The sequence below is a fragment of the Mustela lutreola genome, chromosome 5 (genome assembly GCF_030435805.1).
Source record: "Mustela lutreola isolate mMusLut2 chromosome 5, mMusLut2.pri, whole genome shotgun sequence".
Taxonomy (NCBI): Eukaryota; Metazoa; Chordata; class Mammalia; order Carnivora; family Mustelidae; genus Mustela; species Mustela lutreola.
In genome coordinates this window covers 497,439-706,930 of record NC_081294.1, presented here as the reverse complement: position 1 = coordinate 706,930, position 209,492 = coordinate 497,439, and the positions used below count along the sequence as shown (strand labels likewise).

Sequence of the window (209,492 nt, the reverse complement as noted above, 5' to 3'; positions counted from 1 at the left end):
ACATGTCCTATGCTAACGTTTACTTGTGATGCCCGCCTGAATGGACAGGGCCGGGAGCGTGCTGGTGACCACCCCTGGGAGGGGCATGTGGGCGCAGTAGGAACCCATGGGCGCAGTGGGAACCCATGACCGCGGGCACGGGGCTGCATAGGGGGTGATGTAGGTGTGCCATGGGGAGGGGTGAAATCTGCATGTTCCGAACAACTAAGATGCCGGGCACGCCGGGGAGTGACCCTCCCTCATTCCCACTGGGAGCCCTGACCCAGCCCAGGGCGCCCACATGTGACCTGGAGTGGAGGCCTGGCCTTTGTGGCGGGGGACTCAGATGTCACAGGCGTGGAGATGCAGGAGAAGGACCTGGAGGAGTCGGGGGTCCTGACTCCGCCTCCGGTACCCAGTGCCCCCAGGGCAGCCCTGTAGCTGCGGGAGTCTGGACAGTATGGGCAGCAGAGCAGAGCGACTACCCTGGGGCTTCAGACCGTGTGTGACCGCGCCTCAGAGAAGGTGGGCCAGCCCTGTCCCTGCCAAGAGGGATCTCAGCCCCCACGAGCCAGAGTGGCCATTGTGGCCTGAAGTTGTGACCGAGACGCTTCTGCACAGTTGTGAGCCTTCAGTCTTCTGTCCGTGGCTCGGGGATGCAGCCTCAGCCGGCCCCCGGGTGTGGGGAAGCTGGGACAGATGGCGGAGGAGAGAGGGTCAGAGTCTCTAGGCACAGGCAAGAGTAGGTGCAAAGGCCCTGAGCAGGCACGGCCTGAGGTGAGAGGGGCTCCGAGGCGGGACTCAGCAGGCAGCAGGAAGCCGTGCCTGCGGTGTGGACGTTGGAGGCTATGGGGGACACTGGAAGCTGTGGTGCCCACGGCAGGAGGCAGGGGCCCTGCTGGGAACAGGTCAGGTCGGGGCACAACAGGCCTGGGAGGGGCTCTGGGCCTGGGGAACTTGGAGGTGCTTGAGGGCCCTGGGCCTTGGGCTCTTGCTGCAGGCTCTCCCCTCACCTGTGGTCCCGGGCTGGCGGGGCCCGAGGGATGTGAGGCCAGGGCAGGTTGGGGGACGCTGGCCTGCACAGTGGATGTGGCCCAGCTGGTGGCACTGGAAACGTGGTGTGTTCACGGGGCAGGGGTGGTCAGCAGAGGGCTCTGTGGTGCTGGTTTCCAGCGCTCCTCCAGGCGGAGACAGTCACAGCGCAGCATGTGTCCTCAGTGGAGACCATGAAGTCCCGGGCCACATGAACTCAGGATGCACGCTCGTCTGCTGCAGGGACCCCAGGCGGACAGGCGTGCCCTCCTGGCAGGACTGGGCTGGGTGGCACTGCCTGCCTGGGAGCATCACCCATGCCCGGCTCTTCTGGGGCCCCTTCCTCCCCGGGCCAGACCCTGCATGTGGTCCTTGCCGGCCCCATGCCTCAGCTCCTGCACCCAGGCGCCAGGGTCCGGCCCTGCCGCTGCCTCTCCCGGGGCGGCTGGGGGCCGGGCAGTCCCACGCCTTTACCAGGACCTTGACAGACGTTCAGGGCAGGAGACGGCTCCTCTGGCTTTTCTTTGTAGTTTGTTTTTTTTTTTTTCCCCCTACAGTGACCTCCCCTACCCCGAGGGAGGGGCAGGGGTGAAGGTGAGAGGAACAGAAGCCAAGAGGTCCCAGTCTGCCCCCCAACCCCAACCGCTGTGGCCGCGGACGGGTGGGTGGGGTCATGTGGCTGGGAGACGTGTCTGCTCCGGGGTACTTGGTGGGTGGTCTCCAGTGGCCCCGCCTGCCGCAGGGCCTCTGTCCCGAGGGAGGGGCCCCGGCAGGCGTGGTGGCCGTGTGGATCTCCATTCCTTTGGCATTTGGGGGTAGGTGTTCGCGGCTCTTGTGTTGGTTCCGCGGAGAAACACACTGTGGCTCACGGGAGCTGGGTCCTGTGACCTCTGAGTCCTGAGATCCGGGAGCTCCAGGGTGCGTGGGAGCAGCCGGGACGCCGCAGCTCAAGCTGAGACAGTCCATCCCTCCTCGGCCTTTTTGTTCCTTTCTGGGGTGGGGGGTGGGGGGGGCGTCAGGTGGAGCCTGTGCGCGGGGAAGGCTGCCGGGGTCAGAAATACCCGCCCAGACGCTGGTGCTCCCAGGCAGAAGGTGTGGGGAGGGTCTTGGTGTGCAGTGGGGACTGTCACTCGCCATGTGCGGAGTGTCTCCGGTGGTTCCGAGTCGTGGTTCTGGACCAATGGCACCGAGGTTCCTGGGAGCCGGTCGCAGCCTGGCCATGACCCCAGGTCTTGGGGATGAGGTGTGCTGCGGGGACTGGCCTGTCCACGGTGCTCCTCCCTGGGCACCGGCCGCCTCTCCAGGTCCTGTCCTCTGCCCCAGCGCAGGCACTGCCAACATCTGAGGAAGCCACAGGAAGCAAGAGGCTCCTTCCCAGCTGCCCACTGGGGCAGCGCCCCCCCCCCCCAGGCTGACCAGGACACCATCCTGCATCTAGGGCTCACCCCGGGCGGTCCCTCTGCCTTCCCCAGCTGCCTGCCCCTACCCTCCTCTTGTGCTCTGAGACCCCTTCTTCCTAAAACCACAGCTCTTCCCAGAACCTCTGGCTGAAACCCCCACCCAGCGCCCCACACCCTTCCTGACACTCCAGGCCCGTGTCCACCCGACCCGCCCCTGCCCACAGCCCCCTTGGGACCCTCAGCCTGTGCCCAGCACTGCGGGACGGGGGCACCCATGTTCCCGAACCCCCTGGGACGGGGCAGGCGAGACACCCTGACGCCCGCCCACACACTTGAGCAGCACCTGCACCTCCCACCTCCCCTGGATCCCTGGGCCCATCCTCCCCGTCCTAACCTCGGGGGTCCTCATCTGGGGACCCTTCCCACGGCAGCCCACGCAGGTGCCAGAGGGGCTCGGAGGCTCGGAGCGCGGCTTCTTGCAGGTACGCGCTCTGGGGCCCTCTGGGCTCCCCCTGTGTCTGGGACCGAGGACAAGACGTGTGGCCTCGAAGCTCACAGGCCGGGCCCGGGGGCAGATGGACCGAGGTTCCGGCAGCAGGGGTGAGGCTGGCCGCGGCCGCGGGCATGCATCTCCGCAAGTGAGGAGACGTGGGTGTGGGACAGGAAGGAGGAAACAGGATGGGCCCCAGGGGCGGGGGACGGTGTGGGGGTGTCTCGGGGGGGCGGTGTGGGGTGAGGGGTGTGGAGGCCCTGGGGAAGACAGCAGATACTCAGAAATCCCGGGGACTTCTGGAAGAGCCCGGCGCAGGATGTCAGGAGGAGGGGCCCGCGGCAGGTGCCACTCCAGCCTCGCAGCCGGGGTCTCATGATGTGAAACGCCGTCTACCTGTCGGCCTCGGTGTGCGCGGCCCCAGATGTGCCGCCCAGTGTCCCATTGCCATGAGCCCAGTTTGGGGCGTGGGTGTTGGGTGTTGGGGCTTCTTGTCTGCTTCTGCAGCACAGCGGGGGGAACGCTCACCCCTCAGTAGGGAGCGTGCAAGTGCCTGTGTGAGTGCAGAGGGTCGACACCCGTGGGGCGGCCTCCTCTGCACAGCTGGGCCACCCGCGGCGGCACAGGGGACCAGGTGCTTCGGACAGCCTGTCGGGGCACAGGCACGACACAGCACAGAACGCATTTGCATAAGCCTGGGGCAGGGGGCTCGTGCGTCAGCTCTTCCTCACAAGGGCTCCAGAAGTGTCCACACAGACCCGTCCATTGCCGGCCGTTGATGTGACCCCTGGAACAGGGAAGCAGCCACTGCGCGTGCCCCGGGGCTCCCTGCGGGTCCCCGCCGGTCTGCTGCCCCTCTCCTCCGCCCCAGAGCAAATCCCGGTCTCCCAAAGGGGAGCTTTACCGAGGCTGTGCCCTAGCTTCTCCATGTCCGTGTCTGTGTCCCTCAAGATGAGAAGACTGCATGCTGTCACATCTGTGTCCCTGAAGATGCCAGGGGCATCCCACGGGCCCTCAGCCCTGCTCTGCTGCCTCCCACCACGTTTCCTGACAGCTCCCTGCCCCACGGGGCCACCCTCCTTCCGTCCATCAGGGTGTGGGGGCCGCGTGGCCTCTGAACTCGCTGGGGACAGCTGCCCGGAGCCCAGCTCCTCTGACCTCATAATGAATAAATCACAGGGAGCCCTTGCCACCCCGAGCACCCCAGCACGCGGCGCGTCTGAGCGGGGCCCCTCCACGCTGCCGCAGCCTCGTCTGAATCCGACAAACGCGGACACTGGGTGTTTTCCAGAACACGTACGTCCCTGTGTCCCTCTGGATCCACGTCTGTGTGGAGCACAGAAGGGAACGGGGGTGGAGGAGGCCCTCCCCCTGGCAGCTGCGGCCGCGCGGGGTGGGTGGTGGTGGACCACGGGCCCGCTCGTCCTCACCGACCAGCGCTGCCCGCAGGTCCCGCACCGCCTCGTGCTCCAGCCCCATGGGCCGGCGGGGCAGCGCCTTGAGTGGCCAGTGGCCTTCCCTGCTCTTCTGCTGGGACTGCTTGAGGCCCTGGGGCTGTGGCGGAGGCTGGGGTGGGGGGGTGGCCGTCCCAGGGGGCCCGGAGTGGCGCAGCTGGCGGGAAGTAGCCAGAGCTTCTCTGCTGGGTACCCGCGGCGGCCATGCTGAGCCCCTGGGGGCCCTGAGGAGTGACTTCTCCTGACCCTTCAGCCAGGGCTGAATGTCCAGGGCTCCGGCAGTGCTCGGTGTGGCCGGCAGGTGGTTGGCCAACACCTGCAACCTGCGCTGCCGTGCAGGGTGTGTGTCAGACTCCTACCAGCAGGATCTGCCCTGGGGGCGCGCAGCCTTGACCGGGTGCTCCTGCTTGCCCTGCCGGCGGGTCCCTGCAGAGATGGGGTGCCGCGAGACCTGCGCAGCTCCCGACATCTCACCTCAGGGCAGGTACGACCCCCACACCTGGACGGGGTTCATTGCTGGGACCCGAGGACCCACAGACAGGGCTTCAGCTCCCGACGGCCTCAGACCCGGGGCCGGTCTCCAGCACTTACCGGGCTGAACTTAGACGTGCAGTTCTCGACTCCGGCCAGGTCGGGTAGTGATTTCTCCCCTCCACGTTCTCGCCTGCGCAGCAGGGGCCCTGCTCGCAGCAGGGCTGGGGGTCGGCGCCCGGCCTCCTGGGTGTCGCGCGGGGATGGGGGCATGAGTTCTCGCTGCCGCCTGAGGCCAGAGCAGGCACTCGGAGCGGAAGGGACACCTGCAGTGGGCGGTCTCAGGGTCCTGGGCGGGGACCTTAACCAGCACCCACTGCCCCAGAGGGAACAGGAGGAAGGCACAGGATGGCACAGCCTCCAGCCGGCCCCGGGCAAAACCCAGCACCGCCATCGGGGGTGCCCTGCAAGGGTCAGGAGAGCTGCAGCGTCACTGCCTGCAGCAGGGAGAGGGCCAGCGCGAAGGGGGCTGCCCAGTCACCGTGACACGCCCAGGGTACCAGAGCGTGGCGATGGAGGGTCTTGGGGCCAGTCCGCCACTGCCCTTCGAACCTCGCCCGCCTCTCAGACACCGAAGACACGCAGCTCCAGCCAGAGAGGTCCCGAGGTGGTGCCCTCACCCCGGTGGCCGGCCGTGCCCAACCCCTCGGCCAGCAGCCTGACCTCTGTGCCCAGGTGCCCAGCTTGGGGCTCTGTCGTGAGGGCACAGCCCTGAGGCCTTGCAGGCAGCAAGCGGTGGGCGGGGCTGCTCCCACCGAGGACAAGCCTGAGGACGGAGCCGGACCCCGGCCACTCGCGTGACGTGTGCGCACGGCCTCCTGTCGGCCCCCGGGCTCCCTGGGAGCTCCGCCTCCAGCCCGCAGCAAGGGGCTCCCGGTCGGAAGGAGGGACCAGGTGTTTCCGCCACTCACCGACCCCTGACCACACGGACATCCCGCCCTCGGGAGATGGGGCGCGGACCGGTGACCAGAGGCTCGGGGAGTGCCCACCACCCTATGGGCTCAGGGCCGCCCGTAGGTGGTGGGCACAGGGTGTGCGGGTGGGGCTGCCAGGGTGTCTGAGCAGGGGAGCCCCTCACCCTGGCCTGCGGCGACTCCTTCCTCCTACAGGAAGACTCAGGGCTGACGGTCAGCTTCACACGGAGGGTCTCGGTGCTGCCACAGGAGCGGTTCACGGGGGCGCCGACGGCCTGGTGCATGGCGTCCAGCAGGCTGGACAGGTCCTGAGGACGGCCATGACGTCACTGGCAGGCGGCCCTCTGCGGCCTCCGGTTGACTGCCCCCACACACACCCGTCTCCGCGACCTTTCCTCCCCCTGAGCCCAGCTGTGTGCGTGCCCCAGGCCTCCCGGGCACAGCCGGGCTGTTACTGGGATCCCATCTCGGGATGCTTAAATTGGACACTAAATCTGTGTTCAGAGCCCTCAGCTGTCAGTGGTCATGTGCTGCACAGGCCGGCAGGGGACAGTGTGCTGGTGCCCTCTGGCCTCCCCGCCGCCCCGGGGAATCCATCCTGAGCCAGAGGCCTGGAGGGGTCTGTCAGAAGCCCAGACAGTAGCTCCTGGAACCGCCTGCCTCCCGGGAGAGGCCCCGGCCTGTCCTTCCCTCCAGAGACGGGGCACTAGGGGCCGCCCATAGGTGGTGGGCACGTCACTCCCTGGTGGCCTGGCCACTGTGATGGAAGCTGTAGAGCATGAATGTCCACTCCCGGTGGCTGTCCTCCTTCACAGGGATGTCACACTGCAGCGCCTATGGGGACACGGAGGTGGGCGGGGTCACCCTGGGGTCCAGGGCCTTCCACCCCGGAAGACCAGTCCCTCCCCCAGCTCCAGGCGGGTTTCTGTATCCTTCTTATGCTTGGGAAGCACCTCACCTTCTCTGGTGTCATGGTGCCCAGTTTTGACTGAATCCACAGTGACACACCCGCCCCCGCCGCCCGCGGCCTCCCGAGGGCCAGATGGAGCGAAGCCTACGTTGATGCTGAGGTGCTTTTCGTCCACCTCTCGTGGGCCCTCCCGGCTTGCTCTCTCTCCATCGAGCTGAAGATCTGCCCTGCACCCCCGCGGTCTCAGCCTTCCCAGCGGGGAGCGCCGCGGGAGGGGGGGAGGGTTGGGAAGGATCCCTCCCAGGCCCAGATGGGGACACGGGCAGCAGGTGCAGTAGGTGGGGCCGGAAAGCCACAGAGGCCTCGCCAGCCTCTGACCCCCTCCACCAAGGCCTGACCCGAGAGCCCACCTTTCAGAGCCATGGGCATGGCAGTCTCCGCCGGGCTAGCCAGGACCAGGCGTGGGGGCCAGGTGTGCCATCCCCGCGCGGGCACACAGAGTGAGAAGGTCCCCAGCAGGCCAGTCCCAGGCTGAGGGGCCCCTGCGAGGGCGACTGCCTCTTCTGGCTCGCCCTCCCCACCCACACGGTCCAGTTTCCCCTGGACGCTAGGACCCAGGGGCATGTCCGTGCGGTGCATATCCGCTGGGTAGCACCACATGCCCAAGCTCTGGGGATGGGTGGATGGCCAGTGCCCTTTTATTCTCTGGGACAGGAGCCCAGGCCTGTCCCAGCTCAGCAGGTGCTGACGAGGGCTCACCACCCCCCCCCCCAGCCACTTATGGCACCTCCTACGAGGACAGGGGCAGGGGCTGGGGGGCACCTGCCAGGCAGAAGCCCCTTGGTCTCCTCGGCCCATCTCAAGACCAGCTCCAGAAAGATGGGCTCCCTGCCCACGCGGAGGGCAGTTTAGGGAGGGCGGCCACAGAGTCAAGGTTCACAGTGAAGGTTCAGTCCCTGGACCGCACAGACCCAGACGACGTGGAGAAGGAAGTGGCAACCGTGTGATCAGGGAGGTCCCCTTGGATCGAAGGGTCCCCGGTGGCATGGACGCTGGCCACCCCAGGAAGCAGAGCCCTTCCCAGGGTGGCTGTCGGGTGGCTGGGTGCCCAGGGCTGCCCAGACATCTCTGGCTCTGAGCTGGCAGAGGGAGGAAGGGGAAGCCACGTCTGCATGCGGACACGGGCCCCTTGGCCTCGCGGCGGGAGTCCTCGGGAACTTACGGCTGTACCATTTCTGCTGATGGGCCACTGGGCCCCCATGTCTCCGGGGCCGCAGACTCCGGCCTGGGGTCCAAGTTGGCGAGGAACCCAGGGACACCCCCCAAGAAGGGCACCCGACCCCCCTGGATGTGCGGGCTGCCCCGGCAGTAACGGGTGGAGTGGGCCTCCGTCTACCACAGCCTGGTTAGGGTCCTAGCAAGGGGTGGTGGAAGGTCCCCGATGGACCCATTGCCACCCCCAGGCCATGGGCGGGGACGGGACAGGACCCCGCTCCCATCTGCAAATGGGCCTGAGGTCAGCGCCGCAGCGGTGGGGGAGGGACCCCGCTCCAGCTCTCCTCCTGGTGCCCAGGCAGACGGGGGTGAGAAGCCTTCCCACGGGGCACTCCGGGTGACAACCCGCTGGCCAGGGCACATCGGGTGTGGGCAGCTTGGGGGCCACTGTCCGCCACCGAGCAGCCTGGTCCCCGGTCCCTCACGGTGTGGCCAAAGCATCTGGAGCCCCCAGGGGTGGCCTGGCAGCCTCCTCACACTGGTCCAGGCCCGTGGGGAACCACAAGCGCCAGCCTGAGGCGCCAGGCTCCGCAGGTTCTGCGTGGGTTCTGGGTCCCCAGCCCCTGCCGCGCTCCCCGGTCGCCCGGGAAGAGGTCCGATGCCGCCAGCCAGGCCCTTCCAGCACCCTCCCGCCCGCACCGTCGTGGGTGGCCTGTGTCTGCCAGCAGGAGAAGGGACACGGGCCGTCTTCGAAGCTGCAATACGTCAGGTGTCACGCTTCTGCAGCATCTGCGTTCTGCGCTCGAGGCCCAACAAAGAACAAAGCAAAAATCATGAAAAAACTTGGAACGTTCACCCACATGTACAGGCTTCAGCGGGAGGTGCTGAAGAGAGACTTGAAATGCACCGAAAATACTTGGGCCCAGGGAGACAGAGACCCCCTTCACCCTGGGTCCCCACTGGCCCTGGTTTGGGGAGGACCAGCCCAGGCGGCCCCCTCCACATGCAGAAAGGGGTCTCCGGGGAGGGCAGCCCAGAGGGACATCTGCAGGCTGAGGGGCAAGTGTACAGCAGGCGCGTCTGGCCGCCAGGGAGGAGCCTGCCCAGGGCTGACAGGCCGCGGGCAGCATCCATGTGCCTGAAGTGTAGGGTCTCGGCAGGACCGCCAATCCCGCAGGATGAGCTCTGGCTGCAGTGCTGAGGAGTCCAGGAGCGCGTGGGGCCCTTGTGCCGCTCCAGGGTGTCCCAGGGTCCGAGAAGCCCAGCCTGGCCTCACCTGTGGCAGGGGGCTGAGCTCCCGCCCCAGTGGATGTGAGGACAGATGCTGCCGCTTCCCCAAACCTGGTTTGGGGTTAACCTTTTTCTGTAGGACAGAGCAAGCCATGAGGCTGAGGCCCCGCCTCTGTGACGAGCGAGGGGGCATGGGGTTTCCCAGGACGCTGGCCTCCCCCGGGGAAGGATTAGGCACCGGACGGTTATGTCCACAGAGCGTGAGGACAACAGAAATCATGTCACAAAGGGTGGTTGGCTGAGGCCCCATCAGACTTCCCCCGCGGGACCTGGCTGGGTGGACAGGAACCTGCCCGCTGGAAGGTCCCCGGGGCTCTGACCACCCTGCTCCACGCATCCCCCAGGGCCCCTCCCAGGCTAAGGGTCTGCGTGCTCAGAGCCGGCAGGATTCTAGAGGCTTCTGCCACGACCCAGGCCTCCGCTCATCCTGCTACAATCCCGGAAGTCAAGAGGACAGCAGGACCAGTGCCCCGTGGACAGGACGGACCCAGGGCGCACAGTGACTCTGCAGAAGGCACTAACGTCCCCCATGAGGCCGCCAGAGCCCCGAGGCTGCCTCCACGGCTGCACCGGAGCCCACAGTGGGTGAGGGTCGTGGGATCCAGAGGCCAGAGCACAGACCCTCGGCTGATCTCCTGCTGACCCCCAGGAAAGCTCTCTCCCAGACTCCGCTCCTGCCTCTCGCTCCAACCATGCATCGTCCAGCACCGCTGGCCACCGGGGGCAGGATCAGTGCCTACCCTGACGTGTCACTTGCCCGGCTCGTCCCTTACAAGTCACAGGTGGGTGCTGTGGCCTCGGCCACCCATCCCCCCTGGTGCCATCCCAGTCCCTCTCACCCCGCAGGGCCTCTCAGAGGAGGCCCCAGAGGCCACCGTCCACATCGGCTGAGACTCTGCACTGAGCTCGGTACAAACCTGAGGTCCTCGTCTTCCCTACAAGCGGCACCCGGCCTGGAGGGGCCAGGATTGCCCCGGCGACCCTGCCAGATGCTCTCACAGCCGCCCGTGGGTGCACAGGTGCTGGGAGTTTGGGAAGGAACTCTCAGCTCTGGGTCTGCCCTGAGAAGCCAGAAGGTCCAGCTGCACGTTCCTGTGGGCCCCACGCCACACCCCCTGCCCCTTGGAGAACCCCCACACCCCCAGAACTGTGGCAATGCTGGCTATCCAGGGGACCGGCCCTATTGAAGGCCACGTGGGTGTGGGGGTGATGGGGTCACTGGAAAGAGAGCAATCCGTGACCCCAGCCACCCCAGCCGGAGAGAGTGAGCCTCTCAAACTTGTGAGTCCTGCACCTGTGGTTTAGGAAACAAACTCCTGGGTTTTGAGAGCGGCCTGTTTTCCTTGGAAACCCATTTCCTGGACTCCTGGGAAGCCCTGAGGGAAACGGCACAGCCGAGTGGCACAGGCCGAAGACCTCTTCCTTCTCAGCCCGTGAAAGCATCTGGATCGAAGCCCGCTCTCTGCAGACCAACACTGGACCCGTCTGTTGTAACGCGAGGCCCCATGGTGAGAGAGTCCTGAGCGCGAGTTGGTTCCCAGAGACTCTAAGGGACTCCCCGGAGAGTCGGCTTTCCCTGGGGCAAATGTTTACTCCTGCCCCGAAAACCTGCTCTGTGTGCGGAGTCACAGGGGCTCTGTGTGCGGAGTCACAGGGGCGGGAGCAAGGACCCAAGGACATTCCGTCCCGTCCCCATGGAGAGCTGGGCTGCAGGCGTGGGGGGAGCCCCTGCCATCACTGGGGAGCCGCACTTGCCCACTGCTGCTCTGGGAGCTGCCCCTCCTTTTGCATTAAAAATTGCCGAGTGGCCCACTCAGTGGGGTCCACGGCTCCCTCACGACCTAGAGCTCCTGGGACCCCTAGGAACTAGAATGTAAGGGGCAGGCCTGGGACAGGAGGTGGGCTGGGGGTGGGGCACAGAGTCCAAGCAGGGGTGGAGGGAGGGAGAGATGGGGGAGGGGAGGAGAAGGTGGGGGCAGGGAGGGAGGGGAAGACCCAGGTGGGGGAGGGGAGGGGAGGAGGGAGGGACCCTCCTGGGGGGGGCAGGGAGCTCAGGTGGGGGAGCTGGGGAGCAACCCCAGGCACATGCCTTGCTGGCCATTTTCCAGAACCAAGTGCTCTTGACTTAACAGCCACTGGGGCCTCCCGGAACCTCAGGGCGGGTGGCCCTGTAGCACAGATGCCGCCTAGAAGCTGCCCTTGGCCAGTGTCCCTGTGAAGTCGGAGGAGCGCCTGTCCACGGCTGTGCCGCTGCTGCCCGGCACTCCGTCAGGTCAGCCCTCCCTGTCGGGGCTTCCCACGGCCCGGCAGGCTTTCTGACCTCCAGGCATGTAGCCGAACCTCGCTGCCCTGACATAAGAGGTGCAGCTGGTGGCTGTGTGGCTGCCTAGCGTGGCTGGGCGGCAAGGAGCCACGACAACGGCCTGACCAGCCTCGGAGCTCCCAGAAGCAAAGGGCTGCTGTGTGGGGAGCAGAGGACAAGCTCTGCTGGGGCTCGTCCTGCCGGCAGCCGCAGCCGTGGGAGCCAGGTGCAGGGTGCAGGGTGCTGGGAGCTGGGAGCTGGGAGCTGGGTGGAGGTAGCTGGGGGCCGGGAGCCGGGTGGAAGCCAGGGCAGGGAGCCGCCTGTAGGAGATGGTGGAGTACAGGGCAAGTGAGGGCCTGTGGGTCTTAGAGAGGAGGCCGAGGCTGCAGAGGAGAGGCCCAGAGTGGGGGTCCCCCAGGCGGCCGCCCAGCAGGCTTGTGCTGCAGGTGGCCAAGGCCGCTTTGGGGCAGTTTGGGGAGTGCCTGGGCTCCTGCTTGGGTTGTCAGGGTGCAGGACATGGGGTGGGGTTGATGTGGGGTGACAGGTGGGGATTTGGGGGCAGCAGGCAGAACTCGACCTCATGGGGAAGGGCCAAGAGCAAGGCCGGGGCGCCCCAGAGGCGTGAGCACAAGCGCCAGGGCCAGCAGGGTCAAGGTCAAGAGCGCAGGGCAGGGGCCGGGCAGGAGGCGGACTGCAGGGAAGAGACGGGAGCCCCACCCACAGGACGGGCAGGGGCCCCTGCTTCCAAGGCGCTTCCAGTGAGAAGAAGCCCAGCCCCCACCAGCCAGGCACCCAAGGCCGTTTCCAAAGCCACCGGATGGGAGGCTACGGCGCCTCTGCCGCATGCGTGGACGGAGGAAGGACGTGGGCCCGGCTCCTTGCAAGGTCTGTTTGGACAAGGAACCCGGCAGACGGAGGCGGGCGGGCGGGGGTGGGGGGCTGCTGCTATGGGATGGAGTTCGGCTCGGAGGAACCGCCAGGGCTGCCGGGAAGCCTGTGGCTCTGTTTCCGCGGCTGGACAGTTTCAGACGTGCTGAAGCGGCAGCCGCTCAAGGTCCCGACACCCGTGCGCTCGGCCCCGAGGACCCCCAGGCTCCGCAAGCGGCCATCCGGCCCGAGACCCCGAGACCGTGGAGGCGGGCGGCAGGCTTGCCCGGCGGGTGCAGATGCCTTCCGGCTCTTTCTTGCAGAATTACCAGGCTGCAGGCTCCGAGAGGGGCCTTTCCGGGTTCCGTCCATCAGTACTTCTCCGTTAGGGCTGTTTCATCAAACTGTGTAATCACCCAGTTTGGAATTTATGTCTAGAAATGCAGTAATTTGGAGATCAAAGGGTCTCTTGAAATAAACATGTCCGTCTGTCCACACACCAGAGCTCTGCTAGAACTTACTTCCCGAATGAGGCCGGGCGACAGAAAGGACCCTGCCCCCGCCCCACCGCCTCACCCTCGGTGGGATTCGCCATGCTTCGGCTTGTTTTATTAAGGAAAGATACTGGCGTGTTACAAACCCCTCTTACCCTGGTCCAGGGAGGTTAGCAGCACCCGCTCCACCCCCAGAACACCCTGACCCCCGAGAGAGTCCCCAAGGACCCCACACGTGGACCTTGCTGGGGGTGGCTGCCCAGCGTGCGCCGGGAATGGCCAAAAACCTGCAACACGGGGGTCGGAAGCGCCCACCCGGGACACCCGTGGGAGACTCAGCCCGGCGGCCCTCCCACGAGCGCCCTTCGGAGTTAGTGCGTGCGCTCCCCGAGACGTCAGGGACCACGTCCTCAGCAGCCGCGGGTGAGAAGCCGGCACAGACACCCGGGGGCCAGGACCCCCCACACACCTGGAGACAGGTGCTCGCGGTGCCGACCCTGCCCACCCCGCTGGGGTCCTCTCACCTTGCTGGCCGCGGAGGGCCCAGAACACAAACAAAGGCCTGGGCCGTTGCCCCCCACCCCCGCTGACTCCCCTGCTGACCCTCCCCCCGCCCCGCCCCGCCCGTGTGCAGACAAGGTTTAACCAGCAGGCGTCACGTGCAGACCCAGAATCCAGCCCCCCCCTCCGAATCTCCCCCTGGACGTCTCTTTCCTCTCGTTTCTATCAGATGTATCTGTTTCCGCTGATAAAGAACCCATGAGTTTTAAGTCCGTTTGTTGGGGGTTTTTGCTTGTCCTCATTCAGAAGGCTCCGTGCGTCAGGCAAGGTGCGTGCGGGAGCGGAGGGGGGCTCGCTCCCGTCACAGCCCCAGGACCCTGAGGACTGCACTGCCCTGGGAGAGGCGACGAGCACTGTTCCCTCCTATGAAAGCACCTTCCTAGCGTCCCGGGGGGACAGCGGCTTACAACCAACCCCAGGGGTGGCCCCGCCAGACTGTGCCCCCCACCCCCGCCCCTCTGCTCCTTCCTGCCCCTCCCACACTTGGAGGACACCCAACACGTCTTCCTTAAGCAAAAATCTTGACTCAGAAAAGAGACGGCAGGTGCCCAGGACGAACCCAGAGGGCAGGAGCCCCACGCTTGCAGCCTCTCCCAGTCACTTGGGAGACGACACAGGACGGTGACTCCAGGGTGAAGACAGTGGATCCCGCCAGGTCCCTCGCCCCCCTGACCCGGAACTGATCTGCCTGGCCGGCCCGGTGCCCCGCTCGCGGGACTGCGGCTGCTCCGGGCCCTCCTGCCCCGCTCTCCCAGCACGAGGCTGGACCGTCATCTTCCTCAGGCTGCCCGGGAGCTGCTCTTCCTACACAGGTTCCAGCGATCTGATTGTCGTCCACACACCCGGACGTGCTTTGCTGTATGTGCTTGGAACGCACGGAGAATCTTGGGTCTGCGGTGTAGACTCTTTATTCACATTTGAAAACGTGGGGCCAGATGTTCCCGCACACGCGTGGCTCGCCGCCCCCTACCCTCTCAGACGCCGACAGGGGCTGCTGCTGTCCCGTGCACGCGGTCAGGTCCTTGTCCTCTCTCGGCTCCGCTCCGGGCCACCTGCGCGACCAGCTCCCAGGTTCCTAACCTCTCTCCCGGCGCATCCGCCGGCTTGCCTGGGTCTGCTCGGCCGACGCTGGTTTTCACATCTGGAGCTTGCGTTTATGTTGTCTTCGTCTTCTCGCACTTGTGTCCCCCTGCGACCTCACCTGCTCGAGCATGTGCAGCGTGTGTCTAATCACCGTTTTGACGTCTCTGCAGGCTTGTCCCACCCTCCCTGTCAAGGTTCTGCTTTGATGGGTTCCGTCTGGGTCCCACGTCATGATTCCCCAGCACATGCCTGCGGTTCTGCCCGGACGCTGGACGGGTCGGTCTTCCGGTGTCCGGCTGGTTGCGTTCTACACAGCCTGTGTTTTGTGGTGGTTGTTCGCACTGGGGCTGCCCTGAAGCTTTGTGAGGACAGGGCTGGGGCCGCTCTGGCCCAGGCAGTCAGCCGGGTCCCTCGGTGCCCGCCCCCGTCTGGACCCCAGGACTTGGGGTGTCTATGCGTTTCGAGCGGCTCCTTCCCAACTTCTCACCTGCCTGCAGCTCAGCCCCCTGTGGACCTGTGGGGACCCCTGCTCTGCCCCCCATTCTCTAGGCAGCCCCTCCGCTCCAGTGGCTCCTGAGACCAACGGGTGTCCCTCCTTCTGTGCTGTGGCCTGGACACCGGCTTCGACCTCTCCGGGATCATCGTCTGAACACCATTGTCCCCTACACTGTCCAGACCAGGGGGCAGACCCCATCCTGCCATCTTGGCCGGGTTAGTCGCTCTGGCTGGCCCAGTTGGCAGGCACACGCGGCCCTTCACCCCGATGCCTGCGGGTGCGGACCTGGGGGTCTCCCGCGAGGAGACTCTCCTCCTTGTCCACAAGCTCAGGCCCTTCTCACTCGCTGAGGCACGTTCTCATGAAGGTGTTGTAAGAAAGAGCCCTGACCCCAGAAGGTTGATCCAGATTCCCTCCGTGTTCCCGCGGGTGGGCTCCTCCATGGCCCATGGCCCGGGGTCCCCCCTGGCTTCCCACTTGTGATAGAAGATGGGTTTCTCTCTGGACGGGGCCGCACGGGTGGTGCCAGCTGGGGACAGAGGACATCCGTGCTCCTCTCTTAGTTCACGCTCCTGCACGGGGCTTTTCCTCCTTCTGGGAGACAGGTGTGCGTGGTCCCCACGGCTCCGAGGAGCAGAGGAAACGCCGGTGTGAACGGTCTGATCGCTCTTGCGTCTGCAGGGACTCCCGGCAGTTTAAAAAGCAAAGCTTCCCGTACACGCGGAGGCGAGGAGGGGTTCGTCGACGCCGGCGACACGTTCTCTGAGTGGACAGTTTCCTGAAACACAGAAAGGACACACGGGGTTCGCTACACTTCAGATGGACCCAAGCGGTCCACGAGGCCGCCACGACCACGTGCCACTATTTAAATTTAAACTAGAAATATGCTTCTCTGTTGCATCGGCCACATTTCAAGTGCAGATGTGGCCAGCAATGACCCCTGGGCAGCATGTCCCATTCTACTGGATGGCATCCGGTCCCATGCCCCCAGCTACAGATGGGGAAGTGAGGCCTCAAGCCATGCCCTGACTTGCCAGGGCCACGGGGAGAGCCAGTCAGACTCCAGCCCAGGGGACGGTGTGTGGCAACGGCCTCAGTGAGTTTCTCCAGGCTGGGGCCGGGGTGGCCCCCACCTCCCCAGCTCCCAGCCACATGGATAGTGAGTCCCAGGATGCTTCTACACCTAGAAGTCCTGATGTCTGACCTGCTACGTAGCTGGGAGTCCACTGCAATGGGCCGTGGCACACAAACCCCAACCTCGGTGCCCTCAGCAGGGCAGCTGTCCCGGCCTGCCTGGTACCCTCCCCGATGCCTGGCAGGCAGGTGCCTGGCCCACACCTCTCCTGAGCTGTGCTGCCCACCCTGGGTCCACAGCATTGGAGTTTTCGAGTTACACTGTGGTACGGGCTGTGCGTCCTGAGGAAAGCAGGGGCCAGCAGGTGCCGGGGACAGAGGGACCCCAGGTGCCCCTGGGAAGGTCAGTGCACGGGCCGCAGCGGGTAGGGAGGGCGTCCATGGGGTGGCCCCGCGTGCTGCCTGCCCAGGCTGCCCGTCCATGGACACTGTACACCAGCAGGTGTGCCCGGCGAGCGGATGCTGTGCTGCAGGCCGGACCGCCTCACAGGCTGCCCCACGGAGGAAAGAGGTTTCGCCTGCGAACAACACACAAGATTGCCAAAGAGCCAGCTCTGCTGATGTACGTACAGCTACCGAAATGCCCGGAAACCTCACATGGGCCATGCACGCCGCCTTCGGGGGACGTGGAACAGAGGCCTGCCACGGTCCCCGTCACAGCCGCGTCCCCACATGACAGAGAGAGAACGATGCTCCCGGCCCTCGGCGGCCCCACGGCAGGACGAGGCCGGTCGGGGGCTTGCGGTCGCCAGCTGGACACTGCCCTCCAGGGGGGGTCCTGCCGCTCACGGGAAGCGCGTGGATGACACGCTGGAGGGACACAGGCTGGCTGGGGCGCAACCTGGGCGGTCAAGGTCCTGCCTCGTGGAGAGATGGCTTTCACCCGCCCCCTGACAAGGAGCAGGGAAGGGGGTGTGGGGGGACAGGAGGTCACGACACCCCGCCAGACCTCACACAGGAAGGCTTCGGCTGGCTGGGGGTTGGCTACCTGGAAACAGTTTACTTTCCGGGAAGTTTCTCAAAACAAGCACAGCTGTATCAAGATGTTTCTGAAAACCCTATTCCATTTCTGGAAAACCAGGCTCCAGGATTCCTGTGCAAAGGAGGGCCAGCCTGAAGTCCCCCCCCCCCCCCAGGGCAGAAAGGGTCACTCCGTGCTGTTGTGCTTCCACCGGGCAAGGCTCTGCAGTGGGCGGGGCCTGGAAGGTTCTGCCGTCCAGCCTGCCCGCAGGGACTTGTGGCCAAGAGCAGAGAAGGAGGTCTAAGGGGGCCCGGGATAAGTGGTGGGGGATCCCGTCTCGCCAGGAGGGGCTCCTGGTGAGCACAGAGCCGGCCGGGGGTGAAGACCCGGGAGCGACGCGGAGCCACGGAACCTCAGACCTCCTGCTCTGGCTGGGCGGGGGTGGGCAGGCAGCCAGTTGGGTGTTGGGAAGATGGGTGACATGAGTGGGTGGCAGGGCACGGGTTTGAAACAGACGGGAGAGACCGTCTGGGCAGCAGCCTGGGGCCCCCTTGACAGCTGACACCCACGGGCACGGCTGGGCCAGAAGCCACAGCTGAAACCCACAGAGAGGGACAGCAGGGACAAGGGAGGCCAATTGTGGGCATCGATGGCAACCCTGGACTCCTGCGGCGGCATGGCGGTTCCCGATGGAGGGAGACACTCTCCTGGCCATGCGGGCAGCCAAGGGGCAGAGGCCCAGCGAGAAGCGGGCACCTGCGGCAACGGGCATGGCTTGGCCAAGGACGAGGGACGAGAGGTTCTCCTCCTCGGATGGTCTGGGGGCCGGCGGGGCTGCTGAGCGATCGGTGGCGGCAGGGAGGCCAGAGTGCTGTCCTGGGCAAACGGGGTGTGGGCACAGGCTCGAGGAGACAGCTCAGGAGCTTCGTCCTGCGTGACTGTGGTGGGTAAGGCCAGAAGGCCGCTGGAAAGACGCTCCTGGTCATGTGAGGCTGACACTGAGTCTGGTGTGGCTACTGAGGGGGCCAGAGGAGTTCACAAGGATGGGGACTGGGGACAGGGTGCTGGTCAGACAGGCCAGGTGCCCAGGATGGCCCTGTGGTCGTGACCCTGCTCCCCAACACTGAGCATGAAACCCTGACAGGGTGCTGGTCAGACAGGCCAGGTGCCCAGGATGGCCCTGTGGTCGTGACCCTGCTCCCCAACACTGAGCATGAAACCCTGACAGGGTGCTGGTCAGACAGGCCAGGTGCCCAGGATGGACCTGTGGTCGTGACCCTGCTCCCCAACACTGAGCATGAAACCCTGACAGGGTGCTGGTCAGACAGGCCAGGTGCCCAGGATGGACCTGTGGTCGTGACCCTGCTCCCCAACACTGAGCATGAAACCCTGACAGGGTGCTGGTCAGACAGGCCAGGTGCCCAGGATGGACCTGTGGTCGTGACCCTGCTCCCCAACACTGAGCATGAAACCCTGACAGGGTGCTGGTCAGACAGGCCAGGTGCCCAGGATGGACCTGTGGTCGTGACCCTGCTCCCCAACACTGAGCATGAAACCCTGACAGGGTGCTGGTCAGACAGGCCAGGTGCCCAGGATGGCCCTGTGGTCGTGACCCTGCTCCCCAACACTGAGCATGAAACCCTGACAGGGTGCTGGTCAGACAGGCCAGGTGCCCAGGATGGCCCTGTGGTCGTGACCCTGCTCCCCAACACTGAGCATGAAACCCTGACAGGGTGCTGGTCAGACAGGCCAGGTGCCCAGGATGGACCTGTGGTCGTGACCCTGCTCCCCAACACTGAGCATGAAACCCTGACAGGGTGCTGGTCAGACAGGCCAGGTGCCCAGGATGGCCCTGTGGTCGTGACCCTGCTCCCCAACACTGAGCATGAAACCCTGACAGGGTGCTGGTCAGACAGGCCAGGTGCCCAGGATGGACCTGTGGTCGTGACCCTGCTCCCCAACACTGAGCATGAAACCCTGACAGGGTGCTGGTCAGACAGGCCAGGTGCCCAGGATGGACCTGTGGTCGTGACCCTGCTCCCCAACACTGAGCATGAAACCCTGACCTCACCTGGAGGAGACCAAGTATGTGCTAGAATGTGCCAAGTGTAAGCCTATGGGCAGCGTCTTGTTGGTCTGGAAGAGAGGTCAGTGCTACCTGAAACTTTCTCACGACACCTGGGCCGGCCCACCCCAGGCACTGCGGTACCGAGGCTGTCTGTCCAGCGGGGGAGGGAAGAGCAGGTCGGCGGGGGGAGCAGGTGGGGACCGGGCAGGTGGAGGGCTGGGAGCAGGTGGGGGCTGGGGGCCTTCAAGGGAGACTGCAGGCTGCAGACCAGAGCGTGTGGAGAGGAGCTTCTCTGTGGAGCCGGACGGTGGGGCAGTGCCAGCAGGAGGCCAGGTGGCCCAGGTCCCGGAGGACAGGGAAGGAAGGATGAGATGCGGCTTCAGGGGGTCCTTCTGGAGAGTCAGGGTGAGGGCAGGACAAGGTAAAGAGAGCCGCACCAGCCTCCCCTGTCCCCGAGCTCCTGCAAGAGGCCAAGTCCAAGAAGCAGACTCGGGACCTGACACCCAGGGTTACAGGAAGGCCAAGGCCTGGGGAGGGCTCCTGCCTCCGTGATGGGGGTGCCCGGACAGAGGCAGAGAGCCTCCCCTTCCCTTGCCCTGAGGGCAGGGAGGGCCGCGGAGTCCTGGCTGCACTCTGAAGTCACGCCCGCCAAGAGGGTGCCTGGCGACGCAGACTGGTTGGCCATTCTCAGGGCGGCTCTGCTGCTCTGGGCAACTGGGAGCAGGGAGGTCAGCCCCAGGGGTCCGTGGAGTCACGATCGTGAGTCTCTGTCCCTACGAGGGCTGACCAGCCTCTCTGGGAGCAGGCAGCCTGGCAACGGGGCACACGTGAGGCTGGGCTCCTGTCCCCCCGCCCCTGGGAGAGCGCGGGGCTCACACGTGCCAGGACCCAGGCCAGCTGGAGTGGCCGGAGCCAGCTGTGGGCTCCGCCACCCAGCAAACTGACAACAACCAGGAAATGGCCCGAGTCTCCGAAAATCTCGAAAGAAAACAAAACACCAGCTGTGCCAGGCCACTGGCGAACCCCGACCCGAGGGGCCGAGAGAGAGCCTCCTTTCCTTTAGGGTCGCGGGCAGACTGAGTCCATGCTCCGGGAACCAGGGGATTCTGCAGCGTGACCAAGTGACCTGGCCTCATGGAGGTGACAGAGAAGGAAGGCTCCCGGGCACGAATGAGAAATCACGGAGGAAGGAGGGCGTCTGACCCCAGGGATAAGTCGGGGTAGAGACAGAAAGGAGCCAGTCATGGACTCTGACCCAGCAATCCCGAGGGGACATGTTCAGCCAAAAACGACAACTCTGGAAAACAGGGGGAAAAGTTTCCCAAAAGGAGCATTCAGTAAGCTGGTGAGGGAGCGTTCAGTCATCGGTGGTGACGGGAGAGAAGGCTGTTCGGTCACCAGCTGCCTCTGAGGGGAGAGGAAGGCCCGAGCGGAGCGGCAGCGGCCCTCAGGAGACAGAGGAGAGACTCCCCCGGAAGAGGACGACGAAGGTAAGGTCACAGGGTCTCCGGACCCACGCGACAGCAGGGACAAGTCTGAGGAAAGGCTCCAGGAGACGTGGCAGCTCATGTGATTGGCCACAGTCTCCCGTCGCGGGTCGTAGGTCCCGGCGAACTTGGGAGACGGGAGCGGGGGGCCGGCTGCCCTAAGTGACGGCCTACAGCGACAGAGCTGTCCGCTCACGGGCGACTCGTGGAGGGACCGAAGAATCCTGGCCAAACGATGGTGGCACACGACAGAGAACACAGGTGTCCACTCACGAATGGGACCTCACTTGACAGAGAAGGTTTCTGGTCCTAAGTGAGAACTCACAGGAGAGAGGTCACATCTGTGCTAAGTCCTGGGTCTCGGCCCTGTGGGCTGTGGGGACAAGAGGGACAAGGGAGCATGGCACTCGGGCTGGGCCTCGAGAGCCGGAGACTCCCTCTCCCACCCGGGAGTCTTGAGTTTCCCGCCAGCATCCACGAAACGTGTCTGCTCTTAACTGACCCCGGAGTGGTTCAAGGGACCAGCCCTTTCTCCTGACAGCGACCCTGCCAATGGGCTCTTTGCTCCAGCGGCCCCGTTGGCTGACAAAGCCCAAACCTTCGAGTCTTCTTGGCATCGGAAGGCTCCCACGCCAGTCCTGCCTCCTTCCCGGTGGGGTGCCCCTGCCTGCGGGGGCCGGCGCTCAGCCGGCAGGGACAGAGGCAGCTGTGTCACCTGCACTTGCGCCGTGGGAGGCACCGGCCGGAGCCATCCGTGAAGTGCTTGGAGGAATGACAAACGCAAGGACAGTGGCACGGGGAGGTCATTACTAAGGTGTGGGGGTGTCCTGCAGAAGGGAGCGCTCAGAGCGCCGACAGCAGCCGCGAGGGAGCCCGAGGCCCGGAGAGTGTCCGGACACTCAGGAAAGCACAGCTCGCGCGGCAGAGCGGAGGATCCCGTGGTCAAGCAGCCGGACTCCGCACAGCTGAGTGTTCTGTGGAGACACCAAGGCTCGGGGCCCTGGGGGGGGGGGTCCCAGACTGCGACCCAGGACAGTGCATCTGTGTGAACGGCCCCGACTGAAACGCCCCAGGCTCGTCGGGCCTTCTGAGACAGCAGCAGTGGCCCCGGAACTAGGGTGAAATGGCACAAGCCAGCTGGAGACCTGCCGGGCCCCAGGGGAGGACAGACATCACGCCCGAGACTGAGCTGCTGAGGGAGCCCCTGGGCCAGACTCCGGGATGTCACCAGGGCCCGGGGGCAAGGACAGGCCTGTGACTCAGGACTTGCCGGTGTGTCCTCAAGACCCCAGGCTGGATCTCCCAGCAAAAAGCCAAGGGATGAGCAAACCCACCGCACCGGAGCCCTTAGAGGCCTGGAGAGGCCCAGCGGGGCCACATAGAGCCACGGCAGCCAGGGAAGGCGTGGGTGGGCCCCAGGCCTGTGCCGGGAGGGGCCGGGCGCTCCCAGGACCCACCGGCATCTCCCAGCTGTGTGTGTCGTTGGGAAGGAAACAGCACGTTCTACGTGAGGCCCCTGCGCGGCGGGGGGGGGGCCCGAGAAAGCCTCCGAACTGACCACCCACCCCGACAGTTTACTGAAACCAACAGCATGCGGTCGGGAAGGGCACAGCGGAGCGACCGTCCCCTCTGTCCGTTCACTGCCTGGTCCTTTCAAGGCCAGAACCCTGCGGTGGCTGTGCACTCTCTCGGGCTTGGCCAAGTGGTGGCCCCGCTGGCCTGTCCCCACAGCTGTGTCAGGCCTGGCATCACGCCTAAGGCGGTCCGTGGTGCCGCAGGTCCACAGCTCACGTCCCCTGACGCGGAAGACTCCGGAGAGGCCCTGGAAGGTGGTCACACACGCTGCCTTGCCGGTGTGGTCTCCCCCTCCCGTGTTCAACGTCACGGCCCCCATGGGCTCCTGGGGACAGCACTCGGCCGGTTTCACCAGTGAGGCCGTGGGACAGCCCCTCTGCCAGCCCGCGCCCACGGGAGTGCGTGGCTGCGCTCAGAGAGAAGCATTCCGGGGTGGGGGTGGCCACTGCTCACAAAGTGCCCACGACAGCCTGTGCTGGGGAGGAGCCCAGGGCTGTGTCCCCTGTCAGTCCCCAGGTGTGACCTCCTCCTCACACCCTGGCTACCCATCTCCAGCGGGGCCCTCGGGACGGCCAGGTGGGTGGGCCCACGGCCCTCGTCCGCGCGCGACGGGCGAACCAGCCCCCGAGGAGGCACGACAGGCCAAGCACCGGGAGCTCCCGCGGCCCCTCCCCACGCACGGCCCAAGGCACAGACATGCCCCTGCACACACGTGGTGCACGGGGAGGTCGAGGGAGGGGGTCACCGGGCCCGGCAGGGTGGATGGCCTCTGCGAAGCACTAGGTCTGCCCGGGGGTGGGGGGGGGGGGACCCCCCCCGCCAGTCCCACCGCACGGGCCGTGCTGCCCTCTAGTGGCCCGCGGGCAGCGCAGCAGAGGCCCCCAGCAGTCGCTTCCTGGGCAATAATGGGTCTTGGTCCGGTGGACTTCCCCACCCTTAGAGCTTGTCCTCCGCCAGCAGGGCCTGGCTCTAGGGCCGCACCCCCACCTAGTCTGTCCCTCTAGGCTTCTCCTCCCCCTGCCTATCTCCCTCACCCCGTTTTTCCGCCCGTCAGCACCAGCCTGGTCGCCACCCCTTCCTTCCGTCGGGGCACCTGGGGATCAGGCATTTCAGCAGCAAACTCACGAGGTGAAGTTGTCTCAGGGACCCCAGTCGTGGAGCGCAGTGCACCCCTCTTCTCCCGACCCTGGTGCCGGCAGACTCCACTTCTACCCCCACTGCAGGGGTTCAAGTAGACCACAGACTCGGGCTCTGGTGTCCAACAGGAGCGGGTCCAGGCTCCGAATCTGGCTCTGGGTGTCATTCCCACCCAGCAGGCAGTCGCTCTTACACCCGAGAGCATGAAACCGGCTAAAAGCTCAATAATCGTATGAATAACGTTTCAATAAAATTGAGAGCACTGGGAAGGGATAAGAGAACCAGAACGAGAACATTCTCAGGGAAAAGTTTTAATACTTAAGAAGTTCTGTAACAAAAGATAACATGTTCCTGAAAATGTATATAAACCGTGAACATCAAAGCAACAGGCAACCCCAAATACAACGACCCACGAGACCCAGCGATCAGCCAGTGTCCATGGCCACCGTGACCACACACTCGCGCCGCAGGAGCCTCGCTGAAGGAACGACAGGCAGAAGTGCCACGTGCTGGGGCTTGTGGCGGATGCCAGGGCGGTGGCCCGTGGTGCCCAGACGCTGAGGCTGCACCTTTCTCACAAATAGCACCACGACCGATTATCGGGAAAAGTGTTCTACCTGGGATGTTTTCCCTCAATTTCTGGAACATAGGAACAGGATCTCTTTATTGATTAGCCTCTGAAACGTGTGCAGTACACCCTGCAAACAAGGTCAGGTCAGGAAGCTGCCTTCCGTCTCCAGCGAGGCCGACCTTAATGCCAGGGTTACGTTATTATTTAAGGCGATAAGGTTTCCCTTTTGTTTCTTAATTAGCTACGGTAACTGCCCTTTTCAAACGTGTGTCAGCATTCTCTGCCCACGGGGCCAGACACAGGATGGGATGAGCACATCGGACAGCTCCTGGCCGGACGGCAGAACGCGGAGTGCCGTCCTTCCCCACCGCGGCAATGACAGCCGCTGGTCTTAACAACATGTAAATACGGCACACTGCTTGGAACACCACTTAGCCTCGCGGGCTCTGGCCCTTAGACCAGGGCCGGTGCTGGAGACTCCGGCAGCTGCTGCTCTGAGCGGACACGTCACTCGCTGGTCGTGCTCAGAAAGCGGCGGGCGGAGAGCTCAGCTCAAATGCAAGACGAGAGCTTCTTCCTTTCTTCAAACTGCTTGTCCACCGCCAGGGACAGAGCCTGCAGGAAGCCCTCGATGGTGACGGTGGGGGCCTGGAACAACACACGGGCATGGGGGCTGTCCTGGCTTCGGTGGGGCCGCTGGCGGCACCCCCGTGTGTGGACGGCAGCAGGGGCGCAGCCCCAGCACAGGGCGAGTGGGGCGCCACTGAGTGCGAGCAGCCTCAGGGGGGTCAGGGAGGGCCCGGGGTGGGCTCTCCGCGAGCCCTGGGGGCTGTGTGAGGCCCCAGCGGGGCCTCTAAGTCCTCCTCCTACCCAGGAGCCCACCACTTAGGCATGGAGACAAATCAGGTTCCCAGCCACATTCTGTGTGGCTCCCAGTGAGGCCCCAGCCTGTCCCACAGAGAGGTGGTGGGGACAGCGGAGTGCGGGAGGCGGGGAAGCTGCGGGGACTCACCTGGACGAACAGTGCGTGAGCCAGAAAAGGGAGTTTTCTTAGGACGCGGCCGCTGAGACCCTCACTCTTCCTGTGAACGGAGCGGTGTTTGGGGACAGTTTCAGGCCAGTTTCCCTCATCTCTGAATGTCCCTTCCCCTACGGCTGGTCTCCCCCAGTCTTCAGCGGCTGTCCTAGTGTGACCCCGGCCTCGGAGCGCGCACACGACCTGGCGGGCACGCGGCCTGCAGTGTGGCTCCCCCAGGGACCAGGCCGGTCCGCGTCTGCGCTGCCCTCCGTGCCCATCTCAACCAGTTGCAATCTCTTCAACAGATTATCCAAAAAATAATCTGTTCTTCAGGCTACCCAGAAGGCTCAAGACCTTCCACGAGCCTCACAGCTGCAGAATGAGGTTCAAAGCCTCTGGTCAGAACGCCGCTTCTGGAGACGGCCTGGCGCCCGCTGGTCTCTGCGGTCAGACCCTGCACACACGGCTCCGTGGCGATCCCCGTCTCTCTCCCATTTATCCAAATTCCGACCTCGGAGGCTCTGGTCCATCTCCCCGCACCCCTCCTCACGCTCCCGGGCACCCACGCCATCTGAGGCGACAGTGCTGCGGGCTCTGGCCCCTGCACGCCAGCGGCTGTCCCCAGGGTGCCGGGGGCTGCCCTCCTGCTGCCTGGGGCCAGGAGCCCTGTGCTCTCCGTTACTCCCTGGAGCCCCAAGCATAGCACTCGGAGGTCAGCACTTGGACAGAAGCTTCCAGTCTTTTCTTCCTGCACGTTTGTACAACTTGAACAAAGACCGTTTAAGAAATCACCAGTGTGTCAAGACAGCCTTAATGCGAATGTCTTCTCTTTTCAGAGAGACGCACAGCACTGTTTTCTGTTTCCTAAAGCCGCCTCTTGGAGGGCAGCTGCCCTCCACCCTCTGGCCAGGAACCCGGGGCCGGGGTGGCAGAGGGCTCTCGAAGCCCTCCTGGCACGTATGCAACACATGCCTCTGGAACCAATTCCCTGTCCTGCGACCCCGCACCGCTAGCCCAGGCTGCTCCGGTCAGCTACAGCTGCCCACCACCGCGACAGACGCGCTTCTCTGGTTACAGACACGACGTCAACTCACACCTTGAAATTTCACTCAAAAGGAGGCTCAACTTGGACACGTTGTTTTCGATGAAGCCGATCATCTCCAGCTCCCGGAGGGTCAGCAGCTGCTGGCGAGGGTATATGATCTGACACTGGGGACAGAGAAGGGCGTCAGCGCCAGGCCCATGGGGCAGAGTGCACACCGTCAGCCACTGGGACAGTCCCCAGAGAGCAGGCAGCCGCACCCCTCACAGAAACGCAGGCACAGAAGGCCCGGACCAGGCCGTTCCCTCTCGCTCCTACACGCGCCCCTGCTCCCTCAACACAGGTGAGAACGCCAACGACAAAACACATCTCAGAGACACGCCGTGGCCCAGCCTCTCCGTGTTCTCAGCCAAGATGTGTCTTCACATGTCAGGAAAGGGAGGGCCGTGGAGGCGCTGAGGCTGGTAATGGGTTTCAGTGGTTCAGCATAGCCCCGTGGAGCAGAGTCGGGCCCAGGAACCGGGACTTGGCCTGCCTTTCCAGGACAGTCTCCACTGGGTGTTTTTAAGATCACGCTGTTGTGTGGGGCAACGGCACAGCCCGAGGCTGGATCTGGGCCCTGAGTTCCTGCCCAGGCCACGTGTCTGCACGTGGGACGCTCTGCCAAGGGGCCGCGTTCACAGGTCAGCGTGCTCAGTGACCGCTACCAAATGACTCTGAACGTGAACTCTTTCGACTCAGAAACCGGGAAAGAACACAACAAGTGGCTTTCTCTGTAAGTTCTGGAGCTTTGCTTAAGGCTGTGGGTAAATTTAAAAAACAGGGTTTGTGTGGGAGGATTCTCAGCCTTCTAGTGACCCCCCCCCCTCAGCCTTCCTGCGACGGCCCCCCACCCCTCCCAGCGACACAGGCCACCCAGGCGCACGCCAGAACTGCCAGGTCCTGACAGAGTGGGCCAGTCACGAGCAACAGCCGTCAGGACTGACCAGATCTCCATGACGTCATCGGACATCTGAATTTCCTGTACACCACCCAAGAAACACCCCTACCCCACACGCCGAGCTCCCAGAAAAAGTCCGTTATGTTGGGCTAAACGTGCGAACGTCTCCTGGGTGCCAGGCCCCGTGCGAGCAAGACCGCCGGCAGGTCCCATCACGCTAACTTCTCAGGGGCGACGCTTTTGGCAGTTCTCTCGGGGCCCCGCGTCAAAGCTCCACGGGGCCCCTCCCTTCCGCCACGCCAGCGAACAGCAGCATGGGATGCGGCCGCCACGACAGCTCTCCCACCCCGTCACAAGCTGTGGCGTCCTCGCTGAGGGCATCGGGGCATCGTCTGCGAGGCCAGGCCCACTCTCACCTCCTGGTTACAGAGACACCAGCACCACGTATGTCCCGCCTGCCAGCCGGCTCACTCCCTACACAATTCCCGGACTCCACGGTGTGAGGAGCGTGAACCCCGCAGCAGGTACCGTCTGCCTGGAGCCCGCTGTGCCCACGCCAGAGCTCCTAGCACCCGGGCACATGGCCCAATCCTGTTGAAGTCGTTCATACAAGACCGAGAGTGTTATTGTGCTCATGGCTGCTCTCAGAAAACAGGACCGAAGGGACCTTAACACCACAGCCAATGACACCCTGTAAATGACCACCTCCTCAGGATGAACTTCCTAGAAACTAGGACCTCCGGCCCGGATGACCTCCCTGCAAATGACGACCAACCGTCAGGTCTCCCTATGAACTATGGACTCTGGCCTGGATGACCTCCCTGTGGGCTGCGACCTCCGGCCCGGAATGACCTCCCTGTGGGCTGCGACCTCCGGCCCAAATGACCTCCCTGTGGGCTGCGACCTCCCGTCCGGATGACCTCCCTGTGGGCTGCGACCTCCCGCCCGGATGACCTCCCTGTGGGCTGCGACCTACAGCCCGGAATGACCTCCCTGTGGGCTGCGACCTCCCGCCCGGATGACCTCCCTGTGGGCTGCGACCTCTGACCTGGAATGACCTCCCTGTGGGCTGCGACCTCCGGCCCGGATGACCTCCCTGTGGGCTGCGACCTCCGACCTCCGACCCAGAATGACCTCCCGGTGGGCTGCGACCTCCCGCCCAGATGACCTCCCTGTGGGCTGTGACCTCCTGCCCGGATGACGTCCCTATGGGCTGCGACCTCCGACCCAGAATGACCTCCCTGTGGGCTGCGACCTCCGACCTGGAATGACCTCCCTGTGGGCTGTGATCTCCAGTCAGGAGGTCTCCCTGTGGACTGGCACAAGCTTGCAGGCTACTGCAGCCGGACTCCCCCCTCCCCCGCCCACTCATCCCTTGCAGGTCGGTAGACCAAATGGTCATGATTATCGTTTTGTGCCAAAAGAACAAAAATACCGAGTCGGCGGCCACAGTTTCAACTAACAGCTCCGCCTGCCAGGAACAGCTGCAGCTTTCGGCCAGAGACCGTAGCGCCACACTTGGGGGCCCCCTCCAGGTCGCAGTGAGCTATTCTGAGCTGCGTCAGGGAGGGCAAAACCAGGAAAACTCGGCGGCGAGAGGTGTGAGGAGGCACCCAGCACCTTCATCAGCTCTTCCAAGCAGGAGAGGTAGATCTTGAAGATGGCTGCCGCAGAGGGAGGTCCGATGTACTGCCTGATGTCAGCCCTGTCCACGAAGGCCACGTCGATCCTCTCCGTGATGTTGGAAGTGGTCAGAATCACCACATTGCAGTGCCTAAAAACAGAAGAGCGTGGGTCAGCCCCCAAGTGCCTCAGTGACTCCCTTGCGTGCTGTCCCGTGAAGCTTCCGGCGTTCGGCCAAGCGTCCTAGCCGGCTACAAGGTCTTCAAGTGCCTGTGGGATCCCCAACTCCCACCAAGCTCTCTCGGCTGTAACACAGTGCACCAAGCAGACCCTGTGCTCCTCAGACTTCCAGAAAGTTCTCCCAGACTCCCACTTCCTTATTCCCTCCCCTCCCTCAACCGTGGCTTGGTGAAACTCTGAGTAGTGTGCAGAGTCCTGATGGCTCTCGCGCCCCCGTGCGCTGCGGAGCTGAACTGCTGATCCCAGGCACCAGCTGCTCTCCCCTTTAGCTTCTAAGCTCTGTGCGAGAGAACGCGGCTGCCTCGCCGCTCACTGACGTGCACCAGCACAGAGCAGGCCCGAGGCACCCTGGGGAGCACGCTTCCCAGCCCAGGGGGCTCAGGGTCGGGGATGCAGCAGGGCTCCCCCGGGGCCCGTGGTGGGCGCACACACAGGCCGCAGGAAGCTACCTGGCCAGGAGAGCCCCTGGAAGGGCCAGGTTTTACCTGGTGTCTGGCAACAGGTGCACAGCACAGGGTGAGCAGGAGTGAGCGAGGGAGGGGTGAGGAGTGCAGGGGTCTTAGGAGCCCAGGGTGTCAGAGCCACACAAAGGCAGGCCTGGAAAGGCCATCTTGAGGAGCCTGGACAGGGAGCGTGAAGGGGACAGGAAAGTATGAGGGAAACCAAAGCCCACATGTCTCCCCCCCTGAGCCCACAGCCGCCGGCAACAGGAAGGGGTTGGCTCGAGCATGGTTGTATGACGAAGCCCTCCCTGCAGCAGGAGCCCTGGAAATGGGGGCTTCGGAGCTGAGCGACTGCGCTGGGGTGTGCTGGACACCTAGTCCAGTGGCCCCGCAGGCCTCGGATGGGTGAGCAAGGCCAGGCACCGGCTGCCCGGGCTGCCCAAAGAGAGATGAGAGCAGAGGCCGGCGGCAGAAACGGAGGTGGTCTGGGAGTGGAGGCAGGGGAGGGACGTCAGGGGTCAGATGCTGTAGAAAACTCTGGAGAGAGCACAGCCCGCCGCTGAAGGCGCAGGAGCAGAGACAGGAGGAGCAGCGCCGGCCGCAGGGTGGGAGCGAGCGGCCCCCACAGCCAACCCTGAGAGCCGCGTCCAGAGAAGTCAGAGCCTCTCGGTGGTGAAGATACGCCGAAGGCCTGGGCTAACGGCCCTTAGCGAAGTCAGTTCCCTGCGAGTCTGTATGTAGCGAGCTCGCTTCCGAGTGCTGCACTGGGGTCCGGCACCCTCGGTGTAGGACAGCACCCCAGGACTGTGAGAGCTGTGGGCAGCGGAGCGGCCGGCGGAACGCTGCAGAGAGCGCAGAGGGGCTCTGGCGTGGACACTGCTTCCCTGTGAGTCCGCTTACTAGGAGTCTCTCCTCAAGCGGGACCAGCCTAGGCTACACTGACCACAGGCTCCGGACCTGCAAGGCTGGGCTGTGCCACAGGGAGTCCGGCGCCACGAAGGGCATGAAGGTAATGTCCACCTGCCCGTTGTAGCCCTTCAGTGCCAATGAGCTTGCGCGCGTCACGTTTCACTCCATCCCGCGCTTTTCCGCGGCCGTGAGTTTCCGGCACGAGCAGGTCTGCGCTACGACTTCAGTAGTTCCAAGTCCTGCACGGCTACGGGCTGCAGCGGGCACACACACGGCCTCGGGCGGGCGAGGCAGAGCAGACTTGGTGGCAGCCGAGCTTCCAGTCAGAAGAGCCGGAAGGAAGGTCTCGTGTGCGGGCGCCTCCCACCCTCGCGTGGCCCCCCTGTGCCCCGGTCAGTGTCACCTCTTGATCCGGTCAATCTGGGTCAGGACGGCATTGACCACACGAATGGCGTCCGAAGGCTCGGTGCCGGCCCTGCAGGCGTTGCGGGCAGCTGTGAGGCTCTCCACCTGTGGGGGTGGGACAACAGGAGGCAGAGGGCGGCGCCTGGCCCCACGGGCCGCTGGCAGCCGCACCGACCAAGCTCGCGGGGAGCAAGTGGAGGGCTGTGTGTGCGCCCGCGGAGCCAGAAGCCGGTCGCGCGGGAGGCCGAGGGCGAGTGCGCAGCGGGGCGGGTGCTGGGCGGAGGCCAGGCTGAGCCAGCGCTGGGATCTGCTTCAGTCACAGGTGTGATGGCCAGACGCACGTACCTCGTCAATCAGCACAAACACCAGAGCGTCCTTGTCGTCGATCAAGTCCTGAATCTTCTGGAACATCTTGGTTACCAGCTTGCCGCTCTGGAAGCAGAACAGCTCTCCAGTGGCGGCTTGCACCCGTCAGGCTGCCCGGTGCTCTTGCGCACCTGTGGTCCCCGCCCAGCCACAGTCTGGGCCCACTGCCTCCGGACGGCCCCAGGAGAAACTCTGAACCCAGGAAGCCAGGGCCACACGGAAGGAGGCTGACCCCCATGCCGCCTTGCCCTGCTCCACGTGCAGGGACAGCGCGCCGGAACCCGCGCCAGCCCGGCTCTAGGACACCTGGCGTAGCCTCCCACTCGGCGCGCTTCCTCCTTCCCCTCCCCTGCCGTCCCACGACCGGGAACAAGACGGCTCCGACGCAGACACACAGCCAGCAGGCACGCGCCTTACGAGTGCTCTGTCCTGGCTCACTGCCCACCAGACGGATCTCCTGACACAGCGGCCGGGGCGGCGTTCCGTGCCGAGGGGCACCTACAACGTCACCTGGGCCAAGTGGCACGATTCTAAGACAGCAAGGAGGCTCAGGGCCCCAAGAGCGTGCTCAGTGGAGATTGCGGCCCTTGCCAGAGCGAGGCTCCCTCCCCGAGGGAAAGCTGAGTGTCTGTCCCACCTGAAAGTATGGCTGAGACCAGCCGAGGACCCTCTCAGGCCTCACACTATTCCCAGGGGACCGCTTAGCTCCGGAGCTCCCCTCTGACCCTGGAGTCAGCCACGCTGTCACGTGGTACCTATTTCCCAAGTTCTCGGAGGAGAAAGCTGGCCTGTACAGGGGACCCTGTCCACCCACACAGCTGGCGAGCCTGCGGGGCAGAAGTCACGCTAATACTTACTTCCGAGAACCACTTGGAAAAGAGACTGTGGCTGTTTATTTCAATCAGCTGGCCGTACCGGTACCTGGGAGGAGAAAACAGAGTTAAGACAGTCCGTTCATAAATCGGGTACCCCTGGGGCAACCGCTCCTTCTTCAGCACAGCCCGCTCACTGGTTAAGTCGTGCTGCCTAGCGAGGCTCCTGGTAATCGTGAGTCACCTCAAGACGACGCGAGGGCTCAAGTAATTATGAAAACCTACTGGCGTGCAGCTGGGGGTCCCGAGCGAAGCGAATGCAGGCTTCTGAATACATCTTCATTTGAATCAGAGCGAGAGTAAACTCTCACTTCTACCCGTAATCCCCAGCCCTAACGCGGTGAGAAGAATCACCAGCAGCCACGAGGCAGGCAAGACAAATCGTAGTCGTCGTGAGTCTTGGACAGAGCGGAACAGGTCTCCTCCTTCTCTAAAACCGCCACGAGGGGACGATGTTTCCCAGCACACCATGATATCCTGAGCCCAGGGGTGCCCAGACACCCCGAGGCAAGCTCAGCACATGCAGCTGGAAACCCGCGCACACGGGAGGTGGCCGGGGCAGAAGGGAAGCCGAGCCAGGTCCTTGGCACAACGGAAGTCCGCACAAGGAAAACCATCACTCTCAAACTATTACACTCGGCTTTCCGTTTGCTGATTCTTTTTCCAAAAGAGGGAAGGGGAGAGACAACCTAACGAAATCAAGATTGGGTCGAATATTACAGTTTAATTCGAAAGCCTTTCGACGAGATGAGCATCAAAGCTTCGCTAAGGTTTCTTTTCACAACTTCTAAGCCAAAGACTAAACGTGCGTTATCAGATGTGCTTTAGAGAGTAGTGTTTCTTGTAGCAACACGTTCAGCCTCCGCTGTCTTAGGACACCGCCCCAAGAGATCTTTAAAATGTGGTGCATTTCAGGAGGTCTGGACAAGCCCAGCTGCCAAGCACGGACCAGGGCACAGACACACAAGTGTAGACGCAGAACAATTTCCCAACGTAAAAGCCCCCAGGGGACGCGTCTGAAAAGCGGCGCGACAGAGGAACGTGCGCCTCACGGAGTCTCTCCTCTGAAGTCCACTGAGCAACGAGCACCGAGTAACCCTCCGCATCAACCAGAAAACGAGACAAAAATCACAATGGTGTTTGGAAGGGACTGGCCGGCAGGCATGGACGACTGTCACCCCACATGGGATGTGACGGAGCCCTACAGCTGCCTGGGCTCTCTGCCTGCGGTCCCTTCCAACCACAACTGCCAACACGTGTGCAGCCACTACGCCAACTTGGACCCAGAGGCCTGAGTTCAAGGAGCCTGAGGCAGTGGAGGCTGCAGGCAAGCTCGAGGGGACGTGGAGATGTAGGAGAAAACCCCAGCAACCATCTCGGGGTCCTTCCGGGTCTTTCCTGAACACTCAGGCACGTGACAAAACGGATATCCCAGGAGGCTGGAGAGCTGTGGGCCGCGCGGTTCTGGGTGGTCGTAGCTGGGACGTTCATATTCCTAACGGCCAAGCTGGACAGGACCTGCTCTGACTGGGGCGCTCCACGGAGATCCCGGAAGGGCCTCACTTCCACCTTCAGTGCAGACTCCTCTGCAGCAAGGCTTCAACTCGCACCGGGTCACCGGAATGCCCAGCAGAAGACAAGCCAACAGAAACAAGGTCTGCATTCAATCGGAGCTTCGCTGACTAGATGAGAAGCCGAAACGGACCCCACGGCAGGAGAGCCGCCGGCAGCAGAGACTCGGCACGCAAGGCAGCAACAGGACCAGCGGGGAAGAAGGCGACACGGCGGCTGCTCGCCGGCTCGAGCGCTGCAGCAAGCACAAGGCGTCGGAGAATGGCAAAGTATAAAAGGAAGCAAGCGGAACCTTCAGAGGGAAAAATAAACTCTCGGAGAGATGTTGCTGGATAGAATTAAAAGCAGATTAGAGGGGCGCGTGGGTGGCTCAGTCGTTGGGCGTCCGCCTTGGGCTCAGGCCATGGTCCTGGGATCGAGCCCCACACGGGGCTCCCTGCTCGGCGGGGACCCTGCTCCTCCCCTCCCCCGCTTGTGTTCTCCTTCTCTCGCGGTGTCTCTGCCAAATAAATAAAATCCTTAAAAAAAAAAAAGATTAGATATTTTGGGAAACGGCTCAAAATGGAACAGAAAATTTTTAGATTCAGGTTCTAGACCCAGAAAGACCGAAAAGCATGACCAGCGGCGTGTGGAGCATCAGGCAATTGAGCGTGCATGTGAACGGGTCCTCAGAAAGTGGGGGCGGGGGGGCTGGAGCCCAGCCACGTGGTGTCTAACGCGAGGAGCCAGCCCGAGCTCCGGGTCAGACAGACCCACCGAGAGGCTCGGGCCCTCCGCTCCCAGGCGGCAGAGCATCAACCGTCAGCACGAGTGGCGAGCGTCCCGAGCGCTGTCTCAGCGTCCTGTCCCTGAGAGCAGAAACTCGTCACCAGAAAGACCACGTGCTCACTGTGAAGCAAGCGCCATCAGCTCAAGAAGACTGAGCCCTAACTTGGCACCGCCGGGCACAGAGCCGGTGCATCACCTGACTCGGAGCACAGCGACTCCGTACGGAGTCAGGGGAAATCGCGAGAAAGTGAAACACCTCTGGGCCACAAACGAGAAGCCACCGGTCCGGCCGCTCTCCTTCCGCGGGTTACCAGACGTTACCTGCTCGAGAGCCTGATGGTCAGCTTCTGGGCTAAGGCTTTACACAGGGAGGTCTTCCCAGTTCCTGGAGGGCCTGCAACAGAACCGAGAATGTGTTAAGCCGGCATGGTAGCAGGTATCTTCCAACAGGCTGCCACGCTCCGGCTGGCACACAAGGCAGGCAGCGGGACTCGGCGCTACAGACGCTGGTCCCCGAGCGCTGCGGACTCACGAATCCCCGCGGCACAAACGCCGGCCCACGCGAGCAACACGCTTCGCGGGTCTTTCCCTTTTCCTCCTAGTCTGGTCTCAGCTCCCGCGCCCCGACACAGCATCACCTCCTGGCACGGGGGTCCCCTCGGCATCCCGAGCGAGCCCTCTATCTCCTGGTCAGCAGCTTCACCAACACCCTCGCCGTCCCCACGTGTCCTCTATAAAACCCACTGGGACCTTGCGAGAGGTCCAACGCCTCTCACGACAGTCACTTCCTCGGGGCCCACGCTACACCAGAATGGCAGCGGGTGGGGGCCCCTGCCCCATGGGCCATTCGGCACAGAGCCTGGCGGCGGATGACATGACCAACACGCAGAACTCCCGCGTCTGTCCGGACACGCAGGCACCTTTGCTCCAACTTTCTGTGCACGCTCTCGATAATTAAAATGACACCATGTAACCGCGGTGGAGGAGAAAATGTGCTATTCCGCCGGCTGACTACTATGGTCGCCTACTCAGAACTGAGGACGACGGCGTGCGGAGCAGGTCTGCAGCTGCTCGGGGGGCGCGGCAGCCTGCAGCAAACCGGGAAGGAGCTAACTTCGCACCCCACTTCATTGCGGGGCTCTCTCGACTGCCTTCTAACCGGTGATGTTAAGGACAAACCCAGGTTTTCTTTGGAGAAGATTCACCAGAGCATGGTTGTCACGCTTTGCGGCCATAAAGCTCCAAAGACGCTACAAAGAAGCAGGAGGCGATTTTGGCCCTAAGGCCTGTAGGAGCCCTTGGGCATGAGGCAGTTGCTTGACAAGCTGGAGGATAATGCAGCGAAGTCATAAGGCGGCGACTGGGGGTGGCCAAGCAAAGGGCCAAGCGTAAGGTGAGCTGTACCACTTCCCAGGGAGGGACACTCTAGGACAGCTCCGACTGCATCAGAACACAACGGTGCCTCCTTGAAGGCCGGCTGGACACGCAGAGGCCCCCGTTCACGCCTGTCTTGTTTAAGGAACGACCCCCCGGTGCTTTACCGTGCAGCAGCACCACCCGGTTCCAGGCGATGAGGTTGCTGTCGACATTCTTGTCTGAGAACAGCAGAGTCGTCGTCACGTAATCTAGGAGCTGCGTGAAGACAGGTGGACGCGGTCACCGGTGCTGATGGGGCAGCGGCCCCCAGTGGAGGCGCTACTGGAGCCTGTGCCCGAGGAGGGGCATTGGCACTGGGCCGCCCCTCAGAAGCTGCCTGCAGCAGTGGCGGACGCCTCCTAAGAAACTCATAACGTAAGGACAGGCCGCTATACCGTCCAACTAAAAATAAAGGGCAACACGAGGGCCACTCTCACTAAAAGCGTTAAGATCCTACAAAAGGACGAGACTTGGCATGTGCTAAGTGTCTCGTGCCTCGGGGACAACACAGTGGGGGGCAAGTGGCAGCACTGGGGCCCCGGACGGCAGCCATGACTGTTCTTGCAGCCTGGGGGGATGCGGGGTGGACCTCCAGGGTCCCCCGCAGCACGCAGGACCCTTCCCCTCGAAGAGGGTTCCGACGAGCTGGTGCTTGCTCAGACACGCCTGCCTGCTCCATCTGCCCCCTGACCCTGCTTCTCCAGGCCTGCTGGGTTCTTAAGAGCACAGTCCAATCACACTTGTCTCACACCAGGCACCTTTCTCCCCCCAGGGACCAGCTCTGCTGGGGAGCAACCCTAGAGGACGGGTATGCAGGACACGGGCTGCTGCTGGGCCCGAGTTCCCAAAGCCTATTTGAGTTCAAGGGCTCTGAGATGCTGGAGAAGACTGTACACGTGGGTCCCACCTCCAACAAGCGGCCCCCTTAGAAAACGGCACAAACAACTTACATGAGATTTGACTTCCACATCATATACCAGGCTGTCCCAAAGCCCGTGGAATTCAGCTGGGAGAGAATAAAACACAAACCTGATTTTAGGAACACAGGCATTACACTGGCCCCGGAGGCCTGCTCTGAGCCACTGACACCCTCCGCTGCTCCACACGTGGCTGGCTCAGGCTCTCCTTACAGGCAGGTGGAATTTTAAAATTTTTTCTTAATGTTGCAATGCTGCTTTTTTTTTTTCCTAAGGTTTTTCTTATTTATTTGACAGAGATCACAGGTCGGCAGAGAGGCAGACAGAGAGAGAGGGGGAAGCAGGCTCCCTGGTGCGCAGAGAGCCCGATGCGGGGCTCGATCCCAGGACCCTGAGATCATGACCTGAGCCGAAGGCAGAGGCTTAACCCACTGAGCCACCCAGACATCCTGGATTTGAGTTCTTCTTAAAATTAAAGGGGCTAAGTAATTGCCAGTCACGTAACTTTTGACAGATAATTAAGCGGAGTACAGAGACAGTTTCCTGTCACGTTACCACACGTAATTACCTTCTGTGGACCCACACTTCTGCCATGAGCACAGACCCAGACCCACCACTCACCCCACCGGCCAGCACTTGGGCAGGGCAGCGAAAGGTCTAGACCAGCTGTCAGGACCTCAGACGTAGCCCCAAGGACTGGCTTCGCCCCAGGACTCTGCCGGCTAGAACACGACAAAGTCCTTGGAGAAGCAAAGAAAAGGCAGGAGGAAGGTGATCAGCTGGGCGGGAAAAGAGCCCCTTCTTTTTCTCAGTTAGCACCATCTTTGAGGGCCCTGCCCGAAGGAACACAGGCCTACAGTGGAGATCTCCACGGTCCTCTCTTGCGATCCGCTTCCCATCTCACAAGAAATGAGGCTGAAAGCCTCCAGAACAGATGGACCCGCACAAAGTCCTCAGCTAACGGACTTGGAGAGTCCGGGCCGCATGCCGACTTCTGCCCGTGTGTCTCGGGGGTGGCCCGCCCGCCCTCACTGTCACACACCTGCAGGCAGGACCCAGTGGCTTGCGGCAGTGATGTTCTCCGACTCCTCCTCCAGAGTCTCACTGCTGGGGCCGCCCTCGTTCAGCTGGAAGACGTGCAGCGCGACTGTGCAGGCGCCCAGATCGATGGGCTGTGGCAAGAAGGGACACCAAGTAAAGCCCCACACACTGCAAACAACTCGCCCCTGATTCTAGCCATCAGAGTTAGGAGGTAACGTCCACAAAGATCAAGCACACCCGTCAGAAACCAGCTCCTAGAACAGGTACAAAAATCTATGGTGCTCAGGGTTAGCATTAGCACTTCCCTCAACACTCCCCCTCTCTACCCAAGAAAGGACTTCGTGGTTACTTGGAATCATGAAAGTCACATGTTTGTTGAAAAACACAAAAAACAAAGAACGAAGACCACCAAAGCCCCCACGTCCGACCTCACCCACGTTCTGGTCTGGGACGTGCCACCCGTATTGGTCCGCAGAGGTCTCTGGGTGCGCCGTCCCGCAGCAGGGCTCGGAAACGTCTTCTGCCCGCAGACAGGGACCTAGCGCGAGCTTTCCCACTGCCGCGTGGGGCGGACGGAGCGCTCCCTTAGCCAAAGCCTGACTGAGGGACAACTGAGATATTCCAAACCACCAGCTCCTACCAACGACGCATACAGAACGTCACTCACGTCACTTCACAGAACTACACAGCTGCTGTTGAGATTCTCCTAGCTGAACCTGAGAGTCCACGGTGAGAGCGCTAAGCTGTTGTTCTGGTTCTGGTTAACCCGTGCTGCCTCCGCCTGTGGAAAGCTCTTCCGCTCGGGCTGGCCGAAACCAGGTAGGGCGGACAAAGCCGAGCAGGCCACCGGCGTCAGTGCCCGTGTATGAACGGAGGCCCACCCTGCACGCACAATTTCAGTGCCAAAGCAATTCTTCCAAACGGACTCTTTATGAGACACGAACCACGGAGATACCGGTGATGCATGTACCCGAGAGGGACGCCGGGCTTGTTCTCAAAGGGACAGAAACACCCCGACGTACTCACCCTGTCACACGCAGCTGGTGGCAACGACGTCCACAGGGTGGGCCAGAGGAAGACTTCCAGAAGGAAAGCCCCTCTCTGCAGCCGCAACCCCTGCCTCCTAGGGCCCTACACTCCCGGAGCACGCCGGTCGCTGACCTCAAGAACAGGGAGCGGCCAGGGGGCTCTCAGCAGCAGAGCCCAGCACCCCACGGCCTGCCGCTGGCCCCTGCTTCCATCTGTGCCCCGACTGTGCTGCGGGCGCCCTGACGCGGGGGCGCACCTACTCGCAGCCCCTGGCCTTTCCCAGCGCCGGGCCCGTCGGACGAGCCCACAGGTTCGCCAGCCAGCTTCGGGCCGCGGGCCAGCGAAGCGGCAGGGACGTCCGCGTCCACGATGCGTCTTTGTTTCCGCGCTGTCTCGGAGGTGAAGTCTGCGCCCAGCGCGCGGCCCGAGCGCGCCCAGGAGCCCGGGATCCAGACCGCGCGCGCCGCGGACCAGCCAGGAGCCCTCCGCACGGCGGACGCGGTCGGTACCTGCGGGTCTTTCGCCTTCAACTCCGTGTCGACGATGGCCACGGACTGCACGTGCCTGGTCAGGAAGGGCTCGTCGAACTCGGTCCACGTGTAGTCCCCGAACACGATGCTATGTCTGTTGAGCAGCTTCCGGACGCTCTGCTTTATGTCCTCCTGCTTCGCGGTGCTGGGACAGCGGCGGGACACAGCGCTCAGCCCCGACGCCCGCGTCTCGCCGCCCGAGACCGGCCGCGGCCGTGGCTCCCGCGCCGCAGCTGACCGGCAGGTGGGTCAGCACCCCCAGGGCCCGGGGCCAGGCGCGGGGAGCGGCGGGGAGCGGCGGGGACGCGCGGACGTGGGCCGGCACCGGACTCTGGCGACCCCGAGGGGAAGGACCCCCCCCCCCGCCCCGAGCCCAGGACGTCCTGGCGCAGGAGCCCGAGGCCTGGGTCGCTCCTGAGGAAACCCTGAGGCTCCCAGGGCGGCACGGAGGCTGCCAGGACCCCCGCTGGCCCGGGGACCCCGGCTCCCTCCTCCCGGCGACCCTCGGCGCCCCGGACCGGGCCCCGGGCGCAGGCAGCTCGGGGAGGGTCTCCCCCGCGGCCCCCGGCCCGGCGCTCACCTGCCGCCGCGCTGGTGCACCTCCACGTGCACGGTCGGCGCCTCGGCCACGCACGGCAGCGCCTGCTTCAGGTCGCCCACGGCCTCGTCCATGGCGCCGCCGCCGCCTCCTGCTCGCGCCCCGCGCCCCGCGCCGCCGCCCGCGCTCGAAAGGGCCGCGCGCCGCCCCCTGACCCGGAAGCGCTGCGCGCCGGCGCGGCGGGGCGAGGCGACTTCCGGCCGCGGCGACTTCCGGCCGCGGCGACTTCCGGGCGGGGCGACTTCCGGCCGCGGCGCCGCGACCTCCGCCGAGCGAGGCGGGCGGCGAGCCAGGGCCGCGGGGGCGGCGGCCACGCTCCGGCCCGGCCCGCGGCTGCCCTCGGCCCCGCGCCCCGGCCCCGGCCTCGCGCCGCCATGGGCAAGAAGCACAAGAAGCACAAGACCGAGTGGCGCTCGTCCTACGAGGGTGAGGCGGCGGGCGCGCTTTGTGACGCGGGCGGGCGGGGGGCGGGGTGGTCGCGGGGGGCGGGGGAGGGTCCGGGACTTCCGGGGGGGCCCGGGGGAGGGTCCGGGCTCGCGGGGGGCGGGGTGGCCCCGGGCACCAGGGTCCCGAGGTCCGCGGCGACCGCTGGGTCTTGTGTCCGGAAGGAAGGAGCCGAGCAGCTCCGCGGCTTCTCGGGTCTCGGACGGTCCGTCGTGGCCTCTCTGCGCGCCCCTGCGGCCGCGCGCTCGTGGGGGGCGCCTGCGCCTGCTGCGGGGTGCGCCCAGCCGGCAGCTTAGGGACGGGGCATCGGGCTCCTGGTCGCGGTCCGCTTTGGTCCTTCCCGCTGCTTCCCTCTAGGCCTCCCGGAGGCCGGTGCCGCGTGCAGCGGGGACAGCACTTAGCCATGCCGGGCTGTCCTCCCGACGTCCCTCCTGGACGGTTCTGCCCTCGCCCTGCCTGCTGCCCGAGGCCGGCCAGTCCCTCCACCTCCCGGGACCTGGGCGTTGTCCTGGTCACACCCGTGCGAGGGGCCCGCCCTGCCGCCCGGCTCTGGGGAGGTAGCGGGCGGCCGTGCGCGGCCCGAGCACGCAGGGTCGTCTCTGTCTGCAGATTACACAGACAAGCCCCTGGAGAAGCCCCTGAAGCTGGTCCTCAAGGTCGGAGGAAGCGAAGTGACCGAGCTCTCGGGGTCTGGGCACGACTCCAGTTACTACGACGACAGGTCCGACCACGAGCGCGAGCGGCACCGAGAGAAGAAGAAGAAGAAGAAGAAGAAAGCGGAGAAAGAGAAGCACCTCGATGACGAGGAGAGAAGGAAGAGAAAGGTGGGGGGTCGTGGGCGCGCGCTGGCCCCAGGCCCTGGAGGGCAGGCGGCGAGTGCTGCGGGTGTGGGACGCAGACCCGGAGGTGCTGTGCTGTGTTTCCCGTTCTCTGGGCGTCTGGGGCCTGAGCCCTGGGGGTGGCGTGAAGGGGGAGCCTGCGGTGAGAAGTGCGCCTCGTGGTCACGGGACCCGCGTCTGCAGCTGCTGGTGTCGCTCTCGCCCCGACCCTGCCTCGCAGGAAGAGAAGAAGCGGAAGCGGGAGAAGGAGCACGGGGACACGGAGGGCGAGGCCGAGGACTTCGATCCTGGGAAGAAGGTGGAGGTGGAGCCGCCCCCTGACAGGCCGGTGCGCGCCTGCCGGACCCAGGCCGGTGAGTGTGGCGCTGGGGCGGTTTCCCGAGCCTCCGCTTACCGCCTCCGCTTAGCTCCGTGCCGCGGGGCTGGCGCTGGCCTGCGGCCTCGGCCTCTCGGGAGGAGCAGGGGGAGGAGGGGACACTGGGTCTTCAGCGTGAAGCGCAGCGGGGCCGAGTTCTCACTGTCCCTTCGAGCTCCTGGAGCAGGGCCTGGCCGGCTCCCGCTCCCCGTTCCGCTCCTCTTTAAAGTCCCGAGCTCAGTGTGGAGGGGGGGACGCTGGCGCTCCCGGGGGCTGTCAGAAGTCGCGAGGGCTGCTGCAGCTCCTCCAAAGGAAGGGGTCCGAGATGCTTGGGACCCTCTGGTCCGTGCGGTCGCTTCTCTTGGGCTCCTGCACAGTCAGGAGGTGCTGATGGGAGGTCGTTTCTTTCCTTGACTTGGGGTTGACTAGCTAGGATTCGGGAGGGGGCGTGTGCTGCATCATTGTGGGGGCTGCTGTGTTCTGGCAGGCCCCGTGCCCTGTGCGGGTCGTTGCCGTGGTGGACTCAGGGCCTCGAGGCATGGTGGGGCACAGAGAAGGTCAGGCGTGAAACCGTTCGCTGGATGAACACGTCTGCAGACGGTCGCCGGCCCCTGTGAGCTTAGTCTGAGCGACCCCTCGTTTGAGCTCACGTGCAGTGCTTCCCTCCCGCGTGTCTGAACGTCTGTCCTGGTCACTGTCGCCGTCGAGGACCCACTTGAGGTCTGCACTTCTGGGCTTCAGGCCTGGGACCAGCCTGGGACCAGCCGTCTCCCCACGGAGCCCTGGTTCCTTCGAGCACCCTGGCTGTCAGGGGCTGGGGGGCTGGGTGTGGCCCTCGGTGGGTATCAGGCAGAAGGATCCCACGCGTAGCCCCACCGAGAGAACAAAACCTACGCAGACAGTGGGGTTCACCCGGCGGGCGCTGCGGCACGGTGAGCAGATGCGCTCCCGGGAGCCCCAGGGCCGTGTGTGCTGCTGTGTCTGGTTCACAGGTGAGCAGCCAGCGTGACCAGAGCGTTAGGACTCTCCAGAGGATAACGGGTGAAGCTCCACCTGTGTCCCAAGCCTTAGTGCTCGTCTTTGTGCCGTGTCTGGAATGTGCCAGGCCTGGCGGTGACCTGGACGGTCTTGGCCGATGAGCGGTCTTCCCCTGTTGTCGTGCTGAGGGTGCTGGAGCTCCGAGGGGTTTCTGAGACGGATGCTGACAAGGAGGTCCTTTCCCACCCCGCTGGGCTTCCTGGGGCCGGGCCTGGGTCTGGTCGATGCTTGTTCCCAGTTCTTGTTGGAACTTGAAGCACCGTGAGACGGGGAGCCGCTGGAGACACACCGTGGGGGGAGCTCTCCAGTGACGTGACGCCGCAGTCTCCCGACTCGTCTCTCTCTATTTTTGGGTCGCCAGCCGAGCACGAGAGCACGCCTATCCAGCAGCTGCTGGAGCATTTCCTCCGTCAGCTCCAGAGGTAAAGCGTCGCTCGAGGGCGTCTTCCCCTGAGCTGTGCTGCTGCCCCTGCGGCTGTGAAGCAGACACTCGCCCCGTGTGGGGGGGCGGCGGGCAGGCATGCGTGGATGGTGTGCAGGGAGAGCCCCCGCGGCCAGTCCGCGCGGGCGGGTCAAGGCTGCCACGAAACAGGTGTCCTGGCTGCAGGCAGGAAGGCGGCTGGGGAGTTGTCAGTTCTCCAAAATCCCGCAGCTCTAGAGCAGGTAGATTTTGCTTTTTATCTTTAAGACGGCAGGTTAAAACTCGGAGAGGCGTGTGACGTTTCTGCCGTGCGGGGTTTTGTATCTTTTGGAAATCGAGATGTATGGTTTTCCCAATTTGCGTAAAGCTGTTTTTGTTTTCAGGAAAGATCCTCATGGATTTTTTGCTTTTCCTGTCACGGATGCAATTGCTCCTGGTTACTCCATGATAATAAAACACCCCATGGATTTCGGCACGATGAAGGACAAGATTGTAGCCAACGAATACAAGTCGGTCACAGAATTTAAGGTAAACAGTCTCCGTTCCTGAAACGGCTGCTCTGAGGCTGTGTGCGCCGACGCCCAGTGAACACTCTGTCCGCCTTAGCTGCTCTCCAGTTGGAGGTTCTGCGGGCACTGGCGCATTTGGGCTGAGGTCACCCACGCAGCACGGGGGGAATGGGCTGGCTGAAATGTCCTCTGTATGTTTTCCGGAAGCCCCACCGTATGTGGCCACGGGAACTTGCCGGCTCAGGCCGGAGTGTGTCGATTTGGTCTGGTTTGGAGTGAGCCAGAAACACAGTTTTCCTAATTTTGAGTTTTATTTTGCAGCAGTTGGGAGTTGACTTTGTTTTTGAACAATAAATTCTTGCAGAAGCTGAGTGTGTAGTTCTTACGTCTGTTCTTGCTACCACCTCTGCCGTGGAAACGCGTCTTGGCTCTGAAACGCGGAGGGGTGGTTAACGTGAGCGCTGGACAGCTTTGGCAATCGTCATTTAGGAAAGGGCCTCAGGTTTCCGAGTTTTGGTTCAGTTTGAAAGGCTTGGCTCTTTACGTTACGTCCTGGTGTCGTGACAGGGTTTGGCGAGCGGTGGCAGCAGCCCACACACAGGGTGGTGCATGGGGTGGGGTTTCCTCCAGAGCACCCGGCACTGCCCCCAAGGCAGATGGCTCACGGCAGCCCACAAGCCCTCCACTTTACTAACTCGGGTCCCAGTTGGGTCTGCTGCCCAGTGGCCGTCCTGGATGTGAGCAGCGTCCGCCTCCCTCCTCTGCGTCCTCACACTGGTACCTCGGGGCCAGTGAAGGACGCGGGCTTCATGGCCTCAGGCCCAACCCTGGAGCCCTTGGCATGGGGCTGGTGCTAGGGCTTGGGAGGTGCCAGGAGAGTTCGCCCTGTGTCGCCTGGCCCAACGGCTGACTCCTCTGTGACAGGCGTATGCCGAAGGTAGTTTGGTGACAAAACACTGAAGTTCCCAGGCTTCACTTCTAGTGTCCGGTATTTAGTAAGAGTCCCCTTGTTGGGGCTGAAGTGTTTGCTCGGGCGCCTCTGGAGCAGTTCCTGGAGGCAAGATGCTGGACTCCGCGCAGAACTCCCAGAGATGGAGGACACGACTGTGCTCGGGTCTCAGCTCCTCCCTTGGCCTTAACTGGAAGAATGTGGCTGTGCGTTCTCGTTCCCGTTTGCATCCGAGTTCCTCCCGGAGTGGGAGAGCGGGGGCCGCCCTGTCTTCACAGCCCGTGTGTGTCCCGCTCAGGAGGATGCGGGGCTTGGCTGGCTTCTCACGGTCTGCGGGGAAACACCCGTGAACAATTACGAACGTTTTTGAAGGTGTAGAAACCGTTTCGTAAACTGAAGAGCCTAATCTAGTTTCCCACTCATTTTTAGCCTCTTTTTTTAAAAGATTTTATTTATTCACTTGAGAGACAGAATCACAAGCAGGCAGAGAGAGAGGGCGAAGCGGACTCCCGCTGAGCAGAGCCCGATGCGGGACTCAATCCCAGGACTCTAGGATCATGACCTGAGCCGAAGGCAGAGGCTTAACCCCTGACCCCCAGGTGCCCCTTCTCTCACTTTTAGCCTCTTGACAGGAATCCAGTTTATGTCTTGGTGACGTTTCACATTGGATGGATACGATTTTTTTTCCCTTTTCAGGCAGATTTTAAGCTGATGTGTGATAATGCCATGACCTACAACAGACCAGACACTGTGTACTACAAGTTAGCCAAGAAGATCCTCCACGCGGGCTTTAAGATGATGAGCAAAGTAAGAAGCCCTTGGCGGCGAGGAGCCACAGAAACGAGCGTTCTCCTCTGTGTTCTATGCCTGAACAGAACCTCACCCCCAGTGAATGACCCCCATCCGTCCCTGGCCGCGGTGGGGCCCCTCTGCTCTAGCGTAGACGTCCCAGGCCACCCTCCCCTCCAGGCACTCCCCCTCTCCTCCTGCTCACTATCCAGCTGTAAGCTCTCCTGTAGGGTTGGTGGAAATTCTGGATATGTCCATCTCAGCCTGGGCATCTTGTCGCACTGAATTGCAGCGGCCCATGATTTGTTTCACGTGGCTGCCCACTGAATCCAGACGGGACTTTGGCCGTCCGGCCTGGCTTCCCAGATCTGTCCCACCAGCCAGGTTGCATGCCTCACCCGTCTAGGACCAGTACCTTGTGCCTGATGAGCCTATAGGTGAGGTGCGGCCCCTGTGCCCTCAGGCCTGTGCCCTTGGCCAGCCTCAGGCGCTCCCGGCCAGTCGGCTGCACCTGTGTTGTGACCCCCCCCCCCCCCCACGGTAGCGCGGCGGAGTCAGCTGTCAGGCCAGGTGAGGCTGCGGGCCCCCCCACCCCACCCATCGTCCTAGCGCCCTGGCCGGCAGGCAGAGCTAAAGCCCTGCCGCTCTGTCCTTTCTGATTCCAGGAGCGGCTGCTAGCTTTGAAGCGCAGCATGTCGTTTATGCAGGACATGGATTTTTCTCAGCAGGCAGCTCTTCTGGGCAGCGAAGACACAGCCGTCGAGGAGCCTGTTCCCGAAGTGGCACCCGTACAAGTAGAAACTGCCAGGAAATCCAAAAGGCCAAGTAGAGAAGTCATCAGGTAAAGAGAAGTGTGTCTGCGTGGTGCGTGGGACACATGCCTCAGGACGGCAGGCGAGGGGCAGCCCGTGCCGGAGCCCATGGCCTTGGAGCAGCGGGCGCAGCCTCTGGGGGAGCGCACACTCCCCCGGGGCCTGGGGCCAGCTCTTGCCTCAGGTGTTCCCAGGTGGTCGGTAGGCAGCCTGGACCAGCTTGGACTTGTCCTGCCGGAGAGTCACTGTCAGGCTGGTGGACATCACATGCCGGAGGCAGGTGGCCCTGCCGCCCCACATGGTCTCTGTCCTAGGTGTGTCACCGGAGCCTGTCTGGCCACAGCTCTTCCCATGTGCATGTCATTTGTGAATAACTGTTGGCCCTTCACTCCCAAGAGGCTCCCTCCCGTGCGGGATGCATGCTGGTGGCCTGGCCTGGCCATCCCTGGCTTGGGACTTAGCTGAGTGTGTGGCATTTGTGCTGCTTTCTCATCGTTCGCCCCAGCCCTCTGTTCCTGCAGCTGTACACCCAGGCCAGAGAGAGGGCCTTCTTGTAGGCTCGGGGTCCCCAGGCAGGGTTTGGTCCCACAGCGCCATAGACGGGGTCTATCCATTTGCTTCTAGAATCTTTCACAGGAGAGGCCACTCTCTTGTGTGCTATACCCAGCAACTCTTGACTGCAATACAGAACTCCCTCACATGGGTCTCGTGGCCACGAGCTGGAGGCTTGGGATGTCCCTGGGGCCTCACGGTCTATGTCCCTCGCTCACACTGGGTGTGGGTGCTCTGCCCTCCACACAGTTCTGCCCCTTTTCTGACGGTGCCTCAAGTAACACTGTAGGTCTGTGAGCTTCCGGGCAGGTAGTAAGACTCCCATCAAGTGGCTCTTAGAGTGACTGCAGGTGAGGACCATCTCCTGACCATTTGGATTCGTCTTGCTCTTAGCAGACGCGCCTGGTGTGCCGAAAGGATGGGGTTAAGGTGTGCTTCGTGCCGCCAGCCCCTGGTGGCCTTGAGGCTGAGGGACTGGCCCCAGGGAGGTGGGAGCAGTGCGTACCCCGGCCTCCTGGTGACTCGTGTGCTGTTCCTGCCCCGTAGCTGCATGTTCGAGCCGGAAGGAAATGCCTGCAGCCTGACCGACAGCACCGCGGAGGAGCACGTGCTGGCCTTGGTGGAGCACGCGGCCGACGAGGCTCGGGACAGGATCAGCCGGCTTCTCCCAGGGGGCAAGGTAGCGGCGGGAGGGCCGGGTGGGGCTGCGTCCTGCTGATGCGCTGGGCATTGCAGGGTCGTGTCGGTTCTTGTCCCTGGCTTCATCTCCTCTGGGCAGGGGGTCTCCGGGGGCACCTCGAAGGCGGGACCCTCTCAGAAGCCGTGTTTCGCGTGTGGACACCCGTGGATGGCCTCACCCTTTGGAGGGATGATCGCCGCTGGTGGAGGCTGTGCCCGCCAGGCTTCTGCCCTGCAGCAGGACCTCCTGGTGTGCCCCCATCTCCACGTCACTGCAGTGCCCAGGGGTTCCGTGTGCCCCAGGCGTGGGCTGTGGGAGCCATCCCGGCAGCTGCTGGGCTCAGGGCGAGGTCCCAGCGTCCTCTGCGTGCCCTCTGCTGCAGGAACAGACCCGCATGTCCAGTAGAGGACGGCCAGGGTGCTGCATGAAGTTTCTTACTGGGTAGTTGTGATACCAAGGCCAGAGAGGACGTTAATCCTGGTGCCTCTTGCTAGGGCTGGCACGTCCAGTCTTAACGCGTATCATACGTGGAAACCATTAGGTGTGCGTCCTTTTTCCCATGCAAAGTTTTTAAAATGCACGTTGAGTGGTACACGAAGAGCTCGGATCGCTGACGCTGCATGAGACCTGTTGAGGTCAGCTTTCCTGTACTGCCTTTCTGGTGCGGAGGTTGGCGTTCCGTGTGTAGCTCATGGTGGTGTGCTGCTGGGCCCGCCGGTCTGCACCCCTGTAGTGCCCAGCCCTGGGGTCTTCAGGGAGCCGTGGGCACCAGGTGGGGCCCTCTGTGGCATCAGGAAGACCCCGTGCTGATCTGTGTGTACTGGCCGGAAGCGTGTGTCCACACGCACACCGCCAGTGCCCCGGCACTGCGTCCACCTCGCTCTTCTCCCTTTCACTGTTGGAATGGCGCAGCGGGAAGCCTGGCCAGTTACCTGGTCAGTGGCGCCGGACCCCTGTTCTGCCTCCCCGGCCTGCCCAGCCCTGCACTCGTGCCGGCCCGAAGGCTGCCCTCCCCTCGTGCCCCACATGGACATGCAGGGGCCCCTCTTTCTGCACCTCCCCGGGAGCCTGCAGAGGAGGAGTGCTTTGGCTTGGTGCATGGTCTTGAAGTGGAACCGAGCCCCTCGTGGTTTAGAGAGAGCCTCCAGGCTCTGCCCTGACACGACCCTTGGCGACCCGGGTGACCAGGGTCTCGTTCCCGCTCCTCTGGTTCTGGTTGTGATGTCCCGTAAAGTGCTTGTCTCTGGGTCCAGCGTCCGGTTGCAGAGGCGCCTTTAGGAGGGTCCCAGGGAGCCTGAGTTCATCCTGCACACGGGTCGAGTTGGACAGGACGTCCGGGAGGGAGGAGATGGGCCTCCGGAGCCTCTCCTCGCGGAGGCCAGGACCTTTGCGGCCTTTGGGCATCCCCCCCATTGGGTCGGGCCGGGGGGCTTTCATCTGGTTGGTGTTTCCGTGGCGGCCGTGGCCGGCGGCTGCTGGGGCGGCGTTGAGCTGCGCTTTCTTGCAGATGGGCTACCTGAGGAAGAACGGGGACGGCGGCCTGCTCTACAGCGTGGTCAACACGGCCGAGCCGGACGCTGACGGTGCGTGGGTCCCTGCAGGGCTGGGCGGCTGTGAGCCATGCGCTCCTCTTGGTCTCTGCACCGCTGGGGCTTTTAGAGCCTCGTGGCCGGTCTGAGCGTCTTCCCGGCAGAGCGTGGCCCCGGTAGTGACGCGAGAGAACGGGCCCTGTCTGGTTTCATGCTTCTGTTCATGTCCCTTGACGCGACCTGTGCGCGATGGATGGACAGCAGGCCATCGTCCATGGGGGAGAGGTCCTGGTCGGAGCTCTTCTGCCCGACGGTCCCCGGCGTGAGGGAGCTCTAGAGAAATAGCCTGTTTGGTAATCGTGCAAGGCAGACCTCGAAGGAGACACAGATGGACCTGTTCAGCTGCGTGTTCCCAACAGCGCTGGCACACTCCTGCATCTCAGAAAAGTGGCTCGAAGGCTTGTGCTTTGAAGAAGAGCCAAGCTCACTTTGCACGGGGATACATTTGTTCACACACAAAGGACGACGAAATATGCTCCGTTGTTCCAGCCTCCCGGGTGTGGGACCTCTCCCCCGACCTGGGGCTCCTGGCAGCGTTCTTTCATGCAGCGCTGGGGAGGCCGATTCACTCAGCCTTCTCCGACGGGTGCCCCGTGTGCCCGCTGGCCATCTGCCGCCTCCGGTGGCACGAGTGCCATCATTCTCTAAGAGGACAGACGGGCCGGTCACTCCTAGCTTAGAGAGAGGAAGTGAAGGTTTGAGACTTGTAGTGGCTTCTGTAATTTGGATTTTAGCGGGTCTCGTGGAGAGTCCCGGTGCTCCCTGTCACGTGCCCTCGTGTGGCACTTCGGGGGCCGGGAGCCGCCCGTTCACAGCCTGGTCCCCTTTGCAGAGGAGGAGACCCACCCCGTGGACCTGAGCTCGCTCTCCAGCAAGCTGCTCCCCGGCTTCACCACGCTGGGCTTCAAAGACGAGAGAAGAGGCAAAGGTGAGTGCGTGGGCAGGTGGGGGCGGGCGTGCGTCCGGAGTCCTCCCCCCCGAGGCCCTCCCCCCGAGGCCCTCCCCCTCCGCGGTGCTTAGGGCCGGCTCTGAAGGAGCGGCGAAGTTCAGCTCGCCCACAGGGAGGGGTGAGGAAGCGAGCGAGGCTGCCGTGCGGGCGCCGGGTAGGGGCACGCGGGGCGCGTAGGCAGTGACGGTGGGCATGGGGCGGGCACAGTTGGGGAGGGGCGCGGCACTGGCATCCATGCGCCTGCTTCTGTCTGCCAGATGGTCGGGGCCAGCTTGCTGGTTGGGGTGTGTCGGGGCAAGCAGCCGTTCTGTTCCCAGGGGACAGCTGGCCACGTCCAGGATGTTTCCTGGTCATGCTGTGGTCCTCCTGGCCCTGAGTGGGGAGAGGCCGGGAGTGCTCCCCACAGCACCGTTCTGGAGCCCTGACTTCACGTGGGGGTGCCAGCGATGCCTCCCTCAGGGCACGCGGACCTTCTGACCCCCTTGACGTGCCCCTGGTGGGCGCCTACGTCTTTCTGCAGGCTCCGTCCCCAGCGCTGTCTGCGGTGGCACAGGTGCCTGGTGCCCACCTTCCTGTGCTGTGAAGTGAGGGTGTGGCAGGGCTTGGCAGCCACACACAGGAGGCAGCACGGACGGCAGGAAGGGGGGTGCGCAGCCTTGGGGTGCCTCTCATGCTGGGGGCATCTCACGTCCTGTGCTCTCCCTCTTGTGCTCTCAGTAACGTTTTTGTCCAGTGCCACCACCGCACTGTCAACGCACAATTCCGTATTCGGCGACTTGAAATCAGATGAAACCGAGCTGCTTTACTCTGCCTACGGAGACGAGACAGGCGTGCAGTGTGCGCTGAGGTGAGCAGGGCTGGGCGGCGGGGGTGGCCCCCAGTGCCAGGCGGGCAGTCTCTCTGCACGTGGGGGGGTCACGGCCGCCAGCAGCAGGTCTGAGCAGCCGAGCTCTCCGAGCGGTCTCCCACACTCCTCGGGGGCGTGCAGGCTGACCCTGAAGCTCAGGAGGTGGCCAGCACCGGAAGCTGGTGACGATGGAGGCTTGGCGTAGAGGAGGGCCGCGTGACCTGTGTGTGCACGTCACGTGGACATCGTGACTTTGTTACGATGCAGCTTTGTGCTGCGCGGGTCTGCCTGGGCCACCGGAACAAAGCCCCATGGGCCTGATGGCTGGAGGGCCGGGCACTGCCGTGCAGTGGCCCTGAGTGCTGGCGGTCTGAGAGCCAAGCGTGGGCAGGCTGGGTTCTCCTACGGCCTGTCCTTGGTGTGTGGACGCCGTGGTTTCCTGAGTCCTCATGTGGCCATCCTTCTGGGTGAGTCTGTCCTGCTGTCTGCTTCCTTTAAAGACACCAGTCAGGATGGATCAGGGCTCTCCTTGAAGACCTCACTCTGACTTACCACCTCCTCAAGGCGCTGGGTCTGGACGCAGTCACGTTCTGAGGTTCTGGGGCCGGAGTCCAGCGTAAGGAGAATGGGCCACAGTCGGCCCCTCACAGTGGTTGAGATGTGCTTTTCAGACCGGAGACACAGGACTGTGTCCGTAGGCTCGTTCTCGTGTGTACTGGCGGCTGTGTGTGCCTGCGAGAAGTGGGTTACGCTTACAGAATTTTCGTGATTGTCCAGGAGGAAAGTAAAGTTCTGCCAACCTCTAAGAAATGGACCTTTTCCATGTTAGATTTTTGTTTGATCTGAAACAATACGGAATCTATTTTAAAAAATCGTTGGTCCTCATGATAGGGAGTGCCTGACCAGGTTTTCGTGAGATCAGAGTAGGAGCGGAAAACGCAGGAGGGCATGTGTTGTCGCGGACAGTGTCCTGAGTGGCGGTCCTTTCCTTCATGCCACCGCCCTGTCACAGCGCTCCGGGAACGACAGCCACCTTCCGTTTGGGTGGCACAGGGTGCCCAGACCGTGGTGGCCTTCTCCGGCGCCTGCTCCTGGAACACGTCTGGACTCTGGGTGCCAGATGGCTACAGTCACAGTCGTGTGCGCAGCGCAGGGAGGTGGGCAGACCACGCTAACCCTGCTGGCATCCCCATGTCACCTCCCCGTGTGCGCTGTCCCCGGGCACGTGCAGACCGCACCGGCGGGTTCCAGCTGCGCCCTGCCCCCCTGCACACCTCAGCTTGGTGGTTCCTTCTCAAACGCTGCTGGTGGAGACTCGGGCGGCGTGACGCTCAGGCAGCGGGGAGCCCTGCAGAGCCTTTGCCCAGGCTTGGATGCTAGGACTTTGGCTTTCGTTCTCTGCCTCCTTTTTGAAACATTTTGGTTTTATTTACTTACTTTCTTCAGCATTCATGTGACCAAAACATCGAAACGAGCTCCAGGCTGTACGAGCAGGGACCTGCTCCCACGCTTCTCCTCCTTCCCCGGTGTGAGCGCCTCTCCTCAGTCGACTTCGGTTTTTTAATCCAAACAGAAAAAGAGTTATAAAGTTAGGCTCCTTCCACGGAAGTAGCGCAAGACACCCGGCTGGCCCTGGAGCGGCTCTGAGTAGTGCGAGTCCGCTTCCGTGCGGGGCCTTTCCGCTCGGTACCCTGGTGCGGCACCGTGAGCCGCGTTCTCTCTCGTCGTCCTGCCCGTGCGGCCCTTGGCTCCGTTGTGGACGTGCGGGCGCGGTGCGCAGGAGGCGGGAGTCCGTGCCGCCCGTGTCCGCGTCTGCAGTCGGCTGCTCCGGGTGACCCGGGGCTCGGGAGTTCCCGCGCCCAGTGTCCCGCGCGGTTAAGGGTCCGCCAGATGCGTGGACACGGTTGTTCGCTGTGTTCAGAAATCTTCTTTTGAGGAGTTTTTAACCTTTTTGGGTCATGGGCCACTTTATAGGTCTGATGAAGACTCCCGACCCCTCCCCGAAACCGTGTCCAGGAGGTGTGCTGCTCCCGGTCAGGCCTGCCCGCGGGGCCTCGGCTGAGGGGCGGGCACTGGGCCCAGGACCACCGACGCCGGCGAGCGGAGCGGGAGGCGGCAGCGCGGGGCGACCGTGTGACGGTGTCCTCTCCCGGCCCTTCCAGCCTGCAGGAGTTCGTGAAGGACTCTGGGAGCTACAGCAGGAAACTGGTGGACGACCTGCTGGACCAGATCACGGGCGGGGACCACTCGCGGCTGCTCTTCCAGCTGAGGCAGGTGGGTGTGCCGCGCCGGCCACCGTGCTGGGCCGCACGCGCCCTCGGTGCTCGCCCTGGGCGCCGCTGCCGTCCCGGGAGCCCGTCCCACGGACGCCGTCCTGCCCTTGCTCGTTCTTCCCTTTCGTGGCTTTTCTGCAAGCACCTAAATAACTTCCCTTCAGAAAAGCTTGAAAACAAGAGAGGTTGTCTCTGTGGAGCACAGGTTCGCTGTTTCTGGCGGCCGGGAGAACTTGGGGTTCGTGCGATTTTCTCCGTTGGCTGGCGCTCTCCTTCGTTCCCAAGAACCTTCCTGCGTGACGCGTCCTCTGCTCTGGACTCGGCTGACGGTGCATTCGCTCGGCTCCTTTTTGTCCGGAAAACGTTTTTACTTTTCCTGTGTCTTTGGAGCCCATCTGCCCTGGGTCTGGCATCACAGCGGGCGTCTTCCCGGCCGCTTGAGAAGGTGCCTGAGCGCAGTCTCTGAAGTATCTGTGGCCTTTTCATCTGCTCTCCGCTTGTCCCCCGTCATCTGGGCCCGTCGGGGGTCGGCAGATGGGGGCCCGTGAGCTATGCGTGTTCTTCTACTTTCCTTAAAGGCTGTAAGCAAAGAAAGGAGGGGTGTGCTACCGACCTTCCGTGGCCCGCGAGGCCCTGCATGTTTGCTCTTTGGGCCTCTGGGGGATGTGGACGGAGCCCCGTTGTGGTTGCTTCTTGACTGGGGCCCGTGTAGCGCCGCGCGGCTGCTCATGGCTTGTGCCGTTCCGTGCACTGCGCCCACCGGCTGCCCAGCTTCTCGCCCCCGTCTGCGTGGGGTTTCCGGCAGATCGGGAGACGCGTGTCCGCCGCTTCCTCCAGCGCCGTTTCTGCCCACAGCCCCGTCCGTCGTCTGTGCAGGACGCCGCACAGGTGCCAGTGGTCCGGACCTGTTCCACGTCTGGAACGCTTTGTTCCTTGTCACTCTTGTCCCTCCTGTGGAGTCAGGTTCTGGAGCCATGGCCCCAGTCACGTGACATGGTAAGGGCCACGTCCACATCTGCTGCTGCCCTGGAACCTCTCACCTGGGGCTGCATTCGTCTTCGCTCTGCCTGGGACTTCTCGCGTCCGCGCTGGGCTCCGGGCGCCTGATCTCCTCTTGGTCTTCGGACCGATTTCTAATGCTTCCCACGGTGGCCTCGAGCGTGCTCTGCTCTCCCCTGTCCCTTCTGCTGCGTTCACCGGCAGCCGATTTCCCTCGGCTTGCAGGCGGCGGTTGGGTCCCGGTGCCGCACTGTCGCACGTGCGGTGTGGGCTGTGCCGACCGAGCAGCCGGCAGCCACGAGCGGCTGGTGTGAGCCTTACTGCGGCTCGTCGGGACTCGGACGTGCTGGGAACGCGAGCTGCGAGCAGAGCTGTAGCGGCCGCTGCAGGAGATGAACCACGAAAGTACTTCTTCGGTTTCTTCGGGTCGGACGTTAAAGTAGAAACGTTTTTAGTCCAAGATACGTTACCGTTACTTGTGCGCGGATGTTAATTTTCGTTGGCTGCAGAAAGTTAAACTTCGGCCTGGGATCACGTCCCATGGCCGCTGGGCAAGGCTGGTGCTGGCTTTGTCATGGTCCGTTAAAGACCATCGCTGCTCGTTTTGGCAGAGTCCTTGTGAGTTGCCTCGTCTCCTGGGGTTGGTTTTTAAGCTTTGTCGGGGCGGGTTTAGGTGGCCTTGAAGTTGGGTGAGTTTGGCCCTGATGCTAAGGAACGGCCCTTCTGGGGTGTCCCCCGGCTTCAGTGAGGGCTTTGCTCTGGCGGGTGGAGTTGGGCCGTGTGTCCCCATGCGTGCCTGGCCCCGCAGGGTCCCGTCTGCCTGTGCATGGGTTAGGGTCAGTTGGGTTTATCCCCCCGGATTTGTGGAGCTCCTGCTAGGAGCAGTGTCCCCCCCACCCCAGACTTGGCCCCGCCGGCTGGTGAACGCTCCCTCTTCACCGCGGTGTGGCCACAGTGTTCAGGGGCTGTCCTGCACTGCGGTCTGGAAGCCGGTCCTGGGGTGGCCCTGGGCACGGTGTCTGAGCGGTCTCTGTGCTGCTTGGCACAGGACACTCCGATGGTGGCAATACTCACTGGCCGGCTTACGTTCAGAAATAGTGCAGGGCCAGTGGGTGTCCACAGCATCGGCACGAAGCAGAGGTCTTGGATGCGGAAGTCCGCCCACCGAACGCTTGCGGAACCGGTGCACGCAGCCAGGCTGTTTAGGGGATGCTCCTGCCAAGTTGTGGGACAGGGAGGTTGGGCTTGTGCTTGCCACACGGGGTCACATGTGGCTGGGTGTCCCCACAGATTGTGGTCCCATGGTGGTGGCCCCAGGTGACGTTGCGTCCTGCTCGGGCTGTGGTCACGCAGTTGGGTTCCAGCGTCAAGCCTCTCCGTGTTGCGCACCTGAGGAGAAGGGTGAGCGGCCCCGTAGCCCGGCCGCCGGAGGTGGTACTGCTCAGACTGCCAGGCCTGCCGTGTCTCCCCTGTTGCCCCAGAGACACAGGGTACGGTGCTGGAAGCTGTCCGGCACCGCAGGAGCAGGCGGGGTGCGCTCTCCCTTGCTCTCCGTCCGTGCGGGGATGCCCGGGGCCCTCAGCCCAGCGGGGGTCTCAGCGGGGGCCGTGTGCATCGGCCCCCCACGGCACACATTGGCTGCCTCGCTCCGTCTCTGCTCCACAGACGCGGGCGCCGCCCAGCTCTGGTTCACGGCACGGCGGGAGCATCACAGGGACGTCCCCAGCAGCAGCGAATGAACTGTTTGTAGCTCACTTGTGTGTACGTGGCAGGAATTGTTCTTTATAAAATGTTTTGGAAAAACTGACTTTTGACCTGTTTTGATTTACAGAGGCGGAATGTTCCGGCGAAGCCTCCAGACGAAGTGAAGGTGGGTTGTACGGCGTGTGGGTGAGAACCCAAGTGTGAGTGTCTCTGGGCAGCGGTCACGTTCAGCCCCTGACCTGGCTCTTGGTGTCCGGCCGCCGCCAGGCTCTGTGTCGGTGCCCAGAGTCGTCACTGTAACGTCTCCTGGTGGAGGAGTTAGTGTCCGAGCACAGAGAGCGGCTCTTGTGAAAGGAGAAAGCAGCGAATTAGCGGGTCACCTGGACAAGACAGCCCAGCAGAAGGGGGCTCACACCAGCCCCAGAGAGTCTGACGGGAGAGGGCTCATAGGCCTGGTGACCCCTTCCTTGCTCAGTAGCAGGAGCCGCAGCTTCCAACTTCCCCGTGTCCCTGTGAGGCTCTGGGTGCAGGTGGACACCTGTCCCTGCTGTCCAGGCTGGTGGGGACCCCGTGTGAGCCTTCAGGTTCTGGGGAGTGGAGGAGGAGTGGGGGGCGGGGGAAATGGGCCTGCACGAGCCAGGCCCGCAGACGTCCGCCTCTGCCGTGATGCGGGCTTCCTGCGCTATGACCGTGTGGTGAAGAAGCTGTCCCCCAAGCTGTGGCGGGGAGCATGCTGTCTCCGCGCAGTAACTTCACAGGGACAGGATCTGCCACCAGGGTCAGAGTGTGACCTGGCAGACGCCAAAGTCCTTGGGGTCTTAGGTGGTCTGTCTCCCTTAAAATACCAGAGTCAGTCCCTCTGCGTCCATTTTAAAAGCAGCTGCACGGTGGCGGTCATGTCTGTATATCCTGAGCAGCAGACGGGCATGGACAGTCTGCGCGTGCTGGGGAGTAGGTCTTGGGCAGCACGCGCGGTTTCTGCGATGGTGCAGAGCAGGGGCTTGACACGGGACAGGGTCGGGAGGGCCTGGGGCGGCTGCAGGAGGACAAAGGACATGCTGGCTGGGCGGCCACCGTGCCATCAGGTGTGGTCCCAAGAAGTAGCGCGGGCGCCTCCCTGTCGTAGGGGCCTGCCACACGGTCCCTCGGCGGCACCCAGTCCTGAACTCACCCCTGGTGGTCGTGGGCTGCGGTGTGGACTGGACAGCGTGGTCTGGCTGGCCTCCTGGCGTGGACACGGCTGAGCAGGCCTGTCCAACCCTCGGCTGCAGACACGGGCGCTCCTGCAGACTCCGTGGCTGGTGTTAACTCCCGCTCGGTGACGTTTCTTCTCTTCTGCTTGGTCTCCACCTGTCTCCCGCAGGCTGGGGACTCGCTGGGTGACGGCGGCTCCGTCCTGGACTTCATGTCGATGAAGTCCTACTCGGACGCCTCTCTGGACATCTCCGCGCTCGGCTCCCTGGGTACGTTGCGTTGGGCTTGCTCATGTCTTCGGGTGGGCGGAAGCACACCCTGTGTTCTTGTCCCTGGTGCTACCCTGGTCTGCAGCGCGATCCCCGGGGGCACGGGGCTGATGTCCTTGCTTCCAGGAGCCTGGGTGCTGTCCTCGGGACGCCCCGGCTCCCCCCAGACCAGAGCTCAGCCGTCAGCACGGTGTTGGCTCACACGCCTTGGAGTATGCTGGGTCTCGTCTGACAGCCCGTCTGCAGCGTGGAGCCATCGGACCCTGTCTGTGCTTTGCTTGAGTGTTCTTAAGGTGGTCCCAAGCCACATTCAGTGCGGGGGGACGTAGTCTCCCCACTGGGCCACAGCTTCTGCAGACTTAGCCCGCGGATTGTTGCAGACTTGTGTGAACTCCCTGGCCAGGTTGTGCCCCACCATCAACACACAGGTCCATCTTGGCCTGGACCTAGGAGCTCGCAGGCAGCCCATCTTCACCTCAGCCTGCCATAGCCCGGTCCCCACTGGCTCTGGCCTGTGCCCTGTCCTGGCCTCGAGCACACTGTCCTGCTCCCTGCTTGTTGACACCGGTGGGACGACAGCTCTGTGAAACAGCTCTCTGGATTCTTTTTTTTTTTTTTTTTTAAAGATTTTATTTATTTATCGGGGGCGGGGGAGCGAGCACAGGCAGACAGAGAGGCAGGCAGAGGCAGAGGGAGAAGCAGGCTCCCTGCTGAGCAAGGAGCCCAATGTGGGACTCGATCCCAGGACGCTGGGATCATGACCTGAGCCGAAGGCAGCTGCTTAACCCACTGAGCCACCCAGGCGCCCCAGCTCTCTGGATTCTTGTCCACTCCGGCCGTCTTGCCCTGTCCCCCGAGCTTCCTTGTGGTCAACATCTTTGCACATGTCTCTCCTGCGCGTGCAGGGCAGTGAGGGAGAGACCGGGCTGGCGTGCGGCGCTGGCCGGGCCGCTGGGTGCCTGACGTCCGTTTGCGCTGTTTGCACAGGGAAGGTGAAGAAGGAGCTGGATGCTGACGACGGCCACCTGAACTTGGACGAGACCGCGAAGCTTCTGCAGGACCTGCACGAGGCACAGGCAGAGCGCGGGGGCTCCCGGCCCCCTTCCAACCTCAGCTCGCTGTCCAACACTTCCCCCTCCGACAGGGACCAGCACCACCTGGGTAAGGCGGCCCCAGGCCCCAGCATCTGGCGGCACCTGGGAAAGGGCCGGCTGCCGGCAATCCTGGCACTTCAGAGCTGACACGGGCTGCATGTCCAGCCCCCAGGATCTGTAGGCCCTGCTCCCTCTCCAGGATGCCCCCTGCCCCCTGGGGTTCTGAAATAACCTCTCCCTCGTCAGGCAGCTGCATGGGGGTCACTCTGTTAGGCGCTGTGGGACTTAGCCATAAGATGCTGGCTGTCCCTATGTCCGGAGCTGCCCCAGCTGGCCACATCCCAAGGCCTCTGGGGCAGAACAAGGCCCCAGATGCTGACAGGCAGGTCGAGTTCAAGTTTGGGGATGTTTGTTTCTTCCTGCTGTTCCCGTTTTCAGTCCTAAAATGGGGTGTTGAGAAGTGTTTTGTTCTTCTAGGACCCTGATTTGGGGAGAGCAGGTGACCTTCCCTGGCCTGTGGCTTTCTCTCTTCCATGGGTGACAGGGTGGTCGGTGCATGGACCCTGCAGGATTTTGGCCCCTCCAGGAAGGGGACCAGGTGTTGCTCCCTGACATTTTGAATTTGCTCAGTGAGCAGCCTGTGCTACGGTTCCAGTTTTCTGATTTGGGCACTGACTGTGCAGAGCACCTCTTGGGCGTTTAGGGGGTGCTTATCAGCTACAGACGTAGCTGACAGGCCGGGGAGGTGAGGAGGTGGCCCGGCCCCTGGGAGGCGGCGGCTCGGGCTGCCCGCAGTAGCAGGGACACGTTTTCAGCCGCGTCTGAGACGTGGCGTGCGTGCGGACCCTCGTGTGAGCGCCCTGTCTTCCCCACACTTGCAGGAAGTCCTTCTCGCCTCAGTGTCGGGGAGCAGCCGGAGGTGACCCACGACCCGTACGAATTCCTTCAGTCTCCAGAAGCTGCGGCTTCCGCGAAGAGCTAGCCTTGTAGATAGTCTTCTGTTTTTGTAAATTTTTTTACTTGCACGTAACTGAGTTTTTGTCTTGAGACAGAGACTTTGATTTTGTCCCTTTTGGTGTGTGTGGGGTCCTCTGCGGTATCATGTCGGCCGCGCACGGACCCAGTGTGTCTGCAGCGCCCTGAGAGTCCTGATCAGTGGAGATCACACAGTGTGCGGCCAGGTGGGGCTGAGCCCGTGTGCGTCCGAGCTTTGAGCTGTCAGCCCGCCCATGGGGCACCTTTCTGCCCCAGCACCCTTCCCAGAAGCCCCTTGGGAAGCAGACGTGCCTGTGGCAGGGTTCCTGCATCTTTGCCCTGCCCCCCACACCACTGCGTCTCCGGAGGTGGTCACGGAGGGCAGCGCCCTCCTGGCCCGAGACAGGCCCCCGCGCTGCTGGTTCCTGTGCTGGGCAAGGCCTGCCTTCTGCTGGAAGGCCACACGGCCACGGCTGTGTCCGAAGACCTTTTATTCCGGTTGTGTTTACTGGATGCGTGTTTACATTTGCAGAACACAGAGAACTCAATAAAGGACTGAGGGTTTGCGTGTAATTGCCGGTAGCGCCCTGAGTATCGTCTCTGGGTGGCCGTGTAGTGAAGTCTTTGCCACAGGAGTTCGACCGTGTCCCTTTGGGGTGCTGACGTCCCCCTTCCTCTGCGTCTGGCCCGGGCCTGCCCCCCCAACGTCTGACCTCACTCACCCCACAGTACTTTTGCTCGTGTCCCTTTTTTGAAAACCAGACTGGGGGATCTGTTCCATCCTGGGGGAGAGGATGTGTGTGTGCCTGAGACGTGTCCCGGCCCACAGGCACCGCTGCCTGCCGGATGAGCAGGGCCTCTCATGGCCGTCGGTGGGAGCGAGCCCAGCGTCGCTCAGGCGAGGTGTCAGGCAGCAGCCGTGGCAGAGTACTGGCCAAGGAGTGAGGGGGGACGGAGCCTACACCCCGGCAGGCTGCAGGCCTGCCCTCAGCACCTCGGCTGCCAGGACGTCAGGAGTGGGGATCTCTTCCCCACCGTGGTGTGGACTCCCAAGGTGAGGTTGTGGGCAGGATGTGGCCCCGATTTCTGGGGCTGGACTTGCCCTGCTGAGCCCCTGCCTCTCTGTGGTCCTGCACTGCGGTTCCCGACCATGCCTCTGATGTGGACGTGGCACCTGTTTGCGGGGCCTGCTGAGACAGGAGGAGGCCCAGAGCCCCAGACCCACCCGAAAGGAGTGCTCTCCGCCTTGAGGGCCTCAGCAGTTGTGCCCACCGCCGGAGATGCCGCTGCCTCTTGCCCGTAGGCCGGAGCCGCAGACGGGCAGTTGGGCCTGGGAGGCTGGGGACACCTGGACCCTGGGCGCGGCCTCCGGAGAGCCAGGGGCTGCCGCTCAGAAGACACGAGCCCACGGGAGGCAGGACCAGGGCGGTGTCTCAGGACAGGAGGGCCCTCTGGGCGAGGATCTCAGGAAACCTCACGTGACGTAAAATTAGCCACTGGCTGCCTTCAAGTGCACATCTGAGTGGTTTGGTGCCCTCGCAGTGTTGTGCAGCCGAGGCCTCTGTTAACTGGGGAGTATTTCTTTCGGCCCGAAAGCAAAGCCTCTCCCCGAGAGCAGCCCCCCGTAAATGCTGCACTTCTGTTTCCCGTGAACTTCCTGCCCGGAACCCCTCGTGGTGGGCTCTCCCACCCCGTGGCCGCCGCCTCGCAGCACAGCGCTTTTGAAGTTCTTACACGCGAGTGTGTCATCTTGGGCCCAGGGGCCTCTGCCCTTTCCACGGACCCCGCCAGGGCTCAGGCTGCTGCTGGCTACGTCAGCGACACGGAAGTCCTGGGGCTTGGGTCCTGTCACTGAGCTCTCTGCTCCGGGAAGCCGGCGGGATCCCAGTCAGAACCACGGATGCACTGGGAGGTCAGAATACTGAGCAGATGCCCAGGGTAGCAGGAGTGTCCCCAGGAGCCACACTGGCCAGGCGTTGGCCACAGATCGCATGGCAGGACCCCGGCGCCTCACCCACACCGTTGCCGCGCTGGGGAGAGGCGGTCTGCAGGAACGGCGCCGGGTGCTGGGGCTGGTCCTGCTCTTTCTCCGCTGAAAGCTACACTCAAAGCAAGACCAGCGACGGGGAGAGTTCACGCACGTGTCGGGTGTGTTTGTGCGCGGGTCCTGCAAGTGTGCACATTTATGTCGGGATGTGTGTGCATGTGTCAGCACGTGTGTGCGCGCGTCTGTGCGGGCGTGTGTGCGCCCACCTGTCCGGCTCTGCCTTGCTCGCAGGCTTGGCCTTCCAGGAGGTGGTGTCTCCGGCGTGTGCGCACGGGATCACGGGCTTCGGGAGGCCCCCGTGGCACACGTGTCCTGTCTGACTTTCTGGACACACCATTGTGTGTGGGGTAGATCCTGGTTGCCCCGGGCAGGGGGCTGTGGCTCTGCTGGCTCTGGTTTTGTCTTCTCAGAGTCTTTGTGGTGAACAGGTCTGGTGTTGGCAGGTTCTGAAGTCATTTTCACGGAGCAGAGAGGTCTCTGAGGGAAGGTCGTGAGTGGCTGTGGTGGTCACGGCCCTGGGTCGACCAGGAGGCCCCTGCTGCCTGTAATCTCGGGGTGCCCTGGGCTAGCACCTCCCGGCCCCGCCCCGCAGCAGCCTGGTTCAGGGTCTGCTGAGCTGGGGGGCACACAGGCCCCCACCACGGGGCAGCCTGTACACAGGGGTGTCTGGAGAAGCGAGTTCTGGGCGGGAGGCAGAGAGGTCGCTCATCATTTCCCAAAAAGCTCTCCGAGGTAGAAGACCATACCTCGCGGCGGCTTGAGCAGCGCACCAGGAGCAGGACCTGCGGCCTTGTTGCCGACACATTTCCCACTGCTGGCGACCTGGCCTCTGGCCCCCTCACTCTGCAGGGCCCCCGTGTCAGGCCCCATCTCCTCTGGTGCTCCTGTGCTCAGACAAGGCCGCCAGGACCAGCGTCCCTGTCACCCCCAGTGGAGGCTTTGCTTCTTGAGATCTCCTGGGACGTGTTGGGCTGGAGGAGCAGGTGGGCAGACCCAGACCAGAAGTAGCCTTGGCGCCAGCCTCGTGGCCCAGCTCCCTGCCCCGCAGAGAGGTCTGCAGGCTCCCAGGGAGGGCTCTCCTGGCTGCGTGTTGTGTCGTCAAGCTTCCCTCCAAACCGGCCCCCAGCTCCGGCGCCCTGGTTTCTCTTGGGCTGGCCCAGCTGCCCCTTGGGAGGCACAGCCCTGGTCACCGCAAGTGCCACACACAGTGCGTGTGGGAGGCGGCTCAGCCCATCTGGCTGGGTGGCTTCCCCAGGGAGGCGTGTGATTCTGGGGACGGGAGGCTCTGCTGCTCCCCCAACCAAGGAGGGTATCGGGATCTGAGAAGGCCACGTCGGGGTCCTTGGACCTAAACGGGCCTGGAGATATCCTGCGCTGAACCGTTGAGACCCTGAGGGAGAGGCAGGGAAGGGGGCACTGAGCCATCCTCGGGAGAGACCCCCCTCGGGCACCTGTCCACGCGCCCTTCACCCCCTCATCGCCTCCCACTCTGCTCCTCCGGCCACTGAGGGGCAGACTCCGGATGCTGACATCCCTCCCGACCTGGACGGAGCAGGTAGGCCAGCAGGTCGCGTGTCGGGCGACCTGTGAGGTCGACGGCCCGGCCGCTGAAGCAGGAGGGTGGGGGGCCAGGAGCCTTCCGATGGCTACTGAGGGCCTGCCGTGGGTGGCAGTGTTGTCAAGAGCTTGGCCGTGTAGATGGACTCCTGGCTGGTGGCCTGGCCTGTCGGGGGCCCCCATGCCTTCCCTGCACCCTCCCCCCAGCAGGCCGTGGGGCTCTAGCTTTATGAGGCACCTTCGTGGGTTCCGTTGCTGCCGTGGCAACCAGGGGTGCTCACAAGGGTCTGAGCTAAGAGAGGGGCCCGTGCTTTTCTGTGCGGCGTGGGCCAGTGGTCAAGGCAGGCAGCAGAGCAGGTTCTGGCCCCCGGGGAGGTAGGTGCCTCCTGCTTGTGCTGTGACCAGGGAACCTGCAGGCATAACCTCGGCGCATCCCAAGTGGGAGAGCGAAACAATGACTGGGGAGCTGTGAGGATCTGTGATGGGTTCAGGGGGTCACGTGTGCCCAGGTGGAGGCACCCAGGACTCTGTGTTCTAGGGAGCGCAGGGGGACAGGCAGGACGTGGAGGGACGGGGTTCCAGCCCCTGCCTCTCGCCTCCGTCGTCGGGATAGTGGCCTGCACGTAGCTCCTACAGGTTGGCCCGTAGCGGTGGCCACGGTGTCCAGGAGCATCAAGGCACCCCCACGTCTTGCTAGAACCCTTAGGCATGACCCAAAACAAATGCCAGGGACCCAACTGGGGCTGAAAGGGGACCCAGGCCCTGCCCAAGCCCACGGCCACATCTGCACAGTATGGGAGGACGGCGTTCGCTTCCAAGACCAAGGCGAGGGGCTCATTAATGGCACTTACAGAAGGAGTCCGTGAGGGTCTGGCGCCGACTGGACGGGGGCGTTAGGGGGTCGCCCAGAGAGTGATACTGGGACAGGTGCAGAAGGCAAGACAGGGTTGCAAGCAGGGGTGGGGGACGCGGCTTCAAGCCCAGGGAAGAGCCCGAGGAAGGCTGAGTATGTGAAGTCCAGAACCCTGTGAGCCTGCGCAGCGCTGTGCGGTGCACGCGTCTGTGCGTGCTGTGGTGTCACGTGTGGGGTCCCCCGTGTGGCGTGTGCGTGTCAGGGCGCAGTGGTGTCTGTGCGTGGAGCCGTGTGAACCGTACCCATTCCGCCCCAGGAGACCAGAGGCGACATGTGTGTCGGGAGCCTGGCTTTGGTTGCGGGTTTGAACTGACGTGATCCCCAGGAGCTAAGAAGGTTCGCGCGCTCCTCCCGCATGCGCTGCAGAGCGGGTGAGGGAACACGCGGTGTCCGTGAACGGGGGTGTGTGAGCCAAGGCGAGCCACGGGAGGCAGGGCCGGGGCGAAGCTGCCCCGTGGCCCCCATGTGGTCTCTCCCCAGGACCCCTATCCGCCCCGCCTGCCCCGTGGCTCCTGTGACTATGGGGAAGGGGGTGCCCCGTGCAGGGCCCGGGGGTGATGCTCCTTGTGCCCTGTCCTCATGCCCACGCCATTACCCGGATGCGTGTGCCTGCCGTGGGCTTCAGCCCTCGGCGCCTCCCAGCTTCTCTGGGGCACTTGTGGGTGTGATGCGGGGAGCTTCCTGGAGCCCTTTGAGGAGCGGGGACCCATGTCCCTGCAGGCCTCGCGCTCGGCCCCTGCGCTCTCGAGACCCTTGGCTGGATCTGTTTCGGTTCAGAATTCTCCCAGAACCTCAGGAGCCGCTTGTTTAAATTTCACAAATTCCTGTGGCTTCCCCACGAGGTCACGGTGACATTTCTGTCCTGGGAACCCCTGCGGGATGGGCGGCTGTGCTCATCCTGGCCAGTGCAGGTGGCCCTGGGACTGACTCCGTCATCATGTCTTGCTCCTTCCACAAGATAAGTTCTCTGCTCTGTTGTTCCAGCTCCTAGGATTTCTCCCTTCGTGTCACTGGTTCGCCTCCCCTCCCGAGGTCCGCGCGTGTCCTGGATCTGACTGCCCCTCCCTTTCTGTTGGTTCTGGCTTGCATCTGAGTGTTGCTCTGGGAATGATATGGGAATCACGTGGCAGCGCAGGTCCCTGCCCAGTCCCGGTGTGCTGGTCGTCTTGCTGTCCATGGGGAATACTCTCTGTGGGCCCCTGGGGGTCTCACTGACCAGGGAAGCCCCTCCTGGCCCCACATCCTGAGAAAGGAGTGGCCAGCCTGTGGAGAGCAGCCAAAATCTGCCCTCCTGCGGCGACGTCCCCAGGACCCTCAGGGCTCCGCCTCCCGTGGCTGTGATGGGTCTCTCGCCCATTCCCTCCGCCCACCGCCTGGCCAGATGTGGCTACCACTCCCTCCCAGCCCCTCCCCTCAACCCCGGTGGCCCGGAGCGCCTGGAGGCCCCGGAAGCCCGCTGGCGCGCAGGTCTTCACCCCGCAGTGAGAGCAGCGCAGTTCTCTGGGAATGTGGGATCTCGTTCTGTCCTTAAGGGAAAATCGTAGAAAGATTCTCGGGGGATTTCAGGCACATAAAAGCGTCACCTGGTCACCGCAGCCAAGGTCTGCCTTTCCTGCAGACTTCTCCTGTGTTTCCTCGGCGATGAGGGCCTCCTGACAGGGGTCTCCTTCCTGTCCGGGATGGGTCTCCTCCTGAGTCTGCGTCCATCTGTAAACAAAGCCCGTGCCCATCCCTGGAGGCGGCCACGGCCACAGCCACACTGGGGTCGGGGCGAATGCCTCTCCTGGGTCCTCTGCCGTGTGGGCTGCACACGCTCAAGAGTGTTGTGCAGTTGTGTCTCTGCTCTGGGCTGGACAGACGCAGGGTTCCCCTGGGACCCTGGAGGGTCCTCCACCTGCCACCTGCCCCCAGAGGTGGGCCTCCGGGGCCCCCTTGCCATAGAGCTGCGGGAGGGGTCCATGCACGCCTGTCTGGCCCTCCTCTCGTCTTGTAGATGGATTTGTGGGGCAGGAGCTGGAGACGGGTCGTCCCGGAAGCAGGGGGCAAGCGGCCCTCGCCCCCCAACCGGTCCCGAGTGAATGGCTGGTCGAGGCCCCTGCACTCCTTCCAGGCGGTGGCCTGGGTCACGGTCCTCGTCATGGCTGTCGCCAGCTTTGGCATCTTCATCCCCTTCCTGCCGCGGGACTGGAAGGACGTCGCCTACGGTGTATCCTTTCCTGTGTCCAAATGGGGGCTCCCGGGGGCCTCCACCAGACCTGGTTCAGGCCACACGTGCCCTCTGGGCCCCCTGCCACTCCGTCCTGTGCGCCCAGTCGCCTATGGGTGTGGCATCTTGCCCTCTGACCCCGCCCCCTTCACCCCAGATGGCCCCCATGGCCACAGCACCGATGGACCCTACGTGTGTTCCTGTGTGGCTCACGGGAGCGGGTCCCAGCTAAACGCAAGGCTTTAGGGAGAACACTCCTGGCGGCGAGGGGCAGAGGCACTCTGGAGTGGGGCGGAGAGCCCTGAGGACAGGAAGGAGTCACACGGCCAACGTGCAGATGCAAACGCACGGTCCCGCATCAGCCACGCGGGGGTCGCACAGGCAGATGCTTGGGAAGAAGGCTTTCTCTCCACTGGAGCAGCCCACCCGGCTCAGGGACCGCAGCCTGTCTCCCGGGGATGTCCGCAGGTCCCCTGTGGGCCGGACCCTGGCGGCTGGGTGGGAGGGGCACGCCGGGGACCCAAGGGGTTGTTTCCAGGGGACACTCATGGTGACAGTGGCCGTCTTCAGTTGCTCGTCCCCTGCTTTCTTGTTTGGCCCTGTCTTGGGGCCTAGAAGCGTGCTGGCAGGCAGTGGCCGGACCCAAAGACAGGGAGGCTGCCGGCCGCTAGGACCCGCCACACAGGCCACCGTGGAGGCCGCCAGTCCCATGGAAGCCCTGAGAGGAGGCTGCCGACGTGTCACCAGAGCAGCTCCAGGCTGGGTGGGCAGGCGCTGGGGACGTGGACGCGCACGGGGCTGTCACGCAGGTGCCGCAGGGGAGGGTCCGGGAGCTGCCAGCTGTGCTCTCCCTGCCCTCCAGCACCGGCAGCAGCGGCCTTGATGCCTCCTCACACTCACTGTGGGCTGCGGTTCCCCGTGCTGCCCGTGTCTCCGTGTCGGGGGCCCTGACCGGGCTGACCTCTGCCTGCGGGGGCCCCCAGCCGTGTCTGGTCCACCGGAGTGGAGCGGGGAACGCGGCCCCGCCCCACGCCTGCGGTAGGGCCTACGCTCTGGCCACTGGGGGGCGCCGCGGTCCTTCGTGTCTGCAGGGACGGGCCTGGCCCCAGGGCGGAGGCCGGGTGGGGTCGCAGCTTCCCACAGCAGGAAGACAGCCCTGCCAGGCCTTGGCTGACCCTGGGGGTCTGAGCTCCCCCCACACCGCAGAGGGAAGTAGCGCCACCCAGAGGGTTCACTGTGCAGAGGGCCGGGCGTCGGAGGGCCCTCGATGCAGTCCGGGGGCCTGTGTTGTGGCTGGGACCGTGCGGTGACCTCCTGCTCTGAGTCCAGTGCTGGAGCGAGGCGGACGTGCTTGGGGCCGTGGGGGCTTGGGTGCGCCTCACTTCCTGCAGCAGAAGCGGAAGGACGGGGGGGCGTGTGTCCTGGCTGGCGCCGGCCGCTGCTTTACCAAACACAGACTGTTGCTAGGGGACCGAGGCCTCCGGGCCAGGGCCTCCCGCCGGCCAACAGTGGGACCTCCTACCCCGCTCTGACGACCTGTCCCTCACGGGCGCCCCAGCCACTCAGGCGAAGGCACTTGAGAGTAAGCGCGGCACCGCCGTGATGCTCGAGGTGCTCTGCCCGTGCTGGCTGACGCCGGGAGTGAGGAGCCGACCCAGCGAGCGGCCAGGCAGAGTGGGGTCACCTTCTGCTGCTCCGTGTCATTCCCGTGACTGACCTGGGGTCACTGGCTTGAGCGCTGGGAGACAGTAGGTCAGACAAGCCGGTGGGCTGTGTTTTTGCTTGGAAAGCCTCGTGCTCAGGGGGCTGTGGAGGGACTTAGCCTACCGCTTGGGGGGGCTGGAAGCCGCACCCCCTGGCTCCTGGTGGACAGCTTCTGGGAGCACCTGCGGGGTTGGGACGTTGGGGGGAATGGCGGCAGGCAGCTCCATGTGGCTGGCCCAGTGGCTCGGGTCAGGGGCCTTGGGCACCTGCACTTTGAGGGTCAGAGTACGAGCCGTGCCGTCCCCACACTGTGCCCCGGCGGTGGTCTCGTGCAAGCCCTGTGTAGCTGTGGGGGCAAAGGCCTTCAAGCACACATCCCAGCCCTGGCCTTGCCTGCTGCCCTCCGGGCACCTTGCCCTCCCGTTTCTGGGGCAGGCAGGGGAAGGGGCCCGCACCTGGGCCAGCAGCTGGACCCCCTGCAGCGTCGGACTGTCCTGCGCCCGCTGCTCTGGTTGTCTCCTGTTGCCCCAGTAACCACACGAACATGCCCACGGTCTGGCCAGCGCCTCGGGCTTCAGGGAGCAGGTGCAGGGGGCAGGCACGCCAGCACCGTGCTGTTGTCTCCAACCGTGACCATGAAGTCCGGCCCCGTCAAGGCCCCCCCACCCCGCCCTTGCTGATTCGCACCCTGCATGGAACAGGCCATGGTCGGCTCAGCCTTGGAGCCGGGGAGGCCCACGCCCTAGCCAGCCCTGCGGGGTCCGGTGGCTACATGAAGTGTCCCGGTGTCACTGCCTCCTCTCCACGGCCCTGAGGGATCTGGTCAGTCCCTTCCCCACTAGGGGAGGTTCTCAGCCGCCCCTCCACCTGCCCCCGGCCTGGGAACCAGCTTCCTGGTCTGACCGCCCGCCCTCTGCTCCTCCTCACCCATCCTCCTGACAGCGATGCTCGCCCAGCAGGCCTGGCTCCCCTTTGCCGCCGTGCCCACAGCGGGCACCAGAGTCCTGTGTCTACACTGGTGCTGAGGCTAGAGGAAAAGGGGCCATGAGCAGGTCTGGCCAGAAGCAGCCTCCCGCCCGGGGTTGGGGTGCAGTGACCTTCGCGGACGCAGGCCCACGCGCAGGCCGAGCGCCGCTGCCGGCGGGGTGGCCGAGCTCATATCACACGAGGGGCAGAGCCTGAGAAGGATCCCACCGGGGCTTCCTGCAGGACGGAGTTATGACCTCAGCCCCCTGTTCAGAGCCCCTGCTCTTCCTGTCCAAATCACGGCAGAGCCGGGTGCCCACAGCCGGCCGTTTCCCGCACCACACCCTGGAGCCCTGAGCCCAGAGCCGGCCAGAGAAGCAGGGCAGGACAGATAGGGAGGCGGCCTCCCTCGCTTCTGTTTGGTTTCCATGGGGACAGTGTGTTGGTCCCGAGGTGGAGGAGGAGGGGAGGGTGAGGTCCCAGGGCCTGGTTTCACCCTGGGCGCCATGGAGGGAGTGGGTGCTAGAGAGCCCGAGGGGCTGGGGTGGGGGAGCTGAGAGCAGATGGAGGCGGACCGGGCAGCCCCGTGCCCCACGGGGACTGGGTGTGGGAGCCCTCCCTCCCCACCCTTGTTTCTGGATGACCCCACACGTGCTCTCCCAGCTGCCTGAGAAGCCCCAACGCCTCCTTTAGCACCCAGCGTGGCCCCCCATCCCCGCGTGGCACGTTCAGGTCACCGGCAGTCGCCCCCAGGGCCCGCTTCCGCTGGAAAGCCCCTCTCCAGTGCACGTGTCTGTCGTGGAGGAAGGAACAGGGGCGCTCAGTCGACTGTGGGGGTGGGAGCTGGGCCGGTGCTGGAACTCGGCTCTCAGCCTGCACTCTGCTCCCGCGGCGCTGGCCAGCAGCCGCCCTGGGTGGGGACCAGGCCCGGCCTCGCGTTCCTTGACACCCCTGCCCCAGGTGACCGGCGGGCTCTTCCTTCTGCACCTCTCCGTCCACCTGCTCGCGGTTTCCATCGACCCGGCCGAGCCCAATGTCCGGCGCAAGAAGAACTACTCGGAGCCTGTGCCGACCTTCGACCGGTCCAAACACGCACATGTGATCCAGGACCAGTACTGCCACCTGTGTGAGGTCACCGTGTGCGTGCCCGGATGTGGGCATGGGCGGGGCCGAGGGTCCCCTGCCCAGCGCGGCGGCCGGCCTGCGGAGGGCACGCCTGTTCCCAGGCTGCTGGCCGGCGCTGCTGTCCTTGAACGAGGAGCAGTGGGTGTCAGAAGCACAGGGCCCCTCACCGATCAGATGTCTGCCCGGGCTAGTCGTGGCTTCCGTGGGCAGCCTGGGCGGGAGGCCTGTGGCTCAGGGTGGGGTCCGAAACCAGCCTCCAAGCTCGAGCCCTGGCACCTGTAGCAGGTGTGGCCAGGGGATGCCACCCGTCTGGGGCCTGGTCCTCCATGCTCCCTGCCACTCCCCTGCAGGCGGACAGGGGCGCGGACCGCACCTTCCTCCCGCAGGCGCTGCCGGCAGGCTGATGCTCCCGCGTTCCCCCCCCTCAGGAGCCCGAAGGCCAAGCACTGCAGCGCGTGCAACAAGTGCGTCTCAGGCTTCGACCACCACTGCAAGTGGCTTAACAACTGTGTCGGGGGCAGGAACTACTGGTGAGTGGCCGCAGGGGCTTGCGGGGGTGGGGGCAGGTCCCCAGGAGAGCCCTCCTGCAGGCCGGGGGGGCCTCACAGGGCGAGCACGTGGGCCGCAGGCCTCAGGGGCTCACAGGCTGCCCCTCTGTTCCCCACTGGGAGCCGAGAGAGGTCCTAGCCCTGCAGAGGGGCAGGGGCGGAGCTGCGGGGTTTTGAGCTGCTGGCCTGGGCATGGCTGCCTCCTCCCAGGGATGCCATCGGAGCGCAGAGCACGGGCCTGGGAGCAAGCGTCCAGCCAGGTCAGGCTCAGGGCTGGGCCTGTGAGCGTCAGCAGGTGCCCACGGCTGGAGCCTGGGCTCTGTGCGGCCAGGAGGGGCGGCGCTCCCCGTGCTGCTCCTTCACACTGGCCTTCGCTGGCTGGTGACGCAGCGGCCAAGGGGGTCCCCTGCGTACCCACCACCTCCTGCCGACGAGCCGCATGCACCCGTCAGGAGCAGGAAGCCCAGGTGAGAAGTGCGCGGCTGGCCCAGGCCGGAAGAGCACTGTGGCCTTGAGCAGAAGGACGGCAAAGCTCTCCTAATTAGAGACGCCCAAACAGCATTTGGTGACTAGGGGTGCCTGGGAGCCCCCGTCCCGCCGCCTCCCTGCAGAAGAGGAGCCCCTGACCCTCCAGGCTAGGGCAGGCTCCTGCTCACACTAGCAGGGCTCTCCTCGCTCCGGACACACATCCTTAAGGCCTTGGGGCCGTGAGCTGGTCCCCTTGAGGTTCGGCCGTCGGGAGAGGGGAGGCTCTGTCACAGAGGAGGACCGAGGGCCCCACAGCACAGGCTGGAGCTCAGGGGTCCTGACGGGCCCAGGCGCAACAGGCTGAGGGGGTTCCCTGTGGGCCAAGAAGCCGCTTGACCACGGGGGAGCTGCGGAAGCCGTCCCGGCATCCAGCGGACAGTGTTGGCCGGGGGTGGAGGAGAGTGGGTGCCCAGTGCACAGCAGGGAGAGGCTGCCTCCCGTGGACGGAGCGCGGCAGTGGGGGGGAGGGCACAGGGCTACTGTCCATCTGCATCTGCCCCAGAGTCCCTCCTGTGACTTTGTCAAAAAAAGAGGGCAAATCATAACAAACCAGCAAAGCAGGTCCTCACGGAGGAAGTGCTGGGTTGGGGGCCAAGGCTCTGCAGACGCGGGAGTCAGGCAAGGAAGCCATGTTTCGTGTCCCAAACGTTGGCGGGACAGGCTCTGGCCCCCAGTGGGAGGGCTGCAGCTCGCCGGCTGACGGCCCGACAGGACGGCCCAGGGCCTTCCTGTGTGGGGCAAACCCACTGCCTGCCAGGGCTCCCTGGAGACCAGAACCAGGTGTGGGGCCAGGCCAGTGTCCCCTGCAGCTTAGGGACACCCAGGAGGCTGGGCCTGCATGGGATCGCACAGGAGACGCCCCTCAGGGAACTGAGTGAGCCACAATGCGACAGCATCTCCCCTGGACCCCTGGGCCATGCTCCACATCTAGCCGACCCTGTGGGAGTGCCCACGTTTTAGCTCTCCACCTAAAGATGTGTGTAAAAAGCCTGCCAGAAGTTCTGGAAAAGCATCATGTGATCAACAGAATTTCAGCTGAAGAAAACATTGAGGCCGAAAACGTTCAAGAAGTGGTTTCCTCCGAGGTCACGAGAGCACAGAGCCCTCGGGAAGACTGTGGGAGCACATTCCAAGAATGCCGACCACAGTTTATTTTCTGGATGGACGGGTCATTCTCGGGGTCTTTTGAGCATAGGCAAGGGGGGCAGGAGTGATTTCAGTCTGATGGCAAAGCATAAAGCCAGGCCCAGGGAGGGCGTGCAGAGCTCAGCCACCACGAACCAGACCCGGCCAGGCACCTGTCTTGTGCACGCCCCTGGCCTCCCGAACCAATGCGGCTTTGATGGCCTTGATGGAGAACGGCGCTAGGACCCCACCGGGTGTCCACACCCAGTTCCGTTCAGCAGCAGCCGTCATGACCCCAACTCCAGTCTGAGGCCACGAGGCTCACTTTCCGCAGTTCTGTCACTGCGGGAGTGGTGGCCATGCTGTGGTGGGATCCGGTGCCCGCCCCACCGGGCCCAGAGCCTCTGTGTCCCTGCCACAAGCCAGGCGGCCCCTCCTCTCCACCTTAGGGGGTTCTAGGGGGCACACGTGAGGATCCCAAGGCACAGGAAATGGAGGTGCCGTCAGGACAGCCGCAAAGCGGTGGTGTCCCCCGGAGAGCTCCCACGAGGCTCAGGGGCAGGAGACAGGAGAAGGCAGGGTCCTGGGTTCAGAGCCAGGCCACCCCTCACCACTTGCCGCACTTCCTGGCTGCGGGTCCTCCGGCCCTGAGCCCGGCACTGACCCCGCCTCTCCCACAGGTACTTCTTCCTCTCTGTGGCCTCCGCCTTGGCCGGGCTGCTCTGCCTCACGGCTGTCCTGCTCTACGTCTCCATCCAGTTCTTCATCGACCCGGCGGAGCTCCGCACGCACCCCTGCTACAAAAGTACACAGCATCTCCTCTGTGACGGTGCTCCCTCTTGGGTCACTCACAAGTGTTAGCTTGTACCTCCAGCCATCTTTGGGGTAAAAGCCTTCCTTCCGGGGGGGCGCCAGCCCGGCCCGGCCCCCGCTGGGTGAGCGGCGTGGCCGGGTAGGAGGGCAGCGGCCCCCGGTACCAGGAGGGGGTGCGGGACCTGCGGGTGCTCAGGGGCCAGGCTCCCAGGCCACCCCAGGCATTGGAGAGGAGCCCTCCTCCCCGGCGCCCTGCAGTTGGTCTGGGTGGGGAGCAGGGTAGGGCTGGGGAGGACAGGGCTGCCCAGGGATGGGTTCTGGGTGACATGTGATGCAGGTCTCTGCTAAGTGGGGGCAGGAGCCCAGCCTTAGGAACAGATGTGAGATTGGATGTGGCCTCAAAGATACGCCCATGATCTCACCCCCGGACCCGTGAGTGTGACCTTACTCGGGGAAAGGATCTTGAAGAATACCCAGGAGTGTGTGCAGCGAGGTGCTGGGTCTGTGCAGAACGTCTTTATGAGACAAGGGACACAGCCACAGCCCAGGGGTGCCTGGAGCCCCAGGAGCTGGGATTCAGGACAGATTGTCCCCCACAGCCTTGGAGGGAGCTGGGACCCGCCACACCCTGACCTCCACACAGCATCTCTGTTGTATCACCTGGCAAGTGTGTGGCCCGGATACGGACGCAGGGGGTACCCCCAGAGGACCACCTGCATCTGTCTGGAGGGGGACCTAAGCCCTTAGGGCGCAGACCAAGGCTGCCTGTCTCAGCCCAGGCCTCTCTCCAGAGCGCATCATGGCCCAGCATGTAGAGCAGAACAGAGGACCTTGTCACTCAGCTCAGAACATCCCAGGACCCCCCACTCTGTCCAGGCTCTAACATTGCTGCCAGGCCCAGCCTCGGGCTCCGGAGCAGGTCTGGACAGCGCCCTCCTCCCAGTGGAGTGAGCGGCCAGCCAGCCCACGGGGCCAGTGATGACCCCACATCTCCCTCCTCCAGAGCCTGTGCCGTTGGAGGGCTCCCGCTGTCGTCCAGTGCAGAGCCTGGCTGCCCTGTGCCTCTTCCTGGTGGCACTGTGCCCCATGCACCCTCGCCCCGAGGCCCACACAGCCCCTGGCTAGAGCCAAGCCCTTGCGGCATGGACTGTCTGATCTGCCTCTGCCTGGAAACGCATCTGGGTCCTTTCTGTGGTACAACGGAGCAGCGGGGCCTCGGCGAGGCCGGGAGCCACTCAGCAGACCAGCTGCTCAGGCTCCGGGCACAGCCAGCTGGGGCGCCCCGCCTGCCATCCTTCCTAGTCTCCACGCGCAGCCTCCAGAGCAGTCAAGGCTGGGCACGGGAGTTCCACGTGAAGGCCCTCCCCACCACGGGGTCGCTCAGTGCCCCCCACGCTCCAAAACGTGGCTCGCACCTGGAGAGCGGCGACCTCTGTGCAGCCAAGTGCCCCAGCAGCACCTTGGCGCCTCCCGTCCTGGGCATTAGCCGGGCCGTGCTGCAGTGAGCTGTGCGGACAGACGGTGGGGTGACTGCCGGAGCCCAGCAGCCTCTCTGGCCGCAGCAGGTGCACAGAGGCCAAGTGACCCTGGCTTCTCTCTGGGACTTGCTGGCTCTGGAGCCACAACGGGACCAGCTACATGTGAGAATGCCTGAGGAATGAGGCGATGATCTGGGTGGGGTGTGCTGTTCCGGAAGATTCCAAGGGGCTGCATAACCGCCAGTTCCCTGGGAGACTGCTGTTATTGGTGGGAAGTCATCAAAATGTCACCAGCTGATGGGACAAGCGTGGGGTCGGCCAGCTCCACGCACAGGCTCTGCAGCCTCCGTGGCCTGCAGTGACGCAGCACAGGGCCTGGCCGCCACCTTCTGGGTCTCCACACAAGGGCCCGGAGTCAGGGCATTTCAGCCAGAATTCCGTCTCCGGGAATCTGCCTCCAGAACCCTCAGCGCTTTCCTTAATAACACGTAGTTCCGCAGTGCAGGCGACCATGCTCCGGAAATGCCCCGAGGTGCTGGCTGCGGCCTTCAGGGTCTCTGGGAGAGCGAGCCTGGCTGGTTGAGGGGACAGTCTGGCAAGGACCAACGAGGATCTGGCTGGCGGGCAGGTTGGGTGTGGGGGACGGGCACGGGGCCAGGCTCTGGGACCTGGACACTTGGTCCCCCTCCTCCCGCCCGTAAAGTGGGATGGCAGAGAGCTGCGAGGGCACTTAGGTAAGGCAGGGCATGCGCGGGCGAGGAAGAGGGGCTCCCTGGGGCTCGTTTTCTCCTCCTGCCACCGCGCTGTCTGCTGAGGAGAGGCGCAGCCATGCCCTGGGTGCCGGACACCGTGCGTGTCTCCCTTGCCTCCACAGAGGTCTCCGACAAGAACACCTGGCTGCTGTTCCTCCCCCTTTTCCCTGTAGAGGTGAAGACTCCCGTGGTCCTGGGCATTGGGGTGTTGGTGCTGCTGTTGGACGTCATCGGCCTCCTGCTGCTGGGGCACCTGCTTGTCTTCCATCTGTATCTAAGTACGTGTCCCAGCCCCTATGTCTGCCTGTGCCAAGGCAGATGATGGCTCAGCTGGCCGCTGCCAGAGAGGAGCACAAAAGACAAGTCGAGAAGAGACACCCCTCAAGGGACAGCAGGGCTGGTTGTGTTCTGAGACCTGCAGGGACCTCGAGTTAGAAGGTTCAGAGATGAAGGAGTGGAATCTCAGGCAGGAACAGGGCACTTTGAGAAAAGAACGGGGGATTTAGAAAAGCACCAAGTCCTAACAATGAGAAACAGCCAACCAGGGCCGGAGTTTCTGCTGGCCAACCTCGCCGCAGGGAGACGGGTGGTTTTCTGGTGTCCACATGGCACTGCATGCTGTGGCTCCACCGCTCCCTGACACAGGAGCAGGTCGTCTGCACCCCACGAAGCCCTCCCTTGAATGCAGATGACAGACTGTGGCCTGGATGTAGGAGAGGCCAGCACCGGTGGGGCCCATGGGGCCGTTGGAGCCGGTCTGGTGCAGGGACTATCCTTGCGTCCTCTGCGGAGCCAGGGCCAGATCGACTCAGGCCCTTCTTAAAGCTTCCACACACTGGCCAAGGGGATGGGGTGCATTTGGGGACACAGTCACAGCATACATGATAGCCAGCAGGTGGCTAGTCGGGCAGGTCCAGAAGCCTGCTGCAGCCAATCAGGATGGGCAGATGCAAGACTGGAGGACAAGTCCACAGGGCTCCTGGTCACCTGCGATCTGGGGACAAGGACCAAGAGGCTCTAGCTCAGGCACCCAGGAGCGTAGTGGTGCCATACTCACTATGGTGGCATGCACCGGAGACCCCTGGAAGGGAGAAGCACACTGAGCTTAGGGCTCAAGGTGTTGCAGATAGGGGATTTGGACATCAGAGAACAGACCTCCGGAACAAAGTGGGGATATTAGCTCTTGTTAGTCACAGTAAAATTACCCCAAAATGTAGGCACTTGAGACAACAGTCTTAGTGCCTGGCAGTTTCTGTGGGTCCCTTGTCCCTTCATTCATGTGCCAGGAGGGGCTGCGGTCTCATCCAACAGGGGACAATTCACTTCTAGGGTCATCACCAGGGCAGTGGCAGGTCAGCTCCTGAACTTGGCTCCTTGTGAGTTGGTAGCCAGTGCCTCCTGCCAGTCCTTGTTGTGCAGACGCTCCAGCTCAACAGAGCGTCCAACAGGGCAGCGGGCTTCACCGGAGCAGGCAAGAGAGCAAGGCAGAGCCGGCCTTTTGTAGCACAGTCATGGGAGTGACACCCCATCACCTCTACTGCAAGGCGCTGGGGTCAGCCTGCCCTCCAGAGGGTGGGACCACATGAATGCCCTGAGGTGGGGGCCTGGAGCTGGCAGCTAGATGCTCCACTTTGAAGCTTGGGAAAAGGACACCCAGACGAGTCTGCAGTACAAGAGGAGGAGTGGGGACGCTGGCGAGGGCAAGCTGTCCCGGAAGGACGTGCGGGAGTGCCAGCGGCAGGGGTTAGGGAAAGCCACCTTCACACAGGTGGGGGAGAGCCTCCCGAAGGCCAGCGGCCCTGAGCTCCCATGCTAGAGCCTCGTAAGGCCAGAGCGAACACGAGGGACTCTCGGTGCACACTGTGCTCTGGCCTCGCTTCCTCAACGGCCGCTCCTCTTGTTACTGTCAGATGAAAGTGTGCCACAAAACTCAGGAGTGTGAGCTCGGGCAGACACACAGCGTGTGCTTACCCTCCGACGGGGAAGGTGACGGGGCAAATCCGGGTGAAGGGCCGAGAGTTTTCGTTAGCATGTAGCCCAGGGCAGCTCTGCACCCTCAAGCCGACACAGGTTCTGAGGGAGTGTGAAGAATGCAGCAGGAGCCAGGAGGAGTTAATTGAGAAAGAGAAGCCAAAGCAAACAAAAGCAGAAGCGCTCGCACAAGCCACCAGGGAAGGGGATGGGCTCTGCCCTGCCTGCACTCACCCCACCCGGGAAGCAGCCTCTGGGGGCTCCACAGGGCGTGGGGAGTGGCCCGCCCTCCGGCTGCTCCTCGAGCTGCAAATAGGCTTCTGTAGGTGGGCTTTCTCACTTTCCGGAAATAAATAGAAACCATCTGTCATATTTGTTGGTTTTAGGAAAAGAGTAATGGGAAGTTGGGCACCTCCCCTGAGGTGCGTGGCTGAAAGGGGCCCATTTCACGAACCGTGCTGCCGAGAGCTCGGAGATGTTCTTTCAGCAAACTGGGGTGCCACTGCCACGATGCTGGAGCCAGTGGCCCAGCCTAGCTGCGCTGGGCATAGCCCTCAGTGTCAGTCCACATGGACTTTAGAGGCCTGGGAAGGAGGCAGGGCAGCTGCTCCCAGGGTGGGGGGACCCCAGGCCTTGGGGGTGTAAGGAACTGCTGTCTGCTGCCCACAGGCCAGACAAGGTCTGGAGTGGCCATCCAGCACCCCCCCCCCCAGTGTTCCAGGTTAAGCAGCAGCTCCCAGCACCCTGGGGGAGCCCTGGAAGGCCAGGTTGTGGCATGTGGGCCACTCTGCTTGCTTGTGTAATCCCAACTGTGTGTTTCCTTCACTCTCCTGTCCAGTGGCCAAGAAGCTGAGCACGTTTGACTACATGACACAGGGCCGCCAGCAACAGACTCCAAGAGCTGCAGCAGAGAAGGAAGAGCTGTCCGTCCAAACGAGACTCCCACAGGTACCGAGGTGCCCCTCTTCTTCACCACTCATATTATCTAGGTCTGGGACAACGCCCAGGGTCACCTTGTAGCTGGGACTTCTCAAGCACAGAGCTTTGTGTGTGGGCTCAGTGTTCTGTGTGTGTGTCTGTATATGTGAGTCTGCATGGCGTGCGACGCAGTGTGTGTGTGTGTGCGTGCGTGTGCGTGCGACATCTCTACATTCACTATCTATAGAATCAAGCTAGCAGGGCGGACTCCTTTGAGGCCCACATATTTCTGCACCTGGTTCTCATAGAAACTAAAAACATTTGCTTTTCTAAAGGTCACCATTCAGAAAATGAAAATATAAGCCACAGACATGAATAATAAGTCATATAACTGTGTCCAGAATATATAAAGAACTTTCGATAATGACCCAGCGCTTTAATTTTTTAAATGGGCAAAAGGTTTGAACCAGCTCTTCACCGAGGAGGGCCGATGGGCGGCGAACAAGCCCAGGAAAAGACGGTGCGCAGGGACCCTTCCAGCACTAGAGCGGCTGCGCCCAGGACGAACGGGGCGCGGAGGCTGCCGAGGTCACACAGCGCCGGTGGGGAGTCCAGTTAGGTCGCCCTGAGAAGCGGCTCGTCATTTTCTTAAAAAGTAGAATCTAGGGGTGTCTGGGTGGCTCCGTCTATTAAGCAGCGGCCTCGGCTCACGGCATGATCTAGGGGTCCTGGGATCGAGTCCCGCCTGGTGCTCCCCGCTCAGCTGCTCTCTCCGCCGCTCCCCTGCTTGTGCTCGTTCTCCGCGTCCAGTAGAATCTCTCGGAGAAGGGAAACCCCCACTTACCGCTGAGGTCAGCCACCCCGCCCCCAGTTTCTGACCCCACAGAAGTGAAAACACGGGTCCCGACCCAGTGCGACACTCCCCGGGACCAGGGGCCTGCGAGGTGCCGCCGCTCAGAGTTAACTAGTAACCGACTCCCGCCCCGTCGGCCCTGGGCCCGCTCTCTGGGGGTCGCCCGCCGCGAGCCGAGGCGTCCGTCCGCACGCAGGGGAGCCGCAGGCGCCCGCGCCGCCGACCGGCCGGAAAACCACCTTCCTCCGAGCTCCCGCGACCCTCACCCGCGTCCGTGCTCCCGAGGGCGGGGCGCTGCCGGTTCATCACCGAGCGGGGGCGCGCGGCCCCGCTCCCGGGGGGAGACCCGCTTCCGGCCGCTGGCGGGGGGGGGGGGGGAAGACCCGCTTCCGGCCGCTTCCGGCTGGGGGGCGGGGAGACCCGCTTCCGGCCGCTCCCCGACCCCCGCCCGCCGCGCCCCTGCGTCCCCGCCCCCGGCCGTTCGCGCTCCGCGGCTCTGGGCGACTCGTTCCCGCTTTACTTTCCCGCACGGACCCTAGAACCGCTTCGTGCGCTTCCGAGACACGCGGGGGTCGAAGCGGGGCTACCCGAGGCGTTCCCCGGGCGGAAGCAGGCGCGAGGCCCGGGGTCACGGGGTCACAGCGCGGCGCCCCCGGCCGGAAGTCGGTCTCCCCCGGGGGAGCGGCCGGAAGTGCCGGCGGTGCGGCGAGGGGTCGCGTCCCGGAGGGGCGGGGGCGGGGACCCGCCGCTTCTGGCCGCCCCTCGCGCGCGGCGGTGTCTTCCGAGTGACTCGGTCGTGTGCCTCGGTGCGTCACGCGCAAGCCGTGACCGTGTCGTGCAGCCCCCGGCCGCCCCGCACGGACCTTCCACGTGCCACCCGCGCGGTTAAAAGGGGAAGACACGGTCTGCGAAGGGCGTTCCCCGGTCATGGGGAGAATGACCCGCCGGTGTCGTCGCGTCCGGGGGAGAAGGCGCCGCGCTCCCGCTGCCGGGCCCCTGGTGGCGGAGGCGTCGGGCGGACGTCGGGGCGCCGGCGGCGGGGAGCGGCGGCCTTGCTCTAGCGCACGAGCGTCCCCGGGGCGCCCTGGCCGCGAGGAGCCCCTGCCCGGGCCCCGCCGGCCTTCTGTTCCCGACAGAGCTGTAGTGTGTCCGGGTGTCCGCTCCTGGGGATCAAGGACTGTGTTCAAATCCCTCGACCGGATGCCGACCCCACGCCGACTCCGAGCCGGCCGGCGGCGTGACACGACGGGGATCGCTGCCGCATGTTGGGGCTCTAGAACTTTGTGAAGGGCTTTCTCTAGTGCTTTTCTCTACTAGTCCTTATCAGATCAGCTTGTTGGGAGTGTCTCCTCTGACTGCTCATCTGCTGTGGAGGGAGGATCATATGTATAAAGCCCTCTCTTGCCTCATTTCTCAGGTGTTCCGCTCCGCTACTGTCCACCAAGTGGTTTGTATCAATGTTCCATTGCTGCATGACAAATAGGCACAGATCTAGTGGCTTGAAGCAAGACTCATGATCTCCAGGTGTGCATGGATCACGTGCCTGGGCAAGTGCAGTGGGGTCCATGCCTGGTGCCTCTGGAGGCGCCACCAGGGTTCACCAGGTCAGCTTTCCTTTCTGGAGGGAAAGAATTCTGGGGAAGAATTGCTTCTAGGCTGACTCGGAATGCAGATTTGTTGTTTTCCCACAGTTTCCACATTGCCCTGCGGTCTCTAGTGATACGGGGGTCTGGTCTTTTCACATTTCAGATCTCTTGGACTTCCTCCTCTTCCTCATTTCTCAGCTTGTAAGGGTTTGTGAGATTACACTGGACATACTTGGATAACCAAGGACCATCTCCTGCACTCGTTTTCTAGAGCTGCTGCAACAAAGGAGCCCGGAATGCTGTGGGCTCCAAGGCCCATCCTTTGTCCACTCATAACTCAGCCCTGCTGCCCCCGCAGGCTCGTGAACGCAGGGGTCCAGGGTGGGGCACCACAGCCAGAGGAGTGACTCTGTGGCCTCTCGCTGGCAAGCGCTTAGAGACCTTTACCGGTGGAGCTGTTGCAGGGTTCCTCACATTGTGTAGTCCACCCCGGAGCACAAAGACAACCTCCCAAGAGCTGCTGGCTCAGAGGCTTTGCAGATGAGGGTGTCCCAATAATGGCGAGTGAATGGCATTGGACAGCCTCAGGGGCACGCTCTGAGCTCACTGCCCAAGGCAGGGCTCTTCTTTGCTGAGAGGAGTCTTTCCTTCCTTTTGCCTCATGCCTGCAGAGAAGAACACAAGGATCCCCGGCCACTCCAGAAGTGCCCGAGTCCCTGTTCCACCACTGCCATCCACCCAGAGGGCTCCCTGATGCTAAAGGTGAGCTCAGAGCCATAGGGCAGGGGGTCTGAATCAAGGAGGAGAGCCAAAAGGAGGGTCAGAAAGTGCTTGGGATGGTTTGTTTGACTGATCTGAAGCATTTGCTTGGTCCCTGTTGGGTCCGTTATCAAAGGAACGAGACTGAGACAAAGTTACGCAAAGCCTTATTCTATGCCAAGCATTAGAAGTCAGACTGACCGGCCAGGGCTGCCTCCGAAGAGAGCGACACCCCTTGGTGTTACAGGCTAGTTTTTATAGGGCACAACTGCAGACATCTATGTATGTGGCTTTGGCTGATTGGATGTCTCCTACCTGTGTGTTTTAGTAACGGTTACCTGGAACCGATGCTAGTAACTGTTGAGGTGTTTATTAAACCACAAAATGGCCTTGTTTTAGGTGTGTGTTTTAGTAATAGTTACCTGGAACTGATATCAATAACTGTTGAGGCATTTATTAAACAACAAAATGTCTACCTAGGCAACATGGAGTCACTATGGCTAAGTAGGCCCAGGCAGGCCCTAGGGGGTTAACGTGGAATCGACCCCAACCCCCCCCCCCCTTTTCTTTGGAGATTAGTCAATTCTTTGACTTTTTAAAGAATCAGTTAGTGCTGCAATTAGGATGGGAACCACAGGTTTTGTCCGTTTTATTTCTGTAGTAAGATGCTGGAGTCCCTCGGGTCCTTTATAGGATGACAGTAAACAGTCCCTTCCAATGAGACTTCAAGTTTTTCACTCCTTGGCGGCGTATCCAAACCAAGTCTTTGGGTTGGTAAGGATGTGGTATTTACCTCCGTTTTCATCTCAGTGTAGGCAGTTTGGATCCCTGCATGGGCTCTTTTTCAGACAGACTGTAGTGCTTGTAGTGACTGGAATACAGACTGATCAGTCATTTTTGTTAGGGTAACCTTTTGTAGCCATGAGCAGAGTGGAGGGGGTCTCCCGAACATTATTTTAAATGGGGTAACCTTGGGGCGCCTGGGTGGCTCAGTGGGTTAAGCCGCTCAGTGGGTCATGATCTCAGGGTCCTGGGATCGAGTCCCGCATCAGGCTCTCTGCTCAGCAGGGAGCCTGCTTCCCCCTCTCTCTCTGCCTGCCTCTCTGCCTGCTTGTGATCTCTCTCTGTCAAATAAATAAATAAAATCTTTAAAAAATTAAAAAAAAAATAAATGGGGTAACCTTGTTTAAGTAGGGTGTACATCGCGCCCTAAGGAGGGCGAAGGGCCAGGAGATCCATCCATCCACCACCAGTTTTCAGAATTAACTCTGTCAAGGTTTCCTGAAGAGTCCGGCTCACCCTCTCTACCTGTCCAGAACTCTGGAGCCAGTAGGCACAGTGTAGTTTTCAATCCGTGCCCACGGCCTTGGCCAATGCCCGTGAGACTGAACTCACAAATGCTGGGCCGTTGTCTGACCCGATCACAAGAGGCAACCCAAACCTAGGAATTATTTTTTTAGTAGTTTTTGGCTACTATTTCTGCTGTTCCATGCTTGGCAGAAGAAGTTTTTACTCCGTCTGAAGAGGCATCTACAAAAACTAACATATTATTTGATTTTTGTAAAATCCACTTCCCAATAAACTCCTAGTTTTTAACCCTTTTTCCTTTTGCTTTTTCCATCCTAGTTTTCCCGCTTCTACTGCCTGACATTGAGCACATCTATTAACTATACCCTGAGCCATATGCCCTAATTTAGATACCTGAAATTGCTTGCCCATGAGTTTTTTCAGTTTCTGTGTCCCTAAATGAGTGCCCTGATGTATTTGGTTTACTAATTTTTTTAATTTATTTTATTTTTTAGTCTTTGAGGGAGAATTAACTTTTTTTTTGTCCTGGTCTTAGCTCAAACCCCTTTATAGTTTAATTTAGTCCATTTTTGTAAATATTTTAAATCTTCCTCTAAATAATCTGGTTTTTCTGGTAGGGCTGGAGCTGGGAGTGTAACCAGTTCTTGAGCCATTTTTCTGGCTGCTTGCTCTGCTGGTTGATCTGCTAATTGGTTTTCTTTTGAAATCAGATCAGTCCCCTTTTGGTGTCCCGGGCAATGCATAATGGCCACCTCTTTTGGGTTCCAAATAGTCTGTAGGAGAACCAGTTTTTTTTGGTTTTTATTTATTTATTTATTTATTTTTATTATTATTTTTTTGCTGTTAATAGGCCACTTTCTTTATAAATAGCCCCACGTATATGAAGAGTAGCAAAGACATACCTGCTGTTCCTAGAGATGTGTGGCAGGGCCGCCTTTCAGAGTTCCTGCTCAGGAGAAACCATTGCAGCCACTGCATACCTCTTTTCATCGGCCATGTAGCTACCCCCATCTGTGAACAAAGTCATCTCCACATCCGGGAGGGGAGTGTCTGTGAGATCCGGCCTTATTCCTGTGACCTGGGTTAGGACCTCCCTGCAGTAGTGTGGGTGGGGCAGGGGTATCGGTTGGTTACCTGTTTCCTGGACTCACAGTGAACGCACTCCTTCTTGGAGATCAAAGCCTAAATAAGTGGCTTGTCCCCCGCAAGCATGACTCATAGTCCTCAGCAGCTATTAGCAAGTGCTGTGGTTAGTCACCTCCTCTGGCAGCAACATGGCTGGATTTAGCACCGCCGGGGACCGGAGAGTCACTTTCGGTTCGTTGAGGAGGAGGGCCTGATACCCCATCACTCGGGCATTGTTCTTGTCCAGGTGAGCTGACCTTGGAACACTTTCTGTGGGTTGGACCACTCAAGAGCAAAGAGGGGCTGAGACTCGCTTGTATCCTTGAGATCTAAGACAGTGTACATGGTTCTCTTGGGGCTCAGGAGGGAGAGTAGGGTAGAGGGGTTAGGCGCCATCGGGTGGATATCTTTAATCCACTTGTTAGCTTCCCACAAGTCCTGACCGGGTCGGGACTCCCCAGTTTGGGCCTTTTGACGGGAGCAAAGGTGTGTTCTCTGGAGATCCCTGCCTTTGCTTCCCAGGGCAGGGAGCCCTGCCAGACGCGAACAGACACAGGCCACATTTAAGGTCCTTTCTGTTGTTTGTTTACGTCTTTTTGTGCCATTGGCCCCTGTACTGAGACCTCCTCTTCAGAGAGTTTTTTCATAGGCTCTAGTAATGATGAAATGGGGCTCCCGTGTCCATCAAAAAGTCAATTGATTTTTCCTCCACCGCAGCTCTTACCCGAGGTTCAGGGAGGGGCTCTGAGCCATGGTCCCTTCAGTCTCTGGTGGCCGGCGTGGCCGTCGTCTTTCTGGGGCCACTCCTCGGCCCAGTGTCCGCTTCCCTTGCAGTAAGCACACTGACCTGAAGCTAGGACTTCTCATCGGCTCTGTCTATGATCAGACTCGTTTCATTGATCATTTTTACCTTTTTCCTTTTTATTGACCTCTTTTCCTTTGCTTTTCCCCCGTCTCATGTGACGCCAAAACTTTGACTATTTTTCTAGTCGGTTTTTCATCTTCTTGTGTATCTCGGTTGTTAACACCTTCTCTGCTATTCCCACTCACTCAGTCAAATTTTTCCCTTCAAGTTCTTCAATTTTTTGAAGTTTTCTCCTTCTATCTGGGGCTGACTGACTGTCAAAGGCAAGATTTATTGCCTCTGATTTTGGGGGCGCCTCAGGGTCGATCGGGCTCTACATTTGATTGGCTTCCATGAGGCCCGGAGACCCATCCTTATCTCGAGTCACCGCACTAATCTTAGATAAATTTGTGGGTCTCCTTGCAGTCGCATGGAGGCCTCCCAGCAGGGCCTGGCGGTAGAAACAGACTCTCCTTACCTATATCAGAGTTTGGTTCCAGTCAGGGGGTTCCTTTGGGCAGTAGTTCTTCATTCACCGGGGATTGAGGTCCCATGTTACTAATTCTGGTTTAGTTTGAATGTAGTTTTAGTTAGTTCTGGAAATTTTTATCCATTTCAGTTTCAGGATTTCAACATATCGAAGACCTGTATTTGTCCTGGAAGTCTCCCATATGAATTTTCTTCAAGGCAGAATTTATTTTATAAGAAAATTAAAATAATTATAAATGACAAAAATTCAAAATAGATATGGTTTTACAGTTTAACTGACAAGAAAATTAGGTTACTTCTGTGACACATAACATTTCAATAATTACAATATCAAGTTGACCTTATCAAAAGATTAAAACATTAGGAAATGCATAGAATTTCTATTAATAGTTATAGCATTTACCCATGTGTAACCCAAGGTTTATTAGTGGTTTAGCAGTATTTTTTGAGTAATTAGCATACCAAGGAAAAGCCTTATGAGTCAAAGAGATCTTATTTACAATTTAAATCTTGTTGACAATTGCTAAAATTTAAGTTTTAAAGCACATGCTTAAATAGGATTACAGATAAAACAAAATATAGAAACTGGTTTCTCTGGGCAGGCAAAGAGAAAACCATTTATATTCTCTCCTTAACAGTAGATCAATTAATCTAAGAAAACTTTGGGTTTTTTTTGAACAGAAAAAAGCAGATTTTTTTATACAGTTTTTGTTTTGTTTTGTTTTGTTTTGTTTTAGTTTATATAATAGTCAACATTTACTTGAGTGGACCACCAATATAGATTTTCCATGACATAGGGCTTTAGTCCTTTTTTCTTAAGAACAGAAACATTTTACAGGAAAAGATTTATTAGTCTTTTTTTTTTCCTTCTTGTGAATACATCCATCAAAACTGATCTAATATGGTTAAATTTCCAACATATTTCATTGTTTTTTTTCAAACCTATAAACCAGAGCAAATAAAGGTCACTTTCCCCAAGCCTTTTATGACTTACTAAATACCCTCAAGTTTAGTTTTTATTATTTTCTTTCAAGTTCTGGTGCAACCAGATATTTTTATTTTAAGACAAAACTTTTTACTCTCTTAAGCCCTTTTTTGTGTGTGTGTACAATTTTTCTAAACTTACTATCAGTCATCAGTCAACTGCTTTTCCTCTGGTTTTTTAGACAACATTAAAACTTTTAATAAAAACCTTAATGGCATTTTCTTTTGGTAGTCTAGAATACATGGAATCATTTCATGTGATTTATTATTCTGAGGTGCTACATTTTAAAATTCATTTTAATTTTAGTCTGTCCTGACCATACCTAAAATTTCTTTTTTGAAGATTTTTCTTCACAAACCTTTTACAACTTTTTTGCATTTAGGTTTTGTCCCAAGCCATTTAAAAAAAAATTATTTTTTCTTATTTAGGAAAAAATTACCTTTTCTCTTTAACAAAATGTATTTTTTTAATGTATCTCTGACTTTTTACATATAGGGTTGTTTTTCTACTTTTATCAGTCTTAGTTACAGTTAGTAGAATTTTTTATTCTTAGAAACACTTTAGTCTCTAGTGATGGCTAAGTATTAACCAATTGTGAACAGTTACAACAGAATTCTGTAGATGGCAAATTTATGAGTCAGTTAAACACAAAACTTGTTTACCAACAGATTTAAATAGTTTTAGTTTCTTTGCAGTAAGAAGTTAAAAGCACAAACCTGGTTCCAGTAATTAATGCTTTAGTATTTTATCCCTTTTGGTTAAGATATCCCATTTGGTTAGATGTCCAACAAATTTAAGTCCATTTGTCATCCAAGTAAACCTTTAGTGTTTCAGGTTACTAAAGACTTTGAAAGCTATTTTAACAATTACCTATTAAAGCTTTGAGACAGACAATTAATCATTATTTCAGTTATTTCTTTGCTAACAGATTTTAACAAATAACATGAGCTTATTTGACATTCAGTAAACTTTGAAGTTTCACATTTACTGCTGTAACTTTAAAGACATGCCTATTTTAATTAAACCAACAAACTTAATTTAGTTTAAATTCTGATTTACGTTTCACCTGGACCCACTCCACTTTTAATGTTTGCCTGAGACACGGGGTGGGAAGATCTGGAGTGGGGGGTGTTAGGTCCAGGGGTGCTTTTTTTGTTTCTTGACAGTGAAGAGAGAAGGAGCCGTGGTGCAGGAAGCACCGAGGATGGTCTACAAGTCAGTTATGCAGGCTGCACCCAAGTTGGTGCAGAAACAGGAGGAGGAGACAGAACAAACAAAGTGCTGCCAGAAGGCCTCGCCAGCAAGGAGGAGGGGCTAGGCAGTCCAGGTCTGGCCAGAGAAGGCAAGGAACTTTCCCTAAACGAAGGGAGTTTTGGCAGCTCCTTGGGGATATTCCTTAAAGTCTCTGTCTCGAGTTAGACCAACCACAGTTGGCTCCAGTTATAGCCATTAACATAAGAAATGAGCAAGGGAGAAGTCCTACATTTATTAGGAGGAACAGAGAGATGAAAGTCAGAGATCCCTTACTCTCTGGTTGTCCCATTTCTTCAAACACAACAGACAACAAAAAGACAAGACACAGACAACCACAGACCCAGCAGCCCTTACCCAGAACCTGCCGCTGGTGGATATTTTCTCAGTCCCCTACAAACATTCACCAGTGTGGATTTTCTCGGTCCCCTAGAAACGAGTAACAAAACAGAGAACAAAAAGACAAGACAAAGACACACAGACCCAGCGGTCCTCACCCGCTGGTGGGGGTTTTCCCGGCTCCCTACAGATGGGGGTTACCTGGCCCCGTACAGACCCAGATGACCACCTAGGGGGGTCCTAGGACCTAGGACCCACCAGACGATCTACCAGAAGAGGGATGGGGCATCCCCACATCCACTCCAGCCCTGGGGAGCATGGCTGTGTCCAGCTTCTCCCCGGTGGGCCATACCCTGGAGCTCCACAACCAGACAGACCAGATCTCACAGAATATGGAGATCTTACCTCTGGAGGCTTTTCCCAGAAATTCTGATGCTGGCTCAGTTCTCGTTGTTTGATCCCAGACGAGCCCCCATATGTTGGGTCTGTTATCAAAGGAATGAGACTGAGACAAAGTTACGCAAAACCTTATTCTATGCCAAGCATTAGAAGTTAGATTGACCGGCCAGGGAAATGAGGCTGAGACAAAGTAAAAGTTATGTAAAGCTTTATTCTATGCCAAGCATTAGAAGTCAGACTGACCAGCCAGGGCCGCCTCTGAAGAGAGTGATGCCCCTTGGTCTTACAGGCTAGTTTTTATAGGGCACAATTGCAGACATCTATGTATGTGGCTTTGGCTGATTGGATGTCTCCTACCTGTGTGTTTTAGTAACGGTTACCTGGAACCGATGCTAGTAACTGTTGAGGTGTTTATTAAACCACAAAATGGCCTTGTTTTAGGTGTGTGTTTTAGTAATAGTTACCTGGAACTGATATCAATAACTGTTGAGGCATTTATTAAACAACAAAATGTCTACCTAGGCAACATGGAGTCACTATGGCTAAGTAGGCCCAGGTAGGCCTAGGGGGTTAACATGTTTTAACGTGGAATCGACCCCAACAGTCCCCAGGGGTGCAGCTCATGTGGGAGCAAAGGTGGGGAGGGGAGGAGAAGAAAAATCGAAGGACAGAAAATGTTCTTAAGTGTGGGGCTTGTATTTTGTGTGTGTGTGTGTGTGTGTGAGAGAGAGAGAGAGAGAGAGAGAGAGAAACACAGTACAAAAATGGGTTTGCTAAAACTGTGCAATCTACTGCACTTTAATGAAGGTGCTGCTGTCAGCACCTGACAGGCTTTGGAGTACATGGGATGTATAACGATGGATGGATAATCATAGGGTAAAAAAAATATGCAGCAAAACTTTAACAGTGGTAGAACCTAGTGTTGAGTATTTGGGCATTCTTGTACAATCCTTTCAGCTTTTATAGATCTTTGAAATTTTTCATTGAAAAATGGTAGGGAGTCACTGTAGGAAAGAGACGTGGAGTAAGGCATGGGGGGGCATCTGCTCTTCACAGGATCAGGGCAACAGGGTTGCTTCCTTTTGCCTCCTTTTGGATCTACTTTCTACAGCTGTCTGGGAGTTTCTGGTGGGCTATTTTAAAACAGGATTTGTGACTATGCTGACTTTTGTAGGTCACAGGTGACTTTACATTTTCTGTGGGAGGAGCTCCATCTCACCACAGTCTCTGCAGGGCATCAGAGGGAGGGCTCCTTGTAATAATTTCGAAGTAGGAAGGTGTTGAAACCCGCCTTTAGTAACAATGATATTGTCAACGAAGTCATTTTCCTTGTTGCTCATCTGCTGGAAGTTTAGAAACACATTTAGTGGAAACTATCACATGCCCAGCCTTTCCCCCACCCCGGACTCAGCCACTAAGAGGTGACCCTCACTCCAAGCCATGAGCAGATGGCTACAGACTTTTCTTTGCTGCCGTTAAAACCAGGGTGACCATCTGTCCCAATTTGCCTGGGACTGTCCTGTGTGACACTGGCTTCCAGCTCTGACCATGTGGCTGCCATGGTGACAGCCACTTGCCATTGATCATTATGTTAAATCCCACAAAAGATTCTCCCAGACACAGCTTCCTTATTTCTATTTGGCATCCAACAAGATAGAATCAGGCCAACCTCACCTCCTAGATGCACATAGACATTTAAGACTCGGAGCCGAGATCTTGTTTTGTCCCACTCCTAGCAGGACAATTTCTTGTCAGCATTCAAGAACATAGAATATTAAATATGCACGATTACTTTTTACTACACAAATGGTAACATAATAGGCTTGGGTCTCTTAAATTTTTCTATACTTAAAACATCCCAAGGTTGAAACATGTTTTCTTTCTTCCTTCCTTTCTTTCTTTTTTTGAAACATGCTTTCTTAAGAAAGGGAGTTATCATTCTACTTAGTTGACATTCAAAAAGAAATAGAAAATTTGAATAGACATATAACAAAGACAACTGTTAATTTAAGTTTCTCACGAAGATCCCAGGTCCTAATAAATTGATAAATTCTACCTGATATTTTAAGAATAAAATAACAGCAGTCATGCACAGACCTTCAGGACCAGGGCCAGAGAAGAAAGCAGCACTTCTCCATTCTCTGTGGTGTCAGTGCGTGACACCAATGCCAGACAGTGTCATCCCAGAGAGGAGGAATAGGATGAGCTGGAAGCATTCGTGAATATAGAGGCAAATATCTTTAACAAAATATTACCAAACCAAATGTGGTTACAGAGAAACAGCATTATATACCATTACTAATTGAAGTTTATTCCAAGAATGCAAGGTTGGTTTAACATCTGAAAATAAATGAATGTAATAAGTATATTAACAATACAAAGAACATTAAACATGTGAGCATATTGGTCAACCAGAAAAATCTATTTGACGTGATAGCACATCTATGTATGACAAAAACAATTCCACACCCGTGGGCATAGGAAATGCCTGTAATCTGGTAAAGAGTGCCTAATGACTCTTGTATCTAATTCATACTTCATTCATTCTGAATACTTTCCCCTTAAGATTGGGACGAAAGCAAGAATTTCCACTTCAAACTTCTATTTGATGTTTTACTGAAGTTCCAGACAATACAACACAGCAACAAATATAAACTAAAGACATAGATTTCAAAATGAAACCATATTTATTTGCATGGAACATGCTTCTAACAAATCTGTAAAAAAAAGTCTGGTAGAAATAAGATGATGAAAAAAAAAATAAGATAGCTCCATAAGGTGGTAGGATACAAAATAGATACAAAAATCTCAATTATATTTCTGTAAACTAACAATGAAGAATCTGAAAATGATAATAAGAAAACCATTCCATTTGAAATAACATTGAAAATAATAAAAATAAGGTAATAAAATAAGAGCCAAATTTGTATACTTAGAGCTAAAAACTATTGAGGGAGATTGAACACAATCTACATAAACAGAAAGATTTAGAATACTCATGGAATGGAGAACAGAACATTATCTTGAGAGCAAATTCCCCTAAACTGACCTACAGATTTACTGTGATCCCTACTGAATTTCTAGCAAACTTTTTAAAGGAAATATCAAGCCAATCCTAAAATATATATCAAAATTCAGAGGACTTAGAGTGGCCAAAATAATTTGGAAAAAGAAGCAGTAAATCGGAGGACTCACACAACTTGCCCTAAAAATTTATGACTGGGGCGTCTGTGTGGCTCAGTGGTTTCAGCCTCTGCCTTTGGCTCAGGTCATGGTACCAGGGTCCTGGGATCAAGCCCCACTTTGGGCTCTCTGCTCAGCAGGGAGCCTGCTTCCCCCCTCCCCCTCTGCCTGCCTCTCTGCCTACTTGTGATCTCTTTCAAATAAATAAATAAAATATTAAAAAAAAAACCAGAACATTTCATTTAAAAAAATCTATGACCAAGCTACAGGAATCAGGACAGTGTGGGACTGGCATGAGGATAGATGTATGAGCCAGTGGAACAGAGTCGAAACTCCCAAAGTAAAACCTGAGCAGCAGATGTTGAACAGAGGGAGGAGCAATTCAGTGTGGGGGGGGGGGGGATGAGAGTATTTTTGATAAACGGTGCTAGAACAACTGGATAACCAGATACAAAAAAAGAGTACAATACCCTATTTCATACCACACACACACACAGAGACACACACACACAACTCAAAATCAGTCATAGACCTGAATTTAAGAGGTAAACTTTAACACTTTAGGAAGAAAACAGAGTAAGCTCTTTGTGAGCTTGAGTTAGGCAAAGTTTTCTTTAATAGGATACCAAAACACTACTCAGCCAAAAAATGAAAAATTGGACTTCATAAAAAATAAAGCATTTGCTCTTTGAAAGTCACCATTACAAAAACAGAAAATGTAAGTCACAGGCTGGAATAAATATTTGCCAGCCATGTACTTGCATCTAGAATATATATAAAGAACTCTCAAAACTTAGTAAGGAAAACAGCCCCATTTTTAATATTAACATCTAATGCATTATTTGCCCCACGAGTACAGGTCTGTGAATTGTCAGGCTTACACAATTCACAGCACTTACCATAGCACATAACTTCCCCCAAGTCCATCACCCTGCCACATTGTCCCTAACCCCCTCAGCAACCCTCAGTTTGTTTCCTGAGATTAAGAGTCTCTTATGGTTTGTCTCCTCCACACCCCATCTTGTTTCATTTTTCCCTCCCTAGTTCCCCCAAATCTCCTGCCCTGCCTCTCAAATTCCTCATATCAGGGAGATCATATGATAATTGACTTATTTCGCTAAGCACGATACCCTCTAGTTCTATCCATGTTGTTGCAAATGGCAAGATTTCATTTCTTTTGATGGCTGCATAGTATTCCACTATATATAAATGGAATGCTATGCAGCCATATATATATGTATATATATCACATCTTCTTTATCCATTCATCTGTTGGTGGACATCTTGGCTCTTTCCATAGTTTGGCTATTGTGGACATTGCTGCTAGAAACATTGAGGTGCATGTGTCCCTTGGGATCACTACATTTGTATTTTTGGGGTAAGTACTCAGTAGTACAATTGCTGGGTCATAAGATAGCTCTATTTTCAACTTTTAAAAAAAGATTTAATTTATTTATTTGACAGACAGAGATCACAAGTAGACAGAGAGGCAGGCAGAGAGAGAGGTGGAAGCAGGCTCCCTGCTGAGCAGAGAGCCCAGGACCCTGAGATCATGACCTGAACCGAAGGCAGAGGTTTTAACCCATTGAGCCACCAAGGCACCCTATTTTCAACTTTTAAAAAAATTATTTATTTATTTGACAGAGAGAGACACACCAAGAGAGGGGACACAAGCAGGGGGAGTGGGAGAGGGAGAAGCAGACTTTCTGCTGAGCAGGGAGCCCATTGAGGGGCTCCATTCTGGGACCCTGGGATCATGACCTGTGCTGAAGGCTGACACTTAACCACCAGGCACCCCTATTTTCAGCTTTTTGAGGAACCTCCATGCTGTTTTCCAGAGTGGTTGCACCAGCTTGCATTCCCACCAACAGCGTAGGAGGGTTCCCCTTTGTCCGCATCCTCGCCAGCATCTGTCATTTCCTGACTTGTTAATTTTAGCCATTCTGACTGGTGTGGGGTGATATCTCATTGTGGTTTTGATTTGTATTTCCCTGATGCCGAGTGATGTGGAGCACTTTCTCATGTGTCTGTTGGCCATCTGGATGTCTTCCTTAAAACAGCTCCACTTTTAAAATGGGGGAAAGATTTTAATGGTCTCCACCAAACAGGATATATGGGTGGCAGATAGTCACCCGAAAAGGAGTGCCATGTCATTTACCATTCGGAAAATGCGAATCCATGCCACAGCCCTGCCCGTTAGCAGGACCCGGTGGGAAAGGCTAACGGTGCTGAGTGCCGGGGGGACACTGAGAAGCCAAAGCCCGAGGGGCAGCAGTTGGAAGTCACGGGGAACCGGAAAGTGATGCCTCTTCAGAAAGCCGCTGGGCAGTTTCTTCGAGCTCGGACTCTGCTCTACCATTTGCCCAGCGGTCCCGCCCCCTGGCTCCCACCAAAGAGGACCGAGGCTGCCTGTGCTCACGGGCTGCATGTGGGACGAGGGGTGCTGTCCCTCTGGGGGACCCCGGCCTGAGTCTCTGAGACAGGGTCACTCCACACTGACTAAAAACGGACTGGATTTTCTGAAGGACCGTGAGTATCACCTGCTTCCCCTCTTTGTTCATTTTCATTCATGCAGTGCGCAGACCGGGGCCAGAGCCCATCCGCACAGAGGCGCGTGGTACACTCGCCAGAGTCGTTTGATGTGTGTGAATGTGGGCTTCCTGCTCTTCGTAACTCAAATGACTTTGGAAGGTAATTCATCTCTGATGGGATATTTTTAAATAATGTGTAACGTCGTCACACTCAACCCTAACCCGGGTTCACCGCCTTGTTCTCTAGTCCGTCCACACCGTTAACTTCTGGACAGGAGGAAGTCAGAGCTCACTGATTGTGTCGGTCAGAGAACACGTGGGGAGTTGAGTCCGAGCCTCCTTAGGACGGCTCCTAATACCTGGTTTCACGTTGCTCTGAGAGCCCCAGAGCGCCGCACGCATGCACACATGCACACATGAAATCGCAGAGGCAGAAAGTGGCCCACGGTGAAGGTCACAGTCGAGGCTGCTACTCACTGTACAACACGCACTGTCTGCACACAGGACTGTGCTGTTGTGAAAAGTCACCGAGACACAGGAACTGGGCTCCCATTCCAGTGAGTGTCTTAGTTCACAGGGCTGTCGCCCCAAAGGGCCACAAAGTCAGGGGCATAAACCACCAGACTGTGGTCTCACTGTTCTGGGGGCCGGAGCCTGAAATCACAGGGTGGGCAGGGTCAGGGGCATGTCAGGCTCTCTCCTTGGCTTACGGATGGCAATTTTCTCCTTCTGTCTCCACATTTCCTATCTTGTCCCTTTCCAGCAAGAATAATTGAAAATTGGTGCACCAGGATCATAAATTTCCACCTTAAAAATTTTTCAGATTGCCACATTATTGAGTATTTATTTTAGAAAATTTGGCACTTATCAATATGCCCAGTGTGCAGGCAGAAGTCGTTCCTTCCTCTGTCCACCAGTGTCCGCTGCTGGCGTTTTGACTGGGGTCTTTCAAGTCTCCCACATAGAGTGTCTCCATGTGCATCACACACATAACTTTTTCTTTTAAAAAATTATAACCCTGTTGTGTACCTCCTTAGGGGCCTGCTTTAAAATTCCGTGTATTGTGAGGTTTGTCGTGTTAAAAGAAAGCACACCGAATTCACTGTCCCACCTGGAAGGTGTACCCTGCTTCTCATCACTGCGATCTTCTTGTTTAGACACAGTTTGGCCTCTCTGCCCCGAAAGCTGGGCGACTTGGGGGAGGGGAGCACTAACGTGTCAGGGAGCACAGGTGGCCTTACAGACCCCTGGACGTGGCAGGCGCTAACACCTGGGCAGCCGTTCTTTGCAGCAGGAAGCATTTCTAGGGTAACTGGGACTTCGTGCTGGGCGGGGCCGGTGGGGGCCTGGGTGTGCCCGCAGCCTTCGGGTCACGCCCACTGCGCAGACCAGAGCCCGCGCCTGCAGACCCGGCTGTCTACACCTCTTGATGCTCAGAGCTGTGTGTAAGCAGCTGTGGGTGCTTATGGAGTCACAACTCCATAACCGATGTTAATCGCAGGCGCATTTTAGAGGAAGCTCAGGGCCGGGCTCTGGGGGTCGCCATTGGCCTGTCTCATTTGCACAATCCCTTCTGGGCCACGTGCCTACCAGAGCACATTCCACAGGCGGCCCCACAGAAATGACCAGACGGAGAAATAGAGAGGGGAGGGGCCACACATCTGAAGCTAAGCTTCCAGAACTGTGTGGCACCTCCATCCCACCAGCCCTCGCCGGGGCCCGTCCTGTAGCCGCCCAGCCAGCGAGCCTGAGCAGGGGCTCCAGACGCCTGCTCCACATCATAGGCCCAGGACAGGGACATTGGGGCCCCGAGTCTTACAGGACAGCAGTCAATGTGTGGCTGCGGTTGCATTCATGCCGGGAGGTGCTGGAGACGAACGCACTTGTAGGCTCCGTAGGGACACTGACAGAATTTGTGTCCCCTTCAGCCTGCAAGTCATGGTGCCGGGCTGGATGTCTCCAAATCATTCTTCCTTGTGTCTCGGGGGCCCCTCAGCGGGCCCTGCTATGTAGTTCTGTATCCCCCTGGCATGGTGGCGGAGACCCAGGGCGCACAGCACCACCTGCCCGTCGTCGTTCAGAGTCCCTGCTGCTGGTGCAGCCCCTCCTCTCAGGGGGCGGGGGGTCTCCCAGCGCGCAGCAGGCCTGCGGGCTGTGGAAGAAGGGGAAACCACAGTAAGGGGCCCGCAGCATGCCGTGGCCAGCGGCTGTCAGCAGCTGTCCGCCTTCCCTTTCTTGCTGACGTGTGTCTCCACTTCCTCCTGCCCCATCCCACCAGAGTTACGTCCAAGGAGCTCCTGCTGTCGGATACACTCTCCCATCAGCTGTCCAGTACCGTGTTCCCAGAGAACTTGGGGCCAACGGTAGGTGAGGGGTGGCCATGCATGAGCCTCAAATACAGGAGGGAGAGCCAACGGAGGGTCTAAGCCTCCCCACAAGAGCTGGAGGGAGGGCAGGGTTGGCTGGTTGAAAGTAGTTCCAGCGTTCTTAGGGATGCAGCTCCGACAGGGGCAGAGGTGGGACGGGGAGTATGAGGGAAGGAAGGTGAAGACACAGAAGTTCTAAATTGTGGGGCACGTGTTTGAGGGAAACATGATCGAAACGTGGGCGTGACTGGAACAGAAGCATCACGTGTGCCTGGGATGTGTGTGGACATCTGCAACCAGCACTGTAGCCAGCTCCCGGTGGACTTGTGGCCTGTCCCCCAGGATCCCGGCAATCCACTCACTCCCACAGCGAGGGCTCCCCTGCTCCTTTCCCAGGTTAACATACACAGCCCGCTCTGTTTGTTAGTAGCTGGGACTCAGAGTTCCATGTGGGAGATGCCGGAGGCTGGTCTTCAGTGGGGACTGGGTGTGACTGGCCACGTCACAGCTTAAACCATGGTTAACACAATGGGGCACGACCCCTCCCCGCTGCTCACTCCCATCCAGCCTCCTGCCATACCTGGAGACCGTGGTGGCACTGCACTCCGTTCCATCGGCACCCCACCCTACCGTCCCTTCTGGGTGCCACACAGCTTCTTCTGAGTGGCAGGAAGGACAGTGTTCAAGAACAAAGTCATGATGACCAGGCAGGTACTGACAGCGTGGCCCACCTAGTTGTCGTGCGTGTCCAGATGAATGCATTCAAGCCCTCTTCTCCCAAGTCTGGCTCCCGAGCTCCCCTCCAGAATGCGTGGTAGAGCAGTCTCAGGGACATCTTATCCCCAGTCTCAGGTATCCAAGTCAGCCCTGACCATTCACGGCCATCCTGCTGGACACTATCCCTCATCACATTTAACTCCTTTGTGGATTATCTGAGACAGACCATCTTTCCCACTTTGATGCCAAAGATTGGATAAGGCTGGGCTCACCTCCTAACTGTGGGCAGAGCTTTGAGACCTCAATAGCTCAGACCCTACCCCCTCACACCCAGGAGGACGCATTCTCTTTGGCATCCAAGAAGGTAAATACCAAATATGCATATAGGGCTTTCTAATGCAACAGTAGTGACAGCATGGACTTGGGTCTCTTAAACATTTGTACACTTAATTCTAAATCTTCCAAAGTTGAAAAATGCATTCTCACTTAAGAAAGGTAGTTCCCTTTCCAGTCAGTTTGTACAGATTAGCAAACCTAAACAAATAAAAATAGAGAATCCCCAGCCCTGGTAGCTACACTGTTGAATTCTAAATTTTTATTCTAATTAAAAAATAACAGTTGTACACAAGCTCTTTCAAAAACAGAGGAAGGTAAACCCGTTCTGTGAGGCCAGTTTCAACCCGATACCAAAACCAGACAATGTCATCACAAAAGAATACAATGAAGCAAGATCCTTGAAGAAAATATAGATAGAAACCATTGAGTAAATATTAGCAGGCCAGATCTAGCAACACGGTCAAGTACCATGGCTATGTGAAGACCAGTAGATCTTATACAAAATATTAACAGTGAAGGTCAATAATAATATAATGATGTCAATTCAGAAAAAGGAGTTGCCAGAAAGAAACTCTCGTTCAGGAGCACCTGGGTGGCTCAGTCGTTAGGCGTCTGCCTTTGGCTCAGGGTATGATCCCAGGGTCTTAGGATCGGCCCCGCATCAGGCTCCCTGCTTGGTGGGAAGTCTGATTCCCCCTCTCCTAGTCTCCCTGCTTATGTTCCCTCTCTTTGTGTCTTCTCTGTCAAATAAACAAAAATCTAAAAAAAAAAAAAAACACAAAAACAAAAAACCTCTCATTCATGATAAAAAAAATATTCTCAGCAAATTAGGAATGAAGTGAAAAGATTTACATTCTGACAATGAACAGCTATGAAATACATTGCACTTCCTGGTGAAAGACTGAATACTCTCCCTCTTATGACTGGGGACAAGGCAAGGATGTCCACACTCACTACTTTTATCTAACATTGTACTAAAGTTCCAACCAGTGAAATAAAATGAAAAAAGGAATAAAGAATAGAAAGTTAAACTGTGTTAATCACAGACAACGTGGTTCTAAAACAAAACAAAGCAAGAAACTACTGGTAATAAAATAGCTTTGTAAGAATCAGCTGAAGAGCTCTCCAGTAAGCTCCAGGACATTTATCTTCAGTGTTACTCAGAACACATCTGAATTCCGCTACTGTCCCCACCTGGCTCCAGGAAACTCCGTGTGCCTCCAGCCATCTCTACAGCAAATCATTTCAGCTGTGGTCAAAGTCGAAATTTTTCAGTTGTGCTAGTTGACCTAGAAATGTTGTATGTAATTTACCATTTTCTGGAATGGAAACAGTTGTTAAAAAATAAATACCTTTTGGGGTGCCTGGGTGGGTCAGTGTGTTAAGCGTCTGCCCTCAATTTCGGCTCAGATCATGATCTCAGGATTGTCAGACTGAGCCCTGAATCAGGCTCCTCACTGGGCGTGCAGCCTGATTAAGATTCTCTCTCTCTCCCTCTCCCTTTGTCCTCCTCTCTCTCGTTCTCTCTCTCCTGCTCCAAAATATCTCTTTTGACTTTGTCTTATTAAAAAAATAGCAAGTTCAATGATATTTCTATATTTGGCAAAAATTAAATTGAAGGCAATATTAAGTATTCCATTAACAGTGACATTAAAAATAATAAATTTAACAAAACTGGAGTAAAAAATCCCAAGAGGGTCTATTTTTTAAAAAGGAAACCAACATGTTGATCATGAAATGTGTGTGGAAATTGAGAGGACCTGGAGTAGCAGAACAATTTTCAAAAGAGAACAAATTGCAAGAATTGTACAACACTGACTTCAAAATTTACTAAAAACCTACAGAAATCAGGACAGTGTAGTACTAGCATAAGGATAGACAAGTCAGTGGAATAGAATAAAAATTCTAGGAATAGGCCTTTATGTTTATGGTTAATTGATTTTAAACAAAGGTGCCAAGACAATTCATTAGAGAGAAATGATACTTTCAACAGATGGTATTAAAACAACTGGATAGCCATCTTGAAATAAAAATAACTTAATACCATACTTCAACTATATAAGTAACTCAAAATTGATCATACACCTGAATTTAGGAGGTAAAACTTTAAAACTTCTAGAAGAAATGATAAATTGTGATTTTGTGTTAGGCAAAGTTTTCTTTGATATGATACAAAAAGCACTATCTACTAAAGAAAAATATGGTATATGTAATTATTGTGAAATGTCAAATTAACACATCATCCACATCATCGTCTTACATAGTTACCTTTCCTGTAGGTATGTGTGAGAATGCTTAAGATCTACTCTCTTAGCAAATTTGATGTGCAGTTGCCATGATGTACATGATGATAGGTTTATTTTTAAAAGTCTTCCTTTGGTTAAATCTATTAATGAGCTTTTGACCCAGGAATTGTGCTCCTGAGAATGCAGGCTTCCTGGATTCAACCTGGCTCTGCCCGTAACCTTAAGCAGGAAACCTAATTTGTCTGTGCTGGTCTCCCCCCTCTAAAGGAGACAACAAAATTATCTCCCTATAAGGATTTTGTAAGGATTAAATGAAGATAACTTAGGAACCACTCAGTTGTTTAATATTATTACCTGAAGGAGTAAATTATAAATATGGACAAAGCAGACCAGATGGACATCACAGATATATTCAGAACATTCCATCCCAAAGCAACAGAACACACCTTCTTCTCTAGCACATATGGAACATTCTCCAGAACAGGTCACATCTTGGGTCACAAATCAGGTCTCAACTGGTACCAAAAGACTGGATCATTCCCTGAATATTTTTGGACCACAATGCTTTGAAACTTGAACTCAAGCACAAGAAGAAAATTGGAAAGAACCCAAATACGTGGAAGCTAAAGAGCATCCTACTAAGGAATGAATGGGTCAACCAGGAAATTAAAGAAGAATTGAAAAAATTCATGGAAACAAATGATAATGAAAACAATGGTTCAAAATGTTTGGGACACAGTAAAGGTGGTCATGAGAGGAAAGTATACAGTGATACAAGCCTTTCTCAAGAAACAAGAAAGGTCTCAAGTACACAACCTAACCCTACACCTAAAGGACCTGGAGAAAGAACACCAAAGAAAGCTTAAACCCAGTAAGAGAAGAGAAATCATAAAGATCAGAGCAGAAATCCATGAAATAGAAACCATAAAAACAGTAGAACAAATCAACGAAACTAGGAGCTGGTTCTTTGAAAGAATTAATAAGGTTGATAAATCCCTGGCCAGACTTATCCAAAAGAAAAGAGAAAGGACCTAAATTAATAAAATCATGAATGAAAGAGGAGAGATCACAACCAACATCAAAGAATTACAATTATAAGAACATATAAGAAACTATATGCCAACAAATTAGACAATTTAGAAGAAATGGATACATTCCTAGAAACATATACACTACCAAAAATGAACCAGGAAGCAATAGAAAACCTGAACAGAACCAGCAAGGAAATTGAATCAGTAATGAAAAATCTCCCAAAAAACAAGAATCCAGGCCAGAAGACTTCCCAGGGGAATTCTACCAAACATTTAAATAATTAATACTTATTCTTCTGAAATTGTTCCAAAAAATAGAAATGGAAGGAAAACCTCCAAACTCATTTTATGAGGCCAGCATTACCTTGATCCCAAAAGCAGACAAAGATCCCATAAAAAACGAGAATTACAGACCAATATCCCTGATGAACATGGATGCAAACATTCTCACCAAAACACCAGCCAATAGTATCCAACAGTACATTAAAAGGATTATTCACCACGACCAAGTGGGATTTATTACAGGGCTAAAGGTTGGTTCAACATCCACAAATCAATGAGATACAACACATTAATAAAAGAAAGAATGAGAACCACATGACACTCTCAATAGATGCTGAAAAGCACCTGACAAAGTACAACATCCTTTTTTTTTTTTTTTTATAACTTTTTTTTTTTTGAAAGATTTTATTAATTTATTTGACAGAGAGAAAGATCACAAGTAGGCGGAGAGTCAGGCAGAGAGAGGAGGAAGCAGGCTCCCGCCGAGCAAAGAGCCCGATGCGGGGCTCGATCCCAGGACACTGAGATCATGACCTGAGCCGAAGGCAGCGGCTTAATCCACTGAGCCACCCAGGCGCCCCTACAACATCCTTTCTTGATCAAAAGTCTTCACACTGTAGGGATGGAGGGCACATACCTCAATATCATTAAAGCCATCTATGAAAAACCCACCGTGAATATCATTCTCAATGGGGGGAAACTGAGAGCTTTTCCACTAAGGTCAGGAACACAGCAGGGATGTCCATTATCACCACTGTTATTCAACATAGTACTAGAGGTCCTAGCCTCAGCAATCAGACAACAAAAAGAAATAATAGGCATCCAAATTGGCAAAGAATAAGTCAAACTCTCACTCTTTGCAGATGATATGATGCTTTCTGTGGAAAACCCAAAAGACTCCACTCCAAATCTGTTAGAACTCATACAGGAATTCAGTAAAGTGTCAGGATATAAAATCCATGCACAGAAATCAGTTGCATTTCTATACACCAACAACAAGACAAAAGAAAGAGAAATTAAGGAGTCTATCCCATTTACAATTATACCCCAAACCATAAGATAACTAGGAATAAACTTAACCAACAAGGAAAAAAATCTGTACTCAGAAAACTATAATGTTCTTATGAAAGAAATCAAGGAAGACACAAAGAAATGGAAAAAACATTCCATGCTTATGGATTGGAAGAACATATATTGGGGAAATGTCTATGCTACCTAGAGAGATCTACACATTTAATGCAATCCCTATCAAAGTACAATCAACTTTTGTCACAGAAATGGAAAAAATAATCCTAAAATTTATATGGAACCAGAAAAGACCTGAATAGCCAGAAAAATGTTGAAAAAGTAAAGCAAAATTGGTGGCATCACAATTCCAGACTTCAAGCTCTATTACAAAGCTGTCATCATCAAGACAGTATGGTCCTGGCACAAAAACAGGCACGTAGATCAATGGAACAGAATTAGCCCAGAAATGGACCCTCAACTCTATGGTCAACTAATCTTTGACAAAGCAGGAAAGAATGTCCAATGGAAAAAAGACAGTCTTTTCTACAAATGATGTTGGGAAAATTGGAAGACCACATGCAAAGAAGAATGAAACTGGTCCATTTCCTTATACCACACACAAAAATAACCTCAAAATGGATGAAAAACCTCAATGGGAGAAAGGGATCCATCAAAATCCTTAAAGAGAACACAGGTAGCAACCTCTTTGACCTCAGCCACAGCAACTTCTTCCTAGAAACATTGCCAAAGGCAAGGGAAGCAAGGGCAAAAATAAAGTATTGGGACTTCATCAAAATCAAAAGGTTTTGCACAGCAAAGGAAACAGTCAAAACCAAAAGACAACCGACAGAATGAGGAAGAAGATATTCTTCTTCTCAAAAGAAGTTCTCAAAAGACAAGTTCTCAAAAGAAGAAGAATATGGGAGAAGATATTCGCAAATGACATATCAGATGAAGGGCTCATATCCAAAATCTATAAAGAACTTCTCAAACTCAACACCCAAAGAACAAATCAAGAAATGGGAGAGGACATGAACAGACATTTCTACAGAGAAGACCTCCAGATGGCCAACAGACACATACATGAAAAAGTGCTCCACGTCACTCGTTTTCAGGGAAATATAAATCCAAACCACAATGAGATATCACCTCACACCAGTCAGAATGGCTAAAATCAACAAGTCAGGAAACAACAGATGCTGGCGAGGATGCAGAGAAAGGGGAACCCTCCTACACTGTCGGTGGGAATGCAAGCTGGTGCAGCCACTCTGGAAAACAACATCAAGCTTCCTCAAAAAGCTGAAAAAAGAGCTGCCCTAAGACCCAGCAATCGCACTACTGGGTATTTACCCTAAAGATACAAACGTAGTGATCCGAAGGGGCACGTGCACCCGAATGTTTATAGCAGCAACCTCCACAATAGCCAAACTATGGAAAGAACCTAGATGTCCATCCACAGATGAATGGATAAAGATGTTGTGTATATACACAATGGAATACTATGCCGCCATCAGAAGGAATGAAATCTTGCCATTTGTGATGACGTGGATGGAACTAGAGGGTATTATGCTGAGTGAAATGAGTCAATCAGAGAAAGACAAGTGTCACTGATACGAGGAATTTGAGAAGACAGAGGATCATAGGGGAAGGGAGGGAAAATGAAAGAAGATGAAACCAGAGAGAGAGAGACAAACCATGAGACTCTTAATCTCAGGAAACAAACGGAGAGTTGCTGGGAGCTGGGGGTAGGGATGGGGTGGCTGGGTGATGGACATTGAGGAGGGTATGTGCTATATCAAGTGCTGTGAAATGTGTAAGACTGCTGAATCACAGACCTGTACCCCTGCTACAAATGACACCTTATATGTTAATTTAAAAAATGTGGGCAAAGCTTTATGCAGGGGTGTTCACTATCACATTGTTTATAATAACAAAAACTCTGTAACAATCAAAAAACACAAAATCAAGTGAGTCATTAAGCAGCATAGGCTGAATGTCTGACTTGGAAAGATGATGCAGCCGCTGGAGAGTCTGGCTGTGGAAACTATGTAAGGAGTTCTTCAAAAGATTTTATTGCTGACTTGAGAGGGAGTGGGAGAGAGCTCGCAGGGGCGGGGGGGAGAGGGCCAAGCCGACTCGCCGCTGGGCAGGAGCCCCACCCAGGACCCTGAGATCATGACCTGAGCCGAAGGCAGAGGCTCCACCGACGGAGCCCCCCAGGCGCCTCTTTAATAATACTGTTTAAATGCTTATGATATAATAATGGGGAAAAGCAGTATGAAATTACATTTATGGCAAATTTACGATTGTATAAAGCAAAACAAATCCTATGAATGGGGAAATCAAGATTGACAGGAAATGCCGAGAAACGCATTCGGATGATGGAACTCTGGGTACGTTTTAGTTTTCTCGATTTTGCAAAGGGTTAAGTATATTCACCTGATTCTTAGAGTGAAAATATATGAAATAATATTTAAAATTGTTTTACAATTTAAAAAGAAGGAAAAGGAAACATGGTGCGTTGGACTTCATCAAAAGCCTGGCTCAGAGTTGAACAAGCCCAGGTGAAACGATGTTCAGCATCATTGCAGGAAAGCAGGAGGCAGCCCCAGCACGAGGGCCCTGTCCCCGCTACAGGGACGGCCGCACAAGGCTGTCCGAGCCCGGCGGTGCTGACCAACAGAGCCGTGCCCGTCGCCGCGGACACAGACGGTGCCTTCAGTGACAGACCCCAGATCCCCCAGTCTGGAGGCTGGAAGCCTGAGACCCAGGGGCCGTCAAGGTTGGGTCCTCCTGATGCCTCTGTCCTCCACGCCCCACCGGCGTCCTCGAAGAGCCCTTTCTCTGTGCACCTCCGTCCCTGCCGCTGTCGCCTCACACGCAGACCCATCACCAAGGTCAGGGCCGCCTGGTGACCTCACTTAACACGTACCCTCCGTATGAACCCCATCGCCAATGTGGGCGCACTCAGGGTGCCCGGGTGCCGGGGCGCCGGGCGAGAAGCAAGAGGGCTCAGAGTGAGGCTGGGGCCCAGGGCAGGGAGGGAGGCGCGCCTCTGTGCTGACCGCTTCCCTGGACCCCAAATGAGCTTCTGATGACGTGGGTTTTGAGAGTGAGCTCTGTGTCAGGCACTCCTCTGTTCTCATGTCGCAGACTATCATTTGCACCCTCACAGGACTCAGGCAGCAAGCCGACGTCCCCTGCCCCTGGGTAAGAGTGCGAGCGTCCCGGATGGTTTCTCCCGACTGAAAAACAGCCGCATGCCCATCCGACCCGCCGCGGAAGACCACAGTGGAAGGCCTCATGGTGCCGTGGTCATGGACTGGGGGACAATACTGTGTCCCCGAGGTCACGGGTGTGGACAGCCTCTCAGGCTGCTCATCGCACTGGCTTCACATGGAGAGTTCGGGCGGCGCTCCTTGGCCTCGCCCCCTGCGACGGGAGCTGGTGGCAAGCCCCAGGGGGGTCCGCTGTTCTTCTGCACCTAGAAGGGCGGGGGGCAGCGAGCGGAGGGCGCAGGCCCTTGCCGTGTTGCCACGGGCCGGGCCGCGTTCGGCTTGTCCTTTGGCCCTTTGGTCTTTGTGGGGCTGCGAAGTCAGCACCCGCAGCTGCGCGCACAGGCCCCCGGGGGCACATGGCCTTTCGACCCTCTGTGCTGCAGGCGCAGAAAGTGGCCCCGGACCGATCGTTGCCTGGTTTCCAGCACACGTTTTAAAGGGTGAGATCAGGGGACTTCTGTCCCCATGACCGACCGCAGCAGGACAGGTCGCCTTCCCCTGCAATACTGAGCAAGAGGAGAGGGTCGCGCTGCAACCGTTAGTGAGGGCTGGGTCTCTACACCACTCACCCGAGCCCACCGCGAGCACAGGCTCCCTTTGTCCTTGAGGGGACAGCGCTGGGAAACACCGTCCTGGCTGGTCTGGAGATCTCGCGTCCTTCCTCCAGCGCCATCGAATGCAATTTAAAATAAAATTAAAAAGGACAAGGCATTTTCTTGACTCTCACTCACCAAACACAGAGACACACAGGCGTCGCTCTGGGCCCCCTCGACCCTGGCCCGGCCCCCAACTGCTGAGCAGGGTGTGGGAGAGGCGGCCCCCAGGGAGGCACATGCCCCTCCCCCTGCACCGCCCTCTGCTCTCCCACACCCCTGCTGCCACGGCCCTGGCCCAGCCTCCTGTGGGGGGGGGCTTGCTGGGACCACGAGGGACATGGTGCTGATGGAGTCAGCGGGCCATGCTGGGGACGCGGGCAGAGATGAGGACAGGATACTGGAGGGGACATGAGGGAGGCTGCTCTCTTGCTCAGAAGACAGACCCACACATGGTGCCCGTGGGAACTGGTCCAGGTTCCCCTGGGGCCCCTGAGACCCCCTGGATGGTCAGGGTGCCCGGTGTCGTCCTGTACCCAGCTGGCTTCCTGTGTCCCGACCCGGCAGCCCTGGCTCTGGGGGCAACTAGAACACTATTAGTGCTTTCTTGTTGTGCCAAATGTTTCTGTGGTGACTTAACTGTTTGGATCCAGGAGACCAGTCGGCACTGGAGACCCCCCCACCCCCGCCCCTGCTCCTTGGGCCTCATCGGCCATAGCCGGTGTGGTCTCGGGGCTAGAGGCCAGGCCGGTGGAGAACACGCTCACCCAGGCCCTCGGGGGCGCCCATCGTGGCCACATGTTGGTAGAAGGTCGTGCAGAGTCTCCTCCTGATGGTCTGATGGACCTGTGGGTTTGTTTCTCTGTCGGGGATGCTCAGTTCTCGGACTGTGTGGAAATTGGCCAGTCAGAATGAACACGAGCCAGGAGGACCTGTCCCACAGACAAAGCTCCTTCTGTCCGGTGTTAAAGGATTTCACGCAGGGACTCGGTTTTCCTTTTCTGCTGGCGGTGGAAGCGTAGGGCCCTCCCCACGGGAGCCTCCGGCCTGACTCCCTCAGGCCCTCCAATAGCCTCCCAAGCTCTTCCTGTTCTTGAGACCGCAGACAAGAGGGGACCCTAGCAGGGGGACGTCCTGCTCACCCCGCACACTCACCCCAGGGGGAAGGCCGCCTTGGTGACGGGTTTCTCCTTCCTGTCCCGCCCTAGCAGACCCAGGCGGAAGGTGCTCCTGTCGCTGTCCAGGTCCTCAGATGTGAGCTCCGCCACCACCACCACCAGCCCTGGGAGCGCCCTGTCACTGAAGGTGAGCCCAGGGCTGAAGCTGATGACCCAGCTCAGATGTAGGAGTGAGAGCCCCCCGCAGGGCTTGGGTCCCCCACAGCTGGGGTCCGCATTGTATTCTGAAGACTGGTTGCCCTCATGCTCCAAGGCACCAAGGGTGTTGCCCCCCAGCCAGGGAGGCCCAAGTGGTCAGGACAGTGCTCTCGAACCCTTGGCTTTGAGCTCAGCAAGCTCGCTCCCAACCAACGGAACTCAGATCCCGGCCTCAGACGGCCATGCATGGTCACTGAGTCCACACCCCAGTCCAGCCTGGGACCTTCTCCTCATGTCAGGCTTGGTCCAGAACTCACATCCGATCCTGACACCCTGTGTGCCCTGCTTCACGCCGGGCCCACCTCTCTGTGGGTGACCCCAGGCCTGTAGCTCTCAGCAGAGTGCTTACAAAGGAATGGGCCCCCTAAGGTGAGCTTGGACTTTGGGCCCTTCTGGTATGGAGACGTTACTGGTTCCGCACCCCAGAGTAAGTTTCTTACCCCCACCCCGCCGAGTCCCTGGGTCTCCAGGAGGTGAGGACGTATGGCTGTCACTTCCCAGAGCGAGACGTGCGAGGACTCGGTGAGGGGCAGTGAGCACTGCTGCCCGGTGTTCAGCCTGGACTGGTGCTCAGTAAACACTAGCCCAGCCCAATGCCTTGCTTTAGACCTTGGTGCATATGAATAATGATCTCATCTGGGACACAGACTCATCACTGATCTATGCGTGACCTGCTTTCTAAATTTACTCTGTATTCTATCTTTGGTGTCAGAGGAAGCACCAACCAGCCAAGAAAATGCAGGTCCTGACGTTGGTCTATATCTGCAGCTAGGGTCTTTGTTCTAGTCTTTCCCCTTCCTTCTGCATTTCAAGACCGTACCTGTTCCTAGAAAATACACACATGCAATTCATTGGCTACTCTATTTCACAGAAGGGACACAGTGTGTCTGTGATGTTTGGAATTTGGGGGAATCATCTTTTCATTCACTGCTTAGTAGTCTAGATGGTCGTTCTGTGTCTGTGCTGCTGGGTCCACTTGCCTTCCTTCTGTGATGCTTCTCGCCCCACACTCGCTCGTCCCCTCTGCTGTGGGCATGCAGGACGGACACCGCTGCTCGGGTCTGTAACCAGCAGCAAGTCTGCGTGATAAGGTCAGGGGGGTTTCTAAATTGGGTGCGTAGTCTGCATTCCCACAGAAGTGTATATGAAGCCCAGTTGGTCCATATCCTCCTCAACACCTGGTGCCACAAATCCAGTGGTGCCGGCCGGTGGCTTCCATTCCATCCCAGACTTTCCCCCATGACTGATGGTGCTGAACCTGCGTTTCCCATGTAAGTTTCCCCCAAGGGAAGTGCTTGCTCTTGTCCTTGGCCCAGTTTTCTGTCCAGCCGTTTCTGCTCTTCTTATAGATTTGTTTGAATTCTGTATATATTCTTAATACAAACCCCTCATTAGCTGGGTGCATTACAGATGGAGTGTTACGGAGCAACTTGACTGCATGCTTAGTTTAACCAGACGTCTGATGAGCCGGAGCCATAGCTTTCAATGTACTCACACGTAGACATATTTTATGATAACGCTTTCTGGTCTTGATTGAACTTTAACCCAAGCATCTAAGAGAGTCGTCTGTACTTTCTACTACAAGTTTTCAGCATTGAATTTTGAGACGTGTGTTCTCTATGGTTCACTGGCGTGGTTGGTGTGAGGTAGGGATCCAGCTTCCTCTCTTCCATGTGGGTTTCTGTTATCCCAGCTCCGTTCACTAAACATCAAGTGGACCCTCTTCCCCCGCGATCTGTTTTCTGTATGCCTCATTTTTTTTTTTTTTATTCCACAATGCTTTCACTACTGCCTTTTTTGTATTTAGTTGAATTTGCATACTGTTTCATTTTTATACCTGTCTTCTTTCCTTCTTATATTTTTTAGTTGTCTTCTTACTGGTTATCTTCGGGATTATAATTAACATCTTACATTTATAAGAGTCCAGGTTGAATCATACCAACTTAATTTCAATACCATACAAATACTCCAGTCCTTTCCCTCCATATTGCTAATGTCGCAGATTACATCTTTACACATTGTGCGCCTATTAGGAGAGATTTATAATTATTGTCCCATGAATGTGTCTTTTAAGTCACATAGAGAGGAGGGGAGCTACAAACTCCCAGCACGACCATCCTGGCTCACTTACTGACCCGTGTGGTTGTCTTCACCAGTTCTTTATCTCCTCTACTGTGTAAAGCCTCCATTTTAGCCCCAAAAGCTGCCTTTAGTATTTCGAATAGGGAAGGTCTGTGGGTCCTGAATTCTCTCAGCTTTTGTTTATCTAAGAATGTTTTAATTTCTCCTTTATCCTCAAAAGATCATTTTGCTATATTTAGAATTCTTGGCTGGCAGATTTTATTTTCCTTACAGGACTTTAATGTGCCCTCTGGCTTCCCTGATTTCTGATGGGAACACAGCCATTGATCTTATCAAGGCTCCTTGTACAAGACAAACCATTTCTTTCTCTCTGCTTTCAGAGTCCTCTCTTGGGTTTCTGAGAGTCAGGCAGTGCTACACCTCTTCTGGACAAACCCTTCTGAGATTTCCCTGCTTGGACTTAGTTGAGCATCTTGGATGTGTAGATCCATACCTTCCATCACATTTGGGAAGCGTGTAGCAAGCGTTTCTTCAGATATTTTTCCCTCTGCCCCCTCTCTTCTCCTTTGGGACCTTAAATCAACCAGGCACTGTTCATGTTCCTTCATTCCATTCTCTCCCTGGTCCCCAGACTGGATAATTTCATTTGTCTTCGAGCTCACGGATCCTTTCTTCTGCTCAAATGTGGTGATCTCCACTAGTGAATTTTTAATTTCACACTTATCAGTGGTAGAATTTCTGTTTGGTTCCTTTGTGTAGTTCCTATCTCTTTATTGATATACTTTTTGTTTATTCAATATTTTTCCAATTTTCTTTCATTCTTTGCCTTGGATCATTGAGCATGTTTAAGACGGCTTATATAATATTCTTGACTATTAAATGTCTGGGCTTTTTCTGGAAAATTCTGTCAAATTCTTTTCCTCCTTTGAATGGGCCATATTTTCCTATTTCTTTGTCTGTTTTATTATTTTTTTTGTTGAGAATTGGATATTCTGAGTATTACAATGTGGCAAATCTGGACACCAGATTCTCCCACTGCTTGGGGATTGTAGGTGTTTGAATTATCAGATTGTGACACTCTTAAGTCTGTATTGCCCATTGTGAAGTTTCTCTGATTATCTGTGTGGTCAACAAGTAATTTCCTTAAATGTCAGACTGCAAATAGGGGGAATAAATGTTCTAGTAGATGCTCCCGAAGGGAACTACTGCTGCCGAGGTAGCCAGGACAAGGGAACACCCTTGCTGGCCCCCAAGGACATGAAGAGACCAACCAAGACACACCCCACCCAAGTTTTGGAGTACAGAGTTCCTGTGGGCTGCCCAGACACTAGCTGCTCCAGGAATGAGGGCTGTCCTCCAGCAGCCACAGGAGGGCTGAGGGTGGGTGGCTGATGGCTTGCACACACCGCTCACTTAGGAGCACGGGTAGCATCCCTTCTCTGGTGCTGCATATTGTCACAGTTCTGGTCCAGTTCCCGAGTCTGGAAGAGTTGACCCTGACGGCTCCCCTGAGCATCATGGTTCCTTCCAAGGAGGTTGGATCCCTCGTGCATCCTGCACCGGCACTGTGTCCTCAGGTGAAGGCTGCTGATGTTTGCACCGACACAGTCGCCACCATGCTCCCCACAAATCTCTACCCTGTAGCCCTTCGCCATCCCACTGCCCAGCTCTGTGTTGGTTTTGCTTTCATTTTAAACCAATAGTGTAATCCTTATACTTTCAGGAATACCTCAGTCAGCTTGGCTTCCTGATCCCTGTCCCCTCCTCTACCAGGATTGCTGCCCATTCTGCAGCCATCTTGGGTGGATGCCCTCCGGTCACCTGTGGACTGGGAAGTTTGATGGCAGCAGCCACTCACCTGGCTGCTTAGCCTGTGGGGCCCCCAGTGACCTGTCAGAGCCCTGCCCCCACTCAGCCCTCATCACTGCCTCTAGGTGGATCCCAGGGGCCTCTCTGCCCCGACAGCTCCTCAAACCTTGGTGTTCCGCAGTCTGTTCCCGTTCACTTCCTCCTCTTCAGGGATGGTTGGTCTCCATCTGTAAGGGCTTCTGTTTCCTATAAAGCTGTGTCTTTACTCATCCAAGCATCAGTTTGTATCTTCACTGTAATTCTCAAGTGTTGGTTCGGGGAGGCACACTTCCGATTTAGAAGTGTTCCAGAAACATCTATCCTTAGGGGTCTTTCAACACCTCCAAGGGGAGATTGTGCAGAACCCCAGTGCCTGGTCCCTGCCACATGCAGCCCCGAGCGTTAGGATGAGCGCCGTCCCTGGCCCCTTGCCGAGACCCGTGCTCCCCCCTCCTATTAGGCCAGCCCACTGAATGGGGTGATAAGTCACCTCTTGCCCAGCCCAGTGGCACCAGGACAAGGAATATGCTTCCTGTTTTCAGGAGGTGATGTGAAGACGCTCGGGGCTCCTGGGTCACCAGGACTTGCCACCAGCGATCAGAGTTGTGAGGAGAAGGCGCCAGGCAAGGGGTGGCCTGGGCTGTGTCCTTGTCGCCCCTTCATCATGCTGGGGGTCCACGTGGGCCCCCTCAGCCCCCATGAGACCTTCCCACTCATCAGACACCACTTGTCTCCATTGTGATGTGCGTGCAGAGGGAAAGCCCACATCCCCGCCGCAGGGTCTGGTCAGCAGCTTCCCACTGAAGTGAGTGCTCCGGACCCAGGTGGCGAGGCGGTGGGCCGCGTCCCGGAACCCGTTGGGGCAGGGCTCTGGCAGCGCGACAAAAGCTGCATTCTTATTCCTGTCGCTCCTCTCTCCGCAGGTGTCAGAGGGTCCGCCGCGAGACCCGAGGCCGCCTGAGCGGGAGGAAGGTGAGGCACCTCACAGCCTGGGTGTTGGGGTCTACACAGTTCAATGCTCGAGAGTTAAAGATTTCCCACGGAAGAAAAAATGGGAGAAATCAGCAACGGGGGGCTGGGACACTGTTGTCAGCGGCACAGAGGACAAGCTGGGGCTCATGGAGAGGGTCTGCAGACAGGGTCCCACGCTCGCCCGCTGCCACCTGCCGTGCGTGCCGCAAGGCCGCAGGCCGCGCAGTGGGGCCGCGCGGTGGGGCCGGAGCCCCAGCGGACGCTTGGCCGCCAGTCTGAGCCGAGGCCCGGAGGAGCGGCGGCCGCCCGTCTGCTAACAGGCACACAGAGCGAGGCCCACGGCCAGTCGGAGCCGAAGGCCCAGGGTGACCTGCGGAGGCTCTAGCCCGGCCGCCTTCTCTGTCTGCCGGGGGGTCGTCGGTCGCATGTGGGATCCTCACACAGTGCTCCCGAAATGGCATCTCCTCGTCCAAGAAACCCTCGGCCAGGCTACGCCTCCCTTCAGAGCCCCGCGCCTGAGACCCCCCTGCCCTTCACCACGCCCGTGGTGGCGAGTCAGCGGCTCCTGTTTCCAGAACAGGACAGGAGGCTGAGAGGGTGGCTTGATCTTGATGTGAGTCCAGAGGGACTCAAGTTGGACTTAAGGATCTGAATTACAAACAGGTGTTGTGTGTGATGGGGGCCCTGGGCCGCAGGTCCCGCACCTGGTCGGACTACACTGTGGGGGGTGTGCACGCCGCACGGCGGGGTGTGGGGGCTCGGGGACAGCGGAGAGGCCAGGGGTCCTCAGGCCAGGGACAGAGGCAAAGAGAAACCCAGAGGAGAGCCCATGGGCACTGCGTCCCCAGGGGGCTTGTTTTTCACAGCTTTCCAGGAGGGGCAGAGATGACCAAGCTCAGAGCACAGCCAGAACGGGAAGCCTAGAACTTAGCCGTAATGGCGGCTATAGCCGCATTATGGCAGGGAGCCAGAAGAAAGCCCGTTCTCCGTCCCCGCGGGATGCCAGAGTCATCGGCCATCTCAAACTCGGGGTGAGAGGACCCGAGAAAACCCTCTGCCAAGGACTCGGAAGGACTGACGCCCCCAAACTCCTCAGGCTGTGGGTTCACTTGGGGCGATTCTGGACCTGTCATCACCGGTGCCGGGAGCGGGGAAGAAAGGAGCCCTCCTTCCTGCACATGGTGGTGCCCTCGGGAAGGCCAAGGCCACAGCAGAGCCAGACACGCGAGGGTGCCCGGCTCACGGGCCAATCGCAAAGTAAGTGTGGTCATTGTTTTGGGGACAAAAGGCAAAGTGAAACACATGAAGAGAAAACTGTCGTCTACCTGACGAGCGTATCTGAGAACGAGTAGAAGAAAACCGAGGGCCACTGAGGCTCACCCGTTCGCCGAGGGTCCGTGGCCTGTCGTCCGTCAGCCGGGACCTGTGACCTTCAGCCCACAGCGGGGGGGTCACCCGGCACACGAAGGCAGGAGCAGAGCACGGATGACCGTGAGCAAGGCGGGGCTGGGGTCCACACGGGGCCTGGGGTCCCCTGGCAAGGGGGGGGTGTTTACGGAGGTGTGGCTCTTGGAGTCTGGGAGCCCGGGGGCGGCTGGTCATCTTCTAGATAGGTCATCGGCCAACCAGCAAACACCAGAGGCAGAGAAGGCGGGTTTTCGAACCTCCGGTGACTCAAGACAGAGCCCCTTCCAGGGGAGATCGTCAACCTCACTCATTCCAAGGGAAGCCTCCGTGTGGGGGGCTGTCCTCTCGCGCACCTTGGGGCGAAGTGGGAGTAGGCGTTTCTACGTCAGGACGGAGTGCTAGGGAGGGAGAAGGGGCCATTTTCAATGGTGTTTCAGAAGTGAGGTCCCCAGGAAGAGATCGAGCCTGACTTGCAGAGAGACGGGCCCAACTTAGGACCCTCGGAGGAGCCCGAAGGCAGGCGGACGTGGCCCTGCTCGCGGAGTGGACTCGAGCCCGCTGGAGTGCCCGCTGGAGATGCTGCTGCCGAAATGTGTACGGAATTGCCGGGGGTCGAGAATCGCCAAGAGCCCCGAGAAGAAGGGCTGTTTGGGTCGGTGAGCTGCGCCGCTCATGGGAAGCTTGTTGATGAAAGCCAGCCTGACCGCCGACCCGGGCTCTGCACGGGGCCAGCGTGGAGGCCTCCGAGCTGCAAGCTCGTCTGCTCGGACGCTCAGCAGCTGGCAGAGGAGGCCGGAGGAGTGGGGGCAGGGCTCTCATAGATGCTGCTGGAAGGTTTGGTGCCACGTGAGGAGAGCACGGACGGTGTTTGAGCCCTTCCTCCCTTCACACAAAGGGATCTCACGTGGCCTGAAGACGTGTGCGGGAAGGGACAGCTGTGAAAACTGGAAGATGACATTGGGGAGTAGCTGGATGTCCTCCTGGTGTCTGAGGGTTATGTGAGATATTCTGGAAGGCACCAACCCCACAGGAAGACGTAAGTTCACGTGGAAATGAGGGACTTCTGGGTAGTCAGGAGCCATCGAAAAGTGAAGGGTCGTGCCCAAAGCCGGAGACATGTTCGTAAGTCATGTCCATAACGGACACGGGACTAGTGTCCAGAATGACCCCATGAGAAAAACAAATGACTGATGCTGATTGGGCAGTGCACGGAAGGGAGCCCAGAAGCCGCAAACAGGAAAAGCACGCGACTGTCCCGTCGTCGGGAGCTTCGGCCGTAACCGCGCGTGGTGGTCTGATGTCGCGTTAGGGGCGCAGGAGCTGGTCCTGCCAGGGATACGGAGGCCGGGCCCGGGATGGTGCTGGTGCGCGCCGCCGAGATGCCCCGCACGGGAGGCCCTCCGGGGACACCCCACGAGGCAGCGACAGGACGAGGGCCGGCTTGGGGAGGGGAGCACCTGGCTCCCATAGGACGGAGGGAAAGCCGCCCGCATGTTCGTCTGTGGGACACACAGGGGCCCCCGGCCTACCAGGTCTTCATCGCGGATTCTTGTGAACGTGCACCTGTGCGCTCCGCACGGTCCCACAGGTGGGATGTTTCTCACGGAAGATGCCCTGTGTGGGCATCCGTGGTCCTGCCCACTCGCTGGGGAGGGGGGTACTCATGAGCTCTGTGTTCAGGGGTCCTGTGCAGCCCACCCCCGACCCCTGCCGCCCAGCGAGAGGTCAGGACTCGCTGCACCGGCTGCCCCACCTCGAAAGTCCAGGCGAGGGGCTGCCTGCTCCTGCTGCGCCAGCCGGGTGGGCCCCCCGCGCACCTGCCTCTGGCGTTCACTTGGCTTCCTTTGCTCTGCAGGAGCCCCGGAGCCCACGCAGGAGCCCACGCAGGAGCCCACGCCGGAGCCCACGCAGGAGCCCACGCAGGAGCCCACGCAGGAGCCCACGCAGGAGCCCACGCCGGCCGATGGCTCTACCCAGCAGCCCCCCTCGTTGGAGACCCCAGCCTGGGAGTCAGACCTGCAGAACCTCCTACTCCCGTACTCGCTGCTGTGCGGCGGCCCAGATCTGCTGTCCTGGGGGGACGTCCGCCCAGGGAGCCCCCAGGCCCAGGGTGGCATGGCCGCCATGTCCACCGATGAGCGGGGAGCGGGCCCATGAGATCTCCAGGATCGCCAGTCTCTGGAGGGGACACCGGAGGTGGCAGAGGCCAGCACCGCACCATCCAGCCCGGCGGAGGGCCTGTCCTCGGCTCAGGGAGAGGCTGGGCTCTCCCCGTGCCCCTCTGGGGAAGCCCGAGATCATGGCACCTGACCGCCCGGCAGGTCTCACTGCTGCACTCAGAGAGCGGCACATCCTCTGAGGTCCCGAAGGTCCCGGGGTATCCCCATGTCCACGCAGACCCTAGGGGAGCTGTGGTCGGGCTTCCGCAGAGGGCGGGCAGGGAGTCAGGGCAGGGTGGGGAAGCGGAGCCACGGGGGCAGCTTTCCCAGAGACCTGCGTCTGGCTGTGCGGGGCAGCCACGTGGCGAGGGCTGTGACGGTTTCCCCAACAAGCCCCCCGGGTTGTGCCGGGGCTTGAAACAGGCCTGGGGTGCTGTTTTCTCTTGGGATGAGGAGCAAAGTTAACTGTCAGGAACTTAAGCAGTTTTTAAGGATACTCTTCAGAATTCAGGAATTATATTATAGGAAATAATGGAAATTAATTTTATTGGCAAGCAACTTTAAGTCAGTCCTGGTAAATTTTACATTTTTGGGCTTCAGGTGGCTTTTTGGGGAGATGGGGAGGATTTGTAGCCAACCCCCAGCCCCACCCCAACCTGAGCAGTCTGGTGCTGGCCCCTCGAGGCCCATGTGCATGAGGCCTGGGTCTGGGGCTGCAGAACCGGCTCCCAAGCCTATCCCCGCCCCCTGGGGGGGCGGTGCTCGCCTGAGTCAGGCCCGTCCTGGACGGTGACCTTCTGTGGGCCCCGACACGGATGGCTGATTGTTCGGTCTCTGTTCCCTGCTTCTCTCCGGACACTTTCTGCTGTTTCCCCCATTCGTGGCTCATCTGCCGTAGAGGTGGCGCACTTTCCATCTCACACGCTGGAGCTCACAACCTTACAGACTCCATCTGGGGTGCTGCTGTGACTCCCATGTCTCAGACCCCGTGGGAGGCAGTTATATGTGGTGCTCATGCGCTGGGGCAGGACTGGCTCAGTTCCAGACGACCGCTCGCTTGTCACACGCGTCTTACTTTCCTGTTTCTTGGCGCCGTGATGGTTCTCGGTGGGTGCCAGGGACCATTACCTTTTGGGATGCTGAAGTTTTCTCTGTTCTTATCCGTGTTCCTGAAATGTGTTCAGAGATGCGGTTATTTTAGAAGTTTGATCTCTGCGCCTTGGCTGGGGCTCAGGACCAGCCTTGAGCCCACCTCCTTCCCCTGTGGCCTCACCTGTGCCGCTGGAGGCGGAGCCTTCTGCTCAGCGGCCACAGGCATACCCTGTAACCGTGGGCGCATCCCCGGGCAGGGTTTGGCTCCCGTCCAGCCTCACAGCTCTCCCCACCTGCGTGCTGACCGGACCCAGCTGTACCCTCGCGGGGCTGTGGGGCTTCTGCAGATCTCTGGGTCCTATCCTCTTTGGGACTCTGTTCCGTGAGTTCTTTCCCGGAGAGACAAAGAGAGTCTCTCATCTCTGTTTGCTCACCCGGGGCGACTGCCAGGCTCTGCCTGGGTACCCTCCCTGCACAGCGCTCGGTCACTGCCCAGGCGATTGGTGGGGATCCTGCCCTTCAGGGTCCTGGGCTTTGCTGCCTGACGCCCAGTGTTTGGCAAACCTTGCTCCATGTGAGAGGGCACACCTAATTCCTGTCACTTCACCTCAATACAAAAACGTGTTCTGTGACGATCTGACGTGTTCAGTGCTGCTGCCCAAAGTTGGAAATGCAGTTGCGGGAGCAGAGCGGACTGGACCTGCGAAGGCTCAGCCGCTGAGTCACCAGACGGTGGAGAGGCACGTGAGGAACCCCGCCCTGCGAGTGGCGGGGAGGTGATGACCATTCTTGAGGGGACAGCTGTGTTTAGAACCGAGAGCACAGCAGCCACAGTCTTGCGCAGACCAGGAACCTGCACAGGGGAATCACTGTGTCCCTGGAACACTTGCTTAGATTAATTTGGGGAAGATCTGGACTGTACTAGGGGATGGTTTTATGACCAAGTAGAAGCTGCCCCCAATGCCAGCGTCCCGGGAGCCTGCGGCCCCTCTTGGTCCTGGAATCTGTGAAGCCACAGCTGCTGCCACCAGCGTCTTCTCACAGGTTTTCACACGCACAGGGAAGGAGCTCCCCAACGGGCTCTGACCTCCACGTGGCGAACGGGCTGTTCCCATCACTTGCTCATGCATCCCTATGACCTCCCCGAGGGGCCTGGCAGAAAGCCGCCTCCTTCACACAGGCACCTCAGGGCGCCCGTTATTAGCTTCCTGTCGCGGTGACGTGGGGGGCGGGATTGTCCTGCGGGGACCTGCCCTCCTTTGAGCTGGGCGCATTTGGTGCCGGAATGTCCGCCCGCAGGGCTGGAAGAAGAGAAGTCGGCCACAGGTGGACATACGGAGCACGGCACACGGCCACGTGTGGCCAGTTTCAGTGTCCACATGCTCCCAGGAAGACCCCAGCATCTGTCACCGCCCGTGTGGCCCCATCGCCAGGTTAGCTCTTTAGACTAGTGCAGGGGTGGGGCGTGGGGAGTTCAGACTCAAGGAACCCCAGCCCAAGGCGACGTGGCATGCCTTCACCCCTGCTTGGCGGGCCGGTGCCTCTGGAGTTTTCTTAAAGCAAAATCAGTGACAGACCTCAAGTCCTGAAAATCTTATTTAAGTAAAATATTATTTGAATAAAAATTAGGGAATAAATAAGACTTTATCCCCAGTTTTATGATCGTAAGGATAAATTCCCAAGCCAAAACAAGTTTCGGAGGTAAGCTGCACACACCGGCTGTGGGTACCTGCCCGATGTCACTGGGCACCCTTGGGTGAGCTGCTCAGTCCCAGGAGCGGCTGACAGCGGGACAGCTGTCGGGACTGTGCGCGCTCGGGACTGCCAGAAGGCCCCGAGCCCTACTGGACACTGCACTGTTGCCCTCCTGAGAGCCTTACTAATTTTTGTACGAGGGCCCGAATTTGAATTTTGACAGGGTCCCGTACGTGCAGCCAGCCCTGACCGGGACGCCTGTCCCCAGGATGTGGAGCAGAGCCTGACGCAGCCGAGACCGGCGGGGCCGCCCGTCTGAGGAAGACTCCCCGCCCAAGTGAGGCCCACTGGGCAGCCCCGAGACGCCCAGAACTGGCCAGGGGCCGTCCCCCTGCCCTGGGTGCCAGCTGCCTCTGCCACGCAGGGTCATTTTCGCTGCAGTTGGTCTCATCTGGGTTAAGGGCCGTTCCCCACGGTCGAGCAGCGTGAACAGGAGCGCCCGGCAAAGCTCATCTGCGGGGAGACCGCGCGCGCTCTGAGCGGGGCCAGGAAGCCGGCGGTGAGGGAGCTCCCACAGCGCTCGGCGGCCTGCGGGGCGGGGGAGCTGCACGGCATCCCAGCTGTGGCTTGGGGGTCCATGAGTCCCCCCCATTGCTACCTGAGTGCAGCCTTCACTCCACGCACGGACTTCCCACAGCAGGGAGACTGCGGGGGTGGGGCTCGGACAGCCTGCGGCCGAGGACACATTTTCACCAAGAGGATGTGCTCGGGTTCCAGAAATACGCACACTGTGATGTCCCTCCTCCTGCACACAGTGGCCCGCGACCTCCTTCAGGGGCAGAGACCCAGGACCCAGAGCCCATGACAGCCAGATGGGACATGGTGGCTGAGGCGCGGGGACACCAGCCCAGCAGAACCCGAGCCAGCCCCGCCTGCCCACGTGGGGGCAGCGGTCCTGTCCTTCGTTCTCCGACTGCATGCCGCGAAACCTCCCCGGGGATCCAGGACAGCTGGTCTCCCGATGACCTGCTGTGGCTGCTGGACCCCTAGGAGAGCTAGGAAGAGCCCCTGTGCTGGGGGGAGGCCGCCCCCGCAAATCACGGCCTCTTGAAACTCAGATCTCCCCCAGAGAAAGGAAGGGCCTGTGCAGATATATTTAGAGACCACGCGGGGTTATCCGGGTGGGCCCTAAGCCAGTGAGCCATGAGGGAGGAAGCCACGTGAAGACAGAGGCCGAGACAGGAGGCCCGGAGCCCCAGCCGCCGCAGGAAGCAGGACGGCCTTGCCTCCTTCCACAGGTGGGACAGCTCTGCCCACACCTGGACTTTGGACTTCTGGCCCCAGAATGGAGGGGATTTCGGCTGCCAGTGTGTGGCCCTTTGTTCCAGCAGCCCCGGGGACAAGCACAGTACCCCACGAATGCATTTGACTCCGGGCTGCGGGCTATGCCTTTGCGGCCACCACACAGGTGCACGAACGCTTTCCTGCCGACTGAGAGTCGGGTTTTAACAACCGGAGGGCCAGAGCCCAGGGCAGCAGCATCCCTGACAAAGGGCGCACTGGCCCAGCAGCCACGGCTGGAGGAGGAGGGGCCTGTTGACCCCTGGACCAGGGTGCAATTCTATGCGGTGGGGAGCTCCCGGCTTGTGAAGACCTCCTCTGTCTCTCTGGTCAGGGATTCCGTCAGTGTGCGCCGCCAGCACACCTGTGAGCTCAAAAAAATTTCATTTGTGGACAGCCAGTAAAAGTCCAGAAATGGGGCAGACCGCAAGCCCAGCTCCAGCCACGGACTGTTCCAGAAGCAGGGTGCCAGGCCAGCCTGGGGTGTAGAGGCAGGGCTGTGGCTCTGCCCGGCTGCTCCTGGGGCTTCCCCAGTGCCCTGCCCATCACCCCTTCGCCTCTCCACCCCAAAGAACATGAACCTTCAGCATTTTTGCTCCTAAGGCCTGAAGCTCACCTCCGCTGGCCAGCTGCACTGTGTTTGTGTCGGCGTGGGCGTTGGGTTCGCACAGTGGGCTCCGCAGGTGCCAGTAGCTAACATGACGATTGTGGGACCCTGCCGCTTTTCCTCCTTCCCTTGCCCTTGGAGTTACGAACAGACCTGTCCTCCAGCAGTTTGGAGCAGTAGAAACCAGAGGGATTGAGAGGAGGATGTGGGACTCAGGACATTTGTGGGGATGGGCTGGGGCTGGGGCACGAAGGGCTGCCTGTCCTAGCTCTCAGTGTCCCCCCGCCCCCGCCCGATGGGCTAGTGTTCTGCTGGAGAGCCAGCCCCAGCACCCTACTCTGCAGCCATGGGACCCCTTTTCCGATGCCGCGCTGCAGTCTGCTCTGCTGTCTTGGCAGGCGCAGTGACCTTGCTGGAACAGGAGCTGAAACCCAGAGCTGCACTCCCACGGCCTCCGGACCCCCATCTGAGAGCCAGGCAGAGCCTGTGGGGCGGGACGGGGGGTGTGCCTGTGGAGTGTGGAGGGGTCTCTGGAGCTGGGAGAGGGAGGGCCTAGCCCGGAATGGGTGCCAGCGAGGGTGGGGTCTGCCGTCAGGAGGAGGAGGCAGACGCTGGGGCAGTGGTCCTTTGGACAGGTCCGAGGGAAGCTCGGCAGTAAAGCTGGAAGTGACCTTAAAAGCCACGCCCAGGCTGGGCTTCTGCGCTGGAGGGGGTCCCCCGGGGCACAGACAGGGACACCGCTGCCCCGCTGCCGTCCCTGGAGGGAGCCTGCCTGGCCGGGAAGGAGCGCAGGTGTCGGCCGGGAAAGAGAAAGAGAAACTGGCAGAGGATGTCAGGATGGCCGCTGCCCCCGAGCTCAGCAGCCGAGGCCCACCGCGAGCCGAGAAGCACGAGGCCGGGCTGGGGACGCAGCCGCGACTCGTGCGCGGGGAAGGCGGCTCGGTGGCGCCCGGTGTCCGGCGGGTGCTCGGCACCGCCCGACCCCACCCAGGCGCGGGCCGCACGTTCCCGCTGCCCCCAGGCCCCAGGGCGTGGCCCACTGCGCGCCCCGACCTGAGCGCGGTCGGCGAGGTCCCAGCACCGCCCCCGCCCCCCGGCCCGGGGACGCCCGCGCCCCAGCCCCACCCGCAGGCCGGTCCCCGCGCGCGCCGCGGCCGCGGGAGTGAGGGTCGGCCTCCCGGCTTCCGGGAGGGGCAGGGTCTGTCGCCCCCGGCCCCGCGCCCCCAGCCCGCCTCCCCCCGCGGTTCCCACGCCCCTGCGCCGCGCGGGCCTTGTAAGGCAGAGGCGGCGCGCGAACCGGCCTCCGCGCACTCCGCGCGCTCCCCGGGACGGGAGGGGCGGGGCTGGGCTGGGCGGGGGCGGGGCGGGAGCCAGAGGGGCTGGGCGGGCCAATGAGCGCGCGGGGCGGGCCGGGCTGAGGGCGGGCCGATGAGCGCGCGGGGCGGGGCGGGGGCGGGGCGGCGGGGGTGGCGGGGCGGGGCCGGCGAGCCGGGGCGGCGGGGGCGCGGGCACACGCCGGACACCCGGTCGCGCGCGGCCGAGTCGCGAGGCGCCCGCTGCAGTGGCCGCGTCTCGGAGGTAAGGGTCCGCAGGGCTCGGTCCGGGGCGCAGGACCCCCTCCCCCCGCCGCCGCCCCGCCGCGCCTGCCACCTGCGCCCGCCGCGCCCCCTCCCGGCTGCGGCCCCCGGTGCGTCCGTGCGACCCCGGCCCTGGGCTTCCCGGCGGTGCGCGTGCGCCCGGGGTGGGCGGCGGGGGCGTGGGTCTGGGGGCGCCGAGGGCGCGGGCGGCGGCGCGGCGGGCGCAGGTGCCGCGGCCTCCCCCGGCGTCGGGCTCGCGCGGCGAAGACGCCCCTCGCAGCCCCTTTCCCCGCCGCCGCCCGCGCCCTCGGCGTCCGGCTTCGGGGACCGCGTAGCCGCTGCCCAGGCCCGCGGACTGCCGGCCGCGACAGGGCGGGGACTCGGGGCTGAGAGGTGTGAGGGGCCACCGTCCTGCGGCGCGAACTCGGGGCGACCCGGGCCCACGGTGGGGTCCGCCGCCCGCGGGGTCCGCGCCCCCGTCCGCGCCGCAGGTGAGCGCGTCGGGCCTGCGCTGCGCAGACGCGGACGCTTCGCGGAGGGGCCCCCGGCGCGGGCACGACCGACCGAGGCCTCCGCGGCGCTGGGAGCGGGGCCGGCCTCCGGGGGAACGGGGAGCCCTTGATCCTGCGGCTTCACGGCCGCAGACGTAGCCCCGACACGGCGGCGGGGGGAGGGCGCAGGAAAATCCGCGCCCCCGCCGCGGTCGTGCGCCTTTCGACAGGCGTTTTGCGTCTGCGGCCGTCGCGCACCTTCTGGGCCCGCCGGCCCTGCCCTCGCCCGTCTGCGCTCGCGGCCCGTTCATCTGGCGGGGAAGGACCCAGCTCGCGGTCGCACTTGCAGCCTCCCCGCGCGCCCCTCGGCCAGGCTCTCAGGGAGGACCCCGCGGGTGCGGTGGGGGGACCTCTGCGCCAGCCGGGCCAGGCCCCGGCTCCCGGGAGGTCACTGGTAAAGGCCGACCCGAATCCGGAGAGCAGGGACCCCAGGGGATGGAGTGATGGGGGGGGGGGGAGGCTTGGAACAGGCCGGAAGTGGGGGTGGGGCCGGGAGCAGCCAGCCTTGGGGGGGACGTGGGGGGGTTCAACTGGATTCCGTGACCCGGCTCTGGGCTCTGGTACCAGCCGCTGCTCCCATCACATGGTCCACATCACACGGCACCCTGCGGGGTGACGGGGTGACGGGGTGGGGGACAGGGCTGCCGCGGAATCTCCTGCGCGCGTCTGCAGAAAGCCGAGGGTCTGCGCGCTCCTGGGGAAAGGCCTGTGGCTCTGGTGATTGCCGGGGGCTCCGTGCCTCGGGTGCCACTGCGTGGAATGGCTCCGCGTGGGCCGGAGGGGCGAAGCGGCGGACATCGGAGGAAGCGGCGCCGGCGCGTTCTCATCCTCCTGGGTGCTTGGAACCTGCAGTAAATGACTTGTCGCTGTGCACCAGGTTGTCATTCTCACGGTGGATAATGGGCAAATCACCCGAGAATTTCTTAAGAAACTGAAATCATTTATCACGGCTGACATGTCAGAGGAGGCTTTTAGCAGCCAGACTCTCCTCAGGGCAGCAGAGCTGCGGGCAGGGGAGGCTGAGAATTAAAAGCTTCCTCTGGGAGAGGCAGTGCTGCCTGGGAGCCAGACCTATTTATAGCCAGTGATGTGGCCAGGGAGGCAGGAGGGGCACGCGAGAGGGGCCATCTGGGGATCTTGGGCTGTGGGGCAGGGGGCCCTGCTGCACCTTGAAGTGTCTGGTCCTCCTCGGCCGGGCCTGGCGCCCGGGTCTGGCACTGAGTGCCGAGTCCACCGGAGCCACCAACCCAGGGGCCGGCAGGATAGGGAATCGCAGCTCCCCCTGGGAGCCTGGCTGCTGTCTCCAGGGCTCACCTGACCCAAGTCAGTCTGGTTGCAGGTGCCCCTCCCCACCCCCAAGCGAGGGACCCTCCGGCGGCTCCCGTGCGTTGTAAGCTGCCGTCCAAACAGGACCCTCTTTGCAGAAGAGTGGACGGTCTTCCCCAGTGTGTGAAAAGTGACGGTTTCTGGCTCGCCTTCCCTGCCCTTGCCCAGAGCCTGCACCTGTGCTCCCAGGAGCACCTTCCTGCCGCCGACTTCCTCTTTTTTAAATTAGGTTTTCGGCAAGGAAGGACAGGTTTTTACCTTTTCCTAGCCTAGACATTAAAACCACTTGGAGCCTTTTCCTCTTCTCCTCCTGCTCCTGTGGTGTGGCACTCTCACGTGTCCCCTGTTTCTGTATATTCCCACATGTCCCCCATGTGTCCCTTGTATGTCCCCGGCATGTCCCGACATGTCTCTCATATGTTCCTGGCATGTCCATAGTGGGTCCCCGTGTGTCCTCATGTGTCCCCAGCATGTCCCTATCATGTGCCCAGTATGTCCTGTGTGTCGGTGCATGTCCCCAGCGTATCCCCAGTGTGCCTGTGTCTCTGATTTTTTGGCGCAAGTGCTGCACTCCCTGCAGGCTCTGAGTGAGTTCCTGCCCTGGGCTACGTTTCCCCAGACCCCATCCTGTCACGTCCGCGTGACTGCACGGCCGCCGAGCACCTGGCAGGTGTCAGGGGAGCAGACGCGGCCTCCGCTTGGGAAACTGTGCGGTGGGGAGGCCACACAGCCTCCAGCGCCCTCCGATGACCCCGCGGCGGCCTCATGTGCGCCAGGGTCCCATCTGCATCTGGGACGGGTCAGCTGGGCAGGCAGGTTGTGGGGCGTGGGGTGTGGGTGTGGCCCCCGAGTTGATATGACCGTGGGCGCCCCTCCAGGCTGGCCCTGTGGCCCTGGGTCCGAGCTGTCTGTGTGAAGCCCATTTACGCCCCCTTCTCGGGGCAGGTGTACGCGCCGCGGACTGTGTGTGCTTCGGGGCTCACACTGACCCTCAGCCCCGCTCTAGGCATTTAATGCCGGACGACGGACTGTCCCCAAACCAGGGGGCTAAGACAGGGACCATGTTTGCTTTGCCACCAGATCTGCCACCCTGCAGGGCTTGGTGTGGACGGTGGCCTCCATTCCCTGATGGTGGCTGGGGGTCTGCTGGCCGGGCAGGACCACCAGTGCCTGGCTGCCCATCTCTGTATGGGATCTTTCCAGAAGGTTCACCTGCCCCAAGAGAGAAGCAGGGAAGCCAAGTCTCCATCGTGGGGCTGTGTGCTGTGGTGCCGGCAGCTAGGGACGTGCCCCTGGCTCAAGATGGGGAGCTCAGGGGCAGGGGATGATTTCTTGGCGCTTCTGAGACCAGCCGTGCTGTCCCTGCTTCTGACCCTGTGCCTCTCGGCCTTGGGTGTGGCTGCGGCCTGCGGGCCCCTGTGGTGGGTGTCCACTGGCCCCTGGCTGGCCTGCTCTTCCCAGGACTTTCCCTCCTTGGCAGCACCCCCCCAGGAAGGGCCTGCCCAGGGCCTGGCCCGTTTCTTTTCCTTACTGAGCTGGGGGGTCCTTCAGAGTTTCGGGAGACAGGCCTGTGCTGGCTACGCCCGGCCAGCCTCCGCTCTGGCCTCCACTCCGGCCCTGCGCTATTTCTCCCCCGGTGATGTCTGCGGATGAGCGGAAGTTCTTGGTCTCAAGCTGGTGGCATTTGCAAGGGTCTCCGCCAAGGGCAGGGACCTCCGAGCGGCCGCTGACAGACCTTCTTGCGCCCCGAGGCCATCCGATGCCCTGGCGCGTCGGTCTCCGAGCACGTCAGCCCTTCATGCCCCTCACTGACCCGGCGCCGGCCTGGGGTCCCACTCGGCCACCTGGTCCGGCCCCTGTGCGCTGGCCCCATCCCGTCGGCGAGTCCCCGCCCTGCCCTGGAGGACGCCGGCCTCGTTCCTGGAGCTTTCCGTCTGGTCTCCCCGCCCGCGGAGCCCGGCTCAACCCGTGTGTCCCCAGCCCTTCGCCCAGAGGCCCTGGCAGGAGCGTCGTGCGATCTCACGTCTGGGTTGAGTGAAAACGGCGGCTGAGCTTAGCGATGGGGACGTCTTTCTGTCATTGGGTTCCGGGCCCCATTTTGAAGCCGCTGCTCCGACCCTCGGCTCTGCCCGGCCGCAGCGTGTCCCATGATGCCCCGTGCGTCCTTTAGGACCCTGTGCTCCTTCGCCGTATTTTTTTTTTTAAATTTTATTTATTTATTGGACAGAGAGAGATCACAAGCAGGCAGAGAGGCAGGCAGAGAGAGAGAGAGAGAGAGAAGCAGGCTCCCCGCTGTGCAGAGAGCCCGATGCGGGACTCGATCCCACAACCCCGGGATCATGACTGAGCCGAAGGCAGAGCTTTAACCCGCTGAGCTGCCCAGGCGCCCCCCCCTTCGGCATATTTTAGCCGGCTCATTTCCGAACGCGCTGCACGGCCACGCGGAGGGCAACGGACCTCGTGCGCCCCCCGCGCGTCCAGAAGCCGCGGCGGCCCGGTCTGTCCTGTCCCAGCGCGGGGCGGCCGCTTCCTTTCCTCGTGGTGTTTCCTGGACGCGGACGCGGCCTGGCTCCGTCCCGAGAGAAGCTCGCGGGCGCTCCTCCGAGAGCCCGCGTCCCGCCCCTTCCCGCACACGGACTCTGCTGCCTCCTTCGCTGGCCGAGGACCTGCGCCGCAAGCCCATGCCGAGGCCACCGGCCGCCGGGCCTGCACTCACAGAGCCGCTGCAGCGACCCTCGCCCCGTGCACGGCGGGTCCTCCCCGGAGCTGGTCGCGCGGCCAGGCTCCACCGTGGAGCGCGGACCCTTCTGACGGATGAGCGCATTCTGTTGGCTACTTTGTCTACTGTTTTGTTCAGGATCTTGAAGAGAAGTTTTTACATCTGCGGCTTGGTGGGTGTGCCTCTGGGTGTGAGTGGACTCCGGCTCCCAGCCCCTCGGGCCCCGCGGCTGCCTCGCCCCTGCAGGAGGGCTGGGCGGGCTGGGCCCGGCGGTGCTGTAAGCCTTCCCTAAACCCACAGGCTTGGGGGCCGCCACCTCCCCCTCTGCCCAGGGGCCTCCAGCTTGGGGTTGGGATGGGCCTCTCAGCGGGCCCGTGTCCCACGGCCGTTCCCCACTGGGGGCCCAGCTTCCGGGGGCCCTGGAGCCGGCCGCCTGCGCTGGCCCCTCTCCTCCAGGGCGGCTGTCTGCGAGGGCCACTTCTTCCGCCCCGGCAGGCCGTGTGAGGGCCCTGGGGCAGCTGTGACACAGACACGTATCCTGGCTCAGTTCTGGGGCCAGAAGCCTGAGATCCAGGCGGGCAGGGCCATGTTCCGTCCAGAGGGTCCAGAGAAGCGTCCTTCCCTCCTCTCCCGCAACCCCCAGCCCGGGGCCCGAGGTCCGTCCCTGGGCCTGTGGCTCAGCCAACGCGAGGACTCATCTGTTTCTCCTCCTCCTCCAAGAACATGTGTCGCTGGATTCAGGCCCCCAGGGAGCCTAGACCCTAACTGGAGGTCTCTGGTCTCCTGACCCCTGCCAACAGGGTCACCCTCACAGGCTCTGGGGTGTGGACATGCCTTTCGGGGGCTCCCCACTCACCCCACGACGCTTGCCCTCTGCGTAGGGAGTGTACCTGGCGTCCGGGTCCCGCAGGCGCTGGCTGGGTGGCGTGCTGGGGGTCGGTCGGAGGCCTCTGCGGCCAGAATTGGCCTCCCTCCTGCCAAGTAGGCCCCGTCTGGTGGTTCAGTCCGAGCGCCGAGGCCAGCGTGTGCAGCGTGTGCAGCGTGGCCGTGTGCTCGGTTCTGGCGTGGCCGTGTGCCGGTGCCCTGCTGTGGGCGCGTCGTAGGAGAGCTTTTCGGGGAAGCGCAGCTCAGACGGTGAGCCGTGGCGGTCGGGTCAGTTCCCATCCGGGTCTGGGCAGTGGTCTGGGGTGGCTCTGGGGACTCGCTGCCGCGAACTGGTGGGCCGTGGGCCCAGCCTGCCGCTTGCTGTGTGGTTCTGAGGCCCTCTCGGGAACGGGGTGTGCTGCGGCGCCCCCCCAACCGCGTCTCCCCTGGGGGCTCTCTCTTCGGCCCCACATGCTTTGTTGTCTCCACCCACACGCAGACGCGCTCCGGGCACACTCCCGGGCACTGGTGTTCTCGGATCCCCTGGAAAACTTGTTGAGGGAAACAGGGGCTCTGCCTGAGCAGGTCCCCCCCAAATCCCTGACTTTACGGCGACCAGAGAATGTCCTGCTATCATGGGGAAGGGAAAGGCGCCCCGGGGCCCCTGTGGCTGGGTGGCTGGGTGTGAAACGCCCCACAGCAGCTCTGGCCTGCCTCAGTTCCCTCACTGGAAAGGTACCTGTCCCCCGAGGCTCTCTTTCGCAGAGTGCGCCTCCTGTCCTGGGCCCCCGTCCCGGTTGCCTGACCCCTTGTGCTGGTTGTTCCATAGCCTGTCCCCGCCACCCCAGCTGGACACAGCTCCACAGGTCCAAGATGGGGGTCCCCCAGTGACCTCGCTGCAGGGCGGCCAGGATGGGCCCCTGGCCCCTGATGTTGGGCTTGTGGCGCCCGACTCCTGGTCTTGGACAGGGAGCGGCAGGGAGTGGCCTTCGCTCCCTAGGGCAGCCATGGCCTGCGGCTCTCGGGGACGCCGGGCTTCCGGGCCCGGGTGGACCAGTGGCCTGAGGTGACGGGCCCTGGGGCCTGCGTATGTCCTGCTCACATGGCCCTGGGTGGGGTCGACTCCCGCACTGGGGCTGAGAGGGGCCGTGCCGGGGTCTCAGGACCGTACTCCACACACAGTGGGATTCCTGTCTGTCCTGGGTGCCGGCAGGGGCGGCCGGCGGGGGTGTGCAGCTCAGAAAGGCCGCTTTGTCGGCCCCGGGAAGGCTCTCACCGCCTGGCACGGCCTCCGCTGGGACGAGTGGTCATTCACATCGAGTGTCGCAGGCAGCCACGTTAGGAAAGAAAGTGTGCACACTTGCCAGAGGGCCGTGTCGTGCGCAAGGGCGCTCAGAGATGGGGCGGCAGATGCGGTGCGGGGACAGGACCAGGCCTCCCGCCGGGTCTGCGGCCTGCTGGCCTCCATTTCTCTCAGGGCAGCGCTGGGGGAGATAGAGCTCGAGACCCTGACGCTGGGGCCTGGGCGCTGGTGGAGCAGGGAGCCCCGTGGAACGTTCTGGAGCGCACGGTCCCGGGAGCCTTGGTGCCCTGCCGGCCGGCATCACACACAGCTGCCGGGGAAGCTCGAGGAGCAGGGAAGACACACGCCTCCCCTCCAGATCTCATTCTTTTCCGTCTGTCCGCTTTATTCACAGCCTCGGGGGCAACCCGGAGCATCTGGCGGCGTCCAGTAAGGGGCCTCCAGCAGCCAGAGCCTCCTCACGGGCGCCCTCCGCTCTGCTCGTCCCCAGGCGCACGCCTGTGCCGCTCTGAGCCAGCTTTCTCCGGTCCGCAGGGATGCGCGTTCCCGGGGCCTTCGAGGTTTCTCGCACAGAAGCGGGGTCTCGGTCAGGACCCTGGGCCTCGGGGTCCCATCAGCGGTCTGGGGATTCTGCACCCACTGCTGCCTCTGGGCCAGGCCCGGGTGGAAAGATTGGGGCGGGGATGGACCCCAGGGGCCTGAAGACCAGGGACCCTGAGCAGGAGCTCAGGGAGAGCCCGAGTGACTTTCAGAAGCTTCCTTCTGACGCTCCCACCCCCCGAGTCCTTTCCCTGGCAGCCTGTGGTGTCGGCCGGAGCCCGTGCCTGTTTCTCAAGTCAGCTTGCAGCAGAGCGCGTCCCACACACTCCCGCGCGCCCAGAGGGGTTGGCGCTTTGCCTCGAGTGGAAGAGGTTAACCTTCCAGATGCTGGGGCGGGGGCGGGGGGGGGGGTGTTGCACGACCAGGGAGCTTTCAGGGGGAGCAGCTCCCACCCAGGCCCACAAGCCTCTGAATCACCGTGCCCCACTCAGATCAGGAATTCACCCAGGACCCGCACAGGTCCCAGGGACACCCCAGCCCAGTGAGCAAACAGTGGAACCCAGGTGCTGTGACTGCAGGGTATTTCCCAAGAACACTGGTTCTGGTCCCTCGCCCACCGTCTCTGCCACCTGGGTTCGTCCTGCCAGCAGACGTCACAGCTGCGTGGCTGTGACCGAGGCAGCGTCGGCCCCTTCAGAGACGTGGGTACAGTTTCCGGAGGTCTGGAGGTGCCGCCTGGGGCTGGAGCCAGGAACGTGCCCGGGGCCTCAGGGGCCTCAGAGCAGCGCCGGGGAGGGGGGCACGGAGGAGGGGCCAGCTTTTCCCCAGAGGGTCCCTGGGAGGCTGGTTGGTGCCGCTGCACCCACCAGCAGGGATTGCCGGCGAGAGGGGCTCCTCCAGGGCCCAGGGAGGGTGATAGGGCCTGTGGCATGTCGGGGGCGGGGACGGGGGTCCTGGGTGAGCTCTGTGCCTCCCTGAGGCCTGTCCAGCGTGCTAGACATGTGCATCCTGCTGGCCTCCACCTTGCCTCAGGCTGCTGCCATCCCTGGGCCTCATTCCCAGGGTAAGTGCGGGTTACCTGCAGGGCCCGCTCACACGCACACCTGGCCCCGCTCACACGCACACCTGGCCCCGCTCACACGCACACCTGGCCCCGCTCACACGCACACCTGGTTCCGCTCACAGGCACACCTGGCCCCGCTCACACGCACACCTGGCCCCGCTCACAGGCACACCTGGTTCCGCTCACAGGCACACCTGGCCCCGCTCACACGCACACCTGGTTCCGCTCACAGGCACACCTGGCCCCGCTCACAGGCACACCTGGCCCCGCTCACAGGCACACCTGGCCCCGCTCACACGCACACCTGGCCCCGCTCACACGCACACCTGGCCCCGCTCACAGGCACACCTGGCCCCGCTCACACGCACACCTGGCCCCGCTCACAGGCACACCTGGCCCCGCTCACAGGCACACCTGGCCCCGCTCACAGGCACACCTGGCCCCGCTCACACGCACACCTGGCTCCGCTCACACGCACACCTGGCCCCGCTCACACGCACACCTGGCCCCGCTCACACGCACACCTGGCTCCGCTCACAGGCACACCTGGCCCCGCTCACACGCACACCTGGCCCCGCTCACACGCACACCTGGCCCCGCTCACAGGCACACCTGGCCCCGCTCACACGCACACCTGGTTCCGCTCACAGGCACACCTGGCCCCGCTCACAGGCACACCTGGCCCCGCTCACAGGCACACCTGGCCCCGCTCACAGGCACACCTGGCCCCGCTCACACGCACACCTGGTTCCGCTCACACGCACACCTGGCCCCGCTCACAGGCACACCTGGCCCCGCTCACACGCACACCTGGTTCCGCTCACACGCACACCTGGCCCCGCTCACACGCACACCTGGTTCCGCTCACAGGCACACCTGGCCCCGCTCACAGGCACACCTGGTTCCGCTCACACGCACACCTGGCCCCGCTCACACGCACACCTGGCCCCGCTCACACGCACACCTGGTTCCGCTCACACGCACACCTGGTTCCGCTCACAGGCAAACCTGGCCCCGCTCACAGGCACACCTGGCCCCGCTCACACGCACACCTGGCCCCGCTCACACGCACACCTGGTCCTGCTCACAGGCACACCTGGCCCTGTTGCAGGCAGATCACTAACGGATTTCCAATGCTCCTGGTTGGGGCTCTGTGAGCTGATGTCCATGTGGTGGCTGGTAGTGGCTTTTCAGGGTCTGTCCTACATAACCTTCCCTGTGAGTTTAGTGTCACGTGGTGGTCGAATCTTAAGGAGCTTGCCAGGGAGAGTCATTCTGAAATGGAACCCAGTTCATTTTGGAAGTAGGGCCCTTGGCATGGGGCCCATGGCCTCTTTGGAGCCTAAATGGCTCCGGAGGGGTTTTGGCCTGGGGAGAACACACGGTGTCTGAGAGACAGCCTTTCCTGGCAGGGGTATAATCCTGAAGTCTGGCGGACACTGGGGGCAGGTGTGTTGACGTCTGTGTGGGGCCGTGGGCAGGGCCCTCCTCCCAGCCAGCTCTGAAATTCCACCTTGGCAGGGCCTCTCTGAAGATGCAAATCCAGTAACACAGTCCGTCCCCACAGCGCGCGCGCGCACGCTCCCTCAGCTCCCTGCTCCCGAGCCCTCTGGCCGAGGGGGGACAGCTCGCACCGGACCCCAGTGCGCCGCCCTGGTTTCCTCCCCCTCTTGCTCTTCTGCAGGGCCCCCTTCACCCCCTGTCGCTACCCCTGCCCTGCTGCCTGGGACCCTTGAGCCCAGCAGCAGAGGGGGTCCAAGGGAGCTCAGCCGGCCTGTTGTGGGCCTGATGCCAGCGATGCTTGGGGTGCTTTCCGGGCGCGTCCCCTGGCGTCTGGGAGCATCTATGCACTATGGACCCCAGCTCTGTGCTCACGCCCTCTGCCTTCTGCATTCCCCCAAATTCATACCCATCCCAGGAAAGCAGGTGAAACCAAAGAGAGAGACTCCAGAAATCCACAGGGAGGGGGGTGTTGTGGGCACAGGAGCTCCCGGGGTGTTCCGGAGCTGCTGCAAACAAACACATTGAGGGGAGGGCAGGACATTCAGACTGCCCAGTCTGTGGCCAGCCGGAATGGTCCCTGGCCACCCCTGGTCACAGCGGATGGGCCTCTACTCCCGCTGTGGGCTGATGTGCGTCTCTTGGGCTCCGGGCTGATGGGGAGGTCCGTGCGTGCAGGGAAGCCTTCCTGTGGGGACAGGCTGCCATCCTGGGGTCAGCAGGGCCTCTCTGGACAGCTCCGTATTCCAGCAGGCCTCTGCAGAAGCCCCCAGGTTTTTTTTTTTTTAAATGAATTTTATCATCATTACCTCATTTTCGAAATAGTGCATGGATTTATCAAAGGATAGAAAACAACACAGGATGGGAGCCCCCCCCACCTCAGCCCCAAGAAGCTCCTGTTTCCGACAAAGAAATGGTGTCATCGATAACACTGGAGACGACTGGGTGGCACCGCCTTGGTCCTGGGTCCCCGGGAGGGCTGGTGCTCCCTGCCCCCACACGGACAGGCACGCATGCGGGCGCGACTCTCCTGCTGGCGGTGCCCCGTCCGCACCGGTCCTGCTCTTCTCTCCGGTGGTTCCAGCTTTGCTCCTGGAGCAGCGGCTGAGCTGCGCAGGCTTTGCGGAGGGTGGCGGTTTGTGCGAACGCTGTCTGCCCGGCCCCCCAGCCCCTGGTGCTGGTCCTGGTTTCTGCTGGGCAAGCCGGTGCTGAGGACTCAGGTTTGGAGCGGCGAGGGACGGGATGGGGCGGCCCCGTGACCTGTGGGCTTGTGCGTGTGCTTGCTGTCCCCAGTGCTGCTGTGTCCTGGAGTCTGCCTGAACCCGAGGGCTTGTCCCCCTTTGCTGAGCCCCCCAAGGCACGGACGGCCACCCACAGCTCCTCTGGGAAGTGGCTTCTGGAGACTCGGGGGCACACTTTTGCAAGGCTTGGGAATCGGGGGCTGCTGGGACAGGAACTACTGGCTGGGACATGTGGGAGGGGCAGCATGGCCTGTGTGGTCCCCAGGGATCTGCCCGGCTTTGGGGTCAGAGGCCCCATGAAAGCAGACACTCATGGGCAGGTTAGGGCAGGCTCCGCGGAGGTCCTGACGGGGGCCTCTTGGGTGGCCTCCCTTGCACATGCAGTCACCATCCAGGGCCCCACTGAGGTGGTGCCGACTGGTTCTGGGTCCCCCTCCCCATCACGCGGTGGGTACCCCAGGAAAGGTGTCGTTACACGGAGGGCTCCGTGACATGGTGGCTGGCAGGGGAGCGACAGGAGGGACCTGAGCCTCATGGGTGGCTGGGCTGTCGTGGAGGGCTTGCACTGTTTGGGGGCAGCCCCCGGGCGGCATCTCTGCCCCCTTATGAGGGCCGCCGTCACATCCCGGGTGCCCATCCTGGCACGTGTGGCCTGGCAGAAGCGCGGTGACTCCTTTCTCCTCTCCCTCCTCCTCCAGCAACATGGCCGACAGCAAGGCCAAGTCTGCCAAGGCCGCCAACAAGACACCCCCCAAGTCCCCAGGGGACCCCGCAAAGGACAGGGCAGCCAAGAGGCTGTCGCTGGAGTCGGAGGGGGCCGGTGAGGGGGCGGCTGCTGCGGCGCCGGAGCTCAGCGCCTTGGAGGAGGCCTTCCGGCGCTTCGCCGTGCATGGGGACACCAGGGCCTCTGGGAAGGAGATGCACGGCAAGAACTGGTCGAAGCTGTGTAAGGACTGCCAGGTCATCGACGGGAAGAACGTGACCGTCACAGACGTGGACATCGTCTTCAGCAAAATCAAGTAAGTGCCGCCCAGGCCTGCGCTCGGGACCCCCTCGCACCTGGCATGAGGAGGTGCTCGAGCCCCCTTCTCGGGGTAAGAGGCCGGGGTGCCGGGTCGGGGGCACTGCCCAGGGGCCGCTGCGCTGTGGGCTGCTCCGGGGCTGAGTGCGCAGCGCGCTGTGCGTGCATCTTGCGCCCAGGGCTCGGGCGCCGCAGACTCAGCCGTTGGCGTCGGCGCGCTCACATGCTTCCGGCGTGTCCGGGCCGCCCTTCGTCCCCGGTGCCGGTGCCGGGGAGCACGTCCGGCATCACCGCTGGGCGCCTTGTGTCCTGCAAACGTCATGACCACCCTGAGAGGAGGAACAGCACCCTGGGGGCTACCTAACGTCAACTGCCGTCTGTCGCCCAGCGTTGGAAAGCAGCTTTCAGCCTGTTTCTGAGCATGGCCATCTCGGTCAGGGTATTGCTGTCAGCTGGGCGCCTTCCGCAGGACGCCTCCGGGCCCCCCACCGCCCACTGATGGCTGGGCCCCCCCGTGCCCCTTTCAGCCATGGATGGCTTCTTCCGCCTGCGTCCCCAGTGGCCGTGACTCTGTCTCCAGACACCAGTGTGCCTCCATCCCAGGGCAGTGTCCCTGACTTCCCGGGCTGACCCGAGGCCCAGGGGTGCCGCCGTCGCCGTCAGGCACTGTGGAGGTACACAGGGTGCGGTAGCCCCGTGGCCAGTCCTGTTGGGACCCAGCGGTGCAGAGCACTCACCAGGCAGAGGGGACTTGACTTTTCTGGTCCTGGGGAAGAGGTGGAACCAGTCAGATGTCCAGTCCAAGCAGAGTCCCTAAGGACACCATAGCTGTGGGATCCCGGCTTCTAGTGAGCCCTCCACTCCCAAGGCCCATGGTCAGGGAGGAAAGGAAGGTGGGGCACAGGTAGGAGGAGGAGGTGAGGCGGGTGCAGGTGGGCAGAGGTGAGAAGGGGGTGACACCAGGCGGTTGGTAAGAGCTGCTCTGTGGTTGCTGTAGGGCCCAAGGTAGAGGCTTCATCACCGGGACCAGGCTGAGGTCCCAGGAGCCCAGGGGAAGGTGTTCAGCCAACAGTGCAGGCCCGGCTATCCGACCCCTCCATCTGCTGATGTCTGCTGGGTCCAGGGGGCAGGGCCCATGCAGAGGGCAAGTGGGCTCTCCAGACCTCTGGGGTCCCTCCTCAGCTCCCTGGTCTGTGCAGAATTCTGCAGAGGGGACGTGTCCAAATCTGGACAGCTCTGCACAGGACGGGCATTCACGTGGTGCCGTCTGGGCCCAAGAGTCCAGTCAGTGTCCCCCCCCCCCCCCCCGCACACGCACCTGTGGAGGCTGGGGACACAGCCCGTGGAGGAGTGAGTGTGGACAGATCAGACCCCACGTGTGTCCCCCGGCTGGGCACTCAGGGCACGGACTCCGTGCGTCCTGGGCTCCGTGGGGGTTCAGCAGCCCGTCTCAGACCTGCTGCCCCCCGACTTATGCTGTCCCCTTCTTACAGAGGCCCAGCCCGCCTGCGTCCCACACACCGGGAATGTGGGTCCCTAACCTCTTGCCATGCCTTTGGGGCCTCTGCTAGGCCTCGCTCAGTGACAGGCTGCCTCAGGAGATGAAGAGGGGTGTGCTGCTCAGCTGAGTTGGCCTGGACCCCTGAGTTCACCCCCATAGAGCAGGGGCCCCCGGACATGGGAGCAGAGGGGCCAGACCCTGGGAGTCTCTGGTGGGCTGTGGCCTCGTGGTCAAGGACATTCCCAGGAGGGGCGGGGTCTGGTAGGGGCCGCAACCTGTCCTTTCCTGCATCTCCGAGTAGGGGGCCTCAGGGCCTCTGGGGACCAGGGAGCCACATGGAACCTGCCTCTCCCCACCCCCACCCCAGGCGCCGGTCTGGCAGCCTGCAGGGACCAGCTCTCAGTGGCCCCAGCCGAGGATCTCATTTGCTGCCCCTGCGGCCCCGGGCTTGTGACCGAGGGGTCTGCTGGGGGACTGTGAGGTGCTCTGGGCAGCAGGGCCAGGCTCTGGCCGGAGTCCTCAGCCAAGCAGCTCCAGAGGCGCACCGGGGCGTCTGGTGCGCTGTCCTCGCTAAAGAATGGGAACCAGCTCTGCCATGTGGTTCCCTGGGGACGGTCCAGGCAGCCCAGCCAGCCTTGGACATGTGGTGCCGCCACCGGCCGACCCCAAGGGCCAGCCCAGAGCCTGTGGCTGGGTCAGGAGCGTCGGTGGCCCAGAGCTCACTTGGCAGAACTGACGTGCCCCGCACACCAGCCCGGTGAGGGAGGGACAGTGGCCAGATCCCCTGCAGGCGTCCGCGGGCAGAGCAGATGGGCTCACGCTGCAGGCAAGGGGGAGCCCGCAGGAGCTCTTGTGAGGCCTCACAGGGTCTCCCCACTCCCTTTCCTGGGCACGTCCTCCACCCTGTGCATCCGGAGACACGGGCTGACCCGGGAGCAGAGGAACCTCAGAGCCATGTCCTTTGGGGAAGGTCCCAGAGGGCTGGGAAGGAGGCAGGAAGTGGCACGTCCACGGCGGCTCACCTCTCCAGGAAGCACCACAGGCTCCCACAGCCTTGGCGCCGGCCTGCACGTCGAGCTGCTGCGGACAGGCGATGGCGCCTCTTCCTCCTGTCACCTCTGCCTCCTTCCTCCAGGCCGCCGCGCGCAGGCGTGTTGCACACGTGTGCGGACGTGCACTCAGCTCACGCGTGTGCGCACAGATGGCCGGCACACCCACTCCCTAGTGACACCTTGGCTCCCCACAGGTGGTGGGAGACGGCCCGTTCCAAGGACAGGTGCTCCGGACAGAACCCAAGACCCCGTGTGCTGCAGGCATGGGGTCCTGGTAGCCCCCGTGGGGCGCCGGCATCACGCGTGTGAGCACCGAGAAGGGAGCCCATCTGGTTGCTGTCCCCGTCCTGGGGGAGGCTTGGCCCCTGGCTCCTGGGCACGGCGGGCTCCCCACTGCGGAGCTCGGGGCTGCCTGGGACCCCGGCGTCTCTGCCTCAGCTCCCGGCAGGGGAAGTGGTCTGGTGAGCGGGCTGTGGTGGCCCGAGCCCACAAGGTTGGGACCCGGCCACCCCGAGCCGCGGCGGCCACGGGGGCCCCCTCCCAAGGGGCAGGCCCAGGCCCCTGCCCGAATGGGCTTGCTGGTCAGCTTGGAGCACGCGGCGGGGGGCCCATGCCCTCCTCCCTGAGGGGGAGATCGCGGGGTCCCCAGGGACGGACCGGAGGACACCGGGAAGCCTCGAGGAGCCTGCTAAAAACTGGCTTTGTCTGGCCTTGTGAGGACGGGGGTGTGGGGCGGGGACGGGCGTGTCCTGGGCCGTGGGGTCTCGGGCCACAGTTTTTCCAGGTGGCAGCCACGGCAGAAGGGCCTTTGCCTCATGGGAGCCACAGACGCGGGACGGCCAGGCCGGTGGAGGGGCGCCCGCTCTCTGTTTGCGGGCGGTCGCCATGGCGGCGCGGGCGGCGCCGGCCCGGGCCCTGCGGGCTCTGTTTGGGGCCGGTCGCCATGGCGACCCTTGTTTGTTTCGACGTTACCATGTGTCGGATTTCAAACGAGTTTCTCACAGCTCCGTCCCCTGACGGAACACTCTTGTCACTATTGTTACCGAGACAAAGGCGCCGCCCAGCCACAGCCCCAGCCGGTCCGCCTGAGATCCTAATTAGCCCCGCCTCAGCGTGCACAGCAGCGGAACGTCCCCGACTATGGGTCCCCACCACGCTGTGCCCTTCCATCCTGCCTGTGTGCTCGCGGCCCGCACAGGTGGAGAGGCCTGGCCCGAGGGGACCAGGCGTGGTGGGCGTCCCTGCCACACACACGCCTGTCTGCTGGGTGCTCTGGGTTCCTGGAGGGACACGGGGCCGGCGCCTGAACCGGTTAGGGAGGAGCTGGGGGGGCTCCCTGGGGCCTGTCTGCCACCAGCCTGCTCCCTTCTTGCCGCACACCCCGTGCCTCTCCAGGACACGGCGGGAACCGTCTCGGGCAGGGAGCTGGGACAGCGGACCCGAGCCTTCGGCCTGGAGCGCAGACGCCGTCCCCCGCCGTCCAGCAGCCGCAGGAGAGGTCCCCCAGGACAGCGCGGTGGTGGGGTGGGGGTGCCCACAGGAGGGGCGGGCGAGAGCCGGCAGAGCTGTTGTGCCGTGATGTCTGAGACGGTGGCCGGGACAGAGCTGACCCTCCCCCAGGCCGCGTCTGCCCGGGGCCTTTCCTGCCCTGCCTCCCGACAGGCTAGGGGGCATTCAGGGTCAGCGCGGCCATGTGGCCTCGTCCTCCTCTGTGGAGCCCTCTCATGCTCCCAGAGGCAGTACGAGCCCCTGCACTGGGTGGCCTGGCGTATCTGTGGTCGAGGGTCCAGGCCACAGAGAACAGGGATCCTGGCCGCACAGCTCCCTCTCCCTGACGAGGGCTGGGTCCCAGTGCATGATGGCCTCCTAAGACGAGGACCTTCCCCAAACACCCAGAAATGGCTTCAGAGACCTCGGTGCAGCTGTCCCCTCCAGCCCCCCGCCGGTCCCCGCCCCGCCCCCGCCACAGCCAGGGTGGCAGTTAGGCGGGGATGGGGTGGCGGGAGCTGCCCTCCCCGGGCAAGCCCAGCCCCAGACACCTGCACGAAGTTAGGGGGACGCTAGGGTGGTTTTGCCCTACCTGGGGAGAGGGAACGCAGACTTGGGGCCACAGCTGCCCCTTTAGGCAGGTTCAGGGCCTGCACGTGCCCCTGCAGACCTCCAGCATCATGGTCGTCAGCGGCAGGGGGGAGCCCTGGGCCAGAGCGAGGGAACCACTGTGTGTCAGGAGGGTCTGGCCGCCATCGGCGGTCCCCCTGGAGCACCCGGCCTGGGAGCTGCTGCAGGCCACAGGCACAGCGGAGCTCCCGGCTCCCCCCACCCCTGCTGGGAGCATCTCAGAGGCCCCTTCTTCCCACGGACTTCATCAGGGCCTGCAGTGGATTCCCACTGGCATCCAGGCGGCTGTCCGGACAGGTCAGCCGGGGCCCTGGCTTTGCTGCTCAGGGAAGGCAAGGAGAGCCGGCAGCTTTCTCCCAACCCTGAGTGGCCAGCTGTCCGTGATGGCCAGCACGCTGGCTGCCGCCGGTCAGAGAGGTGCCCCCGGGAGTGCCCTCCACCTGTTTGCAGAGGTGCTGGTGAGGAGGTGGTGGCTCAAAGCTTGGGAGCCTTCCCAGTGCTGGCCTGGGTGGCCTGCACATGCATCTATCTTTGAGGACTGTACTGGTCCCCTGCCTCGCTCCCAGGTGCCCTTGGTGTTCCTGGGTAACCTCTGGTACTGGCAGGGTCCAGCTCTCTGCCCACCCGGAGTTAGGTCTGGAGGCCTGGGGGACACAGGGCTGGGGAAGCCAAGTGCAACCCCAGCTCACAGGGCCTTGTTATGACCAGTGGCCCCGTTACTCCTGGGCTGGCTTTCCAGCAGGGTGCTGGCCGGCCGGGCTGGAGACGCGAGGAGAGGGGTTCATTGTGGGGACACCCTCTAGTTCTGTGAGCTCCGGAGAACAGGCTTACTCTGTGTCCAGAGAGCAGTGTGATGTGATCAGTGTCTCTGGGGAAGAGACAGGCATTGTCATTCTAGAACTTGCTGGGGACAGCTCTCTGCAGCGGGGCACTGGGGCCCCTGGGGAGAACTCCCTGCGGGGCAGCCACGGCGGGGACACTTGGGGACACCCAGCCGAGCCAGGTGGAGCGGGCCTGCAAGTCCACCAGCTCTGAATGTGGCCTCTGACGGGAGCCCCCGCGAGCCGTGCCCCCGCCCCCGGCCCCAGTGACTCACACTGGCGGCGCCTGGTGCCGCGGGGCCCGGAGAGGGCTGCGTGCTCCGGCGGCCAGGCCCCCAAATGCGACCCGGGCAGGGCGTGAATAGGAGACGGGGGTGCCTTGGATGGCCCAGGACAAACAAACGGCCTCGGCCAGGGCACGCGGGGTTCTCTGTGCTGGGCAGCGGCTCTGGGGACCGTGCGGCCCAGGCCGGTTTGCTCAGAGGCTGACTGCTCCAGGAGCAGAACCCACCACCCGCTGCTGGACTTGAGGAAGCCCCGCGTCCACCAGGTCCCCAGACCCTGCTGTGAGGTCACAGCCGGGGCCGTGCCCTTCCTGACTGTGGGTCACCAGTCAGCACATCCTGTGTCGTGGGCCCGCGAGTCCCCGTGTGTGCCATCGGCCCCTGGCTATGTAGTTCGCCTGGGTCTCCAGGTGGCTTCTCCCTCATAGGGCCCAGGTGTGGGGCCTGGGGCCAGGACTGCAGAACCCCAACCACGGTGTCCGAGCGCCTGGAGGCCCGCAGCCTCTCGCTGTCGCTGCTTTGGTCCTGGTGGCTGGCCGGCAGGTGTGTGGGGGGCTTCGAGGCGGCTCTCCCCGGCGGCCGGCTCAGTGGGGCTCGCCGCTAGCACCTTCCTGCACAAAGTGGCTCAGAATTTGCTCGGATTTCGGACTGGGTTTTCCTGCTGCTGAGCCTGAAGGTGTCTTTTTCTGGTGTGTGTGTGCATGTTTCCCCTGGTCTGTGGCTGGCTTTGGAACGAAAGACACGGTTTTCAAAATTTTGACAAATTCCAGTTCCTTTTTTCTTTTATGGACTGTTTTGGTGGGATTTCTCAGAAATCTCTGCCTCCTCCAAGGTCAGAGTTGTTCTCTGAGGTACTCAGGGAAGCGTAGTTTAGGATCTAGGATGAACCCAGGCGCCGTCCGGAGCTGGGCGGCTGGCGCTCGTCCCCCACCGGACGGTCTTTGCTTCTCTGGGAACCCCCGTGTGGCTGTGTCCCTGGGGCTGCGGCTCTCAGTCCCTCGGCCGGCTCTTGGCTGTTCTGGGCCCTCTGCTCGTGGACTTCTGCGGAGCCGCCTGCTGGGTGCTCTGGGGCCGTTGCACCCAGCACCCTGCTGACAGGGTGGACAGGGTGTCCGTGGGGAGCCGTCTGCACGGGACCTCTCTGAATGGGTCAGCACGGGAAAGCCAGTTGGAGTGGCAAAAATGGTTTTTAGCTAAAACTATACAAAACGCGGAGGCAGTTCAGAAGCCTTGTGTGATCTTGTGAACGGCCCACCGTGGGGGACCGACACGGCTGCACCTGCCCCCCAGCTCCCCTCTGTGACCCTCAGGTGGGTGGCCCTGGCCTGGCCCTGAGCGGCTTCCAGGCAGGGGCGGTGGGGGTCCTGCGAGTCAGGGCCAGGCCCTGGGCCCACGTTGCTGGGTGTCCTGGGGTGGCGCCCCCCCACCGTGTCCCTGTGTGGTCACGGAATGTCGGGCTAGGGCGGCCCCAGGCAGGACTCGGCCCCTGTTACCGTTCAGGTGCAAAGTGTGTCGTGCCCCGACTGTCCCTCCTGCGTCGAGTGGACGCCACACACGCCCCGTTTGAGAACCCGACGACAGCTCTGTTTTGATGTCCAGTTGTTCATAAAGGATGTGGCTCCTTTAAGCTTTTTTCCAAGACAATTTATATTTGGTGCTGTTGCCCATGGCGACCGACTGTTGGGCATAAACAGTGCACAACAGGGAGGGGGAGGGGCAGATTCTGTATTTTTACGTTGCACACGATTTCCGCTGTGGGAGAGAGGCGGGGGTTCCCCGAGGTCAGTGGGGCCCTGGATGGGGGTTCCCCAATGTCTCCGGGCCCCTGGATGGGGGAGGGACCCCCGATATCACCGGGTCCCCAGGCAGAGCCAGGGGTTCCCCGAGGTCAGCAGGTTGGCGGGGCGCTGCTGGGCAGGGCTGTGCACCGTGGAGGGGAGCGGTCCTGGCCGGCCCTGAGTGCTCTCTCCCTCAGAGGGAAGTCCTGCCGGACCATCACGTTCGAGCAGTTCAAGGAGGCGCTGGAAGAGCTCTCCAAGAAGAGGTTCAAAGACAAGAGCAGCGAAGAGGCTGTCCGCGAGGTGCACAGGCTCATCGAGGGCAAGTCCCCTGTCATCTCAGGGGTGACGGTGAGCATGGCTGGCAGGGACTCCCCGGGGGAGCACAGCCCTCAGGGTCTGGGGTCCGAGGGCGGCAGCGTTCCTCCCCGGGGGCGGCCGATGCAGCGGCCCCCGGCCTCAGCCCCCGGGGCTCACCTGGGCGTGCCCCACTCTGCCCCTTTGCAGAAAGCCATCTCGTCACCCACCGTATCTCGGCTCACAGACACGACCAAGTTCACGGGCTCCCACAAGGAACGCTTCGACCCATCGGGCCGGGGCAAGGGCAAGGCAGGCCGTGTGGACCTGGTGGACGAGTCAGGCTACGTGTCGGGCTACAAGCACGCGGGCACCTACGACCAGAAGGTGCAGGGGGGCAAGTAGCCAGCCCAGGAGCGGGCCCTCCTGCCGAGGCCTCCACCACCTCACACTTGGTTACATTCCTGTGCTCCCCGGTCAGAACTCAGGAGTCTGGGGCCCGGGTGGCTGTGGGGTGACACCCCTGCCTGGGAGCCGGCGCACTTCTCTCGGACCCCCAGGTGGGGCCCCTGAACTCACTGGCCTTTTGTAACTCCCCTGCCTCGTCCAGTGCCGGCCATCAACACGTGGCCTTTTCCAGTGTCTCCCGGGAACAGACCACACTGGCCACCTGGCATACAGGCCAAAGGGCCACTGTCCAGGTGCCGGTGGGCCACAGGGGTGAGTGGGACAGACCCTGTCAGCGGTGGTGCCGACGGCCTGGCCCGCAGACCCCTCCCAGGAGCCTCGAGGGCGGCAAGAGCTAAGTCACTAACCGCACCGAGAATGAAGTGAACCCGGAACAGGACCGTGCGGGCGTGGGGAGGCGGGACCCGTGCTTGTATGTGCACACGCACGCGCTTGCACACCCACGTCGCGTAACCAGAGCTGGTGGGCAAGGGAGCAAGGGGAGCCGGCGGGAGGCTCCTCAGAGGACCAAAGGGACGGTTTGAAGTGGGCGCCCGAGGACGTCCGGATGTAAACTGTGGCCGGGCGACTCGCTCGTTGTGCTTTCTAAGAAGAAAGAAGAAACGTGTTGGTTCTCAGCACAGCAGAGACAACCGGGAGTGCCCTGTAGCTGCCCCTCTCTCTCCTGCCGTCCACGTCTCCGGGGTCCACGCCTCCGGAGTCCACGTCTCCGGGTCGGGAGCCGCTGCAGGCTGAGGCTTCCCACGCAGGCACTCTGCTGGCAGGGGCGGGGGTCTGCGGCCTGGGGCCCTGCCCCGCACGTGGTGCCCTGGGGCTGTGGGTCGGCGTGGCTGCTCCCTCTTCACTGGCACCCGCACCAGCTTCGGGGACTCCGCCTCCACGGTGAGTTCTCTCTAGCCTCTCCCAACCCCTGCGAGGGCCGAAAACCATTCAACAGTCAGGCCAGGGGAGGGTCCGGAGGCCCACAGTGTGCGCTGGAATTTGGTTTCTCCGTGAGGCTGATCGAGGGCAGAGGACGGTGGCCCCACAGGGACGTGTCCCTTTGCAGAAGTGCAGCCAAGCCTGTGAGTGACTGGTGGGGCTGTGCGGTCCTGGCACTGGTCCTGGGAAAGGCCGCAGCAGACTGAGGGAGAAGCTTCCGGAGCCCGCCTGCCCCACCGCTGTCACATGCCCGGGGCAGCCAGCTGAAAAGACCAGCACCGTGGCGCCACAGGCACGATGGTCACCGTTGGAGGTGGGGATGGTCCCCGCGCTCCCATCGAGCGTGGCCCCTCCACCAGGCTCCTCGCGCGTGGGTCTCCCCTCAGACCCCCGGCACAGCCTCAGCCCAGGGTTGGCAGTGGCCTAGCCAGCAGGTTCCCCGGGGGGATCAGGGACTTGCCGGTGCGTTAAGGTAGGCTCTGAGTCACTTGTAAAACCCATCGCACCGCTGTCCACTTTCTGCCCCGGGGATCCTGAGCTGCCTGGCAAGGCCTCCACGCTGCGGCAGGAACCAGGACAGCAGGACTGCGTGTGTGCTGGGGGAGGGAGAAGCAGGCAGGACATGGGACCCCCACCCTGCGCCCACCCCCCGTCCTCTCCCAGGCTGGACCCTTTTGAGGACCCAGAAGCGAGAGCGTGGGAAACGCACCTGAGGCAACTGTGAACACAACACGGTTTCTCCACGGCAAGCGCATCGCACACCAGGAAGCTCCGTGTCCAGAGCCGAAGTGGTTTTTCTTCGTGGTTATGGCGCAGGCCTCCCCTCCGGGCCCCATGAGGCACCGAGCACCAGGGGTGTGGGGCTCCTCCTCCTGCCCATCAGCAGCCGGGTCCCCACTGTCACAGTTGGTGATGTGCGAGTCCAGCAAGACCTTGGCCCCCACGGTGTGCACACCTGGCGGTGAGCCAAGGGAGGGGGTCCCCGTGCCGCTGCCTGTAGAGGGAGTGGCTGTCCCCCTGGCCCCTCTCGGCCCCCCTTGCCCCCAGGAGATTGTCTCCTGTCCCAGAGCCGGGTCTCCAGGCAGAGCATCCTGGGAGACTGCGGTCTGAACAAAAGAAGCCACAGAGCTGTCCCCGGGGACCCTGCCACGGTGCCCGCCCCCCAGCGGGAGGCCCCATTTATACCACAAACCAGTGCCGTGGCCTGGCGGTACCCAGTGGCCTGATGGGAAACTCACAGAAGTGGCTCACTTCTGACGGACGCTCCCAAGTGCGCTCCTGACTTCCAACAGCACCTTCCCTTTGGGCTTGAGGGAGAACCAAGTGCACATAGCTTCCCCTGAACCCCTGGCACCGTGGCCCGGCTGGCCACACAGGTGCTGGGGTCTTGCCAGCTCCCCTGCCCGTCCCAACCCCGAGGCTCCTCAGACAGCACCCTGCCCCAGGCACGGCCCCCCCGTCCCGGTTAGGCAGGAGGGAGAGGTGGCGAAGACTGTCCTGAGGCTTCAGGAGTCACCGCTCCGTCGGCTCGAAGTCACCCGCGTCGTCCATCCCTGCACTGCGTGGCCCTGGTGCACGGAACCCCTGCCGGCACCACACTGCACACACGCACACACGCATGCGCCCCCGTCGGAGTCTGAGTAGTGAGAACACACAGGCAGGGTGTGTGTCTTTACCGCATGTTTTTATGCTTCTACTAACCATGGCTCCCTAAAAACCCCACGTCCATCTGTGAAGAAAGGACAGCTCAGAGCAGGACACACGGCACGTTCTGTCTGGGGGACTGGGCGGCGTCTCCGTGTCGGGAGGCAACCAGGAGCGGTCAGTAACACAGTTAGCTTGGCCAAAATGAACGTCAAACCACGTACGTCTGGAGTGTTGTAGCACAAGGTGTACATGCATACTGGAGTATTCTGACACCTCTGACATCCTCAGTGCCGAGCTTGAGGCAGAGGAAATCGTATCAGATGCGAGAAGCCGGAGACGGACGGCAGAAGGTACGCTGTCCCGGCACCCGGTCTGGGCTGCTCTGCCTGCACGTCCCACGGTCGGGGCTCAGCACAGGCCACGGGCGCCGCTCTGACTGCTCGGGGGACAGGGACTGTGGCTATGGCAGAGGCTGGTGCCCCCTTCCCAGCTCCTGGACTCCCCCGAGCTCAGGCACGGTGTGTGGCTGCTTCTGTGCCACCCCAGGCGGCAGGGAGGAGACCCAACATCTTCACCATCTGGCCCTTTATGGGGAAAGCATGTGCTGGCCCTGCCCTGGGGACCCAGCCCAGCTCCCCTGTCCTGCAGCCCACGCCACACGGGACCCCCCCATCGTCACCTGTCCCATGCAAGCCAGGTTGACAATTCAGCTGTACTGTGAAGTTACCAATAGGATAGAATGTCCTTAAACCACTGACCCTGATTAGCCCCCACCACTGATTTACTACTGAACACTTGGCGGAACTGGGCGGTTCAGGGTGTGGCCCTTGTCCACAGGCGTGTGAAGTGCGTGGCCCCAGGCAGGGCTGGGCAGTGGTCACCCTGACCTTTGAGATGCTTTCTCTCTCCCTTTAGACTCTTGAAAAACCAGATCAAGCCAAACAACAAAGGAAACCCGCACAACTTAAAAGAAACTTGAAAGGGATCGTATACTACTAGTTTGTACGAAGTTTTTTCAGGAAAGGGAAATGAATTTATATATATATGCACTATATTTTTACACTGTTTTGTTACCATTAGGGAGTTCTGAGTGTGTCACTTTATCAGCGCAGTGGTAAGTAGTGTCCCTGTTGTGGGTGTCCTGACTCAGAAAGGCACGTCCGTGGGCATCTAAGAGCCGCACTCACCAGGAATGTCCATGGCATCGGGGTGGCCCTCCTCTCCCTCCCCAGAGCGAGGCACGGTGTCACCGTCACCTGTCAGAGCTGCTGTACGCCTGGCTTGCAAACCTTTAGTGAAACAGCTCATGTCTGTCTGCGTATTGCTCCTCCTGTGTTCGCTGCTGTTAACATTGTGTGTCCAATCGGTAAAGTGATGAATAAAGGTGTTGAAATGTGGACCTCTGCTGGCCTCAGGCGCACTCTTTGCCGGCAGTCACACCGGGTACTGACACAACACAGAGGGCCCTGGGAGGGGCCGCAGGGCGGAGCAGGCGTGGTCTGACCCTGCACCGGTGGGGCACAGGCACCACACACAAGCACAGCAGCCCCGGGGCCAGGAATGAGGTCCTCAGATCAGTGAAGCAGTTTTCAAAACGTGAAGATAAAGGCATTCTAAGAGCACAACACGGGGATTTGGGGCTTTCCACCGGCAGACGTTAGCAGGAATTCTAGGTGCAGAAGGAACACGGCCCCAGATGGAATGTCTGGAGGGCAGGTGCCGAGAATAAGCAGCAAATCCAGACGAGCCGTGTAAGGAAGTGCTTGCTGTGGGAATAGAGATTTCACCCCAACACTGGACAAGCGTCCCACGCAGACCAGAGGGGGTGTCCCGGGAGGGCAGCGGTCCGGACCAGACGGGCGCCTCATGCCGTGACAAGGTACCAGAAAGGGTGCGTGGCTTCCAGTCCCAGAGAGGTGAGCGCGGTGAGGAAAATCACCGGCCAAGGCGACCGCAGAGACGGTGCGGTCACAGAAGAGACAGAAGGACACACGTCTGCGCGTGAGGCAGCTGACCCAGCAGCACAGAAGGGATCAGGTGATGTTTTAAAGGAAGTGAGGAGGGCACAGGCCGAGCAGTGGGACACAGGCTGCTGGGGCGGGGCGACACACACCGAGCCGCGTCTGCGCCCTGGGAACCCTCAGCGGGCCTCGTGTCCTGCCTGTGCCACCGCCGGCTAGGGCCACCCCAGTGTGCCCCGGCTCGGGAGCTGAGGCAGAGCCGTCTCTCGCCTGCATCCCTTTCCCTGAACGGCAAGGTCTTGCTTAAGGGATGACTGCCCTGCGCCTCTGCCCCAGGGACAGGACCCCAAATGCTGAAGCCATTAAAATGCCATGAAAAGATTGCTATACCAAAACATTTGAAGATCAGGCAATCTGAACAAAATCTTGGCGATCGAGACCTTATGAAAACTCCAGCAGAAATGGAAAGCATGCACTGTCCTGTGACTTAGGTAAGTGACTACTAAGTAGAAAACCCCAAACCTCAGCGGCTGGACACAATGAGATTTATTTCTTACTCAGATGGAGTCTAGCCAAGGTCAAGGAGGGAATCTCTTCCAAAAGAAGAGAAACAGGCCTGCTGGTTTGTGACACCGCCAGCAACGCCGCCAAGGGGAGGGCAGCCCCCCCACCCCGTGGCGCAGTAGCTCTTCTCTGTCCCACTCAGAACGAGTCACACAGCCTCAAACCAGCTGGGGGGGGGGGGGTTGCTGGCCCACGGAGGGAGCAGATGGGTGCTCAGGGGGAACAGGCTCTGCCACAACCTTTAACCATAAATCACATCGAACCGACAGTCAAAGGTTTCCCACAAAGGAAACTCCAGGCACAACTGACTTCCTCAGCAAGTTCCACCAACCATTGAGAGAAGAGAGAATAACAACCTGTCCTAGATTCTCTGAGAGCCGGGAAGGATGCACAACCCAACTTTTCTCCTGGGGACAGTGTAACGGCACAGATTCAGAGGACGATGGCCGCAGAAAGGAAAATCCCCAGGGAGACAGAGCTGGTTACCGCTGTTGGGGCCCACAACTGCACGGCGCGCGCTGTGACAGGCCAGTCCTCGGGCCTGAGGGTAACTGTCCTGTACTCCCAACACCCTGGTACTGTGTCCTCACCGTACAAATGAGCAAGTGGAGACCCAGAGAACTAAAATAATGAAAAGTTAGACACGGAGTGGTGTGCCCACCACATAAAATTCTATACAAAATACTAACCAAATCCAAAAGTAGGCTTGCAAGGGAAACTCAGCATTACTACGTTGTGCTTAACCCATTCATGATGAAAACATGTCAGCAGATTAGCAACAGGAGGGGCTGCTTTAACCTGCTAAAGGCCATCTACAGAAGCACCACAGGTCACACACCCTGAGAACGAGCACAGCAAAGTGCTGAAGACACGGACCCACAGACACTATCACGCTGCCAACGGGGCGGAGCACCAGCACGACCCGCGGCGGCGGGAGCCATCCGCAGTCACCTGCAGTGAAGGCAGGAGTGAGGTGACACCTGAATGTAACAGGACGTAGAAAGTTAATAGGAAAGAACCAAGTGAAATTTGAGAACTAAAAACATTCCTAATTTCTGGAATTAGAAATCCACTAGATTTACAGGTCTAAATGCAGCTTAGGGCAGTAGAGACGACCCAAATTGAAGCCAGGAACCAAAGATGGGAAACAAGACCTGAGTCCGGGGATGCGTGAGGACTCCACAAGTGTCTGGCTGAGTGTCACTGGGGTCCCGGGAGGGAGGCTGGGCCAAATAACAATTGTAGAGAAATGGTGGCCAAAACTTCTCCATATTTGGTGAAAATGAACTCACAGGTCTAAGAAGCTCAATGAAACTCAAACAAGAGAAACATAATTAACCTTAAAATAGATTAATACTAAAATCTTTTAAATTTAAAAAAGATCTGAAAATGACAGAAGCCCACCCCACACAAAACCACAGCTGGTGCGCCGTATTTCCCTGCTGAGTTATGGAAACCGGCGCTGAAGGACACGGCCAGGACCAGACAGGGTGGGGGCCGAGGAGGTCCCTTCCCAAGGGACACGCGGGACCCCCGAGCCCCAGCAGCAGAGCCTGATGCACGCGTGGCCACCACCGAGCACGAACTTCTAGGCCTGCCCACTCTTCTTCCTAGGAGAGCTAAGCACTATTTTAAAAAACTACTCTGTTTTACCAAAGAAAGCAAGTATTTATTTACACAAGATATGAAGCTTCCAAACTAAAAAGCTAATATTTTGCCCTGTTCCGCTCTAATTTTCTGAAATGCACCGTCAGCAAGAGAGCAACACGGGGCGGGAGAGGCCGACAGAGATACTTCTGTGTGGGACGTTCGTGTCGGCAAACAGAACTGCTCCTGTTTCCCTGGCCTCTAAGTGTCCCTTTTATTACGTCTTGGAACGTATTTGTTCCTGCACTTGGTGCCTGGCTTATCTTAGGAAAGGATTCAATGAGAAAAAGTTATAATTTATAAAAAGCCACTTTTTAAAACAATCTATTCGTTTATTAAACAAGGGCCGCGTGTCACGCAGAATCCCTTAGTCATCAGACACCATTCCCTTTTACGTCAGGGAGAAAAATACGGTGTTTTCTTTATCTCCAAGTATTTTATGAAAAATGAATAATGTTGATCTCAAAATATATCAGTGTTTCTTGTCTCAAAACATGTGAAGGGCTTAGATTATCTTTTTGGGTACAATCAGCTATGCTTCAGGAAATGTGAGCAGCCGCTGGAGTGTGGGGAGCGACACCCCCGGTCGCCGGCCTTCGCAGAGGCCACACCACGCACGGCTGCGGGCGGACTCCCCCACAGACCGACCCATCCTGACTTCGGACGTGTCAGAAAACTGAGCGATGGGCCCCGAATACGTCTCCACGCACAAGGTGACGACAAGCAGGAGAGCCGGCCCTCGCCAGCAAGCACACCGGGTGCACCGGCGGCCCCGCTGTGCCGGGCGGGGCAGGGCGCACGCAGCGCCGGGGCTAGCGGCCGATGCGGCCGTGCGGGAACAGGGCCAGCGTCTTCTTGAGCTCCTGGTAGCTCCAGTGCAGCTGCTCCACCTCGACCTCATGCTGCGCCCGCACCCGGCTCAGCTCCTGCAGGAGGTGCTCATTGGTGCTGACCAGGGAGCTGGAGGAAAGCACGGGGGTGGGGACGTCACCTGAGCCCCTCCCCAAGTCCGGCCCGCTGCCCCCACCCCACCCCGGCCGGCAGCGTCCTCGCTCACCTGGCCAGGCACGGTCTGTGCTGTGGATACCCCCCTGCCGCCTCCTACGGGCTCGTGCCCTCCAGCAAGGGTGGCGCCGGGTCTGACCCGCACCCCTGCCCCCGGGCCCCCGGGGCCCCTGAGCCATGTGGAGGAACAGAGCCCACGATGGGGGACCGCCCCGCCACTGCGGCCACGCCTGTCCGGGAGAAAACTGCCCGAGTCTGTCAAGTCAGCAAACAACGTTCTAACTCCAGAGACAGACCCTGGTCTGGCGTATCTGTAGCTCCTGCCCAGTGTAAAGGGGCCTACTCATTCAACGTGTCACAGTGTCACTCAGTCTTGGGCTTGTGGTGCTTTCAGCCACTTCTACCGCGACAAGCACCTTAGGAAGGAAGCGGCACTGTACATACCCCCTCGGCCCCGGTGAGCAGGGACAAGGGACTGTCTTCCCACAGACGCTCACCCCCACGGACAGACGTCCTGTGGAGGCACCAGGAAACAGTCCCTGGCCCGCCGGCTCCGTCCACGGGGAGCCCACCACAGCGCAGCTGGGGGCCGTCCGGTTCTAGGAGCGATTCTGCCTCGACTGTCCCCTCCCTGCAGCCGTGACGGCCACCCTTCCCTTCTCTCTGCTGCGGCTCTACTCTCGGAAGCCCCTTCCCCTCTGTAACCTGGGCTGGCTCCTTGAGAGGTCACGGCCTGGCTCCACCAATGGCCACCCTGCACTCAAGCCTGGGGGAGGCGTGGTGGCCTCAGCCAGAGGAGGGAGAGCCGGGGTGCGTCGGGCTCAGGCTCCGCACGGGCGCGGAGTGCAGACGGCCTGTCCTCACCCCACCGCACCCAGCGGCACACCTGCTCCCTGCACCAGCCTCCGCCCGCTGCCCGGCCCACGACTCTCTGAGTAAATCTGGGGTTCTGCCTCGACCATCCCCACACCACCAGCAGCTTTCTCCCCATGCAGCACACAACCGGGGCTCAAGAGCGAGTCTCCATGTTCTGGGACCGACAAGAACCACTCTGGGCAGACCAGGACATCCGGGGATCTCCCCAAGCCTCCTGTGCCCCTCAGCTCTCCTGGCCACACTTCACGGTCACACCTCCCAGAACACTGTGGCAACAAGGGGACTCGCTTTTCCTTAAGAAGTGGAAGCTCAGGAAGTTCCCAGTCAATGCAGAGACCCACACGGCCCAGAACCCCACCCACGCTGATACCCGCCGGGCTCCTCCGAGCCCCACCGCGCCCAGGGCTGGCCCTGCCTCCAGCCGCACCCCCTGCGCGGGCACCTGTGGCTCTCCTGCAGCATCTGCGTGAGCTCCTGGACCTTGTCGTAGTGCTCCAGATGCTGCTTCAGCTCCACGATCTCGCCGGACAGCCTCTTCACGCTCGTCTGCAGTCCTGGAAGAAAAGCCGGAACGTCTGAGCGAGCTTCAGCCGCAGGTTCTGAAACCTACAGCGGCTCCGGAGTTGAAGCCGGATCAAGGGTGCGAGAAAAACAGTGCCGCTTGGAAAAGGTCTGTTCCTGTGAGCCGCTCCAAGACAACGGTGGGCCTCTGCCCTCCAGATCCCTGGGGAACCAAGTGTCCTATGGAGGGCACGGAGTAGGGGCAGACGTGGGTCTGGTGCCAGCTGGACCCCCACTCCGGGACCCGATCCCAGCAGGAAAGGGCCTCCAGCCCCTCTCTTCCACCAGGCAGCGGGCTCCGCCCGAGGGGAGGGCCTGCAGCTTTGGGGACAAGCAACAAGCGGCCTGCAGTGGCCACCTGTCTGTGATGTGTACTCTGGTCTCACGTGCATCAGTGACACAGCGTGTCTGAATTCCAACCACATGACTTCTGTCTCTGAGTTTCCAGCTCAACAGGGAAAGAAATCTATTCTTTATTGGCTGTGAAATCCAAGACCAGGATCCAAATAAATGCGCAGGAAACTACACCAGAGTCCAGGAGAGCCAGAGCGGGAGGTGCGGCGGAGGAACAGCAAGGACACTGGCAGCTCCGAGGGCAGAGGCTAGGAGCCCTAGAAGCGCTAGGACGAGGCCCCCGTCCTCGGCCTCTCTCCCGCCGGCACCTCTAGCACAGGGCCACGGGATTCTGGGGGACGGCAGTGAGGGCGTGCTTTCGGCATCCCCCAGGGCGCCCCGCCCCCAGGCCAACACAAGAGCAACTCGATGACAGAACCAGAGCCACGTAGGCCACGCTCCTGCCCCTGGGTGAGGCAGTCTCAAGACCGAGGCATGAGACCGCTGCCAGCCTGGCATGACGGCCGCATCTGTGGGAGGGGAGGGGCGGTCAGCGATGGGGCAGCCACGAAGGGTCCCCCATTTTTAGAAGAAACCCCTGCTGGGCAACCAGGGACCCGTGGCCGACACGGAAGGGGCTCGGCCTCCTCTAAGAAGTCACACCAGGGGCTCCCTGCCACCCAGACCCCTTGAGGCTGACCCGTCCAGTGCCCCCAGGAGAGGCTTGTGCTGCAGAGGACAGGCTGGTGAGGGGCCCGGCTCGGGCAGGTTGGGTCGCCGAGAGAAGCGGGCGGCTGGACAGGGCCTGGGCGCGGGTCGCAGCCCCGCCTGAGCCGCTCCTGGAAGCGTGGACGGCGAGTCGCGCCAGCGGGCCAGCCGCAGAGGCCAGACCCCGCACAGAGTGGCTGTCCTCACAGTGCAGAAGCCACACCCGGACACGACACCAGGGAGGGCGGCTTCAGAACGAGCTGAAGAGCGAGTCCGCGCAGCGAGCGCCGGAGAGGAGCAGAGCTGCCTGCGCGAGGCCTGGGCTCTCGGCCGAGCGAGGGGGAGCCCAGGAGCCAGAGAGCAGCGAGAAGGGAGAAGCGTCTGCTTGAAAGTTAGAGCAAAGGCGACAAAAAATCCGTTGCCCAGGGGCGCCTGGGTGGCTCAGTCGTTAAGTGTGTACCTTCGGCTCAGGTCATGATTCCAGGGTCCTGGGACCAAGCCCCGCATCAGGCTCCCTGCTCAGCAGAAGGCCTGCTTCTCCCTCTGCCTGCTGCTCCCCCTACTTGTGTGTGTGCTCGCTCGCTCTCTCTCTTTCTATCAAACAAATAAATAAAATATTAAAAAAAAAAAATCTGGTGCCCAACCCAACCCTGGAGAGCGCAACAGGAGCACGGAATCGGACGTGTCGCCAAGACGACCAGCCCGGGTGATGGTCCAGTTCGCGGCTACGCCCCTGTGACCAAGCCCAGCGGGACGCCTGGTGAGACCTGCCCTGAGGCCCTTCATGAGCAGTTCTCGGACCCTGGGAGGTAAGAACCAGACACCACTCAGCAGCCGGTCCTCAGGGAAGAGAAAGCGTCCGAGGGACCGTGCGGTTCACAGCCAGACGGGCTCGCAGAAGATGCACACCAGCAGCTCCTCGCTCGACACCCCGGAGTCGGAACCTCCGCGCCCTCCGTGGGAGAAACGTAGGAACAGAAGTGAAGACAGTGGAGGGGAAGTGGCGTGGGCCTGGCGGGAGCAGTGGCCGCAGAGAACCACTGCTGTGCTCGGAGGGCCAGGCGGCAGAGGTGTGGCCCTCGGTACCCTGAGCGGCAGGCGGGGGCCCCCACGTCGGCCACACCACCGCCCCCTGGCCCACTCTGGAGGCTCGGGGGAGCCCCTGCTCGGGGCCTGCGGGAGCAGCTCTCGGGAGCCAGAGGGTCTAGCCGCACTTCCCAGCACCTGCTGGACCCGAGTTCTGAGTCGTGCAGCTGTGGATGCAGTCTATCAGCGAGGGTGTGGGCGCACACCTCCCACCAAATAACCTAGCGAGGGAACTACAGACTCACCGGTGATCTGCACGTTTAACGTAGTGGTGGCGTCTGTGTTTTTTGCTTCTTTTTTCAGGCTGAACAAAAGAGCCTTCAAGCTGCTATTCTCCTCCAAAGATTTGTCTAAACGTTGTCTCAAGTCATCCTAAGGACACAGAACAGCCCACTTGAAACTGAGGAGTCAGATTCAGTGAAACGCACACACAAAATCAAGGGAAACCTTTTGAGACCCCCAGACATCCATTTGCCTCTGCGTATCATAACCGATAAACCACAACGTGAACAACAGAAATCAGTGGCCCCTGGCTGAGCAGCAGTGTTGCTCAGAGGGGACACAGGTCCCTCGGGGGCATGCTGTGTGCCCAGCTTCTCTGGTGAGGGAGACGTGCTGCTGGAGCCCGGGCTCCTCTAGGAAGGTCCCGTGGCCACCACAGCCCGGCTCCCCGTCCCGGCTCAAGGAGCAGGAGCAAGAGCCCGGCGGCACACCAGCCCTGCGCGGTCCTGCTAGGCTCACTTCTTGGGCAAAAGCACAGGCAGATCCCAGGGCTCTGTGCTCCCCAAGGCAGGCACCTCCCCGCAGGAGCCCCGTTTTGCTCTTGTCCTCAGCACGCAAGCCCATGGGATCCTACCTGCCGTCCTCAGCACAGGCGGGAGCTGCCGACAGCAGCTGCCTTTCCCACCCTCGGAGGTGGTGGCGATGCCCAGCACGCCACGGAGACTGAAGGGGAGAGAAGGTCACAGAGACCACTGTGAGAGCTGGTGGGACACAGGCCCCCAAAGCCACCTGCTGCCCAGAGCAGGGGGCGTCTCCACTTGCCCAGAAACCAGCAGGCATATCCCCACTAGGGGAGCGAGCGTCTCAGTCTCAGGTGACAGGGTCCCTTGTTTTCAGGAAACTGCGACGCTCTTTCTCCCTGCTGAGAGCCCACCCCGTGCACCGGCCCCTCTGTGTGCACAACACTCTGCCCGGCCAGCTGAGTCTCATGGCCGGTCTCCCCAGAATGTGCTGAGTTCCTAGAGGGCAGGGGCTGGGGCCTGGGCCTGATGAAGGTCTCCGCAGAGGCTGGGCAGGAGCACGGACCCATCACACTCCAGCATGCACCGCGCCACGGCCAGGAGCCACGCCGGGAAGGCTCAGGAGCAAGGCCTCCGCTAAGGCCGGTCCCCTGGACATCAGGACCGGAGGAGACGCGACCGCAGAACCTGCGTCTTCACAGCAAGCAGGACAGCAAGATTGGCAACGGGCCCTTCAGAACCCGCGAGGAGCAGCTCCCAATGGTGTCCCGGGCGGCTCTCAGACGGGCATGGAACAGGGCTCGGGGGCAGCCCGGGGGTTCAGGGACCCCGCCGGAGGCAAGGAGCCTCGTCCTCCATGTCACACTGCACCACCCGGAGCAGACACCTGGGGCCTGTCTGCCCGGATTCCGCCGGTCTCAAACTCAGCCCCGTAAGGGCAACGGGGGGTAACCCACACATCTGTGCCAAACCCAAAGCCGTGTTTTGTTTTCATGGTTAACAGGCCATGCTGTGTCCCACGGGTCAGTACTGCCCACGAAAACGGCGTTCTGCACAGCAATTATGGGACAAGGTCACGGGGCTCTGGTCCGTTCTACACGCGCTCACCACTCGGGTGCGTGAGAGCGCGCCGCGTGTCTACAGACCAGGTGAGGCCGCCGAGATCACTTCACTGTTTTTACTTTTCATCTTTTTCTGTAAAAGCAAGGCTTTGTGGGGGGATCTCTGAGGTGGCCGTTGTCATAAAATACATACAGCCTCAGACATGCCGGAGGCACGGACCGCAGCAACCCTCCGGCTGTTCCCACTCCCGCCTTCCACAGACACGGCCGTCGCAGAGGCTGGGGCGGGCGGCTCCCGAGACGGCCCGAAGGTGTTCCCCTCACGTGGGTGGGCCCACCAGACCCTATCCCTCACAGCACGTACCAGCGATGACCCGTCCTTCTCGGGAGCGGTGCTCTCGGGCTCTGACCGGCAGCCAGCGGCCTGAAGAGAGGCCCCGTGCGCAGAGCCAAGGCTGCCTGCGTGTGAGCCTCGGGGGTCGCCTGCCTCCATTGAGCCTCCAAAAGGGCCCGCCGTCCCCTCGGCCCCGGGACGGCTAGAGCCCGAGTCGCACGCACAGCCTGGCAGCGCTGGGACTCCCGACCACACGAGCGGCGGGTAGTACGTGCTGCTGCCAAGGGGCCGCATTCCGGGGTCACCAGCTGGGCAGCGCCCTGAGGCTCAGCGGACGCTCAGACCTGGCTGGCGGGGACGTCCCAGCCCACAGGACACAACCGGCCAGAACTGACATTTTAAAGGAGGAGCCCACCAAACAGATCGCACACACAAGACCTCAGCCCCGACGGTCTGGCACGAGGCCCAACAGACTGCGAAACAAAAGCTGCCGGAGACACGCGGGCACCGGCCGCATCCACACGGTCAGGCGGGTGACCGTCCCTTTGCGTGCACAGCAAGCAGTTCTCCCGGTGAGGACGGCACCGCGAAGCTACTGTCACGGCAAACTCGCAGACCCGCTCCGGCACGGGCAGCTACGGCCCTGGACCTAGTCAGTCCCCGCAGCCAGGGCGCAGCCCCTCCGCAACACCTCCCAGCCCGCAGGCCGCCGTTTCAGGTGGGGGACACCTTCCTCTGCTGGGCACAGGCTCCTCTGACAGACCCTCACCTGTTAAAGCATCGTTGCGTTTCCTGCCTGTACTTTTGGTGTCAAATTAAAAAAATCATCGCCAAGACCCTATCAAGGAGCCTTTGTGGAGTTTTTTTTTTTTCCCTAGAAATTCTATACTTTCAAGTCTTACATTTAAATCTTTAATCCATTCTGAGTTGACGTCTGTGGATGGTGCTAAGGGCCCAGTGTCCCCAGCACCACTTACTGAGGAAACTGTCCTCTCCCGCTGTGTATCTTGGTACCCAGTGATCTATGGGGTGATTTCGGTTCCGTCATCCACCTGTCTGTTTTGACGCCAGTACCATGCTGGCTTCCTTACCAGAGCTTCCTTCATAAAAGAATTTGAAATGAGGGAGTTGGAGATCTCCAACTTTGTTTTTTTTTTTTTTTTTAGAGACCGCTTTGGCCACTGGAGACCTTTCACAAAAATAGAAAAAGGAGAATGCAAATTCTAAGAGAAATAGTTATTTAAATTTTACATTTCTTTTTTTTTTTTTTTTTTTTAGATTTTATTTATTTATTTGACAGAGAGAGATCACAAGTAGGCAGAGAGGCAGGCAGAGAGAGAGGAGGAAGCAGGCTCCTGCTGAGCAGAGAGCCTGATGCGGGACTCGATCCCAGGACCCCGAGATCATGACCTGAGCCGAAGGCAGCGGCTTAACCCACTGAGCCACCCAGGCGCCCTAAATTTTACATTTCTTTTTAATTTCTGCAAAAAAAGCCACTGGAATCTTTATGGGGATCGCACTGAATCTGTAGCTTACCTGCAGTAGTGTGGGCTTTCGAACACTATTGATTGTCCAATCTACGGACATGGGATGTTCTTCCGTCTGTGTCCTTGACCCGTTTCATCCGCGGCTCACAGTCCTCAGCGCTAGAATCTCTAACCTCCTTGGTTAAATGTGTTCCTAAGTCCGTTATTCTTTTTGATGCTATCATAAATAGGGTTGTTTTCTTTTCAGATAAATTGTTGGCATAAAGAAACAACTGATCTCCATGATGTTGTGTCCTGTAACGTCACTACAGTTATTAGTTCTAAGGCATTTTTGTGGTTGTTGTTGTGAGGCTTTAAGATTTTTTAATACAGATTTTTTATATGAGCCTGCGTGGCTCAGCAGGTTAAGGCTCTGCCTTTATGGGGATCGCAGGGTCCTGGGATCGAGCCCCACGTCAGGCTCCCTGCTTCCCGTCTCTGCCTACTTATGATCTCTGTCTGTCAAATAAATAAAATCTTCAAAACTAAAAAGATCTTTTTACACACGCAATCCTGTCCTCCGCAAACAGATGATCCTCATTCTCCCTCTCCGGCATGCTCTTGCTACCACCGCCAGGGCTGGGCTGAGCAGGCCCCACAGGAGTGCTTGTGTGCGTCCAGTGGTGGCTCTCAGCCAGAAAGCAAGGTTTGGCTTTCCCGCACCGATCACAGGATAGCTGTGGCCTTGTCTTACGTGGCCTTTAGGGTGTTGAGGAAACCTTCTTATCTACCTATTTTCTTGAAACTTTTTACCATGGATGGAATGAGCTTTGTCGAATGCTTTTCCCCTTCTATTGAGACGACTGTAGAGTTCTGCTCCTTCCCTCTGTTTATGTGCTGCATTAAAGAGCATTTTGAACCCACCTTGCGCTCCAGGAGGAAATCCCACTTGGTAGTAGTATATACTTTTTTTGATGTGTTCTTGAATTTGATTTCCTAGTACTTTATTGTGGAACATATTAAACTATGTTCATCAGAGATATTAGCCTCTATTTCTTGTGGGGTTTTTCCTTTTTTGCTTTCAGGGTGATGCTGGCTTCGTAAATGGATATGGAAGTGCTCCCTCTACTTCTGTCTTCGGGAAGCGTTTATGAAAGAGTATCAACTTTTCCTGAAATATGCAGTAGCATTATGCCGTGAAGCCATTTGGTTCTGGGCTCTTCTTTTTTTGGGAGGTTTTTTATTATTGCTCAATTTCCTTTCTTGTTATTGGTCTGTTCAGACTTTCCTTCTTCTTCTTTGGGGGGCGGGTAGTGGTGCACACACAGGAGCAGTGGGAAGAGGCTGAGGGACAGAGAGAATCCCAAATGGAGCCCAACATGGGGCTTGACCTCATGACCCTGAGATCATGACCTGAGCCAGAATCAAGAGTCCGACTCTTAGCCAACTGAGCCACCCGGGTGCACCCTTCATTTTCTTGATGTGGTCTTGGCAGGATGTAGTCTCTAGGAATTTACCCAGTGTGCTCCCTTTACAAGCGCCCGTAACACTCCCTATGACCCTCTCTACTTCTGAGGCGTCCCCTGTGATGTCTCCTCTTTCATTTGTGACTCTAAGTCTTTTTTTTCTTAGTCCAGCTAAGGGCTTGTGGATTTTGTGTATTTTTTTCAAAAGCTCAACTTAGTTTTTCTCCCCCATTATTTCTCTAATTCTCTATTTGATTTGTCTCTGCTCTGATGCTTACAATTTCCTTCCTACCTCCTGCTAACTTTGGGGTTTAGTTCGCTTTTCTTTTTCCAGTTCCTCGAGGCATAAAATTAGGTTGTTCGAGATCTTTCCATTTTTTTAACACGGCATTGAGACAGAACGGTCTTATCCTGAGGTCAGGAAGGACAGCCCTGCCCAGCTAGGAGGCTTGGCTGTGCCGGCGCTGGCAGCCCTTGGGCACCACCTGGTGGAGGAAGTTCCTCCGGTCCAAGAGCACATCACGGGGCCTGTGCGGGCTGGTGCAGGCAGGACCACGTCAGGGACCCCAGGATCACCCACCTAACTGGAACCTTTCTCACCAGTGGTCTAGGCAGCCTGGGCCAGTGAGCACCGGGGCCACAAAATCTCTACCTCAAGCCCAGCTTCATCTGTGCTCTCACCCCGACGCGGCCTCTCACACAGGAGAGGCGGGGCTAGCTGTGATCTTCACACCCCGGTTGTGCAGGGTTTGGGAGGCATCAGGAGGCTGTGCCTGGGGGTAGGGGGCTGGGAGCCCTGCTGCTACGGCCTGATGGCAGCTAAGGGAAAGCGTCTCCCCCGACCTTTTAAAAAGATTTTTTTTATTTGACAGAGATCATAAGCAGGCAGAGAGAGAGGGGAAGCAGGCTTCCCGCTGAGCAAAGAGCCCGATGCGGGGCTCGATCCCAGGACCCCAGGATCATGACCTGAGCTGAAGGCAGAGGCTCAACCTGCTGATACACCCAGGCGTCCCCGAAGTGTTCCTCTTATCCATGGTGTCGAAACAGTGCCCCTACCCTACACACGCACGGACGGAAGTAACACGAAGGCGCGCTTCCTTACCATCTGCTTCCGCGCCTCGCTGAGGTCCGACACCAGCTCGCCCATCTTCGCGCGGTACCGCTGCTGCTCAGCAAGGCGCTTCTGCAGAGACTTATTCTCCAGCTTAAGGAAGCTCATTTCTTCACTCACACTTGTTGAACTATCCTGAGTCGTTGCAAATGCTTGCACCGAGGACAAAATATGTCTTGCCTGAGCTAGGAGTAAAAACCAAATGTTGGACGGCGTTTATGTTGGAAGGACGAAGCATAAACGAGATCCGTTCATACATCTTGAATGACACAGACTACATGCCTTGGAAACACTGACCAGCAAGGAGCCTGGCAAAGGCACATGCGTACCAGTGACAGCACCTCACTCAGGCCTCTGCATGTCCACTCGTCCAATCACGGACGGGAGGTGGAGAGACAGGAAAAAAGTTTTATTTGACAGCAAAGGTGTCCCTGAAGAGAAGGCCATGACTGGACAGTTTGGCTGGATGACCTAGTGGCCTGCTGCGCTCTCTTCCACCGCACCGCCTGCTGCTGGCCTGGACCCCAAACCCAGTCTGGCAGCTGCACGACCGGGAGAAAGGGTGCGGTTTACGGGACAAGGAGCCGCGGGTGCCAGCTCCTCGGGGAGTCCTGACTGCAGGAGGAGAAGCTAAAGGGCCACGACAGCTCAGCTCCGGGCAGGGCCCACAGTCTACAGACAGGAAAGACCTGTCGGCAAGCTCCTGCTCCCTCTGGGACGCTGAAGGCTGAACCCTGGGCTGTGGGAGAAAGAGACAACTGCCACCCCAGGGTGCGGCATCTCACATTCCGGACGAAGGGTGCATAGTGCGCTCCTGCACCCGACACCGGCAGAAGCAAAGCCAAGTCCTCCCTGGGAAGGGGCCACCCCCCGTGCCTCATTCCCAGTGAAAACTCAGCAAACCAGGGCCCTGCACACAATCACATGTTCAGAGGGTGCAAAAGAAATAGCGGTAGCTTTTTGATCCTTCTAAACCTTTCCATAAAACAGAACAACAAGGGTCAAACATCTGTGAACAGCGTCTCCAACAAAACCAGGTGACCGGGCATCTCCGTAAACCCCAGGGTGCCAGCAGGTGGGAAAACCAACAGCCAGAGGCCTGCACGACACCCCTCATGTCCCGCACCCCACGGAAGCCACCAGTTGCTTTTGTGGGAGGCTGTCCAGATGCTCCGTGCAGTGCAGTGCGGACAGTGACAGCCAGCGGGGAGGAGCGAACAGAGTGTGGGCCCCAGAGAGAAGTCAGCAGAAGACCGGCAGGTGCAAATGGAATGCAGCCCGGAGGGGCCCCGAGTGCGGGTCTGCGTGGACCATCCTTCACGACTCACCCTGGAACACCTCATTGTCATGCAGGGACTTGCAGCCGCTCCAGTACCTGTCCACCAGGTCAAGGAGCGCCTCCAGAAGTGCCACCTCCAGCGCAGCCTTCTTCCCGGGTGGCACAGCAGAGGACAGTTTGGGGACCACCTGCAATGGAGAGAGAGCCGTGATCCTGGACCAGGAGCTACTGCCTGATGCAAAGCCCCAGGCCCTCCTGGTGCCCTCCATGCCTCACACGGACACCCGCATCCCACAGACAGGTGGGGCACAGGGCCATCCAGAGGCCACAGGCTGCCGAGGTGGCACAGGATGTGCATCTCCGGTGACATCCCTGCTCCAGGAGGAACTAAAGGGTCCATGAGAAGGAGTCATACCGAGATGATGGTCATGAAATCCACATCACGGTTTAAGCTCTAAGGCTGTGACAGCTCCCACAATGGCCTGCTCTGGGCCCTCTCGAACCACTCCACAGGGACCCCTGGAGGCTGGAGACCCATCAGAGCCAGTCTCGGCCTCAACAGCCACGGGCACCTGGAAAGCCCTGAATGTAATGATGTCACACGCTGGCCCAGATGGTGGTCAGGCCAGGACGATGTGGGCAGAAGGGCTGCCAGGAGAGACCATCACAACTCCATCCAGGCCCATCCCACCAGGGCTATGTCAGCGTGCACTTCATCTCTTGCTTTTCCTCCTTTCAGAAATTATTTAGATAAATTAGAAATTTAGATAAATTATTAAATTTGATAATTTAGAAAAATTATCAAAGAAAGGGGGACAGCCTCTGCTCTGCTGCCCACTTCCTAAGAGTCTGGGGATTTGGCAAGGGAGGGCACAGAAGCTCACATCTGTCTCTGGGCCGTCCCAGAGCTGGGACGCAGGTTAGTCCCAGGTCCCCAGGAAGCAGCTCCAAGCAGAAGGCTGGGGAGAGCCCCACTTAGGGCTCTGCAGTGAGCTAACCTCCAGAGGGCTTTTCCACTTGAGGAACTTCCGAAGAGCAGAGACCCGGCAAGGAGGCAAGGCAGGTAAAGCCACTCCAGCGGGGACAGCTCCTCAACGCCTGCCGCCACCGCCCACCCCAGGCCCCCCAGAAAGAGCCGAGCAGGCAAGCACGCTCTGCCCAAGGTCCCACGGGGGGTGGGGCAGCATGAAGACACGAAAGCCTGGCCCTCGCCCAAAAAGCTAAGGCTGAGTGTCCCAGGGAGCACCGGGCACTAACACCTCCCTCGGAAGCCACGTCTGGACACTTGTCCTCAGGCACGGGTGACAGAGCCAGCGTCCTTAATGCGCTCACTAAAGCTTCCGTTTGCCACCTGAGGAGCTCAGGGCAGTGCCGGCTGTGAGGATGGTCTCCACGAGGCCGCAAAGGACTCCACGACGCCTGCAAACGCTAAGTCCCCACAGCACCTGCACGAGTTCTCCGGGCGAAGCTCTGAACTGGGCAGAGTGGGAGGCCAGGCCTCTGGGGCACGGGAAGGGCCCAGGCATGTTCCTATCTCAAAGAGAGCCTCATTTTTCTTCCTTTCCAGTCTTCAATCCAGACAGTGAGAGAATGACCGTACGGGCCATGACCAGAGCCTCTAGGAGAGCAGCCTTCTGACGCTCGACCTACAGCAACCAGCCAGGAGGCCAAACCATGACCCCTGTAACAACCGGCCCCGTGGCCAGAACTCGATCAGTTAAGTGATGGCTCTCCTGATTTTTCTCCCTGTTTGCAACTCAGGACCGACCACAGGAAGCAAAATCGCTCCCCTAACCAACCCCGCGGGAGGCCAGCTCCTCATGTCTGCTAAAGCAGTGACGGGCCAGACCGCCATGCCACAGTCTGCTCTGTGCCGCCCATGGGGGGCCCCAATTCCCAGCACTTCGTGCCTCCGTCTCCAACAAACCCAGGGACAACAGCAGCCGAGTCAGCGCCCACGTGGCTCTGGGTCACTGAGAGGCTGGAAGGACTCTCCGTCCTTACGCAGGATGAGGCCTTTGGAAAACCACAGGATGCACGTGCAGGACACCGCCCGCCACACCAGGACTCTTGACGGCGCCCTGGCCAAGAGGACGGACTCCGCCTCTGAGACAAGCACAGAACAATCGCCCCTTGCCTGTGCCTACACTCTGCCTCAAAGCGCCGAGGGCGGCGGGAGGGGCCATGGAGCCCGGAAGCACACCTGCGACAGACCACGACGTCGCGGTGCTGCAGGGAGACCAGTGCACAAGCTTCTCCGGCGGGGGCCGGCGAGGGCAGGGGTGGGCGGGGGAGCACAGAAGGGCTACAGCAGCCCCGCCTCACCACCCAGTCCCGTGCGGCTCCCGCGCTCACCTCTCCGGTGCTGCTCCTGCCACAGGGCTCCTCGTCCTCGGGCTCCGACACCTCTGAGGGAGACAAGGTCCTTTCGCTCCGGCCCTCCGAGCCACTCTGCCGGCTCAGCGTCTCCTCGGGGCTCGACGACACGGTCGGCCTCTGCAGGCGTCTCAGGCCCTCCTGGTCTGCGGGAGCCTGGGATCTCCTGCCAGGCGGTCTTCGCTTTCTGCACTTCCCAGGAGCGGGCAATGGATTTAACCCCTTCTGTGCTGACAAACTGGACTTCTGAGAAAGGGTCGAGTCCTCCATGTCTGCGGAAACTGTAAGGGAGGCAGAGCGCAGCCCTCAGCAGACCGAGTTCTCTGGCCGCAGCGACCAGTGCCTGCACTGAAAAAGGTGATCGTGTGTGCCCGGGTGCATGCGTGCATACATGCACACGCACACGGACAACCCACCTGAAAGTACCTTAACATGCACAACAAAAAAGTGAGGAAAAATCTAGCATTTGGGAATTACAAAGGCTTATAGGAGAAGGGGCTGGAAGCGCAGGACTGCTCACCCGGGTGTGGGGTGAAGTGCACGTGCTGTCCACACTGCGGGGGCGGCTCCCCCCAGCACTGGTCCTGAAGCCTCTTTTCTGGACCACAGCCTCGAGAGCTGCCCTTCCTCTTCTCATGGCCCGCCCTGATGGAGTCCCCACACTGAGGCTGTGCTGACAGAGGGCTCAACAGATGTCTGGATTCTATTTTATTAAAAAACATTTGAAGTTTTATTTCATCAGAAATTCCATCTTTACCTTCTGACAGCGTGTGACAGCTATCCGGGACTCAACTAAACAAGAAAAAGGGACAGTGCAGGTGGACTCGCCCCGTCTGGCCTTAGCACGGACGGCGCGGCTGCGGGAGGAGGTCGGCGCCACGCCAGCACGCAGACGCGACAAGCGACCCAACACCGGCCGAATGCAGAGAGGCTCATCAACGGAATCAACGGGTGTGCCACAGTTTCCGACTGAGAAGGCAGCCTCTTCACAGGCGTGGGCAGACGGAGATCTCCTGCAAAGCAAGCGCACACCAGAAAGCACAAACCACAGAGAGAACAGAACGCACAAGCTGGATGGCGAGAGCCGCTTCTCTTCGAGCGCGGTCGGGCACACACAAGGCGGGCCGGAGAAGGGGAGGCTGCGGCACTTACAGCTGAGAAAGGCCTTGCACGAAGAGAACCACAGAGAAAGAACTCTTCTGACCCAAGACGAAGAAGAGAAACCCGGAGGGGAACAGATGGGAGCAGAAGCGTCCCCCCAGCGGTCTTCAGGGAAGTGTGCGTGAGAACGGCGAGGAGGCCCGACCACGCGCCCAGGAGGGCCACACCTGAAAAGACTGACTGCGACGAGCTGGCGAGGACATCCACCGGGCAGATGTCCTCGTGTCAGCTGGGGAGTCCTGGGATTCTAGCCCAAATTAACGCCTTAACCTGCTGTCTTCAGGAAAATTTCTCAGAAACTCGCAACAGAAGGAACGAGCTGGCGCACATACACAAGGCCTGGTGGAAAAGGGAGGCCCCGAGCAAAGCCTGTAGAGAAGCCCGCATGCCGCAAAGACCTCCTGACGCCCGTGTCGGGTCTAAAGCCCTGAACCTGGCCGGCTGAGCACCACACGTCTCTTAAGCCAAGTGAACACCCCTCGCGGTGGGGACGGACACTAGTGTCACCAACCACAGGACACTTCACCCGTCTACTCTGAATTTCTGGGTCTGCCTGTAAGTAAAATCGTGGTCTACCCGAGGAAGGACGTTTGAACAGCCACACATGCAGAACTATATATTCAATTACGGTGACATCACCTGTCACAATTCTAGAATCCAAACCACTAGTATTTTCAAGTTCACAGAGACGTCATGAGGATTCGCCAGGAAAAGGTCCATTTTCTGGAAAGCACAGCTGTGTATCAAGAGGCCAGAGACGGCCAGCTCCCAGCACAGGCTGGGCCCACTGGGCCTTCGCGGTGGAGTAGCAGCCTACCTTGAGAACTACGGAGGTCGGCCTCTCGCTCCCTCTGGCTGGAACTTGTGCTCCCAGGAGGGTTGCTCAAGTCCCACTCGCACTCAGCAATGAGGTTCAGGACTGCCTCGTCATCTGCGTCCATGACCAAGCACTTCTTGGCCGAGGGGTCAGCACACAGGGCCCTAGAGTGGCACGGTCTGCAAGGAAAAGCAAACTCAGTGCTGTCGCTCAAGCCAGAGTCCCGTACCAGAGCACGCAGCCCTGTGAAGGAAGACAAGTGCCCCAGCATGGCCACGGGGTCTCCAGGAAGGAGCTGGTGTGCGGCAGAAAATGGCTCCCAGTGCTCTATTAAAGAAGTCAGTGCAAGACATCCACAGGACAAGCGCTCATGAAAAGAAGGTCACGTGACATCACCATGCCGTCTGAACAGGGCACAGAACCCCAGGAGGGTCCACTCAAGAACGAAAGGTCCAGAAAGCTCCTGTTCTGACATCCGCTAGTGTGTTCTCTTCCTAGCATATCCACAACATGCCAGGTGTCAAGAAAGTTAAAGGGTGTGGTGTTCTGAAATTCTGTCTTCACTTTAAGTGAAAATCTCTCCACACTGAGCATGAGGTGCTCTAGCACACGACCTCCCTACCAATGGCGGCCCTCAGCACGGAGACGGACAAACACCAAGGGCCGTTCACTTCCAACACAGGCAGCGCACAAGAGCTCTTCAACGATAATACTCAGTTACCCACTATGAGTGCTGGTGCTATATATCTGATCGGACTACTACTATTACTAGAAATCGATACTATTTACTATTTTCTACCTCTGAGAGTTTTCCGGACCAGCGCCACGGGAAGGGGACTTGGGTTCTCTCTAGGTCTACCCACAGAAACCTGACACGTTCCTGTCTCTCGGGTCTCCCAGTCACCTCTGGATCACGAGGCTGCGTCAGGTCAGGAGGAGGCTCTCTGAGTTCTGAACTCTGTGACAGTTCAGTCTTGAGACTATCAAGGACAAGTGAACTACAAAAGACTGCTGGAAGAAATTAAAGAAGACCTAAATAAATAGAAACATGTCCCATCTTCATGGACGGGAAGACTTGACACTGCTCAAGCGTCGGTACTTCCCAAAGCAACCTACAGAATCAGCGCGATACATGTCAAAATCCCGCGGGCGTCTTTGGCCGGAGCAGAGAAACACACCCTAAAACGCATCTGGAGTCCCAAGGGACTCCAAGTGGCCGAACAATCCTGAACAGGAAGAGCAAGTGTCAGAACTCAGGTACGGCAGGAACGCCAGCGTTAGCAGACGAGGGTTTAAAACAACGACAAGTGATGATGTCAAGAGGTCTAATGGAAAAAGCAGACAGTACACAAGACGACAGGGGAAACTGAAGCAGAGAGATGACATTCTAACAAAGACGGAAGAAGGAATGCCAGGGATCACACGCACCATAAGAGAAATGAAGAAAGTGTCCGATGGGCTCGTCAGTGGCCTGGACACAGCCGAGGGACGAATCTCTGGGCCTCAGGACAGCTCAACACGATCGTCCAAAACCGAAACACAGGGAGAGAAGAAGACTGGAAAAACCCACAAGAGAACACCCAAGAGTTGAAGGACGATGGACAACCACAAGGTATAACACATGCTTAATGAGAACGTCAGAAAGAGAAAAAGAAACACAAAAAGTATTTAAAGTCACAGACCCAGGAAGCCCAGAGAACGCCGCCAGAACAAACACCCAAAACCTGCATCAAGGAAGATCCTAACCAAACTGGAGAAAATAAAAGAAAATGGAAAAAAAAAAAAAAAAAGGCTGGAATAAGCCAAAGGGAAAAAACACTTTATGTGTAGAGGAACAAATACAAGAATTACATCAGACCCCCCTCAGAAATCACGCAAGCAATGCAAGAGCCAAGTATTGAAGTTGCTGAGAGAAAAGCTACCACCCTAGAATTTGGTACCCTGCAAAATTATCCTTCAAAAGTCGAGAGGGCGCCTGGGGGGCTCCGTCGCTGAAGCGTCTGCCTTCGGCTCAGGTCATGATCCCCAGGTCCTGGGGTCCAGCCCCACACCAGGCTCCCTGCTCGGCGAGAAGCCTGCTTCTCCCGCTCCACTCCCCCGCTTACGCTTGTTCTCGACTCTTCTGTCAAATAAGTAAGTAAAACCTTAAAGAAAAAAAAAGGGAAGGAGAAAAGAAGACTTTCTCAGATAAACGGATAGTGGAATGTGTTGCCAGTAGACGCCTTGTAAGAAACGTTAAAAGAAGTTGTCTAGAGAGAAGAATGATACAGGCTAGAAACAGATCTACAGAGAAAGGAAGAGCACTGAGAAGGAATAAAATAAAAATTTTTATTTTGTCTTATTCTTAACTGATCAACAGACGACCGCAACAATGTATGTGATCACGGGTACCCACATATGACCGGTACGATCACAGCTTACGCGTCCATGAAGCGGATGACGGCGCCTGCAACGCGAGGACGGGAGGGGACGAGGAATGTCTGGGGAGTTGAGGTACTGCCACTGCCAGGGAGCAGCGCGACGGCATTTGGAAGTGGATTTGGATTAGTTGTCAAGTCTACTGCATACTCTAGGGTGAACACTAAGAAAAGTGAGAATGTAAGTGCCACTGAGAGGCTAACCAGAGAGAACACGGGACGGTGTAACTCACTCATTCAGAACCACAGAAGGAAGAAACAGAGCGGAAGACGAGAACAGGAACAGAGGAAACAGAAATGAACGTGGCAGACATAAATCCAACCCTATCAATAACCCTTTAAACATCAATGGTCTAGACGTTCCAACGCAAAGAGATTCAACATGGATCAAAATCAAGCTCCACCTACAAGTCACCCGCGAGAAACCCATTTTAAATATAAAGACACATATGGATGAAAAGTAAAGGGTTAGGGGCGCCTGGGTGGCTCACTCGGTTAAGCAGCTGCCTTCGGCTCAGGCCATGATCTTGGGGTCCTGACATGGAGCCCCACATCGGGTTCCCGGCTTAGGGGGAAGTCTGCTTCTCCCTCTCCCCCCGCCGGTTCTCTGCTTGTGCTCTCATCCGTGTCCTCTCGCTCTCTCTCCCTCAAATAAATAAAATCTTTTAAAAAAGAGGAAAGTATTAAAAAGAAATATATCACGCTGACACTATTCAAAAGAAAGCAACAGTATCTACAGTAATTTCAGATGGAGCAGACTTGAAATCAGGAATGTTTTCAGGAATAAAAGAGGCGTTACATAGAGACAGGGGCTCCGTTCTCCAAGAAGACGGTAACATCCGGGACCTGTATGGACCCGGCGGGCAGAAAGTCAGTGAGGACACAGCTGAGCTCAACGGCACCATCAGTCCGACGGAGGTCCTGACACCTGCAGACCACTGCACCCAACGACTGCAGACTCCACGCTCTCCTCGAGCTGACAGGTCACACCAGGAGCCCTCAGGCACATATGAGCACACGGAAGAGAGGAGGATGTGTCGAGTGTCTGCTCTCCGGCCACAGTGCAATTAACCTAGTAATCAGTAACAGGAAGAGAACTGGAAAATCCCAGATACTCGGGAGATTAAAGAGCAAATTCCTGGATAACACACCGCACGAGTCAAAGAAGAAATCTCCCAAGAAATGTGCAACTATTTTGAATTAAATGAAAATGAAAACACACTTGCGGGATCCGGTGAAATCACTATTTAGAATGTAATTCATACATTAGGAAAACAGTAAAATCTACAATCAATAACCCAAGCTCCAAGCTTCCATCTTAGGAATTTAGAAAAGGAGGAGCAAATTAAATCCCAAGTAAGCAGAAGAAAAGAAATAAAATTAGAGCAACAATCAGTGAGACTGAAAACAGGAAATCAACAGATAGGAAAAAAAAAAAGCTAGTTCTTTAAAAGTAAAATTGAAAAACTTCCGTGCCAGGTTAATTAGAACAAAAAGACACAAATTACTAGTATCAGAAATGAAAGAGGAATTGTGATGACAGATCCCATGAACACAAACAGGACAGTAAAACTATGAACAACCCTATCACAATTTGATAATCTAATGAAACAGACCAGTTCCTGGAAACATTCTATCGAAATTCACACAAGGAGAAATGGATAATCTGATTAGATTTATATATATTAAAGACATTGAATCAATAATTAATAACCCTCTAAAATACCAAGTCCAGATGGCTCACTGGTGAATTCTATCAAATATTTAAAGAAAACAATTACACCAATTCTCTGTAATCTCTTCTAGAAGACAGAAGCAGAGAGGATATTTCCTAACTCATACTATGTCAGCCTTATTTTAACATGCAAGAAAACTATAGACCAATAGCTCCCATGAGCACAGATGCAAAAATCCTCAACAAAATACCAGCAAATTGTATCCAACGACGTATAAAAAGAATTATACACCACAACCAAGTGGGATTTATTCCAGGTATGCAAGGCTGGTTCAACATTTGAAAATCAATCAATGCAATCATCACATCAAAAGACTAAAGAAGAAAACTCACATGCTCATACCATGACAGAAAAAGCATTTGACCCAATCCAACATCCACTGATGATAACAATGATCAGCAAACTAAGACTAGAGGGAACATCTATGGAAACCTGTAGCTAACATCCCACTTAGTGGTGAGAAACAGACACGTCCCTGTAAGTAGGGCAAGGCAAGGGCGGCCCCTCTCATTGCTTCTTTTAAACGTCACACCGGAAGTCTCAGCCAATGCAGTAAGACAAGAACAGGAAATAAAAGGTATACAGACTGGGAAGTTGTCTTTGTCACAGATACATGATCGTCTATGCAGAAAATCCTCAAGAATGAACCAAAAACAAGGGGAAAAAAACTCCAGTAAAATAAGGCTGCAAAACACAAGGAGTTACGATTCGCATTGTGTCCCTCTCAAAAGATAGGAAGTCCCAACACCCTGTACCTCAGAACGTGACCTTATTTGGAAATGGGATCTTCACATACGTAAACAAGTTAATACGAGACTAGGCTCAGCCCCTAATCCAACCTGACCGGCACCTTCTGGAGAAACTGGGACACAGAAACAAGCATGTAGAAGGAGAGACCCTGTGCGAAGACACAGGGAGAAGGAAGACAGCCACGTGAAGACACAACACTGGTAAGATACATCTGCAAGCCAAGGAACACCAAAGATTTCCAGCACAGCACGAGAAGACTAAAGGAACAGGTTCTCCCTCACAGCCTCCACGAAGAATCAACGCCCCAACATCTTGATTCCAGACTTCGACCTTGACAACGGTGAGACAACAGATTTCTGTTATTGAGCTACCCGGTCTGTGGCACTTTGCGACATCAGCTCTAGGAAACACACACGCAAGGTGAACATGCAAAAGTCAGGCTTTTCCTGCACACCAACAAGATCTGGCGTGCCAAATGAAGCAGGACAGCACCATTTACGGAGGCATCCCAAGACGACAGATTAGGTGTAATCCAACGACACGTGTGCAAGATCTGTTTGAGGAAAAGCACACACCTCTGCTAAGTGAAATCAAGAACTAACACACGCACAGACCCCCTGTGCTCGCACGAAGACTCAAGACTGTCACGTGTCCGATCCTCCCAGTCCGATCTGTAAGAGTCACCGCGGTCACAGGGGTCCCAGCAAGGTCTTCCACGGACACGAACAAACTGACACTTACACAGAGCGGCAAAGGCCCCGGAAGACCCAAGAAAATATCGACGAAGAGCAAAGTCAGAAGTCGACACTACCTGACTCAGAATCTCACGGGGTGGAAGGGGCTGGGGAACTTGGGGGGGTGGGTTGTCTCTCCACGAGCTGCCACGCCCATCCATGAGGCTCTGCCTTTGGGGGCCTCACCTCCTGACAGCAGCACCTAGCAGGGTAAGGGTTCAACACAGGAATTTGGGGGCCACAAACATCCAGACCATTGCACACAGTACTGAGAACAGCTGTCTACACAGTCATTGGTCTGGTTTGAAATGGGGAAGGAAGGGGAGCGGGAGAGATAAGGGGACCCGACGAACAAGAGACCCCAAGGACTTGGAACTGATCCTGAGACATCAGAACAGAAACTGGCTAAGCGAGGCCACAGCTCAAACCCAGCGCCCTGCCTATCCCCGTAAATGAAGCTGTACTGGAACGCAGCCGTTTGTTTGTTGAAGCATTATCTGCGGGTGCCTTCACGCGACAGAGGCAGAGTTCCAAAGCCGGGAAAGAGATCGCGTGGTCCGCAGAACCAAAAGTATTCGCGCTCCAGCTCTCTTCGGGAAAGAGCAGGTCAATCTGTGCGCTGAGGAGCCGAAAGGTAAGCTAAGGCATACGGTGCAAGACGGCTGAAGGCTTTAGACAGAGCGACACGGCGTAGTCTATGACCCTGGCACAAGCGAGGCAGACGTTGCCCTTTCAAATCCACCTGTACGGACGCCCAGGGGCCCAGTCAAGCGTCTGCCTGCTGCTCAGGTCAGGATCCCAGGGTTCTGGGTTGGAGCCGCACACCGGCTCTCTGCTCAGCGGGGAGCCGGCTTCTCTCTCCGCCTGTTGCCCCCTCTGCTTGTGCGCTCGTTGTCTCTTTCTGACAAATACATAAAATCTTAAAAACTAACTAACTAACTAACTAAATAAATAAAATCAACCTGCAAACCACGAAGACAGCTTATGGTTTCAGAACTCCCTGAAATGCTGTCAACCTTCCCAGAGCAGTTGAACATAACAGGGCAGCTGACAAGAGCCAGGAGCGGGCACGAGGCGGGGCACAGGCAGGCCGGAGATGCCGGTCCCACCGCCTGGCCGCACACGGCAGAGCCAGCACCGCCGCCGCCACTGAGCAGAGCGTGCTGGGAGGACCACGCCGCACGGACGGACCGTCGGGCCACGGAGCGAGGGCCCGTGCGGCCGTCAGCTCCCGCGTCAAAGCGCTCGCACGCCGACTGGCGGTGCGCTGGTCCGGTCTGGAGAGGAGAGAGGGCGCAAACAAGCCGCCAGCAGACGCGGCCGCAGAAGGGGCGGGGGCCGCCTCCGAGGCTGAGGAGGCGACGAGGGGACGTGCTTTCACATGGTTTGATGTTACATGTGTCACTTCAATAAACATTCTACTATGACAAGTAACTACGGAAAACACGGACAACGGGCAGAGGGCCCCTCTCCTCTTCGGCACAGCTGCCCTCCGAGTGGCGGTCGGCACACAGAAGTATCTTTCCGGTAAAGGTTCTAGCCACAGACAAGTCTGAACAGCTCCTCTCCGCGTCCAGATGCCACTTCTGCTCTTACCCTCCGACTCTGAAACCAGCGGGGAAGCTCTGCTTCGAGCTGAGTGACTCCTCCGACGCAAAATGCAGCCGGGACGCCTTCCGCTCGCTCTCTCTCACAGGACGGTCATCTAGGGAGAAAATGCCAGAGAAATGAGCAAGTCACGAAGCAGGGGACAGGCCCTGGTGACCAAACCCCACAGGGTACCTCCTAGCACCCCTGAAGCACACCCACTTCCCTGTGGAAAGGAAGGCACCCCCGTCGTGCTCCCTGCAGCCAACCGCACATGACCAGGACTGCCACCACTTTTCAGGGACCTTCCATCCCCCCAGGCAGGCCGGCACTGCCCCAGGAGTCCCCCCTAAGCACTGTGCAGCCCCAGGAAAGGAATGCTGGGCCGTCGTAGCTACACTAGGCTTCCCAGAGATGCTGAGTGCGGGCTCCAGCAGGGCTGGCTGGCTCCCACGCGGCGCAGCCCCAGGGACCACGTGCCGGCAGCCTGCTGCCGCGGGGAGGGACACGCGGCTCACGCGCACTTCCTTCTCAGCACCGCCCTCCCTTAATGCATGTCCTGGGCGCCCTGTGAGGTTCTCGAACCTCACTGAGCACGTCGGAGACGTCTCTGTGGATAAGAACCCTGAACTCGCTAAAGAGAGGACGTCAAGGCCTTGTGTTTGGGCCTAGGATTTGCACCGTCAGATGCGCAGATCAACTGCCCCCGCCTGAGTGCCCAGGGCCCCGGAAGGCCTCTAATCAGTTCTTACTCCTGGGTCTTCCTCAGCATATCTGAGGGTTAAGATGCTTCCCAACATCAAAAGTCAATGCTCTGGGGGCACTTGGGTGGTTCAGTCGATTGTCTGCCCTCAGCTCGGGTCATGATCCCGGGTTCCTTGGATCGAGCCCCGCTGGGGCTCCCTGCTCAGTGGGGAGCCTGCTTCTCCCTCTCCTTCTGCCCCTCTTCATTATGTCCCTTCTGCACACTCTAAGAGGCTGAATATAAAACCTTTATAATGAAGAGAAAAGTAAAGATTTAAGACTGAAGACGGCAAAATTTTTCAATAATGTGGACCATAATGCTTGTGAAAGCGCCAACTTCAACTGCTGGTAAACGGAAGTAAGCGAGAGCACCAGCACGTACTCCCCCCAAACACCTGAAAATCCAAACTAAACACGTACCGATGGGGGTTGGTCACTGATGCCCACAGCCCACCCCTAACCCCAGGCAGGCGCGGCCCGACAGAGCGGCAGGCTCCCAGAGCTGACGGCCCAGCAGCACGGGGGACGGGGCACCGGGAGGCGAGCTTGTGCAGAAAGCGTTTGCGAGAGAACCTGCTATAGCCAAGAGACGCAAAACACGGGGATCTCCACGGATACCACCTGGGCGCTGCCAGGCCAGTAGCCACAGTGTGGCCCCAGCTCAGTACCTACCGCGTGCAAGGACAGTGGACCGTCTTCCCTGACAAGCGCTGCTGTGATCCGGCTTGACTCTGGTTTCATTAGGTCAGCTCCCAGAAGACAGAGACGCCCGAACGCCCCCAGACTCACCAGGCATGAACTGGCCCTCAGGCTTGAGGACACACTGTGATCACTAAGGACACAGAGCAACACTGCCCTTCACGGGGACGTGCCGACTCTGCCACTGCTTGGCACTTATGACCCCATTCACACGGCGGACTGAGGGGCCCAGGCTCTAAGCCAGCCCCTTCCCCGTGCTCAGTGTGCCCTTGGGCTCACACGCCACGCTCTCACGGGTGCGGCGACACAAGGTGGGCACCAGCACAACGCTCATGACGAAAACAACTCCTGGTAACCAGGAAGGGCTTGGGGAGGCGCCACGATGGCTTCTGTAAGCATGACCCTCCCCCCGGGCGTGGCTGGCCGGCTCCCTGGAAGCTTGTCCCACGGTCTGACACAGACCTGTTTCTTTGAGGGACACGGGTGACTAAGCCAGTGGGCAGCTCTACCTGCAAACAGAACCTCACTCTCCCGTCCCTATTGTCTGGGGGACGGTGTGACACATGAACTTCTCTTCCTCTACCTGCCCTTCCAAGTGGACATGGAACCAGGAAGCATCCAACTGCCTAAGATGAAGCCTGGGCAGCCCGGCAAGGAAACGCCACCGGATCCTAGAGAGTATATCCAGGCCAGTCAGTGACAATGTGGAGGGCCAGAAAGTGACAGAGCAGCCTGCCCCTCCCCCACAACTGAGCTCCTGGCCGCCCCGGGCAGGTGTCTGTGGCCAGAGCTCCCCGCCCTCCTCCCAGGCAGCGCCCCACAACACCCAGCCGGTGAGACACGGGCGCAAACAGGGAGCGGAGTGCGCGGGTCGCCGCCCAGCGCTGCCATGAGCGAGGCCGCGGCACCTACCCAGCTGCCTGAGCTTCGGAAGCATGTGCACGACGAAGAGGCGGTAGTCGGCCTCGTTCTTCACCACGGGGTTCAGCCGGAAGTCCACGTCGGCAAGCTCTGGCAGGGAGTGGAGCCGCAGCACCTCGGCGAGCGAAGAGATGCTGTTGTAGTAGAGGTTGAGGCTCTCCAGCGCGGTCAGGTATTGGACACCCTGCCAACGGGACGAAGGCACAGTGAGCTCATGCTCAGCCGCAGTGAGCTAGGCGTGGTATGCACCTGCACTGGCACCTGCACCGGCACCGGCCACGGCCACAGGCGGCTGGCAGGAAGAGCACAGAGACGGGCGTGCTCCACGGAGGCAGCCCGCGGGTCCCATGCAGGGAGCGGCCAGCGGCTGTGGAAGGTCACGTGCACAGAGCCCGGACAGCACCGGGGACGGCCCGCTTCCACCGGCTTGTCACCGTCTCCTGCAGTTGGCGCTCACACCGCACAGACCGGGACAGCCGGTGCCCGGAGGGGGGACTCTGGGCAGGTTCCCAGCCCCGTGCTAGGGGTCTCTATCTACCAAGGGCGGCACGAGCCTCTTCTCCATGAAGTCACGGGCAGCGTTCACACAACGTCCCGCGCTGCCATCAGCCGGCGGCTTCTTCCTTGCTCAGCAGGCCAAGCGCCCGCCGCGTCAGGAGCGTTGCGGGAAGCCCCACGCCCGTGGCTTGGCCACTCCAGGGTTTGAGGCCACCAGCAAGCAGATGATAAACAGATGTGAGCGTCCAATGTGGATGAAGAGAAACGCAGCGCAGACAGGGACAGACTGACTGGCACACACAACAGTCTTTGGGGCCTTATTTTAGTTCCCTTAAAGATACAATCGTCTTCATCAGAGATAGGACTTCTGGTTGTCCAAGTAGTTTAAAGACGTAATGAGATGCACAAGAAAAACACCACCTGTAATCAGACCCAAGTATACAGCCTATACATAAGTGCAGGTGTAAGATTTTTTTTTTAAGACTTTATTTGACACAGAGAGAGACAGAGATCACAAGCAGGCAGAGAGGCAGGCAGAGAGAGGGGGGGAAGCAGGCCCCCCGCTGAGCAGGGAGCCCGATGCGGGATTCGATCCCAGGACCCTGAGACCACGACCTGAGTCGAAGACAGAGGCTTTAACCCGCTGAGCACCCCAGGTGCCCCACAGAGGGTATTTTTGACTATACACGTACTTTGCACTGCTCCTGACAACAGTAAGTTGTCTTTGAAGAAACAAACTTAAAACTTACCTCTAGACTCACCAAGGAGTTGCGTGAGAGGTCTAGAGACTTCAGACCCGTCAGGTTCACCAGAGAAGTTCCCAGATGAGTAATCTTCTCTTGGTAAGTTCCGGGAATAGACAGTGACTGGAGCTCAGCTAAGAACAGAAAATTACTTTTAACTGAACGGTGATATTAAAGAATCGCACTCAAGGTTTCAGCTTATTTATGCCCCAAATGTCTCCGAGCCCTTGCCCTGCTCCCCACGCCCCTGCTTCCCCTGTCAGACCGCACCCCCCACCAGCAAGGCCCTCCTAGCCGGGCTCTTACTCTGACTCCTGGCTGCTCAGCCCAGCGCCTGCGTAGCCTCCACTCAGGGGTCCCGATCAGAAGCCCACTGGTTAGCTAGCCTGCCTAGTCCGTGCCACTTACACACGAGGGCACGGTCATCCTCTGCGTGGCACACTCAACGCGCAGCCAGTAAGTAAATGTTGCTACAATAATAAGTTTCTGTAATCAAAAAGACAGTTTGGGTCTAGGCACATCAACACTTCCTCAGGAATATTTATGCTTTAAAACACATCTCAGTCAAATTTAAAATTGATTTGTGGGCCTCCAGTTCCACACAAGACAGAATAGACCCATCTCACCCTACTTCTACTCGTGTCCTATGCCTAACTCCCTGGAAACCAAGGTATGAAACAAGCACCAGACCCCTCGGGAGGGTGGGGAACGGGAGCCCCACTGTCTAGGGACCTCCAGAAAACCATCAAGCGGTGAGGGCCCTGCGTTGCTCTATTTTGTCGTCCACACACCGCAGTCTGAGGGCCAACGAAGCTGGCCACCTAGAACGGCCAACGGACTCCGACTGGCACAGAAGGGTAAGCCCTTGGGCCACGGGAGAGGACAAGGACGGGAGCCTGCGGCCCAGGACCCTGATGTGAGCCCCACGCTAGCTCAGCGCCCAGTAAAAAATGCACCGTGCATCTGCCTTGCACCGTGGACGGCACCGAGAAAGCATGAGTGGACCCCGACGCCTACCCCGGCTGGCCCACAGGCATGCGCGGAGTGTGTATGTGACAGGATGCTGGCCGCCACCTCAGCCGTGAGGCAGCACCCACTCAGTGCCAACACTGAAATGAGATTTACAAAAGAAAAAGCCTCTTAATACCCAAAATGTCCACGACGCAATACAAAGTGACCAAAAACTGAAAAAAAATCTCAATTCGAATGAGGAAAACAATCAACAGACACCAACATAGAAATGACAAGAGTCAGAACTTTTTAACAAGAATTTTAAAGGAATGCCTGGGGGGCTCAGCGGGTTAAGTCACCTTTGGCTCAGGTCATGATCCCAGGGTTTTGGGATCGAGTCCCGCATCGGGCTCTCTGCTCCGCGGGGAGCCTGCTTCCCCCTCTCTCTCTGTCTGCCTCTCTGCCTACTTGTGATCTCTGTCTCTTTGTGTCAAATAAATAAATAAGGTCTTAAAAAAAAAAAGAATTTTAAAGCAATAGTTCAATGAACAATTATCAACATTCTTGAAACAAACGATAAATAGGAAGTCTTGGCTAAAAAGCAGAAAACATAAAGAAAACAAACAGCAATTTCAGAAACGTGAAATACAATAAGTGAATCAAAAGCACTGTGCAGAAGCAGCTCAGTAACAGGAGGAGACGACAGAAGCCAAAATCCAGAGTAAATGCAGCAACATATTGATCGAAATTGTTTTACTTGACCAGCAGAGAGAAGACACTTAAAAAAAATAAAAATAAAAAGAGCAGAGCCTCAAGGGTCCGCAGAAAAAGATCTAACATTCCTGTCACAACAGGTCCCAGTGCAGTTCCAATTAGAGTTCCAAGAAGAAGGGAAAGTGTGACAAAGAAGAAAAAATTTTAACAATTAAAGAAATAATAGCTGAAAACTTATCAGATTTGGCAAAGGACATACAGGTACATATTCCAGTATCTGAGAAAACCACAAACAAAATAAAGACCAAAAAAAAAAAAAAAAAAAAAAAGCCCAGATACATCAGAAATAAACTTCTAAAAACTAAAAACAGTGGAAGAATCTCGAAAGCAACCAGAAAAGGCATTACTGGTAGAGAAAACTACTCACAGGACAGGGGACTATGCTTCAGAACCAAGGAGGCCTGAAGGAAGGGGCCCCACATTTCCCAAGTGCTGAAAGAAAAGAACTTTCAACCCAGAACTCTGTATCCGCCAAAAACAGTCTTAGGGACTGAGGTGACATACGGTGTTTTCGAGTGAAGAAACACAGAGAGACGTTTCACCAGCACAGCCGTCCTAAGGCAACTGCTGCAGAGATCTCTTCCAGCACAGAGGAAGGATAAAAGAAGAAAACCCGAAGCACCAGGAATGAAGAACGAATAATGAAACAGGGAAACACGTAGTAACAATGTTTCCTCTAGAGTTATTTAACATGTTGGATGACTGTAAAAGAAAAGGGAAAACAACTAATGTGGTTTCCAAGGTATCCAGAGAAAATACTTAAGACAACTAAATTATAAAAGATAAAAAAGAAAAAGGAAACATTGCTTATAAAGTTTCTACGTTCTGCTTATCGGGGTAAAATGTCCACACAAGCAGACTGTGTTAAGTTATACAAATACACTGTGAACCACCATTACAAACACTATACAAAGAGCTAAGCTCCAAACTCTGATAGATAACTCAAAACGGAAACTAACAGTCAAGCCCCAGGAAGGCAGGAAACTAAAGAAGAACAAGACAGTAGGAAACAAACCATGCCACGGCATGCTCAGCTGTCCCGCACCAACAATCCACCTCACGGAAAGGGTCCAAGCACACTCCATAAAACGGATTGGCAGGGTCACTAAAAATGAACCCACCACCCACTGCCGACAAGAACCTCATTTCAAACAGTGCCACGGGCCAGGCTTAGATTAAAGGGACATGGATGGGGACGGAGGTGCCCTGAAAACTGGAACCAAGGAAAGCTGGAGCAGCTACAGTAGCAGACGCCGCACCAAGAACGTCACCGGGGAGAACCGGGAGCACCACCGGCTTGCGGGCTCTCTCCACATCCCCCGGGCCCTAACCCTCACCCGGCTTCAGACAGCACAGCTCCAACACCCAGGACGCAGTGCAAGAGGGACCGACCAATTCAGGCTCCGGGCGAGGGGCTGCCCCGTCCCCTGCCCCGCATCCGGACAGCTGCCGGGCGGGAAATCAACCAGGATCCAGAAGAATCACCTCATTATCAGCCAACAGGATCCCACCCGCATTTGCAGGAAACTCCGGGCGCCCCGAGAGCGCACCTGGACCATTCACCAGCGCAGACCGGACGGTGAACCGAACACGCCTCGACAGATTTACACCGAGAATCGCAGGGAGAACCCCCCCCCCCCCAAGAGCGCACAGGCCGAAGAGGACTTCTCAAGGAAAGCTCCCAACACCGCCGAGCTAGCGGGAAGGTGACAGTGTGAGTCACGGCCCGGTGTCCGGGCGGGAAACCGCAGGCCTGCGTCGCCGTCGCCCTCTCCGCGCCGGACCCTACCCAAGCAGGAGCGCCCGCGTGGGGGGGCGGGCGCCGGCCGGGACCCCCGCTCCGCTCGGGTCGCGATCTCAGGGAGGCGGGTCCGGCCCCTCCGGCCCTGCGCTGGGCGCTCCGCTCCCCTCCCGCGTCCCCGTCTCCAGGGTAAACCCCGCGCGGAGTGCGCGGCAACAGACGCAGAGCGCGTGGCGTCTCCGGCTAGCGACACGGCGACACACGCATCCCCGGGGCCGGTCGCAGGCGTCTCCCAGGCCTGCGCGGACGGCACGACCGACCTCCGGACTCGGACCGGCGAACCCGGCGCACGCGCGAGCCCGACGCCTTCTCCCGAGGGTCTGTGCCAGCGCCCGCCACAGCCCCCAGCCCCGAAGGAAGCGGCACGAGCGCGTCCCCCGGCGGACAAGCGACACGTGCCCTCGGGGCGCCGCAGGGACAGGCCTCTCCGGGCCACACCGCACGCCGGCCGCCCGCCAGGTCCGCCGCGCACACAGCGCAGGGTCCCGGAACGCCCCGAGCCCCGCGACCCAGGAGCCCCGCGACCGCGGGCGGCCGCACCCCTGGAGGCGCCGACCGGGGTGGAGCGCGGGCGGGACGTGCGGGAGGCTCGGCATTTCCGCCCGACCTCAGGGTCCGGGGTTGGGTCCGCGCGGGCACCCCCGGGGGCGCGGAGGAGTCCGCTCGTCCCCGCTCCCCTCCGTCTCCCCATCAAAGCGAACCAAACCGATCGCGATCTTGAAAACACGTTTTAAATAGAAGAAAACCCGCGGACTCTCTCGGCCCGCCCCGGGGCCCCCCCACCGCGCCCCCGCTCGGCCCCCTGTCCCCGCCCCCACCGCGACCCCGGCCCCACTCCGGGCCCCGCCGCCCGCGGTCCCCGCCCCACTCGGTCCGGGGCCTCAGCAGACGTCCCGCCCCCCGCGGCCCCCTCTGACCCCCGGCGCCCCGCCCCCCGCGGACCCCGCCCCCCGGCGGCTCCCCGCCCCCCTCTGACCCCCGGCGCCCCGCCCCCCGCGGACCACGCCCCCCGGCGGCTCCCCGCCCCCTTTGACCCCCGGCGCCCCGCCCCCCGCGGACCCCCTTCTTCCCCGCCCCCCGCCTTCGACGGTTCGGGAAGAGCGCGGTCAGGACGGCGCGCTCTGGCCCGACCCCGTCTGCGGACGCCGCGGCGGGAAGCTCGCACCCTCCGCCGGCCCGCACCGCCGCGCACCCAGGTCGTGGTGAGGCGCCAGGCCGCTCTTCTCCCGGATCTTCTCCTCACGCAGCACCAGCCGCGGGCCCGCGGGCGCCATACTTTCAAACGACAAGCACCTGCGCTGGCGCCTGCGCGGTGGGGCCGCGGCAGAGCCGCGAGGGGCGGGGTCCGGGGCCGAGGGGCGGGGTCCGGGCCGAGGGGCGGGGTCCGGGCCGGTGGGCGGGGTCCGGGCCGGTGGGCGGGGCGAGTCGAAGCTGGCGTTGGCCTTCGAGTGGGCCTGCCAGACTCAAGCGGTCCTCTGCCCTCAGTGGGAGGGGTGCTGTCCCCCGGGAAAGCCCGCCAGCCCGTGGGTTCCCTGCCTCACCCGGGACCCCACACGTGGGGTCACTCGGAGGCGGCCCGTGAAGTCTGGGGCCCGAGCGTGGTGCTCGCCCGCTGACCGATAGTTGGTGGCAGGCGCGTCCCTCTAGGACCTTTACGGAGCATTGTGAGCAGCACTTGAGGTCTGCAGGGTTCGGGGAAGACCCTGTCCGTGTCCGAATGTGCCTCAACCAGCCTGAACCGTGGGGTCACCCCTGCCTCCCCATCTCCTGCTGTCTGGAGCAGGATACACCCCTGCTACCCTTCACCCCAGATGTCACCAGCCTATCAGCAAAGTCCCCTGGCATGTCCCTGCCTGGGTGGTAGCATAGAGGTGGAGGGCGGAGGTAAGGGGTGTGTGGGCACTGGAGGCTTACAGCGGGGTTAGAGGCAGGAGGTATAGGGGAGGGGTGGGGGTGCGCACAGCAGGGAGGGGTACAGGGTACCCCAACTCTGCTAGGCGGCGCAGGGCTTCAAGCTTGGCCTCCCTGGGCCCTCGTGCTGCTCAGTGTTTATGGGGACTCGCAAGCCTGCTTCGGGAGTGTCCCGTAACTGACCAAGATGTCACTCCAGTGCTGCCCGTGCTTCCCTTTCCACGGACTTGGGCATGTCCCAGGCCCCGTGGGGGCCCCACACCAGGTCTGCTGAGTGGAAGTTTGTGCAGGCAAGAAACTTAGAAACTGACCCGACAGCCTGGCTTTAGAAGCCTACAGAGGCAAGCAAAAGGCTTCCGTTGGCCCCCAGCAGAGGGAAGTAGCTGGTCAGGGCACAGCCAGGACACCCAGCGCTCCCGGCTCTCCCAGCGGTCAGTTCGGGTGGGCGGGGACCTCTGCACTTGCCCCGTGGGACAGCACCACACAGAGTCAATGTTTCTGTTACGATAGAAGTGCCAATAGAACTTCAAAAATCATGTTTTCTGCTTCTGAAGGTATTGCATATTCATTGCAGAAAAGATGCAAAATACCGGAGAACAAAGACTGACTATTCCACCACATCGAAACCGCCAAGGTTAACACTTTGACATGGATCCCGCAAGTGTGTCTCCCAAGCCTGTATATACTCAATGACAGTGAGATCGTGCTGACCGCTCTCTTAGGCAGATACATATCTATTTTTTACTCTGTATGAACTCTATGTAACTAAATATTCTTCACCATCATTTATCAAACATCATTTTTAATGGTCATATGGACACTGAATCAAACCCAGGTTTATGTGACCCATCTTCTGTTCTGGACCTTCCACCTGCCTCCGTTTGTTTACGGGGATGAATCTAGGGGGTATTATTTTGGAGTTCCTTTTGAACTGCTTTGAAGCAAGCCAGGAATGTTGGCGCTGGGAGCTGGCCCCAGGCAACCAGGGAGCAGGAAGAATGCACTGAGGGGGAGTGGGGATCCGGGAAGGGTCTCAGCCCCTGGCTCAGACAGCCCCACCCCACCCCGAGGGGACAGCCCAAAGCCCCATGGCATCCTCTCCTGGGTCCTGTCACAGCTGATTGCATTGGACTGGGTCTTCGACAGGTATGTGAGACCCACCGAGGGAACACACCCCTGCCCGGCTCAGCACCTGCCCACCCAGATGACCCCCAGGTACTGCCTTTGAACCCTGCGGGTGCCTTTATCCAGCTCCTCCTGTGGTCCCAACTGCCCTGGGAGCTTAAAATTTGGAGAGGTGCTTGTGACTGGTGCAGGGGGCTTCATGGAGAAGCTTTGGGGGGGGCCTGGGTGGCCATGCACTGGAGATAGCAGTGGAGAGCCCCTCCTGCACACCAAGCTCCCCACTGCATGCAGCCTTCCACAGCTTTCTAGAACATTCCAGGAAGGCTTCCAGGCCTCTTAGCCTCAATCTCCAAACTACACGCAGCAACTGAAGTGTCATTCATCCAGGGAGGAGACCAGAGAAGGAGACAGAGTAACTGGAGGGTGGGTCCACGTCCGGAGGGCTGGGCAGCTTGAGGATTCCCACGGGTGCTGGTAGTCTGAGACCTAAACTATGGCAGTCCTTGCCCAGGCAGGGGTGAGGGCTGGAGCAGGCCTGCAATGTGCTCCAGGGGGAAAGGGGGCAGTTTCCCATTTTGCCCCCAGGGGGAGCTCAGCCCCGCGCTGGGAACCAGGAGGGGCCGGGGGATGCTCCCCGTGTGCTCCTGGGGCGTTCTGCCAGCTGCCGTGGGGTGTGTCTTCTCCGTCCAGCCGGCACCCTGTTACTTCCACTGTTGTCAGATCAACAGTCATGGTTTTCAGGGGTGTTTTGGGGGCTCACGAGAGCACCCTGACCTCATACCTGGCAAATCTTAACACAGAGAATGGGCTGGTGCCACCCCTTCTGTCGGTGCAGCGTCGCCAGCGGTGTGGACGAGGAGTTGGGGGGGTCTCCCGGCGGGCTGGGGGTCAGGCTGGGGCGGCGTCGGCCCCGGGCCAGGAGCAAGTCCAGCTGTGCGGACTCCGCGTGTCTTTGGTAAGTGATTCTGCCCCCCGTTTCTGGGAAGGTGAGAGTTCAGAATGGGTAGTGCAGGGCCCCTGCTGGCCGGACCTGCAGCTCTAGGGTACCTCTCCTGAGACCGTGGGGTTCTGGTCCTGTTGCAGGAGTCCCCGACGGCACTCAGCTAGACCACCCTTCATGGGCTATAAGGACCCTGGGTGTCTCCCGACCCCGGGGCCAGGACACCAGCATCTGTACGGAACGTAAATGAAGCCGGAGGGGGTAGGCGGGTCCACCCTGGGGAGGTGGAGGCAGGGCCCTGTCTCACCTGGGAGCGTGTGAACGTCAAGAGTTGATCTGATCAGGGGTCAGGTAAGATGCAAGGCCTGCAGGACACACGGCGGGAATCCTGAGGCAGGCGAGCTCAGCACGGCTGATTAGCACCCAGACCCGACGCTCAGGTGCTGCTCAGCTCCCACGAGCCCGGGTGGGATTGGTTCCTGTCTGTGTCCTGCCCGAGACCCCTGCTTCCACGCTCTAGCCCTGGAGCCCAGCAAGTGTCCCCCAGCCCCCATCTCCATCCGGTGGGTGCTCCATGTCCCCAAGTCACCCCTGCGCCGGTCAGGGAGAGAGAGGAAGAGGAGCCACCATTCACTACAGTGGCCAACACCTAAAAACCGAGATTTCTCAGAAAGAGGGGTCTTCCAGTTTGTTCTGGAAGTGGGGACCCGAGACAACAGGGCCTATGTGCACTGGCACAGTGTGGGGCAAAGCAGCAGTCACCTCATAAGGAAGGCCCGAGAGCCCCTCAGGCCTCTGAGTCATGATCCTCACCTGGAGGCCAGGGGCCCTGCCCACCTTCTGGGACAGCCATGTCCACTCCCGGGACGCTACACCCCACAACCCCTGTGCCTTTGTCTTGCCGTGCACCTAGTGTCTTCCAAGTGGGAGCTGCCCCCGTGCCCCCCCCGCCCCCCCTTCCTGCTCTCCTGCTTAACCGCCAGGAAGAGGTGCAGGGCCGAGTGAGGGACAGACCTTGGGTATAACCCCCTGCATCAGGTCTGGGGACCTGCAGCCTGCTGCCTGCCTCTGAGGCTCTAGCCAGCACAGGGTTCAGGGTACCTCTGGACCAGGCGGGGTGTTGGCCACACAGAGCACCCCTGCCATCCTGGTCCTTCACCCAGGAGCCGAGGTCAGCCAGCCCTATCTGCTCCAGGCATCGGCCACCCCAGCTGGCAGGGGCAGGCAGATCCCTGCGCCACGCTGCCCGATGCAGGACACGGGTCCCTGTTGGGTTCAGAGCCATCACACGGCAGAGCTTAGCAGACCCAAGGAACAAAGTCAGGTGCTGCCCCTTTGTGTGGCCCACGAGTCCTGTGTGCCAGGACATGAGCAGCCCAGAGAGCAGGAGCGCTGCTGTGAGAGAAAGGCGTTCCTGCTGTGCAACGCAGCCTGTGGCGGGCTGTGGGGACCGTCCCCCTTGCTAAGCAGCGGGTCAGCCGGCCTGTGTACCAGCAAGGTGCCATGGCAGGCCCACGAGCTTGTGTGGCCAGGGCAAGCTGCCAGCTGAACCCCAGATTTCCCCGGCTCTAAAATATTCAATGGGATTTTGAGGGAATCGGTGGTCCCTGCGTCTTCAGTTCATCTCTCTCCATCGCCGACGGCAGAGAAGCTCTCTCCACGTCTTACGGCAGGACACTTCCGGCGGCCGAGAAGTCAGCCGGGGTCTGACTTTCTGGGGCATTTGGGGGTCAAGTTTTGATTTTTTAGAAAAAGTAAGTGTGGGTGGCAGATGCCTTGCCCTCCTACTCCTGCCCGGAACACAGAGCTGGAGCCTGGAGTTGGACAATGAGGAGAACAAATGACGTGGCCGATGTGCCCGACCGCGGCTCCAGCCTCCTGGCTACAGGGCAGAACGGGGGCTCGGTGACTTGCCACCACCCCGGGCAACCCCACCTGCCATCGCAGAGGACCTGCATGCGGCCCAGGCTGTGCCCCCGTGTGCTCCTGAGACGGCCTCACACGGTGGAGGTGCTGCCTTCCTGCCTGGAGGGGACACGCTCCCAGCGGAGGGGGCGGAGGTGAGCAGCACCCGCAGAGCGGTGGGGAGTGAGAGGAACTCCTGTGTCCCAAGTCTCAGTCGGAGGGAGGGTCCGGTGGGGTGGGCCGTCCCTCCTGCTGCTGTCGAGTGTGGGTCTGGCCTGGCCCCGACCCAGGCTTGTGTAGGTGATGGAACAGATGGGGGCCAAGTACAAACAGAAGCTTGGAACCGGATTGACTGGTTTCCCAGCTGCTGAGTGGGGATGGTCCAGCAGCCAGGCCTCCTGCCCTTCCTGGTGCGCCTCGACCAGCTAAAGCAAACGCCGACGACCGGCGGGGCCTACGCTCGCCGCCGCGCGGACTGTACAGAAAACACGACAGAAGTGCAAGGTCTTACTGTGTACCTCAGAGAGCGCACCCGAGAGGGCCTTTAGAGAACATTTTATGGAACTAGAAGCCCTCTCCCCCGTCCCCCTGACAGAACCCGCGCTCCCTAGAGCCCCGGCTGTCTACAGCGAACAGAGTCTAAGGCTCCTGAGAGGAATTTCTCCGGGTTCTCCAGGGGCCCACATGCAATCGCACAGAAGCAGAAAAGAAGACACACAGAGAGACACCCCTCGCACCCCACGTGATGAGGGACCCCTGGGACCCAAGCGGCTGGGGGAGGCAGGAGGGACCCTCCCAGCCCCTCCAGAGGGGGCTCAGTCCTGCCGGAGACTTGAGCTCAGTCCTCAGGCCCGGAGCGGGAGCTTGAGTAGAGATGTGTGTTGTGTTGAGCCCCTCAGCGCAAGCTGACCTGTCACAGCAGCCATAGGGACCCCACGGACACACACGGCAAACTTAGCAGCAAGTTCAAACACAAAACAGCCTTAGCAGTCACCTTGATCAAGCCTCTCCTATGCAGAAAATTGATGTTCACAGATGTGAAATATTTTACCTGAGCTCCCAGGGCGGCCAGTTGCCTTTGTTTTCAAGGACACTGCTCTGCAGGGCTCTTGTCCAGGTGAGCTGCTCAGACACTGTCCCAGGGCGCTGCACCCTCTCACGGGTCAGGAGAGCTGGGGCAGGATGGGGACACCACACACCCAGGGGGGTGTCCCAGGACACGGGGCAGCAGGACCAACCTTGGGATGGGGTCCTCAGAGGAAAGCCTCACCCACGTGGCGGAGAAGAGGCTCTGACAGGGTCAGACTCCCCGGGGCTGTGCCACAGCCGGCGGGGGCATATGTTGTCTTGGTCAGTAGCCGTGAGGATCCCACCAGGAGCCCACGGGGCAGAAGCCCCCACTCTCCCATGCCCATTTTACAGGGGAGTGAACCGAGTCTCAAACAGGCAGCAAAACTTGCCAAGATCCACACCCATTTCTGCCTCAAGACCTCAGCTCTTTGCCGCGAATGAAGACACTTCCCAAAGGGACACAGCTCTGCGATGGACAGAGAGACCCCTGGGGGGCAGGGAGTGTCCCGGTGGAGCCCCCGGAGCCCCCTCACTCCAGGGAGGCCACCTGCCTCAGGACCGCAAGGAAAATGCTGCATTGTCTCCTGCGCTTATGCGCTGTTCTCTACCTCATCCAACCTCAACGACCAGTTCAGAGCTCAAAGGTCCCTTTTCAGTCGAGGAGCGAAAAGCAACACACTTTTAAAAATCAAGTAGGCGCACGCTTTTGCTCATTAAATAAATATTTTGACTCCGGACCCAGTCAATTTTTCAGACACAGAACAGTGAGTCACCTGTATGTAGCCCCGTGGCCCTTTCCCCCCGGAACTTTGAAGTCCCCGCAAGGCGGCCGCACCTGGACCGTGGGTGGGGCCTGACCCTGTCCGGCAGACACACACATGAGTTCTCACCCGTATCCCGGGCCTCTGGAAATCGGCTGTGGATCCGCTAGCCCACGCCTCTTCTCGGAACCAGGGAGGGCTGTGCTGCACAACATGCCGTGCAGACGCGAGCAGAGGGACAGAAGCCCCAGGAAAGGTCTGCCCGGGGACCCTTCCTGGCAGTTCCAGCCAGCCCCGACTCACCTTGCTTGCTGACGTCTCTCCGTTTCGCAGCTGCTGGCACCCGTGGACAGCGGGCGAGAGAGGCCCAGCCTTCCTTCTGCGGGAGAAGCCTTCGCTCACCCGTTCCATGGATGTTTATTGAGCCTGCTCACTCCACGGCCTGTCCTAGGTGCTGGGTCCCCGGTGGCCCTTTGGCAGGAGGGGGAAGGAATGCTGCAGTACGCCACAAGGTGAACTGTGCTATGGACACAAGAGAGTGGAACAGGACGGGAACATGGGTGCCGGGCATGGAGTGGTTTTCAGTACGCCCAGAAGAAACCTGACCCAGAAGGTGGCGTTTGTGCAAAGACCTGTCCACACCGGGGTTAGCTGCACAGGACAGGGTCCAAGCACAGGGATGAGTCAGGTGGGGGCCTGTGCAGGTGCTCTGGGGTCAGGTGGGCCGGCCAGGCCTGTGCATGCAGTCTCTCCCTCACCAACCCGGCCCCCCGCGACCAGCACAACCACCTCCTGAAACCGAAGTGCCAGACGAGAACTCACCCTCACCCTGCCTACCCCCGACTTCTTATCTGGAAGCATTCCTCCGCCAACCCCCAGGAAATCCACTTCCCCGCCTGATCTTCTGGCACGTTTGGTCTTTCTTCATGTCTGCGTGCACGCACAGGGTACCACACCGATGGTGGGTTTTACACAAAAAGGTGTTGAATTTCATTTGCCTAAGTGCATGTCCATCAGTCATTCAGGTAGCCGACGTGGTGGTGTCGAGGAGGCGCGTGTTGGAACGGGCACGGGCAAGCTCCGGGAGCAAGTGATGCGGCGGGGACCCCAGACCGTGGGTGCTGGGTGGTGACTGACACCAATAAGAAGACAGAGTCAACTGGTGAGTTTAGTGTCCTTGTGTGGAAATGACCGTAGGTATCAGAAGAGTAAGTGAAGGTTTGGGTGGAGCCCGGGAGAAGCAGAGCAGACAAGGAACTGAAACACGAGCGGGCAGACGGCTCCGGCTTTCGTGGCTCTCAGCGCAGTCCCTCGCGCTTTCTTCGCTGGATCCGTGGTCTTTGCTGGTATCACTCGGATTCAACTGGTTCGTCTTCTGATTCTTGAGGTCAGCTTGGAACTGGTTTGTGGGATAATTCCCAACCTACATGGACGGATGTCAGTGCAGTCAGCACGGCAAAGACCGTGCTAGAAAACACATGGAAACCGCCATCTGATACTTCCTAAGGAGCCAAGGAGTGACGAAACGTGGCAGCTGCGGAAGAAGCAGTTTAGGAGCAGAACAGCCGAGGAGGGAAGGCTCCTGTCTGGGAGGTCAGCCCGCTGAGCTCAGGGAAGAGTGGGAACTCCTCGTCCTCAGAGAAGCTGCTGTGGAGGCGGGACCATGGGAGGTCCCAGAAGACGCCCCCTCGGGAGGCACGTCGATGGCGCGCCAAGACGAGGTGGTGGGCCAGTGGGGCCAGCAGGACCCCGCGCCCGCCCGCCCGTGCGCACGCCTGTCCCCAGCGCAGCCGCCGCAACCCCTCCAGCGAGCCGAAGCATGAAGGGCACGTCCAGAAGACTCTTTTGGAGGAGAAACAGCCCTCAAAGGTGCACAGTGAGAGAGGACATCAAACAGTGGGAGCACGACCCAGAGTGACCAGCACTGAGGCAGTTAAAAAACGGGTGAACTTTACAGAAAAAGAGACATGATTGGGTCATAAGAGAAAACCAAGTCACTCCTAAAGGAAAGAAAACCAGAGCATCCTTTCTTTTTGCCAGAAAATAATGGACTGACATATTAAGATACTCAAGGAGCGAGCACGTGGGCCAGGGGATTTCTATCGTGCCAGACCGACCTCAGTGTCAGCAGAAGGGCTGCAGGCCATGCGGAGCCCCTGCAACCTCGGGGACTCCCCGCCGGCATCAGCCAAGGTTGCCTTAAGAGCTAGATGAGCTGTCTTCAGCCCGGTGGGCGAGAGGCACGCTGAAGATGTTATAAAGATGCTTGCGTCACCATTTAAATGATAAAAACTGGGGGCGCCCGGGTGGCTCAGGCTGTGAAGCCTCTGCCTTTGGCTCAGGTCATGATCTCAGGGTCCTGGGATCGAGCCCCGCATCGGGCTCCCTGCTCAGCGGGGGGCCTGTTCCTCCCTCTGCTGCGCCCCCCCTCCACTGCTCTCTGTCTCTGACAAATAAATAAAATCTTCAAAAAGATAAAATAAAATAAAATAACTGTTCTTTTTGGGGACTCAGAAAGCCAGGCGCTGGACTTGGTTTTGCTGTGAGTCACAGTTCGTGGGGCTCTGCACTGAAGAGCTAGCCGCAGACGATCGAAATGGCCGGGCCGGCGTCCACTGCAGAATCTGGACTCTGGTTTCAGATTCGAGATTGTAAACATAGAACGCGGGATTCGGAATCTGAACCCAGAACCTAATCTGACAACTGAGAAGCTGGATCCACACTGAGAACCGAAAGTACAGGCCGGGGTGCCAGGGCGCCTGGGGGCTCAGTCACTGGGCGTCTGCCTTCTGCTCGGGTGGTGATCCCAAGGTCCTGGGATCGAGTCCTGCCCTGGGCGCCCTCTTGGCCAGGAGTCTGCTTCTCCTTCTGCCCTCCCACACTTGTGTTCTTTCTCTCTCTCTATCAAAAAGAAATAAATAAAATCTTAAAGAGAAAGTATAGGCTGAGCTCTTAGTTGCAATTAGCAACATTTCTGAAACTTTAAGGAGTTATAGTTTCCTTTTCCTTTTATTTTGGTTAACTAATTTACATACACACGGTAAAGTTTACTTTTTTCCTAATAAAAAGAAACAATGAATTTCATCACTCCAGAAACTTCCCTTGTGGGGTCAAACGTCTCTGTGCCCCAAACTCCTGGGAACTCTCATCAGTTTCTCCATCTCTCTCTTTTGTGAAATGTCCCGAACAAGGAACCTTTCTGGACCTGCCTCCTTCCCTCAGCGCGTCCGGTGTCTTTGGGTCCGTCCCAGTGTTTGCGCTTATGGACGGCTAGTTCTGCTCTTCTCCTCGCACGGGGTGGACGTGCGGCTCGCCCTGTTCACCGACTGAGAGAAAGTCAGTTGTTCCCATGTTTGGGTGACTATGAATAAAGCTGTTATAAATAGTTGCATATGGAATTTTCTGTGAGGTGAGTTCTCATTTCTCTAGGGTAAATGTGTGGCGACAGGACTGCTGAATCACAAGGTAAGTGAAGGTTTAATTTTCAAAGGAACTGCCGCTTTTCGCGAGCAGCTGCACCACCTTTCCGCTCCCGCGACCGTGGGATGAATGACAGTTCCAGATGCACAGCACGCTCACCCGAGCTTGGTCCTGTCAAGCGTTTTCTATTTCTTCCTTGCCATCTTGTATTCTCCCGTTGTGCGATTCTGACGGACGCAGAGTGAAACCACGTGGTGATGATCGTGTCGTGCAGACGTGTGTGTGGGTATCTGCTGTCCAAAATTCTCCGGGGAAGTGCCTGCTCACATCTCTTGCCTTGGTTTACAGGGTGTCCGGGGCTGGTTTGGGTGTTCCCGACACAAAGGCTGTGCGGACGCCTGGCTCCCGGAGATTTCCCTTTAGCCTCTTCCTTGTCTTTTCAGCCTCCTACCAGTGCATTTGTAAAGCTTAGCTCGACTCTTGCGGGGTCCACCTCCCCCATCTTCTCTTGATGGTGTGAGCTCTCAGTGCCATGTCCAAGACTTCGATTTCTAAGCCAAAGTGAGAAAGTATTCTCCTTTGTTTTCCTCTAAACTGTTGTAGTTTTACATTTTGCGTTTACATTTAGGATCCCCTCTGCGTTCATTGTTCTTGATCAGTGCAGACGCGTTCATCAATGTTGACTTGCTCGCGTGTGGAGCTCCGGCGCTTTCTGCACTGTTTGGTGGAAAGACTACCCTTCCTCCCCTGGGTTCCTTGGCACTCACTGTAAAAGTCACTGGGCCGTACTCGTGTGGGTCTATTTCTAGAACCTCCCCTTCTTCCCAGTAATTTATACGTCTGCCCGTTTGCCAACACCAGGCTGTCTTTAGCACCTTCCCGGTAAGTCCTGAAATCAGGTAATGGGAGCCCTCGAAACTTGCTCACCTTTCTCAAAACCGATTTAGCTGAGCTAGTCCTTTGTCTTGCCGCGTAAGTTTTAGAACATGCTCCTTTTCATCTATTAAAAAAAAAAAAACTTCTCATGATTTTTGTTGGAATTGCATTATGTCTAGACATCCTCTCGGGGCATTATTGACCTTCTGCCTCTGCTAAGTCTTCCAGTCAATGCGCATGTTATAGCTCTTTACTTACTCCATTTGTTCCTGCGTCCAGCAGCAAATTGTGTTTTCAGCATAAAGATCCTGTTCATGTTCTCTTTTTTAATACGTATTTTTTCTTTTTTTAAAATTATTTTTATTAAAATGTAATGTATTATTTGCCCCAGGGGTACAGGTCTGTGAATCATCAGACTTAAACACACTTCACAGCACTCCCTGTAGCACATACCTCTCCAATGTCCATCAGCCAACCACCCTCTCCCTACCCACCTCCCCCAACAACCCTCAGCTTGTTTCCTGAGATTAAGAGTCTCTTATGGTTTGTCTCCCTCCCGATCCCATCTTGTTTCTTTGATTCCTTTCCTACCCCCCAAGTCCCCACGTTGCCTCTCAACTTCCTCATATCATATTCCTCATATGATAATTGTCTTTTTCTGATGGACTTATTTCACTCAGCATGATACCCTCTAGTTCCATCCATGTCATCGCAAATGGCAAGATTTCATTCATTCATTCATTCATTCAAATGACAAGTATTCCATTGTGTATCTACACCACATCTTCTTTATCCATTCATCTGTGGATGGACATCTAGGTTCTTTCCATAGTTTGGCTATTGTGGACATTGCTGCTATAAACATTCGGGTGCACATGCCCCTTCGGATCACTACATTTGTATCTTTAGGGTAAATACCCAGTAGTGTGATTACTGGGTCATAGAGAAGCTCTAGTTTCAACTTTATGAGGACCCTCCATGCTGTTTTCCAGAGTGGCTGCACCAGCTTGCATTCCCACCAACAGTGTAGGAGAGGGTTCCCCTTTCTCTGCATCCTCTCCAGCATCTGTCATTTCCTGACTTGTTAATTTTAGCCATTCTGACTGATGTGGGGTGATGTCTCATTGTGGTTTTGATTTGTATTTCCCTGATGCCGAGTGATATGGAGCACTTTCTCATGTGTCTGTTGGCTATCTGGATGTCTTCTTTGCAGAAATGTCTGTTCATGTCTTCTGCCCATTTCTTGATTGATTATTTGTTCTTTGGGTGTTGAGTTTGCTAAGTTCTTTATAGATTTTGGGCACTAGCCCTTTATCTGATATGTCATTTGCAAATATCTTCTCCCATTCTGTCAGTTGTCTCTTGGTGTTGTTGACTGTTTCCTTTGCTGTGCAAAAGCTTTTGATTTTGATGAAGTCCCAATAGTTCATTTTTTCCCTTGCTTCCCTTGCCTAAGGTGATGTTTCTAGGAAGAAGCTGCTGCAGCTGATGTCAAAGATGTTGCTGCCTGTGTTCTCCTCAAGGATTTTGATGGATTCCTTTCTCACATTGAGATCCTTCATCCATTTTGAATCTATTTTTGTGTGTGGTATAAGGAAATGGTCCAATTTCATTTTTCTGCATGTGGCTGTCCAATTTTCCCAACACCATTTGTTGAAGAGACTGTCTTTTTTCCAATTGGACATTCTTTCCTGCTTTGTCAAAGATTAGTTGACCATAGAATTGAGGATCCATTTCTGGGTTTTCTATTCTGTTCCATTGATCTACGTGCCTGTTTTTGTGCCAGGACCATACTGTCTTGATGATGACAGCTTTGTAATAGAGCTTGAAGTCTGGAATTGTGATGCCATCAACTTAACTTTTCTTTTTTAACATTCCTCTGGCTATTCAGGGTCTTTTCTGGTTCCATATAAATTTTAGGATTATTAGTTCCATTTCTGTGACAATAGTTGATGGTATTTTGATAGGGATGGCACTAAATATGTAGATCACCCTAGGTAGTACAGACATTTCCCCAATATTTGTTCTTCCAATCCATGAGCATGGAATGTTTTTCCATTTCCTTTGTGTCTTCCTCTATTTCTTTCATGAGTACTTTATGGCTTCAGAGTACAGACTCTTTGCATTGTTGGTTAGATTTATTCCTAGGTATCTTATGGTTTGGGGTGCAACTGTAAATGGGATCAACTCTTTAAGTTCTCTTTCTTTTGTCTTGTTGTTGGTGTATAGAAATGCAACCGATTTCTGTGCATTGATTTTATATCCTGACACTCTACTGAATTCCAGTCTGAGTTCTAGCAGTTTTGGAGTGGAGTCTTTTGGGTTTTCCACAGAAAGTATCATATCACCTGCAAAGAGTGAGAGTTTGACTTATTCTTTGCCAATTTGGATGCCTATTATTTCTTTTTGTTGTCTGATTCCTGAGGCTAGCACTTCTAGTACTATATTGAATAGCAGTGGTGATAGTGGACATCTCTGCTGTGTTCCTGACCTTAGGGGAAAAGCTCTGTTTTTCCCCATTGAGAATGATATTTATGGTGGGTTTATCATAGATGGCTTTGATGATGTTGAGGTATGTACCCTCTATGCCTACACTTTGAAGAGTTTTGATTAAGAAAGGAGGCTGTACTTTCTCAAACGGTTTTTCAGCATCTCTTGAGAGTGTCACATGGTTCTTGTTCTTTCCTTTGTTAATGTATTGTATCACATTGATTGCTTTGCAGATGTTGAATCCACCTGTAGCCCAGGAATAAATCCCACTTGGTCATGGTGAATAATCCTTTGAATGTACTGTTGGATCCTACTGGCTAGTATTTTGGTGAGAATTTTTGTATTTGTGTTCATCAAGGATATTGGTCTATAATTCTCCTTTTTGGTAGGGTCTTTATCTGGCTTTGGGATCAAGGTGATGGTGGCCTCATCACATGAGTTTGGAAGTTTTCCTTCTATTTCTATTTTTTGGAGCAGTTTCAGGAGATTAGGAATTAATTCTTCTTTAAATGTTTGGTAGAATTCCCCTGGGAGGCCATCTGGCCCTGGACTCTTGTTTTTTGGGAGATTTTTGATGACTGCTTCAATCTCCCTACTGGTTATGGGTCGGTTTGGGTTTTCTATTTCTTCCTGACTCAGTTGTGGTAGTTTATATGTCTCCAGGAATGTATGTATTTCTTCTAGATTGTCAAATTTGCTGGTGTATAGTTGCTTATAATATGTTCTTATAATTGTTTGTATTTCTTTGATGTTGGTTGTGATCTCTTCTCTTTCATTCATGATTTTATTTATTTGGGTCCTTTCTCTTTTCTTTTGGATAAGTCTGACCAGGGGTTTATCAACCTTATTAATTCTCTCAAAGAACAACTCTTAGTTTCATTGATATGTTCTACTGTTCTTTGGTTTCTATTTCATTGATTTCTGCTCTGAACTTTATGATTTCTCTTCTCCTGCAGGGTTTAGGCTTTCTTTGCTGTTCTTTCTCTAGCTCCTTTAGGTGTAGGGTTAGGTGTGTACTTGAGACCTTTCTTGTTTCTTGAGAAAGGCTTGTATTGCTATGTACTTTCCTCTCAGGACCACCTGTCCCAAAGATTATGAAGAGTTATGTTTTCATTTTCATTTGTTTCCAAGAATTTTTTCAATCCTTCTTTCATTTCCTGGTTGACCCATTCATTCTTTAGTGGGATGCTCTTTAGCCTCCATGTATTTGAGTTATTTACAAATTTCCTCTTGTGATTGAGCTTTAGCTTCAGAGCATTGTAGTCTGAAAATGTGCAAGGAATGATCCCAGTCTTTTGGTACTGGTTGAGACCTGATTTGTGACCCAGGATGTGATCTATTCTTGAGATGTTCCATGTGCACTAGAGAAGAATGTATATTCTGTTGCTTTGGGGCAGAATATTTTGAATGTATCTGTGATGTCCATCTAGCCCAGTGTGTCATTTAAGGGCTTTATTTCCTTGTTGATCTTTTGCTTGGATGATCTGTCCATTTCAGTGGTGTGTGTGTTAAAGTCCCCTACTATTATTGTATTATTGTCAATGTATTTCTTTGATTGTGTTATTAATTGGTTTATATAATTGGCTGCTCCTATGTTAGGGGCATAGATACTTAAAATTGTTAGAACATTTTGTTGGACACACCCTTTAAGTATGATATAGTGTCTGTCTTCATCTCTTATTATAGTCTTTGGCTTGAAATCTAATTTATCTGAAATAAGGATTGCCACCCCAGCTTTCTTTTGATGTCCATGAGCATGCTAAATTGTTTTCCACCAACTCGCTTTCAATCTGGAGGTGTCTTTGGGTCCAAAATGAGTTTCTTGCAGAAGACATATTGACGAGTCGTGTTTATTTAATGCATTCTGATAACCTGTGTGTTTTGATTGGGGCATTTAGCCCATTTACATTCAGGGTAACTATTGAGAGATATGAATTTAGTACCATTCTATTGCCTGTAAGGTGACTATTACTGTATATTGTCTCTGTTCCTTTCTGATCTACTACTTTTAGGCTCTCTCTTTGCTTAGAGGACCCCTTTAAATATTTCCTATAGAGTTGGGTTGGTGTTTACAAATTCTTTTAGTTTTTGTTTGTCCTGGAAGCTTTTCATCTCTCCTTCTATTTTCGATGACATCCTAGCTGGATAAACTATTCTTGGTTGCATGTTTTTCTCACTTAGTTCTCTGAATATGTCATGCCAGTTCTTTCTGGCTTGCCAGGTCTCTGTGGAAAAGTCTGCTGCCAATCTAATATTTCTACCATGGTAGGTTATAGACTTCTTGTTCCAAGCTGCTCTCAGGATTTTCTCTTTATCACTAGGACTTGTAAGTTTTATTATCAGATGATGGTCTGTTGATCTATTTTTATTGATTTTGAGGGGGTTCTCTGTGCCTCTTGGATTTTGATGCTTGTTCCCTTGGCCATATTAGGGAAATTCTCTACTATAATTTGCTCCAATATACCTTCTTCCCCTCTCTCTCTTTCTTCTTCTTCTGGAATCCCAATTATTCTAACACTGTTTCATCTTATGGTATCACTTACCTCTCGAATTCTCCCCTCATGGTCCAGTAGTTGTTTGTCTCTCTTTTGGTCAGCTTCTTTATTCCCCATCATTTGGTCTTCTATATCACTAATTCTCTCTTCTGCCTCATTTATCCTAGCAGTGAGAGCCTCCATTTTTGATTGCAGCTCATTAATAGCTTTTTAAAAATTTCAGCTTGGTTAGATTTTAGTTCTTTTACTTCTCCAGAAAGGGTTTCTCTAGTATCTTCCATGCCTTTTTTGAGCCCAGCCAGCACTTTGTGAATCGTCATTCTGAACTCTAGTTTTGAAATCTTGCTAATATCCCTATTGATTAGGTCCCTAGCTTTCAGTACTGCCTCTTGTTCTTTTCTTTGTGGTGAGTTTTCCCACCTTGTCCTTTTATCCAGATAAGAATATATGAATGAGAGAATAAAATACTAAAAGGATGGCAAAGACCCTAGAAAAATATATACTAACCAAATTAGAAGAGACCCGAAACTGAGGGGGGGGGGAAGAAAGGGGGAAAAATAAAAATTAAAAAAATTTAAAATATATATATACATATATATATTAGTCTGGTGACTAGAATAGAGCCATCCACTTGACTTTGGGTGTATTCTGGTCTCCAAGATTTTAAAGAAAGAAAAAGTTATATGGGCACCTGGGTGGCTCAGTTGGTTAAGCGACTGCCTTTGGCTGAGATCATGATCCTGGAGTCCTGGGATTGAGTCCCACATCGGACTCCTTGCTTGACAGGGAGTCTGCTTCTCCCACTGACCTCTCTCTTCTCTCTCAAATAATAGATAAATAAAAATCTTTATAAAAGAAAAGAAAAAAAAATATATATATACACACACACACACTCAAAAATAAGGGTAAACATGATGAAGGGATGGAATATGACTGTAAATATGAACATTTAAAAAAGATTCTTTTAAAGGAATTAATAATATAAGTTGGTTGGGAAAAGAAAAAGAAAAGAGGAGAAAATGTGATCAGGCTGGAGACTAGAACAAAGCCATGTGCTAGATTTAGGGCATCTTTTGATCTATTAGAAGAAATTGTATCCCAAAATTTTAAGTAAAAAAACCTATATGTATACCAAAAATAAGGTTAGATACAATGAAGGGATAAAATATGACTGTAACAATGAAAATTTAAAAAGATTTTTTAAAGGTATTGATAAGATAAAATAGTTAAAAATGTTAAAAGAGGAAAAGTTAAAAAAAAAGAATAAGAAAAAAATAAAATTAAAAAAATTTTCACTTTGCAAGACTAAAAGATCCCGGGGAAAAAAGCCATGAATTCTATGCATTGCTTTCCCCTAGCTCTGGAGTTCCGCAGTTCTCGTTGTTCAGTGAACTTGGTCTTGGCTGGATGTTCTTGCTGATCTTCTGGGGGAGGGACCTTTTGCAGGGATTCTCAAATGTCTTTGCCCGAGGTAGAATCGCACTGCCCTTGCCAGGGGCTGGGCTAAGTCATCTGTTCGGGTTCTCTCTGGGGAGCTTTTGTTCCCTGAAGCTTACTTACTGCTTTGGAGGACGGGAATGAAAATGGTTGCCTCCCACTTTCTCGTCCGGAGGAGCCAAGACCTCTAGTCCCCACTCCTCAGTGTGCCCTTGGAGATAAGCAGTCAGTCCCTCCCATCTCCCTGGTCTCTGGCCACACGCCATGTTCACCTGGACTGTGAACGAGCATTTCTATGTCTAGTGCACAGCCCTGTTTGGGGTCTCCAAACCCAGCAGATTCCTGCCTGCACATTCCCACACTGCTCCTCCAGGAGGAGGAAGGAGGGAGGTCTCTCCTGTTTTACCGCTTGTGAGGTCCCTGCTTGAAGAGCAGTGGCCTGTCTGTGCCGCAGATCATGGTTTAAGGTCACCCCGAGATGAGAGCCCCCTCCTTGGCTCTGTCCCTACAGTCGGTTTCCCTGCTCTAATACCTGGGGACTCTGCCACACTCAGACACCCCTGGTCTTTCTTTGACTCCACAAGACCTGAGACCACACTGTCCCCGTGAGGGCTCCCCCCAACGTAGCCTTGAGAGCAACGACCCCCAGTGGAGCAGATGTCTGAAACTTCCGAGTTTGCACTCCACGGCTCTGCCACTGCCAGGAGCCGGCCCCTACATCACGCGCCCCTCCCACCGCGGTCTATCTTCCTGTTGTCTTGGATTCACTTCTTCGCACGTCCTACCTTCCAGAAAGTGGCCGATTTTCTGTTCCTAGAATCGATGCTCTTCTGCTCTTCAATCTCCTGTTGAGTTTGTAGGTGTTTGGACTGATTTGGTAACTACGTAGCTGAACTTCTGGGACCTGACGCTGTTTCAGTCTGCTACTCCTCTGCCATCTTGCTTCCTGCCCCTGTCCGTGTTTTCTTCAGGGCCTGTGTCTCGTGTTCTGTGGAGCGGTTGTGAACGGCAGTGAGTTGTAAATCTTGGTTCCTCATGCCCATGTAGTGTAGACAGTGTGATTTCTGAGTGTCGATCTTGTATTCTGTGACCTTGCTGATGTTGTTTATTAGTTCTGAGTGTCTTGTTTTGTTTTCTAAATTCCTTGGGTTTTCTACCCAAACAGTTATAACACCCACAAATAGGTCTTATGTCTTCCTTCCCGATCCGTAAGACTTTATGTCTTACCTTGCCTTTGCACACCAACTAGGACTTGCCGCGTGATGTAGGAAGGGGTGGGAAAAGCGGGAGTCTTCTTCTTATCCCAGATCTTAGAGAGAAAGTGCTCAGTTCTTTGCCACTAAGTGTGATATTAGCTATAGGTCTTTAAGAGACGTCCTCTACCTGACTACAGAAGTTCCCTTCTAGTTTGCTGAGAGTTCTTGTCACAAATGAGTCTGGAATTTTGTCCCTTTTTGTATGTTTTGAAATGATCATGGATTGTTTCCTCTCTCGTATATTAAGTGCTGGATTGTGCCGACCAACGTGCAAAAGTTCAGCTGCACACCCCACGTCGTCACGATGCGTCATTCCTTGTAGGCACCGTTAGCTCGATTTGCTGAGTGTTTCTGCATGGGGGTTTCTGAGGGATGTTTGTATATTGTTTTATTTCTTATGTTGTCAGTGCCTGGTTTTGCTGTCAGGGTAAAGCTGGCATCGTGATGTCCTTTGGAAAGCATTTCTTCTCCTCTATTTTCTGTAAGAGATGTATAGAATTGGCAGTATTCTTTAAATATTTGCAGAAAGTACCAAGGAAACAGTCTTATCTGAAATTCTCCTTCTTGGGTTTTCACCACGAAGCCAATCACGTTAAGACAACAAGGATTGCCCAGGTCCTCTGTTTCTTCTTGGATGAATTTTGGTAGCTTGGGCTTTCAAATAATTGGTCTGTTTTGTCTAAGCTGTCGAATGCGTGAGCACAGAGTACTTTGCAATGCCCCCTCCTGCCTCTGTGGCGTCTGTGGGGACAGGGATGATGTCTCCTTCCTCCATTACCAGAACTGGTCATTTCAATGTCTCTCTCTCTCTCTCATCAGTCTGGTTAAGGTCTATCAACGTTGTTGGTCTTTCCGAAAAAGGTATTTACTGTCACAGACACTTTCCATCGTGGTCTTTCTGGTCTTGACTCCAGGGATTTCTCTCCTATTTGTTACGTCCTTCTGCTTGCTCTCAGTTACACGGCTCTTCGTTTCCTAAGGTTTTAAGGCAGATGCTTAGATCATTGATTTCTAACTGTCCTGTGTTTCAGATATAAGCATTTATTTCTTCTTTCTAATTAAATGCTAATATAATATAAATTTTCCTCTGAACACTACGAGGGTTTGATATGTTGTGTTTCTGTTTTCATTCAGTTAAACAGTCTCTCGTTTCCAAGAGATCATCCAGAGAGTGTGGGTTATCTACTTGTGTTCTGCTTCATTTCCACGTATTTGGGAAAATTTCCAGTTATTTTTATTATTGTTTCCTAGTTTAATTCCCCCATGAGCTCTTTACTTTTGTTTTAAGTTCGTTAAGGTGTTTTATGGCCCACGGTCTGGTCCGTCTCGGTGAGTGTCCGCCAGTGCTCAAGAAGGGCGCGCACTGCTGCCGTTCAGCATGGTGCGCTTGAAATATCAGCTGGGCCCCGTGGGCTCCTGCGTTCTCAGCCCTTCCCTACCCTTGCTCACTTTCTGTCAACTCTCCTCTCGGCTGCTGAGAGAAGTCTTGTTAGGACTGAATTGTGCCTCCCTCTCCCAATTTATTTGTTGAAATCTGAGCCTCCTGTGTGGTTGTATTAAGAAACGGGCCTCTAAGGAGGTCATTAAGGTTAAAACAGGTCAGGAGGAAGGGCCCTAACCTGATGGACTGATGTGTTTATAATCGAAGGAACAGACACCAGATACCTCTCTGCATCCCCATGTCACCACGCAAGCCCAGAGGAAAGGCCCTGGGAGGCGACAGTGAGAGGGCAGCCAGCAACATGCCACGGACAGGCCTCTTAACTTGACCTCAGACTCCCAACCTCCAGGACGAGAGCGAGAAAACATCGTGCGAGCCGTGGTCCTGTGGGCTCTGGTGTGGCGGCCTGAGTGGGCAAGATGGGCCAGAGGGTGCCTGCTCCCCCTCTGGAGGCTGCTGTCGGGACCCAGCAGTTTGGGGCGACTGTGTCTTCGTGGTGAGCTCACTGTGTCATCACTGTGTGGTGTTTCTCACTCCAGAGTCTGCTGCGGAACTTCCAGTTTTTAACTTGCTGCTTAGTTGGCATACCTTTTTTTATCCTTTTATTTTTCATCTATCTGTATTTTTATATCTTTCGTAGATGTATGTAGGCCAGTCGTGTTGCTTTTACACACTCTCACAATTTCCGGTCTGGTTGGGAGGCCGAGGTGATTTGCACTCATCTCAGTTACGGACGCGTTTGTTCGGACCTGCCACTGACGTGCTCCCGTGTCTGGCCCTATTTATGGCCCTTTTCCCCCCTCTCCTCCCTTTCTTGCCTTCTTTCGCTTTACTAGAATATTTTTTAGTATTTTGTTTGGATTAACATTTTTCTCTGTTTTACTCTATCTCTTTCCATAGTTTCTTTGTGGTTACCCTAGAAACAACAACAGATGTCACTTCTCGCTGCACTATTCAGTCTACTTAGACTTAATATTTTACCAGCTCAAGGGACATGTTAGACCTCGTCACCACAGGAAGAAACAGAAAATCTGAACACACTGGAAACCAGCAGAGACATTGAATTGGTGAGAGAAAATCTCCTGACAAACAAAAGCCCAGGACCAGATGACCTCCGAGGTGAATTGTACCAGATAATTTAAGAAGACTTCATACTTACTTTTCTCAAACTATTCCCAAAAATAGAAGAGGAAGAAAAGCCTCAAAATCCATCTAGGAGGCCAGTATGACCCTGGTTCCAAAACCAGATAAAGGAGCCACTAAAAAAGAGAACTACAGGCGGATATCCCTGATGCACATGGACGCAGGAGTTCTCAGCAACACACCAGCAAAGTGAATCCAACAACACATCCAAAAACTAACTCACCAGGACCAAGTGGGATTTGTCTGTGGGAAGCAAGGGTGGTTCAATATTTGCAAATCAATCGATGGGGGCACATCACATCAACAAGAGAAAGGAGAAAAACTCTGTGACCCTTTCAGCAGGTGCAGAGGAAGCACTGGGGTAAGGACATCGATTCATGATAAAACCTTCCAAAAGTAGGTGTAGAGGGAACACACCTCAGTCCAATGAAGGCCGACTATGAACACCCAGAGCAGACATCATCCTCAATGGCGAAAACTCAAGAGATTTCCCCTAAAGTCAGGAACAAGACGGGGATGTCCTGTCCCACCACGGTGGTTCATTATAATCTGGCAGTCCTGGCCACAGCGGTCCGACAAAAAAAAAGTAATAAAAGGCTTCCAAGTTGGTGAGGAAGCAGTACACTGTCCCTCTTTGCTGATGGCATGAAGCCTCATCCCCACGTGGGTCGCTGTCTGTGTGTTGCACCCACACGCACTGGCGGCCCCGAGGCGGCCCCACCGAAGTCACACAACGGGGCCCATCAGCAGGAGTGCAGGGGAGGAAGAGCCGAGCACTCGCTCTGGGGTCTACTGCTTCTCTCCTTCTTCCTTCCTCCTCTCTTCCTGCCTGAGCGGCCCCGGTGCGGCTTTCAAGGCAAGGGTGTTGCGGGAAGTGTATGGCCGCTTCCCTCCTGAGAGTGCTGTGTTTCCCCGTCGCCGAAGGACACTTCTGCCGGACGCACACCTCCGACGTGGCAGCTCTTCCGTATTCTAAACGTGTTCTTCCTTATATTTTAGTCTCTGTGGTGTCTAATGAGAAATCCACCGTTTGAATTATCATTCCTCATGGGGATGTGTCATTTAATTAATTGCATTAATTAATTTAACTAAACTCTACAAACATTCTATTGGACATCTGCCACCGGCCACCTCCTGGACGCAGTGGGAAGCAGGGCTCCATCACGTAACAGATGCTTGGAAACCTCCCTGCGTGCGAACAGGCGTCCTTCACGGTGGCCACAAGCGTCCTGCTCCTGGGCTGAGGTCGTGCTGCTCCTCCCTGACCTCCACCATACAGCAGAAACCTCCTCTAGGCTTTAGGGGAAAGACCGATGCTCTGACTCTTCAGGCACTCGTTGGGATGGCATTTATTTTCCCAAGAAAGTTTCCGGTTTTTCCTTGGAGACACAGGCTGTGCCGTTCTCCCGGGAGCCGTGCCGGATGAAAAGGACGTGAGAGAGAGACGCGCTCTGACCGCGGCCCTGCCGCTGCTTCCTGCGCCTTCACGTCTGGGCAGGCGTCTGCCACTCTCCGGAAGGCCAGGTCCTGTGTGGCAAAATCCAGAGATTTGACAGGGCAATTATTAAGGTCTTGCTTAGAGAGATGACTTGCCAGATGTGTGACTTCTTGCTCCAGCATCAGAAACACAGCAGGCCACTGGTACGCAGCGAAGGAGACACTCTGGACTGCGCCTGCATCTCTGGCAGCAGCAACTGACGGCCCCTCTGGGCCCACTCCTGGTCCCTGGTCCTTGGACGGGGTGATGACTGCACAGCCAGCAGGGGTGGCAGCTGTGAGGGGACGTTGCCCCTGAACGTGATCGACAAGACCACCCCTCCTTGCACCCGGGGCCCTCTCTCAACTGTGGCTCCGGGAGGCGCTCCTGAGGCATCTGGAAGGAGCTGGCGCCTCTGGCCAAAGTCAGGCTAGTGGGCTTGTTAGGACCTCCCGGGCCCCCACGGAGATGAGGTCACTGCTGCAGCCGGGAGAGGGATGGTCACCCCATGGGAGCACCCAGACTGCCCCGCCGCACGGCCCCCTGCCCAGCCACAGACACGGCAAAGCAGCGGCCTGACTGCCAGACAGGGACGTGGATCCTGGTGTCTCCAGGAGGGACGCAGAGAGAGAATTCTTGCCTTGCTGGACATTCTGAGGATGCTTCCCAAAGGCTAGGACCGGCACCACAGGATCACACTCTCTTCCTGAAGGTGGAAACCCTCTATGCTGGGGAAGCACGAGGTAGTCCCGGCACGTTCTGCCGTCGGGAGGTGCGCACCAAGACCAGCGGCTTCCCTGGTGTCCCAGCTGGGGGGGTGGGGGGACACGGGTCCCTGCCGCTCCTGTGGGCACTGGCTGCACACTGAGTCCCAGGTGTCTCAGTCTTTCACCGTGGGTGTGGCTGAGAGCGCCATCGCTATTTTCAAATCCACAAACAATCTGCAGCGTTTCTAAAGTAACCAGGTCCTGGAGCAGCCGTCCCATGGTCAGGGCGGCGGCGGGGGCCCTGCAGGAAAGGGGGCAGGTTGGCTGGGCTCTGTGGTCAGGGGAGCTTGGGAAGCAAGGCTCCTTCTGGAAAGATGCAGGAGTTTGGCAGCAGACAGACGGGCCTCGCTTTGCTGAGTTCACACAGAGCTGTCGCCCAAGACCACTTTTTCCAGAGAGGACACAACCCAGAGGACTTACTGGGGGCAATGGTTGCCATGGAGAAGATTCCGTGCCCATGTTTTTCCTGACGTCCGCTTAACTCAGATAGAGAAAGAGCTTGACGTGGTTTCCCTCGGTGGGGGATCAAGGCAGAGACGGGAAGGTCTTCTCCCTGACGGAAGAAGACAGTCTGGGTTCCAGGCATCTCAACCTCGTCATTTTCTTTCAACTTTTCCTCTTGGAGAGCAGGAGACACCACGGCTTGTTGGCATCTCAGGTTACAGCTCCCGGCCAACATCCAGGCTGTTATAGGGTCCGAGGCTTTGGGGCGGGGGTGGACCCCCCAGTCAGCTCCGGGGCACCCGCAGGGAGAACAGCCTCCTGTCCCGCATCACAGCCGGGCTGTCTGCCTAGCGGTGGCCCGTCTCATGGGAGCTTTAGTACTTTGTGCAGTTCCGTGTGGAGTCAATGAGCTAATCCGTGTCCAGCCCTAGAAACAGCGCCTAGCGATATGCTAGCTGCTGTGTGTGTTTCCTTAAACTTTCCTCCAATTTACGTCCTTCCCAAAAGCAACATGTGAGTACAGGCCCCTGAGGACGGGGCCGACCCGGCGGCCAGGACAGCCTCGCGCCCGCGGCTGGAGTGGCTGTGCGCGGCCCCCTCCGCGCCACTCCCACAAGGTGACCAGACGGCCTAGAGGAAGCAGCACATTTCTGAAAACACAAACCCTGCGAGACTAAATTACAGAAAGTCGACAACCGGAATAGATCCATAACTAGTACGGAGACGGACTCGGTGACCAAAACCGAAACTAGTACAGAGACGGACTCGGCTTCCCTCGTGAGTTCCACCAAACACGTGAAGAAGAACTAATACTGATCCTTCTCACACTTTCCCCCAAACCGAAAAGCTGGGGATGTTCCTTACTCACTCTGAGGCCAGCATTTACCTGACACGGAGCCGGACGTGAGAGCAGAGCACCACGTGTCCCTCCACTTACGAACACAGTGCACAGCCCCTCAAGAAAACAGTAGCAAACGTAGTTTAGCATCTTATTCAAAGGGTTCCGTGGGTGAGAAAACGTGCTCCATGCTTTGTAGCGTGATGGGACGGCGTGAAGCTTTTGGAGGCTGAAGCCTTTGCTTCAAAGATGTCCGTCCCGAATGTCTGTCCGTCTGCTTGTCCATCCCAAATAAACGGCAAGCGCTGGTCAGGCCGCTGGAGAAGAGCCAGGCTGCCCCAGTGCGAAGTTCCCTTTCTAGAACGTTCGGGATGACTGAGGGAGAAGACGGTGTGCGTGACCTTGCTTTAATTCCCACTCTTTTGTTTTAAGTTCGCCCACAAAGAAGGAGCCCGCAAAACCCGAGGCGGTCCATCCTGGAGCGCAGTATGGGCAGAACCCCAGGCCTGTCCATGCTCTGTGTCTCTCTCTCACCACGACCCTGCTGTGCAGCCCCAGACGCGCGGGTACCTCCAGCCCCGTGAGTAACAAGCCTGGTGTCGTCATGCTTCCTGATGGCGCTGCCGAGGGGTGTCCTGTAATCACAGTAAGAATGGCCGGGGCGCGTCTGGCCCCAGCAGTGGCTCCTGGACCCGGCAGCTTTGCCCCCCGCAGAGGGCCCGGGCCCAGGTGAGCGCCCCAGGCATTTCGGTCTATAGCTCCGCTAGCCGTAGTCTGGGACCAACGCGAAACAACCTAAGGTGGAAAGTTACTCAGCTTTAAACATGAAATGGGGTGCCCGGGGGGGCTCAGTCGGTTTAGCCTCTGCCTTCGGCTCCAGTCATGACCCCAGGGTCCTGGGATCGAGCCCCGTATCGGGCTCCCTGCTCAGCGGCGAGTCGTCTTCTCCCTCTGTCCCTCCCCCTGCTTGTGCTTGCTCGCTCACATGCTCTCTCTCTCTCTCTCAAATAAATCAGTAAAATCTTAACAATAAGTAAATGAAACATCAAAAAGGAGAATTCTGAAACCAGGTACATGAAGGCACCTGGCAAACATTCCCCCGAGTGCGATGTGCCTTTACGGAGACACGCATCCCGCACGACTCCCCCGACATGGGCGCCTGGGGTCGCCCCAGCCCAGACGCGGCACATGGGACTGTGGGGCCAGCAGCTGGGGCAGAGCTGCTGCATGGGATGGAGGCCCGGCGCCGTGACTGCGCAGCCGTGTGAGCGTGCTTAGGACACGGGACCACACGCTTCCGTCGGTTTAGAGGGAAAACTTCCTGTTACTCATTTTACCACAAGAGAAACATCGTGAATAGGACGGGTTGAGGAGAATAAATCTCATTTGGAGAATAAAAGTGGCCACCAGACTCTGTGCCATCCACTCCTGGGTCTATGCCGCTGGGTCTATACCCACCCACTCCTGGGTGTGTGTACGAATCCAGTCAAGCCACGCCCCAACCTCACTTTACTAGCTGGACAGTAGGAACTCCCCGACGACCGCAGACGGACGGTGGGTGTGGGACACGCAGGGTCCACACGCAGGGGCTTGGTCTGACAGTACAGAGGGATGGTGTGCTGGCACCACCCAAGGGTGGACGCTCCCCTGTGACACGACGTTCCTGGAGGACAGCCCAACTCAGGGATGGTAGACGCATGCTCCCTTTCCAGGAGGCATCGGCAAAGACAGGTCCCCGGGGTCCGGGAGGCACGGCAGGGATCAGCTGCTGCCCAGCGTGGGCCAGGCGGACAGGGTCTCTGTGTGGGGAGGGCCAAGCCCTGTGGGCAGCGGCAGTGGACGCTGGCTCTGGAATGTCCCCAAAGCCGCCGAATGACACACTCGTAATAGACGAGTTCCACGGTACGCGAGCTACAGTGCAACAACGCTGTTCCTTAAAAACAAAACAAAACACAGAAAGGACAGATGGTGTGTAAGGAAGGGGAGTTACTTGGCTTTGCTGAGTCCTGGGACGAGGGGTGGCCCACGCGCTCTGCTCCCAGGGAAGCAGGTCCTCACTGGCTCAGAGCCCGGCCCACAAGCGGACGGGCAGGAGGGGGCCTGTGCACTGGCTTCTTGCCGCGTCCCCAGCAGGACAGACGGCAGAGCCCTTTAGGGAATGACTTCTTAAGAAACATCCATGCCCAGACCCACCCCGGGACTGGACAGCGCCGGGCCGGAGGCAGGCATGGTCTACACCGCCCACGGACCCCAAGGGTGGGCTCTGCCACCAGCGGGGCCACCAAGGGTCCGAGTCCCACTCTTCCTCCTTCCCTTCCAGGGGTGAGGCAACAGGCACTTCAGCACGTTTTGAAATTATATATATGGATTTTTTTTAACAGGAAACACGCATATGTGATGGAAAATTCAAAGTGGACCCAAAGGGCTCCTGGACGAGTGAGGCCCCGGCAGGCCTCACTCCAGAGCGACTGTTCAGGTCAGCGGCTGTGATCCCAGAACTTTACACAATGAGTGTCCGTTCCCGGGTCTTCTTCCCCTGGCATGAAAGCCACGGCGTGGGAACCCCGACCCTGCCCGCTGGGGCCATCTACTGCCTTCACTGTGCGGCGCCGGGCCAGTTTCTGCCGAGAAGCTCATTTAGGGCACCTGAGCTCCGCTGCCTGTTTTAACGATTTGGTCCCGTCTCGCTGCCATGTGTGCCCCCTCTGTGCGTTCGGGATGTCTCTGCCACGTGTCGAACTCTGGGTTTGCAGGTTTTGTTTCTGTGGTCGTGGGTTTCGTGGCCAGCTCCCTGGAAGGCTCTGCTCCTGTTGCAAAGGAGCTCAGTGGTCTGACCGTTACTCCCGGATAATGCGTCTTTTTTTTTTTTTTTTTTGTCTGCTTGTAAGGTTTCCCCTAGAAGCTGGTTTTCCAGGCCTGGGTGTGTGCTTCCTGGAGGTGTGGGTTCCCCGAGGGCATTGTGCCAGGGGCTCTCCGGGTCCACGGGCTTCACATCATCAGCCGGTTCTGAAAGATCCGTGGCCTTCAATTTCTCGAGCTCACTCCGGCCACATTCCCTGCCCTCCCCCGAGCTGGCGCTCCATTTACAAGGGCTTTAGGTCCCACCGCATCCCCACCCCTGCCAGGCTGGGCAATAGGGCCCTTTCCCCCAGCTCTGCCGGCTCCTAAAAACAATGAACTTCTAGCTCAGCCAGGAGACGCCTCTCCCTGGCAGTGTCCTCCAGCGGTCTAATGGGAGAAGGGTTCTTGTACTGTTCTTGCAATTAAAAATTTTTTAATATATTACTTTAAAATATCTACAAATAAAGAAGTTTATATAAAAATACCCCTTTTACTCCGGCTTGACTGCGTGTAGGAAGTCACAGGAGACGACCCCCACCGGCCAGCGGAGCAAGCTGGCCTCCCCTGCCTGGACGCTGGGCTCGCGGGGCGCGTGGGCTCACCTTGACCTTCCGCAGAAGCAGTGTTTTCGGATGTCCTCGCCGTTAAGTTACTTTCTCCGTCATGTCATTAATGAGCGTTTTGTGGACAGGTTCTCTGAGAACGTAAACTCCTCGTTCCTCCTCGAATTTCCCGTGTATTAACTTGTGTAGCTGTGGACCCACAGGCCGGCTTTAGTCACTGGGTCGTAGCCCAGCGCTGTCTCCATGACCAGGCTGTCCTGGGTCAGCGGGCTGTGCTCCCGTCACGGGACCTCATCCGTCTCGACATGGCTCTTCCCCTTCTGACTCTTGCAGACACGGGTTCCTGGGTCACCTTCCCAGGGCCTCCGGTTCCTCCTGGGGTAGAGCAGCTCTTGGAAACCCGGGTCTGGTGCTGGGCGTGAGCCCTGCTCGGGGGGCGCTGTCGCCCCCCCACCCCCTCCGAGGCAGGGACGCACACGCTGGTTCACGTCTCGACACGTCTCTATCCACGTCTCGACACGTCTCTATCCACGATGTGTCCTGAGAGTGACCTGTTCACACAGTTCCTGTCGGTTCCTGTCCTGACTTGGACCTGCTCTCTGCCCAGCATTTGTGACCCTTTTTCTGACATTCAGAAACCCAGCGTCCGTCACCCTCAATACACTTACTCGCTCCAACCCCTCTTAGCTCACTGGTCTCATATTTACGGCCTCGCCTCCCCCTTGCCTCCATGGCAGCCCCTCCAGGTCACCTGTAGTGGATGCCCCTCCCCCAGCCTGGGTGGCCACTGTCTCTGCCCCCACCAGCCTGTTGTGCTTGGGGTCAGCCACAGGGCATGCCCATCCCGACCCCTGAGCCTCCCGTTCTGAGGTTGGGGGTCCTCCCCCCAACAGGGCCAAGGTCACCCGGGCACAGGTAAGCGGGAAGGAAAGGGATCTGCCAAGGGCAAAGGCCAAGGGTCACCCTGACGCCCAAACAGGTGGCGGGGGGCTCTGTGCGGGCGGCGTCCTGCTGCGGACCCCAGCGCAGGAGCTGGGCTGCTGCTTGGGATTTGCTGGTGGCGTTACCAGAACTGCTTTCCCAACCGCAG

General features: G+C 58.5%; 5 protein-coding genes and 3 long non-coding RNA genes across 18 annotated transcripts; 3 read left to right on the top strand and 5 right to left on the bottom strand.

Moving 5' to 3' along the window:
• Positions 1-23,675: 23,675 nt before the first annotated feature.
• TRIP13 (thyroid hormone receptor interactor 13) lies at positions 23,676-39,830 on the bottom strand. Its single transcript, XM_059173567.1, has 13 exons — positions 39,663-39,830; positions 39,062-39,227; positions 37,525-37,654; positions 36,516-36,571; positions 35,691-35,781; positions 34,471-34,543; positions 31,795-31,858; positions 30,917-31,003; positions 30,570-30,676; positions 28,572-28,725; positions 26,066-26,178; positions 24,964-25,033; positions 23,676-24,599 (listed from the first exon to the last, which is right to left on the bottom strand). The coding sequence occupies exons 1-13, from the start codon at positions 39,752-39,754 to the stop codon at positions 24,504-24,506; spliced, it is 1,299 nt and encodes a 432-aa protein (XP_059029550.1). The 5' UTR covers positions 39,755-39,830; the 3' UTR covers positions 23,676-24,503.
• Positions 39,831-39,915: 85 nt separating this feature from the next.
• On the top strand, positions 39,916-59,533 carry BRD9 (bromodomain containing 9). Of its 3 annotated transcripts, none has more exons than XM_059173562.1 (16): positions 39,916-40,106; positions 40,734-40,948; positions 41,184-41,316; positions 42,718-42,778; positions 43,161-43,305; positions 44,932-45,042; positions 45,753-45,865; positions 46,935-47,067; positions 48,575-48,650; positions 49,489-49,584; positions 50,323-50,452; positions 52,615-52,726; positions 55,556-55,594; positions 56,792-56,891; positions 57,879-58,052; positions 58,867-59,533. In XM_059173562.1, exons 1-16 carry the CDS (start codon positions 40,055-40,057, stop codon positions 58,965-58,967), a joined length of 1,791 nt encoding a protein of 596 aa, XP_059029545.1. In that variant the 5' UTR covers positions 39,916-40,054; the 3' UTR covers positions 58,968-59,533. The 3 variants fall into 3 exon arrangements, with proteins under 3 accessions (XP_059029545.1, XP_059029543.1, XP_059029544.1); XM_059173560.1 differs by having other exon boundaries at positions 45,690-45,865; XM_059173561.1 differs by having other exon boundaries at positions 39,917-40,106; positions 45,750-45,865.
• Positions 59,534-59,686: 153 nt separating this feature from the next.
• Positions 59,687-115,522, top strand: ZDHHC11 (zinc finger DHHC-type containing 11). 3 transcript variants are annotated; one of them, XM_059173566.1, is made up of 12 exons: positions 59,687-62,939; positions 65,471-65,683; positions 69,314-69,492; positions 69,865-70,008; positions 72,360-72,484; positions 74,845-75,000; positions 77,532-77,641; positions 93,308-93,423; positions 95,542-95,626; positions 106,332-106,425; positions 111,350-111,398; positions 114,661-114,807. In XM_059173566.1, exons 2-11 carry the CDS (start codon positions 65,471-65,473, stop codon positions 111,385-111,387), a joined length of 1,260 nt encoding a protein of 419 aa, XP_059029549.1. In that variant the 5' UTR covers positions 59,687-62,939; the 3' UTR covers positions 111,388-111,398; positions 114,661-114,807. The 3 variants fall into 3 exon arrangements, with proteins under 3 accessions (XP_059029549.1, XP_059029548.1, XP_059029546.1); XM_059173565.1 differs by having other exon boundaries at positions 106,329-106,425; XM_059173563.1 differs by lacking the exon at positions 106,332-106,425 and having other exon boundaries at positions 69,907-70,008; positions 114,661-115,522.
• Positions 78,027-78,832, bottom strand: LOC131831531 (uncharacterized). The gene is made up of 2 exons (XR_009353674.1): positions 78,731-78,832; positions 78,027-78,427 (listed from the first exon to the last, which is right to left on the bottom strand). It is a non-coding gene; the product is annotated as an uncharacterized LOC131831531 (long non-coding RNA).
• On the bottom strand, positions 79,759-87,804 carry LOC131831530 (uncharacterized). Its single transcript, XR_009353673.1, has 3 exons — positions 87,556-87,804; positions 83,020-84,766; positions 79,759-80,715 (listed from the first exon to the last, which is right to left on the bottom strand). It is a non-coding gene; the product is annotated as an uncharacterized LOC131831530 (long non-coding RNA).
• LOC131831529 (uncharacterized) lies at positions 115,479-119,701 on the bottom strand. Its single transcript, XR_009353672.1, has 2 exons — positions 116,238-119,701; positions 115,479-116,133 (listed from the first exon to the last, which is right to left on the bottom strand). It is a non-coding gene; the product is annotated as an uncharacterized LOC131831529 (long non-coding RNA).
• Positions 119,702-121,178: 1,477 nt separating this feature from the next.
• On the top strand, positions 121,179-145,690 carry TPPP (tubulin polymerization promoting protein). 3 transcript variants are annotated; one of them, XM_059173558.1, is made up of 4 exons: positions 121,179-121,277; positions 133,082-133,402; positions 141,156-141,309; positions 141,466-145,690. In XM_059173558.1, the coding sequence occupies exons 2-4, from the start codon at positions 133,086-133,088 to the stop codon at positions 141,658-141,660; spliced, it is 666 nt and encodes a 221-aa protein (XP_059029541.1). In that variant the 5' UTR covers positions 121,179-121,277; positions 133,082-133,085; the 3' UTR covers positions 141,661-145,690. The 3 variants fall into 3 exon arrangements, 2 of the variants coding, with proteins under 2 accessions (XP_059029541.1, XP_059029542.1); XM_059173559.1 differs by lacking the exon at positions 121,179-121,277 and adding an exon at positions 122,201-122,221; XR_009353671.1 differs by lacking the exons at positions 121,179-121,277; positions 133,082-133,402; positions 141,466-145,690 and adding an exon at positions 135,812-140,961 and having other exon boundaries at positions 141,156-141,292.
• A 3,084-nt stretch (positions 145,691-148,774) lies between these two features.
• On the bottom strand, positions 148,775-180,507 carry CEP72 (centrosomal protein 72). 5 transcript variants are annotated; one of them, XM_059173552.1, is made up of 12 exons: positions 180,367-180,507; positions 175,682-175,809; positions 174,426-174,618; positions 172,080-172,188; positions 164,847-165,025; positions 163,389-163,571; positions 162,848-163,149; positions 160,542-160,680; positions 159,205-159,398; positions 153,278-153,404; positions 150,787-150,898; positions 148,775-149,423 (listed from the first exon to the last, which is right to left on the bottom strand). In XM_059173552.1, the coding sequence occupies exons 1-12, from the start codon at positions 180,473-180,475 to the stop codon at positions 149,276-149,278; spliced, it is 1,923 nt and encodes a 640-aa protein (XP_059029535.1). In that variant the 5' UTR covers positions 180,476-180,507; the 3' UTR covers positions 148,775-149,275. The 5 variants fall into 5 exon arrangements, with proteins under 5 accessions (XP_059029535.1, XP_059029536.1, XP_059029537.1 ...); XM_059173553.1 differs by having other exon boundaries at positions 175,694-175,809; XM_059173554.1 differs by having other exon boundaries at positions 180,394-180,507.
• Positions 180,508-209,492: the final 28,985 nt, after the last annotated feature.

Coding starts and splice junctions, on each gene's coding strand:
- TRIP13 (XM_059173567.1), bottom strand. CDS start 39,754: ATGGACGAGGCCGTGGGCGACCTGAAGCAGGCGCTGCCGTGCGTGGCC. Junction 37,655..39,061: donor TGAAGGCGAAAGACCCGCAG/GTACCGACCGCG, acceptor TTCTTGCCACAG/CCCATCGATCTGGGCGCCTG. Junction 28,726..30,569: donor CAGATTGACCGGATCAAGAG/GTGACACTGACC, acceptor TTCTGTTTTTAG/GCACTGCAATGTGGTGATTC.
- BRD9 (XM_059173560.1), top strand. CDS start 40,055: ATGGGCAAGAAGCACAAGAAGCACAAGACCGAGTGGCGCTCGTCCTAC. Junction 42,779..43,160: donor TTCCTCCGTCAGCTCCAGAG/GTAAAGCGTCGC, acceptor TTTTGTTTTCAG/GAAAGATCCTCATGGATTTT. Junction 56,892..57,878: donor CTCCGCGCTCGGCTCCCTGG/GTACGTTGCGTT, acceptor CTGTTTGCACAG/GGAAGGTGAAGAAGGAGCTG.
- ZDHHC11 (XM_059173563.1), top strand. CDS start 65,471: ATGGATTTGTGGGGCAGGAGCTGGAGACGGGTCGTCCCGGAAGCAGGG. Junction 77,642..93,307: donor TCCAAACGAGACTCCCACAG/GTACCGAGGTGC, acceptor TCATTCATGCAG/TGCGCAGACCGGGGCCAGAG. Junction 111,399..114,660: donor GCCGCCTGAGCGGGAGGAAG/GTGAGGCACCTC, acceptor TTTGCTCTGCAG/GAGCCCCGGAGCCCACGCAG.
- TPPP (XM_059173558.1), top strand. CDS start 133,086: ATGGCCGACAGCAAGGCCAAGTCTGCCAAGGCCGCCAACAAGACACCC. Junction 133,403..141,155: donor ATCGTCTTCAGCAAAATCAA/GTAAGTGCCGCC, acceptor TCTCTCCCTCAG/AGGGAAGTCCTGCCGGACCA. Junction 141,310..141,465: donor CTGTCATCTCAGGGGTGACG/GTGAGCATGGCT, acceptor GCCCCTTTGCAG/AAAGCCATCTCGTCACCCAC.
- CEP72 (XM_059173552.1), bottom strand. CDS start 180,475: ATGGCGCCCGCGGGCCCGCGGCTGGTGCTGCGTGAGGAGAAGATCCGG. Junction 163,572..164,846: donor CGACCTCCGTAGTTCTCAAG/GTAGGCTGCTAC, acceptor TTAATAAAATAG/AATCCAGACATCTGTTGAGC. Junction 159,399..160,541: donor TGACAATGAGGTGTTCCAGG/GTGAGTCGTGAA, acceptor TTTTACTCCTAG/CTCAGGCAAGACATATTTTG.